At 37.9% G+C, this 276,415-nt stretch overlaps 14 protein-coding genes and 1 long non-coding RNA gene across 22 annotated transcripts; 8 read left to right on the forward strand and 7 right to left on the reverse strand.

Moving 5' to 3' along the window:
- The first annotated feature begins 216 nt into the window (after nucleotides 1–216).
- Nucleotides 217–99,646, forward strand: syne1a (spectrin repeat containing, nuclear envelope 1a). Of its 2 annotated transcripts, XM_043219862.1 has the most exons (145): nucleotides 217–322; nucleotides 1,673–1,734; nucleotides 7,607–7,702; nucleotides 8,257–8,340; nucleotides 10,101–10,121; nucleotides 10,612–10,704; nucleotides 10,821–10,999; nucleotides 11,124–11,320; nucleotides 12,312–12,421; nucleotides 13,742–13,849; nucleotides 15,167–15,304; nucleotides 15,495–15,659; nucleotides 15,805–15,917; nucleotides 16,041–16,209; nucleotides 16,400–16,496; nucleotides 17,888–18,084; nucleotides 18,165–18,329; nucleotides 18,436–18,585; nucleotides 19,042–19,185; nucleotides 19,412–19,561; nucleotides 19,679–19,837; nucleotides 20,396–20,560; nucleotides 20,640–20,774; nucleotides 20,867–21,025; nucleotides 21,110–21,318; nucleotides 21,714–21,786; nucleotides 21,907–22,065; nucleotides 22,300–22,440; nucleotides 22,645–22,740; nucleotides 23,171–23,311; nucleotides 23,399–23,559; nucleotides 24,210–24,360; nucleotides 24,502–24,729; nucleotides 24,826–24,924; nucleotides 25,561–25,748; nucleotides 25,828–25,951; nucleotides 26,078–26,244; nucleotides 26,526–26,679; nucleotides 26,774–27,399; nucleotides 28,092–28,271; nucleotides 28,673–28,823; nucleotides 28,909–29,073; nucleotides 29,709–29,891; nucleotides 29,975–30,076; nucleotides 30,196–30,399; nucleotides 30,626–30,833; nucleotides 31,531–31,643; nucleotides 31,868–32,073; nucleotides 32,978–33,139; nucleotides 33,283–33,556; nucleotides 33,837–34,009; nucleotides 34,541–34,850; nucleotides 34,956–35,120; nucleotides 37,484–37,843; nucleotides 38,869–39,005; nucleotides 40,301–40,478; nucleotides 42,005–42,187; nucleotides 42,588–42,731; nucleotides 43,779–43,934; nucleotides 44,964–45,128; nucleotides 45,239–45,411; nucleotides 45,538–45,691; nucleotides 45,852–45,995; nucleotides 46,611–46,775; nucleotides 46,874–47,191; nucleotides 47,291–47,446; nucleotides 49,291–49,461; nucleotides 51,173–51,499; nucleotides 52,084–52,236; nucleotides 52,790–52,957; nucleotides 53,091–53,267; nucleotides 54,950–55,096; nucleotides 55,222–55,347; nucleotides 55,666–55,842; nucleotides 56,387–56,652; nucleotides 56,779–58,942; nucleotides 59,047–59,384; nucleotides 59,550–59,694; nucleotides 59,782–59,991; nucleotides 60,832–61,112; nucleotides 61,416–61,581; nucleotides 61,699–61,854; nucleotides 62,117–62,269; nucleotides 62,754–62,936; nucleotides 63,038–63,175; nucleotides 63,272–63,457; nucleotides 64,909–65,031; nucleotides 65,438–65,620; nucleotides 66,019–66,162; nucleotides 67,467–67,670; nucleotides 68,745–68,879; nucleotides 69,635–69,757; nucleotides 69,840–70,001; nucleotides 70,270–70,470; nucleotides 70,908–71,081; nucleotides 72,235–72,426; nucleotides 73,076–73,207; nucleotides 73,402–73,502; nucleotides 73,632–73,782; nucleotides 74,057–74,173; nucleotides 74,312–74,470; nucleotides 74,561–74,779; nucleotides 74,866–74,967; nucleotides 75,063–75,182; nucleotides 75,287–75,487; nucleotides 75,834–76,007; nucleotides 76,111–76,242; nucleotides 77,659–77,855; nucleotides 77,990–78,122; nucleotides 78,214–78,396; nucleotides 78,490–78,639; nucleotides 78,773–78,949; nucleotides 79,254–79,409; nucleotides 79,682–79,837; nucleotides 79,936–80,106; nucleotides 80,197–80,330; nucleotides 80,418–80,601; nucleotides 80,791–80,973; nucleotides 81,632–81,778; nucleotides 81,856–82,010; nucleotides 82,104–82,251; nucleotides 82,533–82,627; nucleotides 82,706–82,940; nucleotides 83,033–83,227; nucleotides 84,932–85,057; nucleotides 85,919–86,074; nucleotides 86,596–86,754; nucleotides 86,869–87,035; nucleotides 89,846–90,008; nucleotides 90,482–90,669; nucleotides 91,176–91,326; nucleotides 91,465–91,647; nucleotides 92,035–92,172; nucleotides 92,584–92,775; nucleotides 92,877–93,177; nucleotides 93,299–93,367; nucleotides 93,998–94,101; nucleotides 94,183–94,309; nucleotides 94,412–94,623; nucleotides 95,399–95,599; nucleotides 96,135–96,263; nucleotides 96,489–96,701; nucleotides 96,848–96,940; nucleotides 97,485–97,543; nucleotides 98,718–99,646. In XM_043219862.1, exons 1-145 carry the CDS (start codon nucleotides 217–219, stop codon nucleotides 98,977–98,979), a joined length of 26,181 nt encoding a protein of 8,726 aa, XP_043075797.1. In that variant the 3' UTR covers nucleotides 98,980–99,646. The 2 variants fall into 2 exon arrangements, with proteins under 2 accessions (XP_043075797.1, XP_043075796.1); XM_043219861.1 differs by lacking the exons at nucleotides 217–322; nucleotides 1,673–1,734; nucleotides 7,607–7,702; ... (31 more) ...; nucleotides 25,561–25,748; nucleotides 93,299–93,367 and having other exon boundaries at nucleotides 25,842–25,951.
- On the reverse strand, nucleotides 99,475–111,638 carry esr1 (estrogen receptor 1). Its single transcript, XM_043219863.1, is given in 9 exon segments — nucleotides 99,475–101,434; nucleotides 102,046–102,229; nucleotides 102,528–102,661; nucleotides 103,697–103,835; nucleotides 105,154–105,492; nucleotides 106,729–106,845; nucleotides 108,839–109,062; nucleotides 110,755–111,214; nucleotides 111,217–111,638. Coding segments are annotated over 9 exon segments (1,860 nt in total). The 5' UTR covers nucleotides 111,239–111,638; the 3' UTR covers nucleotides 99,475–101,193.
- Nucleotides 102,534–103,798, forward strand: LOC122325034. Its single transcript, XR_006247247.1, has 3 exons — nucleotides 102,534–102,673; nucleotides 102,769–103,115; nucleotides 103,663–103,798. It is a non-coding gene; the product is annotated as an uncharacterized LOC122325034 (long non-coding RNA).
- Nucleotides 111,639–113,369: 1,731 nt separating the features above from the next.
- Nucleotides 113,370–117,758, reverse strand: armt1 (acidic residue methyltransferase 1). 2 transcript variants are annotated; one of them, XM_043219865.1, is made up of 6 exons: nucleotides 117,649–117,758; nucleotides 117,489–117,559; nucleotides 116,967–117,072; nucleotides 116,599–116,840; nucleotides 115,429–115,594; nucleotides 113,370–115,103 (listed from the first exon to the last, which is right to left on the reverse strand). In XM_043219865.1, exons 2-6 carry the CDS (start codon nucleotides 117,539–117,541, stop codon nucleotides 114,324–114,326), a joined length of 1,347 nt encoding a protein of 448 aa, XP_043075800.1. In that variant the 5' UTR covers nucleotides 117,542–117,559; nucleotides 117,649–117,758; the 3' UTR covers nucleotides 113,370–114,323. The 2 variants fall into 2 exon arrangements, with proteins under 2 accessions (XP_043075800.1, XP_043075799.1); XM_043219864.1 differs by having other exon boundaries at nucleotides 117,663–117,683.
- A 1,994-nt stretch (nucleotides 117,759–119,752) lies between these two features.
- Nucleotides 119,753–128,235, forward strand: zbtb2b (zinc finger and BTB domain containing 2b). Its single transcript, XM_043220439.1, has 3 exons — nucleotides 119,753–120,333; nucleotides 122,853–123,033; nucleotides 124,874–128,235. Exons 2-3 carry the CDS (start codon nucleotides 122,861–122,863, stop codon nucleotides 126,309–126,311), a joined length of 1,611 nt encoding a protein of 536 aa, XP_043076374.1. The 5' UTR covers nucleotides 119,753–120,333; nucleotides 122,853–122,860; the 3' UTR covers nucleotides 126,312–128,235.
- Nucleotides 128,236–128,462: 227 nt separating this feature from the next.
- akap12b (A kinase (PRKA) anchor protein 12b) lies at nucleotides 128,463–160,759 on the reverse strand. 2 transcript variants are annotated; one of them, XM_043220437.1, is made up of 4 exons: nucleotides 160,503–160,759; nucleotides 145,270–145,372; nucleotides 131,738–136,402; nucleotides 128,463–130,204 (listed from the first exon to the last, which is right to left on the reverse strand). In XM_043220437.1, the coding sequence occupies exons 1-3, from the start codon at nucleotides 160,611–160,613 to the stop codon at nucleotides 131,742–131,744; spliced, it is 4,875 nt and encodes a 1,624-aa protein (XP_043076372.1). In that variant the 5' UTR covers nucleotides 160,614–160,759; the 3' UTR covers nucleotides 128,463–130,204; nucleotides 131,738–131,741. The 2 variants fall into 2 exon arrangements, with proteins under 2 accessions (XP_043076372.1, XP_043076373.1); XM_043220438.1 differs by lacking the exons at nucleotides 145,270–145,372; nucleotides 160,503–160,759 and adding an exon at nucleotides 139,753–140,035.
- A 2,880-nt stretch (nucleotides 160,760–163,639) lies between these two features.
- On the reverse strand, nucleotides 163,640–190,321 carry mthfd1l (methylenetetrahydrofolate dehydrogenase (NADP+ dependent) 1 like). 2 transcript variants are annotated; one of them, XM_043220388.1, is made up of 28 exons: nucleotides 189,949–190,321; nucleotides 188,334–188,418; nucleotides 188,194–188,244; nucleotides 187,959–188,012; nucleotides 187,759–187,883; nucleotides 187,345–187,445; nucleotides 186,350–186,486; nucleotides 186,039–186,165; nucleotides 185,594–185,676; nucleotides 185,242–185,339; nucleotides 184,958–185,131; nucleotides 183,754–183,890; nucleotides 183,208–183,254; nucleotides 182,620–182,727; nucleotides 182,358–182,432; nucleotides 181,357–181,459; nucleotides 179,516–179,592; nucleotides 178,511–178,651; nucleotides 177,411–177,479; nucleotides 175,005–175,116; nucleotides 171,630–171,769; nucleotides 171,476–171,517; nucleotides 170,578–170,678; nucleotides 169,911–170,088; nucleotides 169,372–169,479; nucleotides 168,791–168,943; nucleotides 164,564–164,688; nucleotides 163,640–164,439 (listed from the first exon to the last, which is right to left on the reverse strand). In XM_043220388.1, exons 1-27 carry the CDS (start codon nucleotides 190,167–190,169, stop codon nucleotides 164,599–164,601), a joined length of 2,937 nt encoding a protein of 978 aa, XP_043076323.1. In that variant the 5' UTR covers nucleotides 190,170–190,321; the 3' UTR covers nucleotides 163,640–164,439; nucleotides 164,564–164,598. The 2 variants fall into 2 exon arrangements, with proteins under 2 accessions (XP_043076323.1, XP_043076324.1); XM_043220389.1 differs by lacking the exon at nucleotides 168,791–168,943.
- Nucleotides 190,322–191,705: 1,384 nt separating this feature from the next.
- stx11b.2 (syntaxin 11b, tandem duplicate 2) lies at nucleotides 191,706–193,833 on the reverse strand. 2 transcript variants are annotated; one of them, XM_043220363.1, is made up of 3 exons: nucleotides 193,283–193,833; nucleotides 192,840–192,904; nucleotides 191,706–192,696 (listed from the first exon to the last, which is right to left on the reverse strand). In XM_043220363.1, the coding sequence occupies exon 3, from the start codon at nucleotides 192,692–192,694 to the stop codon at nucleotides 191,822–191,824; it is 873 nt and encodes a 290-aa protein (XP_043076298.1). In that variant the 5' UTR covers nucleotides 192,695–192,696; nucleotides 192,840–192,904; nucleotides 193,283–193,833; the 3' UTR covers nucleotides 191,706–191,821. The 2 variants fall into 2 exon arrangements, with proteins under 2 accessions (XP_043076298.1, XP_043076296.1); XM_043220361.1 differs by lacking the exon at nucleotides 192,840–192,904.
- A 154-nt stretch (nucleotides 193,834–193,987) lies between these two features.
- stx11b.1 (syntaxin 11b, tandem duplicate 1) lies at nucleotides 193,988–196,199 on the forward strand. The gene is made up of 2 exons (XM_043220360.1): nucleotides 193,988–194,096; nucleotides 194,743–196,199. Exon 2 carries the CDS (start codon nucleotides 194,748–194,750, stop codon nucleotides 195,630–195,632), a length of 885 nt encoding a protein of 294 aa, XP_043076295.1. The 5' UTR covers nucleotides 193,988–194,096; nucleotides 194,743–194,747; the 3' UTR covers nucleotides 195,633–196,199.
- A 771-nt stretch (nucleotides 196,200–196,970) lies between these two features.
- Nucleotides 196,971–199,220, reverse strand: si:dkey-25e12.3 (histidine triad nucleotide-binding protein 3). 2 transcript variants are annotated; one of them, XM_043220364.1, is made up of 5 exons: nucleotides 199,024–199,220; nucleotides 198,262–198,379; nucleotides 197,890–197,959; nucleotides 197,691–197,811; nucleotides 196,971–197,605 (listed from the first exon to the last, which is right to left on the reverse strand). In XM_043220364.1, the coding sequence occupies exons 1-5, from the start codon at nucleotides 199,141–199,143 to the stop codon at nucleotides 197,522–197,524; spliced, it is 513 nt and encodes a 170-aa protein (XP_043076299.1). In that variant the 5' UTR covers nucleotides 199,144–199,220; the 3' UTR covers nucleotides 196,971–197,521. The 2 variants fall into 2 exon arrangements, with proteins under 2 accessions (XP_043076299.1, XP_043076300.1); XM_043220365.1 differs by lacking the exon at nucleotides 199,024–199,220 and adding an exon at nucleotides 198,489–198,930.
- A 2,302-nt stretch (nucleotides 199,221–201,522) lies between these two features.
- Nucleotides 201,523–206,453, forward strand: irf4b (interferon regulatory factor 4b). Its single transcript, XM_043218749.1, has 9 exons — nucleotides 201,523–201,652; nucleotides 201,789–201,986; nucleotides 202,562–202,748; nucleotides 202,844–202,929; nucleotides 203,008–203,110; nucleotides 203,196–203,303; nucleotides 203,954–204,283; nucleotides 205,036–205,148; nucleotides 205,246–206,453. The coding sequence occupies exons 2-9, from the start codon at nucleotides 201,789–201,791 to the stop codon at nucleotides 205,411–205,413; spliced, it is 1,293 nt and encodes a 430-aa protein (XP_043074684.1). The 5' UTR covers nucleotides 201,523–201,652; the 3' UTR covers nucleotides 205,414–206,453.
- A 3,043-nt stretch (nucleotides 206,454–209,496) lies between these two features.
- exoc2 (exocyst complex component 2) lies at nucleotides 209,497–232,742 on the reverse strand. Of its 2 annotated transcripts, none has more exons than XM_043219932.1 (28): nucleotides 232,643–232,742; nucleotides 230,127–230,259; nucleotides 229,044–229,220; nucleotides 228,584–228,710; nucleotides 227,559–227,672; nucleotides 227,357–227,481; nucleotides 225,042–225,122; nucleotides 224,278–224,423; nucleotides 223,300–223,381; nucleotides 223,069–223,171; nucleotides 222,300–222,418; nucleotides 221,383–221,487; nucleotides 220,842–220,966; nucleotides 220,689–220,757; nucleotides 219,825–219,982; nucleotides 219,297–219,418; nucleotides 218,464–218,525; nucleotides 218,288–218,368; nucleotides 218,148–218,207; nucleotides 218,003–218,064; nucleotides 217,447–217,513; nucleotides 214,892–215,008; nucleotides 213,132–213,273; nucleotides 211,828–211,883; nucleotides 211,534–211,656; nucleotides 211,389–211,450; nucleotides 211,226–211,285; nucleotides 209,497–209,692 (listed from the first exon to the last, which is right to left on the reverse strand). In XM_043219932.1, the coding sequence occupies exons 2-28, from the start codon at nucleotides 230,242–230,244 to the stop codon at nucleotides 209,599–209,601; spliced, it is 2,757 nt and encodes a 918-aa protein (XP_043075867.1). In that variant the 5' UTR covers nucleotides 230,245–230,259; nucleotides 232,643–232,742; the 3' UTR covers nucleotides 209,497–209,598. The 2 variants fall into 2 exon arrangements, with proteins under 2 accessions (XP_043075867.1, XP_043075868.1); XM_043219933.1 differs by having other exon boundaries at nucleotides 230,127–230,255; nucleotides 232,643–232,732.
- Nucleotides 232,743–258,926: 26,184 nt separating this feature from the next.
- foxq1b (forkhead box Q1b) lies at nucleotides 258,927–260,439 on the forward strand. The gene has a single exon (XM_043218783.1). The coding sequence runs from the start codon at nucleotides 259,080–259,082 to the stop codon at nucleotides 259,986–259,988; it is 909 nt and encodes a 302-aa protein (XP_043074718.1). The 5' UTR covers nucleotides 258,927–259,079; the 3' UTR covers nucleotides 259,989–260,439.
- Nucleotides 260,440–265,674: 5,235 nt separating this feature from the next.
- Nucleotides 265,675–268,247, forward strand: foxf2b (forkhead box F2b). Its single transcript, XM_043218803.1, has 2 exons — nucleotides 265,675–266,991; nucleotides 267,848–268,247. Exons 1-2 carry the CDS (start codon nucleotides 266,037–266,039, stop codon nucleotides 268,024–268,026), a joined length of 1,134 nt encoding a protein of 377 aa, XP_043074738.1. The 5' UTR covers nucleotides 265,675–266,036; the 3' UTR covers nucleotides 268,027–268,247.
- Nucleotides 268,248–273,659: 5,412 nt separating this feature from the next.
- Nucleotides 273,660–275,610, forward strand: foxc1b (forkhead box C1b). The gene is made up of 2 exons (XM_043218590.1): nucleotides 273,660–273,837; nucleotides 273,932–275,610. Exon 2 carries the CDS (start codon nucleotides 273,959–273,961, stop codon nucleotides 275,258–275,260), a length of 1,302 nt encoding a protein of 433 aa, XP_043074525.1. The 5' UTR covers nucleotides 273,660–273,837; nucleotides 273,932–273,958; the 3' UTR covers nucleotides 275,261–275,610.
- Nucleotides 275,611–276,415: the final 805 nt, after the last annotated feature.

A 276,415-nucleotide genomic window follows, 5' to 3' on the forward strand; every position in this document is an offset into this window, starting at 1 on the left:
TTTCTTCTATTGCGTTGGAAGGACATGGACAGATTTTGATTCTGATCATTTATATGATGATATAGGGAACCTAAAGAAGAGGTGCATGAAGGTCTTCCTCTGTGTTGACGAGCAACATCAAAAGCTCCTCAAGAGGAAGGTCAGGAGTTGTTGACCTTTGACCATCACGGGTGGATGTGCTCTTCATGAACTTAGGATCACAAAGACATTCTAGGAATGGACGTGAAGGGCAAGGTGCCAAGACGATGGGAGGATATAGCTGCCAAAAAGAATTCTGGCACATCCCTCAACTTAGTGCAAGGGGTTTCTCGACACCTGCGTGGTAAGAGACTGGCAGACTTGTTTACGAATGCATCTGGTGTCAATGATGGACGTGTGCACATTTTATATGCAGTGTCAGATTTGACAGCATATCTGACTCTTCTATGCAGTGAAAAGCATTTTACACTCTTAGTTAACAATTAATTACAGAGAGACAGATTTAATTAATAGAAAGACTGAAATAGCATCCATGTAAAGTGTACTCCAGTGATCAATGTTTTATTTATAACTTCAATTTTTGGCAATGACAGTGATCTCAGCTGGTTCCTGGATGTGCTGTGGATCATTTCTGACTGTGTGAGAGAGAGTCAAGGAAGTGTTGATTAATCATGGTTGTTTTGGAAATTTAATTAGGAATTTGAAAAAAGATGCCTGTTTATAATTACATTGGTGCAGTGTTTTGTGGGTGTATATGTGTTAAATGCACATACAGTGAGTTTGCATCTGTGTTTCCCGCTCAAAGTCACCCTGTCCTTATGATGGTGAGCTGAGCACACTATCTCTCTCTCTCTCACATACACACGCACACACATGCACACACACACACACCAGTACACACCAATGCAGCTGCAAATCTTTTTTGCTCTGTCCATCTATCATACTCCTCTTCTCATCAATATTTGATTGCTTTAGCTCCGAAACAGACTTGATCGAACTATTAATTCACAAAATACTAGATTTTAGGCACAAATGACAGTGGCACATGTGGTCTGCATTATTCATGAGCTTAGTCCCACACACACACACACACACACACACACAGACGGTGCGTGACATAGTGACCGGCTTCAGTGTAATCCATCAGACAATGCTTTCATTAAAGATGTTGGCTCTGCATCAGTTGTCATCTCTTGCTGATATAACTGTTAGGAGAAAGGATATTACTGTCACCTTGCAGTTCAAAATCGGAGCAGGATCTTTTGTTTTCTGATTGACATGTTTACGCTGTTTTCATTTGCTTATAGGATGGAGTAGGAAATATTATTGTAAACGAACTTGTGAAAATTTGTGTAAACCATTACCTAGTTTAAATATGTTGCTTATGTGAGAATCAAAAAGGTTATTTATATTTAGTGTTTGCGATTAAAATGTAAGTAATTTATTTAGCAGTGCACTCTATAGCCAATGACTAAATATGTGTAAAAGTGTAAATATCAAAAAAACTATTTAAGACATGATCATTGTATTTTGAAAGAAAATATTTAAACGATCAGTCAAATAAAAAGGAAATGGTTTTTAATTGTGATTCTTAATGGGTCACGTGGTAGTATCTCATGTTTTATAGGATTTAGGATCAGCTGTGTTACTCAGGATTCTGGTTTTGTGTTTCTGTGTTTTGTCTTTCCTTTAGATGAGCAGGAAGCTGTGCAGAAGCGGACCTTTACAAAATGGATCAACTCTCATCTATCAAAGGTGAGCCGAGTCATGTGCGAGATTTCTGAATCAACATGCATCCATTCATCTGTGAGAGAAAAAAAGCATCTGAAGCCTCTTATAGCCACTTCTCTCAGAAGTGCAGTTTTAATCTGTCACAAGACTGGTGGCACCAGTCCAGGTCCGACGTGAACATACATTTTAATCTCCTCTTTAAGTTACTGTGCCTCATTCTACCAGGGTACAGTGAGTCTGCTGACAGGATTTACCTATAGACAACTGTGCAACAGCATTATGTAAGGAAATAAAATGCTATGTCACAGTCTTGTGTAATATTGTACTTACGATAAATCTGCTTTTTGGACTTAACAGAATAGGAATGCACAGGTTATGATAATACAGTATAATACACTATTGTAACCCAACTTTTTCTTTGTAAGAAAGGGGTTGTTAAAATTAGCAAATTGGTTCCACTTTATTTTGATATTCCACTATAGGTTTAGGGTTAGTAGAATAAGCGGATATGCAAAGTTACGGAACCAATCAAAATAAAGTCTGCTAAAACTTTAAAGACTCCTAGTTGACATGTAGTTGCAAAATTGCTTACTGAATGTGAATGTAAAGTGGACTATCAAAATAAAGTTTAACCCAATATTTATTTTTTTGTAATCCGCATTTTGCTCTGTCAGTTGATCTTAACTTATATTGAACCCAAAATATTCTGTTAAATCATGTGAATGTCTATTATCACAATGGGGAACATTATTAAAAGCTTACCCATCGACAGGTGATGGTATAAATTTGCATGACAAACGGGACACAAGCATTTGGCCCTTTGATATGCGTGTAATAATAGCTTGATGGCTTATTGATTTGTGTGTAAAGAGTGACTGGTCAAGCCATTTTTTTAATTAGCCGCCACTCCAGATAATTCCAGTATGATCACCAAGACCTGACTTGGCTAATCTTCTGTGACGAGGAGCAGGAAATTCACTTGAAATATCAATCTGTGGGGAATGCGTCTTGACGTGGCATTTTGTATTAGGTTGCACATCAGCGCCCCTCCAGCGTAAAATGTTATCCACCGAAGACTTGACGTTTGTACACTCCCTAGCCTTTATTTATTTATCTGTTTGCTCATTACCATCTGTCATGGACATATTGGACCTGTCAGTTAGAGTTGGCAGTGAGATTCACAGCATCAGTGTGTTTCAAGATGACAGTATTATGAATTAGTCTTTGATTATTTCTCTGACAGGAATCCTCAAGTTTGGCGTTTCCACTTCTATTTGAACAGCTACTGCACAGATAGATGCTTTCTGGTGTATAAACACTCTACAGATTTTAAAGCATATTTAAGTTTAGCCTTTGTCTTTGCTGTAGAAGAACAGCATTTATTCAAAATAGAAAGCTTTTCTAACAATGTCTTTACTATCACTTTTTTACATAAATTTAGCACATTCTTGCTGAATAAAAGTATAATTTTTTGAAACAATTTTTTTAATTAAACAAACAATGTTTAATTTTTGTTTATCAATGAATTCCTGCAAATAAATAAATAAAAAATAAATTGTGATAGTTTATTAAAGAAAAAAATGTAATCTGGACCAGATCAAGATTTTGCTTTCAGTGAACTGCTTTAACGAGAAACGGAGAAGAAAATAAAACCTCGCCGTATATTAACTTGGACCTGCAGTCCTATTGTATGAAAGAGATGCGACATGATCCTATTGCTTCAATAGACATGAGACTTATTTCATAAAATGTGTGCAGGAAGGACAAAAATGGAGATCATCTAATTAAAATTGCAAATAGAGAACTATTTGAACTGCTTCTACATCTGTCAGAATCAATTACGTTTATTGTATCCTGCAAATCCAAATAATTTGTTCAATAGCCAAATACCACCATGCCATCCCTGGCACCCGCTGTTCCCACTTCTTTGCTGTTGCCCTTTAACCTCATCCTGCTGCTGAATGATGTTGCCTTGGTGATAGCACTCTCAAGCATTTGAAGGAGAAGTTTGAGAATGCATGTGCCAAATAGCAGGAAATCAATGTGACTCTTACATTGTTGACAGGATGGTATTGGTCTGAAGAGAAATTGTACGTGCTATATTAGTGCTCACCGGTTTACATTTGGGTTTCAGGTATTTCTGGCCAAAATATCTCTCTAGCCCTCCACCAGATAGCTAATGCAAATCATCTGCAGTGATTTTCCAGCTCCATAATTCATAGCCCAAAGGCTTTGGATTAATTCGTAGCATGTGTATGATAACACAGAATGAGAATTACACACCACTTCTATCTCTCCTCTCATTCCTTTATACAAGTATCAATAGAGTATTAGAGGATACACCCACGGTCCATGATAGATGATGAAATGTAATTAGGTGTGCAGACTAAATTAGGTCTGTTAGTTCTAAGTTTGACTAGTAAGTGATGGAGATGTTGCCTAACAGCCTTTTGTGTGTTGACATAAATGCCCGCTGGTAGCTTTTCATATTACTGTGCTTTGCTGAGTTTGTAATATTCAGTGACGCATTAACATTTGAGCATGTTCCTGTGTATCACTCCTCATGTATTGCTCATTGTAAATGTATGCAAATGGACCAGTAGTTATATTCATAATAATACAAAAATGCAAATAATGTCATGAATTTTCACTTTAAACACGATTTGAAACTGGAATACAAGAGGAAAACAAATGGATAGTGATTTCATGAAAGAATCATTCATTTCAGCCAGATCTTTTTAATAATTCAGTCGATCCAGTTCAAAGAACCGCTCTGAATGATTCATATACGAATCAGTCTCTGGAACTCACTGGAGTTCACTGGAGGGGAGGATTGTTAGTGAATAATTTCGGTTTTTTTCTCATTTGAAGATATGTTATGACCTTGGTACACTAGAAACAGTGTACTTTTATAATAAATTTATGGATTTTGTGTCTTTTGTTTTAGGCTTGAAACCTCCAGTCCTTTTTCAGTGTAATTGTATGGACAAGGTTATCCGGTACACGCTTTCAAAGTGTTACCTTTTGTGTTCTACGTGCAAAAGCTATTCAAGCTTTTCAAGAACAGAAAGGTTAATTTCAGGGTGAACTGTTTCTTTGAAATCACAGAAAACATTCTGTTCATATCTTATAAAACTGAAAAGGCGAAAACTTCTCACAAGATCCTCAACTGCTCAGCTTCAGCCAAGATCCTGGTTCAACCCAATAATCAATTCCCACAGAATTGATCAGCATTGCATTAAAAGATTTACCAAAATCCTCGAAAACCGTTCATTAAAAGATACCATCACAGGACTCATAGTGCCTCAGGTCTCTTTACTCATGCATGTGCTTGCAAATTTGAAGGACATCAGAGAGGCAGGACTGAAGCACTAATCTGCCTAAGAGCTTCAACTTGATTAGCCACTAGAGACAGAGAGAGAGAGATAGAGAGAGTGAGAGAGAGAGAAAGAGAAAGAGAGAGAGGAGAGCGATTGAAAGAAAGGGAATGCATAAGAGGCCACCCTCCATTTCAATTTTGACAAATCCTCTCAGACAGGGTTAGGGCTTAATTATGGCATGCCCAATATTGAGGATGAGCTCGTTTCTCATGTGTTTGACAGTTAGCATGGGTGAGGAGCCCACAGCAGCCACCCGGACACCCTGCTGCCTGCACCTGCTTTGTAGCTAGACATACATCAACGCCCCATCAGGTTTCTCTCTGAATTATGAAATTCAGTAATCAGTGCCCACAGATTCACATACTGTAACCTCAATTTAATAATCGGTGCACACAGATTAGTAAGCAGTAATCTCAATTTTGTCATTTTTTTACCCACAGGTTCATAAACTGCACCCACTGCTTTCTTGACGGGTCTCTTCTTAGTTGCTTTAGAAGAGCTCTCTATTTTAATAACAATGTCTGTCTTTTTAAAAATACTGTCTATATTATGGGGATGCGGGGATATGCTAGAGGGTCCATGGAAAGTGGAAAAGAAACAAATATAAAATGTATTGTTAATGTTAATTATTAGAGGTAGATTATAATAAATATGAAGTTAATTATATTGACTATGTTATTTTATTTTAATTATAAAGATTATTCACTATTAAAAGTACTGTATATATATATATATATATATATATATATATATATATATATATATATATATATATATATATATGTATGTATGTCTAGTGAGTTTTTCAAATAAAATATTTACAGTGATAACATAAAGGTTAAGTATTTAATTTTGTAAACAATATGTCCCTTACTTTATTTCTTTATTTTTGTCATCTCATGTTCTTCTTAAACCTTTTTATTGTATTTTATTTTATTTTATTTTATTTTATTTTATTTTGAGTCTTGATTTGATTTTCCACACTTTCTATTCAGTAAAAGTCAGTGGTGTCCAGTGTTGAACCCCATTATTAAATAAATCTATAAAAAAATATCAATCTGATTTTTGATGTTATTAAATGATTTAAAAAAAGATTTAGTGCCCAAAGTGCAGTTGAAACCAGATTAATGCCTTGACCTACTCTCGACCTTAATTGAACTTGTCTCTGCCTCTAAGAGTGTCTCTCTGATCTCTGACTGATATTGAAAACAGTTCGAATGGCCCTCAGGCGTTTGTATGTTCACATGAACTTTGATTGGGTTGCACAGAACATGCAGGCACCGTAGCTAAACGCTGTCACTCCGCTGAATACATCAGCAGCGCCTGCCGTGACAATCTATTTCCATCAGTAATAACCAGACACAGATAATTAGTTTGTTAAGCCCTGCTGTTTGTGCCTTTGTGTTTTTTCCCTCTTATTTTCATTAGTTGCATAATTACTCAAAGTGCCTCTTTTTAATGTAATATCCTATAAGGTGATTTTATCCAATTAGCTTTTGAATTATTTAGAGCTAATTAGAATATCTTAGCAATTCCTCCCCCTGCTCTCTCAAAAATGCTTCAAGAATTAATCTTTTAAAAACACTCACTTTCCCTTTCTGCTTCTAATTAAGGTCATCCCGCATTCGTTTCTCTTGAAACCGTTGACTTTCACTTTTAAACTACTTTTTTTTTCTCTCTCTCTCTCTGTTTTGCCGTTCTTTTTGAAATATGTCCCCACCCCCTTTACATCTCCCTCTCACACATGCACGCATACACACATTCACACTCGCTTTCACTGTTTCATATTAATCTCATGAATGACTTTGCCACCCGGCTGCTTTCCACACTAAATCCCAGTCATGTGACTGCTGTCTTAAGAGAAATCCTAGATGTGTCGTCCGGGTAAAGAGGGTCTGTGTGGATGGATTAGTGGAGGGGCTTCATCGGGTCAGACAGACTGTGGCGTCTCTGGAATCAGCACTTTAACTCAGGCTCTTCAGATGCTTCTTAAGCTCAATACTGTCACTGCCTGACAACAGTAATATTCACTCGCTTTAATCTGTGAAGCTCATTCAAACTCATGTCACAACTATGTCATTCTAATATTCAATTGTTCTATCTATCTATCTATCTATCTATCTATCTATCTATCTATCTATCTATCTATCTATCTATCCATCTATCAAATCTACTGTATAATTCTATAATAATCTTATTGTTTATTGTTGTATCTGTCTCTTGTTCTATCTATAATTCTGTCATTTTATCATCCTGTCATTTTAATTATCTTTATATTTTCTTCTGTATATTTCAGTCTTCCCGTTGTTCTGTCTCATTCTATATATCTTCTGTCTTGCTATCACTCACAATCATTCTGTCCTTCTATTTGGTCTGTCTATCATTCTTTCTATCGCATCATTCTATCTCTATTGTTCTTTCTGTCCTTCCATCTGTCATTCTGTCTGTTTTTTGGACATTGTAGAGGTCTAAATAGTAAAACGTCAAATCATCACTGCTTTGTTTTGCCTCCCCAGCGTAATCCTCCTTTAGTGGTCTCGGATCTCTTTGAAGATGTGAAAGATGGAGTGATGTTGTTAGCTCTTCTTGAAGTCCTGTCTGGTCACAAGCTGGTACGAAAAAATGCGCTTTTGGTTGCTTTGGTATTCGATTTTCCTTTGTTGTTCAAAGTTACTTAACGGCTGTACAGATGAGTTTTATGGTATCAAGCACCGTTTTCCCAGTCAGATGTAAATTTCTGTTATATAGAATGAGCATTGTTTTAAAATTCTAAAATTTAAAATGCATCGTTTGAAATGATAGCATACATGATCATTTTATAAACAAACCCCCCCCACAACGTAGTCACTGCAGTGTTATTAGCTCACATACTCACACAAACATGAATACCCACACTTTCAGTGAACAATCCCATAAGGCTACTGGTGCCTCAGGTCTTTGCAGTGCTGTAACAATCAATATAGCGAGTGGCACATGGCCCTTTGATTTTTTATTCTCTGTATTATTTATATATAACTATCCTCCTTGTCTGGTCTCTAGCTCTCTCATTCTGTTTTTTTTTTTGTTGTTGTTGTTGTTCGTTTTCATATATGCTGGGTATTTACATTTTCCTCTGTCTATCTCCGTTTTCCTTGTGTCTGCTGTGCTGTCTTCTCCCATCTGACAGCCATGCGAACAGGGCCGCAAGCTGAGGAGAATCCACTGGGTTGCTAACGTGGGAAGAGCACTGAAGTTTCTGGAGGGCAGGAGGGTAAGGCAGTCCATTCCCAGAGTGATTTGCTCAGGTGTACAGCTCTAGGTCATAACCACTCAGTCTGACCTACGCAACCTCTTCCCTGCTCTTCTCTGATGCTGCTCTCTTTTGCTTTAAAACACTGTCTCACGAGAGACAAAAAGAAGGAAAACCCTGTTCTTCATTTCGTCTATAATTCTCATTCTAACTTCGAAATTGTTTCATTCAAATCACCAACAAATGAAGGATTTATGGATTAATTAGAACATGCTTCATGGCTCAGAAAAGATTTATGAGGTGATGCTGACACGTCAGACTGAATCATTCTCCTTATTGAGGTTTAGTCCTGAGTCAACTTATAATAAATCTGTCATGGTGCCCCAAATGCGGCGCTCGCTGAGCTTCCCACATACAGTTTCTCTGACTGTGTTTGCCAAAGCTGAACAAATTGACTAATTAATGTACAGTCAGTCAGGCATTTTTCCAGAATAAATCCCTAAATTAGGACCCTCTTGTAAAAAGGGAATTATAACAGACAATACAATACGAAATACACACACACACATGTTGGTATTTGTGGTTTATGGGGAAACTCCACAGACGTAATGGTTGTTATACTGTACAAACTATTACCCCTTAAAGGTAATTTTGTGCATTTTTAGATTTTGCATTTTTAACACGATTTAGTATGTTTTTAAAGCCTTTTAAATTAAGGGGACATTGTCCTCATAAAACACCTTTATTTATATATATTACTACCACTACCACTACTACTACTAGATGTTTCTTGTGCACCAGATAAACATATTCTAATGATTTCTGAAGGATTACATTAATTGAAAACTTCCATCTCTTAAATAAATTAATTACATTTTTAAATAGAACACAGTTATTTTAAATTGTAATAATACTTCAAAATACTTTTCCAATGAATACCTTGTTGATCGCTTTAAAAAACTAAATTCTTACCAACCCTAAACCTTTTAAAGGTAGTGTATACAGTTTAATGGCCATTATACAAAAATATTTGATCACTCAAAAGATAATTTTAATGTATCACTGTTATAATATATAAAAAGAAGAGGATTACTGTCACTGTCTAATGTAAAACCATTGAGATTTTAAATGGGGCCCTTTTTTCCCTTTTATAAACAGGTTATTTTTTCATATCATCTCTCTTGGGAGAAGCACAGATATTTCATTTACTGTATAGCTGGGCTTCAGACTGTAATTATACAGCCTGTCAGTGAATGAAGCTGAGCTAAGCCTCCCACTCCTGAGGTGGTCTGTCTGTCTCTGAGTATCTGATCTCTCAAGAAGCTGAGGATTCATTTCGTAAGCTACAGTCTTTCACCATCTTATCTGTCTCTGTCATCCCTCTCTCATCTCTCTCTATTCCCTGTGGAGCACAGTGGGAGAAACCAGAGTACAGATCTGTTTTGTATAATGCTGAAGCTTACTTTTACATGCAATATTGGACACAATATTTTAAATTAATGGGCGTTTTTTTAAGTATGTAAATGTTATGAGTGTGTGTGTGTGTGTGTGTGTGTGTGTGTGTGTATTTTTCTTTGGCTGGTTTTCGGTCTACATGCTTTGGTGAGTTTATAACAATAGGTGTATGTGTGCCCTGTCACTGAAGACTTTTAGGTTATCACAGAGCTGAGGCTCCTTATCACCTGTCCTTCAGTTGATGGGACACACTTTTGTTTACAGCATGTAATGACCTCTATTCTTCTTCCTCTTTCTTTCTCCCCTTTGTTTTGTCACCATTTCAGTCAGCCTACAGAGGATCTCCGGTTAGTATGACCTTTCTTTTGACTGTCTGTATGTCTATGATTGACATTATCACTTTCTGAAACAGAACCTCTCCAAATGTAACCTTAAATTAAGAACTGACTTGATAAAAGTGATAACAAATTTAGCATCCTAAAAAGAAAAAAAATATTTGCTTATTTACCCTTGTGAGTTGTGAAGTGCTCTCTTTCATATTAGAATATTTTATACACGGTGATAGTGTGTATTAATATTTTGAATCAGCTTTTATTGTTATATTTACAGTTTAATATTAATATTTTTGTTTGATTTGTTTGATTTTATATTTCTGTTTATCTTTCATTTGTATTTTGTAAGTTTTATATTTCAGTAATTTATGCTTGCAATAAATTTTAGTCAGTATTCACTGAAAATCTAGCTTGAAAGCTGTTCATTTACTTCCAATATGTTTGGAATGGACATGACAGAATAGTGAGTAAATTTTGACAGTTTTTATTTTATTTTGCTTAACAGATTAAATTAGTTAACATCAACACAACAGATGTGGTAGACGGCAGACCCTCGATTGTGCTTGGGTTGATATGGACCATCATCTTATATTTCCAGGTAAAAATATTTCCATAAATATTTCAACCGTCCTTCAACAATAATGTCTTTAAAGTTTCTATAATTATTAAATAACAGAGCATGTAATAACATTCCCTTTGCATCTTCTTGTTCAGATAGAAGAGCTCACCAGCCATCTACCAGCCCTACAACCTCAGTCTAGCAGCAATTCATCAGTGGAAAGCTCCAACAGCACTGAGACCAGCAGCCCACCTGTCAAACGCAAGCCCCGCCTCTCTTTTCAAGGCGGGGCCAAAAGAGCCCTGCTCAAATGGGTCCAGACCACAGCAACAAAGTAAGAACTGTACAAGGCATTGAATGGATATATTGTTCTTTAATCCCGTTTCCCTAAGTAAAGCATATGACTGCATTCTTCCTGGGTTTTGACATAATGTACATACGTACGCTTGTGTTTACAGGAGATTGGGTCTGGATGTGAAGGACTTTGGCCCCAGCTGGCGTTCAGGGGTGGCTTTTCATGCTGTCATCTTTGCTTTGCGACCCCATCTGGTTAACATGGAACGTATTTGGAGGAGACCCAACAGGGATAACCTAGAAGAGGCCTTCTCTTTGGCTGAGAGAGAACTGGGCATCCCACGATTACTTGACCCAGAAGGTGAAACCAGACATACAGAAAAATAAAATATATAGTGGTTCGTGTTTGTTTTTGATGTTAATTCGCAAATATGCTGGTTTGTGCATAGTGACAGACAGACCTTGATAGATAGAGTTTATTTTTTTTTCACTGTGTACTTTTAAATTGTGAGTCCATTAAATTTGGCTCTAAGCACCAAATGCTCAAATTCTAATTAGCAGCATGCCACTCACAGAGGATATGATTGATGAATATTTAATGGAGGGGTTAAGTCTTCGACCTCCTAGACACCATCTGAGCTTCCTCATGCTTCCTACAGGAGTCTCACAAATGAAGTTTGACATTTAAACGATTAGTTGCCCATTAGCCACAGTAATGCTGACTGAACAAATAGTCAATGGTAAGTCAAGGAACATTGTCAGCCATGATTCTTTTGCATAGGTAACCATCAGTGATGAATCTTTCATAAAATTTTCATATTTATGCATTTATTTGACCAAAAAAACTAAACAAAACAGTTTTATATCTGTATATTAGATCTTAAAGACTGGAAACAGAAAATAACAAATTGTGGCAAATACGTAAGAAACGTTTCAAGTTGCAATTACTGCCTGCAATCCTTTTTAAAATGCACCAATAAAACATATTGTGTATGTAATCTTTTGAAATTTGAAAATTTGAGTAGCTAATTTCAAGGTGTGTTAAAACTAAATATTAATGCATGGATGCACAAAAAGGAGATGGGAGGTAAATCTAAAAGAAAATGACTGTGACTGAAAAATCAATTAAATCAAATTAGCCACAGCACAATGAGCCACAATGAGTGACTACATATTCTAACAAAAGAGGATGACAGATCTTTTTAGGAAGAAAGGAAGCTTTTTAATAGGGGTTGTTACTATGGGCCTTATCTGAAACACAGGGTGTTAATTTGTACAACCTGGACTTTATTATCATTTTGTTAAAAATTGTAAAATTACTGTGCATTTTAATATTGTTCAATGTGATCTAGATGTGGATGTGGATAAGCCAGATGAGAAGTCCATCATGACATATGTGGCACAGTTTCTGAAGCATCACCCAGATTTCCAAGAGACAGAGAAAGGGAGGCAACAAGAGGAGGTATATTTCTCATCTTTACTATACCATACTTCAACCAGCTCTCCATTCACTGTATGTCTCATGCTCTTAAATGACCACTATCAACACTATCAACAGTTTGTCTGTTTTGTGGATTCACGTCTCTCTAACTTACCATTTTCTTACACTATGTATCTCTCTTTATACTCTTCCCTCTGTTTTGTCCACTAATGTCTTGCTGTTTACGTGCATCCCTTTTCTGTCTCAAGTTTTATCTTGCTCCTCGAGCCATTGAGGAAATGTTAGAGGTAGGTTTGCTTGTATAAAACACATTATGCTTGATTTGGCTGCTCTTCCCCTGCTTCCACCTGCTGCTGTGCCATGTAGTTTAAAATCCTTTCAGTGGAATTTTGCCTTCCTTTTCATCACGAACGGTGTGAATATTTCTTTTTGTGTGGATCAGGTTTAATAATCCAGGGTATTGTATGCCTTTGATATGCCCTGTGTAATTTTATTCCCTTTACTATTATATTTGCATTACAACTGGTTTGCATTTACATGACAATAACGACCTTTAGCTTTGCGTTGATACCGATAACCTGATGATTAGCATTAGTAGCAGTCTTAAAAAAATAATAATGATTCATAACCAAGTTGAAGCACTGAATTGATCCAGTCACCACCTGGTCCTTTTGTTGAAACCAATAGTTCCCTCATGCCACCGTCACACACAAGTCTCTGTAATTTGAACCATTTTCACCTCTTTGTTATACATTTAAACTGAGACAATGTAGATTGTAATATTTCAGGGCATTGTATGCCTGTGACAGCATTAGTTTCTGGGGTAAGGCGGGGAGGAGAACAAGCGGCAGACGTTGGCAAGGTCATGATATAATCATTTTGATGACCCAAAGGCATTGCCTCGTGGATGATGCCAAAATGAGCGCCGGAAGAATGGGCTTAATTTCATTAGAATTAGCTGAACACTGCTCTCACTTTCTCGCTCTTGTTCCTAATTCATAATAGGGAGGGTAAATGTGTGTAAAATGATTAGTATCTTCCCCGCAGAGCTGATTTCTTGCTCCCCCGTGGAGAGGTTTGGGGCAGATCCGTACAATGGAGGAGAGGAACTCTGCAAACAGCATGAGCGTAAAGTCTGCGTTGGATTTATAAATGTGGCATTAGTAATGCATGTTTGAACTGCAAAATTGTATTGAGTCGGGGGTTTAAAGTGCATTAAATTACTTTAGGTTAGCAAATGATGAGTGTAGAGCTCCCCAAGGGCCTTAAATCTGTGCAAATGTTTGATTTTTGTCTTGTTTCTACAATCCTAACTAACTCTGCGCTCTTTTTTTCTCTCAGAGGGAGCAGCGTAAGACACTGAGGGAGCTGAAAGCGTGGGCAGATCAGTTGGAGAGAGAATGCGCTCAAGCCCAGAGGGATGGAGGAAGTCTTGCTGTGCAATATCAGGTGAGCTCGGGGTCTCAGTCTGAACCTATTGGCTGAAAGCAATGTAGACAATGCATGTTATCAATTGGATACCCAACGCCTGAGTGGGTAAATAGCCACTGTTCATACTGATATCCAAAACAAAATAGACAACAGTCTAGACTGCTAGTAGAAACACTTTATTTTTTAATTTATGTAATTTAATAAAACGATTTTCACTCTGTCTTGCAAAGAAGAAACTTATGAACTCTTATGAACCTAACCAGACTCATTCAGACAGGAAATTGTTCAGAGCCATTCACAAATTGATACCTCAATAAATTGTGTATCATTCTTTGGTTATGTCTGAACTTATTTGTGAATATACTGAACTTATGTCTGAGTTAACATTTCATCAAGCTATGCTCTAATTTATTAAGTAACAAATAAACATATTCAGTTTCTGAAGAATCATTATATACTGAATACTGGAGTATTGTCTGCAGAAAAGGAATATATATGTACTTCAGATGCTCCAGTATTCAGTATATGATTCTTCAGAAACTGAATATGCTTATTTACTGACTGAATGAGTGACCAATGATTTGGTTTATAAGAGTTCATAAGTTCCTTTTTTGCAAGAAAGAGTAATTTGTATGAAAATCGGAAATGCATGCTAGTCAACTGGGGTATGTTTGTAAAGCTGCAGTCCATAACTTTTTTTTGTTAAAAAATTATCTTCCTGAAGTTAGACCGATAGATAAACTCCAACACATAGACCTATGGGAGAATGTTGCTTTATTTTTCAACCAGTAGGCATGATTTGAGATGGGGAGATTTTGGACACCACTGTGTGTATACTCATATGCGTAAGACTCTATGTAATAAAAATAGAAAAATATGGTAGAACCCAGACAAAACACTGGTTGCTTAAAACTCAGCACACTCCCATATATGCATGCAGACAATGTTAATATACATTAGAGCTGAGAGCACTCGTTGCTCTCATAATCATGGGCACTACACACCAGTGAGTAACGTCTGTTGCTCTCTGTAGCGCCCACGGACATGTTCCATATTCAGAAGAACCGGAGCTCGAGCAGAGAATGGAAAATTGGAGCCCATTATTGCATGAATACATGCATGTGCAATTTGGCTGTTTAAATTCTTTTTCAGCTTTTGGCATGTCTCTCTTTCTCTCTGTCTCTTGCTTTGTCATTTTTTGGACAGGCTGTGTTATCTTGCTGTCTTTCACCTATTAGCATTACATTGGATGTTATTTAAATATTCAGAATTTCAGTAATTCAATTTCCTGTAGTTCTGTCTTTCTTTCACTCACTCACTCTCTCTTTCTCTCAGACATTCAAGCGTTATCGTGTTCAGTTTGAGGTACAGAGAAGACAAGTGGAAGCATGCATTCAGTCCACTCAGAAGGACGGCAAGCTGACTGCAGATCAGGCTCTGGTCAAACAGGCCTGGGAGAGACTGTCTGCACGGGTCAGATAAACCATAGATTTGTATTTATTTTATATGAAGCTAATTGCAATAAATAGTCTAACCCTAATCCTAGACCATTTACTTTATTTATTTATTTTTTAGCTTTGAGGACATTCAGATTTAGAAGGTGTTGTATTGTTTTTGGGAAAACATTTGTGTGACAGTTTATGTGGTATTTTTCTTGTTGCAGTTTTTGGATTGGCATCTACAGCTGGATAGTGGTTTGCCTCATCCCTTAGGTGAAGTTGGAGTGTGGTTACATCAGGCAGAGAAGATCCTACGAGATGACCTGGTCCCTCAGCAAGCCCATGACGAGACAGCCAAAGCCATTCACAAAAAGCGACTACACGACCAGGTAAAAAAAGTAAAGGAAATCTGCTTTTCTGTAGGAACATGTATGGTGTATTGGAGAATGGATTACTGAGAATCCATTAAACTTCACTTTGCTTTCCTTTAACATGAATTCTGAGTCTTACATTTATCTGTGTTTTATTGAGCAGGAGATCTTAAGGCTTGCTGAAAGACACAAGCAGACCTTGCAGTTAATACACAGAGACAGATGCGTTAATAATGTCCCCATTCCCATGGAACAACTGCAAGACATGACAGAGAGGTAAACATCATAACAGATTCTACAGAGATTCAATTTATAATAGAATTTAATATTAATTTCGCGATGGCTATAAATAAAATTTTATATTATATTATCAACCCGCTTTTATTTAACTGCTTTCAGATTAAACTACATATCTACCTCCTCCCATGTTCACTTGAGCAAACTGGAATTTTGGGAGTCAAAATACTCTATGCTGGCATTTTTGACACTAGCTGAGTCTAAACTCAAATCCTGGATAATTAAATACGGCCGACTGGAATCAATGGAGCTTTTGCTACAAAGCTATGGTGTAAGTTTTCAAGCCAGAGTGTTTATTTTCATTTTTTTCTTAACTCCTCCATTGCCTAATCATGCATGTTTTCATAAATAATAATCTTTGATTCAATTCACATTCAGTATGTCCTACGATACTTATTACTTTACTTTTTTCCCACAATTAAAAGATCTAACCTTTACTTGCGTCCATTCTGCTTTTGTAGTCTTTTGTGGAGGGGCAGCAGTTCTTTGAGAAGTATGAATCCAGCCACCAGGCTCTTATAAACGCTGCTGAGCTCTACATTAAAGCAGACAGCTCAGGTATTTTTCATATACTGAACAATAATGCGCATGTATGCATGTATGCCTATGGTTCTGCTAAATGGTAGCTTGGTAAAAGCACTACAATTTTAAGCAATGTTTCACCCTGGTTTCACTGTGAAGTTACTTATTTTTCTCATCCTTTTAAATGAGCATCATTAAATATGGAAAAAAATGTTATGCTGAATTACAGGAGGTGGTACATACACTTTTTGGGTGGGGTTTTGTTATTTCAACCGGGGCTCATGAATTTTAGTGGTAATGGCAGCCTTGGGTGATTCAAAAAATATATTTGTAATGTTGAAATCATATCATGGCTGTGTAGATAAAGGCACAGTTTTTTTTTAAAGAGAAAATGCTTAACATTTCACCATCTCAGTGTCCAGAGGGCAGAATGATAGCAGCTCACCTCGTTTCACCCTCACTGAGTTTAATCCTTGCGGACTCAGTAGTCAATCAGTCTCTGTGCCTGTAGCATCTTCCTGCTGTCTCTCTCTCTCTCTCTCTCTCTCTCTCTCTGTGTTTCATTCTTACTCTTTTCCTTTTGGTTTTTCTTTCTCCTTCTATGCTCATGCCCCTCTCCTCGGGCCACTGGTAAATGAGGTTTTCCCAGGCACAGAGCTCAAAAGGGAATTCCAGTCCATTAGTGCAGATACTGTATTCTAATTGGGTTTCTCTGGGCAATAGACTGCCAACATGTTGCTTGGTTCGTGCCTAAGGCAATCTCAACATAGAGGTGGTCTTTGTGTTATATATCTGAAGTGTGATTGGAAGATCACAAAATATATCTCCCAGAAGCCAATCACATCTTATCGTTGTGATCTAGTGCAGCGTTTCTCAACTGGTGGGTCGCAAAACACAAAATTGGGTCATGGGTCTGTTCTAAAAGCACCACAGACAGGAGATGTTATATTTAAAGCATGTTAAAATATTAAATAATAAAATGAAATATAAATATAAAAAGTAAACAATTAAATTAAATTATATAATAAATACTATTATTTAAATTTAAACTTTAAGAAAAATGTTGTGAAAATTAGAAATGTTGCCTTTGCTATTGACTGAAATAACAATTTTATGTTGAAGTACTAAAATAACAAAAAAATATAATCAGAAAGATCAAGACAAATATATATAAAAAAAATTAATTCCTTTTTTTGCTAAAATTACTCAAATGTTATCTGAAAATATAAAATAAAAAATAAATTTTTAATATTAATAAACGCTATAATAGCATTTACCGTAAAGATATTAAAATTGCACTGTATATTATCACTTCAATGCTAATATATAGCAATATTAATTAACTTGTTGTTGACATCAAGGACTGTATTTATTAGTACTTTTATAAATCTGCTCTGCTTCTGTATGTGCATGTTTTGACATTGTAGTTGAAGGAGGGGTAAAGCTTTTCCTGCGAGAGGTGTCTGATCAGTGGAGGAGTCTGTCGGTGGAGGTGCGAAGCGTAAGGTCTATGCTGGAGGAGGTTCAGTGTAACTGGCTGAGGTACAATAGTTGTGTGGCTTCATTGCAAGCCTGGCTGGAGGACGCTCGGGGGGCTCTCAGACAACCTGAGAACACCAAGCGGGTGAGATGTCCACATACTGTATATTAAAATAACTAGTAGAGGTCGGTTCATAGTACATTCTCATTCTCTTTTTTTTCTAGGAGTTTTTTCGGAATCTTCCACACTGGATGGACCAGCACGCTGCGATGAATGATGCAGGAAACTTTCTGATTGAGACCTGTGATGAAACAGTGACACGTGACATAAAGCATCAGCTCCTACTTCTCAATGGAAGATGGAGGGAGCTCTTTCTGAAGGTCAAACAGGTAAACAAGCTTGATAAATAATTATTTGTGTTTCACGGAGGGAAGAATGTCATACAGAGTTCATGTTTAAGTGAAGCATTGCGTTAAATATGAACTCTTTTTACAGTATGCTCGTCTTCCTGAGACTCATAATGTGAGGATGCATCAGGAGATCAACTTAGACATACAAGTGTTCCTTGACACTTCCATTTCCAAACTTTCCTCGCCACTTCAAGTGTCATTATTGGATGTCAAAGCCTTTGTGCAGGATGTTGAGGTAAAGCGGTTTCAACATTGTCTCAATAGTAGTGTAAAACCACAAACTTTTTACCTATGCTCACAATGACCCGTTTTGGTGCATGTTCCTTTAAATGCTAATGAGCTCTGCTCACCCCACCCCTCTCTAATTTGGGGTGGCAAGCTGCTCTCTGATGCTGTAAACTTTAGCCACTTTCATCGTGGAATTTGCTACCTAGCACAGTATTAGGAAAGCTTACTGGCAAAGAATCATTAAACAAAACGTATACTCAATTTTAGGGGTGAAGCTGGGTCACAAATGAATTTGTGTGAATATAGACCCATTTAGGCATATTGGGGGGGGATGCATTACCTTCAAAAGTAATCTTCGGCATCTTCAGTGGCCACAAAGAAAGGATAAATTCAAGACTTTTATGCCAGTTCAGTTCATTTAAGTTCACTTAAGCTTTCTGATATAATTTCACATGCATTGCAGAACATCAAGCACAGGCTGCCTGGCGTGGAAGCACAATATAAGGTGGTTGCTCGCTCTGCACAGCTCCTGGCCAAAGACTCTGTTCATGGTAGCGGAACTAAAGCACTTTCTTCTATAACAACCACAGAAGCACAGCTCCATCAGGTTTGTGCAATGTTTTGGACTACTTTATGGTACTTTCTATCAGTGTTGGAACTGGTCACCATTCACCATCATTATATGGAAAAGGATAGCATGAGCATTCTTCTAAATATCTGATTATGTGTTTCACCGGATAAAAACAAAATCACATTTGTGTAAAAGAACAATGGTGAATAAATCAAACAATTGTCACGTCTGAGTATAAATGTTTTGTGATTGATCTTCACAGCTGAAAGAAAAGTGTCCTTTGATTCTGAAGGAGTGCCAGGCTCTGTTTCCTCTGTTAGAAGAGTTAGAGAAACAAATATCAGCATTTTACCAGACAGCGGAGCATGCTGGACACATTATAACACAACAACACAACCAGGAAATGTGCCAGGTCAGTATAGACCACTGAGAGAACTAGATTATTGGACCATGAAGAATACCGTGTGGTGAAGTAGTAATGATCTAGAATTGATATCTGTGTTTACTTAATTTTATTCATTTCTGGCAGGAGCTACAAACTCAGCAGCAGACCTGTAAGCGCTGCATTTGCGCTATGGACCGCAGTTACCTGTCCCTACAGAGGGCGCTGTGTTGTGCCAAATCTCTACACAATTTTGATACGTCGCTCCTACAGAATAGAGTAACCGAGATTCAGACCACTGCACAGGTTGGACATTACATATGTGCAATACAATATTACATTTTTTTCATTTGGCAAGTTGTTTTTTAAAAAAAAGTAAATCCATTTAAATGTTACTGAATATTTCAGTCTCAAATAAATAATGTTTGTCATTCAGTATATCAGTATAGCACAATATTTATGTAAGAATTCTAACACCATTCTTATTCTCACTTGTACAGTATGTATATATATATATATATATATATATATATATATATAAAATAAGGGAAGCGTATTAAATTTTGATTTGACTTTATGCAGACCAGTCAAGTTCTTCCACACTGACTCAATCAGTCATTTTTTTTTTAACCTTGCCTTATACACAGAGAAATGAGTCCTGTCTTAACTGTTGCTGTAAAATTAGAAGCACACAATTTTCTAAAGTCAAACCTGTTCGTTACAAAGGGATGACACAATATTTTTGGCAATATAGTGTGTGTAACTCTTGCTTGTCTTCTGTAAAAAAAATAAATAATAATCTCTAGTCTGGATTTGTCCATCGAGTACAGTGCTGATAGGGTAACCGCGTTTCATTCTGGTCAGGCTCTGATGCAGGAGGCTTTAGAATGGAGGCAGGTGGCAGAGACTAATGGCAACCTCATGCAGAGATATGAAGAGTCCCGTGCTGACCTGGAGAAGGCATTGCGCGTGGGCCAGGCCTGTTTAAAGGAAAGGGGAGAGCCAGATGAGCTGTTCCGCAAACATAATGTATGTCAATAATGTCTTACCCTTCAAACATATTTAACTTGTCCCGTTTCTCTAATTAAGTGTGTAATTATTTGCTCAGGAGTTCTTTGGGCGACTGGACCAGCACATTTTAAGTGCTTATTTAAAGGCATGTGATGACCTCACTGATATCATCTCTGAAGAAGACCAACAGAGTCTGCGGGAGACAGTCAGACGACTGCATAAGCAATGGAAGGTCAGTTGAAAGGTTAAAAAAGGTGAAAATGTAATGACAGTTTAACAAGAACTTCCTGAAGGATTAATCATGGTTCATTTTCTTTCTACCAGGACATACAAGCCGAGGCCCCATCCCATCTGCTCAGACTCCGGGTGGAAACAGAGAGGCGTTTGGTGATGGCCATGCTACAGGAGTGTAGGGTAGAGCTGAAAAGGGAAGACAAAGCCTTGCTCACAGCCGGTAGTGAAAGAATGATCAAAGAACACAGGGTGAGATACAACAGATGAAGAAAAGATTATACAAGTTACATTTCATGAAAATTTTATAATAATTATATTTATTTCTCTTCGTAGGCATTTTTCAGACAGAAAAACCCACTTTCTGCTTGTGAGAAGCGAATGAAGACAATGGAGCATCTCTGTCAGGATCTTTCAGAGAATGACATGGGCCATCAAATGCTGGAGGAGACCAGAGATCATCTTTCAGAGGTCAAGGGTTTAGTAGCACGAACACACCTGAGACTGCAACAGCACCCAGATAAATGGAGAGAGTGGCATGTCAGGTGAGATGCAAATATTACTTTTGCTTGTCAATTGCAATTCAATTTAAAAAAGTAAAATTGTTAGTATTTTTATTAAATTCACTAGAGCTGAACACTGAAGAGTGATTTATGACCTACTTAAGCAAGGCTCCTTTTTTACATTTGTATCTTAATAAAAGTACTGTATACTTTTGAATATAGCATTTATTTCAAAATATTTGAAATTAATATAATTCCTTTTGAACGTTGTATGCAGTGTATTTAAATTTAAATTCTTTTTTAATTACAAATTTATAATGATAAACTTGTATTTATATAAAATACTTCTATAATATAATATAATATAATATAATATAATATAATATAATATAATATATAACAAAAGGATTTCAGGATTTCTTTTTTTTTGGTTCTAGGTTTAGTGAGCTGTCTGGATGGCTTCTTTCCCAGCAGACGTCTCAGAGTGATTCCGAAATCTCCTTTGTCCAGGTAAGCTCACCCCAAATCTACATGATTAATGCTCATCATGCATGCTGTGTATGTGAATGCAGGCCACTGTCTGCTGTGTGACTTCAGCTGACCTCTCTCTTCCTCCCTCTGCTGATGCAGCGCCGGGTGGTAAAGGCTCAGGGTGAGACTCTGGACTGGCTCAAATCTCGTCTCGCTGTCCTGGAGGACATAAGTCCTGAGAGTGAGGTTCACACACAGAGAGCCGCTCTTGATAAACTCTCACAAGAGTTTTCTGCGCTGCTGCTGTCTTTGTCTGAGGTGAAGAGTGGTCTTCATGTCTTCATGTTTGTTCATTGGCCATAAATGCCATCTTCACTTTGGAAAAGTAAATGTTTGCAAAAGAAAATGTTATGCAAATGTTAATATATGGCAGTTGGAATATATTTTTCTATTTTTGCATATCGTCTACAAGAACATTGCATTGTATGGATATTTGTGACATTTTGCTCTGAAGATATTTTGCATGGCTGAACTGTTTTACTGTTTTCTCAGGATGTCCCTGTTGCAGTGACCAATGAAGGGAGCATAAAGGCTAGAGAGGAGGTAAATGATGAGGAGGTGATCCAGGAGCACAGAAGAATACTGAACGCAGAGAATGTAACAGAGGCCAAACAGCTGCTCCTCATTCACCAGGTAGGGTTCATTTGGTTGACACACATAATGCAATAGTTATGATGAATCTGCTCATCGATTTTATTTGCTAATCTGATTGCTGTGAATAAGTGTCTCTTTGTTACGCACAATATTCCAAAGGGGAAATCTCACAATCATTTATTGTATTTTTGTCTTCCCCTTCCATCTCGCTTTTGTCTGTCTCACTCTTTCATGGTAATATAGCAAAATATGAAAAGCCAGCACAAAAAAGAAACGGATCTCCGCTCTGAAGGAAATTTCTGTAAAGGAGACTGGACAGCTCAGGAAAAACACCTGCAGGTATTTCTGTTGATACTTCTGTATGATACTATATAAATAAAATATTACAGAATCTTAACTAATGACTAGTTCTCATTGAATTATGCCAAGCTGTAAACTATTTTTTTGGTTATAAATGTAAATGTAATGGATGAATAAATAAATGAATGAATGAAATCCTTACACTTATTCCTTATCCAGTACATAACAAAGAACTGAAAAGGTCATGGGAACTTTGAATGTTGTTGTGGACAATTTAAAAAAGTCCTTAAAATGATCCTAGCTGGTGTCCAGCAGAGAGTCATTACTTTTTGCCAACCCTTCGAGTACATTTGCACTGTTTATTCATAAAGTGTAAGCCTGTAGTGCAAGATTACTTTCAGTTGGTTTCACCTCTACAACAATTAGCGGTGAAATGGTAGAGTAATGTGTGATTCTTTTTGGTCATTAGGTGACTGTGAGCGCATGGCAGGAGTTTGACGTGGAGAGAGAGGCCATCTGGCAGTTTGTGGGTCTTGTCAGTCCTGTCCTGCAGAGGGAGCTCATCTTCAGCAGCCTGGACGACCTCAAGATTGAAATAAAAAATGTTAAAGTGAGAGCACAGACAGAAAATGTAGTAGCTTGTTTTTAATGAACTTTGAGTTGAGAATAATACTCGTATCTGTGTGTGTTTGTTTAGGAGCTTCATGAGCAGGGTGACATGTTTGTTGTAAGAGCGGAGTCCCTGGTGAAGAAGGCAGCAGATATTAAACTTGGTTCTCAGAATCGGTCTTTACTACAGGATCAGGCCCAGTCCACCAAAGAGAGGCTGCAGGAGATACAGACCAGCCTCAGGAAAATGTAAGACAGAATTGAGTCAAAATGTCTGTCTACTGTATATACATGTACTGTAAAATTCGACTATATTTCATTTTCAGTTATGTCAGAATGTGGCAGTTTGCTGTGTTTTCAATAACCTCATTCAGAAATGTTCAATTTTTGGACATATTTGCAATTTTATCTAATTCTGCTCAAATCTTCTAGTGAACTGGGAACTAGATATTGTAGACAAAGTGTACAAATAATGTACAGATGCTGTGTTTAGAGCACTTTCATGAATATGTATAATAACAAACCTGTCAATGTAAAAAAAATACTTAAATATACCGTCATTAAGTTACTAACTATACTAAAGCACATTTAAACTATTAGAAATAGAAACTATATTAAAGTATATTTGAGATTGTGGTTTATGGTATCCTTGTTAATATATTTGACAATATGCTAAAACTCTGTACAAAAGAAGATTATGAAATGACACATACAATTTTATTTAAAACAATAAATGTATTTAAAAATAAAAATATATTTAAGTAAGTGAAAAACTGTCAACTAATTGCATTTAATATATATTTAAAATATAATAAATTTCATTTATAGCATGCAGTTAAGTGTCTGAAAACATTACAGTCAATTTCATGTTTCTTTCCTGTTTGTCACTGTTCCAATAGCTTGTCAGATCTGGAGATGATGCACAGATGGTGGCAAGGTTTCAGCTGTGAGTCTGAGGCTTTCTTCTCTTGGGTCTGTGATAGTAAGAAGGAGCTTGAAGCTTTCAGCAGAACCTCTGCCAACCTGGATGAGCAGATGCACACTGTGGAGGTAAACAGAGATAATGGATGTTGTATACCTGGATCAGAAGACTGTAACTTAATAAACAAAACCAAATTAACCAGACAACATGATAGGTTTCATTAAGCGCTCAGTGAATGATGTCTCCTCGTTGTTTTTGCTCATTCCTAGATGCTGAAGGAGGGCTTAGAAGAGAAGATGGACATCTTTAACCGATTAGAGGCAGAATTTCAGTCATTAATTCATTTCATCACACCAAATGAGTCGGGGCGAATTAAAGCACGTCTATTGCAAATTGGGAGATACCGGGAGGAGTTTAAGAACAGTGTGGAGCAACAAGAAGAAGAGATTCACTCTAGCTTGAAAAATACAAAACAATTTATCCAAGATCTCAATGAGGTGACACTGCAAACATGGCTCTATCTACTCCTTTGAATTGATATTTTACCTAAGCTATTCTAGATGTGTGTTACTCAATGTTTTCTCACACCTTAGGTGGAAGGTTTCCTGAATGGACTACAGGAAAAACTGAACATACCAGTTACTTCATGTACATCAGCATCAATGACATATAAAACTCTCCATGAACATATGGTTAGTATTACATGTGCTCAGGAACAGATGATTTACAGACCTAAATAAAACAATCTCCATGCCATATATACCTTACCATACTGACCAGTGGTGCCATACTTAAATCTGGGACCACTAGCCATTAGCTTCAACAAATTCCATTATTTATACAATCATCATAATCAAATTTTTAATGTACTGATCAGAATTTCTTTAAATGGAAAAAGACTAGAATATATACCAGTCAGTTTAAATGTGCAGTAAGATATGTGTGATTATTTCATTTTATTTCAGTCAGATAAGTAAAATTAAGGATTATGTTTGTTTGTTGTCATCTCCTAGGATACAGCTTTAGTTCGCCATTGTGTTTTATAATAAGCCATATGGAAAAATATAATAACTGCTGAATATTGAAGACTAAACCGAAGGGCAGAAAGTAAAAATCAATTTGCAGACTGGCTTAAAGGATAAACTATTTACACTTGAAAAGCTGTATGTAAAAATTCCCAAATTTGGCCTGTGGTGTATGAGACCCCTGTTCAAGACTATACGCAGTGAAGTTCCTCTTAACTGTCTTTTTTTTAAAAAATATGTTTATTTAAAGGCCCCTGAATCTGCTTGAGTGACATTTTTGTGCCACAAATCTTTCATTCTCAGGATGTAGTGCAGCGTCTCCAGCAGCTGGGGCCCAGGCTGATGTCTCTGAGTCTGGGCTGGCGGAGGTTGTCTGATGGCAGACGGCTGGAGAAAGCTGTTGCTGACCTTCAGCAAGCTCACAAGTTACATACCCAGCAAGGCACTGAAAAACAATCAAAACTGGAAAACCTGTTGACTCTGTGGCAAAGGCATGTGTTTGGAAGTATATTTGTTGCATAGTGCGTTGAAACTGTAATGTAATTCTGTAATGCATTCTTTTATTTTTAGATATGAGAGAGATCTCTCAATTTTGCAGTCCTGGTTGAACAGGTGCGAATCTCTGTGCAGTTCAGATTCTCCATACCTGACCACAGACAATGTGAAGATACAAAGCCAGCTTCAGATGCTGCAGGTGACGTCAGAGAGTATTTATGAGATTTTTATAACACTCTTAGTTCCTTTTTTTTTAATCCTGTCATGTCAAAATGGCACTCTGTGTCTTTAAAGGCAAATAACCCTTTTTTATATGATGTACCAGGATATGCAGTCAGAGGTTCCCTCTCAAGAGGCTTTGTTGGAAAGTCTGGAGACCCGTGCAGAATCTTTGTACTTTTCGGCCTCAGAGGAAAAGACAGCAGAGCTTAGAGACCTTCATTGTAACCTGGAGGAGAGGTGGTGTTCTCTCAGTACCAATATACCACTCAGGTACTAACAACACAATCTTTTGGCTTTTAAGTCCTGTTTGCTGATATTCTCATAAAATATTCATGGAGATATAATGAGGATGTTTTACATTAGGATCTAACTTGCATTAGCTTTAAAAAGTATTAAATCAAGGTTCTAAAGTTTGAAAGCGTCTTGTGCTCACCAAGGCTGCATTTACTGTAGTTAATCAAAAATTATTTGTAAAATGCATTATGTTTTTCACTGCATGGTTTTCATTAGCACATATGGGTGAGAGCTGACTTTTAATTTTGTATTTTCAGGATTCAAGAACTGCAGTCCCATCTTTCTAAGTTGGAGCAGTTCAGTCAGATCTCGCTTGCTCTGACTCAGTGGAGTGAGGACTTCCTCAGGCACATCCAAAGCACTTGCAAAGTCAGCATCACTGATCTACAGTCTGCTGATTCCAAAACCAAGGTACATTATGTCTTTATAGTATATCATCCAATCATCATCTTTTCATGTCTAAATTAAAAGTGCATAAGTATATGTTTTCTCCAATGGTTAAAAGGAGGACAGAATGTCCCTTCAGACCCAGGGAAGGTCACTGGATGCCTTACAGCCACATCTAGATGTCCTCGGCCCATCTTTGGCCCCAAAAGACCTGCAGAATCTTCAGACCAGGAAGGAAGACTGCCTTCAACTTTTCAGTGAAGCTCAGAGTTTATTAGAGCACAGAGATGAAGCTCTACTCAAACTAATACACTTCTGTGAGATCTACAATAAAGCCAGAACCTCTCTACATACCATTCAGGATGCTGTTGAAGGAAGAGGGAGTTGGGATGACTCCAAAGTCAGGGAAATAAATCAGGAACTTGGGGAGCTCGCCAAGGAGTTAGCTTGTCTGGAGGTGCAGGCCATTAGCCTAGATATCGTCTTGAACAAAGCACATTTTCACTTACATGGGGCAGAGGAGGAAAGAACATCTTGCAGAGGACTGGTGGATGATGTTGCATTGAGCGTGCAGGTGCTTCAGAGAAGCATTGGGACAAAGCAGAGTGAGGCAGAGGCACTAGCAACCATGTGGAGTTCCTTTAGAGGACGGAAGGAATTGCTGCTTGAGAGTCTGGCAAAGCTGGAGAACAGAGCTAATATACCATGGCCTACAGAAGCCAGCACGCATTCCTTTCAGCAGAGGTACAAGCACTTATGTTTTCTAAGCCATTACTGTCTTTAGGGCCTTTTCTGGTTTGGTATTGGTATTAAAACTGAATGACTATGATGACAATCGGACTGTGCTAAATACTGTGTACAGAAACAGAGATAATGAACAGTGCATTATGTCCATATCGCATTTGCATGACAAATTTGTCAAAAACATCAGCCAAAGACCTTGACCAAAATAAACGCGTAAAACATCTTTACATTTTAAAATGTAAACTAAAATGTAACTAATAATAATAATACAAAATTATATTTTTATATTAATTTTAGTTACAGTTTTAGTAATTATATTGTCTATTTCATTCATTTGATCTGTTCTTATATTTATATAAATTTCAGTTTTATTAATTTTAATACATAAAGTAAAATAAAAGTAAAAATAAGAATAGTTTTATTTCTAGAAATGAAAAACATTTTAATGGTTTTAATGAAAGAAAATCTATAATAACCCTGATGTGCGTGCATGTGTGTGTACATATATATATATATAGTAATTTCATCATTAATTTATATGTTTTCTAATAATATGTATACTTAGTTCATAAGCAATCGTATACAATATGAAGTGTAGACAATATATAGCCATTGTTTACTGTAAGCAATTGTAACAACTGTAACAAATTTGTGATGTGCCGTTTAAATAATTTTCTGTGGTTTTTTTTAAGGTTGTGGTTGCTGAAGCAGTTGGAAGAGGAGCTCCAAGCCCTCCAGCACAGTCAGCTGTGGTTGGGAGAAAGAGGAGAACAACTGGCCCACAGAGACTCTGAGCTGGCAGGGGAAGCCCAGCGGGACGTAGCCTTGGTCCAGTCCACCTGGGAGAGGATTAGGGCAATTATTGTGGAGGAGTGAGTATTTCACTATCCAAGCCGTATACACCAAGTTCCCATTGAAACTTAGTATGTTTGAATAGATGAATGCTTTGTCAAATTGAACTTGATATGGATGACTTATGGGAGGGATAGGCTGGACTGGGCCAGTGCATTGATGGATGGGTGTTTTGACAGGTTGCGACTGTTGCCATGTTTAAATGCAATTTAAATGTGGCTTATTGTGTGTGCGTTGTTTGATGGATATGTGGGTGAATCTCTAAATAGATTATCCTTTGGATTAAAGAAACTGAAGAAAGGGGAGAGTGTTTTGAGCTATTGCTAAGACTGAAGTGCTTGTTTGCAAAGCTCTATCAACGATTTGCCTCACTTTGTGCCTAAAATCTGAGACTCGGCTGCTTGTGTTTGTCTCCGTACAGCCATGACCTTTGTGCAAACCTGCTGGAGCTCTGTAGAGAATATCAGACCCTGAGAACAAGGATCAGCTCGGTCGTAGAGAGAGCTCATGCCATCACAGTGGCCCACTCGGACCCACACAACCCAGAGGATATACGCAGAGCTCTGTCACGGGTTAGTGCCTCAGTGTGTGCTACCTATTAAACAACAGATTATGATAACAAGCATTCAGGTAATAAGGTTATCTCTGTTTGCTCAGCTGGAAGCGGTGAGGCCAGAGTTGGCGGCCACTAAGGAAGAGCTGAACAAGCTCATTGGTTCAGGCAAACACCTGACCGGCGTACTGAAGAAGCTTCCAGAGGAAAGCTTTCAGAGTGAAAATGTCACAACGGAGATAGATGCCATTGTTGATCAGTGGCTGGATGTAAGTGCATTAAATCATTTGGCATGCTTGGTTTAGTCCCCATTACTTTATGAAACAACTGGAGGCAGGGGTGTATCAAATCAGGGCAAGCATTTCCTATCCTCCAACTAAATATGCTCATTTAAAAAAGGCCCAGATTGACCATTAAGAATGATTGCTCCCGCAAATGACTATGTAACAAGTTAATGAGAACAGCTCAATGTGATATAGAATCTAGTTAAAATCATTATGTATCTTTATTTTCTATATAGTTTTGTTTTTTGCAAAACATAGTCTTTTTATTTCAATATTGTTAAAAAATATTGATTTATTATATTGATCATTTATTTGTTGTCATGCAGAGTTTGTCTCTTCGATATTGGCCAGAATTGCATTGTCAATGCATCATGTATTATTTAGATTTATCATTAATTGATTGTTTTTGTCATACAAAAGCCTAATAAATATAACATAAAGAGAAAGATAGAATAAATGAAACAACGAAATATACAAACATGGTCATAAACATAAATAAAAAAAAAACAAATAAACAGTTCAGACAAAAGGGTGGTATTGATGGAAGTGATGCAGTGTGTCTACTCTTTCAACTGTGTTTTTCTTATTAAACCATACACCATATTATGTACATTGTGCAGATCTCTGAGAGGATGGATGCAGACATCAGTCTTTACACTCGCTCTCTTGACCTGTGGAATGACATTAATAAAATAGCTAATGAGATTGAGTGTTGGAGTGCCATCTCAGTCTGTGAGCTTAGTGAGGGGGCTGCCAGTCTCCTCTCCACACATGACATGGAAGAACACCTCTCTGATTTCAAGGTGAGATCTATTTTGCCAATACAAATTTAACACAACATGACAAAATACCAAAATATGCTAAAATAATTTAATTGTTTGTTTAGCTGGAGTTAGACAGTAAGGAAGATGAACTGAAGACCCTGCAGGCAAAGATGACCCAGCTACAGGAACTGATGAAAACCCAGCACATACACACTGAACTGCAGGTAATCATCAGCAGTGGTTGTGACACGTGCTGTTTCATAATCTAGAATGTAAAAAGATTAAAAACACATTGCAATTCTTGGCCACTAGTAAGCCTAGCATGTGCTTTTGATCTCTTGAGGTGATGGCTGCAGATCTGAGGAAGCAGATTTTTCATGCTGGAGAGGTGTATGAACAGACCAAAGGCATGTATAAAGACTTCAACTCCCAGAGGCAGCAGCTTCAAGACCTAATTTCCCAGATTTCAGAGCAGCTGAAGACCTCGGAGGACTCGCTATCAGAGTTTTCATCATCTTCTGACCCAATGAATTTAGTTAAGATCAAGGTTTGTGAATTGGTAGCATTTTGTTTAAATACAGAGGCAGGACTCTGATAAGTAGGCTAGTAAGTAAGCTAGTCTGGTATACACAACAGAAGTCAAATATTATAATGAACTTCCCAATGATTTATACAGCCCACCACTTAATTCCAAGTAGGAGTTTTCAAGGGTCTTTATTGTAATGTAACATTCAATTAAAAATGATACACTCTATTTTCCCCCGTTCTGCTAGGAGGTTGAGAGGTCACAGAAGCAGTTAGAGGTGAGTCTGGAAGTAGCAAGTGAGTCTCTCAGAGCACTGTGTAGAACGTATCCAACTCAGCACCTGACCCTGTTGGGTGACGCCATCTCCCACCTGGTCAAGAGAAATGAGGATGTGACACAACACCGCAGCCAGATCCTGGGGTCTCTACAGGATGCTCTTCTGCAGTGCTTCAGTGGTGAGTGGAACTGTAAATAATATCAAATGAATGAATAAATACATAACACTTTAACAATTTTCAGTTGCTTATTAGCATGCATATTATTAACATATTGGCTGTTTGTTAGCACTTATAAAGCACATATTCTGCATGATCGTATTCTGTATCCCTAATCATACCCAATATCTAAACATAACTAAACTATCTTCTTACTATTAATAAGACTGAGGCAAAATCATAGTTAATGGTGACAATTGATATGTGGCCAATAGTAATACATTTAATATTAATTAAATAAAAAATGTACATTGCTAATGTTTTAATTTGTCCTATTGTGTCCCAGAATGCATGTATTTGGTCATAACTTTATCAGAACATATAAGTAAGATAAGACTATAGATGGCATTTAAAGCCACTTGCTATTAAAATGGCTCATGAATAGTTTATAATAGATATTTTATTCATGTATGTTTGATTGAAATGATACCGCACGGCACTTCCTAAAAACATGACTGCCACACACCTGTGCCTCAGATGCTGCCTCTCCCACTGACATTATGACTGCTCCCGGTGGAATCGGTTGAGGCTGGTTACTAAGACAACAGAGAGCTGTTCCATCCATACACACCTACACAGTCCATCTGTCCTCATGCTGCAACAGCTCACATATACTTCTTACGAACTGTCATTCCCTTTCTGTCTTTCCTTCTGCTAGAGAAAGCACATGCTTTCCACTGTTGGCTGTCTGAGTTGAGGGCTGGAATTGAGGACTGCTTTGAGCAAACAGGAGATGCTGTTGCTATTTCAGCCAAGCAACAAAAGCTCAAGGTAGCGTCGTACAACAAATGACTGAGCCATGTAATAAAACATTGCACCAGAGCATGGCAATAGGGCAACTAGCAATCAGTAGTGAAACAATGATTTCAGACCATCAACTAATAGGGGATTATTCCGGATTTTAAATTTGGGATTAAGAGCCATTCAACATTAGTAATGACAATGGTTCATTCTGCCCCTCATGTAATAGGATTTATTTATCCCCTCATTTTTAGACTGCAGTAGAGGAAGTCACTGAGGGTGAGGAGCGCTTGGCTCAGGTTTGTGAGGATGGAGAGAGACTCCTCTTGCACCTCGGCAAATGTGGGACTGGAAGCATTCAGGAGCAACTGGACTCATGTCAGTATGCCTTGGATTCATTTGTTATGGAATGCCGACAGCGCGTACGGTCCCTGGAAGAAAGTGCCAACCTATTAAATGTGTAAGTTGTGCTCCCTGAGCCTACGATCTAAGCTCAGACATATCTTGATTATTTACAAAATTTCACGACCGTTACCGGCATACTCCTTTAAGATGGAGCATAAGATTAGGGACAACAAAAATGTGATCACATTTACCATTGATCTGGACAATTTAGCAGAATTTTACATGTATTTCTTTAGGAATTTTCACCTCAATTTCATGTCAAATTGAAGTTTGCTGAACCTTGACACAAAATGTTGCTGCTATGGCCAGTAGCAAATCTTTTGTTTTGTCTGTGTCCTCTGTGTGGGTGGAGATTTGTGACTTGGCAATAGTGCACAAATCAAAAATACTAGTTTTGTAGTTTTATGAGTTTTTGTAGTGCAGTTTTGTGTTTGCCAGTTTTATGTAACGTTACCCTCCGATATAATAAAATGACCTGTTTGGAAGGCATTCAGGATGTATAGTGCAATTGAGGGAAAGTTTATTGTATTGGAACTGTATTGAAAGGCCCTCCTATCTAACCTTATATTGTAATTATGCTTATACTATATTGAACTGGTACAATAAAAATAAAAGAACTCAAAATATTAATTTAATTACATCATTTAGATTGATGTGTTGCTTTTGTATACATTTATAAATCAGAATTTGAATTTCGTAATATTTTTTATGTAAAATTAGAAGCCATATTTTGTACCACTTTAGCAACATTGAGAATATGCTAAGATTGAATGATCTTATTTCATAACATGATATTTACAGTTTATAATTGTGTAACCCCTTTCACAATATCATAGCCTATAATGTGGTAGAATGTGACAATAACCTATGAAACCATGCATTTAGTGTACTGTGAAATTAAATCTGTGTCAGACTGTATAGTATTGTAAGGTAAATCCGGTGTACTTGTTCTTATTAAGGTATGAAACTCATGCGGAGGAGCTGAGTGGCTGGCTGCAACAGCTGGAGGTGAGGTTGAAGACAGATGTTCCTCTGTGGGGTGAGAGTCAGTCTGCAGCCCCCGACTGCTCAGAAGAGCTGAGAAGAGTGGAGGAAATCCACAGAGAGCTGCTGATGAGGAGGTACATATGGACGGTCTGTGTGCATGTGTATTGAGGAGAATCTTCCAGATACAAGTGATTATTTTTGTGTGTGCGTGTATGTACATTTACTCGTGTATCCGTCACCAATAAAACTGAGCCGCCTTTATCTTTTTTCTTCACAGGGCATCTCTTGAGCATCTGTGTCATTCCTCTCTCACCGTAACAGAGAGAGGATCTAGTTCAAAGAATGTTGTGGCAGCAGAGTTGCTCTCAAACCACGAGGCTTTGCTGCAGGAGGCCAGGGGTCGGCTCCGCAGCCTGCAGGAGTACCAGGCATTTGAGGAGGCACTAAAAGCGGTGGAAACCTGGCTTAAGGATGTTGAGAGGAAGCTAGAGGAACTGGAGAACACGGAGGGGAATAAGAAGGAGGTGGAAGAGAAACTTGAGCGAGCACAGGTACATACTGAATAATTACAGGAATTCACACATTCTGTGATAAATAGAACAGGGGTTTTGGGAAAAAATACATTGTTTTTGTATAAGGTCACACAAATATAATTTGTATTTAATCATTATTTTTCATGTAAAATAAGCTGGATTTTTATACCACTGAAATATGGTTTACTGTAACACTCAACTAACATTTTTGTAATACTGTTTAAGGGGAAGTAATATTTTTAGAATGGCTCAGTATCAGTACAGTGGCTGTGACTTGTGTTTGTTTCCTCTCATCCAGGATATCCTGCTTATGAAGGGAGAGGGCGAGGTAAAGCTCAACATGGCGGCCGGGAAGGCAGAGCTGGTCATCAAGAGCAGTGGAGAAGTGGAACGAGGAGTGATTTGCTCTAAGCTTCAGGACGTTGAAGACGCATGGGCGGCACTGCTTTTGAGAGCTATGAGCTGCCACAGGTAACCTATTGTTAACTTGTTAAATGACCATCATTGCAGAAGTTTAGGTCAAATTGATAGTTGGGTTTAAATGGAAATAATGGAAACATCAATAATAATATAATTACTAGGGCCATTAAGGTGTTTTAGGTCAAGAGTGATAAGAGTGGGAGCATAGTGGTCTGTTTTTAAATTGATAAGTGTGCTTGACTGCAGGTGCCAGGCACCTGCACTTTTATTCAATTAAACTCACCGTCACTATGGTAACCAAGTTATTATCTGGCTCTATCATTTTCAATTTACACCAAGGGTGTAATGATGGAGCTGTTTTTTCTAATTATCTTCTAAATAATTTAGTCATGGTTTGATAATAGGGCTCATGCTGCAGAATTGTCAAAGTATCTGTCTGTATCTATCTGTCTTGTTTTGCTATTTTATTTTGCTTAACATACTGAATAATATGTACTGTAAAAATAATATAAATATAACTAAAAAAATATTTTTTCAAAGGTCACATGTCTCTCTTCCTCTTATCCGTCTTATGTGTTCTAGTCGATTGGAATGGACCGTTAATCAGTGGGATTTGTTTGTGGAGTCTCGTGCACAGCTGCAGAGATGGCTGGAGGGAGTAGGGCTGGAGGTTAAAGGTCCTCTTGAGCCCCAGCTTGGACTCAGGGAGAAACGAAAGCAGTTGGAAAGACTGCGCTTGCTGTCATCAGATGTGGAGGACCACCAAGGAGCTCTGTGCTATCTGGAGGAGAGTGCGGCTGAACTGTACAAACGCACCAGTGACCCCGTCTTTAAGGAGGAAGAAATGGTTCTCCTCAGGGCACAGTTTGAGGATGTCAAAGCTGCAGCAGAGGTGAAGTATTGTTTACATCTAGTGGGTAGATATAGTGGGATAGTGAACAAGAGTGTTTTTGTTAATTAATATGCAGTTTTTTTGTTAATTAATATGCTGTTTTAGGAGAGAGTCAGGCTCTCAGAGGATGTTGTTCTCGAACATAAGAAGTACATGGAAACCATCAGGGAGCTCACTGATTGGCTAATGGTGGTAGGGGAGGAGCTTCAGCAATGCTCTGACCCATCCGGTGACTCTCCAACCTTAAGTCGGAAGTTGACTGAAGTTCGGGTAAGATAATTTAATTAAAAAATATATATATATATATATATATATATATATATATATATATATATATATATATATATATATATATATAATTTATTTATTTATTTATTTATTTATTTTTCTTTTATGAATCAGTTTTATCCTAAATCTTTTTACCTTTATTATTTAAACTATAGCGTGTCATACCACTGAAAATGTTATTTGTTTCAGACGTTCATTTGCATTATGTTTAATAAAGTCCACATCTGCATAAAATCTGCATAATCTTACATTTTCATAATTTCGCAAAGCTTTTACACATTTATTAAGCATTCTATTTTTTTGTAAACAAGCTTGTCTTCTCTCTAGGGGTTTTTCAACAGTCTCCGTGGAAAATGATAGAAAGAACCTGCAAATAGTTTTTTTACTCATTTATAAACATCATCTTTCACTGTGAACGGTGTGAAATGAAAAGAACAAATACATTCTGATGTATGAGACGGTGTGAGACTGCACGTCAAATTATGTGAGACACTGATGATATGAATGCATAATTGCATTTCATCTGCACATATGATTATGTGAGTGTAAGAGTATAAATAGATAGAGAGATATCAGTTTTTATTAACCCCATGAGTCAGTCAACATACAACAGCTTTATACACATTTATACACAATTTACAGTTTCAGTTATGCAGTTAGCAGAAACGTTTATTTAATATGATATTCAGATGAAAAGGAATGCAACAACAAGAAGTATTGCAATACAGAATTCTCTGAAAATACAGTTTACAAAGAATGTTAAAAAAATCTACAAAAACATAATGCACAGAATAAACAAAAATAACTGTGTGCATGCTAAAAGATTTAAATGGAGCATTTGTTTGTTAAATCGTGAGTGTATGTATGTGGTCGAATGTTTGTGCATTTATGTGAGTAGGTCAAAAGAACTGTGTGCTTCATTCCAAGGTCAGAGATTTTGCACTACATGCTCTCACAGGACTACAAATCAATGGATGCAGATGCTTAGACTTTACTATTGTTATGGATCTGCAATATTTCTGTGCTGATTAGCTCATTATACCGTCTGCTTATCTCCATAACACTTTGTGTGCATGTTTGATGAGAAAGAAAAATCTCCATAACACACGGTGTGTGTTTGATGAGAAAGAAAATGAGAGGAAAGTACCAGAGGCACTGAGAGAGCAATAAGAGGCGCTAAGAAAAGGGGGAGAAGGGGGAAATTGGTGGGAAATTTCTATGCTGTTTGCACGTTTCTCCCTGGATAATCAATGCCAGTCAGGAAGAATGAGAGAATGGTAGATGCGATAGAGGATAATACGACTATACACGGCAGCACTTTAAATAAATTATATTCAAATAAGTGCTTCCATCTCTTTACCTTTAAAGCTGTGCTTTATTTTTTAGGGATGATCACCTTAAAATGCCATCTGTTTATCACTGAATAATGGAAGTTTTTTTTTTTTTTTTTTTTTTTTTTTTTTTTTTTTTGGAAAAAGCAAAACGTAATGTGGAAAGCTGTTATGCCTGAAATAAATTTGTTATCTTTTTATTTTTTTTTATAAACTATCAGAATATTTTTGTATGGTTGATGACTAAAATAAAAGTGCATATGTGATGCTGTAGCTCAAAACTAGTCAAAAGTAACACGGTTATATTTGTAGCAATAGACAACATATATTGTATTCTATTACTGATTTTTTTTTAGAGCGGAAATCATTCAGCGTGGGTCATATTCCATGAAAATATTTATTACATTTCCTACTGTAACTGTATCAAAACTTCATTTTTAATGAATAATATGCAGTGCTCCATTTGTACATCTTTAAATGTGATTTTCTCTATATTAAAATGATTTAGCCCCCTCAGATTCCAGATTTTCAAATGGTTGTATTTCAGCCAAATATTGTCTTATCGTAAAAAAAACATTCAGATGATTTACTCAATTTAAAAAAAAATTAACCCCTTATGACTGGTTTTGTGCTCCAGGGTCACGTATATTTTGTTTTCCCTTTAAATGATAATTTTTATTAGTAACTATTTGTAAAAAAAATTTGCAAAAAATAATTAATAATGAATGATTCTAATTGCTTAGACTAAGTAAACAAGTAGATATTCATGTAGGAAAATGATGGTAATTGAGATGAATTAAAAAAAAGAGGGAGGTGGCAGACAGGAGAGCTTATCCTCTGAAGCGTGAGGAACAGATCCGACGTGAGAGTTTTTAGCGCGCTTTGAACAGTCAGCCTCACCGCCGTGAGAATCGCGAACGGCGGCGGTACTTGGATAACAAGCAGCCACCGATGCCGCAGTTTCCGTAGCAACTTTACCCTCCCTCTCTCCGTCTCCCTTCCTCCCTCCTTCAGGAGTTGCTGGAGCGCGGCGCGTGCGAGGGGCGCGAGCGGCTGCGGCGCGTGCGGCTGAGCGCGGAGAGAGCCGGAAGGCACACGGCGGCGGCGGGCTGCGAGCTGATGGATGGAGAGGTGGCGGCGCTGGCGCGAGCGCTGCACCAGTGGGAGGGAGCTTCGCTACGAGCTCGCGACGCCCTCGAGACCGCCGTGGCCGCGGCGACAGGGGCCGAGCGGGAGCAGACGCGGCTGACAGCGCAGTTGGAGGGAGAAATGGAGAAGCTGGAGGGCCAGCTGAAGGAGTGGAGCGAGGGACTGAGCAGCGCCGAGCGGAGGAATAGCGGAGCTGCGGCGGTGGAGGGATGGACGGTCGCCAAGGTAATTGAGAGAGATGAAGAGGGAAGGGGGAGTGTATAAGGTAAATGCCATTTAATTACAATGTACATTATGTAAGCTCTCACACGTACTGTGTGAAAAGTCACACAGTTTGGTGAAGAATTTGATCATGTTTTTATCAAATAATGTTTTATTTTTCTCTTGTTTGACCGTCTGGCTGTTTCTCATAAACTACAGCGAGTCCTAATATGTTTTCCTGCTGCTGAGGTTGTTTATACTTCCATCTGCTTCTTGCTGCTTAGATAATTGAAAAAGGATCGCAGATTTTTTCCTCCTCCTTTTCATCCATTTTTCCTCAAGTCCCTCAGTGTTTCCTTTTTTTTGTACTTTCTCTCATCCCGTGTTTCCGGTGTCCGGACTTGTTTGTGTTACACGCTCGTTTGCGCTGCTCAAGCTCCTCAACATCTGACAGCTGACTCCCACCGGGAGAGAGAAGAGGAGAGGAGGCGGGGAGGAGGGAGGGGAGAATGCGAAAGGGAGGGAGAGAGAAAAAGAGTGGGAACGCAAACCAGCGAACATGTTAAAGGCGAGGAAGAGTGAATGAGAGCTGCCGAAGAGTGTGAAAGAGAGGGAGAACTGCGGCGTGCGAAGTGGAAGACAGGGAGGAGTGAGAGAAGGAAGAGGAGGAGAGAGATCGAGGGAGGAAGTGTTGTATAGGGGGAAATCAGGGAAGCATTTCCCTCTTGTTTTTAAAGAGAGGGTCAGGGGGAGGGTGGAAGCACAGAGAGAGAGAGGCACCACTTTTGCTCTGTATAATCTCAGGCATGTTCGGAGGAGTGGGACGGCTTCCTGGACCCGTTGAAGAACAGAAATGCTTTTGTAAGAAGCCCTGACTTGGAGTTGAATAGAGCCGTGTGTTAATTCTCAAATGTGTGTGTGTGTGTGTTTGTGCACAACTGTGCACGAAGAAGCATCAGGCCGATAAATGAGATTTTAGGTGTTTAGTGTGGCCGGTGCATTGACACTCACCCCTGCTGTGTGTGTGTGTGTGTGTGTGTGTTCGTCAGGGTGTTATGGAGGGGCTTCAGACAGCTGAAGTTATGGAGGAGAAGCTGAAGGCACAGCTCAATGAGCTGTGTGGGTTTTCCAGCGATCTGGGACCGCAGTCAGACAGAGTCAGCGCTCTCATCAAGCTACACAACAGGTGAGTGTGCCTCTGACATGAGCGCATATGCATGAGGTTAAAGGTTTTTGAAGTCAAATGGTCACCAACGGGTTTTGTTTAGCTGTCCATTCATTGAAGGTTTGTTTAGCCTTTGTAGACATGTAGAAGATGCGTGTTTCATACAAAGCTTTCTAAAAAAAAAGTCTCCACTGCTTACTGCATGCGGCTGGTTTAGTTGTTGGAAGGTTTATTTGCCTTAAATATGTTGGAAATTTTAAAAACTGTGGGTTAATGAGCAGAGAACATTAAAATAAGAAACCAATAATTTATAATAACATAAAGCTAAAAAAAAAAAAATTACAATGAAAAAATATATAAAATGCTGTTTGTTTTAATATATAATAATTCATTTTATCTTACATTTATTTGATTTAATAATGTATAGAAAATGTATTTAGTTTTGAAAATAAAAAATGGCTTTGAATATAATAAATATATAATATGTATTGTAAATTATATATTCAGGGATTAATGCATGTAATAAATTCATTATAAATCAATAAATTAAGGCCTACATTTTGTGAAAATGTAAAGACATTTTTATTTGCAGTATATATTGACGTTTAAAGGTTTTGTAAAAAATGGTGTGTTCACCAGACAGAAACATGTTTATAATAATAATATTATTCATAAAGAAAATATTATTCATTAAACCATATAACTGAAGATAAATGCAGTAATAGTTAGTTAATATTATAATGAATTAATATTGAAATGAATAAACAACGAATAACGTAATACAAAAAGAAATGTTTTGTTTGTTTTGAAATGTTCTATTTATTCATTCATTCATGAAAAAATAAATAGTTCATTATATGCTATATTTAATTAACGGAATGCGTTTACACATATAAATTTAGTGCACTGTGAATGAAAGGTTGTGATATATTGCACCTCATAGCGCTGCATCTAAAGTGAGCGTTTCAGCTGAAAGCACCTGTCATGACAGCAGGCTTTGCCTCGTTAGCATGCTTTTCAGGTATAGCAGCAAAAAAACATGCTTATCTTCCCTCCACTGCCCACTTTAACCTCATCCACATTCGTGTATGTGAGTGTGTATCTGTGTGCAGACATGCTAGTGAATTTTTTGTGTGCAGGTTCTGCTGCGTTTTCACTTTCTGATACCCAAACTCTCCCTCTGAGAGAGCCTGTCATTGAAACAGATGTCTGCTCACCTTGCGCTATCAACCCCCCTACACTCACCCATTTTAACCCCCATCCCCCCCTTTCACCCTTTCCTTTTCTAATACTGCTCTGTGCATCTTCCTCCCTAGTCTAAGCCTACGGGCCTCCCGGGAATGTCAGAATAAGGAGAAACTGCTGGAACAACGCTTCCGTTCTTCCCTGCATGACTTCCGGCAGTGGATGGTCAATGCCAATATCTCTACCGCCAAATGCTTTGACTCCCCTCATAGCATCCAGGATGCCTCCATCGCTCTCCAGCGGATCCAGGTGAGAAAGTGGAGTGGTGGTGGACAGTACTCTGTCCAGGAGGGCTCATCATAACTGAGCAAATTTCTAGATTCCTGGAACATAGCCATAGCCAGGCCACAGCAGGTTGTCTCTATTCCTGTCATGTAAAAGTAGCCAGAATTTGATAAAGTGGTACCCCATTCTCAGGTCCCATGGGCCAGTTTATGAGGCCACTATTCAGCCAAGGATGTGCCAGACTGGTCTATTTATGACTTCAATTAGCACGACAGAAAACCCATGAGAGCGCAGGGAAAATGCACAGTAATGATGTATAGTTATGATGAAACAGACATAGTTAGACCTGAACGGAAATCACCTGAGAGTTCTGCAGATTATCTAAAATATCTCAGAATTCATTTCTTAAATAGTTTGCCTTCAGATGTTGTTTTGTCCTATTTTTTTACCTTCTGTTTTCATTATATCAGAAATACTGTATCATTTAAATAAGGAAACTTTTCTCTTTATATATTTATGTTACTATTTAATTATTTTTCTATTCTTGCCATTTATTTGCTTATTTATTCATTCATTTATTAATTTGTTCATTTTAAATCTTAAAACTTTATTTTGAGCAGTTACTGTCATTTGTTTTATTATTATTTTATTTTATTAAAAATATATATATTTTTGTAATGTAGTGACATTATCATTATGACAAATTTAAAAAGAAAGGATAATGCTTTTGCTCTTTTGTTATGGACACAGAAGACTTAACAGTTCAATCTGTATTTTGTTGTAAATTCATCTGTCACAGCTAGCTAGTCACATGTCAACATGGCAGGTTACATGACATGTCCTCACCAACCAAGACGAAATACAAGTTCACTTTCAATTAGGATACATGTTATTTGTTTTGACCACAGAGTGTGGTTAGTGTGGAAAAGCTTTTAGCTGCTAAGACCATAAAACCATTGAAATTCAATTTTGTACGCTACTTTTGGCACTGTATTGGGTCACCATTTGCTGTCCAATAAAAAATCTGGGTCCTGAAGCAAAACCAGTTCAAGCTCTTTTTAGCATTTGTCTCCATACATAAATTCATTCCACAGAATACTGCAGATATTTTTCCCACAATCAGCAGAGAAAAAAGCACTGATCAGCACAGACTATGATGGTAGCATAGGTCATGTACGACAATAAAAAGGGAAAGATATGAAAAAAGAAGCGGAACAGGGTTACTGAGAATGAAAGATGGAGACAACGCTCCTCATTTTTTATTTACCATCAAATACATTTGAAATGTGGAACAATGTTTCCGCATGGCTTACTGCCCTGAACCACCAACACAGCGGCAGACATGCTTTGGGTCATACATAATTGCATCTGTACCGTTTGAGTGGAGAAAGACGGAAAAAAGACGGGATGTGCACGCCTCACAGATGGTGGGAGATCCCTGCTGGGTGCCTGTCAATGTCTGGACGTGACTCATTGCACTTGCTGCCCTCTGCTCTGTGATATTCTACTTGTGTCTGTGTGGCTGACGTCTTGCTCATTCTGCTCCACAGGAGTTCAGAAGTGACAAGGAGCAGGGCCAGACCAGACTGAACGCTGTCCTGACCTATGGAGAGCAGCTTAGTAGCGTGGTGCCTGCCGACAGAGTGGAGGCGATCAGGACCAAAGCAAATACAGCCAAAGATGACTGGAAGAGCCTGATGGACAGCTTACAGAGAAGAGATATGGCCTTACAGGTAGAGCTGCGTAGAGATGAGTGCATGGGTTTCTACATATTTTATGTATATATGTTTTATTTTATTTTATTAGTAGAGTTAGCTGAGTAGAGTTGAGTGAACATCTCTGCATATTGCTATTTTAGTTTTAATACCCGGCTCAATTTACATTTTTAATGAGTAAAAGTGTCTCTGCAAATTGTTTTAAAATTTTTTTTAGTGTGAATTTAATTTAATTTAATTTAATTTAATTTAATTTAATTTAATTTAATTTAATTTAATTATTTTATTTCTCACTGTTTACTAGTTGCTTATTAATTTGTTAATTGTGAGAATGGGACCTTAAAGTAAAGTATTTATACATTTAAAGCCCTGTAAAGCTTAAGTAACATATGTAGCGTCTTTGAATATATTCTTTCAGGTCTTGCAGTCACAGATGCAGGACTTTGAGGCAAGTGTGGAACCACTTCAAGATTGGCTAAACAGGACTGAGATCAGTGTGCAAGAGAGCAGCGCTCGCCTCCATGACCTGCCTGCCAAACGACTAGAGCTCTCCAAGCTTCAGGTAAACCCAAATAGTCTTATTGGCTTATTTATACTTATTCATAAGAACTTTGATCTGCCAGAATGAAATCAATCAGTACTATTAAAGATTCCAGTCCTCACTGACACTACCTTGAGAATCAGTGTAATGTAATTCGTTGACAGAAAAACATTTGATTAACGATCAATAGATTATGCATTAAACATTTAGACGATTAAAAATACATTTTTCTTCTTTTCAAGTCCTTTGAACATAATCTAGCTTTTTAAACATGTAATTAAATGATCAGATGAAATCAGCTAACTGTGGCAGTGGATTTTGCAGTACTTAAGCTCAATTAAATGAGTTGAACAGAAGTAGGATCTGCTGGAGATAACAAAATAAACCATGTCTGTCAACGATGATTCTGCTGAGTCAAGCTTTTTGCCACAATTGAGGATTAAGCTGACATGCAATTAATTTCTCGCTCTCCAACTGCACTCAAAGAACAAAACCCCCAATGAGCAATTTGACAATAATCAGAATGTATAATAGAGGTTGTAAAGATAAACATTTCTATTTTTGTCTTATCACAAGATCTTTCATCTGTATTTTTGTATTGCTTTTTTCGCCTGCTGGGGTCTTTTGTCTGCTCTGTTGGCAATTACATTTCCAACAGTGTATCTGTAGAGTGTGTGGAGGTCCTCTGAGTGATTATCCATCCCCTCCCATCTCCCCTTCCCCTGCTTTTACCCACTTTCCCTCTTAATCCCTTTATCCCCAGAGTGCACCCAACATGATAGACTCTATTATCATGAACTGTGTCTGCCTAACTGACAATTTCACAGTCTGCTCTTTTTCCATCTAGAGAAAAGAAGCAAGAAATTTGCTTGTGGTGGTCTTTTGTGCCCTGATGTATTTAGTGTGTTTAGTAAAAGTTTTGTTGTTGCTATGAGAACTTGACTTGTCTATCTCAGCGGATGTGTTTAAAAGCTTATGTTGGCTTGAGGTTTTTCATGGCATGAACATTCGTCTTTAATCTTCTGTGACCCCCCGCTTGCCACGTGACCCCTGATTGCACACCCTCAGACACTGCTGGAGGAGATGCGCTCCAGAGAGTCTGAACTGGCAGAGCTGAGAGGGCGAGCACATGGCCTCTGGGAGGGTCAGGGTGCTGGGAAGAGCTTTGTGCATCGGGTCTGCCAGCTAGCTGCATGCTACTTGGCCTTGAGCAACCTGATTAAGGTAACCTCCTTTACCTGTCTGTTTACCTGGTTAGTCCTGTGTTTGCTCTTTCATTGTTACCAATGATTATGATGGAAGATGAGCTCATTTAGGAGAGCTCCTTTAGGAGAGTTACTATATGCTTTAATTTTTCATTGAACTCTGAGCAACAGGTTTCCTTTGAAGTTTCCTTTCAGTTTTTATAGTGTCAAGGGTTTCGGTTTAAAATGCTAAGTGACAGTGGTAAGATTCTATTGATATGCTTTTATTTTGGAGAAAGTCGTCTGTTGCATTTGTGGATTTTTTTTCTCAGTACATCGGATCAGTTAAATTTGTTTCTGTTTTCTTGACTGATTGTCTACACTATAATATTTTTGTTTAGCAAGGAGCCATTCAATCGATCAAGTCATTAATGTTGCAAAAAAAATTCTCTTTTTAATAAACTGCTGTTAGTTTAAACTTTTAATTTATCATAGGACCTTGAAGTAAAATGTGTCATGGTTTCTACAAAAATATTAAACAGCATATCTAAATTTTTAAATATATTAATATATAAAACTCTCTTTATTTTTGATGACATATAGTTAGAGGTTTCTTTGAGTAAAATAGTTTTTAAATATTAAAAAATATGACCAACTCCATACTTTTGAAAGATTGTGTACTTTCTAAAAAAAAAAAGCAAATTCTTATTTTAGTCTTATTTAAAGTCTTATTTTAAACTCTTAATATATATTAAAACAAAGCACCAAAAACTACAATGCTACAAGTACATTTAGGCATTTCAACACGGTAATGTACAGTATTAAACATTTTAATTTATTCCGACATTTGCATTTACATGTAATATTAACAAAGAATAATACATGTTATTAAAAAAAGCTAGCATTAGATCACTGCAGAAGTTATATACTTTTATTTAATTTAGTTATTTATAAACTTAAAAATATCTAATATAAGCTGATAACCAATATTGTATCATTAATTTGCATCCATACAGACACCTTTGTAAAAAAGACTCTAGTTTTTACTTCTCTCACCTCCCGTTTACAGGAGAAAGTGTCAAGGGTAGAACGAGTTGTGGGGGAGCATCAGCTTTTTTCACAGGGCCTTCAGGAACTTCAGAACTGGGTTTCAGAGTCCCAACAGGTCCTCAAGACCTGCAGATGCCCCACATCTAACAAGAGTGTGCTTATCACCAGAATGGGCCAGCTCGAGGTACATTGTCATTTATTAGACAACTTTCAAGAGATTAGGCTTTCATGAATTATTTTGTAAGTTTAATTTGTACATGCTGGATGTATAACAGGAATTCTGATTTATAACAGACTTTACTAGCCGCTTGTCAGGGGAGAGAAATCCAACTGAAGATGCTCATCACCAGAGGGGAGTCTGTCCAGAGGAATACCTCAGCTGAGGGTGTACCAGTGGTTCGCAAGCAGATTCAGGACCTCAAGGACTCCTGGGAATCACTGTTGTCAACGTCCATACAGTGCAAAAGGTCAGAGAACTACCTGTCTATTACTCCTTGTTTATTTATGTCTTCTTCAGTGGTTTTGCATTTCCTCAGATCATCAAGTGTCTGTGCTCAAGTAGTAGATGTCTCATTTATCTGTTACATTTACAGCCAGCTGGAAGGTGCCTTGTCACACTGGACCAGTTACCAGGAAGATGTCAGTCAGTTTGAGTGCTGGATGGAGCGAGTAGAAGAAAGCCTCGGAAACTCAGACAAACACTACGCAGAAATGAGGGATAAGACAGCCAATCTAGGCCGTGCCAAAGTAATTAATGCTTTTCATATGCATACTTGCGCAAATATATAAAATATGATTATGATATCATAATTTTTCACTAAATTTGGTATTTGAAAAATAGTTGTGTATTCTTACAGTATGTTACTGTTAGAAATACTAATTACTTTAATTGCCATGCTCTGCACAGCTCCTCTATGAGGAAGTTCTTAGCCACTCTAGCCCTTTAGAGACCATTGCGACCAAGGGTTCCAACATGACTGAACATACAGCCACCCAGCAGGAGATCCAGAAACTCAGTGAGAGATATACAGCCATTAAAGATAAAGCAAAGGTAAGCCAGGAATGTCAAACTCTAGGCAGCAGACCAGTGCTTACATTTGATTTTAGTTGTCAAGAAGAATTAAAAACCAACCATTAGTTATGGAGTGCAACAGTAGAGTCTTGTCGGGGAAATTGATTTTTATCAATAACATAAATATTTCAAGACAGACCTACAATGAGCTTTGAAGTTGCTGAGCAATGGTGTTTTTGTAGAAGCCATAAATCAGTATGATTTACACTTATGATTTTTACATTATTTTCTATAAATATAATGTATAAAATGTAATAACCAAATTTTCAGTGAAGAGCTACACCAAATATTACCCTGAAAATATCATTCTGCAATCAGAGAAGTTTCTGTTACCATGGAAACAGAATTTGCGGCCAAAGAGCTAAGCAGTGACCTCCTAGGATTGCACATGAACTATATATATCTATGGATCTAGCTGATGTGATTTGTGGCTCAAAACTCTTTATCGATGTATTTTTATCCCTGTAGAGAAAAAGAATGGATGCAATACGTTTGGAACCAAGCAGCTAAAAAAGTGTTATGCTCTGTTTTTACTCTGTTTCCACTTATTGTGGAATAATATTGTTAAAATAATATTCTCTTCTGGTATTTCAGGCTGCTGTCAGTAAGGCAGAAGAATTGGTTCTGCTTCATCAAGAGTACCAGCGAGGGCTGCACATGTTTGAAGACTGGCTGGAGCAGGAGCAGAACAGTTTGGCCCTCCTCTCACCCCTGGATGAAGACGTAAATTCTCTGGAGAACACTTTAAAAGAGCTGCAGGTTAATATTATGTGATCTTTTTTACGGCTTTAATATTATAGGAAAGAAATATTCTGCAATACCTTATCTTTAATTTTTACTTTTCCTGTCATCTCTAGATGCTCCAGTCTCATTGCCCTAAGGGACATAACTTGCTCAGCTCAGTTCTCGCGAGTCGAGAAAGAGTCGTTCCATGGGGTGCCCCTCAAATTGAGGATAGGGCTTTGGAAACAGCACAGACGGAATGGCAAGGATACCAAGACCGGCTCGCCGAGACTAAAGTCCAAGTAGAGCAGGCCCTCGCAAGGGTTCAGCAACTAGAAGGTTTATTTCAAAGCTTGGACCAGTGGCTGGTTGACATGGAGCTCAAAGTTAAGGTGAGGAGCCACCGTCGCTCTGATGTCACTGCAAAGGAGGCCCAGCTTCAACACCTTAAGGTATGATTCATTATATTTCTGCCTGATGGTCTCAGATTTATTGTACTCTGGTTTCACGTAGATATGTGTTGACCTTTTTCTATCATTCCCTTATTTCAGAGGTGGCAGATTGAGGCTGCTCAACGTCAGGCAGAGGTTGAAGGCCTTAGTACTCTTGCACAGCAAGTCGTTGAGGATGCTCATGTCAGTGGTCGGATCAGTACCAGGGTTACCCAGCTCACTGCCCGCTACCATGCCTTGCTAATACTGATTCAGGCAAGTAGGCTTTGTACATTGTACATATCCTTGATTATTTAAGGAAAGTATGCAGCCTTATTCAAGAAGCTGCCTCAGTCCTTTTACAAATTTTTAAGGTGCATAAATAATCATTTTCTAAATGTAATTGCTTTCCATTACTGTTTTTATCTGTTGGTGTTTCAGTTGTCTTGTTAATTATAGAGACATTCATGTTCATATTGCAGGTTTTGGGATTTTTCTTTTAATTCTGCTCTCACAGTGTGAAAAACAACAGACGCTGTGGGTTTACAATCTGGGCACCTTATTTTCCATGGATTGAACAAAATCCCACTAATTATTCTTCTGGTTTATGCTGGGGATCTCTCAGTTTTCTCCCCAAATCCTAAGTCAATCTCTTTCGCAGTGCTATTGTTAAATACATTTTTATTGAAATTAAGGTAAAATAAAATATAAAATAAAATAGAATAAACTAAAATAAAACAGTAAACTTACTTATTATAAATGTTGTCTTAGAAACTAACCGAAATAACATAGGTTTCAACAGAAGTATTAAATTACTTCTATAATTACTTATATAAAATAAATGAAAACTAAAAATAAATGAAAACTAAATGGTATTATACAATAATAAATAAAAGCCAAGCTAATAAACACACACACACCAATTATTAAAAAAATAGCTCATTTAAAATATTACAAAAAAATTATATAAAAGTAAATAAATGATAATGGTATTTTTTTTTTTAAATTGGCATTATATTTTCATCCTTTTTTATCCTTTACAATTAGCCACCAGTGATATGTTTCTGCAGTACAGAAATGCAATAAACCTGTTGTTTTATTTTTATCTATATATCTATATCTATATCTATGTCTATATCTATCTATCTATCTATCTATCTATATAAAGACACACATAAATAGTATATATTTTTAAAATATTTACGATTATCAGTATTTACATTTGTATAATAAATATTTTTGTATATTTTATATTTATATATTTTTATATTTATTTATTTTTTCTGGAATATATACATGCATGTGTATGTATTCATATACATAATAAAAAAGACAGCACTCATTATGTAAACAATTCATTTTGGAAACGATTAATCGCATGAGGGCACTATTATTAAAGTGTTCTTTTTTTTTAAATTTGCCAAATAATGAAACAATTTTAGTTCAGTTAAATTTTTATTTCTACTTCATATTCTGTTTCTACAATGACTTTTCTTTAAATAGAACCTGGTCATTGACTCACCTCCCACTTTGCTGCCAAAGCACACTGATGAGTCTAATTTCTCAGCCATCTAAACATTGGAAGCTATCCAACTTGGTAAACCACCTCCTGTGACCCTCATGTGATAACAAAAAAACTACAAAAATCAATGTCTCACCCACAATGAGACCTGAGCTTGTAATTAAACAATATAGGACTCAATCTTGCCCATCAATCGGTACTGCTTCTTTAGTGGCAGCAGCAGAATTGTTTTTAACACTTGCTGTAACACCTCTCCTTCCTGCCCACTTCTCTCTAACATGCACACACACCCTGGCTGCGACACAGAATAGAGCGTGTAATTATTCTGTGAGAAACAACAGGCCGCCACATGCACTGCAGTCAAGAGCTATTACGTCTCTGCAGATAGGTGTGCGCGCAGCACAGCGCAAAAGCGTTAATTGGTGCCACGTGCATGAGGGATCTGCATGTCAAGTGAAAAATGCGGCAAAATAGCTTAGCCTCAAGCCTCCAGCAGTGAATGCTAGTGAGTGTGCGGCACTGGATCAGTCAAAAACACTCCATACTAATCAGACTGTTCTTGACAATGAGCCTTTTGATTTCTTCTTCCGTCATTCAGGATACACTCAAACAGCTCCAGGAAGAGATTCAGAACATCACAGAGGCTCAAAATGCTCTCAGGACCTTCTCTGATTGGTTGAGCACTGCGAGGAAGAATTTCAAAATCGTTACTGAAAGGACAGAGGCTCTCGATCGCATTACAATGGAAAAGAAGATGAAGAGGCTAGAGGTATGGCCTAGTGGAAACACTAATTTACAGTAACTGTACATAGCATGTACCCACCCCCCCAAAACAAAAAAAACTAATTTAAAACTTAATGTATGTATTTCATAAAGGTATGTCAAGTTTATATAATAAATATATTCATATATGATATAAATTATATTTATATAAATGTAAATATTTGAAAATTGTCTACTATAATGAGTGTGTATTTATATATACATAATAAATATACACATTACACACAGATATATTACGTAAACAAAAACTTTAATTTTGGATGTGTTAATTGCCTTTAATAGTTTGACAGCACTAATATATATATATATATATATATATATATATATATATATATATATATATATATATATATATATATATATAAATATTGAAAGTAATTAAGATTAAAAGAACAAAACATTTTCCAAATAAACACAGGGTTTTATTTATTTTTTCCTTTTAGAGTTGAAGGATCAGATGAACAGATGAAACTGTCACCCCTTTTTATCCTGTGGTTTAACAGCTATTGATTTGGCCTGATAAAATTACACACACACACACATATACACACCACAGACTAGGACTCTCAGTGGGCCTGGCACAGTTTTGTGCTCACATTTGAGATCGCAAGAGCCAGTGTGTCTCTGTGTGTGCACACGTACAAGTCTCTTTGTCTTCTTAAGGATATGATCAATATGTCTACTACACAAAGCAAAAGAAAGCTTTAGTGCGATCGCACCCTACATGCACACGCTCAGACAGCCACTTCACACACTCCCCCACTGTGATAGCAGAGATGAAGGAACGGTCTGTCTGTGGAACCTGCTGGCACAGACTGTGTAATTGATGCAATGCCCTTGCAGCTTCAGCATCACATAACACTCTCTTCCTACACATATACACACATATACATATACTACTCATTTAGTGCATATAATCCTCGTCAAGATCAATAGCGCCACACAGATGCTAATAGCAAAGTCATACAGAGGCTATCTGTATTTTATGTACAACCGCTCCATTAAACAGTAATGTCAACGGTATAGATGCATGTATTTGTGAATAATAAACAGCCAATTAAAGTGTACATTTCTTTCGCCAGATCATATTTTTTTTTACCCAATTATCCTCGGATCGTACACCTCTTCGCATCACTAACTTCTCATTTCCTTATTTGTGTGTGGAGAGGATCATTAAAACACTGGGGCTGCTATCTCTGTCAGTACTACAGCAGTATCTCTGGATCCAGCTGTCCAGCTCTCATGTACTGCTCTTTGTAGAGACAAGAGGCTGATATCATAAAGAGAAGCTTCCCGCTTAAAGGTAAAGGAGTAGGAGGGGCCAAGTGTGGTCGTTGCTGGGGAAACCCCGCTGCGGCAGCCCCATTTAAGGCCTGGGTAATTGGGTCTTTCTCTCCTATCTCTAACTGGGGCCTCACCGGGTCTTCGCACACAGGTGTCAGGAGCCCGGCAGGCTTCAAAGTACCCATCAGAAAAGTCCACTTCAGAGGAGCTCTCTCAAAACATGAAGCTCCACGTGAATAGGGGGATCAGAAGCTGTCAGAAACAGGAAATTCTGTACATGTGTTGGTTGCACACGGGGGAAGGCATAAATATCTTTCCTGTGGCTCATTAAATTATTGATTTTTGTTTTTTTGCTATTGTTGTTCTTTTTGTACCCTTTCGTTCGTTGTTTAAAAGACTCTCTCACCCCGCAGTCTCTACAGGGGGACATGGATCAAGGTCACAGCCTGCTTAAAACACTTCGAGAGGGTGCAGAGCAGGCCGTTTCTTTCTTGGATGACCCTGGAGCATCCAGGCTAGAGAGGGAAGTGCAAACAGGCCGATCACAGCTTGAAGAGCTAATTCTGGGGCTACGGGAAGAGCATGCAACCCTGGAAAGGAGCATTGTGCTCTATAAAGATTTTCAGGAGCGCTACAAGAGCCAAATGCAGTGGCTTAGGGAGACTCGAGCCCTTCTCTGTTCTACTGTTGAACCCAAAGCAGAACTTTATCAGAGAAAGGCCCAGCTGAACAAGTACAAGGTAGGTGATTTGTTTCTTAGTCTTTAACTGATATGAAATCTGTACTTGTGTGACTAGTTCGATCATGAGAATTCTAGAAACATTTTAGGATGGTGATGGATATGACAATTGTAATGTATTTGGTTGTTGGCAAAATAGATGTTGCTGTTGGTTATTGCTGTAGTTGTAGATTATTGCTGCTGTTGCTGCAAGCATGTATAAGAACTTGCATTTAAGACATTCTGCTGCTGCACAAACAGCATAAAAATAACCTGTAGCAGATCAGTACAGGTGGAGCTGGGGAAGGTGGAGGGTTTTTATAGAAGAACTCTAAAAGCGCGCTGCAGGATATGCAGCATGAGCCAATCAGCTTCATTTAACTCTGAATATCATTAGTTACATTAACAACAGAGTATTGAATTTTTGTATAGAGAACAAAAATCGTTGCCGCTTGTTACTTTTAAAAACAGCTTTTAAAAGGAACAGCATTTATAAGAAATAGAAATCTTTTTAAGAAATCAGAAGTGTTCACTTTTGATCAGTTTAATGTGTCCTTGCTAAATAATCCATGTATGTATTTTTTATCTCTATTCATTGTTGTCCAGGCTGTGGAGCAGACATTGCTATCCCGTGATTCTGCTGTGAGCTTTGTGCTAGAGAAAGGAGAAACTCTGCTGACCCTCCTCCACTCCCCTTCCATCACAGACAACATGACCAAACTACAGGCGGACTACAAGGAGTTGTGTGGCTCAGCAAGGGTGAGCTCACAAAGACTACAAAAACATCATTTGAATGCAACATAACATAAACCATTTGCTGTTCTCTCTAATATACTTAATGCACATAAAGCTCACTGCTCAGTCCACACAGCATGTTGTAGACACTAAGCAGCGAAACTGGTAATTCAGAACATGCTGCGAACATTAATGTATGACATCCAACATTTACATATCAATGCTTGCTTTAGCAGTTTGCAAGGGTAACAGTTATACACATATAGAATCATTTAAAACTAAATTGCAAATTATAAAGAGTGGGGAGAAACAATTGCTATGAATGCGTAGATTATTTCCCTTTTAAGCTTTTGAATATTAATTTGGAGACTTTATGTGCTATTTCCTCCAAGATGGCATCCATTAACCCTGCAATCAGTGCTATGAATACTCACTTTCCAATAATTCATCTCATGCTTGCAGCTGTCAGAAGCCCTTTGTGGCATGAGAGTTTACAGCTGTGTGTTTATATATGTGCTTCATTGTGAGTGCTTGCAAATGTCTTGATCATTTCTGTAATTTAAATATATTTTCTCAGACCCACGTTCACAGATTAGATGCCCAGGTGAAGAAACAGGAAGTATACCACAAAGATCTACAGGATATTGAGCGTTGGCTGTTGCAGATGTCCAGCAGGATGGTGACTCCTGACCCATCATCAGGGGGTGGCCTGGAAGCTGCCACTCAACAGCTAGCCAGACACAAGGTGACAAATCAAAAAGCTTCACAGGAGAACAAAACACTATAAATAACCAAACACATTATTTACAGAAATATAAAGCTATTACTAGGAGAAGCTTTTGTTTAAATTTATGTTTGCACATATTGTCTCATGTCAGGCTATTATGGAGGAAATAGCGGGTTTTGAGGAGCGTTTGGCTACACTTAAAGAAAAGGGAGAGGAACTGTTGTCCGGCTGCAGCGAGCGCCTTCAGGCTCGGCTTCGCCAGCAAATTCAGAACCACCAGCAGGGAGCAAGAGACAGCTACTCTGCCATCTGCAGCACTGCCCAGCGTGTGAGTTTACTTGCCAACACACCAGCACAAGACCAGCATTGTGCCGATGTTTACTGTGCAAATAGACCTACAACAGTATATAAAGACTCACAGTTAATATAGGTAGGAGTGTAGAGTATGTGACTTTTTTAACGATGGACACAATAGTGTATTCGTTATTGGCCTGTTAAAATATCTGCGAACATCAACTAGCTGTTTTAAAGCAGCCAATTATGTGCTATCACCCACATGGGGGTAGAGGTCATGGACAGTTAACAACTCATTAAATTTTTAAAAAATTCTCTGGCTTAATTGAAAATGACAAGAGAGTTTTAGTGCAGTTTTATATATATTATTTATATTTATAATAATTTATATGTATTATTGTAATAATAATTTAAAAAACAATAATTGATCATATTGATTGATTGATTTATTATCTGTTATTTTCAGTAAATTGTCCTATATTGCAATTTTTAAGTTTTACTGCACATTAATTGTATGATTTCCAGTCATTGTGCTGGTGTCATTGTTTATTGTCCCTCGGCTCACATCAAAGCTTTGTTCCAGCAGAAAGCTTAAGCATGTGCCAACTTTCTGCCACTCTTCCAGAGCCTCCTGATTATTTTAATCCACCCTCCTTGGCTTCCTAGTTGCACAGGTCCAATAAAGTGCTGACAAAATTCTCCTTTCAGTGTATTTGTCTTTTAAATCAGATTAAACAACCCTTACCAGGCAGTCAATAATCTGGGGATGCCTGGCAATGAAATATACTTGACATTTTGACTTCTGCGTGCCAGTGTCATTACAAGGAGACCCATCAGGAGGCACTAAGAAATCATTTCTCCATGAAAGCGTGTCATTAAAGCCCATGGCAATGAAAGTGAGCGCATATACACCCCCCTTTGCAAAACACCATTTCCCCCCTTCTCAGGCTCTTGCAGTATCCTACCAAAAGCTGCCACCTGCTTTCCTCTAAGAACCCTAATCACACGCACCCCTAATATGGCAACTACTCTCTGCCATCTGACACATTGCCTGCTCAGTCACTCTCTGAGCAAACCACCCAGTCTATTAATACCTCGCCCTCTTCCCTGTGCCAGTTTTATTTTGCCCATCAAGTCCAATTGCGTCAAAACAAGCCGAGACTTTGATAAAACCCCTCCCTTCTGGTTTCCTAGTTTATACCCTGTACCAACATCTTGTGCCAACCTTGCCAGAACAATGCCATCCGGTAAATCCCGCCACCTGGCAGTCTGGTCAATGAGTTCCTCAGTCTGCATGTGCTCTGCCAACTCCTGCCGTCTGCCAAAGCAAGCCTTTCGTTGCCTGCCCCCCGCGAGGGCTCGTGAATTAAGAATGTCAATCAGCGTCAGCTTTTCTGCTCACGGGATTAGGGATGCCAGAGCATTCAACACCTGTCAAATGGGCTTTGCTTTATGTTGACCCGATTTAACATGGTTAACCGTATGCCCCACTCATGTCGTTTTCTGTTTTGCTCCTCAAATATGTCAGAGTCATGCTGTTCCTGTTTTATACAGTTAAGGATTACTTAAAATACCCTTTCAGGTGCATCATTAAAATGTTGCATTTTGAATTGGCTCAGTTATGGTTTCTGTAAGTGGTATGGTTTAAATTTTAACCAATTACTTTTGGCCACTTCGTGCAGTGTGGATATATTTAAATTGTTTCTCTTTGTGCAGGTGTATCAGAGTCTGGATCGGGAACTGCAGAAGCATGTAAGTGTGCGGGATACGTTGCAACAGTGTCAGATGTGGCTTTCAAATGTACAAGAGGAGATACAGCTTCCTGCACATGCACCACACTGCCTAAAGGAGGCGCAAGCACAGGTATACATTTTTATGTTACTTTGTGCACAAAAGTGGCACAATAAAGTTGGTAGAAGAAAGCCAGACTCAACGCTATCATCAATTCTTCTGGGGGGGTCTCTGGGGGACTCTTAATATCCCATCAGATAAAGCAGGAACGAACTCTGCAGGAACAGGCTAGTACCTATTTGCAGCTTGTGTGCTCCACCTGTGATCTTTCTGATGAGAAGGTACGAGAGACGGCTGCTGGGATACAGCAGGTCAAACTTCAGGTAAGTGATAAATAGAATTTTAAGAATACATTAAAATGTTCTAACTTTAGGTTTTAGTCACTTCTTCAACTACAGGCTTCTATATGGAGCTCCTAAAGGGTGATAGGTAGAAACTTTGTCATTTTCCTTGCATCACATTTCAGGGTTTGGTTTTTATTTATCATAACATTTTCTTTTCCTCACATAACACCTCTAAATCTTTTTACAATGTCAAAGATGTTTGTGTAGGTTTAAGATTGTCCCATACCCAAACCTTCAATTTTAAAATATGATATGATTAATATGATAAATTTAAGAGATGCTTTGCACTCAATGCAGATCGAGGAGAAAATGCTGGAATCTCAAGAACTAGCAGATAACTGGAGAGAGATCAAAGACTTGCGTTCCAACCTTGAGTGTCATCTTCTTGAGGCTGAACAACTCCTCCAGAGCATGTTAAGGAGGCCAGCTGAGCTTGAGCCAAAGGTTGCTCAGAACCAGCTGGACCAGGCACAGGTAAGCGACAGCTTTGTGTCCAGATGACAGCCATTAGAAAATGATTACCCGTTTTTATGAACCATTGGTTATATGAGGTTTTTGAAAAACAATACAGCAAAAATTACATTATACCTTATGCACACATTTTGTACAGTATCTGTACAGTATATCAGTTAATCAGATGCAGTCTATTATGTATTGCTAAAAGCTCTGGTGAGCTTTGCCCTCTCTTACATTTCCTGGCAGGAAGCTTCATTCATTAATAAAGATTTCTCCCCAGATTACTCGTCTGGGTGTAATTACGGATGTGTGAATTGATTTGTCAGTGCCTGTAATAACAGCGTCCAGGCAGACCCTTTCATTGTGTGTGAAAAATAGCACATATTACCATCTCTGGATGCGCTGAGAATTGTCAACAATAGATTGAATGAAAACCCCAATTACCTCAAAGCTCACTCTCTGCCAGTGACAGAGGGTGTCATCCAGAGCTGTCCATTTGGCAGGATATCAAATAAAGACAGGCAGCATTTATTAATAACACCCTATATTTCATGCCACAAAGGATTTTATCCAGGAGATGCGAGCCAGGCAGGTTGATCTGACCCAGCTGAGAGAGAGCATCAATAGGCTAACGGCTGGTCAGGAGTCCCCCGAGCTTATGGAAGTTGGGCGGCTGCGCTGTGCTTGGCTGGATCTGGGCAGACAGGCTGCACAGCTGCTGGAACAGAAAGAGGAGGATCTACAGAGGAGTGGGGACTATCATGACTGCATTTGTATGGTAGAGGAGTTGTTTGACCAGCTGTCCAAGAAATGGGATCAATTGGCCAGGCATGCAACATTTCCTTTCACATTTTGCACACCATATTCATGTTTGATAGTTGCCATGTCTTGTTCAAAAGACGTTATTGTCAGTCATTCTTCAATTTGTTTACAAAAGCACTAAATCTTTTCTAGGGGAGATATTGAGAGCACAGCTGAGTGTCTGGATGCCTTAAAGAAGTTATCCACAGACCTGCAGGACCAGAGATGTGTGCTTGATGACCTGAGAAATAATAGGCACGGGATTCTGCCTCGTCTGAGCTTAGAAGACAGAGACCTGGTTAAGGAACAGGTGGGTTACCTGGAGCAACGTTGGACTCAGGTGGAATCACTTGTTCAGCAGAAAATACAAGATTCAGCGCAAACACTGGAAGAACTCAGTCAAATCGAGGACCATTTGCGGGAGGCTCAGGAGTGGGCTGAGTTGCAGCAGCCATCCCTGTCTGAGGTTCTCAAGACAAGCCCCCCTCCAGATTTGGCTCAAAGCTTTCTGTTTGATCACTTGAGCTTTTGTGCGGAATTGGAAGCCAAACAGAAGGTTCTCGCAGAGGCTGTGACAGATGCCAATAGTCTTTCCTCTCGCCTCGGTCTCAATGAAAGGAGAAAACTGCAGACTTTGGTCCAGGAAGCACAGGCAGAAGTAGAAACACTTGGAATTAAGGCAGTTCAGTATCGTAAAAGCCTCAGCAAAGTATTTACTGAACGAACACAGTTTTTACAAGCCCTTGACAGAGCAACTGAATGGATCAGGAAGCAAGAGCAGAGGGCTCTTGCAGATGATCATGTTGCACTTCTACCAAACGTTCTTCACAAGCAGGTTTCAGCTTGTAAGAATTTTACCAGCAGCCTAAGAGCATATCAGGTGGAGCTCACGTCTCTTTGGGTACAAGGGCGAGAATTAGTCAAGGATGCAACTGCCGAGGAGAAGAAGGAGACCCTTCAGAAACTGGAGGAGTTGCAAGTCACCTTTGAGGCTTCCTTGCAGAAGAGTACGGAGCATTTGCAGCATCTGGAGAAAGCACTAGTCATTCGAAAATACTTTAAAGTTGACCTTGACAGGATCTGCGAGTGGCTAAAACAAGCAGAGGTAGCTACATTTCCAATTATTGACCTGAGCGGGAATGATGAGGAGCTTCAGAACCAGTTGATTGAATACCAACAGCTTCTTGATCATGCTTCAGAGTATGAAAACCTTTTGCTCATTGTCCAAAGGGCAGGACAGGAAATTCTTCCCACCTTAAATGAGGTTGACCACTGCTACCTAGATGAGAAACTTAACGGCCTTCCACAACAATATAATGACATGCTGTTGTTGATCAGAGAGAAACGCGACAGGATCCAACAAGTGCTTTTGGAGCGCAGGGAGTTTGAGTCCCTCATCGATGCCACACGAAAAGCTTTGAAGGAACTTCAGGAGAAGTGTGATGGTTTAGAGATGAAGTCAGCCAACCAAAGTGTAGAAGAGGGAGAAAGATTGCACAGCAGTTATGAAGATCTCATGAAAGGTCTTGCAAATCTCTTTCAGGGAATGAAAGATCTTAGAGGTAAAACTCAGAATTTCCTTATCATCGGCCAGCCATATGCTCCTGAAGTCATTGATCAGCTAGTTCATCTCCACACCAGTCTTAACCAGCAGATCGAGGGAAAGATGAAAGAATTAGGAAAAACATTAAAAATATTACATGACCATCAAGCAGTTATTGAGAAAATGGACTGTAGCATAACTACATTCAAGGAACAGCTTGGCAAATTTGACTCCAAAGGAGCTGAGGAGGCAGATGCCATGGAGACAATATCTACTCTACACAACCTATCAAAATGTCTTGAAGAGGTTAGTTCCTATCCAGAGGGTCTGAAAGCACACAATGTTGACCTCAACCAGCACTTTGACTCAAAGGCCCTTAAGACTCAGGTTATCTTCAGAGAGGAACAACTTCTTACTTTAAAACAAAAGATTAATGCACACATAGAAGAATTTGAGAGAGATTTTAGGGAAAATAAGGATTTTCAAACTGATATTAAAGTATCAATAGAATGGCTCAAGAGTCTTAGGCATCGATTAAGATATCCATTAATGTTTGATGAAGCAAAAATTGAAATTGTGCAGGAGGAGGTCAGGTCACTGTCAGCCCTTCAAGAACAAATGAAATCTAGGTTTAGATTACTAGAATATATGACTAATGAAGAGAAACAGAAGTATGTCAATGACCAAAAGCCATTTCCAAAACTCCTTGAAACCACTTTAATGGATATTCCAAAGCTGAAGGATGATCTTCAACAAGCTGTCAACACCAAACAGGTAAGATATTATTAATTCCTGAGTGTTTGCCCATGTTTTGTAACTGAATAATGAAATACTGAAGTTGGGATTAATGTTTCTTTAAACTGTAATGTGTTAATCAGGTGGCCTTGCAGACTGTTCTGTCTCTGCTCCAGAGATACCACCATTCTTTGCAGTCTGTACAGCAGTGTTGTGAGGATGCTGGTGCTGTACTTGAGCATCCTCCACAAGAGGTAGACCTGGAGAAAATTTCAGACTGCCTCAAGGACTTAAAAAATATAACAGACCGGGAACATACTGTCAAGTGTATGATGCAAGAAATACAAGGTCTAGTACCTGAAATGGGTGGCTTTGTGAGCCCTGTTGTAATTAATCAAATCCAACAGCGTTGTGAGGATTCTTATCACAAAGTCACAGAGGTCTTTGAGCAGCTAAAACAACGTCAAGACAACTTGCAACGGTAATGCTAATGAGGTTTTGGCATTCAAATTGATTTAAATAAGATCCACAAGACTTAAACTTGTAGCTGCCTTATTCATGTTAACAATATGATTTTCAGAGACTGATAGTCTCTTCCTATAGTCTCTTTACAACTGTTGCACACTTGCTTTATTTCTTTTGTTAGAAGCATAACTCAGTGGAGATGCTTTCAAGGTGAAATAGATGAAGTTATCCGGCAGATGAATGAAGTTGAGAAAAGGATGAAGGAGTTCACAACTGCCAGAGCAAACTCTGAACAAGAAGCTGAAGACAAGCTTTGTTTATACCAGGTATGTGACTAAGCTTTTCTTTTCTTGTTGTACTCCTAATACAATGATAAATTGCAGCTTTTCAAAATATATCCTACTTTTCTACAGAATATTGAGCCACAAGTTCAGAGTCTTGAATATACACTGACTGGCCTGAAAGAAAAAGCAACACAGTTGGATCAGCCTGCCATAAAAGACACTACTTCTCGGTCACTCTGTTCACTGAGCCATCGGTTGACTCGGTTGCTCAGCGTTGCTCGAGCTCAGGGGAAAGCCCTCCAGGACTCTGCATGTAACTGGACATGCACCAGGGAGAAGGTAGGGAAACTTACCAGGGACAGATACTGTATTCCCAACTCATTACAAGATACTCTTATATGAATCTCCATTTCATATAATGTAATCAGACAAATGCAATTGTTCAAATTAATTATTGATTGGTACGCAGTTAAAATGGCACAAAATTATTGTTAGATGTCCAAATACCATATTTTTAAGTAAATAAACAGACAAAAAGAAAAAAAAAAAAACAGTAATTATTCAGTAAGCAGTGAGTAAATCTTGGCTATGGCTCTGCAATCGTGTAAGAGCATCAGTTGCAGGCAGTGGCCTGAGAATGATGTAATGTTTGGCAATGAAAGTCCATACAAAAATAACTCAACAAGGAAGTTGCCAACTCACCACTTTTCCCATAAATCTCTGCTGTAATCACAGGAAATTACATCATTCATAGAGGAATATGCTGTGTAACACATTAGAGGAGGAGTATTTTGCTTTTTTCTTCTGTTTCTTGAATAATTCATTAATAAGAGTTGCTTGATGTCCTGAAAGCTGCTATGTGACCACAGTTACTGATGTCCAAACCTTCTTTCATTCAATGAGTGAAAAATTAGGTACTGCATACATTTTTAATGTCTCACTTTTTATAGCATCTAAAACCTGACATGAATCTGAATGAACATTAAAAAATTGTAAAATTAACATGGCAACATTAAAATATTACAAAAATCTAGATAAAAAGAACAAAACCATTTTATTTATTTATTTATTTTTTTTTTTTTTAACAAGAAATAAATGTTATAGCAGGGCAGTGTTATGGCGCATAACAACAGCAGTCAAATCTGATGAAGTAAACCTGTTCCACATTTCTCTGATTAGCTGGAGAAAATGCGGGCTGTCTGCGAGGATCTACACAGTCGTGTTCCTGACAATATGGTGGAAAAAACCTCTAGTATGGCAGCTCTACAGAGTCTTCTAGAGTACCATGATTCCTTCAGCCGAGAGGTAGAGAGAGAGAGCAGCGCCCTGACCCTCCTGAGACACCATGTGCTCAACCTATTCCTCCATCCTTGTGCCTCTGCGTCCAGCACAGACAGTAAACACAACCAAGACAATCCATGTCTGCTGGAAATTCAGAGCATTCAGGAGAAATATGACAAGTATGAACATCTATCAATTTGCCTGTCTCTCTTCTATCTGTCATTCATCTTGAAAACTGCACAAGAGCAGATTGTAAATGTTAATAAAATTATAGACAACTTACTTAGTTCCATGAATGTTTAATTAATACTTGAATACCTCTGCAAAAATGCAGATGTTAAAGAAAAGTTAACTGAACCAAATGTCATGAAACCATTTCCAGTAATTTTTTCAAACATTTCCAATCCTACTTTTCTGTCATCTGCTTTTATATCTTCAATCATTTACGTAATACGTATTTTTGTGTCCTGTTTCTCCCTCAGTCTGTTGCAGCAGGTGTGTGCTAGCAGACAGCAGGTGCAGGTGGAGCTGCGGGAGAGAGAGGAAGTGGTGCGGGAGTTGGGCTTGCTGAAAGGCTGGATTCAGGACACCCAGGGGCTGCTGCTGAGCCCCACAGCAGACCTGGATAACTTGCTCACTGACCTGGAGGTACTGCAAAAATCACTTTATACAGAGGAGGAGATGCAGATAGGACTCGCATTCTAACATCCGACCCAGTTTGCTTTGCTCATGATAAGTATGGTATGTTTTTGTGGTGTCTGCTAGACGGCTCATGAAGGCATGCGGTCTCACCGCCAGAACCTTGAGCAGATTGCAGATCATCAGCAGATAAAATACCAGGACCTCAATGCCACTCTTCCTTCAGAGATCAGCACCCAGCTGGCAGAGGTTACACTGGCTCTGGGTTCTGCAGAAGATCAGGTACCTTTATTCAAACTAGGAATTTTAAGAATGCAAATACCAAGTGAATTATTGGAAAGACTGTGAGGAATTAATGTAAACGTAAACATTTTGTGTCAAAATGTAAGATCTGTGCAGTGGACAGTAGGCATCGCAGCCAAATAAACCAGCCTAATTTGGTTGGAAAGAAAAACAGAAAACCAGTATATGATACTGATTTTGACTGCTGAAAATGTATGTAATGTCTCATATTAACTTCCCTTTTAATTTCTCATACTCTCAGGTACAGGCACGGGAAAGAGAAGTCCAACATAGCAGAGATATTAAAGAAGACTTTAACTCCAGACTTCAGGATATCTCAAAGAAAGTCAAACTCATCTCTTTAAAACTCAAGCAGAAGGCTGTGGATGTTGAGGAGGCTAAAGAGGAGACAGAGGTATGAATGCAACAGTCTTTTTGTAGCTGTGGTACAGACTCTGCCCTGATTATTGAAGTGCAGTGTAAATGATGACAGAAGTGTACTTCAGAATGACTTCTGCGCAGCCTAATTTCTAAATATATCACGATGAATGGAATTCATAACAAGGCAGTGTTATTTTAGTGTTTTCTGATATTATTAATATTATTGGTATTTAAAGTTACTTTTTAATTTTCTATTTTAATGCTTAGAATTGTTTTATATATATATATATATATATATATATATATATATATATATATATATATATATATATATCTTTGTTTTATTTTAGTTTGTCATTTTAATACTTTAATATAATTACTTTTTTTGCCAAGGGCACATTTCTAATTTTCTTAATTATTTTCAACAAAATATTTACAATGTATTTTATTTCAGCTTATTTGAATTGTCAAGAAAAGGCTATTTTTCACTTATTTTTTTTCTTTCTCTATTAATCCAGAGTCTATTTGAGGAGCTAGAGGAGTGTGGTCGTGCTTTGTCTGAGCTAGATGTTGCGGTGCAGGAGTTTGGTGAGCAAAATCCCCTCCTAGCCAAACAGCTGGGCTCCAGCCTGAGTAAACTGACCGAGCTGCATGCTCAGACCAGCCGGCTTGCGGAGGGAAGGACCACAAGCCTTCAAAAGGTCAGCATTTAGATAAACCTGGTTGAAAGCAATGATTATTTTTGCAGTTTTTTATCTTCAAATTTGATCATATTAAAAAAATGTCTTTTTCTCTATTTTAGGCCGAAAAGAACTTTGAAGGATTTAATGAAATGCTGACGTTAACTCTCAATTGGACAGAAAAAGCAGAGACTGTGGTGTCAGCTAACATCATGTACAGTCCAGCCTCTCAGATGCAGGAGCAGATCAGAACCCATCAGGTGATGACTCTCGCTTTAGCAGGATCAGACATCGGTTTTACAGAATTTTCTGTAGCTGTTGGAATGTAATGTTATTTTGTGATACATCTCAATCAGGCCTTATTGCAAGAGTGGCAAGATCTGCAAGGAGAGTTTGAGGGTCTGGTGGAGAGGGTAGCACTGCTGGGGGAGGTGGTCCAGACAGATGCTCTTCACCAGCAGGTGTCAGAACTGAGCAGACATGCTGAAGAGCTGCAGCAGAGAGCCAAAACAAGACTTTTGATGCTACAAGATGCAGCCAAGGTAATATGTAGCAGCAAGTCAGATGACAAAAAAAAGTAATATAATGATTAAAAAATTATAAATAAAAAAAAAAATCAGAGTATTGCAGTGGGCTATGCATTTTTCCATGTTTGTTTTGGCTCCATGTTAATATTTTTTCTGTGATGTCTTATGCTGAATAGAATTATGCATAGGGTCAGTGTCTCATTTTCAGTCTTATAAACACCCTTATGATGATTTTTACAAATTCATTCTATTCTTATATCATCTCAGCAAATAAAAAGAAAGCTTTTATGTATGCTGTATCTTAGATAACATTGCCATCTAGTGGCTAGTTAGATTAATTCTGCAATTTTTTGGCGTTCTGTATCTTCCGTGCTGGACATATTTAATATCTGTTCATAACTGCTTTACCTTAACATTGTTTTATAGGTTTGTCTTAAACCATGCAAGCAGTAATGTGAATGAAATGTGTGCCCATTAATTAGTACTCAATTAATAAATTGCCTGCCTTAATACTTGCCATAGAAATTTCCATGAAGAAATTGGATTAATTATATGATTCTGTTTTGTTTTATTAGAGAGCAAATTTAAACTTTTCATTTTAAAATGTAAATGTTTCAGAAAATTACTAATTACATGGCTCACTCTTTAGTTTTTGTGTGTTTAATGGTATGGAGATTTTGTAAGATAATGTATGTATTTTACTTATTACATGACAGTCAGATAGTTTTTGTATGATCTGTAGTAATAGTATAATATGATTAACTGTTGTTAACCAATTCCCTATATAGCTGAGCATGTCAGTTTGCCGAATAGTGCCTGTACGCTGTATTTTATCACTGTTTGCTGGAGAACTAAGTCTACATTGATTTGGTTTAAAGCTCCAAATCCAGTACAATTTTAGGTACATGTGAGCTGCTTGTATTCTGTGGGCCTATTCTTGTCATTTTGCAGACATCCTCTGAAATAAATCACTCTAAAGTAAAAGGGCTTTAATGTCTTTTTTCAGGAGCCCTGTGGTGATCTCAGTAAGTCCTCAGGTTCTGGGTCCCCATACGATTCAACCTGCTATCTGACTGTTGGATTAGTGGTGCTGTTGACTAAAAAGGGTTTTTTAGATAGCTGAACTCAGTATAGTTATGTCGAAGTAGCACAAGGGGATGCTAACACTTCTGTTAATCAACAATGTGTTTATACTGCCTAATACTGATGTATCAATACCATGTTTAGCATAGCACCAGGCTCCTTTATCATTTGCCTTTCTTTCCCTTTTCTTTTTGATATACATGTGCAATCGAGTTTGTTGTTGCTTGAAGTTAAACACTACGAAAGCATGTAATTCTAGGTAAATACTTAATGTATTATTAAATAAAATATATAACTATTTGCGACTGTAAAACCAAATAGACTTTTGGATGAATATAACTGTTGGGATGACTTTAACGTATTGTTTGTCTGTCTCTGTTTAGGACTTAGGGAGACTGGAAAGTGATGTGAAGAGCCTTCATCAGGCCATAGAGAGAGTCCAGGAGACTCTGGCCTCCCCTGATTTGGCACGTCTCAGTCTCAGAGAACAGCTGGTTCAAAGACAGGTACACCCATCACTCTTAATAACTCATACTCATGACATATCTCTTTATTCCTCCGATTTATCTCAATTATCTTATAGTATCAGATGCAAATGCAATCATACAATCTGTACAATTACACAAAAAATGCAGTAGTTTTTAATGAATATTTAATGACATTTATTATTAACAAATATTTCTTGTATAAAGTTTGTTTTATTGTGTAAATAAATAGATGAAACTTGGGGGGGATTACGCATAAAAAAGGAGCGATGTAATGATCTTAATTCAAATCTTTTTTTTTTAAAACAAGTCTATTCTTAAATAGTTTTGCTCGTATATTGCTTTAAGAATGTACAGACAAGAAAGTTACATGTATGGTTTTGTATCACTAATAACATCAAAGTAATGTTGAGTACTTGTTGCTTAGCTGCTGTTGTCAGAGATGGAGGGTCTGAAGCAGCAGGTACAGGCTATGCAGATGTGTCAGAGTGCCCTCCGGCTGCCAGAGGATGTGATTGCAGCTTTACCGCTGTGTGTTACTGCACAGAGTCTGCAGCAAGAGAGTAGCCAACTCCAGCACAATACCATTCAGCAGTGCAATATATTACAGGTAACCACACACAGACCTATATATATATATATATATATATATATATATATATATATATATATATATATATATATATATATATATATATATATATATATATATATAATTTTTATTTATTTATTTTTTTTTTCTCTCACTTAGGCCTTTATGCTGAAATAACAAAGTAAACAGTTCAAAAGCATTTTCACTAGTTGTTCTTTTTAACCCCATTGTAAAGGTACTGCTAACTTTAAGCTACTAACATTATAATGATAGAAAATATTGAATCCAACGTAAGTTTTTAAAATTCTCCTTCTGTTTATCTGCATGGTTTCATATAGCATGGTTATAGGATTCATCTGAGCTTAGCACTTGTGGTTTTAATGGCTCATTTAGCATCTCTCTTCACATTCCCCCAGGAGGCCATGGTGCAGTATGAGCAATACGAACAGGAAGTCAAGAACCTACAAAGACTTATTGAAGAAGCACACCGTGTTATTCAGGACCGCCCTGTTGCCACAGGAAACATACAGGAGCTTCAGACACAGATACAACATCATGAGGTGAGGAAGGACATCCTTCTATCATACTTATATATTTTCACAAATCTGGATGCTTAAGGCATAAATCTTCTATTTTAAACTCTGTTTCTTTAGATAAGCAGCGGTATATGTTATGATAATTTCTGCTTGGTTCATCAGTCAGTCAGTCTCACAATTCATTACAGGCTTGTTGACTAAGCTATCACTCATCATGCTAGTCGACTTACATTCGGCTGCAATGAGTCAGGCCATAAATTCCTAACATGCTCTCAATGGGTGTAAATGTGGTTCTTCGTTCTTTGACCTCAGCCTGTTTTGTCCTGTGTGACATCAGATTCTTTCTCTCACGCCCTTTTGCCCTGTTTCTTTACATTTGCACTTTTTTTGCCCTTGCCTTTAGGTCTACACGATTCATGAAGATGGTTTAATGCTTGAAGGATGATTAAAATAGTAATATTTCCCATTTAGTTTAAATTGTGCAGTCCTAAAGGCAAGGGCCAGTTTAAACATACAAATAAAAATAAGGCTAAACCTGTACTGAATCCAATGTCCTTGTGTTTTATCAGTAGACCTTACTTCAGTTGGGGTGGCAGCTGTGGCTTTATCACCCAGGGTTATTTTCCTCTGCAGAGCAGAGTGCTGCAGCTGCAGCTTTCTCCCACATGACCTCATTACCAGAGACTGGCCTCTTTGTGTGTTAGCAAAAGAATGACAGTTAAAGCGAGAGCACTCCGGGAGGGGGACTCCTCGGGCTGTACAAAATCTGGTTATGTGAGCCCCCTTCCTCCCCTCTCTGTCTCACGCTCGCGCCCAGTTCCTTTGTTTGTCAGGAAAACAGCTTTGGGATTGGTGGAAAGCGAGGAAGTGAGGAGAAGGAAGGAAAAGAGTAAACAGGAGGCGGGGGTAATAGCCCCTCTCACTGAGCTCATTTCCTGTTCTCGAGGTCTTTGTGTGTGTGTATGAGTGTGAGTTGGCCGGTTTGGGGGAGGGAGTGTTCTTCCTCTTTCTACTCCCCTCCCACTATCTCCTGTTGGCCGAGCTCTGTGCCAATCATGATCACCGCTGCCCGAAGGCTTGGCTTGTCGGCCTTCTCCCACAACGCTCTGATTGGCTACGAGCTCAAAATGCCTCTGACTGAGCGATTTCTCGTCTGTGCTGTTTTTTCTACTGCAAACAGACAGAGAGGGGGAATTTCTCTGCTCAGATCGCCGGTGCCGCTCTCTGCATTAACCCCTTTTTCACTCCTCGTCTATGGAACTTAATCCAGGATGCATATATGTGGACCAACCGCAGTGGAATAATAATGTAATGTGTCACTGTGACAGGAACTGGCCCTGAAGATAAAAGGATACCAGGAGCAGATCTCGGCCTTGAACTCCAAGTGTAAGATGTTGACTGTGAAAGCCAAACATGCTACCATGCTGCTGACAGTCAGCGAGGTCGATGGACTCTCAGACGGGTTAGAGGAGCTGGAGGATGAGGAGGAAGAGATGCCCAAACACCCACCAGCACACCCCTCTGTTGTCATGGTGAGTGATTTACACTTCCACATGTTAGGGCTGGGCGGGATGTGCCGGGTGCTCTTTTTTCTTTCACTGTCAGACAGCATCCCATGGGTCTCTTATTTCTCCCACAGGGTTGTATATGCCTCTCCATTGTGTATTCCTACTGTTGTTTGTTGCCGAAAGAGGAAACAGGATGAGGGTGTTAGTTGGCCTTGACTTTGTCAACATTAGTTTGTCTTTAGTTTCCCTTCGTTGCATCAGTCATGATCAGGGCCGGATTCCACATTAACCGCCAACAGTTCAGCTCCAGCTGTGTCGCTCAGTCCTTACTGACTTGCAGAGAAAGGGGTGTAGCTTTGCAGTGGTTCAGCAGTCATTGTATCTAGATCTAAATTTAGCCTAATGGTGGAGCACTACCATGGTTCAGATTACTTTAGTTTATGCAGGCAAGCACAATTCATTATTGTACGGCACGTTATTTTTTTTTACAGTGAGTCTGTGTGCGTCCTCTTCCCTGTTTCCTGAGCGGGTTCATTCCTTTATCATGACGAGTGGTCTGTGAAGGGCTTAGTCATGGCTACTCTTAACAAACGTGGTCTGTCTAATTCTATGGTGCTGCTTTGTAGGATCTTATTTCTTATATATAATGGAAATATACGCTACTGCAATTTTGGGGTCAACAAATTAAATATTTTATTTAGCAATGGTGCATTCAAGTGATCAAAAGTGACAGTAAAGACTTTTATAGCCTTACAAAAGATTCTGGTTTCAAATAAATACTGCTCTTTTGAACAATCATCAAAGAAAAATGTATCATGGTTTCTACAAAAAATATGACTGCAGACTGGATTAATGGCTGCTGAAAATTCACCTACAGGAATAGATTGGATTTTAAATTGTAAGGATATTTCACAGTATTACTATTTATAAAGTATAAAGTAGAAGCCCCAAACTGGAACCGTAGTGTACTTTTTCCATCACTCTAATATTCTTCCTCTGGTTTTCGTCTTCTTTTGGTGCTTTTGGGGCTCCTGTTTCACTGTTTATGCATCTTTCTTTCTCTTATTTCCTCTGACTCTTTTGCCCTTGAATGGTCAGATGACGGCAGGCCGTTGTCATACTCTCCTCTCCCCGGTCACAGAGGAGTCTGGTGAGGAGGGCACCAACAGCGAAGTCTCCTCTCCCCCCACCTGCAGATCTCCCTCACCCGGGCCTAATGCTGACACCTCTCAGGTACCCCGTGGCTCTAACCCACATCTTGCTAGCTCTGGCCAACCTTATCAAATGCCACTAATGTAATTGAGCTCAATTTAAGCTTAACCAATCACTTGCATATAGTAGCCACTGTTCATTCTTAATTCGAATGCAACTTAAGTCTGAGGGTCCCCCCCTTTCCTTTTCTGGAAATGCAGAATAAAAAAAACCTGTTAACCTGATAAAATTGAAAACTATATATATACACACACACACACACACACACATTATATTGCCAAAAGTGTTGGGTCACCCCCTTCTAATGAACATATTTGACTACTTATCCATGTGTAATATCCATAAGTACAAATCGTAATGTTAAAGCATGAAATGATATTCCAGGGAATTGTGTGCTTCTAATTTTATAGCAACAGTTTGGAAAGGACCGTTTTCTTTTCTATCTCTGATTTCATTCTGATGTCTTTTTTTTCTTTCATAATGTTCATATACACATGTAATGAGCCATAGTTGACACAGATTTGAACATGGCCTGAGGGAGTGACAAAGATGTTTTGGTTAGCATAGATTCTTTATGTGTTCAAGCATCTGGCAAACACATGGTTAAACATTTGGTATAATCATGTTACTGGGCACGAGTGCAACATCTGAAACATTCAGGCAGAAACCCACATAAGTATCACTACTGTTTTGCTGTAGTTTAAAAGGACCAGCACATTTTTGTTTATTATTTATGCGTGCATGTACACACTCTTATGAAGTAACCTCTCTTGTAGGGTTCAGGGCGAGCTCCTTTAAGCAGAGCTCCACTACAGGAGCTTTATGACCCCTCCATGGAGTCAGCTGCCTCAGCTAACCTGGATGACCTACAGCGCTCATGGGAGACTTTAAAGAATGTGGTAAATATCCATAGATGCTTCTTGCCTTACAAAATCTAAATCCCCTCTAATGTTGGTTAACATACAGTATATTACTTTACAGATCAGTGAGAAGCAGAAGAGCCTATATGAAGCTCTGGAGAGGCAGCAGCACTATCAGGAAACTCTGCAATCTGTCTCCACAAAGATGGAGTCTATTGAGACTGCACTAAATGAAGGCCTGGAGCCAAGCAAGAGTCCTGAGAGCCAGATGGCCGCCCACCAGGTGAGAGAGACAGAGGATCAGATGAAGCAACTAAAACTAGATCACATAAAAACTCAAGCCTACAGCTGGACTAACGATACGAGCCAGGGGACAGGGTTACCCTCTAGATTACCAACTTCTCCTGTGTCTATAAACTAATCTCTTACCTAGAAGTATCTACCTTTCTACTATTCTATTCTATTCTATTCTACTGTTTCTACTGTTTACCACTAGAACAAATCAACTTTCTAATAGACCTGATTAAAAAAAAATAATGGTTGTTCCTCAGGCTTTGATGGATGAGATCCTGATGCTCCAGGATGAGATCAATGCATTGCAGGCCTGCTTCTCCCAAGAGCTACAGTTGGATGAGGACAGTTTGGAGGCAGATGCCGGAGACCAGCTGGCCCTGCAGTCAACCCTCACTGTGCTTGGAGAGCGCATGGCCACCATCCACATGAAGGCCTCCGGAAAACGCCAACTTTTGGAAGTGAGCAGGAATAACAGCATGCAGAAAAACGACTGATAAATAGAAACAAAAAAAAAGATTTTGGCATGCTGTTTTGATTATTTTATGTACTGTTGTTTAGCAGATGTTGGGAATTTCAAATTAGTAATTGGTCCTAGTTATTATTGTAGTCTTTTGGTTTAACCATCAGGACATGTCTCTACTTAAAACCACTAATTGCTGATTATGAACCAAATGACAGACAAGCCTAAACTAATTCCCAGGAGCCATAATTAAAGAGAAAGAATAGAGGAATAACACATAACAAACTGGTGGTATCACATTTATTTTGCAATAATGGCAAAACTACAAGATTTTTCTTCACTGACCTTACCTCAAGAAGACTCAACTTATTATATACCCATATAACATATTGTACTTGATATCGACCTGATTTTGTGCAATCCTTTGTCCTGCAGGAGCGATTAAGCGAGCAGTTAGAAGAACAGAGGCAGGAACAAGCGCTGCAGCGTTATCATAGTGAGGCAGAGGAGCTTGACAACTGGCTGCTCAGTACACGTGCAACACTGAGCTCCACTCTCCAACCACATCCACAGGACATGGACATGGAGGAACAGCTGATTGACTGCCAGGTAAGAGACTAAGCCTGGGAAATATGTCAGAAAAAAAGATATAATCATGTCCATTTCAAGAAACAACTTTATCAATAAACAAATAATTAATAGAAGCAATCAGTACTTAATAAAATGCAGATTTATTTGGTTAATTTGCACTTTAGTACAGTTTATTTTATCTTAGATTACCAATTTCATTGTTTCAGAGCACTTTTATAGTTTTTTTGAAAATTGTTAGTCTTTATTGCAAATGATGAAGTATTTAAGACATGATAGATTTTCAGTGGCGTATAGACAGTCAGTTCATCGGATTGAGTCACTAGAGTGGGCCGCAAGTAAATCTGATAAGCTTTGTGGGTTTTGGTCATTGGGATTAGGGGTTTCTTCTTCCTTGCAGTCATGGGACATCCCACAGTGCATGTCTGCATTTCTTCAAGGGGATGCAGAACATACACACGTGTGTCCTTTGTGTTTTGATTGAAGGGCTGTAGGAATCAAGTTAACCTTTAACCTAAATGTTGGATTCTTTGTAAGCAGTCAGGGTGGCCCTGACCTTTAGCATACTGCTGTTAATGTTTGCTCATTCCTCATTGAATGCCACTGGCTCTCTCCACTATTAACCAGCATTCAGCTCCCACTACCCTGCAGGTCCACCACAAAATTTTACAAAATGTATATATTATTTTCTTTCCTAGTAGTATGCTAACGTCTCTGGACTTGGCTGTGTGTATTATCGTAAAGGTCTAGATGTCTAAAGACTAGGTTAAGCAGCTTAAGAAGATTATCAGTCACTGCATACATGCGTATCCTGTTTACGTATTTGTCGAATACCTTCTGTTGTGTTTTTACATGTATCCAAATACAACTTTATCTCAATGGTAAACCCATATGACGGTTTGTTGTTTGTATTTACAATGATAGCATTAAAAGAGCTTTGTTCTTTAAGATGAGAAGAGAAGGAGGATGTTTCACATGTTTCTGAAATCGGCTTAAAATAGGTTAACCAAGTCCAAACCCTGATTTTGTTCTTTCAGTGCCATTAATGTTCATTAAATATCATTAAATGTCATTTAAAAGTGTTTCATTGATAGTTAATAGCAGGTAAAATATTCATACTGCTGAATCATATCTAAGCAAAGCAATTTAGTCTTCTGATTTGTTCCTGGTCTAGAACATGTTGTTGGAGATCGAGCAGAAGGTGCTGTGTCTATCCGAGCTGTCTGTGCACAGTGAGAGTTTGCTGATGGAGGGTAAGGCCGGCACACGGGGTGATGCTGAGCAGCTCTCCCTCAAACTGCACAGCCTCAAATCCAGCCTGCTGGAGTTACAGCGAATCCTCCAAGACAAACAGACCCACATTCAGGTGAGGGATACCACTATAACTTCTCAAAGTAACATTTCTTGATAGAGAAGCTACACAAGAACTATAATTGTATAGAATTATAAGACAGGAAATGCCAAAATACTTAGTATAAGAACAATTGGAGGTCATTGATGTCAGTGCGGACATTTGCACACACACCACCAAAAACACTAAAAAGCACATCCTCGCCACAATGGCTGCTTTGTGGACAGCAGGACCGAAGAATGCCAATCGCTGTTCATTGTTGTGAAAGATGTTCCATTGCTCTCCAGCAACATCTGAAACAAAGACCTTTTACAAACTGTGGGACAAGTCTGGAATTTTTTTGCCCATTTCTTTTGAATGAGACATGTTGGTGACATGTAAAAGCCTGATGCAAGCTGATTTGTCTTCATTTACTATTGTCAGTCATGATTGACCTTTTACTAACTGAAAAGACTCCTTCTATAAAATAGCTTGACAGAACAGAAATTTCTGTTTAGTAATAATGAGCAGCATTATATAATTTGTAGATTTAATCAGGTTTTTTCCTTTTTTTTCTTTCCTTTTTTAAAGTATATTTTAGAAAATTAAAATTAATAAAAATCATTACCACAGCTACTTTGCTAAGCATTAATATATTTAACTTTCTCTTCTATCTGTTTATTAGGGCTCACTTCAGGAGCAGGAAGACATTGAATCAGACTCGTCTCTCTCTCAGAGCCCCAATATGATGGATTGGCTCAGTCAGGCACGATCCACACGCAACCAACAGCATCAAGACACAGTGCAAAGACAGAGGGTAGACAATCAAACATCTACTATTGAACAATAACACAATATTAATCAGCTTAACTAGAATAATATATGCTAATACTGATACAGTCTTCACATACTGTATCTTAAAATATAACAAAAACTTCTGTTGTTCTATGAGCTAAAAGCTACTTTGAGCTACTATGAGCTAAAAGCATAATTTCTTACATATTAATGCAGGAATTAGAGGAGCAGTTTGATGAACAGAAGAAGTTACTGCAATCTGTAGCATCTAGAGGAGAGGAGATTCTCTCACAGCGAACAACACCTAATGGAGAAAGGTAGTTACTGCACTCTTGTACATTATTAACATTTTTATATCTTTATCTTGCTAGCTGTTTTTCATTTACAAAAAAAAGATAAGGGTGTACAGCACAGACTCATGATGAGCTTCTTTCTTCATTATGTAGGTCTCCTACAGAACTTTCTGAAGGGGATGCTGGTCAGTGGCCTGAGAGCATGAGCACTAATGATCAGATGAGAGTCAGATGGGAGAACCTGAGCAAAGCCCTGAACAACAAACTGGATTTAAACACAATGGAGCAGACAGCATGTAACACGGTACGTAATCAGCTACAACACTATAACCTAGGTTTGTTTTTCGATGTTAGAGGTTTGAGGATGGCCTGTTATATCTGATCAGTACCCTCTCCTAATAAAGGGCTGCAGTGATTAAATTTTTTTGTTGGCAAACCCTAAAGAAAACAACCCCCCGGGTTAAACAAATGTTTATGATTCTTACATCTCTTGAAACCTAAAAACTTTCGCTAGAAGTAAAAAGCAAAATGTAGAACAGTATGCAAGAGCAAGATTATAATGATTATATATCTCTTAGCTATACCAGCCAGTATCCAGCCCCTGTGGAGTCTTCAGAGGAGAGCAAAGTCAGGATATCCTGTCTCCCCGAAGTCTGTTTGAAGGCTTCAGCCAAGATTTGGACGACTTGCCTCAGGTACTGCCAATGAATGTTTGTATTTACATATTCTTTAAGAACAGGATGTTAAACTGCACCAGCATTTTCATATTACTACTAGTAAATAACTAGTAAAGATATTTTCGCACATAGTCATTTATTTATGTCCTCTCACAGACAAGTGGTGCTGACAGTAAGCGTGCTCATGCTCTGAAAAGAACTCTCTACGAGGCGGTTTCATCAGCTTCCTCCTGGCTGGACAGTGCTGAAAATGAGCTTGTATCTGGCCCAATATTACTATCTGATGACTCAGAGACTCACTTAGGCCACTTAGAGGTCAGACAGTTTTTTTTTTACTAGAATCTTAAACTATTTTTAGGATAAAAAACATTGACACTCTTTGAATCTTTTCTCTGGTCTCTTTAGAGTTTAAATAAGGAGGTAAAGAATGTCAACGAAGAGGTGTGTAAATGTCAGGACATGCTTGGAAGAACAGAGCAGCTATGGGATGGAAAAAGTGGAGAAAGTGTTTTGGTGGAGAAAGTGTTAAATGGTTTGGAGGGGAGACTGAAGCTGCTGGACACAGTGCTGGAACAGAGATGTGACACCATGAAAGACAAGCTGCAAGAACTCACTCTTTTCCAGGTATGGTTCTTTCAGTCAATGTATTATTTTTTTCCTCTCTCCCTATTTATCTCACCTATGCATTTTCCACTTTGTCTTTTTCTTAGGCTGAGATGAAGCTGTTGCTTACAGCACTCAATGACTCAAAGTACCAGCTTTTGCAGAAAATGAACGCAGCTGTGGATCGGCCTGCATCTAAACAGATGGAGGTCAGACACACATTCAAAATAAAATAGATTAATTGCATGATCCCAAGTAAAAAAAAAGTTAATTTACTATGAATATGAAAATTCAATGTAAACAGATTCTAGCAGAAGCAGAGGACAGTTTGAGGGAATTTGAACAGAAAGTTTCTGAGATGAGGAGCAGAGGAGAGATTCTGCAGCCCAACCAGCTGTGCACTCAAGAGCTGCTAAAACTACAGGTACATACATCTGTCCCCTGCAGTTTGGTTTCATAACAACAATTATAGTTACTGATTTCATGTCTTTCATTTGACTCTCAACTTGATCTTGTTTTGCTTTACAGGATGCTTATGAAGAGCTGGTGGAGATGGTGGGCTCCAAGCGGAGTGGACTGAACCAGAGTTTGGTTCTAAAGGCTCAGTATGAGAGAGCTTTACAAGACCTGGTAGATCTGCTAGACACAGCTCAGGACAAAATGGCTGCTGATCAAAAGATGAAAGTGGGATCAGTGATTGAGGTTCAGATTCTCCTAGATAAACACAAGGTACAGCAGATGTTTTCTTCTTGTTGTCTGCTTAATATATGTCTGGACATTTTTGCTGTATTGCTATTATACATGTTTTTTTTATCAGATAAATTGAGCCTTAGTGAACATAAGAAACATTAAAGAAAATATTACCCACCCCAAACCATTGAATGGTAGTTTACACGCATAAACTATAGAGTTTTCCTTTTTAAGGAAAAAAGAACAAAAATACTGAAGACTTGTCTTGTTCTCAAGAAACTGAACGTAAATTCCATCAGTAACACTTACTTCATAAAATGACTGATTATATGTTTTGTACAATTTTGGTGATCATGGAATTATGTTCTCTTGTCTCTTCCTGCAGGAGTTTTTTCAGGGCCTAGAGACGCATGTTGTTCTGACACAGGCCTTCTTCAGGCAGGTCAGTGGGTTGGTGGTGCAACGAGAGGTCCAGAGCTTGGAAGAGACCGTGGCTCAGGCCCAGGCTGTACTTAAACAGGCTCACAAACGAGGAGTAGAGCTGGAGGGCATCCTGGAGGTGTGTGTGGATTTGTGTTTCTTCATTTGCATTAGAGATGCAAATTATAATCACAGAGTACAGTGCATATAAAGTGAGTAACTGTTGTGCTTGTTGGCATCAGTGGTGGAGCAGGTTGGTGGGTGACTATCAGGCCCTGTACAGACAGCTGGAGGCAGTTGAAAGCAACATCCCCAGTGTAGGCCTGGTGGAGGAGACGGAAGACAGATTGAGCGATAGAATTGCTTTGTATCAGGTACAGCTCCATCACACACAGAGAACACTGGATCAGACATGGTTACACCATAATATTCATATATCACCAACTTGATTTTACATTACAAACATAAGATATCTGTATTGCATGTTTTGCACAAAATTAGAAATAAAATTCAGAATGCCACTTGAATGACTCAATTCAGGAATGTAAAGTTAAAACAAATCAGCAAACAGGATACATAATTGTAAGGAAAAATAAACTTCATTATAGCATGATATATTATCACATTACTGTTTGTTTGATTGGTGCTGGTAAGGTTCTCTTTCAAACTATTGCTTGGTATCTCACTATGGGATGCTTATGGAACCTGTCATGCAAAATAAGAATATCCATGGAGTGCATGATGGCTTTTCATCAGTGAAGGAAACCGGTGTATTCTGGACAGGGGTTCTGCTAGGGGGCGGGTCTCCGAGAAAAGTGGTGACCATGGATGTATCCCTGATGGGATGGGGGGCTGTTTTTCAAGGCAGATCGGTAAATGGTCATTGGACGCTCCAGCTTTGCAAACTTCACATAAACATGTTGGTTAATGGCAGTTTTCTGGCACTGAAGCATTTTCACCCATTCATTGGAAGGATTTTATGTTTAAATCAGAACAGACTACATAGCGGTGGTGCCGTATATCAATCACCATGAGGGTACTTGCTCGTTGCAACTACAGTCTAGTGCACAAGCTGATTGTCTGGAACTCCACACACTTGTGGTAAAGGAGATTCAGTGGGTCCTCTCTTATCCTCTCTTATCTCATTTTATGAAAGAGGTGAAGCTTTTGAGACCATTGTCGAAGCAGCTAGTCCCGTCATAGGATTTGATCAAGGTCTTGAATGCTTTAACTCAAACCCCGTTTGAACCTCTGGAGAGTGTTGATGTTAAGGTCCTATCCTTGAAAACTCTCTTACTTCTTGCTTTAGCCTCAGCTAAACAGATGGACGAGTTATATGTCTCGTCAGTTCATCAAGTATGTCTGAATTTTAATCTGGACAACAGCAAGGTTTCTCTGCTGCCGAACCCAGCTTTTGTTCCTAAAGTCAGTGACTTGGCTTATAACTGCTCTGCTTTGGAGTTGTGTGCTTTTTACCTTCCTTCGTTTTCTTCTCCAGAGGAAAGGAAATTGCACACCTTTTGTCCAGTACAAGCTCTGTGCTATTGTGTAAACAGGACACAATCATTCAGGAAGAATTTATATATAGGTAGGGGGTGGGCTCCTTGTTGAGAGCTGTAATTGGTTTGTCAATGGGACAGACGTGTAATTGGTGTTTCCATAGTTACAATTTTTTTTTTTTAAGTATAAATGTCTGTTAAAAAAATCATCTTACTGACCACAAGGTTTCAAATTGCAGTATATTTTAGAACTGATAGAAAATCTAAAACTGTCTCACACTCTCTTAATAGCGATTAAAGGCCAGTCTCTCTGAGCGGCAGCAGCAATTATATAAGTTGTTGGAGGATGGAAAGAGGCTGCTTTTACATGTGTCCTGCTCAGAGCTGGAGACTCAGCTCACTCAGCTGGGGGACCACTGGCTCAGCACCACCACCAAGATTAATAAAGAACTGCACCGACTGGACTCCACCCTCAAACACTGGATCAGGTCTGAGATCACTTTCTCTGTGTCAGCTTCACTAAGGAAGAAATTAACTGAAGAAATGCTGTTGCGTGGTTGTGTTCATGTATGCATGTTTTTATCGCACATGTATCACATGTTCTCTTTATATTTTATTGTAGGTATCAGAGCGAGTCAGCTGAGATTAGCCAATGGCTGAGTTCAGCACTAGACCGCCTGGAGTTCTGGAGCACACAGTCTGTTACGGTACCTCAAGAGCTTGAGACCGTCAGAGACCATCTTCATGCCTTTCTGGTAAAAACAGCTATTAAATATACAGCTAAAATAGCCTTAGGTCTCAGTTGAGATCTTATAGACACACTCTTTATCGGCTCTATATTTGCAGGAGTTCTCCAAAGAGGTAGACGCCAAGTCTTCTTTGCGTGCTTCAGTTCAGAGCCAAGGGAATCAGCTTCTCCGGTTGAAGAAAGTGGACACGGCAGCTCTCAGGGCAAACTTGGCCCAGGTAGAAACGCAATGGGCTGATCTTCTTACTCGTATCCCTGTGGTGCAGGAGAAACTACACCAGGTATGATGACTGATTGCACTGCCTAATTTCAGTTAAGGAAGGGTATGCAGATAATGAGCATGCCAATTTTAACATTCTTGTTCTGATCAACAGCTGCAGATGGAGAAGCTGCCATCCCGTCATGCAATAACTGAGCTAATGAGCTGGATAACCCTCATGGAGAATATCATCCAGGAGGATCAGCAGAAGATCATGGGGGCAGTGGGATCAGAGTCTGTGCAAATGTACCTTCAGAAGTACAAGGTAGCAAAAGAATTCATCAAGATTTTTGAAACAATAACACATATTGTTAGTCATTTTGTACTTTATACTCAAGACACCAAATGTCTCTTTTTTTTTTTTTTTTTTTTTTTTTTTTATTTACTCCTCTGAACAGGGTTTTCGGATTGACCTGTCCTGTAAGCAGCTGACGGTGGACTTTGTTAATCAGTCAGTTCTGCAAATCAGCAGTCAGGATGTAGAGGGGAAACGCAGTGATAAAACAGACTTTGCTGAGCGTCTTGGGGCCATGAACCGCCGATGGCAGATACTGCAGGGACTCGTTACAGAGAAGGTTAGACATAAATAAATAAAATTCTCAAATTTGCCCAGAAAACATGAAATGTCATGTTTTGTGTGAACTTGAACAGTTCATTCAGGTCCAATGCTGCAAGACATTTATCAATTTAACTTTTCACTACAATTGTTATGATAAAGTAATTTGTAATGAAAAATAATAAAAGTGAAAAAAGAAAAAAAAAGCAATAAAAAATAAAGTAATGCTAAAAAAGTGTTATTAGTAGACTAATTCTATCATGTGCCATTTACCTTAATTTTTTTATCTTATATCAAGCTGGTGTTTTTTTTGTGTTTCACAGATTCAGGTTTTAGAGGGTCTGCTTGAAAGCTGGTTAGATTATGAGAATGTGGTTCAGACCTTGAAGACCTGGTTTAGTGTACAGGAAGAGAAACTCAAAAAAAATCACAGGATTGAGGATGTTTCCTCAGCCCAGAACGCACTAAAAGACTGTCAGGTAGGTGCTGTTAAGCCCTGTTTACACCAAGCACGATAATTATAATAATAATGATATCAGCATCTATACCAGTGAATGCTACTTAATTCTAAGTGCATTCGAGTCTGCTGCTTTAAATTTTTGAGCATGTATTAGCAGGATGGATGTCTTTATTGTTATCTTTATAGTTATCTTGGTATGAACTGGCCTTAAAGATTACATTCATATTCCAGAAATTAGTTTTTTTGTTGTTTTAAAATATTGATCTGACCATTTGTGTCTTTGTTTGCTAGGAAATGGAAGTGTTAGTAAAGGAGAAAGAGAAGGATCTGGAGAAGGCTGAAGAGAAAGGATGTTTATTAATTCAGGATAAGAAAGGCGAGGCCGGCTCTGTTATAATGGACACTCTAAAAGGTCTAAACCAGTCTTGGGCCAATCTGGATCACATGGTATGTTTCACCTAATGCATCTAGTTTTGTAATCTTTACGATATTATTTGTAATTTTCACCAAAACACTAATTAAATGAGATCTATGTGTTACTGCAGATCGGGCAGCAGACGGTTTGTCTCAGGTCAGTGCTGGAACAGTGGAGTCTGTATAAACAAGCATATGAGGAGATTCAGGGCTACCTGATGGAGGGACGTTACACCATCTCTCGTCTGCGTCTTCTCACTGGGTCCCCAGAAGCTGTGCAGGTTCAAGTTGAGAACCTTGAGGTGCTAGTCTGCAGCAAAACACGAATGAGCTTTTATTAGCATTATATAGAGAAAGAACTTAAAATCACCACAGGTTTTTGTGTGTCTCAGAGTTTACAAGACGAGTTGGAGAAACAGGAGAGCAGTTTACGGAAACTGGGCTCCATAACTCATCAGCTGCTGACAGATTGTCATCCGTCAGTGAGCAATTTACTCAACACAGCACTGGGTGATGTAAATGTCAGGTGAGTTTCAAAAACCTCTAGTAACTAATAAAGACACTGATTAGTACGATGTGTTTAGAAATCATTGAACTACTGATCTGCTGTCAGGTGGAATACACTGCTGGAGCAGATCTCGGATCAGCTGAGGAGAAGTAAGAGCCTGCTGCAACTGTGGCAGCATTACAAAGCGCTTCATGCTCAGAGCAGCACTGACATCCAGAAACTAGAGGAACAGGTGGAACAGTTGCTCAAGAGCGCCACCAACAGGGGCGTAACAGAACAGGAAGTGAAGGTGTGGATTTATCAGTGCATGATGGATTTGGAATGGAAGCAACTTAAATATTTCTGTACTTTCATTATGTTAGTGACACAAACATATGTAAGCAGATGGTAATTCCGACAACTGTGTGCAGTTGCGAAAGCGATTTGCCTTGAAGCAAGGGCCACAGTATTCCTCTTTGTAAAACTGGTATTTGTGCAGGGCCTTATGACGACTGAGGGATCCGTAGAGTCTGTACTGCAGCAGCTGGATGAGTTTTCAGAGCAGCTGAGGCAACAAGTGGACCCCTCTGCCATGACAACCTTCCATACAGACCACCTGTCACTCACTCAGCGATTAGCAACAGTTGGACATACCCTCCAGAGACAGCAGTCTCTGCTAGAGGTTCAGATTATTCAGATTTTACCTTGTGCACACAGACACTTTTATACAGTTTTCACACAAAATATAGACTACCATTTAAAAGTTGGGGTAAGATTATTTGATAAATGGATCCATTATACTCACCAAGGTTGCAGTTATTTGATTTAATTAAAATACAATAAAAAACAGAAACAATGTGACCTTTTTTCTATCTTAATGTATTTTAAAATGTAGATTTTTCCTGTGATTGTAAAACTGAATTTTCACTAGCTGTCACATGATTCTTTACAAACCATTCCATACAGTATGCAGGTTTAGTGCTCAAAAAACATTTTTTTAATTATCAGCTTAATATTTTACTTGTTTTCAGGTTTCGATGATGGATATAATGTTCAAAAGAATAATGTTTATTTAAAATAGAAATCTTTTGTAACATTATAGTAAACCTTGCTGTTATTTTTGATCAGTTTAATGTTTGTTTTCTAAATAAAGTATTTATTTCAGAAATAAATAAATCTTCCAGACCCCAGACATTCAAATGGCAGTGTATATTTTCAATGAAATAATATAGTGTTTTTAAATAACATCATTTTCATAATTTTTTTTATCATTTTTACAGATGTCCGACTGTAAAGCCTCTTGAGTGTAAATGTGTTTTTGTCTTTTTCCCATCCTCAAGGCGGGTATGAAGGACTATGAGAGGTTTAGTAAGGAATTACATTCTCTGAGCCACTGGTCAGAAGAAGCTGAGAAGGTTCTGAAGGAACCAGACCCGATCGGTTCTCCAGATATGTCATCTGTGCAGGAACACATGGAAAAACTTAAGGTGAAATTAGTTTTCCTGTAAAATTATAGGGTTGTATAAACTATTCTGAACTTTTTCGTATGTATGTGTGCCTGTAGACCCAAATGTTAAAGCTGAGCAGTCTTTCTCCTGATCTGGATCGCTTGAATGAGTTGGGTTATCAACTTCCCCTCAACGATAATGAAATCAAGCGTTTGCAGAACTTAAACAGGAGCTGGTCATCTAACTCTGCTCGCACCACAGAAAGATTCAGGTATGTGTCGTTGCTGATGATCTATGGTAGATATTCAATTACTTCTCTAGAAGTGTGTAATATTCAGCTGTCTGCATCTCTGTGTATGTGCAGTAAACTGCAAGCCCTGGTATTGCAAAGACAGACCTTTTTGGAAAAGTGTGATGCTTGGATGACCTTCCTTACCCAAACAGAAGAGAAACTGGCTGCTGAGATTTCTGGAAACTACCAGAGCCTACTAGACCAACAGAGAGAGCATGAGGTACTGATAAAAAGTCTTTTTTTAGAATAACTATAACTTACCTGCAATCATTCCAACATTTTTTTTATTATTCTTATTAGGACAATTTTGTGGCCAGCATTTTTTCCTGTGTCAGTATTTAGTTTTTATTTCAAAACTCAATCCCAGTTTGTGCTGAAACCTTCATACAATGGCTATATTAAGATTTTTTCAGTTTAAAAATCATCAAAAGATGCAGCATGGAATGCATTGGGGCATAATTTACTTACTTTTTGCAACTTTTTTACTTTTTGTGTGTGTAGCTATTTCAAGCAGAGATGTTTAGCCGACAACAAATTCTGTACTCTATCATCAATGATGGACATCAGCTCTTGAATCAGGGACAAGTGGAGGACAGGTAATTTTTGTTTCCTTGTTTATTCTGATTCTTGCATTTGTACTTGTAGTGACTCTCTTTTTTTATCTCACCTAAAAGGGATGATTTTGGCTTGAAATTGGCACAGCTTAGTAACCAGTGGCAAGGTGTGGTGAGGCGGGCCCAGCAAAGACGGGGGATAATCGACAGTTTGGTTCGGCAGTGGCAGCGGTACACAGAGCTGATAGAAAAACTGCGTCATTGGCTGCAAGAAGTGTCAGTGGAATCAGAGGATCAACATCAAGGGTCAACAGTAGCACTACAGCAGATCCGTGGCATGTTAGACCAAATTCAGGTAAAGTTATAGCCATATTTACATTAAAGCAGAATTAATGGCTTCCTGCAAATAGACTAAAGTATCCTGTATGTTCCCTTCTCTTCACCCAGCTGAAGGAGCGTGTGCTCCAGAGGCAACAGGGCAGCTACATCCTCACGGTGGAGGCCGGGAGGCAGCTCCTCCTGTGGGCTGATGGCAGAGCAGAGGCCTCTCTTCACACTGAGCTCACTGATGTGCAGGAGCATTGGAGGACCATTAACATCCGTCTCGACGAGAGGAAGAAAGAACTGCTCTCTCTGCTAAGGGTGAGTAAAGAGCAAATGCGTACACTTACTGTTCGTCTGGTTGCTTATTTATTGGATTTAATAGTTTGTATCATTGATGAAGTACAAACACTACACGACTTTTGCTGTTTGGAGGAAGTTTATTATTTTCAGATTGTAGCAAATATTTGCTGGTTAATTTTGGCTGCTTATTTGCATTTGTTGGGTACTTTCCATTACATGAATGTGTTTTCCTGTATGATGGTTGGTTTTGGTGTCACATGACTATATGATTAAGTATAATAGGGTTAAATTTTAAGACCAATGATATATATTTTTGTTACTATATATCTTATTACAACAACTTGTAAGCTATGTAAAAAAAACTTTTAAAATTTCAGAAGTTTGTTGTTTGTAATTGTGTAATTAATTTAATTCTGTAAATAAACCTGTAAATAGTACCTATTTATGGTATCGTCTTATAGGGCAGTTGTGGTCTAATGGTTATTTGCACTTGTCAAGTGAAGGTTATGTGTTTAAGTATCAAGTCTGGCAGGAATTGTTGAGGATGGAGTGAATAACCAGCATGGAGTGTGTGTTCACTACTGTGTGTGTACACTTCAATGGGTTAGTTGCAAAGAACATATTCCACACTTTACTTTCACTTTATTTTCACTTTCACTAATTTAAATTAATTGTTTTTATGTTTTAAAAAATATATTCAGGCTTTTATTCTCAGTTTTATTGTTGCAGATATAGTTGTTGTTTTAGTTTAGGATTTTTATAGTACAGCATCTTTTCTAGATTTCAGCGGGCTGCGTCTATAGTTCTATAGTTCTTATATGCGTCTATTGTTCGGAATCAGATTGTTTTGTTGCTTAAATATTCTTGGTTATTTTGTTTTTAGTGAAATCAGGGATTGTTCATTAAATTGAAAGCTACTTTGCACTACAAATATCAGAAATACAGAAACATAGCTGAAGTGTTGAATAATCCAAAAACAAAAATGAAATACACAAACCAAACTTTAACAAACCTATAAATGGATCTTGTGTTTAAAGTTCTTTTCCTAAAAGAAAAGAGAGACGGTGAAGGACTTTGCATCTGACCTTACAGAGCAAATAGAGGCGAGCTAGCATAACGAGAGTGAGAGAGTGTGTGATCTGTTTTGTGTGTGCGTGTGAGGGGGATGAAAGAGAGAGAACGGGAGAAAGAGGCAGCGAGGGAGCTGAAGGCAAGAGAAGTATCTTCAGTACTGTAGGAGGCAGGACACGGAAGGGAGTCTGAGTGGTGCTGCGCTGCCAACACAGGGCAGCAGGGACAGGCAGTCATCCACTCCATTTTGACGCAGCACAACGAGGCACAACAATTTTGGATTGCAAAAGGAAAATGGCTCCTCTTTCCTTCGGCCTCCGTCTCTCTCTCTTCATCTCTCTTCCACATCCCTCGTTTTTTTTCGGATTACATGATGAAAGGTACCTCACTGCTTTATCTCTGCATGATTATCTGTCTCTCTTGTGTGTGAGGACCATGACCTTTGCTCTGCCTGTATTTAAATAAAGAAATGATTACATATGACATTCTCCATTACTTTCCTCAATAAAAATGTGATGATCTCCGAACATCTCTTTCTGAGTTTTCCTCAAGTGTTGTTATTACATTACTAGCATGTTTTCATTGAATCTTCAAGATTGCTAGGGTAAATTTTGATTTGACAGTTTGCTTTTTTTCCGGCTATGTGTGCAGGACTGGGATCAGTGTGAAAAAGGAATTGCTGCATCACACGAGAAGCTGAGGGACTTCAAGCAAAAGCTCTCTGTGCCTTTACCCGACCACCATGAGGAGCTGCACACAGAACAGATTCGCTGCAAGGTACATAAACAAAATCTGACTCATCTTGTGTCCTATGACCTTTTGGATATGTGGTGCTTCAGCAACATCTTGGTATCTTTCCTTTTGTTAGTGTTTAAGTAGTGAACACAATTTCCTGACCGGATTCGTAGTGATAAAGCAGCAGTATCTCGATAGTCCAGATAATGATTGGTTTGTGCAGTCTGCTGCTGTCAACCACTGCATTAATAATACCCTTGCATGCTTCCTGCAGAATGTGTGTGTGTGTGTGTGTGTGTGTGTGATGCCCTGACACTCTGCTGAATTTTTTATCTGTAAAGCAGAGTTGATATTGCAGAGAAGTGTGTGCAGTATAGCAGAAGGTGTGTGAAACTTACATCATCCTGCTCTGGTCTGTATGAGCTGGACTGTCAGCAAGAGTCTCTTTGACTTTGCCTGAGGGAAGGAAGTTGAGGTGCATGCTAATCATGCTAAATCATATATGTTAGTGAGGATGCTGAGCTTTGATAAGAAGTGCTTACACTGTAGAAAAAAAGCTTGACAGCTTTTTGCCATTCAAATTATAGAAGTAGGCTTTAGGACAGAATCTATTTTATTTGGAAACAAATTAATGTATTTTTTATATTATAATTAGTTTACCTTTCATTTTTAAATTTTTATATTTTTCTTTATTTCTTACTTATTTTGTTTACAAATAGTTTAGATTATTTAATTGTAACTTTTTCAACACGTTGAATTGTATGTATTTACAGTTTGAACTTAATTTTACTGTATGTCATTTTATGTATTTATATTTAATCTTACATCTTACTATCTTAACTACACATTTTACATCTTAATTTTACTCTTTTGTTTCTGTTGTGTTATGTGTATGTGTGATAGGAATTGGAGAGCAGTATTGAAGGCTGGGCTGATGATGTAGCTGGCCTGTTTATTCTGAGGGATTCTCTCTCCAGCGGCCTCAGTGCTGATGACCTCACAGTCCTACAGGAAAGACTTGTATTACTCCAGAGACAGTGGGAAGAGACCTGTCACCAGGTACACACATCAGTCTGTCCCTTTGCATTTGTTTTACACGTTCCATGCGCAGCTGTCTGCCATAAACACAAGTATTTCATGAGACTGAAGCACTGCCAACCAGCTCAGATGTGAAGGCTTTACAGTACATTACAGCTTGCAAAAAACTGCATGTTTTCATTCATCAAGTCAGATAATAAATATTTAAATTGATGTGTCTTAAAGAGAATTGATGCTGTTGTTGAACCTAAGTTCTTCTCCCTGTATGCTCTGAACAACATAGCATAAACAACTTCAATGATAATGTGCCTCCTAATTGCTGATGTCTCTTAGTAAAGAAAGAACCATGAGAAAAAAAGGAATGTGTAATGAAGTATTACCTTCGTCTGTCGGATATCTTCATTTTCTCATTTTGCTCATCACCTTTTCTGCTCATTACTTTTTGCACCTGATCTCACAGCTCGCGACGTCCTTCCTTTATTCATGCTCTGTACTCAGTGAACCAGTGTGGTGTAATTGATTATTGTCTGTCATCCCTGTAGCTGTCCCTGCGCAGGCAGCAGGTGAGCGAGAGGCTGAACGAGTGGGCAGTGTTCAATGAGAAGAACAAAGAGCTCTGTGAGTGGCTTACACAAATGGAGAGCAAGGTCTCCCAGAACGGCGACATTAGCATCGAGGAGATGATTGAGAAACTCAGGAAGGTGAAATTAACACAATCATTTTTTTATCATTATTATTTTTTTCAGTGAATGTGTGAAGAAACAATGCATCCACGTTCTCGTATTCAGCTAAACATGCAATCTTCTTGTTATCAGGACTATCAGGAAGAGATCTCAGTGGCCAAGGAGAACAAACATCAGCTGGAGCAGATGGGGGAGAGATTGGCTCAGGCCAGCCATGAAAGCAAAGCTGCAGAAATACAATACAAACTCAGCAAAGTCAATGAGCGCTGGCAGCATCTGCTTGACCTTATAGAAGCTAGGTGAGTTTTTCAAATGAAATAGCGTGATGTTTAACTGTTACAGATACAGTTGTTATGGCTTTAAGTGTCTGTTATAAAACCAAAGTCCAAAGACATAAATACATACATATATATATATATATATATATATATATATATATATATATATATATATATATATATATATATATATATATATATATATATAGGTGGAAAGTAAATATTGCACCATCATCTTAAACATGACACCATGGCGTCTCTGGATATGACTGGTAAAGTCGAGTTGTCTGCAGTCAGGACGGAAAGCTTCTCACGTGTGTGGTGTTGATTTCACTGTCATCAGTGTGTGAGAGCGTCGTCCTCTCTCTGGCAGTCTCACTCATGTACATTAGCTCTGTGCCACAGCTGCTGTCTTAATAGATTGACATGCTTTTAGTTGGATTTAGTCTTTATTTGAAATCTGCAGAGATTTTGCTCAAGGAAAGGTATCAACACTGTTCACAAGCATATGTGAAACATATTTCAAATACCGACATACTGACACTCCCTTACTTACACATTTATTTGCCTTTCTAAATACATGGCAACATAAACTGTTTTTATAGTAGTTAGTCATAAATACTATAACCCAATCCTTACAGAAAACTTTAGTCAGTTTAACTGACTTGGATGTAAATTTGTTCACAAAATATTTTTAATATTTTTCTTTTCTAGTTTTTTTTTTTTTTTTTTTAGTATAACCTGTGCATCAACTGATGTTACTCTTGCACAAAGATTAATTTTCCTTTTGTTTAGTTTACTTTAAAATGGGTAAAGTGAGTAAACGAGTTCAACAAATAAAATAATAACACAGTGGAGTATAAATACTGATTTAGCAAAAATCATCTACAATAATAGACTACTTTAAAAAGCATTTTATGAAATGAAAAAAAATAAAATTCTCTTAACGTTCTTTGTTTATATTTGAATCATTCAAAATAAAAAATAATGATAATAAAATAATTTTTAGTGTTTATGTGAATGACCAACACACACGTTTCAGTCTTCTGATCAGCACATGCTAATGACTGTCGTCTAATTTTAGCCACAGCAGTATTTGTCACTCCCAGCTGCTCATGCCTGCACTTGAGAGCAGTTCACACACACACACACACACACGCTCAGACACCCCACACACTAACCTGGGGACTCAGAGAAAGCCTGCTCACTTTGTTGTTCAGACGAAAGAGAAGGGAATTTTGAGAGGGTGGAAGTTTTTCTTTCTTTTTGGGACACTTGATTGAGAAGATTAGGCCCAATGGTGCTGGATATGGGCACTGATAACATGACAGGAAGCCCTGGACAGGACTCAGATCTGCCAGAGTGTGACTGCGACATTAACAGGCAGGAAAACATCTATACACTTATCATTTATATATTACATTTCTTTTAATGCAATTGAATTTTAATGCATTGCTGGAAGTTCCCATGTAAAGTGGTGTTTTCTGTCATACTTAAACACATCTTTTGGCGAAGTGTCTAAATTGTATTTTATTTGTTTATGTGAGTGAAATATGTCGTTAGAGATGAGTATTTGAAACTGTCATAGTTTTTCTCCACGTATGGGATTGCCCAATGATTTCACTGAAAATTTAAGTTGGTTAAATGAAGAAAACAGTATACCATGCTGTATTTGTTGACCTTCGGTTGCTGTTGTGGTGGGTTTAGTTTCTGTGTCTTTGTGCATGTAGGAATGTAGCTTGAAGCACAGTCACACTGAACTGTTCACATACCAGGGTTAAATGAGGGATTTATCTCACCAGGTCAATCTGTGTTTTGGCTAACTGCCTAAAGCATACACCAAAGTTTCTATCACAGATAACAGAAGTTGAAACATGTCCACTCTGCATCTGTGCTCTTTGCTACACATCCAGCCTGAGATAAGACATTTTTTCTGAGATCTTGATCTAGAATGGTGGAAAGCTAAAACATGCTATGCTGGTATGTGTGTGTGAGTGTGTGTCAGTGTCACTGCATTGGGCACGTGATTCTATATTTTTAGGCATGTTCAGGAATTGTAGGAAACTCTGACACCATTGGATTGCATTATACCTCTGCTTATAGACACCTTGACCTAACAGTACATCAGTTAACAAGTGACAAACTTCATAAATCTGCTATTGTAATTGGACAATGTAATTCAAATGCTTTACTTATATATGTAAACTATTTATATTTACCATAAAAATATTTAATAGATGCTAGAAAATCATGTTCTTATGATATTAAAAGCAGTATATTTATATTAGCATTATTTTAGCTAATTATGCTTTGATGAAAGTAGAGATGACTGATTGGCTGTATTTTCATGACTGTTGCGATACAATTTTTTAAATTTTTTTTTAATGGCCAGTAACTGAAACAGAATAAATGCATCGTTGACAAGTATACGCTACAATAACACTATAATGTTAACTCAACATACATTACTATTACTGTAATTAATAGTATTTTATTTTTTAAATAATTCTTGAATTTTTTTTTCCTTTGTTTTGTGCTATGTCTAACATAAAATGCTATGTTATAAAAAGACCTCAGCAGTATAAAAGTCCTTGACTTCATGAACAAAATTAATAAGGAGTGTACATCCCATATTTAGTTATTCTTAAAAGGAAAATTCTGATTCATCCTGATCTCAATTTTCATTGACTAAGCTTTAAGATGTTTGCACTGCACAGTCCTGGTTTATATAGCCTAATTACGCTTGCAGATTAATAACACTTTTTTCAGAATGTGATGTTAATACAATCTCCGTATTCTACCTCTTTCTCTTTGTCCCTGGGGGTCTGTAGGGTAAAGAAGTTGCGGGAGACACTGGTGGCCGTGCAGCAGCTAGATAAGAACATGAGCAGTTTGCGCTCTTGGCTGGCTCACATCGAGACTGAACTCTCACGACCCATTGTCTATGAAACCTGTGACTCGCATGAGATCCAAAGAAAACTCAACCAGCAACAGGTAACTCACACACACTTAGTAAAGGCATTTACATATGGTCACATAAAAGTGAGAAACTTATTTATTTGGAAGGCAATTTGGAAAGTAATTTTGCACACACATATCTTAATATATACAAAAATATATACAAAAACCAGTATATTTAATTCCGAGAGCTCTGTTGAAAAGTCAAAATAAGAGCTTACTTCATCTGGCTCAGTCACTGACCCACTTACTGTTTTAGTATCACAATGTATCCTTACTTTACCCAGCAACATCCACATATCAGCCTCTTTCTGCTTCTTTTAAAGAAGCAATGTTAGACAGTGTTGTAGACATTTTTAAAATGATGATGCAACAAGATGAAACACATTTGTAAAAAAAAAAAATGCATGACCACAAGCTAATAAACTGAAATAAAATAGAAGCAGGCGAGATGATTAAAATGTCAGATGTTGTGAGAAACTTAATAGAAGTCTACAATCTCTGTGCAGGAACTGCAGCGTGACATCGAGAAGCACAGCACAGGTGTGGCATCAGTGCTGAACCTGTGTGAGGTGCTGCTGCACGACTGTGACGCCTGTGCCACGGAGACCGAGTGTGAATCCATCCAGCAGGCCACACGCGGCCTCGATCGCCGCTGGAGAAACATCTGTGCTATTGCCATGGAGAGGAGGCTTAAGTAAGTGTGCTGTGTGTGATTCATAAGTAAATCGATGCACTGGAAAATGTACACACAAAATGACAACTGTTCAACGTTAATAACAATGTCTTTCTGGAGCACCAAATCAGCTTTGCCATCACAGTAATAAATGTATTTTTGCAGCATAAATGCTCGAACCGTATATACTAATGAAGACTGCAGTTAACAAAAATGCAGTACAATCAAATCGACCCCTGTAAAAGTAAAAGAAATGTATCCCTGAGCTGAAAATGAGTTATTTAGCATAAGTAAAGTTGAATCAGTCCACCAGAGGAGCAGGTGTGAGAGCATGTGTCATGCCAGCTGACTAAGTGTATACAGGTGGAATCAGAGTTGACTTCAGCACATAATGAACTGTTTAACAGCTGTCTTTTTAAAATAAAGTATTTCTATTAAGCCCCCTGGATGATATTGTAAAATTGAATTTCCAAATAGATATACTGGGCTGTGTATGTGTTTGAAACTCGCTGTATGTGTTTTTGCAGGATTGAGGAGACCTGGAGGTTGTGGCAGAAGTTTCTGGATGATTACTCCCGTTTTGAAGAGTGGCTGAAAGTGTCAGAGAGAACAGCAGCTCTGCCTAACTCCTCTGGAGTGTTGTATACCGTCGCTAAAGAGGAGCTCAAGAAGTTTGAGGTACTCAGAGATTCACAGAGCTGAACTACTATTTCTTTTAAATATGCACTTAATGAAGGTGTAGTTAGAAGTTTTTTCTCTTTGTGTGTGAATTTGAGATTTTGTTCACACAGTGTAATGGTGTTATTTGCATCACAGGCATTTCAGAGGCAGGTACAGGAGTGTCTGACCCAGCTGGAGCTGATCAATAAGCAGTATCGAAGGCTGGCACGTGAAAACCGCACAGACTCATCCTGCCATCTACGCCAAATGGTGCATGATGGGAACCGACGCTGGGATGTACTACAGAGGAGAGTAGCTGCCATCTTGCGCCGACTCAAGGTGATATTATCAGTTATATATTGTGTACACTACTGTTGAAGACTTTGGTGTCAGTAAGATTTTTTTATTATATATTTTTTTTTTAACTATTCAGCGTGGGCACATTCAATTTAAGTGACAGTAAGGACATTTATTATGTTACAAAATATTACTGTTTCAAATAAATTATGCTCTTTCAAACTTTCTATTCATCCAAGCTTACTAAGAAATATATACATTACTGTTTTCTTAAAAATGTTAAGCAGCCACTTTGAAATAATAGGAAATTGACCAAAACAGCATATTAGAATGATTTCTGAAGGAATCAAGTGACACTGAAGACCCCAGAACCTAAAGTACAAAGAAAAGCAGCGTGATGAATTGACTTGTGCTTCTTTTGTCCTGCAGCATTTCATTGGCCAGCGAGAGGAGTTTGAAACAGCTCGGGATGGTATTCTGGTTTGGCTGACGGAGATGGACCTGCAGCTTACCAACATCGAGCATTTCTCAGAGTGTGACGTCCAGGCCAAGATCAAACAACTAAAGGTAATGGCTGTGTGAGCATACATGAATAATTTACAACATATGTCAATTTAAGTATCAGTACTTATCTATTATTTCCAGTCTATTCTTATACTGTCCAATCAAAATAAGTATACAAAAATGCATTTTATTAAACCAGACAAATGCTTAAGGATATTTAAGTTTAAATTTGAATATTCATTATAGTAAAAAAAAAAAAAAAAAAAAAATATATATATATATATATATATATATATATATATATATATATATATATATATATATATATATATATATATATATATATATAGCGCGTTTTTATACATTGTTAATTAAATAACATGCACAATATACAATATCTATTTTAGACCTAGGAGATTCTCAAGCAGAATTATTTTTACTTGTTCTTTAAAATGACTTTACTTGTTAACACAGGCGTTCCAGCAGGAGATTAGTCTAAACATGGGGAAGATGGAGAGTGTGTTTGGGCAGGGGGAGGTGCTGATGGAGAAGAGTGAGCCTCTGGATGCTGCTGTCATAGAGGAGGAGCTTGATGAGCTGCAGAGATACTGTAGGGAGGTGTTTGGTCGGGTGGAGCGCTACTACCGGAAACTCACACGCCTGCCGGTAAAACACAACTTCAAACATGCATACACTTTTGCTTGTATCAGCTTTTGCTTTGCCTGTTATAAAGGTTGCTTTCATTTTATGCTACCTCTCATTCTCAGCTGATTGATGATGAGTTTGAAGGCTCAGATCGTGAATTTGAGTCAGGTGACATCTCAGACCTTCAGTGGGGTGAGGATGGTACCCTGTCCCAGACATCTAGCAGACCATCTTCAGGTGGGACTGCTCCTGTTTGTACAAATGGCTCTGGCCGGGACACCCCTGCCAGTGTAGACTCCATCCCTCTGGAATGGGACCACGACTATGACCTGGACCCCATGGGCCATACCATGTCTGCTCAACAGGGCAGACAAAAAGATGAGGACGAGGAGTTACTGTGTTTGGCCACTGCAGCCCTTACAGGTGAGTGTGCTTGACCTGAAGGATGTTCATGAGATAAAGCTCCAGCTGAGTGTCCACCTCCCTGAGCAGGTCTTCTTTGTAAACTGTTGGTATGTTTTGTTGTGTATCTCTTTTTCCACAGACGTAGTAATTCCTGAGAGCCCTGAAGCTTATATAAAATTAACAGAAAACACACTGAGGTCTTCCTCTGGTAGGCAATAAGTTATGGCATGCTAAATTAATGCTAAACTACACTGCATGCTGTCGTATTGCATGAACTGCACTATTGCATGAATTCTAAAAAAAAGCATGGCAAAGATTCTGACGGATCTGGTCTATTGTGTTTTCCCACATTAAATTCTTTCTCAAATCACATGCTGCTAATTGGTATTAGATGATAAAAAAAAATTAGGAGGAGAAAAAGTTTTTTTACCTTATGCAAAATTTTATGTCTTCACTGTTATTTTTCTTCAAATATATACACCTTGCTGAATACAAGTATTTATTTATTACAAAAAAATGAGGTGAAAAGATGATGCTAATGTAACTTCAATTGTTGGAACCACATGCATGCCACAAGACCACTGCATGGTTTTACAAGCGCCTTCATTCATACTTTTGATATTTTAGAATTCACTGAATTCAGAATAGGTTGCATATAAAACAAATGTATAATGGTTGCATTCCATTTTCAACAAATAACATGATTAAAACATTAAAAGCTTTACAAAACTCCTAATACACTCACAATGTGATCAAAGAATGGCTGTGTTTCAGACTGATTCTTATTTTAAAGGCATCCTGTGACATTCTACGTTAATCTTTACATTAATTCCTGCAGGTGAAGCAGTACGATTATTAGACAATATAATGGACACCAGCCGCTACAGCCTCGAGCAGACAGATGGTACTATGGGTGTTCACGGCACTTCATACATGGGCTATGTGAGTACAGATTCATTGTTGAGCTCTGTCAGTTTAATATGTAGCAGCGGTAAGTTTGATTCGTTTCTTTGCCCCCAACAGATGAGGCTAATGGATGATTGCCGTGGCAGTCTAAAAGCGGTCAGGAGGGTTGAGGGGGAGCTGGAGGAGGAAGAGGATAACCTGTCAGGCCTGAGCAACCCTGATAACACAGAGACACAGAGCACTGGTTAGCCCAGCACAGAAACTCTGCGACTGCATGTATGTGTACGTGTACGTATATGTGTGTATATTTAAATTTAATGCTATTATGGTAATTGTCATATTTCAGGTGTTATTGAGCGTTGGGAGCTGATCCAGGCCCAGTCTGCTGGTTCAGATCACAAAGAAAGAGAAGACCTGGTGCTATTGCAGAAGATGACCTCTGACCTGGATGCCATGGAGGCATGGCTCGGTCAGGCTGAGATGGAGTTAGAAGAACTGAGAGGGAAAACTCTTAGTGCAGATATACACACTATTGAACAGAGAATTAGGAAACTCAAGGTTTGTGGTTCATAGTAATATATTTGTACATGTGAATTTGTTTGTGCATATTTGCTGAGTGATTCTCTTTTAATGCTATTGATGGGCTGAACAACTGGCCATAGCTTTTGAAAATCATCACAAATGAGATTGAGTTCTGTTTGTAGTCCTAAAATCTGGAGGATAATTAAAATGTTTGAACCATTTTAACATAACCAACATTATTGTCATATGACCTCGTTATACATCTAATCAAGCTGTTTAGTCATGAACCAACTTTTTTTTTTGCTATGGATTACCTCTGGAATAGCTAATGTGGTTTTAAAAATGCCAGTTTTTCGATGTATGTGTAAATCGATGTTACTGTAAATATATGATAGTTAACCGTGCCCAAGCTGTAAACAGATACATTTGGCACTGGCAGCTCCATGTGTGGATTGCTCACATGTCTACACTGTAAAACAAGTCATGCTCACACGCACACACACACACACTGACATTTCAAATCAGGCAGGATGTCAGCAACAGAAATAAACCAGAGGAAATCCACAGCATCCCGCTGACCCACATACAGAGTTAAAATCTGAGAGCATCTGATTTCACCGGTTATTTTTACTTGCACACTAAAACACATTGGTACATAGTTCAGAGGCTGCAAGTGAACCTTCCCTTCAGAGCAATTTATCAACGGAGATTACTCAAAATCCAACTACACATCATTTCTTGGTAACACAATGCAGTCTCTAAAACCAACACACACATTTCTAGTGAAAGCTTTGCTCTTCTGTCTCAACAGGACTTGCAGAAGGCAATGGATTCTCATAAGTCTAAAGTACTGTCCATCAACTTAAATAGTGTCACACTACTCCAGTCAGACTCAGAGGAGAGCAAGGGTCTCAAAGCGAAAGTCAAAGAGATGAACTCACGTTGGGATCGACTGGGGAAATCACTGAAAGATTGGAGAACCGCACTTCAGGATTCTCTGATGCAGTGTCAGGTACATACACAGACATCTACGCTACTGTTCAAAAGTTTGGAAGATGTTTTTTGGACAGTTAATACTTTTGTTCTGCAAGGATGCAAACGTGACAGTAAAGACATAGTAATGATACAACAAAATTCTGCTTCAAATAAATGCTGTTTTTCTATTCTATTCATTTTCTATTCATTGAAGAATCATATAAATTTTTCCAGAAAGGTAGTAACCAGTCATAAGTTTTCAACATTGGTAATACCAAGAAATGTCTTAAAAATCAAATCAGCATATTAGAACATTTCATTTTCATTTTCAAGGATTATGTGACCTAAAGATTTGAGTAATGGCTGCTTAAAATTCATCTCTGCCATCACAGGAGAAAATTCAATTCACAATGTATTGTAATAGAAGAACATTATTTTAAATTGTAATCATTGTCTTTATATTTTGGTCAAGTATCAAAGCATCAGTTGTCCAAATTCCAAACTTTTGAATGATATTGTAATTAAACGTATGGATGCAGATTCTGTCATTCACAATATTTGCTTTTCTACAGGAGTTTCATGAGCTGAGTCATGGTCTTCTTCTTTGGCTAGAAAACATTGACCGTCGGAGAAATGAGATCATCCCAATTGCATCGGGGCTAGATCGGCACACACTTCAAGCTCATTACAGAGCACTAAAGGTACCTGTGAAGTCACTGCTTTTTGGCTGAATTCATAATTTGTCTTCTGTTCACCCTATACAGCATCATTGTATGTTGAAAACAGTATGTCTGGTTGGCAGCTAAAACAGTGTTCACTTGCTTGTTTTAGATGTTCTTAAAATTCTCCAAACGTGACAAAAATGTATTCAAAACGCAAATGCTTCATTTTTAAGTGAAACTACATTGACACACATTTGTCTACAGCAAATCCAGCGGGAGCTGTTGGAGACTGAGCAGAAGGTGGACAGTCTGCAGGAGCTCTCAGGACAGCTGCTGGTGCAGTCACACGGCAGCGAGTGTCTGGAGGCCCAGGAGAGGGTGCATGTCATCGGGAACCGTCTCCACCTGCTCCTGAAAGCTGTGGCCACCGACCTGGAATTGCTGGGAAAAGAGCTTCAGGCTTCTGGGAACAGACAGGTCAGTGTTCAAGCACGTTCATCATTTATTCATCTCATTACCAACCATTTGTTTGGTTTTAATGGATAAAAAGAAAAAACATTAGACATCGTCCAAAATATCCAACCATTTCAAAGCTAAATCTCAGATCTTCACCCAACTCACAGGATGCGTCCCTCTGGCCTGTTACGGATGATGCAGATACTTCTGGATCGGTCAGTCCTGCTTCAGAGGTCAGCGTTTCCACCAAACGACAATCGGTAATGCATCTCCTCTCCCTTTTTTGATATTGCTTCGGGCATGCCGTGAAGGTCACTGTCCCGCTAAAGTGAGGCGGTTGAGCTTATAAGAGGGGAATATTTTTTGAAATGTTGGTTCCTGTTGAATATTTTTCACTGACAAGATCCCCTGGAGTATATGCTCACTTCCTCATTCCCATATAAATATGTTGGTTTCAACATTTATTTGTGGAAGTACTTTACTTCTTATGAAATTTATACAAGAAACACTGGCTTTCCTTTTAGACATGCTTTAAATCAAACGGATCCTTGCTAAATTTGAGTGGATTTGTTTGAAGGTGTCTGTGTGGAAAGCCAGGTTTCTTGCACCTTGCAAGTTTTTTTGTTTTGTCATTGCCACCTATTTTGCTGCTGCCTTTTTGTTTTGTTGTTACTGGTTTGTGATTATACTGATGGCCTGGCTATATGTCTCTGCTTGTCACCACAAGCTTTGTCTTTATTTGCTGGACTGAAACATTCTTTCTTTCTTTTACCCCCTCCCTTCCTTTTGCTCATTGCACAACAGCTACGAGGCAAATGTAGTGTGTCAGAACCAGGATCCTCAGCCAGACTTCCACGTCACAGGTACCTTTCTCTCGCGCTTTAGAATGCAGGGGGGGATGATGGAACTCATTCCAGATCCAGATCCAGACCCTGATTCCAGATCCCAGATCCATACCAGCAGAGGCCAGAGCACGAGTCGCTAGTTCTAGGAAATTAATTTGTTTTGGATCCCAGTCAAGGATTCTTAGTAATCTTATGTGTTATTGTCCCCGAGAACATAATGTTGAGTCTGACAATGTAACTTTGTGTCCTTTGAACCAAGTTGCGTCCATCACCTTTCTCCATTCTTGATGCCATGTGACAATACTGAAATTCTTTTTCCAGACCATGTAATTTTTGGTTGCTTTCATTGTTTTTTGCAGTTTTATGTTTTTGTGCGAACAATTCATTGTGATGATCTCTCGCTCATCTCTGCCTTACAGCAAAATTAGCAAAAACACAGAAAAGCAGCCATATCGTGTACAACTTTCTAATACCTTTCATTAACAACATTGACAAGCATAACACGTATGTAATGCTTAACAAAGTATTTTTTCATTTATATTAAATAGACAGAAATGCTATGAAACTTCATATTTAAACGCACATGAGCTGCTGATTTGTTAAGCATTATAGCATGTTTGCTGGGACTTCTTAATGAAATATATTATTAAGTATTACAAAATATGGAACTGTCTTTGATGGAAGTGAAATCTGTCCAAAAACCAAAATATTTAATGTGTGCAGTTTGTCCATAAAACATGGACATCTGTTAGTGAGGGACTAAATGTATATAATGAAAATATTATATGCAAATAAAAAACAGTGAAAGATGATATAAACTATTTGTTTTAAGATGGAAGATTAGTCAGTGCAAGTTATATTTTCGGAATAGCGAATATTTTATTTTATATTTTAAGGTGATATTTTAGTCTGTTTTCATCATTATTTCTATATAGCTTTAGCTATTTTAGTACAGTAACTTACATTTATTTTAGTCGTTGTCTAAGCAAAAGTTCAAATTTTCGTACTTTTATTTCACAGCAACAGATTTAAGTAGTTTTAGTTGTAGTTTGAATTAACGATAGCAGCAGTGATTTAAAGAGATAATTTAAAAAAATGAATCACCCTACTTTTTTAAAATCATCACAACATTTCTGTGTGTGTCATTATCATTTATCCGTTCGTTCTGATGTACTATTACAATGTTTTGTAGGTTGCCCAGCGGTTCTGGCTGCGTTTCGTCTCGCTCTGGTTCCTCCGGGTCACAAGGTGGCGCTGCTGTGGCTCGCTGCCAGCCCTTTCTGCTGCGAGTGCTCCGGGCAGCTCTGCCTCTGCAGCTTCTACTGCTGCTCATAGTGGGCCTGACCTGTCTGGTGCCCACGACTGAGCAGGATTACAGTTGTGCCCACGCGAACAACTTTGCCCGGTCCTTTCATCCCATGCTCCGCTACACTAACGGCCCACCGCCTGTATGAGCGGACGAGACTTTACTAATGCCTTCATCTGCTTCATATTACACTGCAGGACACAGAATGGACTAGTGTTAGCCAAAGCTGATTGTTCCTGTTCCTGTACAGTTACTGCTGCTAACTTCATTTTTCACTAAACAGTGTACTATTGAACTCATTGCAATGTAGACTAGTGTGGGACATCCAAACTGGTTAACCGTTTCTGTCCCAAAAAAACTGAAGAAAAACTATGAAATCGTAAATAATTATGTACTTAATAGCACTGACATAAGCATAAGGTACTGCACTTATACCGTCCAAGAAAATGGCCAAAATTATTTGCTTAGGCTAAGGAAAGTGTTTTATTTTTATTTTTTTATTATTTAAAATTGTAGAAAGAAAGTTATTTTGAATATTATTTAAATAAGATTTTGCATGGCAATTTCAAATTTTATTTTTATTTCATGGCATTGCGTTACTTTTGTTTGTCCGGAAATGTAAAAACAGTCACTGATGTAGCTCTATGAGAGACGTGTGCTTTTTATTACTGTTATATACTTACTGTATCTTTATTTTGTGTGTTATGACAATGACAGTGTGGAGGAAAAAAACCCATTATAATTACAATGTCTATGCCTATTTATGTATGTACAGTTTGCTAATGCTGACAATAAAGACACATCTTTTCATTTAATATATATATATAAATTCTTCTAATCTTCCCATTGTTTAGTTAAAAGTTTCATTTTAAAGTGATTTAGTTTTTTTAACTCTGTCCTTTATAATTAAGTAAAATTAACATTTTCACATTTAGTTCCTTCAAAATGAAAACATACTGTACAGATGATAAAACTCAAGTATCAAATATAATAGCTGCTAAATGTTGACACATTCACAGATTTGAGGGAAAATATGACACGTTTGGGTATGGGCAGTAAGGCAGTCAGTGTCACTTCCTGTATTGAATACCAGACCAGTGATTATAGGCTGTTATTCATTTCAAGTCTTCACAATGCTTATAGAAATCAGCATTTACGTGTCAATTGACATGGCCAACCAATTACAGCACAGCAAAAATATGATGTAACATTTCTGTTAATTTAACCAACCAATAAGCACAAAATATGGCACTAATGTCACCACTAACTGCTGCTCTGTTCCCTTCAATTTGAGTTAAAATTACTTATATTTAACATTAAAAAGGGAGCAGTGACTTTTATTGATAAACATATCTCTGATTGTGAAAATATATCACATAATTTTTTTAATTGTCTTGTTTTTCCAAGAGTAACTTTACTCTTGTTTTCAGTTTCAATTCAGATCCTTTATATTAAGCGCTGCTTGTAATTATACATAACTATTATTGCCATAATGCAAATAATAACAGTAACATCAAAAATGTGTAACACGGATGCAGAGATATAAAGTTCTTGGGTTCTTCAGTGGAATATTGATTCTAACCTCGTCTGATTTTAATACAGTAATAGTGCTTGATAAACCGTGTACATGGAGAAATGCTAGTTCATGATATAGTTCACGAGCCACCTGCTTTTTTTTTTTTACTTTATTTTTTTGTTTGTTTATCTTAAAGGGTTACTCCACCCCAAAATAAAAATGTAGTGATTAATCACTTACCCCCATGCCATTCCAAACTTGTAAAAGCTTTGTTCATCTTAGAACACAATTTAAGATATTTAGGATAAAAATCCTTTTTTAGGATAAAAAAAGGTCCAGAAAAAGTATGAAAGACACGTTTTGACAGTGTCTTCCAAAATATCCTCAATTGTGTTCCGAAGACGAACAAAGCTTTTATGGGTTTGGGTAAGTGATTAATGACAAAATGCTAATTTTGGGGTGGAGTAACCCTTCATATAAGTTTATGATGTGAAACCTGTCACTCCGTTGGCTATTTAAAAAGAAGAAAAGAATTAGCAGCTTCTACATAAATCTGTCTCTCAGTCTGCCGAAAAGGCCTAAGAGCCCTTTTTTCCCCAAAGTATGACACTTTTTCAAAATGTCTTTTTAAGCTAATGAATCACGTGAACACAGATGTATAATGTTTGGGAGCCTTGTTCTTATTTGAAGACCTAACTTTTCCATTTCTAAAGATACGTTTTTACGTTTTAATGGGTTGGTTTTCAGAATCTAAAGTGGACTTTGATAAGGCACAAGGAGAGACTATTAGACAGCACTGACTGCTTCACAGTCTTCACATTCTTCAGTTGTTGGTTAATACACAGCTCAGGGGTCTGGACTCTGCTCGTGACAGGCAGTGTTGGGCAGCACGGCTCCAGGACCTCTGGAGGGGCTGCTGTTGCTGGTTGTTGGTGTAGAAGGGGGGTCTTTCTCACTCTGTGGCCACGGTCTCTGCACCTTTCCTGAAGAATGGAACCGCTGGGCGTCTAGCATCTCCAACAAAAGGTCATACAGCGGGACTCGATTCTTACATTTCATGCGGTATAAGTGCTCCATTCCTTTGTTGCTTTCAAAAAAGAAGCAGATATTATGTCCATGACTAACTTTTTTTGTCTTTTTGAATGGAAGTGTGTGTGAAATTATGTTTGTGTTAAAGTGCCCCTATAATGAATTTTTGAGAATGACCTTTCAAGCAGTGTGTAAAACAGCTCAAAGCGAATGAAAACACCCTGCAAAGTTTTAAGTCTGAAAGTGCGCCGTGTCTAAAGTTACTGTCCCTCGAAAGAGTCGACTCCGAATCACTGAACGAGTCCCAAGCGTTTCACTTTGACGTCAAAATGAAACATTAGCATACTGCCCGCCTACTAGTTGGTCTTTTCACTTTGATCTGAATGAAAATGCACATTCGTTCTTTGCCAATAGGTGCCTTTTAGTAGCGTTTAAAGCTCACAAACATTGCTTTGAATCAAAATGACAAATCACTGGAGCTGTTTGCAAAAATTAATCATTAAAAAAAAAAAGATTCGTTTGGGAATTGTTGAACAAAAAAGCTACAAATAAAATAGTTTTTTGACCTCGCATGTATGTCAACCTGTTGTTTGGGACTCCAAACCAAAATATGAACCTTTCATAACCCATAATAACAGGGGCACTTTAATGATCTTATTCGTTCTTTACCTCATGTGTCTGATGTGTGAGAGCAGCAGCAGAAGCTGGGCCTGACGGCGGGACTGGAGCTGCAGAGAAGCACCTGATTTACCAATGCAGTAAATGAGGGCATCAGTGATGTTGTCCAGCATGCACTGTACCATGAAGCTGTCCATCAAGGGCTCCACTGGACTGGAGCAGAATGAAAATGCACCTGACCAGACAGAAGAGATAAGCAATAACCATTAAAGAGTTACACATTAACTAACACCTAAGACGTGTTTGTGCTTGTTACACCTAGGACAATGATTTGAAAAATGTCTATTTCCTTTAAAAGGGAAGGTATTTCAAATAAGGAAAACTGAGTGTGTTGCACTTGATCCAAAAATTGAAAAAATAAATAAATAAATAAAAATCTCTGGATGAACGTTTCCACAAAAATAATAAACAGCACAAGCAATAGCTTTTTTACAATTCCATAATTCCATTTGAATATTGACTTGCAGGCTCACCAGAATTGAGAAGTATGATGGCTTTGAGGCAAACAAATTCCTCCAGCTTGAGGTTGAGGCTACGGAAGCGTGCCACAGTCGCCAAGAGCATGTCAAAAATCTCAGCCATCCCCTCGACACATTCTCCTTCACTCCTGTAAAGAGAGGTAGAGCAGCACTTTATCCATGTTAGGAGACTGTTTGTGCCATTTACTGTGATATGTGCCTTAAAATAGCCCTGTTTTTTCCTCACCTCCACCAGTGAAGCTGTAAACACTGAATATGCTGCTGACTGTTTACATGAAGACTGGACCTCTAATGGACTCCCTGTTTTTCAGCAGTTCTTTTTCTATATTAGCAGCCTCCTTTTTTTTCTCATCGAGCCTTTAATTTTCAGTCCCATTCCGAATGTTACTCCCCCTTTCTCCTTCGTCCTCCAGGATGCTTTATTAAGCTCACCACTTTTTTTTTTAAGGATGCTGGTTTTGGTTAGATTGGTATAGCCTTAGTCAGCGATGACGCTGTTCTCTAAAGAGCCTGTTCCCAACCGGGTCCTAATTACTCTCTACTTGTGACATGGTCTTCTGAAGAGGAGCACTAGGCACTCAGGTAAACAGTTCACATCCTTTAACAATCTAGTTTTCGTTTCATAATCATTCAATCTCATTTTACGAGCCACGGCCCTCTACTGGGCCAGATCCTGTCCGCAAGGGGACAAAAGCACATGCAACTCAATGTTCCTTATGAAATTGAGGCAAAAAATAAGCACATGCAGAGGGAATGCATCAGGTCGGTATGACATCTCAAAAAGCCCACAATCACCCTCACAGCATCAGCATCAAGTAAGATTACCTGAGACTAAAGTTTCATTAGAGTATAACAGGTGTCCCTGCGGATTTCTGTGACGGCATGTTAGTGCTTTTTCATTATTCCTAACAGTCAAGCAAGGTTAAATGTAATCAAAACACTTTAATGTGTTTTCAAAGCATGGTCGCGCACTTGTCTGACTAGATAAATATATGTGATGCCAACAGTGAGAGTGAGTCATTAAACTGGATTCGAGTTTTATTATTATACTTTTTTTATTATTGCCTCACTAAATGAGTTGTTCCAAAGTGAATATGTACAAAAAAAAGTGTAAATGCTTATTTTACAGTGGCCTACAAGAGGAGGTGCAGAACATCCAGTACCTATCGAGGATGAGATCCTGAGCAAAGATGAGTTTTCCAGGCGAATGAATAGACCTCCATATGAGGCCGATCATCAACACCTCCAGCCAAGAGCTTTCCAACAGCTGAACCTGATCGTGCAGAGAGAGATCCTGGAAACCTGGAGAGAACAGAGATGTTGTGTTTCATACACCAATAATCTGGTGTCAGTCAAATTAGTTTTTCACATTTTAGTCAGCACGGCTGCTTCGAAGTGTTAACAAGTGACAGTAAAGACATTTATGATGTTAATTTTAATGAAAAGACATTAAATGTTCACCAAATCAGCATTTAGAATGATTTCTGAAAGATTGTGTGACACTGAAGACATCACATCTTGTAATATAGTTAAGTTACTAAGTTAAAGTAATATTTCACATCATTATTGTTCCTACTGTATTTAAGTTAAATGAATGCAGCCATCATGAGTAAAAAAAAAATATATAACAACCCCAAATTTTTAAATAATAGTGTGTTGTGTAGCAAGAACAATAACAAGTAAAATGTGACCTTGGACCACAAAAACAGCCATAAGTGACATGCAAAAATACATTATATGGGTCAAAATTATAATTTTTTTTAAAGGAAAGATCCATGTTCCATGAAGATATTTTATGAATTTCCTACCATAAGTATATAAAAACTTAATCTTTGATAAGTACGCATTTCTATGAACTTAATTTAAAAGTGGGGTTTTTTTGTATCTCAGCCAAATATTGTCTTATCCTAACAATTCAGCTTTCAGGTGATGTAGAAATCTCAGTTTCAAGAAATGTATACTTATGACTATAAATGGACTAAATAAAATAGCATCTGCAAAATGATTCTGTTTTGGACAGCTGTTATGGGGATATTTCTGCTGTAATATTGGCTGTTGCTAGGCACTTACTTAATTGTCTCTATGATATTCTGCTCCCTAGATATGGTTCATGACCCTCCTCTTCCCATCAAGCTGCACGATTTGCTATATAATTCAAGTCTGTAGCACAAAGGTGGCTTGCAATTTAATACTGGTACTATTAGCAAAATAATGCATCATATTTCTTGCCTATAACTGAAACTATTAAGGAAGGGTTAGAAATGTGATGATTTTAGGGTTGTAACACACGTGAAACCACATTTAATATTCGCTGTATCTCATGAGTCGTTTTCCGAAGAGGGTTAATTAAGACACCTGAACATTGGATACTGTATAATGGCTCTCTCAAACCTCCCAGCAGGTCTTTTAATGTGTGCGAGCTCAGCTGGAGGCCGAATCAAGCTGAGGCGCAGCACAGATCAGATGTAATAACACCCATCTTCTTTACCTTCGCGCCTGTGACCTTGTCATTTGAATCTCTGCCACCTGTGCTGTCAAAGCCTGCTGCCACGGTTACGCAAAATTGGCAAGGCTGTCACCAGGGGTTTTGTTCCTAAAAGTGCTTCCTTCTGATGTTTACCTGGTACTTTCTTAGCCCAGGCGATCATGTGAACGAGCTCTTTGTCAGCCATGTTTGTGAGCAGGGACATCATGGTGATCTCGGTGTACGGGCGGCTGTGTTTCTGCCGCGAGCAGACGGCCGGCGGCTCTGCCCCCAGAAGCAGCATCAGCACCTGGTCAGGAGGCATGCATGAAGCGCTGACCCCACCGCCGCCGCTCTTCTTCCTCCTGTCCTGCGGAGGAGCCGTTTTCCGGCCGGTGCGGCTCGACTGCTCACTGTAGCTCTTGACACGGTCTTCATTAGCGCTCCTCCTCCTCTCACACCTGATAGCGCGGCCTCCGCGGTCCTTACGAATACCTGCAATGGAAAACATACAGGTTATTACTTTTATTATGTCCTGTTTTCATACTACAGAGAAAGACTGCGAAGTACATGTGAACACAAAAATGTAATATATTTAAAATTCATTTATTTTATATTAAGTAGTAAGTATTGCTGAAATCTATTAGCATATTTACTGACATACCACTCGAGACTTACTGATATGAAAATTATAATTCAACTTTGGAGTAATACTTGTACACAATGCATATTTTTTTATAGTAAGCCTTATATGTTTTAATATCACTGTTAATGAGGAATGTGTGGACTTTGAATAATATTTAAATATAAAATATTTAAAATGTACCTAAAGTATACTTGCAATAATTCCACTTTAGCACAATCAAACATACTTCAACAAACAATTAAATTGTATTTAAATACAAAATAAGTTGTTCCAATTTAGCAGACTTTAAGTATATCTGTTTAGTATATCAAAAGTACAATTGAGTATATTATTAAGCACATAAATATGTATATATATATATATATATATATATATATATATATATATATATATATATATATATATATATTAAAATGTATACATTTTAGTATATGCATTTTTAAAAGGGTAAGCTTGTCATGCCTGGTTTTGCATTATTCAAAATTAAGAGAACCTTTTAAATATAACTTCACATAAACAGGATAGACCATTTTAGACCAAATACAAATTTATATTTCAAATTTGTGTAGAATAAAAAAATTGTATTTAATTTAAAAACATTTACATAAATGATGATTTTTATTTTAGTTTCAGTGTGAATTATTTCCATATTTTAATCAATGGTTGGTCTTTTTTCCATTATTTCAGTGTGAATTATACCTAAACAATTACCATAAAAAAGCTACCTTTGTGATCACTATTTAATATTTTACATGTTGTTAATTATAAATACTAAAATATGCATACAATTTAATACATCAAATATAAATTAAATTAAATCTCACACATAATTAAATAAGTTAACATTAACAAAGATGGAAAAGGTTAAATAAATTAAATAGTATAAGTACATAAATACAATAAAAATACATAAAGTAATCATTTACTGTTGTGGCCAGTTACATTCAAATGTACATTAATTAACTGAAAGTGAGTAACTGAATGCTGCCCAACTCTAAACAGAAGTAGGGAAACTGGTTTAAATGTCGGAGACTGTAAGAGATGCATATGTGTATGTGAGACAAAGACATTTTTTTTTTATGTACCTCCTTTCATCATGCCTACTTCATAACACTTGCGTAGTCTGCATGCTTGGCAGCTCTTCCTGCGGTTTCTGTCAATAGTGCACTGGTTGGTTGCTGGACAAACATAATCATTGTGACCTAGAGGCAGAAAAATGATTTTCAGTTTCCGATAACTGGTTAACCCTCAAATGTTTTGCTTAATCAGTAAAGTAATTTTTAAAGAAGCTTTCAGAGATGTTTTCCTTTTTTAACTTCGTATTAGCGATATGTAAATACTGTTGTGTCAGAAGCAACAAAGAGTGCAGTGCAGCACATCAACGGCCTTGGATCTGATTAAGCGCTGAGAGCAGGTACATGCTGTTCCAGCCCTCCAAATTAAATTTTGAATTAGATGACTGTGTCTCAGCCAGAAATGTCACAGACCTACACGAAAGCACATACACACGGATATCCAAACCACTGTGTAAAACCATGCACATATGTTTTACAGTGAAATTGATTTTGCATAAGAAAGGAAGCGCTGGCTCTACGGGATTCTTTGAAGTAAATCTTATGTATTAAGACATGCATTATGTGTTAATTGTAACATTTCATTGCAGGGATTTTATTTTATTAAACAACTGCATGTACGCATCTTAAATTATACATAGGCTATTTTTGTAAAAAATAATTTATGAAACCCAAATCCAAATCGCAAAGCGTAAACATATTTATTTGCTCTACTCTGCTTCTCTGTCATGATGGTCTGTCTGTCTGTCATTCTGCACTCCCTTATACTTCTTGTAATTCCCTTCACCGAGTGAAAGCCCTAAAACCCATTTGACTGGTACGCACTTACAGTCATTTCCCCCCAGGTTTTCTTCACCAGAATGGCAGTCAGCAGCAGTTATCTGCCCCAGGAAAGAGCTCACAGGAGCTTGCATGCCAAGATCAAGTCCATAACATCCAGCCGGCCTCTCATCTCATCAAAACCCACCCAGATCTGCACCCCCTTCCAGCAGGATAAAGAAAGCGCAAATAAGGTGCGAGCAGAAACATCTGTGTGCTTCTATTGTACATATCAGGCAGCCTTTCATCAGATAGAGCACACGGGAGACTTTGATTTTCACCTTTTTCTATCAGCTTTAAAGGGAAGGACAGTGCAGGACATGCAAGGATGATTATCTGTGGCATACATTCACACTTTTGAAATTGCATAAATTGAAAGCAAAAAGGGATTTATTTGAAAATTACTATTCAATTTTTTTTTTTACCAGCATCCATAGAATTTTTTTGGACACATATTTGAACTAAGAAAATTTATGAGGTTTTTCCAAGATTTTATTTATTTGTTTTTGTTAGCTCATCGCAGACCTAATATCTTGATAATTAAATCAAGACCATCATGACAGAGAAGCAGAGTAGAGCAAATAAATATGTTCACGTTTTGCGATTTGGATTTGGGTTTCATAAAGTATTTTTTTTACAAAAATAGCCTATGTATGATTTAAGATAATTTAAGATTTTTTTAATAAAATAAAATCCCTGGAATGAAATCTTACAATTAATACATAATACATGTCTTAATACCAAAAAAAATGATTTACTTAAAAAAAAATCGCAGAGCCAGCGTTTCCTTTCTTATGTAAAATCATTTTCACTGTAAAACATTGCCCGTTGCTCTCGAGCTTTTTGTTTGTTTTTGCGAATGAGAAAACGTTCTGAAAGCTAAGCTTAAAAATGCTTTTTGGCAGGGTTGTCAGGTTTTCACAGCAAAACCTGTAGCTCAGTTGCTACTCAAAACTAGCCCAAACGCTTTTTAGGGGGATTCCCGGTAAAACCGCGTTCCGGTGGGGTAAACCAGGCGGGTTTCCCCTGATAAAAGTCGCATTCAAGGGGCTAAATCGCACGATACTGAGCTCGCCTTAAACCGCGGAAAGAATGTTAAAGTAGCAAACCGCGTACTTTGCAACACTCGGTATTAGGAGATTCTTTTTCTTATTCTTTTTTTATTTTTTACATCGATTCGCCAAGTAGGTGGCGACAGTGGCATTCTTTTTACGTGACTCGGGTATTAAAAACCGATTCACAAGCTAATTAATTCAAAAACAAGACTTCTAGCAATCACAGTCACGCTGATATTCAGAACAACCTTGAATGCTTCTCTTGAAGAAAGCTTTGCATCCCTCACAGGACCAGACTCCATAGTGATAGCCAGACGCATAGTCACTGCACACCGCACAGAAGCGCATCTCCTTCTCTGAATCGAACCCTCCTGCGGCTCTTGATCCGGGGTACAGCTCCTGTCTGTCAGTGGGGCTGCACAGCTCCTCACACAAACCAATACCTGTCTGCTGAGAGCACACCACACTCGACCTGCACACACACAGAGAGAGAGTATAGAGCAGAAACCGACTGATGTGTCCTAATTCACTCTACCTTCAGCAATATTACAATTCTGTTATTAGGTTGATAGTTTTATCATCTTATTGTAAATATCAATTAACAACAACAACAAGAAATAGGTCTAAAAATAATTGGTCAAATAAAAGAACTGCGCAATTAATTAATTCATTAAATTAAAGAATTGCACTGGTATATATGAAAAAACAAACTAATATCGTCCAATAACCGATAAAACTGTGCATTCCCATAAATAAATAAACATACATTATAGGCAATATCTTTAGATACAAATTTGTAATATCCAATGAGTACGTGACTGCAAACAGTGGCCATCCCCATTTCCTTTTGACCTCTTGTTCCAGTATTTGTAAATGTTTATTTTATCTTTAATTCTGATGTTCAACAGATTTATTGCACAACCTCAAAAATGAACTATAGTGCTGTCCAATATCCTTAGATGACAACATGGGGTCCCCAAGCAGCCTAAAGCAGCGTATCAATTAATATTCTCATCTGTCAGAAGTAAACCACAAATATAAACATTAGGCTTTACTAATAATAGTTTATTCAATGCATGCTCTACTTAATTAACCCATTAACTGCAACTAGATCTCCTTTCAGTTCTTTGGAAAGTAAAATAAAAAAGTACTCCCTGTGTGTTCAGACAGTGCCGCTGTTGTTTTTACCAATTGTACTTTCCTCAAGGTCTACAGACACAATTCCCTAACCTTCTTTTTTTCCAAATAGCCAAGAAATTCTAATAATTAACAGCACAAAGCTAAAATAACATTTGAAATGAAATAAAATAAACGATAGTCAGAGAGCACCCAACGCGTCTTGCAGGAAAAAAATGTGCAAACCACTGTAATGTGAAGTAATACACTTTCTTTGATTCAAAACGAAACATAAATGCCATCAAGAGCATTTAGCATTAAATGTTGGTCATACACAACCAGCAAATCTATAGCCATAACCCATTAGGCACATTAAAAAGATGTTTGCTTAAGAAATACGTGAAACATGTTTGTTTTATCATGTATTTTTACATTTGAAATATTAATAAAAAATCCAAAAATTAATTTTACATTTGTAATTTGTAAAATGTGTAATTTTACAAGTTTAGTTAAAGTGTCGATGTGTTGCTAATAATAGTACTCAATTTATTATCAATTTATTACATCAATTTATTTTTATTATTATTATTTATTAATTATTAGTCGTGGTTTGTATCCAAATGAATATTAACAAAATGTTAACAAAATGTATAAATGTACAGTGAGCCAGAATCGTATGCTTTGAGCATGTAAGGTGTTGTTTTAAAAATCAACCTCGGTAAGCAGGTATCCAAGCAAGATTTGAGTGCTAAACCAAACTTTATGCCTCAATGAATCAGAAATCTGGTGTAAATGATGTCTAGAACCAACTCATGATTAACACTCAATATTTTTATGTTGTTGTTTTCTTACCTCTTATATAGTTTACATAAACTAGATGCTGATAGACAAACAAGTCACTATCAAATGTCTTAAAAGCAATATATCATTTGTGTCTGATTAATTCACAAACTTGTATATTGTTCATTCAAAGCTATAGAATTCTTCACCTGCATAAGTCTCCAAAAACATGAGCATTAGCAGAGCTCTTATTTAAAGCTGAACTGACCTGTAGACAGTGCTAGAAGGGGTGTCCAGATAGTAGGACACCTGGTGGGTCGAGTGGTGTCCCCCATGATGGCTCAAGTACGGAGACAACTGAGGGCTGGAGGGTGCGAACATAAGAGGGCTGCCGGATCTGGTGTCTAAGGTCTGCAGATGTTCTTCAGCAGGGGCCGTGTGGGGGTCCGGGGGAGCCGGGTAGAATCCGACCGAGGCAGGCTCGGTTGGGGACGAGGTGCCGTAGGTCTGTGTGGAGTTCGGGAACTCATAGGCTCCATCAAGATAGTTGACAGAGGAACTGATCCCTCCTGCGCTGTGCTCTTCCTTAGGGTACATGGGCGAGAGTTTGTGGGCAGCGGGTGCTAAAGAAAGTCCCTCCAGATCTTCTCTCTCCGGGTTCGAGCAGGTCCTGCGTCGCTGCCTGGCACCAGCAGCCTCTCCGCTGGTCTGCCCTCCAGACATCACCATGGAAACACACACGCAGCCGACATGACTTAAGGTACTATCTGTTCATAAGCAACCACCAAAAGACCGTTTTTTAAGCTCAGTCTTTTTTCTTTTTTTTTTTTACCTCCCACTGTCTTTTTCAAACTCTCTTCCCCTTGTTCTGTTTGCTTCCACCCCGCTGTTCTGCCTACTCCTCCTTAAAACTAAAAAATCCCTTCCTCTCTCTTCCAGTCTGCCTTGAGCTGAAAGGACAAAGTGTGATGTTTTTCTAAGATATGTGAGGCTGCTTTTCCGTCTCTTTCTTAATTTCTTAATCTTTTCTTAATCTCTTTTTTTTTCAGTATTCGAACAAAGATGCCCTATTGTAGCGTTAAATATTACATTTAAGGAAGAAACAAATATGAGCAGCGGCACAAAATGTCAAGTCTGATGTGTGGAGCTTTTCTATTAAACAGGAAAAAGAGGAAAGGAAACACAACTGAAACTTCTATTAATAGAAAGAAATGCGTGATTATAATCCACTAGAGCAAAAGACACATGCAACATTGATTCTTGTGGAAACTAAAAAGACAAGAATGGGTTGTTAAATCCTTTATAGTCCTTACCAAAAATTCAAACCAGTTCTCTGATTTATAAGTTTAGCCTCATCGCAACTAGTCTGGATGCATCCCCTTGCTGATGTATCTCTGACTTCCTGCCTCTTTCTTGCTTTCACTGTTTGTGGCTCTGAAAAAAAAAAAAAAAGGAGGTAAACAAATTAAAGGCAGCCAGGTCGATACTGGCGGTCACTCTTCAGAGCAGGTCATGGCAACCAGGTAAACAAGAGATAGGAGGTCACGTCTGATTCACTCGCCAAAACCTTTGGATTTTACAGGTGATGTGTTTTAAAACCACTTCACATGCGGTTATGCATGATTACATAGTTGGAAAGATTTTTGTAAAAGGTTAAATAAGGGAATAAAATATTCTTTATCTCGAGGGAAAAACAAGTCTATTTGATCTTAATCATTTCTCTGTACTGGCAGCTATTTAGAGCTAAACCGGAAAGTGTGTAGGTTTTTGGTGCTCTTTATTAAATGCTTTGTTGAATGCTTGAGTAATTGAGTTTTTATTTCTCTAATTAAAAAGGAACATTATAAGAACGTTTTACAGACTTAGTAGTACTGTCTTAAATGACTCAGTTAAATATACACTAATAAATAAATGAACATGTTTAACTCACAAAGGGTGTATTCAATTAACCAGTATTGTTTTCAACATAATGCATAATGTTAAGATGTTTTTAGTGCCAAGTCAGCATATTAGAACGAGTAAAAATTATTAATATTCAGATTTGACATCATATGAATAGATTAGTTAAAAATGGTAAAAATGTAAGATAAAAAACTCAATATTTTAAATTGTATTCATATTTAACAGTATTGCACTCTTAATTTATCCCATTGTTTCAAGTAAATGCAATGTGAAAATAGAATTTTCTAAAACAGTACTGAATATTACAAATTTAGGACAATCACAAGTAGTGGATACATTTTTCTTTTAAATAATTTAATTAAAATTTATGCAGCACTGTCCTCAAAAATGTCTGCTAACGCATTCGTTTAAAACTAGACTATTATTAGCCATGTTTGTTTAGAGCTGATAATAAAACAGAATGTAATGATAACCTTTTATGTGATGCAGTGTGTATGATGTACCCAAAATCAGGTTTCTGATAAAAACGCACTAAATAAACAACAAGGTCCGCTGACATCTTTAAGTTTTGAGCTTAGCTCTTGCTGTAAGAGAGCTAGAACAGTTCAAAGACCAAAACCATGGCCTTGATTTTCAGAAAAAAAAAACAGAATGTACACAGTCCTCTGCTGACCCCTAAACACAAAAAGATAGTGTTCACATGGTTATTACGTAACGTCAATTCTTTGGGGTTTTTTCTTTGCTCTGTAGAATGGAGGTAAGGCTCCTTGGAAGACCCATGAAGCATCCATACAAAAAATAATAATAATAAAAAAACTGCGCTCTCAAAGGATAGGTCAACAAGCAGCATGAGCCTGTAGCAGGAACACTTCTGCCAGTGTGCGATGATTGTAAAAAGAACATACTTATTTAGAAAAAGAAATTAATTGCATCTCTAAAGCTAATTTTTAAACTCGGTTACAAAGGGATTCATTTCCAAGATTTGTTTTTCTAATCTTTATTAAGTTGCATTAAATTTTCAAAACAGCATTTTAACAAGTATGAGTACATACACGATATCCTGACTCTCATCCGTTTCCAGCATGCTCATAAATAAGCTAAAAGAAATCATGGTGAAGCTTTCATCCAAACACACACCAGAAAACCTGGTAAACTTGCTTTGAAAGTGCTAGTCAATCCAAACTGTGTAAACAAAAACTCTCTGAGATGATATATGTATGGCCAGTATTTTTTTACAGTATTTTCAGCCAATAAGCAAAAAGCATTTCCTTATGATGACATTAGTAGATCATTGTGAATTTGTGCTTTTTTCATCCCTCTACATTCAAAACCCTCATACATTCCATATTGCCATCACTCTGCTAGAATTGTTTTATTCTTTATACATTATTTTCAATTATGCACTCCACGCTACGCCCATAAATTACTACATTTGAAGAAAAAAAATTATATACTGCACATTTTTAGCCCAAAATGCATATACCTGTTTCACTATTCTGAAGGTGTTTTGGTCATCAGCTTTTAACTAGAAGTTAAAATTCAGTTTCATTATTTTTTACTGTGTATCCTACCACACAACACATTGGATTTTTATCATGTTTTCTTTTTTGCCACGTTTACATCTGTGTGTTTAAGTAACTGTACTTACACAATACAGATCAGCAGTGCAAACAGAAAATATATTAAAAAAAAAAATACTGTGATCAGTTGTCAGCAAAGACTATTTTCAGTGTTTGATATGCAGAATCGGTTGGATTCATTATGTAATTTGCTTTCAAACAAAAACTTTTACACAAGCAAAGTGAAAGCAACACCACACTTGTTTGGCATGTTGGTAACTAAACCAGCATCTTCAGTGCATTTTATTCCTTTATCTCTTCATTCTCAACAATTTCCTCTTTAGTGAGGACTCGCTTTTCTTTAAAAAAAAAGACCCTATTGTTTTCTGCGTGGACTGGAAAACTGAATGACAGCATATTTGCCGTTAGTCATCCAGTCTGGATCCTGAGAGATGAGCTTCTCGGCCTGGCCTGGCTCTAAGCCCACCTGAACGTCAGCCTTCAGTGTCCTGAGACTACAGAGAGGGGCAGGCTGGAACCCCCTCAGCGCTTGATCAAACGCAACTGTGTGCTCCCATTTCCTATCACCAGTAAGCTTCCGGTAGTTAAGGTCTCCTTTGAAGAGGATCAGATCAGAGCCCTGGAGAGTGCTGTAGAGATCAGCTGCATCCACCGCCATGTCACAGAACTCATGGGGCAAGGTCCAAAAAGCGTGGTCATGGTAGGACCATGTGCCCTCCTTCATGAAATGCTTCCATTGGACACCGCTGGCTGACATCCACTTGTGATTGGCTGCCACGGTCTGCATGATGGTCCACTCAAAGTCTTGTTTGGTGACATCTGAGACAAACCATGGGATGGACTTGCCATGAAATCTGACCTGCTTGGCTAGTCCTGCAGAAACAAGAAAGTCAGCAAGGACTAGATCGGTAACGAGCTCAAAACCAGCATTGTCTAAAATAATGTCCACTCTGGCATGCTTCATCCCAGATGATCCTGATCCTTGAGAAGCAACCAGTGTTGACCAAACCGTGCTGGAGTCATCCACGAGGATGAAGCGCTGGAGATCAGGAAGAGAATCGATGGGACTGGACTTTTGAGAGTTGTCCTGACCGGCAGAGATGGACAGATCACACTTGTTTCCCCACAGAGAGACCTTCAAAATACACAGTAAACCAGATTATGCGTCGCCATCACCAACAGTGTAATATCAATAAAGTACACAAGAGCCACCCCTAGGCAGGTTACTTGGCACCACAAACCGGATGGCATTTGGGTAACAAGATTCTCTGTTCTAAATTAAAGATGTGATTATTTAGGCTCAAGGCTCAATGAATTCAATTAGAATTCAATCTCCACACAAACAAGACGATTTTCCTAGTTTTTGACGTTGTGTTCTGATGTCATAAGCATAATGTCCCAATAACAATAGTTTTTAATGGCAGGGATCATTATTGCTGCAGTGAAGATCAGACACTAACCTGGAGTAATTTGAGAAGGTTGTCTCGCAGCTGAATCTCGGTCATGTTCTCCATGTTGGTGATGAGCTCCTGAAGGTATGTGCAGAGGGATTTAATGGCTTGTTGAGATTGGAAGAAGCTTTGTGTCTTTCCCTCCTTAAACGCGTCAAACTTATCCATCGGTGGACTTGAAACAAAATGAAACAAGTCAGTTAAACAATTTTTAAATACACTAATGGCTACAATTAATCTTGGTTGATTTTTTTTTTTAAAAATTGTAAAAAAATTTAAATTACAAAAATACTACATTTATGATATAACTTTAAATGACCATCAGTTCCTTTAAATTACAACACTAAAAAAATATTTAAAACTTCTTTATCAGTTGCAACACTATAGCATTTGTAAGACAAATGATTCATTTAAATTCATTTAGATGTGTCCATTTTTCAGTGTTCTTCCTGATAAAAATCTGTTATGAATTTAACTGTTTTAAATATCTAATTAATACCATTTCAATTCTAAATGTAATTGCCATAAGACCACGTGAAGAGACATCTCAGTAGTAACAACATCTCTATTCATAATAAAATAATTTATAGCTGTATTATACCATTTTAATTATATAACAAACATTACATTTACATTATTAGATTTGATTATACTTGATAATACTCTCCTAGAACCTTATATAGGCTGGTTGAAAACACCTGAGATAGATGTGATTTAATTTGTTCTTATTATTCAGTTTAACAATTATTCATTGTTACTTCAATTAAAAATAAAAATACTTATTGTCTATTCTTAAATGTATGTAACATTAAGATACTCAGACTTTTAAGTAAAACTGAAGTACTAAGATGACTTTTCTAATGATTGAGCATATCATTTATATAGAAAATTTGTTTATTTTAGACCATTTTCAGAAAAGGGGCTTAGCTTAGTTAAATTAAGATATTTAAAATGCCTTGCCAAAAATATTTTGTTAAAACACACACCTGCAATGACACCGACATATTTTAAGATATTTCAGATGAGACTTCATTTTAGTCTGGGACTAGGCTTAACCTTGTCTGTAAAACTGGGTTTTAACTTACTTTTTACTATTAAATAATAATGTTCAGTTGAATTTTAGGATACTTTAACCTTTAATTAAATTGTGTACATTGAGTGAAATTATTACTGCCGTACTTCATATACAGAGCCTCCTGGATCCGCCGGTACATGTAACACTCCACATAGAGCCATGGTGACTTGAACCAGCTGACAGGCCTCCCGTCTTCCATCAGGTCCTGCTGTTTTCGCAAGTATTCATTCCAGGCCTCGGAGTCCTCTGCATTATCAGTCAGAGACAGCACAGGTTTGTCTGTCTGCAGTTCATTCCTCAGCCTGGACAGGAAAGAGATGGCCGTCTTCTCTGCCTGGATCCCCTCCTGAAAAAAAAAACATTACAAAAAAGTTAAAATCTAGGAGGAAAAATAGACAGGCAGGCCTGTTTTATTTTATGATAACATGAATTTATAACACAGCTAAATGTAAAACGCGAACAGCATGTATACCTCTCCATATTCTTTGAAGAAATTGTCTTTATTGCGGTGTAATGTGTCTATTACTTTTGTGAGTATGGTTGGGAGTCGGTCTCTCACGGTCAGATAGGCAAAGGACCTAGAAATAGGGAACATTAAACATTTTAGACGTAAATCGTGTCGATAAATAAAGTCCATTAGTAGGTGTTAAAAGTGCTTGATAACGTCAGAATCATTACATCCACATCGAGCAGCAGCATGGCCATTCAAAACCTTCTTGGTCAACCATATAGACCGCATTTCTAGCATTATATGCGAGTTTCGACATTGCATTTATACCAAAGTTGCCAATAAATGGCGACTGGTTCAAGTAAGAGAGACCTTTTGGGTTGTTTTGAAACACGGTATTGACAGATTGTCAGACGTGCCTATTTAAATAAACACATGCGTTGTAAATTCACGACACGTTAACAGACAATACATTCGCAGCTTGTTTTCAAAAAAACAATATAAACTGTGAAGCGCCAGCGAATGTCTGTGGTCATAAAAACATACCCCTCAAACTCAGCAGAGAGTGAGCGCGGGACCGACGTTCCCTCTGCCTCCATCTTTGCAAACAGGAAGGACTAGAAGAGATATTCAATAAACTTTATTTGAAAACGGTCGGCGGCCAATTCTTAATGTAACGGGAATATATAAAATAATAATAACACACTCTGTGCCATTTACTCGCATATCGTAGGAACACCTGCACTGAGACCAGTTAGCATTTTATTTTGTTGTAGTCTGATGAGGATCATGGGTCAACTTTAGCCCGCGATACGCTTTATCGTTGACATTACTGTCCTCTAGTGGCCATGCGAAGAAACGCCGGTCTGTGAGCCTTGCCGTCCATACACAAACACACAGTCTCCGAGACAGGACAGTATCTTGTTACAATTAACAAGCATTTATATTTCATTTTTACATATATTCAATTTGAATATGCTTGATCAAATGTGTAGAGAAAAGATATTAACCGGTAGCTGGTCTCAGCTTGGTCTGTTGGCTGATTTTGGAGGATTTTGGGGCACTTTTCAGCTAATCAAGCTGGGTGTCCAGCCGGCCACACAGCTAAACAATAGCTTATCCGAAAATCACCAGAGAGAATCAGTTTGGTTTTAGTACTTATACTTTAAACAACACCTAGTACAATCCAAGCAAGATTTTTTTTCATGGACCTCTATAATGAATGAATAAAGTACAAGGAAATTTGAAAATAAGCCATTATCTTAAAAAGGTTAAGTTTTTTAGTGCATACAGAGATTAAATATACAAAACAAACCCGTGTTTTGTATATTTAATCTCTGTATGCACAAAAAAAATGTTGCTTGCTTGATATAGATACTATGCTTATTTCTAAACCAGTAGATTTTATTATTCTGTCTACAGACAGCTGCAGTAATTCTAACTAAACCATATTTAATGATGCTAATGTGATTTTCGTAAATTGGAAACAGAAACCATAGTCCCAGATGCCTTTATCTCCCCTCCAGACCACATGGCCCTAACACACAGCTTACTCTCTGTATGGAAACAACACCCCCAACTTGTTTTTTCCTTGTTTTTTTTTTTTTTTTTTTTTTTTTGCAAACCCATAACTCAAAGTTGGCATCCTCAATTTGCATTTGTAACTCCCAGGCTGTTGTTGACTAGTCTTTATATCTATCTATCTATCTATCTATCTATCTATCTATCTATCTATCTATCTATCTATATATATATATATATATATATATATATATATATATATATATATATATATATATATATTCATGTTATTTCCCTTGGTTATTCATTTCCTGATATCTCTATCAGGTCTGGTCAAGGCAGCTCACATCCTGTTCTCCTTACAGGAATTAAAGTAGTGAAGGCTTAGAAACTCTGGACACAAGCAAAGTGAAAAGAAAAGTATTATTTTAAACCACATCCAGCATCACTTGAATTATTCAAAATGGAACCAGTGCACTGATTTTCACAGGCTAATTTTTCTTGAAAATGATTAAAGGAAATTTGATTGATTTTACAAAATGTAACAATTTAAAGGCTAAATGCATTTAAATTACTACAACTAAAATATTGCTAATGAAAAGAAAAAGGCCCTATCAAAGGTCGGGATGATCCTAGTAGATACTTTTAATTCACATTCAAATAAACCAATTAATAAAAAAGATAGTCAGTCTAGGACAAAAATGAAACGTTTTTATTTATATAAACAAGTATATTTTTATATTTTAAAGTAAAATTGAAAAATAAATATATTAATAAAAACTAGAGAAAACATACGTGGCAATATATTTAATTAAAATAATATAAATAACCCAGCCCCCAGTCAGTCATATCTGTAATTATTATTTTTAACATGTTAAATAACTGTGACTGAAATAAATGATTCGATGTGTCGTCATTTTTATTAAATGTTTCACTATATTTAACTGCTATATCGGTTTCTCCTAACGGAATATATATATATATATATATACACATATATATATATATATATATATATATATATATATATATATATATATATATATATATATATATATATATATATATATATATATATATATATATATATATATACATATATATACATACATATATATATATATATATATATACATATATATATATATATATATATATATATATATATATATATATATATATATATATATATATATATATATATATATATATATATATATATATATATATATATATATAAAATATAGTTGAAAGCCCGTTTAATACTGGTTATATGTATTTAATCCAATAATAAGGCTCATTAAGTTTATTGCAGCCTGTGGGTGTGAAATCATCATCGCGCTCCAAATAATACACGCATTTCTCGCGAGCCCGTTTCTGTTGGCTGTAAAAGTGCACAGTCTGTCAACTGAAATGCAAATAGCCCTTCTGCGTGTATCTGTCTCGATACGTTATCTTCATGTGGGGGTGGGTAGCGTGACCTACGGCTATCCAACTCCACTAAAATCCGTTTATCTGTAACGTTCACCAACGATCGTCGCCCCTGAACGATCGCTCAACATTCGTCTCCGCCGCACCGTGAACACATGAGGAGAACGACACCCGTAACGTTCACCAGCGCACTCGTTTGGCGGCTCTTAGCGCCAAAGACCGTTTGTTTTGGCATCCCAGGGAAGTGGGTTTTACAACCGCTGTTTTTAAGCCCTTTTAGACAGTCATGTGATTGTAACGTAACCCGACCGGAAAACACCGACGACCATCGCCGCCAATGCTGCGTTTGAGAGGAACAGAGCAGCTGCGAGCCCAACGGACAAGTCCCCCGGTAACAGACAACAACTCGCCCAACTCCACACGCTCGAGCGGAGGAAAGGTACGTGTGCGTTTGCTCCCGACCACATTTATCATTTACCGCGTAATTTTTCTATTTGTTGTTTTTCGTTTAGTTTATTTATTCGGTGACCACCCCTTCCCCCCGTGTGTGTGCGCGCGCGTGTGTCCGTTTCACGAAGCTCCGTTTATTTTCGCTTCTCGTCCCCGATGCTCGGCTAAGCTCCGTTCTGGGCTTATATCTCTGTTATTGTTGTGAATTTTCGGCTGTGTTCACGATAAGTCGTTGGATCGCGGGCTGATCGACCGGGGAGCGTTTGCGCGTGATCGTATCAGTCATCGCGTTTCAGTTTTTGACGGTTTATTTTCTATTTGCGAAGAAAAACAGATTGCGGAAGTGGTCGGTCTCTGCGGGAGATCTGTCCGTTCCACGTGTCTCCGTAGTGGGAGGAGCTAGTTTACAAACCACAATGAGAACAAGTCGACATGAAGTTAGACGTGTATCTTTGTGTGTGTGTGTGTGTGGAACTGCGAAGCTGTTTATTGCATTAGCTACCGGGGAAGCACCTGTGAACCGTTTTTAAATGTACGTGGAATAAATCTGTCATGTCACTCCTTGTATATTCCTGAAAAAAAGATGATTTCTGAATGCTGGGTGACTCGGTTTCGCTCAAAAAGTTTTATCCAATTCAAATCGTTTTGCAGAAAAATAATTTAACAGACTTGAATTATATTAGAAATTGTGACATCAGTACTAGAAAAGGCTGTTTTGTTCTACTTCCTCATAGGTGCTGCCATGTGGTCATGTGATGTCAACATGCAATGAACAGTAGGCCAACAGTCTTTGTGGAACTAAAAACCCCATGTATTTCCTTCATATGGAAAAATATCTCTAACAATAACTCAAATCTTTACAGTGAATTACGTTTCTTTTAAATAATCATCAGGTCAACAACGGAAATGTCCACCAATCGGGATTGCCAACAAAGTAATTGCGTTGCAATAAATTTGGGGTTGTAGTTATTTCCCTTGTGGAATCTGTTTAAATCAAAGTTTGTAATATTGTGATTCACCTCGTAGCTGGTCCTTTGATTTAATGGCTTATTCTGGAATCGAATCTCATACTAGGTTGACTATATGTGCCTTTTTTTTTCTTGGATGCACCCTGGCCAGGATTTCAATATTGCTTTGACTCAAAGTACCTTGAGAGCGTTTTCGAAAACGTAAGCGATGTCATGTGCAGATCGACCTGCACGCATAAACAAAGCCAAAACATTTAAGCTAGGCCTAATATAGAAATCCTGGCCAGGACGTGTCTGGGAATAATGGCATGTATGGTCACCCTACTGCATGCGTATGTGTGTGTGTAAGGCAAAGAAAAAAACTAATACAAATTCAGCGTGAAACAACAACAGCATTTCGTCAACAAACGCACATACATCCAGGACAGTAGGTGTCAGTATATTCCAAATTTGTGACTGAAAATCGCGATTGAAAGGACGCAGCTAAGATTAAATTAAGAAATTCCTGTTTTGGTGTCTTTGCTCACAACAGCATGACAACTCATTGTAGGGAGTCTGTAGCTATGCTTTGTGGGCTTTGGCGACTGATCTCCACTCAAGTAGGTTTGAGAGGAAGTCGCTTCAGGAATGCTGCCTGAAGAACGAGTCATGTGACACAAAGCCTGTGATTGACCTTTAGGGTAATGGACATTCAATGCACAGAGGCTGCTGAGCTGGTTCTAGTATACAAGGGTTATTAACCTCAGGGATCAGGGTTTAGCCTTCAAAGGTTGCCTCAGATGTTTGGCCCTTGGCTGGATCTGACTGCTCTGAGACCATATTATTAGGGTTACTATGTTGAGATCTCATGGTAGTCAGACTGTATTTATGCTGTCTAACCAGTTAGTTGTCTTAAATAAAATCTCTAATCTAATGGACGTTCCATCAGAATTAAGTCTTATAAAATATACTATATTTGAATGTCTTTATCTAATTTTTTAAAAATTGAATGGGGTGATTATGAAAACCACTTCACTATGTTTGTAAATGTCTTAAAGACATAATCAACAGAGCCTTCCTTCAGCTTGATCAATAGGAATTGCTTAGTCGTCAATAGGAATTGGAAGTAGATTTGCCAGTTTAAAGTAAATGGCAAATTGATAATTAAATAAATTAAATTATGTGCCTTAAAAGCTCTGTATGGACTGCTTTTTAAAGAAACGGCATACGTTCCCCACAAGCAACACAGTTCATTTTAGTTGCACAGATCATGGGGGGTGATGTGTGCCAAAGTGTAATACTTGAGGTAAAAAATTTAATCAAACCCCTTAAACTCTAACTATGAGAGATAGTAGCCTACTAGTTATAATATCCATCTTCTAATTCCATTGTAGAGGTTAGCTTATTGTTTGGATTCTCATTTTCGTCGGTTCACTGCTTTGCCAATATCAACGGACAACTTAACAGCCATCTTTCACTCAGTCTTTTTTTGTGTGTGTTTGTGCATTGTGGTCTGTAGTAGACAGGAAGTTGACTGTCATCTCTGGCCCTTTCTGTGTAGGTGGAAGTATGGAGCTGGCCAATCATGGTCTTATCCTTCTGCAGCAGCTCAACGCGCAGAGGGAGTTTGGCTTCCTGTGTGACTGCACGGTCGCCATCGGCGATGTCTTTTTCAAAGCACACAAGGCTGTACTGGCCGCATTCTCAAACTACTTCAGAATGCTATTTATACACCAGGACAGGTAACCGCTTTACGTGTGGTTTTTAAAGTTTACTTTGTGCTTAAATTATGGATGTGTTGATATAGTAAGCTGATAATAATTCTTATCTAATAAATGGTCAATATTAAAGGGGGAATTCATCCCAAAATGTAAAATTCTGTTATTAATTAGTCACCCTCATGTTGTTCCAAAGCGTTCATTTTCGTAACACAAATAATGATATTTTTGATGAAATCCGAGAGCATTGACAGCAGGACAACTGAAATGTTTGCAGGCCCAGAAATGTAGTAAGGACATCATTAAAATACTCTGTGTGATAATAATCAGTGGTTCAACCATAATTTTATGAATTAAATACAGATTTAAAATTTTTGGGTGAACTATCCCTTTGAAGATTTCATTGAATATTCAGTTTATATTTTAAAGGTATGTTGTGTAAAACACTGCAAACTAAAATCTTTCATTTTAAATATTCCAGGTAAATTTAGGCATCGCAAAATTATAATGTGCAGTATGAAAAAGGCTTGATTACACTACATGACTTTTCAAATCTGATCCACACTGAACGACTCACAATGTGTTCTAAAAGCATCCAAAAATATCAAACGTGTTTCATATCCTTGAACTGAACATAACACCATAATTGCGTTTACAATATGATTAAGATAAAAAAGATTTGTCTCTAAATCTGTGTCCATAATACAATACATGTCAAATTCAGCTGCCCAATATCTTCACACTGGCTGTTACTTTTGGCAATTAGTCAAAAAACTTGTAGTGTCTTGTAGTGTATTCCAACCTTGATTAAAGTAACATTGATCTAAATATAAATCATAATAAAAAAATAAATGATAAAGTGCCCTCTGCTAATATCAGCACTATTGATAAATATGTGCAAAGTCAGTGGTGTTTCTCTTCAGTTCAGTCCATTCATTTTCTATAGGGTTCAGGTCAGAAGACAGGGACAGCCATGGCAGAACCTTCATTTTGTTTAGTAACACACATTTGTGTTTTTGATTGTCCTGATGGGATCCAACCATGGCCCATAAGATTTCTAAAAGAGGCAGTCAGATTTGGATTTTTATCTGTTGGTATTGGATAGAATCCATGGTGAAATGCATCTGAGCAAGATGTCCAAGACCTCCAGCAAAACTACCACAGTAAACATTCAGCAGTAGATTTATCTGCGGGCATGGAATAATTTTATTTTTTTATTTATATATATTTTATTATATATAAATAAAAAAATAAATATAAATATTATATTATATTTATTGGGGGTTTTTTTGTTTTGTTTTTTTCTCTCGGTACTAACCCCTCTGGTGAGATTGCTACCAAAAAGCTTTTTTATCATCTGACCATAGAAGCTAGTGCCATCTGAAGTTCCTATTGAACATGTGGTGGGGCTTTGAATTAATTAATTAATTTATTTATTTTAATGCTTTGTGTCCCCAAGACTCAACTTATGACGATCCTTGGATAGCTTTTGGCCACTCAGACTCTCTGTACTGTGCACACATCCTTTTCATCTTTATTTGATTTAAAACCCCTAATTACTGCCCTGATGGTTGAAATGTGGATTGTCAATGATGTGCCAATAATTGTGGCAATGCACGCTGGAGAGAAACGTTTGAGATTTTCTCCCCACTTTCAATTGTTTTACTTCAATTATAAATTAGAATTTTGTTTCTTTTTTTTCTTTTTTTTTTCAAATGAAAGATTTTCACAACAGTTTTCATATTAATATCAATATTATTGGAGGGCACTGTAATTGATACCAAAAGATTGAGTTATTGAGATGCAATAATATATAATGTATATTTTTCAATACTGAATCGGTTTTTACTGTTCTCTTAACCAGTGACTGTGTCCGCTTGAAACCTGCTGACATTCAACCCGACATCTTCAGCTACCTCCTCAATCTGATGTACACCGGAAAACTGGCGACGCAGCTTATCGATCCAGCTCGCCTGGAGCAGGGCGTCAAGTTCCTCCACGCGTACCCTCTGATTCAGGAGGCAAGTCTGGCTAGCCATGCGGCTCAGGCACATCCTGAGGTCAGTCTTCCCCTGTCGTCCTCTCTTTATGGCATTCAGATATCAGACCAACAGGCTACGCTCACAAATCGCGTCTCAACGAGAACGCATCTCTCTTCGCCGTTCGACCTGGAAGGTTTGCTCGATGGGAAGTGTGCTACCACGAACAAAGCTACCTCACTGACGCGGCCTGTATCCAAGCACAGGCAAGCTCTGTCAGAAGCAGAGGTAGAATCGTCGGCGAGCACCAGTCAATTTGTGAGGGAAGGCGGCGAGACCGAAGCATCTGGAGGTGAAGCCCCATCTTGCTCCCTGAACGCCAACACCATTCTGCATGTGAAGCCCAGCATCATGAGAAGAAGTTCCTCTTTGAGGAAGCATTATACGTGCCACGTCTGCGGGGGGCGCTTTACCCAGCGGGGCGCCTTGCGAGAGCACCTGCTTCTACACACCCAGGCTATGCTCCCCCTGGTGTTAGAGTCTGTCGGTGCAGCTTCCCCAATGCCGCCTGGAGGTGCTGCCACACCAGAGGTGGAGGAAGTCTTCAGAGGCAGCGAAGCGGTAGCAGCCACTCCCATCATCGTGGATGCTGCTAGTGACAGTGAGCAACATCTGTACTCAAAAGACTCGCCACACCCCGAAACCGCCATGCCCGTCCCAACAACGACCGCAGTCAGCCTGTGCACCGCTCAGCCCCAGGCGGACACACCGCCTCCGTCCGATATCGCTGATATCGACAACCTAGAAGGTGCGGCTGACATGGAGCGGGAAGTGAAGCGGAGGAAATATGAGTGCTCCACTTGTGGTCGCAAGTTCATCCAGAAGAGCCACTGGAGAGAGCACATGTACATCCATACGGGAAAGCCGTACCGCTGCAGCGCCTGCGGCAAGAGCTTTTGTCGGGCCAACCAGGCGGCGCGGCACGTTTGCATGAATCTGGGCTCGGAGCCAGCGTACACCATGGTGGACCGACAGAGCATGGAGCTGTGCGCCGCAGACGACTCCAGCCAAATGGAGGCGTTGTTTCTCGGTTCTTCTGGGAGGCCGTACAAATGCAATGTTTGTGAAATGACCTTTTCCAGTCCTAATGAGGTGATCAAGCACCTGTGTTTTAACCAGGGAGCTCTAGCGGGTGCAGCGGCTGGAGAAATGGGTGTCAGCGGGCTGAACAGTGACAGCCTGGCCAAAGACGAAGGCTCAGATTCATCCAACGGTGGGCCTTTGATAACGCCCATCAAAACCGAGGAAGTCTTTGTAGAATAGCTTCACATTCATCCACTTCAGAGTATTGTTGTTGTGTTTTTTTTTTTTTTTTTTTTTTTTTTTGTTTTTTTTCAATTGTATTGCATTTGTGGGTAAATTATGATCAGAAGTTAAGCTACAGAGAGAAAATTCTGTTATATTGTTTCTTTTTTTTTTTTTTCAGGGAATTTTACTTCTACTGAAAAGTTATACTTTTTTTTTTTTTTCATGCATTCATTTACTATATTTATAACAGATTTACGGTAGGTTTAATCCAACAATTCAAAGTCCTGCTTCGTTCTGTGTTTCTTTCAAGGGTTTTACTGTTTACTCGGGTCACTTGTAGTGCTGCGGTTAAAGCTCTTCCTCTGCCTAACGGTCTACAGGAAAAGGATGTAGTGAACTGCTAAAATCCTGCTTTTGTCACAGACCAAATCAGATGTAGACCTCATTAGGTTGGATCGGGAATATTTAAAATTATTAAAGCCACAAAATGATTGGTTCATGGGTACAACACCAAAATTTCTTTTGAAAATAAGAAATGTCACTTTCTGAGCAGCTAAATGGAGGTTCTGGTTTAGGATGAGTATTCACTACCTCAACCGGTTTCAGACATGCAATATCAGACTTACCTGAAATTTGCATCAAAGGGTCGAGGATCAAAGTCAACTTTATTTTTCCAGTGCCTCCGAGGAGTTATACAGATCTCAAAGTTTTTTCTTTCTTACACCGTTTCTAATTTCTCATTACATGCTTTGGGTTAGCAAGAGCAAGGTGTAATTGTAGATAACCTTCATGCAGTGCCAGATTACCTGTCGAACATCGCTTATATTGTTAATGTGACCCACGACATATTTGCCTAATTATCCACTTTTGTCAGTTTGTTACAGTGCTTTTTTTTTTCGTGCCAATGCCACCTAAACATTCATGCTGTAAAATTGGTCGGCGGCAGCAGCTCATCAGCGATTCGGTTGTGTTGCTCTCACTGTGGTTCAACATGTTTACAGTTGTGCTGTGCGTTTAATCAAAGTTGTTACTGTGTGTGATTTTAGAAGACACTGTGGCCAATCGTATATATATGTGTATAACATTTGCTTGAAGGGAGATATTTCTGTCACTGTTTGCTGATTTAATTTTTGCCATGATTTGCTTAAATATGCTCTTAAATTCCTTATTTTTGAGTTTTATATAACTTTTCTAATTTTATGTACAGTGCTTTATTTACAAAGAATTATAATCTCAGAGGTTGTATATTGTTTAATGCATTTACTGTAGAATATTAGCCATTTGTAGTGTAGCACAAGTATGTGTATATTTGTCATCTGTCTTTGTTTTAATGAAACTGACAGTGAAGTCATGCTGTAAAAGCACTGATGTCTGCTAAAGATTCCGACTACTTTCATCAATATACTTGTGCTACATCAGGAAACGTTTGTCATTTGCAGCCAGGGTGATTTACATTCAGTGCTTTATATTTCTTCCATCTTTCTCTTTGTAAAAACCTTGTAGGAATTTATTTTAAGAGCACTGTGAGAGCACTGTGAGTTAAGTTACTACTGAATAGTTCATTAAAGCCCAGGAATGACCATTTGCTTCATTTTGTTACAAGGATTTTTTTTTTCTTTTTACCGTAATGTTACTTTTTTTTTTTTTTTTTTTTTTTTTTTTTTTTTTTTTTAATCATACATCAGGCGATGTCATGCCTTTTTCCCCGTAGTATTGTTACAACTCTTTGTTATTTGTACATATGCAAGTTGTTACTATTTGAGACAGTTTTAGGGAGGAAGGGGTAAAGGTGCCCCCTCAAACGCACAAACCCCAAAGCCAAGGCAAAACATACTGTGATCTCTCGCTCCTCAGGAACATGAACAGTCGTCTCTGGAAAAAAATACTTCCTTTGCATTTTCATTGTGAATAATGATAATAAATCCTTATGTTTTTGAAATGTGAATTTATTTCCTTAATATACAATACTGTTCAAAGCTTTTACCACTTTTTTTTTAAATGAGCCACAAGATGGCACCATTGCGTTTTTTATGTGGTAACGTTACACCGAAACGTGCAAAAACTTAATTGTTTTTAGAATTGCATTTAACTTATTCCAGTAAATATGCTGCTTAGCATTTTTCTCTATCCACACAACACACACAAACAGAACAAAGGGCAATGAGCTTGATTTACACTAGCTTTATTTGAATGAAATATAGACATGATTTTGAATCCATACTATTAACAGCTTGAGGAATACAAAAAGAGGTGAGGCTCATGCTACTGGTATATAACATTCCTTAATGCTTTCATTGGTTATTTGTTAATATTACAATATGATTTAAGGTACATAGGTATACAATTTGTACAAATGTTAAAGGAGCTTCACAGTAGACTTGTATTATAAAAAGCTAAGAAAAGAATGTGAGTGGGCTGTTCATTCAAAGCATGACAGTAGTAGCAAAGCTAATGCACCCTGTGTAGTCTCTGTCATTTGCATACTTTCTAGATGTTTAACCAGTACACATTTCAACGTCTCAAATTTTTGGGATCAAAGCCATGAATTTACTTGCACTACATATTCCTTTACAGTTTGCCACCATCTTCACTGAAATACACAACCGCCACTCATTTACATTTGATTTTAAAACGCTTTCCTTATCATCCTGTCTTTGTGTATGGCTATAATATACTCATTTCAAAGAGACTGACAATAAGGCATCTACCACGTCTTTTTAAAGAAATAACAGTCCTTGATACAGAGATTACGAATGCAAAAAAAATATTCTACACTATATTACTGAAAACCCACATATCTGTGAATTAAAACCACGCGTAACCTGTGTTGGAGAGTTTACCAATACACGGCATTAATACAATTCTCCTCGCACAATTATCTCACAATTTTCTTTTAACCTCAGGTGCATTTTTGGTGTTGAAACATGCATTCGCTAAGGCCGTTAAACAGTGAAGTGCACATGTACACTGAGGACAACAAAATGTCCTTTTCTAAAAGTTCCCTACTCATGCAGGCGTTTGTCATCATCGTGATCATCTATTTTCACAGGGTACCACTAAAAGCAAACCAAATTGAACATCAGACTCTTAAAATCTCAAATGTCACGCGTTAATGGTGAAATCATTCATCGTGATTGTACATGATAAATATACATTAAAAGAACATTTCACAGTAAGGGACGAAGAAGTGGTATATCTACAGTGAGAATGGAGATGATAATGGCTGGATAGTGTTTCAGATTGTGTTTCTCTGAATTTTACCTCATTTTCACATTACAGCCACGGCATATTGTGCACTTTTTAATTTTTCTATAGCTGTAGAGGGTGTATCTGTACCATGTTTGTTCAAATTACTTGTCCAAGTTTTACACCAGCATCATATCATGATTTCAATGCTTATTTTAGAAGGTTAGAGCATGTTTGAGAGGGTTGAGAGAATATTTTAGATATAAATACAATATACAAAACACAACCCTCCTACTGCCACACCACAGACACACATACACTCATACAAGAACCACACATACATAAACTCTCCATTTGACAGACAGCTGAAAACTAATTAAAAAAAATGTTCATCACAAAAAGTTACAGGTGGGGAAATGGCATCTGATGCATTTTGGCAAAATACAGGAAACTGGGAGAAGGGGACATCCCTCAGTGTGTCCAGTGAGGTGAGAAACCTTGTGATATGGCAGCTGAGTTATGGGGAATTTGGAAAAAGGGTCAGAGGGATGAATGGATGGATTAAAGGAGAAATACAGAAGGGAGATTGGCCTGGAGTCTCTTGCTCTTGGAGTTGGTACAGAGCACTCTTAGTCTATTAGTGTCCTCTATGGCTGCCACTCACTTCCTGCTTTCCAGAAAGCTCTGTGCCCCAGTCATGTGACTGTTTTTTTAAACGAAGACTGCAAGACAAAAAGGATAATGGTAAGAAGATGTAACAATTGTAGCACATCAACATTTTAAGCTTACTTATGTATGATGCTAATTCTGCTAATGCTAATTCAAATGCTATTTCAAAACTGCGATATGCACTCTTTTCTTTTCTCACAGCTCTTTAATCAGTTAGCATGACAAGCTAATCCACATCCTAATGTTACTTTGCCATCCATTATTTCACATAAATGGCTCTTTCCATCTGCACTGCATCTTCTGTGCCTCCAACCACTGTCTCACTCTGTTTGTATGACTCAGCACGAGTAACCAAGGCAAAGGGGGCAGTAAGAGAGAGAGAGAGAGAGAGAGCAGTGCACCAAAGCTCATGCTGTGATGCTATATTTCACCAGCCTCTGCTCTACTGCAGTGCTGCATTAGCACTCATCAAACATTTATCAGACACACCCAGGTCTCTTCTCTCATCCTCTTCCTTCTTTTGGTCACGCTTTACATTAGGATATTGTTTTCTTGTATTACAAATACAAATAACCATTTTAAAACATAATATGTATAATGCAAATAATATGTTTACATGCCTTTGAAAGTCATGCTAATACAATAATTCATCTTTTTAAAATTACTAACAGACTTAGTAATGCAAGTGTAGCTTGGCTTCGTTAAGCATGTGAAAATATTAACAACTGGCCTCAGCACTGCACATCCTCCAAAAGAAAGGTAGCTTGCAACATGCATATAACCTTTCAAATATATGTTTGCATTTTTTCAAATGTTTAAAGGACAGATGACGAAGACTGCAGTTTGACTGCGTAAAAACTTGGTGTTGCTCAATTATAACATGTATACATAAATTATAACATGTATACATGTTTATACATGCATGTATTAATCTACTAACTGCAATATTACCCTTCAAATGTTATAAACCAATTTTCGATAATACACATTCTTGGGGAAAACAAGCATGAAGTACTAAATTAAGGACTGTATAAGACTCTCCAAGGTTGTGCAATTAAGTTTTCTTTTCTCTGCTCATATGCTGATATGACACTTCTAAGGGTTGCATTTGATCATACAGTGAATCTTATCAGATGAATTGGTTCTCTAACTACATATTGAAGGCTTTGATGAGTGGAAGAGACTAAGAAAGTGCTTTTGGGAGGGGGTGGGGAATTATAGTCGGTCTTTCACCACAAGTTCATCTCTCTTCACACGGCTTCCCTTTAAGACCCAGCATACAAAATGAAGGGTCAGGCAGCGGCATTCCTGCTTTGATATCGAAGGTCCCTTGGTTACTGGTACATGGAACAAAAGCTTTTTCATCTCTCCAAATGGAAATCTACCCCTAATAAAACTAAGACCCATTGAGGTTTTTAAAAACGCACCATGCGTAAACTGTGATAAGAAATGTGGAACTTTCTTTAATGGACAAAACTACCTTTGGAAACATCATGTATCATTTTTTTTAAAACTTATTTAACGGTTTTGCTTCACATTTATAAAAATTCAATGAATTTTCTTTTACTAAATGAATAAAGACTAACCTGCTCATGACACTGTGACAACCTCTGTGGAGACTGGCTCAATCTCATTGCCAACCTCCTCCATCACCTCCTCCACTGCAACAGCATTTGCTGTCTTCTCAGTAGCAGTCTCCAGTTTGGCAGGTACATTTTTCGCATCTGTCTTTTGACAGTCTGGATCTCTTGACTCTCCCTGGTTTGTTGTGTCCTGTGTTGAAACCTCTGTTTGAGGTTCTTCCAAGTCTTTTTGAGGCTTGTCTTCTACTGATTCCTGGCCCTCTGAACTTTCTTCTTTCATGTTTGTCTCAGTGTCTTGAACACATACATTCTCTGGATTTATGACATTTATGACACCAACCTTAAATTCCTGTGCAGTCTCTATCTGTACCTCCTGTACCACTTGACACTGCTCCGCCTCAATCTGGTCTTGATGTGCATCCATAACAGATAATTCTGTCATCTTTTCTTCTGGTATGGCTTTTGAAACCTCTGAAGCTTGTGTTTCTTGCTGGATTTCTGTTACAACCTCCTTGGAATGCGATTCAACTTGACTTTTTCCTTCTTCACTTTCTGTGGTCCCACTAAGCTTTTGCTCTTCTGCTTGCTTTAGTTCAACTTCACTTTTTGTTACCTCTGTTTCATGATGCACATCTTCCACAGAAACTGTGGCAACCTCCTCATTTTGAGGCTGGATTTCATCTGTGATGGAAACCGTGACTGTTTCTGTAATCAGGATGGTGTCATTAACTGTTTTCATTGGTTTCTCAGTAACAATGCGAGTTTGTTCATCATCACATTTGCATGTATTGTCAGATGCTTTCGGCTTTTCTGGGCTTGTTTCTAGTAGAGCTTTTTCCTCCGAAACAGATTTTTCTTCAATCATTTCAGGAACCGCTGGGGCCTCTTCAAATTTGACATCCACTGATGTTGCACAGCTTTCTACCTCCTCAGTAGTCTTCTCAGACACTTTTATTTCTACATGTGCATCAGCAAGGTTTTCTACAACATTCTGAATGACTTCTTGCACAATAACACTGCTCTGCTTCTCAATGATTTCTGCTTCTGTCACTTGGGTTGCCTGGATCACTTCAGTTTCTTCTTTCACATTCTCAATGATTTCCTCAACCACAATGCTAACTTTCGTAGAGGTTACTTCTAAGCTTCTCTCAACCACCGCTTGAGTGGAGTCAACCTCAGCATCATTCACCTTAACCTGGATTTTGTGGTCATCTGCAGGAAGAACAAGAGCAACATTTTGCATAACAGTTTCATGAGCTAGATCTGCTGTATGGGATTCTGTCAACTCAGATGTTGAGCTTGTAACACAAACAGTCTCTTTGATGACTGCAAATTCTTCAGTGGTGGCTACAACTGGAATGGTATCTTCTGTAGATTCAGCAGTTTGAGAAGCTGGCACCTCTGGAAGTGTTGCCATGACCTCGTCTGTTATAGCCATGGCAACTCCCTCCACAGATGCTACCTCAACCGTGGCTTTATCTTCTTTAACAGTCTCCAGTTCTTGCACATTCTCACCTTCAGCAACAGCAACTTCAGTGACTTCCACAGTTTGGGCACAGATTGACTCTTCAACAGTTGGTTCCACAGGACCTGCAGCCTCAATCTGGGGGGATTTTTCCGCCACCACCGGCTCTTCAAGAATCTCTGGTTCCTGTTGTACAGCATTTATCAGCGCTACTTTGACTGCTGCTACTTCTTGGAGAACAGTCACAGTCTCAGCTTCAGGTGCCTCCTTTATCTCTTCAAACTGTGCTTTTTCCTCAACTGCATTTTCTTTGAGTTCTGTTTGACCTCCACTCATCTGAGCCTCATGAACCTCATCCTCAGTCATACTGGCCTGTTCGGGCTCCTGTGCTTTGTCTTCAACAGCCAACTCTGTGACAAGCACCTGGCTAACAACTGTTACTGATTCCACTGAAGGCTTCTGAGTAAGGTTTTCTTTCTCCACCACCTTTATTTCACTAGTGTCAAGGCCAGTGCAAACAGTAGTTGCCTCTGTTTTCTCATGTGCAACCAAGACAGTTTTCTCTTCCTTGATAGCGGACTCAACCAAAAATGCATCAGTGGTGACTGCAACTACTTCTTTTTGTTCCTTAGTTATGGTGACAGCCATGGCACTTGTGGTAACACTAATAGTTTCCACAGCTTCTTGTAGCACTACATCTGTCTTCTTATCTGCACCATCACCTGGGACAGGAGTTGTCTCACCTGATGTAACCGGTGATGCCGTAACGCGCGATACAGCAGAAACCATTTCAGTCTCCTCTACTTGTTCAAGGGCTGTAACTGCTTCTGAAGTAAGCTCAACAATGTCTTCTGCTATAGTGTTATCAGTGGATTTGGGTGTGGCAGCTGTGTCTCCTTCTTCTGGTATGTCACTCAATTGCTTTCCCTCTGTCTCATCCTCAACATTTTCCACAGTGGCTGAGATCCAAGATGGCGATCTATCCTCAGCTGTGGCTTTTGTCTGGCCAGCTGGTGCAGATTCTTGTTTCACTTCTTCTGCCTTAACTGCAACTTCTGTAAGTGGTTCATTGTCATATTCTGAAAGAGGTACAACAGCTGGAGTGTCAGAATCATCCTCTGCAGAGCCAACATCAGAAGAGATCTGCTCTTGTTTACCATCAGACTTCTTTTTCCTCCGTGTTATCAATTTCCTCAAAGAGAAAGAGGATTCTTCCTTGGGGGCTTCACTATCAGAGGTTGTATGCTCTGGGCCTGAAGCTTCATCAGACTTGTCTTCTGCTTTAGGTTTCTTTCTGTGGGTTACCAGCCTCTTGAAAGATTCCCAGGTAGACACAAGTTCTTCCTCTGGTTCAGGTGAAGAAGCCAAATTCTCATGATCAGCTTCACCTGAGCTTACAAGAGGGGACTCAGCAGTTTTTGTCTGCTCTTCTCCTGACTGCTGCACTTCTTCCTCAATCTTAGTTTCCTCGTCATCAGAATCAGAAGTCTTTCTGGCTCTTTTTTTAGCTGACCCCACACAAATAAGGGCCTCCCAGGACACGGATGTATCCATTTTTCTTTTTGGTTCCTCTGCAGCTAGTTCAGGCTTTTCAGCTTTTGGCTCGGCCTTTGATTCTGCCTGTGATTCTTCTTTAGACTCAGATGGTACCTCTTCAGAAGGTTTAGGCTCATCAGTTTTCTCATCAAAGACAGCACTCTCAGTTGACGATAGGGTAGAAGATTTGGGTTTGTCTCCAGGTGCTTCGTCCTCACTCTCAGAGGGCCTTTTGACCCGTTTTTTTGGGGTGACTAGTTTTTTGAAAGAAGACCAAGGTAAAATTCCATCTTTTTTCTTCTCACTGTCAGAAGTGACTGGCTCAGTCTCAGTCTCTGCAGCTTGAGCCACTTCGGCTTGAGCAACCTCAGCTTGAGATGCCTCCCCTATAAGATGCTCACCAGATTCTTCTGGAGAAGATGCTCCGCTATCAGGTTTCTGGGGCTCAGCTGACTCAGTGGATGACTGAATGTTTTCAGCAACTTGTTCACTTGATTCTGTTTGCTTTGACTCTGCTTCTTTCTTATTCTTCTGCTTTTTGGATGACAGCTTTTTCAGCCCAGCTCCTGTAAAAAGCTTCTTAAGTGGGCTTCCCTGAGCCTTGGATTTCTCCTGAGATGACAGGATTTCCACTTCAGTTGTAGCTGCTTCTGAAACATCTGGCTTGTCACTTGTTGGTTTTGAATCATCAGTGGTTTGTGTTTCATCAGCAGTTTCAGCTGCTGGTGCTTCAGCAGTTTCAGTCTGAGTCAGAGTTTCAGCTTCACTTGTAGCCTCAGCTGCTACTTTAAGTTCTTGTGTCTCTTCTGTCTCAGTAGAAGTTGTTTCAGTTGTCATTTCAACTCTAGTTTCAACATCTTCTAAAGGTTTCTCTATCTGCTCACCCTCAGTTGGTTCTTTCTCTGCATCCACTTTAGGTTCCTCGGTATCTTCAACAACACCTTCTGCTGTCTCCTCAGTTTCCTTAATATCCTCCTCTGCACACTTTTCCTTGACTTGCTCCTCATCTTTGGGCTTTTTAAAGCTTGCCTTCTTCCGCAGGTTAGAAAAGATTCCCTGAGTGAAAAATCTCTTAAAGGGACTCTGTGTCTCTTGAGATGGTGGACTTGTGGGCGATTCAGTTGGCACATCTGGCTCTGGTTCTTTTTCTGTACCTAATTCTTCAGCAGATTTTTCAGTCACCTCTTCACTAACCTTTTCAGTCTCTGATGGGGCATCAACTACAGTTTGGTCTGCTGGTTCTTCTGCCTTATCAGTCACTTCTTCAGTCGTGGTCTCTTGCTCTTTTTCTGTAGTTTCTGGTGATTTGTCTTCCACAGATTTGTCTTCTTCTGTTGCAGGTTCCTCTTTCTTTTCCTCAGAGGTTGCATCTGCACCACTCTCTGCTTCCTTTACTGTCAGCAGTTGCACAGGCTCAGTCTTCTCATTCTTGTCTTTCTTCAGTGTGAACTTGAACCCAACGAAACGGAAGATCTTTTTGAAGCCCACCTCATTGGCCTCTTCTGGTTTTTCCTCTACTGCCTTCTCTTCTGTAGTTTCTGTAATTTCATCTGCATTTGCAGAATCATCTTCTTTCTCTCCATTAACCTGAGGGGCTACCTCTTCTTGCTGCACTTCAATTGTTTCAGGGCTGTCTTCTTTTTGGCTGATAGTTTCCGTCTGGCCAACTGTAATGAAAAGTATGCAAAGCTTTAATAAATTAAACAATTCTTAGTATATTTATTTCAGTTACAGTTTTTCAAGTTACCCAAGTTGAAGTCATCATTGTGATTCATTAAATATCACAGCACTCATGAAGTCTTATAAAACTCATTTGTTGCTTATGGATAGCCAGTTCTTAACTATGTGTAGAAAAACAAGTTAAGACTTATAAAAAGCAAAATACATGATCTGGTGATATAATTAATTCAAGATGGAGGGCTGTGGCAATTGAAGGAAATCGAAGCCACATTGCTAAAAAAACCTGCAAAAACATTTTCACCCCCTGTTCAGATTTAATCAGGCATATGATGGCAATTTGATATTAAGTTTACATTTTCTGGTTTCTTTCTTGTGAGCACCAACAAAAAAATATAAGCTGAGGAACGATGACAACATTTAACATCAAATCAAGCAGGGGAAATTTCCATGTTGTAAGCTTCACAGTTATGCAGGCTATGTTGCCAAACGTTTGGACTATGAAATTGACCTTATTTAATAAAGCAAGGCAAACACACAATGATGTCACTTTATTAATCTTAATTAGGCCTGTATATTTGCCCATATTTTATTAAGCTTCCCAAGACAAAATGTAACAAATAAAATCACAACAGGTGGGATAAACAAGAGAATAAACACTCATGATGTCTTGAATTCCTCCCTTGCCTATCTGTGTTTTGACAAGAGTGGGTTGATTTTGAGGGTGTGGGGCTAGGAAGAGGGAGTCGAATTCGCATGTAGTGTGAGCCTCCTAGAGGCCCAGCTTTCCTTTGACATCCAACCTAGCAAGGGACCGTTCACATCTGGCTCTGCTTGCTCTTGCTCTGGGGTCTGAAACCCACCCAGTGACTTTAAAAACAAATTCCAAGCATTTTTAATGCATGGATATCACATTACTTGGAGTCCTACACACTTGCATGACACAGGCTGAGATAAAGGGGCAGCTAACCATTTATCAACCAAAACAACTTAAGCCAGAGATCAAAATGATTTATAAATTGTCCTAGAATGATTTTTTTTTTTTTATGTGAATGGTAAAGTCTTGGACTGATTACCCTAACCTTGAAAGTCTTACAGTGAAACAACAGGAATGGCTTATATTTATGGCCTGCCATCATATCAGAGTCTTGGGACAACAGACAGTCATTAAAATAAAATTCTGATGCTCTTTATACTGTTATGGTCACTCACTTGCATTTATCATATAATTTTCGGATTTAAATAAGAAGTGTTTTTATTTAGTGAAGCACAAACCAAATCCCACAGTTCGATATGGTACAGGGATGCAATGGCATTCCATCCCCCACTATACAACAAACCATCCCCCCCACAGACCAAACCAAATTCTAAACTTCAGCTTAGGAAGACTGTATTGTGTTGTCCTCTTTGTCTCACAATGGGCCCCTGGTTTTTTTCCTGCTTGTGCTAAAAGGGGTGGGGGGCCCACACTATTGTCCATCCTGGAACTTAAACTACCATGATGAAAATCCTTGTTGTAAAATGGGAAAAGGGCATTATGGGAAGCCATATAGAATGACACAGAACATTTTCTGTCTTGGTGTTATAGTAGACTGAATAGCAAAACAATTAGCAAGTCTTATAATTTCAACATTCCTATGTTTAACCTGCCTTAAACATGCAGTCTTTTTCCCTCTTCACAGATGCAGCTACAGGTTATATGATCTTAATTTATCTTTAAATATTTTAGAAATATCTCCTTTGGCGACATTCCAGAAGTTTTCTTCTTATGCTATAGTAAATGTTTTAAGTATCAAGGACACCCATTATAATGCAAAAAGACACACTGCTGTTGCCTCCCACAGCTGGAGACAGAGAGGCGCTGTATATGTGCAAATGTATTTTTATACGAGTACGAAAGACAAAATGGGTCAAAGACTTGGTGAAACCACCAGTCGCCCTACATTTGCTTTTGTCTCAATGGTGGCTTAGACTGGGGAAACTCGAGCCAAGGAATTTGATAGCGTGTCTGTTGTGGCTGTTAAAGTGTGGAACTGTGGGTGAGCATTTTGGAATGGGTGGGGGCAAATGCCATCTGAAATCACAGTGGTGTGATAGTCTAAAAAGACGGGGGAGGGGTCTTGTTTGTTGAGATGGGTCTGAGGTAATGGTCAACAACCCCCTACCCCTTGCTGTTACATGCAAACACAGGCTGTTCATTAGTGGAGTCTGTGAGTTTAGGGAAGTTACAAGAAGAATCAGCGGTAGACTGACTGCTGGACCCCTACCAGGCAAACTACCCCCCTCCCACACTAAATAACCACACTTAAGTGATCCCCTTTGACGTAGATGCGATTCATTAAAACAATCGAGATTCTATTGCTGTTTCTATCGATATTCACTTTTGTAAGAGGGTAGTGGTGAATAACAACATCAAGTGAATAGGAAATTAAACCTGCAGTGTTCTGCATATATAGAATTTAAGCCAATTAAAATAAACATACACATAAAGATAAGAACATCCGCACAAAATCCTAATAAACATTCCCAGCTAATCAAAACACTCTCTGAACTCATGTGCAGCAGGTAATCAATTCCATACACCCACACCACCTCTCGAGAACCCTGACTAAGATCTGAGGGGCTTAAAAACTCATTAAAATCCTAAAAAGAAGGACATCTGAGACCACTGAAGCCCATCAGATCACAACATTTCCAAGAATTCTGTAGTACATGTATAAACCCACCAACTGTACAGTTTTATCATACTACATGGGATGTAGAAAAGATAAATCGTTCTGAGGTTCAGACCGGTCTCTCATACTTAAAGGTTAATGCATCACATTAACAGATTAGAGATATGACTTTACTACTTCAAGCATCACTGATTTTGATCACACATTTGAAGTGGATCAATACCTTTAAATCAAAATTGTTCTAAAATATAAAACGAAAATGTGTTCTTAACTTTTTGATTAACTTTTTGATCCCACAATTGTTGACTACTGTATACATAACCATTTTGTATGTAACTGTAAGAAAAAACTATACCTGGGTGTTTCATTTGTTCTAAGGCTTAATTAAATGAAAAGTAATGAAACACATACACATCAGAATCTGGAGATATGTAAATGAAAACACTTCATTACTCAAATAAAAAATGTATTAAATATTTTTTTCATAAAAAACATATTAAACAGTATTTAACCACATTGACCTCTATGCAATGATATCACAAGCTACAGATCAGGCAAACGATAATTGAATAACCATCTTAATTATTACTGCCACCCACTGTCCCCTAAAAATAATAATGATACACCTTAGCTTTAACAAGTCATAGAATTTAGATGCATCTTACCTGTTAGAGTTATTGTCCCAAGCATTTCAGAAACGTTTGCAACTTTTCAGAAAAAAAGAAAAAGATTGCTGTTTAACTTTTCACTGACAGTGATGCTTTTTGAACTCCCTTCTTGTAAAAGTCCTGCTTCCTCTCAAACTACGATCAGCTGATAGGCTTTAAAGCTACACTCTTGTTTCCCTCTCTTTCTCTGTCCTGTAAGCTCGTGTTGAAGCCAGGCGTCTCCTCTTCTGAGTTTCTGGGTGAGAATGAGGGGAACGGGTGGGTAACACACATTTCAACAGACACTGACACATGTCCTATGTAGGACCACCCCACCCATGCCCCCCCAACCCCCACTCCTCCTCCTCCTCAGCTTTTCAGCTGTTCTCTGCCCCTCTCTACTGAATGAGTTTCCCTCTTCCTTCCCCCTCCACTCCTCTTTACACACTCCCTCCACCCACTCACTCAAACTCTAACATTCCTTTAACCAACTTTTTCTTTCCTGGTTCAAAATGACAGAAATTGTCAAGCCATAGTTAAAATATGTTTGTCTGTGTCTGTGTGATTGTGTGTGTGAAGGGAGGGAAGATTACTCAAGTTATCAAAGGCATTTTTGTACATGATGTTACACAGAGCACCATCTCCCCTTTCCATCTCTCGTCCAAGACGGTGGGATCCATATGACACATAAAATGTACAAGGGTGAAATGAGGACCTTCACAATATGTTCTGTATCTTTCTGTAACTCTCACTCTACCGAGCTCACTCTTTATATTTCCTCACCTCTTTATGTCACTCAGTCCATGGGCCTAAGTATTCCAACCAAAACTGTTTCATTATTTTTTATCAGCATTTGCTTTAACAAACCTGTCACAAAAACAAGAAGACAACAATGTAATTACTATTTTAATTACCATTTTGTGACTTACTGCGGTGAATATTCCTCATATATATTTTTAACACAATCTAATTTACACCATACACTGTGTTACAGAATCTTGTATAACTGCTTTGTATTTAAGAAGTCAATTTTACCCACATTAGTGAATTTTGGACCCATGTGTCATTTTCTGTTATTTTAAAATATTTTTTGAAAAACACTGTGTATGTAATACAAAACTCTCTCTTAATAGAATTATATGTCCTTGTTCTTAAGTGAAAAGTTCTATAAATAAAGTGACTTTCTCTTTCAAATTTGCTTCCCAGACTAGCTAGTGAAATGCTAATGTAATGAGGCTGGCACTCTACGGGGCTAATGGTTCATTCAAAGTGTAAACTGGGGCATCTTATTTCATTCATGTTTTGTTGAAGGATGATGGCTGAAGAATACCAGTGAGATTCCTCAGCATACAAGGGTCTAATCAGACATCTCACACCTTGCCATTGTTCCAGTGGAATGTGTGAATTCCAGCTAAAATCTTCTTCTAAGTGGCTGATAACAACTCTAATCCAGATTGGTCTGGATCCTACAGACTATGCAGAAACTCATCCGGTTGAGATTGGTATTTTATCTCTATTAACTAAACCAAAAGCTCTTTCTGCATTATTCACTTTACCACACATTAGTTGTACTCAGATGACTTGATTGCCATGTTATTGTGAAGTTACTGGACTGTAGTGCTGGACATTAACTTAAGTGTTTGGGTGCAAAGCTAGAGGGGACAAGTAGGGTAAATTCTTCATGAATGGCCATTCTCAGACTTTATTGTGACATATGGAAAAGGCTTTCTGCCCCCAGTGACTCCATAGGAGTGGAATTCAATAAGCATATACACTCACACGCTAAAGACAGTGTGAGTCACTCCCTTTCTACTGTAATAGACATTCCTCAAAAGAGGAAGCATGACTTGTAAAGCTGACTCGCATTTGAGGATTTGGCCTCGAAGACACAACCAATACAGATGGCCTATTCCAACCTGATGTAGCGAGATGTGATAAAATACCAGCAGCTAATCACAGTCATGGTCTGTCATGGTGAAACTGATACCCAGAATGACATCCATGTTATCTCTTGCATCTGGGAAACGTGATCAAACACAAAAGCGTGAGCAGTCAGCGGTCTGTTTTGGCTGGGAACATGTGGAAGTGGGCTTCCCGCTGGCCTGGGGGCTTGCAGGGGATGCTGCAACGTCACCGAAGACCCCAACTCACACACGTACACACATACTTCAACATACACACGCCCTCATCTGTGCACGCACTCCTTGGGCCAGGAAGATGATGTCGAAATAATGGGAGGAAAAGGAAATGAGAGTTGTGTGAAGATCTGCAGAGGACTGTCTCTAACTCTCCAGCTGTCTCCCGCTTTATACATTCACCTGATTGTGCTCACTATGTTATCTTTAAAATGGCATCAGAGATTTTGTACCTTCCTCCATCTCTATATCTCTATATCAAGCTTTCCTTATTTTATTCTTCTCATTTCCTTTACTCTCTATGGATAGAGGAAGCTGAGGAATGCTGCAGGAAGCACGCTCATTCTTTTGCGTCAATGCTTCCTCTTCCCTCACCAGTTTCCTTTGCTATTAGGTCATTTTCTTTTACTGGTCTAATTTGTTGCTTTTCAGAAAGGACAGTATGTCAATGACTCAGATTATTTGATAGTGCATAACTACTTCATGAGCTGTCACAGTACTGGGTACAACCCGTACCCTTGACATCATAATTCACCTCAAGGTTGTAGTTCAATTGGTGTGCCTACATAAATGATACTTCAGTATATACCACCATTCAAAAGTTATGTTTTGCTCCCCATAAAATAACAATTTTAAATTTCAACATTTTAAAATGTAATATGTTCCTGTGATGGCAAAATAAACTTTCAGCTGCCGTTATTTCAGTCTTCAGTGTCACATGTCCCTTTAGAAATGATTAAATGTGCTGATTTAATACTCAGGAAACATTTCTTCACTGTTGAAAACAGTGCATGCTATTTATGAAAGTTCTGAAAAACAGAATTTATCTGAAACAGATTCCAATATTAAATTACTGTTATGTAATATACTGTTACTAGATAATAATATGACATATCCCGTGACACGATATGAGACAATTACTTTTCTTATTAATCACCCAATGGACTGGGAGATTCTATGTAAACGTGCTGTAATGTAAAACATCAAGCCAACATTTGATTGTCTGAACTATGCATTCCCTGTCTATCCAGAACAAATCTTTTGTCAATATCTACAGTCAGACTGAATGTTTAACAGCCAAACAATAATGAAACTAGACCATTTTAATGCTTTCACAGGGAAAACGTATTTCTTTTCACTTATGGACTCTTTATATCTCTTTTCCTTTATACAGTTTTACTGCAGCAAATTAACGGAATTAAATTACACTTAATCAAACACATATTCACACTCTCCCTGTGGTTTTCTCTTGCTGCCAAACCCTTCATCGCTCCACACTTCACACATTCCATTCCCATGTCATCTCAACTTTCCTCATCTGTGTGTTTCTCTGATCAACAGCATGAGTATCACTAAAACACACTCGTAGTATCAAATGTTTACTCTGTCAAAAAAAAAAAGTTACTAATAAATCTCAACAGAAGAAATCAGTGTAAATTATATGTGGCTTCAAAAGACGCTGACCTAAATAGTTTTTATTTTAAACTAGAAAACAAGTGCTTAATCAAAATAAAAATATGTTCATAATTTTCCAGGAATCTGACCTCAAATCATACCGCAGATCTGGAAAAGAGATTTTGAGAAGTGAATTATTACCACACATACACACACACACACACACACACACAGACAGACACACACATACACGTACTGTCAAAATCAAATCACTCTTTTGGATTTAAATTCAAAACACCAATAAAAAAATCTGAAGCTATTATCAGCTATCTCAGAGCACTTTGTGGACACAATTCCACAGAAATAGGTCAAACATACATACACATAGCAAAAAGTAAATAAACAGTAAAGGGACACAGTTACACCAGCAAGACTGAATTCCAAAGATAAACAGATAATCACATACAGCCTGTTAAAACATGTTTGATATGGAACACAGACTCATATGCTATCAAAGTAAACACACACACACACTTGCCTCGGTGGGGGAGGACTGTGTATGAGATAATGGCTGAGCTCACTCTCTGGACTCACTCACGTCGCCGCCTCCTAAACGCCTGGCAGCCAGCTTGCATATGTGCGTGTATGTGTGTGTAAGTGAGTGGGTGGGAGAACTTAATTCATTTGCAAACTTTTGTATACATGTAACTTCCATGTCTGTACATGTAGGTCAGGCAAATACATCTGTGTTTGTAATTTCCTGCTGACATATGTGCATTAGTATAATCATGTGAATGAGTGAGCTTGTATGGATGTGTATTCTTGAATATTTGTTAAGCCAGGCACAGTCAAAATCGAAACAATGATGATTAAAGGAAATGTAAAAATGTTTTAATATTGAGAGCACTATTTTCTTCTTTGTTGATTTTGGCTGGGAAGACATTGCGCAATACAGACAGTTTTTTTTTCTTTTCTTTTTTGGCAGTATCAAAATAATCATACGTCTCTCTTCATCTGACTCTGTGTACATGGTTTCCATTGTAAAGTTGTACTAAAACGCGACAGCGTCATATTTTGGGAGGGTTCTTAACAATGGAGAACAGACAGATATATCAACACATGTATTTTATACACATTATTCTCCCAGTACATTTCTATAAAACGTTCCAGGGGTTTTTCTGGTACTCTGGGGATGCTGGAGAAAATAAATGGCTGCACCGAGCATGCTAGAAAATTATGGCTAAATACTCTTGGCTGGCATTACAGCATCAATCATGCAGATTAAATAAAGCCAGTTTTGAGGCATTTTGGGAGCGTTTCAAGGGCTTGTCCTGGTACTGTCATGGTTCAGACTTTGTGAGACATATACATAATGTCTCACTGCAAACATAGCCACAATAATCAGAACTATTTTGCTATTCTTCATTTTCCCCTTCTTTTCTCAGTTTTATTCATAAAGAAATTCCAGCAAAGTGTCTGATTTGACCTCCAAATTTAAAGGCACCTAAGATTTCTATACATGCAATGAGGCTATCTTATTGAAAACATACACATCTTTAAGGGGTCAGCTAGGTCATGGCTTGCTAAATATTATTGGGGGGAAGCATCTCGGTGGTCTCTCTGAGTTGAAAAGCAAGAAAGGAACACAAAGAAACGAATAAAAAATAAACATGGTATGCATTATCGCCCTAGAGTCTTCTAACAGACCTTTGTTAGGGGACTTAAGAGGTCTATGTTGGTGTCCACTTATTGTAGACTCTATGTAGGTGTTCTCGTCTTCAGGATTGCTGGGGATTATGAGAAGGATCAGTTGGGGAAAGAGGGCACACAGATAAAAAGATAAAGATCACATCTTAAGCCACACACACAGAGAGAGACTCCTGACACTGGGAGGCAGCCCACTATTAGTGTCGGTCATTGTCATAACACGCACACAGACACAGAAATAAAGACATGAGAGTTATATATACACACAATGTTCAAGTGCATGGTTGTAAGTACATACCCTCAGCCGGTGGGTTCTCCTCCTTGTGGCCATTATACTCTGTCTGATCATCTGTCTTCCCATTAAGACTGGAAATAGAGATCTGTCCATTCTTCTGAAGAGGCTAAAACAGAAAGAAAGAACATAGAGTTAAAACTGTAACGATCTTTTCAGCAAAGGTATGATGATACATTTTAGTGCAGAGCTATTAAAAATGACATATTTCTCACCAGGCTTTACTAAGTACCCTGAATTTTGACTATATATGAATAACTAAATGTGTTTTAATTATAAATTAAAAAAACATGTACATTCAATTCAGTATTGTTGAAAAGTTAGGAAAGTTAGTAAGGTTTTTAAAACATGTTTTTGAAATAATTTTCTCATACTCATCCAGGGTGCATTTATTTGATGAAAAAATACAGTAAAAACTTCAAGTTTAAAATTTGGCGTTCATCTACACAGACATACACAATGAGTCTCCATTAGGATAGTTTAATTAAATAAATGGATTAGGCTGGCTTCCAAAAGGGAGGAACTTCAGAGAAAGGGGCTGTGCACTATTCAAATGGCTTGGCACTTCTCTTGTGTACTAAAGTGAAGTGTTAAAACAGGTGCAGGAAAAGAACTCAGATGAAAATGAGGATTTGATAGTTCATGGTTTTAATTTCAGCTTCCATGTTGGCTATATTTAAATGTAAGACAGCATTGATAGGTTAGACAGATTCAAATATAGATTGCCTATCTGACTGCCTCAGGACAGTGTATTCATATAACAATTCACAATTCCCTCGGTTGCATTAAATATGTCAGTGATGGAAGAATATCGCAATTCTCAAATGTGGGCTGTCGATCACATTTTGGATCCAGTCAGCACTGCTGGACAGGGCTGTAATCTAAATAGCACCCGTATACTTCACCAACTCTAATGGGTTTTCTGAAAGAATAACCATAATAAATGTGTGTTCATTTTCATAGATATAGATTATCTAGAATTTTTTTACTCTTTTACTTTTATACTCTCAGCTTGGATTTTGAATCCCATTAGCATTCGGAGAAAACAGGAATCACAGACTTCACAATGCATCATATGAGAAATACTTTCCTCTCTGAGTACTATTAAGTTAAAGGTCAATTAGGCTTTAGACTAGTTTAATAATAGAAAAGTAATAGGAATTACAAAGGACTCTCTTGTAGGACCATAGGAAAATATGTAAGCAATGCAATTATATTAAGAAATTTTCTGTTTAGAGGCAGAAATAAACATGAGCGTGAAAACTCAAACCTTCTAGCTTCACCAGTGGTCCAGCAGGTGTCCTTTTAACCCATCCAGGCCTCTGACCCCCAGGCCTATCTCATGACAGTCATTCTACACATTCCGAGACCCCTTCACAGAATTCCAGCTCGATGGGGGCAACCCCACCCAAAATTCCCCTACAACAGCTCTGTTTCATGCCCTTCTTCATCTGACCTGACGTCATTTGCCATTTACAGATCCATAACTCAGATCCATAATTAAAGACATTCAAAGTTTTGGGTAAGATTTAAGCAACATTTTTCTGTTAAGGAAATGCAGCTTTTATTTAGTGAAGATAAGAGTAAAAGCTAAGATCTGTATAATTTTACAAAAATATATATTTTTTCAAATAAATGTGTATCGCACATTCCACAAAAATATTAAGCAGTACAACTATTTTCAACTTTAATAATAAGAAATGTTATTTACGCTCCCCAAATAATTATATTAAAATAATGCCTGAAGGATTTGACATAATTTTTAATCAAATAAATGCAGCCTTACTGAAATAGAGACTTCTTTCAAAAACTAAAATAAAATAAATAAGTAAAAAATAAATACACATAAAACTGCACCAACCCAAACTTTAAGGGTAGCGTCCAAACCACATGTGAAACCACGTTTTTCAATTCGTTCAATAAACATACACACACACACACGCACACACACGTCTCAATATTATATAAACCAGTTCTCCAAAGTATATTTATTGCAGAGTGGAATGTAACACAGTACACACAGTAAAGTACAAGCTTTAAAGTAATTTAATGAGAGACTGATGTATGCATAAAACATCACGTCATCTATTATGAGTTGCTTATTTAAATATTTCAGCCTGTCATTTTCTTGATCAAATCCATGCAGAACATTTACATTTACATTTGGTGTCTGATATCTACTACACCTACTACCATTTTCTAACTGAAAATGAGATCACCACACGGATCAATCCAAGACGGTTTTATGCCAGTTATAACAGTTAAACACAGAAATGTTTTTAAATGTATCCAACTCTGAGTGGCCATCTGAGTGGTTTCTGAGCAATGTCTGACTCCACTGGGGACACACTTGGTCCTTTATTAAGGTCATAACTCAGCCGGGACATTTAACAACTGTTCAACCAATAAAAAACTGGCAGAGTGTGTGTGTTTAAGTGTGACAGTTGTTTATCTGAAATAACTAAAGGTAAACACAATTTGTCTTTATGGCACCACACACTTGTGGGTGGAAGGTTTGCACTGAGGTGTGACATCAGGTGTGAGTGTGTGTGTGTGTGTGTGTGCTGTCACAATTATGATTTGTGACTACTTTTTCAGTATATTTATGCTATACATTAATAGAACAATAGAACAAATAATTTGGTCCTATGTCTTTCCTAAAACCTTCAAAAAACGACATTGATCTGCTAGATTCCTTTTCTCTCCTCTTCCTCCCCTCCACTGTTATAGTCTCTCTGCTTCATTTTGCAGATCAGAGGTTCAGGGACGGCTGTCCATCCCACAAATCACTCTGCAGAGAGGGTGCAAATCTCTTCTCTGTAGGACAGGGAAAGAGCAAAGGAGAAGAGAATTTATGCTGTCTTAAACATCTATCCAGTTGTCAAAGTAATCTTACAGAAATGACCTTCTAAAGTTTTCAAGACTCTGTTGGTATCCATGACATTTTGGACTGTTAAAGTTCACAAAAGTGAAATACTTTGGGATTTGGATTTAAAATGCCCATATAAGTGATCGATGTAAGAACCTGAGCACTTTTATACATATAAAACGTGTGTGTGGACAAATGGACAAACCTTCACAGTAATAATTTTGATAATTTAGATTTTGCAGAATCCTTGAAGTTGTCCTCAGTCTCTTAAATGCAAATTGTTTTAACACCTTAACATCAATTCAACAGGGTGTAAACAGTATATCAAATCCTCATATACCTCATAAAACTGAAAGCCTAGGCTAGTAAATGTATGGCAGCAACATTCATAATGTTGCTGTAAACATGATACATGACTCCACATCTTAAATGCTTGCATAATATGATAACTGCATTGTCAAGTACACTGTGAAAGGTCCAGACTGGATATAAATAAAAAATACCCAAAACTGGCAAAGCTACATTCTAAGATCCATGTTTATTTTTAACTGTAATTGCGATGCTGATAATATAATCTGTTATATTATTATATTATCATATATTATTAAAAATATATATATTTATATTATTTGAAAAAAACTGGTAGCAAATGAGAAAAGTTCAAAATTGCAGCATTTTCACCAGAAGTCTTAGAATTGAGCCCCACTGTACACATTTAAAAAAGTTGTACCTATGATATGTCTCACACAGGGCAATAAAAATCCCCTTGGGGGTCATGGCTTATCCGTGCCTGTTAACCTCTGCCCTTTGACCCCTTGCTGATGAGGATGGAAAACATGAGAAGACAGATGGATCATCGCCATTGTTTGATTTACATCAAGAACTAGAATACACCCCTTATAAAAAGTATTTGTCAGAGTTATACTAAACTAGTATACTAAACTACTACAGGGTGCCATTTCAACACTGGAAGACTGGAATATTCTTAACCTAGATGGACAAATAGAGGACTAGTTTTACACAATGATGTATGTGCCTGATATATGGTTCAGTCACTGCCTGTATCTACAAGAAGGCCTGCATTTTCCTGTACTGTAGGCCAGAAAAAAAAATTACATGAGGTAATTATGAGAAACCTGCCAGAGATGCAGACTGAGATCACTTCTTCAGATAAAAAGGGAATATTAGATGTAAAACTGTGTATCATAAATCTAGAAGTGATAAGAGAAAACATGTGATGTACTAATCGAGCTGTAGACAGACAATAACAGCAGTCAGAATACCGAACCCTGTGGGACTCCAGTGGTGTGTTTTGAGAGTGTGGAAACAAATCATGATAGAATCTATTATCAAAAGAAACTACAGGGAATAAGACTTTAGATCCAAGATCAGCAGCTGATGATTGAAGCAGACAGGTCCAGATAAACTGAAATTGAGGAGCTAAGCTCTCTTGTAAGGGATAGGCCTCGATCAGCCAATAATTCTGTGTTCATTTGCTCATCCAGATGCCATTTCAAACTTGCATTACTTACTTTCTTCTGTGGACTCGGTCATTATAAAAAAAAATTACTTCATTGCTTGCTTTTGCTATATTGCAAGTCGCTTGCGGAGAAAGGTTGGCATTTGAGATCTCATGATGGATGGATGATTGTTTATGCCCCAAACACAAAGTTGAGAAAATAAACCTTCCTGATACAACAAACTATAAGCCACTTAACTGTTGTTCACTGTATCCTCCAGCTATCTTAATTTCACCTACTGCTTAGAACACTGCATCAAGGCATAGTTCCACGGCAGGTGTTTAAAGAATTGCCATTAAATAAAAGTCAATGGGATATAAAGCATCACACATTTAGCCACATTTGATATACAGGAAATAAGCTAAAAAAATAAACATACTCTCTTTATGCATATAATTCATACCAGTGACTGTCAGCAGTTTTATGGAGAACATTTACTTTGAGAGGAAGTCATTGAGGCAACACAAATTGATGGACACATATTGCACATATCATCTTAAACTTAATCTGTTCTAAATTCCAGCTGAATTTCGAAACAGTAAACCTCTCATCCAGCATGAGAGAAAAAGACATGCTTTGTGTAGGGGGTTAAGCACACAGACACACATACACACTTCGGTAACACATATGCAGTATTGGAGCCTCAGCGACCACAAACTGCATGCATCATCTCATTCGACACAAACACAGATGTGAAACGATCAGCCTCTGGCAACACAAAGAAAACCTCAGTCTCTCTCAGTTAAGTCATTTACTTCACAAACAATCTACACCAGTGTAGTATTACTGTGGTAACCTGCCCCAGTGTTTTAACAGGCTAGTGCTTACAACTTGATCCTGACAAATGGGCCACCAAAATATACTGCACCCTAAAACGCCTAATCATATCAAATGTACGTGTGAGTCGATTTGAATCAGTTACACTGCTTGAGATCACAACAGTCTTTGAGGTTCACAAATCATCAGCCTTCTCAACATCTGAATCAGAACCAGAGAGCCGCACACCAAACCCGTTTCTCACTCACTGAAGGGGAAAATCTTTGGATTCAAAGGCAGACAAACACATCATCTTCTTGCCTAAACTTATTAGACTGTGGCAAATTTATGGCATTTGAGCATCACATTTACAAATAGCATAGTGACAGCTTTGCATTTCTTCACCCAGACTTCATATAAATCACATATCTGCAAGGCGGCTAAGGATTAAGTGCTCGCTTTGCTAAAACTTCCTTCAAGTTGGCTTCAGATTTGTTTGTTTCATGGAAACATATGCAGTGAATTCTTTACTTCTCATTTGATGAAGGAGGAATTTATTTTTTGGCACCGACTCGGAGCAATATACAAAAAAGGAGCGAATTTGCTATAAATTCCAGGAACTTGTACATATAAATGTCCGTGAGGAGTCTTCCAAGCTGCGAGCCACCCCACCGTGCGTTTTCCTGATTTTCCTGACCCCCTATTTGTCTCCTGCCGATACTGGGAGTCTTCTGTTCCTTCCACTCCCCAAACAGCTGTCACTAAGGCCACCCTCATGAGCAAACATCAATGTGATAGGACAGGACCTCCCTGTGTCTCTGGCAGATCAGCCGAACCGTCCCAGATTCAACCCCCCCACAGTCGGTCTGAAACAATAAACCTCCTCCTCTCGCTCTATCCCAAGGGTCCTCCTGTGATTCAGATCACAAGGAGAAAGGAAGAGTTCAGACGTGACTCTACTGTTATTTTGAAGAGTTTAAAGGAAGGATCTGGTGGAGACTGGAACTTGATCTGTTAAATCACTGCAGAAATAAGGGACAATTCCCCTAATATTGTTTGAATAAAAAACTTCTCCACTAAAACACTGTTACTAGGGCCCTGCTTTTAACTCATCCGTCAACTTGTTACTGTCCTAATCAACTGACAAACTGTTACTGATACAGTTTTTTGAATACACTTTTCCTTACAATTTCAAATGACATTTCCCATCGGTTGTTGCATAGACACAAAGTGCTTTTTCTAAGGAGACCTGAGAAGATTAAATACAACACCAGGGAAATTAGTTCACTGCCGCCAACAGCCACATGATGTTGTTATCCAACCAAAGAAGATACAGAATTGTTTTTAGACAAAGGAACTTATCACATGCTGTCTGATTTTATTTTATGCCTTAACAATGTTACTTTGGTAGAGGCATATGACCAAATTGGGGACACTCAAATGCAACAAAAATGTAAAATGTGCCATCCCTTTTTGTCCTTCTGTGGAAGATAAAGAAAATATATTTTGAGAAATGTCTCTTTTTGTCCATACAAAACCGACTGGTTGCCAATATTTCTTTAAAATAAATTATTTTGTGTTGCACATAAGAGAGCAAGTCATACAGATTTGAATCAACATGAGGTAAATAATGACAGACATTTTAGGTGAACTATGTCTGTAATGGTTATTTACATTTAAATTAGCACTTTAACTAAAATGAATTAATCTCCCATGACCTATGAGCATCTGTTTTCAAAAACCTTGTATATGAATCTTGCATATCTTCTTCTTACCCTGCCAGTGATAACAGTCATCTCTAATAAGGAGAGAAAATGCAATCACTGTTAATACAGTGCATTGTAGGACTTTCTATATACTTAGACTCAGTATGGATCTGAAGATAACCTCCTGGCATGGCTGTGTGCCAGAGCGATATATGACCTTTCAATCAATACATGATTGTGCTGAGATTTTACAACTCTCCATGGACGCTTACAAATTTGATATGTCCTTTCTAACTTCCAACCCCAACACTCTCATATACAGAAACACATGCACCTTTACCAGAAATAGGGATCACAGCAGTTTGTCAAGAGGCATGAGTCATGATTTGTCTTTCAAGGATGAAGAAGGGTTATTCTGTCCTCTGAGAGAATGAAAAAGAGAGATAGTGTATGTGTGTGTGAGAGAGAGAAAGAGAGGGGGGGGGCAGCATCTGGTTATTTTAGGTACAGTGCTGAACTGATGAGACTCTGCACTGCAGTGAAGGAGAAACAGCGCATGTGCTTGAAACAGGAAGTGCTTAACTCCTCCTCTGGCTTCCTTATTTGTTTAGCTGTCTTGTAAAGCCAAAGTCACAAACAACATAGTGACAATTTCAAACTGAAGGCATGTGAACAGCATGCAATGTGGTGTCCCCCCAGGCTTGATTTTAAGTCCTTTAATTGTTTAAACTATTAATAATATAGCTTATAAGTAACCTTCTGTTTTCTAATTTTTTATGTATATTTTTTCTTACTCTGTTTTTGAATCTGCTTCTACATGTACTTGTGAATGTTTATGTAGGCTATGAGTCTTCAGGACGGCACTTTGTAAACAGTTTTAAGTGATTCTGTGTACATAAAGTTTTACATACCAAAAGAAATAAATAATTACTCAAATCTACAGCTACACCAAAAGTAACTTTTCTCACAGAAATAGTACACTGTCTAAACAAACCACTTCACCATGGTGGTCTTAGCCATTTACACACAAACACAGCGTCATAGTTATTATCTATTAGTGATGCTTCCCCATGACTTAAATGGATGCTAGGGCCCATTTCCAATATTGATTTTACTCAGTCACAGCCAGCACAGTTACACTCTGCTATCAAACTCGCCCACATCCTTTCATCAGTGATTAGAAATCAGATGTTATGCGATCTGGATGAAAACTCCACAAACAGCTGACACAAATATCATTCACTCTTCACTCCTAACTCACACAGCAGAACTTTGTTTTTTAATGTGAATAAAAGGATTCATTAGGAAGCCTTTACATCTGCCAAAACTGTCATGATGGATGAATTTTGGTAAGATTTAGGGGTTGTTAGGAGAGTAGGAATACAAATCTGACAAAGCTTTTTTCTCTGGCAAATGGAATCCACATTTTAATTACATCTCACTGAACTCATTGAACTGCTTCTCCCTAAGGGGCACAGATAAAGCTCACCCACATTGTTAAAATTCAGAAACAGGAACAATGCTACATTAAAGATCATTTAAACTGAAATGTGCCCCTATGTAATATTGTCTATTTGCACATAATGTTTGCATTTTTGCAAATGATAAACTAAAGAAAAAATGCAAATAGGACATAAACACAAAAACTGCCAAAAATCTGTGCAAAACACAACTGCATGTTTGACCACAGAGATATGCCTCTTCTCCACGATTTGATGCACGGTTGTTGTCATTTTCATTAGGAAATGCTTTTCACAGGAGGTAAAAGCAATGTGAAATTGCTGAAATAAAATCTGAGCAGCCATCTCTTCTTTTTCAGGAACAAACACATATCAGATCTTTTGTATGGGAGTGGTTTCTGTCTGTGATGACATTGCATCCAGTTCCATCCACTGATTGTGGCTTCTGCCTAATTTTGTTGACATCATCATTATTACCCTGTGTGGGAGTGTCTGTATTTGCATAATCTCTTTGATCCAAAGGCTGATTGCTACATGCATAACAAAGTAGACGATCTATCACTGTTACGTACAGTTTAAAAAATCTGAGCTCGTAAAAGTATAGCGACTGTGTCTGCCTGTTTACAGAGAAAAAAAACCTATGACATCAGTTAAAACAAATCAGCATTACTACGCTATAAAACTAGAATGCAAACAGCCTGGGACCAGCTGGACAACACAATCTGCCAGACCAATCCAATTTCCAGAAAAAAGAACATTACACTGTAGTTCTTCCAGCTACCAACACCCTCAGCATCTTCCTTTGTTCATAGATTTGTTTAATATGCACAGGGATGACAAATATTTAACCCAGTAAGTCTGAATATATTCAAAAGCATTCAATCACCTGCAGTTGAGGATTCACATTCAAATCCAAAAGCCTTTCAGAATCCATCCTAGTGAAACTCCCGGGTGATGTTTATCTTCAAATGAGCTATAGATAAGTCGATAGTCTTCACTACATTTGTAATAAGCTGTGAAGACAGCACATCTAGGAGCCTTTAGTTCTTGTTTAGCAGCACAATAGGTTTCTTGAGCTGTGAAGTGCAGACAAAAGTAAACGCTTGACAGGGATTGTCTTTTTCTGGCAGGGCAGTAATGAAACGTTATTGATGCTGGCTCCTGATGAAAGCACTTAGTCTGGGATCTCCACAAGGAGAGCGCTTTACTTTTTATCAGCACATGCCCATCGCCAGTGAAGAGTAACTCAGAAGATAAGGAAATACGATGAAATTGCTTGTTTACTTGAGAAGAGGAGTGAAACTGAGCAACACAGAAACATTTATTTGCTCCATATTGTTAGTTAAAGATGATATGTATTATAAACGGTCTCATCTTTCTACCTCTGCCCTCATTGGCCTCTGTTTTTTCTTCTCTGTAGAGACTGTGTTTTTATGTAACTCTGGCACTTATTAACATTTTATGAGGCCAACTTTACTTCTAAAGAGGGAGAGAGGGGAGGAGGGGGATTGAGACAAAAAAGAGAGTTAATGTGATGGAGGAGGACAGTGAGAGTGTGAAAATAGAACCCTTCTATTTTGACCCATGTAAACAGGTCCTTTCTAATTGGAGAGAGCCAATGAGACAGAGAGAGGGAAATTGAGATGGCACCAGCAGGGTCAGAATGAGTCTGTATTTCTAAACACAAATTTGGTTTAAAGCTTTAACGATTGTTTTTCTGTACACAACAAACTAAATGAAACATTACCAAAGAATTCAATGAATACACAGCAAACATTTTAATGTTTTTGAAAGTCTATGTTATGCTCACCAAGGGTGCACCAAGGGTGATCAAAAATTCAACAGCCATAACTAGTCTTCATTGTCACATAATGCCTCAGAAATCAATCAGATATGTTCATCTGATGCTCAAGAAACATTTCGTATTATCATCTTATTGAAAATAGTTGTACTGCTCTTTTGTTTTAATGTGAAAAAAATTATACATTCTTTTAAGATATAGAATTATCTGATGAATACAGTTCAAAGGTATGTTTTGTAACACTGCAAATGTTGTCCTTGCTGAATTAAAGTATCACTTTCTACTACATGAAATATATTTAGGCTACTGTATGTATTTTATGATGCATGCAGCTAATGGTGTGAAATATATCTGAAAGTTGCTTATTTAATTCGGCATAAGTAAAAGAAGATTGTTTATTTGGACCCTTCTGCCAGCAGCCATCATGTGCCTCTGAGAACAGACCTGTCAAGACACAGACAAGCTCTGTGTGTAAATGAGTTGTTTTAAAAATAGCTTAAATCTCTGCTCGAAATAACACATAATCAGGAGAATAACTGGATCTTTAAACAGGAAGTAACATCATGAGCATCGTGCCTCCTCTAATTTCTGGACAGGAAGTCCTGCTCTGAAACAGGGTGGTCCCTTTAATAACTGATGTAATTACCCAACAACAAACTATAAACACTCACTAAACACCTCATAAATGGATTATAACTACTAAAAAAAGAATCAGTATTTTTTTTCCCCTAAACCTGACATTATATTTAAATAGATTTTCCACAGCTCACCCTTCACTCATCTGTTTTTTTCTTCTCTTTCACTTTCCCTCTCTCTGGCTGATGACAGCTCACTCTCCATCGGCATCCTTCATCTAAGTGAATTACTTTAAGTGCCTCCCTCTTAACTCTAATAAAAGACTAATGGTCTTTTCACACACTTTTCCTTGCATTTCAAGGCCGTCATATGACAATGCATTGAATGTTTACATTCAAGTGGTCAGCAGGTCCTAGGTTTAAGCTCATTGGATTCTAACCTTAGTGTGAAAATTATATAGTTAACTGATTTAATTATTATTATTATTTTATCATTTTATAATTGTATTTATTAAATATCCAGATCAGCTGAACAGACAACTTTTCCAACTAACTGAGCAATGTAAGAAATTCCTCTTTGCAGTCAAACCTCAGGAAGTACCCACTCCCACTCTAGTGCATTAGTGTGAATGTGACGGTGGAGCAAAAAGCCTGACAGGCCAAACCATTGCCAAACCCTCATTAACCACTGATTCCCTGATGTCTGCATGCACTTCCATCACATCCTACATTGCATAATATTTGACTCCAGTCCCTATTTTCCTTATTTGCTGATCCTGGATCAGATCCTCACCATAGAGCTTCCTAAGCATTGCTTCACTATGAACCTCAGTCACTGATCTCAAGTCAGTGTGATCAAAGACATTTAAAACTAATGAATGCTATGACTGTAGAGTCAAAAAATGCTGATTAGGTATCATGAACAATGCATAACAATTGCCAACACTTTTTTTCACTAGTAATAGTTGCATATTAGCATGCATATCATTAATATCAAATAAACATTATATAATATAAATACCTCATCCATTAATTCATTGATATACTGGCAGTTTATTATCGCCTATAAAACAGATATTCTGCATGACCATATTCTACTTCCCTAGACCTACCCAGGACCTAAACATAACTACCCTACTAACTATTAATAAGCTGAAATTATGCATGTATGAGGTGAAACTTTTAGTTAATAGTTTGTTAATAGAGTGGACTGGACCTTAAAATAAAGTTTCTTTTTTAAATCTTCATAAAAATGAATGCTAAGACACTAAACCTTCGTGTTAAAATTCTGATGTTTTTTTTTTTGTTTAATAAAAACAATTGTGTTTTTCTCATTTCTTTTACATGCAAAAAGAAAAACATATCCCTCTCTCTCCATTTCTCATCTTTACCGTTCTTGTCACCTCCAGGAGCAAAGCACATGCTAATTATCCATCTACTTGTTTTCCCTCCCAGTGCCCTCTCTTTCACTCTTTCTACGTGATATGTTCCCATTCAAACAAGCAACTTTCCTCCTACATCCCCCTCCCTGCATCACTCTCTCCCTCTCTCTAGTTCTCTTTCTTCGGGCCGATGCACACACAGCACCCCTCTGCCCCGGGACCTGTCCTCCAGCCCATCCTAAATGGGCCCTCTGTTCTCTTCGTTCTCCACTCCTCCCCCTCTTCTCGGGTCCCATCCTTTATGAGGCTCTTATCTGATTGCAAACGCTCCCACACCACCCCTCTCTCATTACCGTTCTGACATGTAAAGGGTTTTATACCATTCTAAATAAAGTTAAATAAGTTTGCGCAAGCTAATCGCAGGTTTGGAGTGTTTTCAGGCTTTGAATGGTGTGAATCTACTCCAGATAATCGCAACCAAAGAGTGTTTATGAACTTGTCAATCGGTGTATTGTTGGTTTGGAAAAAGGCCAGAGTGTGTCTCTCATAGTAAGGGAAACATAGGCATTATTGTGAGTTTATGTTTGCAATTCAGTCTTGGGGCTTAGCCATTGAATCCACAGCAAACAGTCTGAAAAGAGTCGAGAGCTGAGGGTTAGCCCCTATTGGTTTTTTAACAAAGTGAGTGTTTTGGAGGCATTTCAGGGGGAGGAAATGTTCAAATGTGAGGGGATGTCTAAGTAGATGCCCAACTCCTGTATGTTTTCGACCCATTTTTTCAGATAGCGCGAATGTGTGCAAAAGAGAGAAATTACTAAAATTCCTATGAGCACCAGAGAGGATGTTTATCAACCACATCTCCAGTAGGGCGCCTCACACAAACGCTGTATACACAGCATGTAGTTGAATTTCTAAAGCGCGCAGGCACACACACATACACTGTTGATGGGGCAGCCTCTCGCGTCTTGCCAGACCACACCTGCACAAGGGTCCTTATCTGATAAATAGCAAACACTCGGGTTTTGAATATTCCATATCTCATGCACGTTTCGACATGTTTCAGTGTAGATTTAGATTTACACAGAATTCAGAGAAGTCACAAAACTGGATGGGTTAAACAACTTTTTGTGTCTTGGTCCAACAGCTACATGTTTATTCCTTTAGGCTCGCCTGTTAAAAAAAGTCTCATACTGTATACAAAGCTCAGCTGGTCAGACAATCATCATACACTTCACAGAAACTAAACCGCTGAAGAAGAAGATTGGAATGCTGCGAGAAAACAAAATGCAAGGTCATTGTCTTGTTTGTATCTTCTTTGAACCGAATTGTAACCCTTTTCAGGAACAAAATGTGTCCCATCATATTTATGCAAATATCTCTCCTAAAACAAGCTGTGGTCTGTTGTGTAAAGTTTAGTAAAATAATGCTGTTGTAAATGAACAACTTACAACAGTTAATATCTCAGCTCTCAGCTAATAATATAGTCTCAGCAAAGGCTGAATGTACTGGTAGATGTATAACAACATTTACAGCAAATATGTTTTCCACTTTCACATATGTAAAATTTATACACTGGGATCATCTCTGTAATGGCTTTGTCAATAATGACCTCTGTGGTTTTTTGTAAAAGCACTTTTTAAATAATTAATGTCAATCAATATGAGATTTGATCGTGATTAAATTTTCATGGGAGTTATGCCAAAATATTAAAAAGTTATTTTAAGCATATAGGCATATAAGCATTTTTCAATTATCTTTATTTGTGTTAGAAGAAAGAATGTCTTACGAGTTTGGAATAACATGACGGGGTATTCCTATTTAAATGAACTATTACTTTTAAGACTCACTCAAGCATCTTTACAAATTATGTAATTTTATAATAAACCACAGTATAAGATCAGTCAGTTTCCATCAAGGATCATCCTGTGATTCTTGGTAAACCCCTGAGTTGTCTGCTTGCTATATTATCTTGTCATTTTAATACATAGCTCTTTGAAGCAATATAACGCCAATGTGTAAGTTATGCATCCCGTGATTTGACACATGACAAGAAATAACAGCATAGTGCAAATGTGTGTCTCTAAATTAGCCAAGGCATAACGTAAGAGTGAAAAAGCCCCAGCCCCAATCTCACGAAAAACAAAGGTGGCAATCTCTCATGAATATGTACAATTTGATTTGTAAAAAAAAGTAAATAAATAATAGTATTAATAAAAAAAAAAATGGTTAGCATGAAGGTCCACGTCTGAACCTAACCATCAGTGAGGAATAAGCAGATTGTACGAAAAAGTACAAATATGTACGAATTCATACGAAACAATCTTTTTTCTTGCTCCAAAATCACTGAGGGGTTTCTCTCATCAGAAAATGGTAAATGGAAAAACCTGGAGTGGATCTAAAACACAACGATTACAGAATCACAACCTGTTCAATTGTTGTTTAGCAACTTACAAAAAGTAAAACATGTTCAACATAGTCATAGACTAAAATATAACCAATTTCGACCTCTATAAACTATATGTATCACACTTCTTATATTTACTATCAACACGACTTTGATTAATTGCAATCCCATGCACTATTAAGTATGACAGCACTACTGCATTTGAATGATATCATATACAGATGCAGAACTAATTTTAGTAAGATGGCAAGTAAACACGTTCAAACACTAATTAGCCCAACCAGGCGGATATTTCCATCATAAAATATTGACAATATGCCCCTTCATCATGAATTTTAAATGCAGTCGTATCTCAGTTTTCCTATCCCTGACGACATCCCATGTTGTTGCCTGAACCAAAAAAAGCGTCGCACCTCTGCTGTAATAACCGGTGAAGTCAGTCTGACTGCATCAATACCGCATCACTGCAAAATCTACTCCTTAAAATTGAAGAAAAGCTTTAAGAATAAACACAAGCAATCACGCTTCAACGTTTTCTCAAATACTCGCTAAGGCGAATCAGAAAAGCGCACAGCGCAGTCCCAGCTGTCAGAGGTATCAGGTGTTTACGCAAAGCTCAATAACTAGCTGCGCCACACATCTGACTCAAGGGGTCCCGAATGGGGATACTTAGGTGAGCACGTTCAGCGCTCGACTCCTCTTTTGTAAACCCACATCCACACCGTCACACCGGAGCGACGAAACCACTTTTCAAGCGCAGCGTTACCTTGCCGTCTACGTTTTCTCCATCCTGAGTGTCGCTGAGCTCCGCGCCGATGTCCTCTGGCGCATCTTCAGGGCTCTTCGCGTCCCGCTGCACGGATGATGTCGCTCCCATGATGGATAACGTCGCCGTCTCTCCACTCTTAGTCAAGTAACGAGCGTTCAAAAGGAAGTAGGTATCCAACGGCCCGTGTAAATGCGCCCTGCAGTCCGTCCCGAGGGTTGTCTGCTTTGGAAAGTGTTGAAACGGGTCTGTAGGTTCACTTTTAGGAGCCCTCCTCCCATCAGTATCACATGGAGAGCGGCCAGACACGCCTTACACACAGCATCAGACCAGAGAGAGACCTGGGAGCGGAGCACCATCAGTTTACACAAGTACAAATTAAACATGACAACCTTTAAGATAATCATAACATTTTATTAGACTTAGATGGACAAGATACATTTTTGAGGCTAGGGCTTACAATTCTCTCTGGTTTTAAGCTGATGTTATTCTTAAAGAATTATTAACTAATAAAAACAAGTAAATCAAAACATAAATCAGTTTTCTGTTAGTGTTACGACTCAGGACAGTATAAGAAAATGTCTTACAAGAGCAAAAATGATCATTATTAACTATATGCTTGATTTTTATTTAAACTGCTCATGAAATTTCATAGAACGTAAAGATTTTTATTACAGCACCTGCCTCCCTTAGTAAAATGAAAAGCATGCAGAACTATTAATTTTACAATGGCACGCAGCTGCAGTAATAAAAATATTAAAGCTTAAGCTTCAGCCCTGGTTTTATTTACAGACAGTGGGAATGTCAACATTGGGTGCCGGATGGGCCTCCACAGAAAAACAGCCCAATGGAACGTGTCCCGCAGGAAATCTCGAATTAAGAGGGCACTGTAGCTTGCGTCCACATGCATGCATCTAAATCAACCGTCTCTGTTAATTGCATGTTTGGCTGTGCTCCAAGGCATTTTGTTTAGAAGCTTTAAATGCGTAAATTAGAGGCCACTTGCAAATCACGACCAAGTTTGCACAAGCCACCTCGTGGTGGCACGTTAAACTGGCTCTGTGTGTAGAGAAGTAAACAACACCTAGGGTGAAGATTCAAATATATAATACATAAATATATTTTTATATTAAATATATAAAAAATAAAAACGAATGCATTATGCATTACATTTAGGTCATTTGGCTATGTTTATGTTATGCCAAAAAAATCCACTCTTGTAGACGCCTATATGCTGTGCTAGGCAGACGTTTGTTCATTGTCATAGGATAATTTGCGCTATAATAAAAGAAAAGAGAAACATTTAAAGAATGTTTAAAGAATGACTGAAGACATGTTTGTTTTTCAGAAATACCCAGACCATATTTAGAGGCAGTAGTTTGTGGTGGTAAGAGAAGTAGTATGTTTTGAGCACATTGTTAAATCCATAATTTAAAAAGACATATGCAAAAAAGCTCAGGTCATGACCTGTACTGAGTGTTTTGTGTCCTCAAAAAACATTCTTTTATAACTTAGAGCAGTAATTAGCTTATATGCAACATTTTACAAGTTGCGGACTCCTAATTTCATCAAGTTATAGACTATCATAATACTTTCACACTGTAATTGAATTAAGTAACATTGGCTTTGCCCAGTGTGACCCCTCGCACATGTACTTCCACGTCCAAGTCATTCATCATCAGAATTCTGATGTTCAGTTACCTTTAGGGACACTTGGTGCAGAATGAGGCGAAATCCAAAAGACAGTTACTGTTATTAATAAATAATGACTAATTTGCCTTTAAGCTGATGCTAAACGAGGCAAATGAAAAAGAATCAAAATAATTGGTGCTTGAATTGCCAGATTTTGTCTAAATGTCACAAAAGAACAACTCTATAGTAATTGAATCAGCATCTCTGTGACCCAGACAACATAACCTAATTGAAAGATGATAGATTTGAGACTCTTGACATAGACATGAACCTTATGAATTGCCTCTAAAAAGGACTGACGATAAAGACTCAGTACAGCTAATTCAGAGTTCCCAGTATTTGTTAAGCCAACAGGCTGATGCTGTAATTACGATACACAATGTTATTATGTAATACCGTTTAAAATTTAGGGTCATGACAATTATTTTTAGGTAAAAGCAAAGATGTTGATATCGTTATAAAAGTATATCCCTAAATGCTGTTCTTTTGAACTATTCATCAAATAATCCTTATGTAGGGCTTCAATATGTAGCTGCACAACTGTTTATCAACATTGATAATACATTTTTTTAATCTGCACATTGGATCATGTGACAATGGAGACTGTAGTACCTGCCGAAGATTTGCCATCAGAGTAATTATCATGTTACAATATTGAAAAAGGTTATTTTAATATTTTACAGTATTTTTGATCAATTAAATGCAGCAGTAGTGTGTATAAGAAACATTTAAAACCATAAAAAACTCACCAACCCCAAACTTTTTAACTGCAGTGGATTGGGTAAAATGCATTAAAATAAGCAGTAAAAGGTCAAAAGGCTAGCAGTCACTATAGCTGCAACAAAAAGCATGCACTAAATAATTACTTTACGCTCTTTTAAAGCACACAATCTCTTTTAAAGCACACTAATCTTTTTTTTTTTACAACAATACCACCCTGGACTGCTGGCCATTTATTTTGGGTAGCCGAAAGAAAAGAAAAAAACTCCATAAGGCATGAGATTAGAAGACTACAAGTTTTTGTGTGTGCGCGAGTATTTGGGCAAATGTCAAGCGGAGCTGGTCAGCTAATTATGGGTGTCTTTAATGACATAAGCAACAGGCCTCTCTTTGAAAAGGGTATGAATGAGTACTGCCTTCACAGGGCGTCTCTGATGGGACTGCGTCCTGTAGAGGCAAAAGAATGGAAAGACCATGTGGGGGTCAGTCGTCTGCTACTGTTTAATACATCTCAACTCTTTTTCCTAATAAAAGAACGAGAAATCTAATCTGCAGGAATTTCATCTTTGTGGACCAACAGTCTGACTTCACAATGTGGATTAGGGATTCATTAACTCATTCACACGTGCAAACATCACTAATGCATTCTCTCACACACACATAGAATGCTAAACCTATGAAATGTTTGGTAAAACAAAAAAAAAAATAAATAAAAGGAATGAAAATGTTCTGTATCGTTTTATTTTTGTCTGGCCAGTCATGTTGTTCTGGCAGCCTTTTTCATTGTAGAATCCATCATCGCTGGGAAAATACAGGTTTTCAAGCATACATAACTATTGCAACAGTCAATGGAATTCCTCTTTACTCACGACTCAGAATAACAGATAACAGTGGAATGTCTAAAACAAGACTTTTTGGCATGTACTCGCATGCATGATGAAAATGTGCATTCACAGGTAGTGAGATCTCTGCAGCACTTGTTCATTTATGTCATTTATAACAGAGAGTAAGAGAGAGAGAGAACAGGTGTCAAACCACTAACCACCTTGTAATTTGGTTTTTGTTTTGTGTAGTGTCTAAATAAAAGCACCTCAGACTTCAGAATTATGGCGTATTTGGCTGTAACAAATATCTGAAACAGTTTAATGTAACGAAAGGAGAATAAAAGGAAAGAAATGGAGTTTGCTTGCATACTGTTACAATAATCTGGAACATTAATGGAATGTTTAGCTACATAGAATGAGTTTAAAAGCTTTTGTGCGTCATTAAATTGTAAACACTAAAACACTATGTAAACAGAAATGTTTACAGAAAGAAATTAAATGTAAGGCAACATTTTTTTTTGAAAAACAAGAAGCCACTGCTAGGTACAAAATTGATAAATTTGTGAAGTTAATGAGTTTAAATAAAACCCTGTGCAAAACAAAGGAGGAAAGTTTGTCGATCTAACACTGTTTCATTGCTAGAAGGCAGTGGATGTGACAGTGGCATGTGAGTAAAGGCCTACGTGGTCATCAAGGGACACCTGAGAAAGCAAGAAAGAGGGGAAAGAATGTTTAGGTACATTCAATTGAATCTGACCTTTTTGTTGTGTGGCATGAGCAAAACACAAAAAGTCATTGTTCTTTCACTCTTAATTGTGTTCTTACCGGACAAAAGCATGTGTGGGACTGTAGAAATGTCTTCAGAAGAGTCCTTTAATCTCCTCAGTCACAGGATCAAGGTCAATGTCGTAGAAACAGGGTCGTGTGGGCAAGCCCGGCATGGTGCTCATCTGAAAAGAATTTAGTATACAAGTATTCAGTGTACAAGAAAAGGAAATTACTGGCAATCAAAATGTTCCTATGTGCAAACAAAACATCACAGCTCACAATAAAACAGTCTGTCTCAACTAAACTTTTGTTTAATGAAGTCTAGCCACTATAGGACTATAACTGATACATAGTTTGTTTTCATTAATAACCGAGTGATTCAATTAGCCTATGTCCTTTAGATTCATTTAGCTTCAAGATCATGTTATCTCCAAATGGCTTCTCCGGCATATAAATCTCAATTACAAACAGAACCTCATACTGGAACCACTTAAACCAGATTTGTCATCTCATGAATGCAGTTTTTTAAAGAGACAACTGTGGTCCTTAGTAGTAATTTTGTTGTGTCTGTTACTATTGTGATGAAACATTAAGACTTTAAAGGAATTAAACATTGATTTTTGCATATGGCCAGTGTATATCAACAATCAATTTTCACACAGTTTTAAAAAGTACGGAGACGTAGGATTACATCAATAATAGTAAAAATCTAAAGGTCATCGCTTTAATTCCCTAACAACAAAATCTATAGCCAGTGGTCAAACCAATTGATTATATAAAACAAAAAATGAACAAGCTTAAAAATACCACAGATTAAAATCAAGTGACTGGCACACATGTGAGACCCAGGCCAAAGAAATGAATTATCCTAATTAAATTATCATTAAAAAGAGACCAAGACAGACCAAGAAAACAGTACATCGTTTATCCCCCAATTTTACCTTGCCCAGAGAATGAAAGCTATCATTTTCACAGAGGACTATGATACAAAGATCCAAAACAGCCAAGGATGTTATGAATCTCAAATAATTCAGCTCCAGTTTCTCATGACTGATTAAGTTTTTTTTTTCTCCAAAGTTAAATGAGAATGAAGACACATCATCCATCCCAACCCTGTTCCTTTTCTTGGAACAAATCCTCATCGTAGCAAGCAGAGCCTTAAATATTTTAAAGAAGCATTTCTCTCATGCATGACAACCCAGGAGCTGTTTTATAGCTTATTAAAATAAATTCACTTTCCTACAGAAAGGTTAGATGAATCAATTGACTAATTTAAGATATATATATAATGTTTTTTTTGTTTTTTTTATACAAAAGATCTAAAACAAGTTAAACTAACAAAAGGTATCGTCCTCAGCGTGACAACAATGTGGCTGAACTAAGGAGTAAAGATGAATTCGGAAAAGTCAAATTCAGAACAAGAATTCAGAAGATGATTTAAACAATACAAAGGGTATCATTTCACCTATGGTGCTTGACCTCTATAAAGAGTAAACCAAATACAACACTGTCTCAGCAATTTCCCTTAAAGGTGTGCGTGGTGTTCAGATTTCTTCAGTACCAAAAACATAAAAGTTTCAGTTATTGACCAAGATCTGCACTTTAGCAGTTTGTTTTTTCCTTTAGGTTAAAGAGTTCATTGTGTGTCAACATATGAGCATGGACACGCAAATAAACGTAAAATCTAGTTGCTATTGTAAATTAAGCCAAAAAATTCCCACAATTATTTCCATACACAATACTCCATTATGTAGTCACTGTTCAAGAATAAATGGCAACTTAATTCATTTGAACACTTACTTCAAATGGGTCATGTTTTCCTTACCGCAGACCATTGTGTCTGTTTATACTTTCTACTGAACATGCTCTTTGCACCAGTCTGCTGTTGACATGTGTTCATGTCAGTGTGGTGGTCAGGTTGCCAAAACACCATAAGCCTTCCAGCAGAATCATCAGGAATTCATTGTGCGGCTTACAGCAGACACGGATTTGGGCAATAAATTTCCTGAGCTGAATGGAAGCTAAGATCCGTTCAGTCCCATTGTTCTCTGGCTGACCCCTCCCTCACATATCTGGTGCATGACATCAGTTACTTCCTCCTGTAACCCCCCATGCCTGCTTTGTCCCTCAGGGCCTAGCATTGAAAGTAACAGACACCTGTCTTGTAGCCTGAGCCACACAGCATGTTTTTAACTAACTGGAATAAAGTTTACTAAATGTTTTGAACTTTACATACATATATATATATATATATATATATATATATATATATATATATATATATATATATATATATATATATATATATATATATATATATATATATATATATATATATATATATATATATATATATACATACATATATATATATATATATACACACACACATATATATACATATATATATATACATACATATATATACATACATATATATATATACACATATATATATATACACATATACACAGTGCATCTTAAAAAATCTTTACACAATCACAGCCGAGGAATAAGGGCCTTATCTGGCAAAATGATTGTTAATTTCCAAAAAAAAAAACTAATGGACAAATAAAACAAATACACACACACATATATAGATTATATAGATGTGTTTTTTTTTAACTACAATTGTGCAACTGTATCATGTGCAACTTCATGCATTATTTAATCATGTTAAAAACTTTCAATTCATCTGACATCGTTGTTTTACCTTTTTTTGCACATTCTCTTCGTAAACACTGGGTTGTTACTTCTGCCTACATTACGCATCTTTCCAAAATGATTACATTATGCATGAGGTTGGGCTGGTGCAACACGAGCATTTGTGGTTAAAACGTATATACATTTTTATTGGTTTATGAGAACAATCGATCATTTCACTAGATAAGACTGTAATTTCTCGGCTGGAGAGCCCATTATACACTGCACTTAAATGGCAATTCAGACCTATTTCACTATATGGAGTATTTTTCTTAATAACCTTGATTTTTCATCTGGGATCAAATGGGGTTTAGTAAATTACCAGAAATTAACTCATGTTTTAAAATTTAGGCACTGACTACATCTGACTGTATTATAATCAAGCAAGCAAACTAAATAGGGATAGATTTGAGGAAAGAAAAAGAAAAACAGAACAGATGAAGAGATTACACTGAAGTTCAAAGGATTGGCAGTAAATTCTGAGCCGGGTTGAAGGTGAGAGGTCATGTGCGCTGGCCGTGTGTCCCGCAGTAGGCCTATGGAGATGAAAGGGGACAGAGCGGTGGTCAGACCGGAGGGGCTGGGTCACAGTCACCCATCTCCCAGCATGCCTCACAACAGACACCTCACCCCGACCCTGACCTCGCTCTGCAGCCTGGACCTCACTCTCAACCCGGAAATGAGCTTCCTTCCCTAAGCCTCACCCAGCCAACAAAACAACGAAAAAAGACAAAAATGCCGACTCGATCAACTGGGGCACTATAATGTGATGCAAAATCCAAAAAAATGCAATAAATTAATAGCGCCACACAAAATGATCAATTCAAAATTATTACACAACATTTTTAATCAGTCAAGCTGATCTAAAATTGTTACACTCGAAGCTTTAAAATTAACAAACTAAATTGGAGAATAAAGATTGCTTGCTTCATACATCCTGATGCTGGAATCTGATGGAAATAATGGTTACTAAGGTAAACCAGCTGAGTTTAGGAGGAAAGTAGAGAAAACATTGGGAAAAATCCAGTATTTTAATGAAAACCACAAATATGCGAGCACACATAGGAAAGCATGGGTCATTCAAAAGTTGACCTCCTCTCGCTCAAAAAAACCACACATGCTTTAAGGTCTGTTTTCACAGGGCTTAATCAAACCGTCTCACAGGTTTCGTTGTGAATCCAAACTGAGAATCCAATAGAATTTCTCATTAAATGAAAACTGCCTTGACCAAACATTGTCAGGAATTCAGACATAGAGATATATCTGCCTTAGGCCAGGCAATATTGGCTTTAAAAGAGCAAAAACATAAAGGCAGAGGACTTTGGCATGAGTGCTGTTTTTAAAAGCCCTAACAAGGTCATAGATCATAGGTTCAACCGTAATCCTGGATCCTATTAGTAACTGAAACATTCACTTAGCAGCAAAGGAAGTAATAAAGGAAAAGTAATGCAGCAGTGGTAGGTAGTGGATGGCATCAAATAAGTGAAAGCCATCAAGTACATCTGGAAGGAAAGTATGGTTTTGTAGATAAAACAATGGAATAAGATGAGCTTTTATAAGATTTCAAGAATAATCACTTACAGTTCCAACTAAAGGGTAGATAAAGCCTGCCCCGATGCTGGCGCGAATGTCTCTGATCGGCAGGATAAAACCTGTGGGAACACCTTTTTTCTCAGGCATATGAGAGAGAGACAGGTGGGTCTTGGCCATGCAGATGGGAAGAGCACCAAAACCCTGTGAGAGATTCACAAGAGACAGTCACATCATTGTCTCTGGGCTCTTGACATCTGTCTGCCATTATGTTGTGAGATGAACTGCTTCACTGAATGTAATTCAAAACTACTGGGCCAAGATTATCTAACTATTTAATAGCACTCAACACAAAGCTCATGAAACATTTTTAACCAACATCAGACTTCGGAAGATGGAGAAACTTAAAATAGTGAACAAACCACTGATTTCAAACATATCATTCAAAATGATCTTATCGTATATGAAGTATATGGAGACTAGTTTATGGAACAAATGTATATTTTTTTAAAACTATGTATTGCTATATTGGTGCATATAAATTACAATAAGATAAATGCTGAATATTAAAGTTAACATTTAAATCAAAAAGCTAAATGATGTGCAGTTTTTATGTTTAGTAGCCTTCTCACCTGTTGATTGTAGTATTCTATCTTAGCTTGAGCCTCAGGTGAAAGCTCAATGTCATCAGCACCATAAACCTTCTGTGCAATAGTCCGAATCTTCTCCTCAATAGAATCCTGTAAAAAAACATGGCTTAATTAACAGAACGAGACAGTAAAAGATGGGAAATGAACAAAATAATTCAATATTCCCAATTTAATTTTCAGCTCTAAACTGTAGCTTCCGCCTATCTGGCGGTCATAAATCCAGCTAGGATAGCAAGTGTCCAGCCTAATAGGATAACAGAAGACAGCAGAAGCCAAGAGCTGAAATTACTGCGCCTTTCATAGCATCACTTAATCAAAGTCACAACCTCCAAAACTCACTAAGGTTAACTCAAACCAGCTGATAGCCCTACAGCCCCTCACCTTAACCAGACATATACACAATGGGAGCAACACTTAACTCATCGTACAAGATAGGATCATGTTTAAACCAGCCATCAGAGTCAATTTGCTCCGTCTTAGCTTGTAGTATTTTTTTCAGAACTAACTGTGTCTGGCCTCACCTGCAGATTGTACAGGAATTGGAAATGGTTCTTCTGAGATGCAGCTTTCTTCACAGCCTGTGCTAGTTCAACAGAGCCCCGCCCACCTCTGGACCAATGATGACACTGCACAACAGCTGAGGCCCCAGAAGCCTCTGTGATGCGACATACCAGGTCGATCTCTGCATGAGAGTCAGTCCTGCACAGAAAGAGTAATGTCATGTGTTTTGACAGGGTAAATCCAAATATCACAGAGCAAACAACACTTTGCTCTTTTTTCAAAAATTGGGAAAAAAACCTCCCGGATAGACTGCAAAGAAACATTTTGTGAGAATAACATGTAAACCAGAGTATCAAAAATTAAAGGGATAGTTCACCCAAAAATTGTAATTAATGAATTACTTACCTTCATGTCATTCCAAACCTGTAAGATCTTAGATCACCCACGGAAGACTAAGATATTTTTATGAAACCCGAGAGCTTTCTGACCATGCGTACACAGTGATGCAACTGACATGTAATTGTAATGCTTTATGATACTCTTGTGAACGCAAGTCAAACTGTATTTTTGTGTGAACTATCCCTCTAATTCTTGATACTCTGGTTTACATCAAGCATGGCTATTTCTTTTGTGTTTTGGTAAGAAAATACATGTTGCAGTTAATTTTTCAGATAGACCTATTCTTACTTGAAGACATTAAGAGCAACAACCACAGGGACTCCAAAAAGATGAGCGACCTGAATCTGCTTCTTCAGGTTACTGCAGCCGTCTGCAACCAGCTGCAAATTCTGACAGAAAAAGTAAACATTATAAATAAAAAGAAAAAAAACATCGAAAGTTGCTAAATTTTGTTTAAATCCTTTTAAGATATCAAATAAGAACACTTTGGAAAAATTAACAAGACAAAAAATGGAAAGCCCAAAAATCTCATCAAAAGCTGGACCTGAATGGTTAATCAGGCTTCTTAGGAGGATGAGTTGGTTTGTCTTGGAGAACGTCATCTCACCAGCTGAGCTTTCCAGAGGAAACTTCCTGCTATTTTTTTTCAACTAAATTGTCGCTCATGGAGCAGAACCAGTCACAAAGAATAGCGATCCAAAGCTCAGGAGACATGCTTTGGTGCTTTCTGTTTCTCATTACAGAACCGCACAATTAGCTTAAGCACTCGAGTTATTTTCTCAGCTGGGGTTACTTTAGAGAGACTGAAGAAAAGCAGGTACGGTATTTCTTAGACTACAACTCCCATTACGCCTCTGTGTCTCTAGCTTCAACAACACAGATTGTATTTACCCTGTTAATTGAATAACACAAACCACATTAGGGAGGAAGAACAGAGCTGGAGGGGGGAGGGGGGTGATGTGTTCTGGGCCTCTGTCTGAACAAGGTGGGGCAGATACTCATTCATTCACTCCCCTACCTCCTTCCAACACTTTTTATTTTCATCCTGCCTTTGGGGAGCAACATCGCCACTTATTGTTGGAGCAGGATAGCACATAATTTGTTTATACTAAAATTAAATCACTAAACAATTAGCTCTACAAATATGGTCATTTCACACAAGAGTGGAAAAATAAACATTGCTTACCTCATTGATATATTCTTTTGGCAGTGGTACACCAGCTGTAACCTTTCAAACATACAATAAATATAAAAAGTTGTAAACACCCGAAATGTATTTTTAAAGCAGTGAGGCATATAAAAGGATGTGTGAGCACGCACATAGCTACATACACACTTACATTTGGTCCACCCCCGTGCATCTTCAAAGCACGTACAGTGGCTACAAGCACCACAACATCAGGTTTCAGTCCAGATGTTCGACACTTGATGTTGAAGAACTTCTCCATGCCAATATCTGCGCCAAAGCCAGCCTCAGTCACTGAACAGGGAAGAAGAAGGGACTTAAACAATAAATTGAAAGCTTTTATTCAAATGAGATCTTGATAAATAAACCGCTCTATTGTGCAAGTAAATAAACATTCTGCATCAAGAACTTATTATTATTTCACAGAGCCGGATAAGAGCACACTCACTCACACATGCTTTCTCACACGTACACATTCGAAAAAAACAAAACAACCAACAGTTATACAGTAATGTAATTGTCCCTGCATTCCAGAGAGAGTTATTGCCATTCATTCATGACTAGGGTATAATTACAATCTTTTAAGGCTGAGCGTGTAAGCACCCTGTGTGTTATTGTGAATGAGTGATCAAGGGAACATCATTACACTGAAGTTCTGCCAGTAGTGACATGATCATCCCAAACTGTTCTGTTAAGAGGTTTTTCCCCTGCAAGTATTATTTGTTTTGTGTAGGAGAGACATCTATTGTTTGCGTTTGCATTAGTCGGTATTAACGTGTGTATGTGCCATTGGTTAAACATGTGTGGAGTATTTCCACGTATCCTTTTTCCCAGAACCCTGCAAGCTTCCTCTGCAACTTCCCAGGCTTTTGGAGCAGGAGGGAATGGGAAGGGTAATGTTGTTATTTCCAGAAGAGAGCTCTGGCATATTTTCTGAGGTTCTGCATGTTTGTGTGTGTGGCAGTCTGGCATTCAGTTTTGAACTGCGATAATCTGCTGAAGATAAGTCTTTTGTTCAGTCACACATGCATCAGGTCACAGTCACCTACAGTTAACTTTAAGTACCATAAGAGGGAAAGATCCACAAATATGACCGTGGACCACAGAACTAGTCATAAGGTTTTTTTTTTTAATGTATGTTTTCTTAGGATTGGATAGTATTTTTTTGAGATACAACTATTTGAAAATCTGAAGAAAGATTTTTGGCATTAAAGAAAAAAAAATGTTGATCCATACAACAACCCATGCTACTTATTGCTGGTTTTGTGGTTCAGGGTCACTAATATCTAAACAGAATTTAAGAAATCTTGTGTTTTCATTTTAATAGCATGTCAAAGGAGGCTGAATAAGTCTAGGAGAGAAAATATATTTAGGACAGAAGGAATAATTAGTTAAGAAAGAAGAAGCAGCAAGATAAACAGGTAGAAACGAAAGAAGAAAGATAGTCATGTAGAGAAATAAGCATTTCAGGAAAAAGAATATATGAAAAGGAGGTACAAAGCACTTAAAATTGAATTTTCAACAAACCCGAATGTGCTATTTAACAACCACATAAAATTCATTTGAATAACTTAATCATTTTATTTTGTGTAGAGTCACAGAAGAAACACATATGCAAGCATACCCTGTGTGTTTGTGTGTGAAAAAAGGCCAAAATCCATGGAGTATTCTGGAGGCAGTGCTCATGACCTCGGGATGAACAGATGCTTTAATAAATTAAACCACCATATCTGAGACTCGCTCTAAACGAGTGTACATCACCAGGCCTTCGAGTGGCCTACACACCAGCCAGGTACAGAAGGCAATGTGAGGTGTGGAGAATGTAGCTTCCCCTCAGGAACTTTTAGAGAACTCTGTTATCAGAGCATCAGTGAGACTGAGGCATGGGAGCAGAGATTTTGGTTCGAATAGACTAAAGGTTACTAACAAGCTGCTCTGGTATTCCTGAGTGCTGCGTGGTTTTCCTGTGAAGCGCTTCTGTTGTGTATAATCAGCTGATAGGCAGCGTCCTCCCTCTCACCCGCAGCAAAAACACTACATACCACACATACCTTGGCATCAGGTAACGCATACACACGTCCCCCTCCTTCGCTGATATTTTGCAAAAGTCAACAACTCTCAGCATTCCTGCTGTTTGTTGAGGCTGATGCTCCAAGTCTAATATGGACTTCTTTGAATTCAAACACAAGGCAGGGCTGCTTGTCTTTCGTAATAGAGTAAATCGAACAATTCATTTTTTACTGTCCTCCCCATGAGCCTTTAGTAAAGCTTCTAGGGCTGTACAATTCGAGAGGGGAAAATATCTAATTGTAATTTCATCTGAAAAAAATGTAATAAGAAATAATGATTATTATTAAATTAGAAACACTACATTTAATTGTAACAATAGTCTCACCATTTTACTGTAAAACAGAAAAAATACAATATTTCTTTACTTTCAAAAAAAAAAAAATAGCTTTAATTGCTGTCATCAGTTTCTAAACACTTCTCATTAAAAGTGCAGCAAGATAGTTGGCAGAGGAGAGGGGAACGGAGCCGCTGAGATGATGAAAACAGTGTTATGAGCTATGCGTGAATAAAAACGTAGTGCCATGCTTCACTCTACAATATGCAGCACATATATTTAATCAAATCACAGCCTTTGCAATTTGATAATCGCACTAAGCCATATTGTGATTTTGGCATTATTTAGATTAATCATGTAGCCCTTTCAGAAGAATTCAATATTTACACGCTGGCAGAAACTTAGGTGCAACAAAAAGTATCTGAAATTCTAGAAGTTGTAACTCAACACAGCTTGGCTTGGTTTGGTAGGCAGTGTTTTCATTGGGCTTACACACTTCAGCTTGTCCTTAAATGAGGGGGTGAAGCTTACACTGCTCTTAGTGTGGACCACAGGGCCTCCGCCATTCCCAGCATTCTTTTAGTGTCTGGGGCATGTCGCTGGGCAGGGGAGGGATAGAGAATAAAAAGAATATAGGGGAGCAAAGGAATGAGAGCAAAATGAAGAGAGGAAGTGATAAAGTGAAGTAGAGATGGCAAGATAGTGTGTGTGTGTTTGGGTTTTTAAAGTCATGTATGTTTAGGTGTGCTGACACAGAGGAATAATTAGGTTCAGCTTTTAATAACAGCAAAATTTTACATCTACATAAATTTAACTATTAGTTTCATAAAAACAGGACTGCATTGCTTAAAATAAAGTTTATAGATGTATATACATTGAATTTCATTTTTAAAAGGCTATTTTATTAGAAGAAGACATGACGAATGTGTTTTTAAACAGGCATTATAAATGGCTTCTTTTTAGGGTTCAAGCATAACAATTCTGTGGGGGGCATCAAATTTTGCATGACGCCAGTTCTTTGTAAGCAGGAGTCTGGTTTGAACCAGAGAACTCTATTGTTGTTCAAACTTACCCCCAACATAGCTTTTGGTCTCTGGTCAATGAATGTATGGCTATAAAAAGCAGGTGCAGTGTGTGTGTTACCGAATGTGTTTGTGTGTGTATACTGTATGTCTGTGCACTCACCAACAAAGCCCTCTTCTCCAACTAGTTTCAGAGCCAGCTTGTCTGCCAAGACAGAGGAGTTTCCATGGGCGATGTTAGCAAAAGGTCCAGCATGCACAAACACTGGAGTGCCCTGATATGACAAAGAAACAAACAACATCAATGCAAACCATTAAAGTCACACCTGCATCCCAAAATACCACATATTAGCCGCTGTGCAAAATTACCTGAAAATTACTGGTGAAATTTTATATATATATGATATAGGATTTAAGTGGTCAATTTTGTGCAAAACATATGTGGTTGAGATTTTTATTCAACAACAATTAGATTCATCATCAAAAGATAAAAAGCATTTAGAGCTCTGTGAAAATATGAGGTTTGAATTGATGACCTGGAGGTCCCCTGTAACCAAAAACTGGAAAGTGACACTGGGAGTTGAAGGGACAGGAAGGAGAGAGTGCAGGAAGATGGAAAAGGGAGTACATACAAAACAAAGAATGGAGTGATGGTGAAGTCATTTAAATTCAGGAAAAGGATACAAAACTCCATCAAATGGAATGAGACCACCTTCCATTATTTACCTAACTTTTATCGCTGCATCCCAGCATCCTTTATTCACTTTCTCTGCAGGTGCTAATATATACTAAACATTACACAATATTCTACATTAATGAGTTAAATGAAGTGAGTGAACCAAGTTCATTTTGAGACGTGACCTTATTAGCTGCACAAGCCTGCCAGAGATTGAGTGCTGCATTTAATCAAATAGAGTCTACATTTTCTAGTATCACTACATTTTAGGTTTTTTTTTGCACAAGACAAGTTTGTATGGTTTTGATCTACGAGCCTTTAAGAACCCTCATATACATGTGATGAAATGTGATACACATTAAGTGTACACGGATTTTGACAATGTGTAGCTCATTATAACCTGAATAACTTTACCAGGTTTAAAGACAACCAAATCAATCCATTCTGAAGGTCAAGGAACTTTGCTCCATCTGCAAAAACAATCAATCGATCAACAAATCAATTCACTGCAACGAATATGCTCACAAAGTGGACATATCTGGCAGCCTACCAACAAGTAAATATAAATGCATGAGTGATGGTCTTTATGTGTGACTGTGAACGGAAAGTGCATGGTTTTACAGTGAACTGTCCTCTGGAAAAGATTTGCAGAAAAAAACTATGATATCAAAAAAAATGGAATAGGAAAGATTTGGAGCCCTTTGCACTGGAAGTGTGGAAAACAGAAAAGATCTGACATGCCAATGCCAGGAAAGTGAAAAAACAGGAAAAACCAAGTGAGCACGACGAATAGGGAACAGAGTAGCTATGCTTATGCAATGGGCGAAATGTTCTTATTTTGATGCTTGTACTCTTCTAGTTATATGACTATTTTTTTCAAACATTTTTTAAACAACACAAATGCACACATATAATAATATATTAGGTCAATACAGAATATTTCGAAGTTTTTATGCTAACCAAGGATACATTTTTTGGTACCAAAATACAGTAAAACAGTAATATTGTTGTTTTAAATGCCAGTTTTCTTTCTTGACTTATTTTAAAATAGATTTAAGATTTAATGTCTAAAGGAAGGTTGTTACATTTAGACAACTTTTTTTTTTTTTTAAATAAATAAATGAAATATAAAAATGGCAGACACATTTTCTTCCAACAATCTCAACAAATCTCCCATCTTTAGTCTATATCAAACAGGCTTAGATCCATCTGTGAACAAATGCACATCCTCTTGTTTAGTCATTCACACACTTCCTCTCTCACTCTTTCACACACCGACACACACACGCGCATACATCCCAATCCCAACAGGGACATTATAACACCATGCAAACAGAATATTCCCACAACCCTGTGTTGCCTGATTCGCTCTGATACAATTCCTCCCCATAAGAGAAACAGGAAACCGGGCAGGAAAGGTTTCACAAAGCAATTCTGTGGCCCTCTCTACAAACATGTAACTTTTGTGCATCTCACACACAAAAACATACTCCTGCACACACCAAACATCCATCATTAGTCATTAGCATGTTTTAAAGCCATAAAGATGAAAGGCATTCCAACAATCAGGCTTTTCACCACTGTCTATTTCTCATTTCCAGTTTTCTTGTGGCGTTCAGGGTGTGATAGTGAAAGACAGAGACACACTCCCACTGAGCCCAAACCAAAACCAGATGTGCATGTGTTACTGTATGAGTGTGTGTTTTCTGTGTCATGCCTCGAATATCCTATCACTTCACCAACGCTGAGAGTATCAAGTTTGGGAGTTTCCATCAAGATAGGACAGTTATGTGTGCATGTGTGGGAGACAGAATAAGAAAAATAGCACACAAGTGAGCGACTGTGTAAAAGATACTGAGGGTTTGGGGTGCAGGAACAGGGAAGAGGTCTCACCTCCAGTGTCTGCATCAGTGTAGGTTTGATAGCATCTTTCATGAGGACTGCCAAAGCGCCGGTTACACCCTATGAAAACCAAAGAGAAAAAAAAATATCAGAATATCGTTCATATAAATTGTTGGAAGGTCTCTAAGATAGATCTGTCAGTCTGTCACAATCATGAAAATGACGATGATGGTTTACGATTGATGGCTAAACATCCTGTTCTTCTATACTGCTTACAGTACAAGTGTCACAAAAATACACTTAGTTGTACATAAATGTAAATTATATGTATTCAAAATAATTTAAATATTTCTTTCATGAATGTGTAATTCTCACACTGCTGTTTTTGGAACCTCGACAACATGAACATTATATTTGAATTATATTTAGTAATCATTGTTTATATACAAGTCGCTTAAGGGAAGGTCTACCCAAAAATAAAAATTGTCATAAATGACTTGCCCTCATGTCATTACAAACCTGCAAAATCTTTGTTCATCTTCGTTACACAAATTAAGATATTTTTTATGAAATCTGAGAGCTTTCTGACCCTGCATAGAAACAACTGACATGTTTAAAGACCAGAAATGCAGGACATTGTTAAAATGTCATCTGTGGTCAGTTAAGGCCTAATGGATGGAGAATCGAACCTGTAACCCGAGTCCCAGGTCCGGCAGGGATTGTAGGTGGAGGGAGTGAATAACCAGCGCTCTCTCTACCTTCAATACCACGACTGAGGTGAGACCCTTAAACAAGGCACTGAACCCCCAACTGCTCCCCGGGCACCATACCTGGCCTCACGTCACTTCCACTTTCAAATAGTCCATCCATGATATTTTAAAGTTGTTTAAGTTAAGGTTGAACCACTAATGTCACATGAACTATTTTAATGATGTCCTACCTTTCATGCCCTTGATTGTGGTAGTTCCCTTGCTGTCTATGGAAGTTGAGAGAGGTCTCAGATTTCATCGAAATATCTTAACTTGTTTTTCATGATGTTCTTACATCATGAGGGTGAGTAGTTAATAACAGAATTTCTTTGGGTGAACTATTCCTTTAACAGAGCTCACTCTATCTCTCTCACACACACACACAAACACACTCTCACACACCAAGTCATCTGCAGTGACCGGCTTGCCATTTCTGCTGCTGCCCACAACCATACGTCCCAGCCTGGCCCGCATATCAGCCAGTCCATCTGTCAGAGCAAGGATAGCCATGATCTCACTGGCCACCGCAATATCAAACTGGGTCTGTAAAAGCGAGAGGGCAAGATCACAAACTGACAAGCACAAATATATTTCAGTGATGATTTAGGTGATTTCTATCAAAATGAGTCGTCACGATATAGACTGTGGAGAGATTTGTCAGAAACACAGACACGCAACATCTGCCAAGTCTGGTTCTTTATCACATACAGTAAACTGCTCCCACATGTGTCCAAGACAATCCCAGCTGGAGTAAAAAACCGAGCTGTCCTGGTTTAACTCTCAGCTAATAAATACTCCCCCAATAAAACAGCTGGGAGCAGAGGAGTGGTGGCCAGATGCCCTATCAGGAGAGATGGGCCGCTTAATACACACCACTTGTGTCATCATTTCTTGCCATTTAACTGCATTTACAGCACCGTAATTGCTGAGATGATCTACCCTAAGTCAATGTTTGCAAAGCCTGAGGAAACACGCTTTAGTGGTATTTTTTTTATTATTTCAAACACACACTTGCTTCTACTCTCTTTCCAAAATACACAAACATTATAGTATACTGAATGTTGCTCAAGAACAACAGTACACGGCTGTAGTGCACATTTCAGTGGATTTGGTACAGTGGGTGGGAGACAAATAAAAGCATGATTGACCAGCTCTGAGGGTCTTTTTCTACAGTAAATGTGCGCAGTAACGCCTTTATGAAACGTTTTCTTTTACTTAGATTGTTTCCCACTGAGGTGCACACTGTTCTCTTCTTTATTTGTCATTAATTCGGGAGGCTTTTGACATACTGGAAGACTTGCCAGTTAAGGGAAACAAGAAATAAATAAACACTAAGGAAAAGGGACAACACTTCTACACATCACATTTGAATGTTGGCTAATAGAATCAAAAGTTTAAAGCACGTACCTGGCGAGCATGGCCTTTTTCTGTGTTAGCCTGGCCAACAGTGATCTTGCGCAGAAATCTGTCATTGGTATCAACAACTATTTGAAACAGAAAAACATGTTAAGAGAAAACAGAACAAAATATCAAACTCCTATGCTTCTACCTAAAAATAAACGATGTGCTCATTTACTGGTCCTCATGTCATTTCTAATCTGTACGACTCTCTACCTTTTAAAACGCAAAAAGTAAGGATGTACTTTGTAGGATCTACAATAAATAGGAAGCAAAGCATTTAAGTTATAAAATGACATATTGTTGAAGTGCCATAGAAGAAGTCAAAATAAATGGTGCAGTATTAAAATCTCCATTTGTACAGAAGAATAAGCATGAAGTATATAGGACAAAGTTCATCAAAGAGTAAACTGTCCAAAAGCATTAAAAAAAAAAAAATTGACGGAATGACAAATCTCATATCTGAGTGAGTTTTGCAATTGAAACAAGACGTAGGATCTTTTCCTAACAAAAGCAATATTTTTTTCATGAGGTTGTGATAACATCACATTGGTTGGCTTGGGTTGTGTTTGAAGACAATGGCTGGAGAGAATCACGTCATGAGGGAACTCAGCTGAATGCTAAGTGGTGCAAGCTGAACTGATTTTGCAGTCACTGCTGAGGAGATGTATGAGGCAATCGAATGAATCCCAAAAACCAATGACCTAAAGAGACCCAGAGGGATGGACGCCAAGTGAAACCATAACCTTGCAATAAGCATGCATTCCTCAAAGACTTTTTGCATTTGTGTTTTTTTTTCTTGCAGCCAAACTGAATGTAGGAGGGTACAGTACGAGACACAAACACAACTCCCTAAGGGCCAGGAAGTTGGAAGGGAAAGAATTCAACCCTCTGGTATTTTCTCATAGAAACACTGAACAATTATTATAAGCCTCATTTTAAACATGTCACGGGCAACAAAAATTACAACAGTGGTTTAGTCTGCTTTCTGGCTGTCTCGTATTCCTCTTGTGTATCTGTTTCTATTCACCCATCTGTGAGAACACGGCGTACATGAAGTACAGCATAACATACGGCCAAATTGTTTCATCGGAGTAGTGATTAATAAACATAGAACAACCATGAAGATGTAGTCCGAATACCATTATTCACAATGATATCTTCCCATAATAGACCATGGGAAACCTTAATGGTTTAAACATTACATTAATGAAAAGTCACTATGAGAAAGCTGTATGGATTGTCAGACCTTCTCAGACACACACAGATTCGCATTCGCAGCAGGAGAGAGATGTAAAACTGTTTTTAATCTTCCAGGCCCCTCGTCTTAGTGTGCACTTTTGAACCGACAGAGTAAATATCCCATCAGTCACTGAAGCACTATCTTCTGAATGTAGGGCTAAAGGCAACAGATGTTCCCAGGCGGCCGCGAGTAAAACGGGAAACACCCCAATCCAGCTGAATCTCATCCCCTAGTGATCGTAGCTATCAGACGGCACTGCGCCATAACCAAAACCAGAAGGTCTACATTTGGCATGCCTTCCAGGTGTAAAGAGTAGATTCGTTATTGCATGTGTTCAAGAGGGACATGTCCTCACAAATTGCTCTCAGAAGCAACGGCATGGCTAGTTTATAGTGCTTTCCCATTAACCATTAATCAAACAGTCAAATGTGGCAAAAGCATTCCAGTGGCCACATATTGTGTCATGCTTCAGCTCACTGTCTTATGCATCACATATCCTGTACCACAATCACGAAATCTCTTTGTTACTCATCAGGCATCAAGGGATTCTTGTAAGAACGTACCATATGCAGAACAGGGAGGCAATCTAAGTTGCTCAAGCTCCTACCTCTCTGCCATGTGACCTTCTCAGGGTCAAGGTCAAGACGGACAAATGCCCTGACCTCTTCTGGTGTAAGGTCACTGGGGTCAGATTTGTTTATTCCAAGACGCTGAAAACATAGGTGAAGAGGAAACAGAAACAAGAGCAGTGATAATTATAAAGAAAGAGCTGTTCATTCATATGAAACAATTCTACTATTAAAGCATTTTCATTACTGCAGTTAGTTTTGGCCTAGATTTAGAAAAAGAATCAAGGAGTTTTTCCCAAATTGCAAATATTTAGCTATTTGAGGCCTCAGTACAGTCGTAAATATCTTTGAGACTATCTTTTTAATAAGATTTATCTCTGAATCTTGTAAATTTACCAGCTTTGCCTTTCCAAAATGTAAGTCAACCCAGCCTGTCCCTGAGCAAACATAAACAGTTTGTGTTTAGAGGAGTCTCTCAGCTTATTGGTGTCACAGCCAACATAACACAACACTTGACTTGTTTACTTACACAAAAAGAGTGAAACTTGTGAACAGCTAGACTTGCTGTGAATTACAGTCTAATAAGAAAGAATTGCTCATTTTTGCAAAAGCTGCATGAGGACCCCTGTTGGTTATATGATGAACTGCTTCCAAATTTCTACAAATCTCAACATTTTTACCTCCCGGTTGTCAACATTTTTTATTTTCCAGATGTTTTAAGAGGTAAATGTTCTTCAGGGTTACCATTTATTGGATAAATCTTAAAGGTAAGGAATAATATTTAGTTTGGCCACAAAATACCTTTCCAAGGTCAAAACCCCCCCCCCCAAAAACCCTCACTTCAAATTTGGCTTTGCAAGACCATTGAAGCCCTGGCTCTTCAATAAAAAGGGGGATGAATTAAAATAAGAAATTGAAGGGAGTAAGCCATATTATGTAATCTTGAGGATCCCTTGGAAATTTGCTGAGAACCACTAAAAAACTTCCATGTTAAATGACGATGATATTAACAAGTAATAAAAGTCTTTTCCAGACTCACTTGTAGGCGAGCCATCTGTATAGGAGAGAAACATCTCACGCCATTAACAGACGGAACTAGTCTGCTGTACAGGGCCTAAAAGACACAAAACGTAATAATTATGCAATTATTAACTTCAGAAATCAGAACGAATACTCTTTAATGACACACTAACTATTGATTAATTATATTGTTAATTTTACATCCCAGGGATGTATGAAACTCTCTGGGAAACCTAACCAAGTGCTGTGTGAACCCAAACATTATGATTGCAGTTGTTTACCTTGTCTGATTGAGTAGCTTCATGGAGAATGCGGGCATCGATAGCTGCCGCCACTAGATTATTGGCTGCGGTTATAGCGTGGATGTCTCCTGTGAGGTGGAGATTAAACTGAATGGGGGAAAAAAAGTGAGAGTGAGCAAGTTGTTTTCTGAAGCTTGTGATAAAGAAAGTATCTGCTCTCACACATACACACAAAAGCATTCAGTGTTGTCCAAAGGTCTGAGATAACAGAAAACATTAAAAATGTAATATAAAACTAGAAATAAAAAGTCTTATCATTTACATGCATGCTGTTATTTAGACGTATCATATAACAAAAAAAAATTAGTTATTTTTTACACTGAAATTTTTCTAAGATGATATGCTGATATTTATTGGTAATGAGAAAAAAAATATTAAATTGAAAAAAAAAAAAATCACAAAACCTCTAGTGGTCTCAAAGTTTTGGACACTGCATTTTATTTTACTTAGTCTCAATAACTCTGTGTGTGTGTGTGTGTGTGTGTGTTTTAAGGGCTGTCATCAGTGGTGGCATACTAGGGAAAGGGCTTTGTGATAGCGGGAGACAGGATGTCTGTAGTCACTCACCTCCTCCATAGGAATGACCTGTGCATATCCCCCACCCGCCGCTCCTCCTGCAGGGAGACAAAATAATGAAGCAGGCTGACAAACACACAGCAATGAAAACACAAGACAATACGTCTGATAAAGCCAGACATGAACTCGATCCAAAATATAGTGAACTGCCTTGCTATGCACCGTCTAAATGGGCAGCATCCAAACTATCAAACAAAAACATTACAAGTGACTGATTCATATACATATACATATACATATATATATATATATATATATATATATATATATATATATATATATATATATATATATATATATATATATATATATATATATAAAAATATATATATATATATATATAAAAATATATATAATACATATGTATATAATATAAATAGTAAAATTACACTGTAAATTGCTTACAAGTTACAGTGCCTTAAAACCCTAGAAAGGTAAACTACAATACCTGTGATACCTTGAAATGTTGTCACGTTTTCTATTGATATCTATATACTACAATATCAAACTAAGCTAAAGCAAACAAAAAAAACACACCTTTGACACCAAACGTTGGGCCTTGAGAAGGCTGTCGCAGACAAGCAAAAGAGTTGAGCTTAAGATGAGCAGAGAGGGCCTGGACAAGACCTATGGTCACTGTACTCTTCCCCTCACCCAGAGGAGTGGGAGTTATACTGAAAAACATAGACCGAGAACATTATCAACACATGCTTTCCCACATTCAAAGGGAGAAGGTTGTGACTATACATCTATTCATCCTTCTGCTTTTCTCTTTTCGTTTTCCCTCTGATCTAAGTACATTAGACTGCCGGCAAACTCCTCTCCCCATCAGCATCCTCCCTCTCTCTCGGTCTTTATGGAGCGGCTCTTTTGGCAGCGCAGTAAAGGCATGCCAGTGGCTGACAGTAATTGAGTAGGCTGGGTGGGGAGGGCAGAGCTGCTTCACAGCGTCTGTAGGCAGAACAAAGAGCGGGACTTAAAGAAGGAGAGTTAAGGAGAGGGAAGGGGCTGCTGATAAAGCCAGGGGTCTGCGCATTCCCCACACACATGAAAGAGACCCTGGGCCCCTATTTGGAGCTGACCGAGCCACGCTTCACACACACGGATGAAAGGGAGGCTCCTGGTGGGTTCAAGAGCCAGCGGTAGATAAGATCCATAGGCCCACCAATCACTCTCTCCAGGAATTTAGAGGCAAAGTACAAACGTGTTCACGGACGTGAGCGTGAAAACACAAACACTGTCCTGATGCTTTTAACCTATTTCTCTCACTTGGGTTATATACAGTGCATAATGTTTGTACTTTGCACTTGTACTTTGGTTCTCTTGGTCTGAACTGAAAGAAAAAAAATACTATACATTTACTCCTGGTTTGCTCATTCATTTTTATGACCGAATCTACAGATACAAAACAAAAAGCATAAGAGTAATATCATTTTTTTTTATATATATATATATAAATCTTACCAAATATGCAAAAGAATGCTGTGTGTCAGACTAATTGTAATTGTTACATGTGTGTACATATATATGGACATATTTTTACCAGCTTAAAGCTCACTAAAAGCTTATGAAATATGCAAAGGAGTCAAAGTAATGTTAAATACTGCATGACATCTGCTAGTTCCAACACCTGTATCGTAGCAGAAACCAAACCAATCAAACTAAACCCTCCAAGCGTAATCGCACACTTAGTAATGTGACATTAATTAAACTTCAGTGAAAGTAAAAAGTGATTTCACACCCTGCAACCAGGACATATTTGCCATTAGGCTGATGCTGGAGGCGGTTGAGGAGGGACAAATGGACTTTGGCTTTGGTGTTCCCATAGGCCTCCAGCTCCTCTGGAACGAGGCCAATCTCTTTAGCCAGCTGGGATATGGGTTTGGGAGTCTGTGCCCTGGAGATCTCTATATCACTGTGGGTTACAGAAACATGAGAAAAGAAAGATGGAGACACCAGTTAGCTCTGTGCACAAATGAACAAGATTTGAGTAATGTTGAAACTAAAAGGCATGGCCGCTCGTACCTAGGCACAGGTGAGAGAGGTTGGAGCTTTAGCGGGCGAAGCCTCCATGGCTGGTACTGCTGCTCTTGTATCCACCTCTTGCTGCTCCTCACTACATTCTGGCAAATCACAACAACAGCCACAAACATCTCAGTGAACGCTTCAAAAAGACAGTTTCATTCATGGCATAATTATGTACACAAACATGTTTAATACATTAACCTTATAACAACTGTCAAATCATTTAATCTTTACATTGGTTAATCACGGGTTCTGAAGATTTAACAGATGTTGATAATGTAACAATATTTATAATAATTTGTCCTAATTTAAGAAATTGAATAGAAAGGAGAAATAACATCAGGCCTCTCACCTGCATTCTTAGCACAGCACTTAGAGGCCCAATTTCTGCACCAGATTCAGCTTCAGCCCTGTGCTCCCAACTGTCACGGTGTTCTAGGATATAAAAGTATGAAAAGTTGGCCCAGACTAAGCATCTAAGGAAATACAATTAGCGGCGTCTTATTATGTTCCCACACTAATGGAATTTGTGGGTTAGAGAGGAAATAGCATGGGCCTCTATATCCATTAAGGTCTCTTGGAGATGGCAGGTAATGAAAGGTGAAGAAAACTGCGTGCCAGACTTAACTGGTTTCAGAAGAATCACATACTTGTCTTTCACATCCATGCTACTACAATTATAATAGTTTCCTCGATTCTCAAATGTCACTCCTCAAGTAAAGAAGGCATCTGTACGTTTTATGAATAGCAAAGTAAAAAGCAACCGTTATAACGTGTGTCAAGTTTAATTTCTTTACTTTGAAGAAATGTATCTTCCATTAGAGCTGAGCTGAGGTTGATGACAGCCACCCCCGGTCTTAACCAAGTGGGTGGGAGGCCTTTGTGGTCAGTCTCTAACAATATCACCACATCTGAATCCAAGATCTAAAAGAAAAAAAGAGAAAGAAAGAAAGAAAGAAAGAAAGAAAGAAAGAGAAATAAATTAGTATATGCCTCATATGATTTATCCAGATGTCCCTCCTGAAACAAAGCAGCACTGCCCTCTGCTGCAGAAAATAGCAAATTGCACCCAAAACAGCTTAAAGATGTCTACCAGTTATCACTTTACCTGCTTTTGCAAGTGCTTTGAACCCCACTGACAGGTCTGCACCATCATGCCATTGTTTTGCAGCAAAAATTGAAGAGATGCCTTGAGGGGTCCCTCAACACCCACCAGCACTGCCATTTTACTGATCAACGGGGCATCTAAAGGAGTATTACAAAAAAACATAATACTGTCTATGTAAACTGGCTCTATCCAATTCACTATAAATAACCATACTTTATACACGTGTTCAAAATATTTCACATTTTTGGACAGAAATAAACACAAATGTAGCTGGCACACAGTTTGATAAAACTTGACAGCAAAAAAAAAAAAAAGCAAAGTAATTTATGAAATGTTGTATTTCGATCCAAATTTTCTTAGCAAAAAGTTAAGTATTCATTATTTAGAATATACCATGAACCAAAAACTATCATAACATCTTAAATAACATCATAATTCAGTATAATTTATTTTTGACAAGACGTCCTATGTTTTGTAAGTGATGGCACATTTTCGGTAATGCTTTGGTAGCAACCACATGGCAGTACAGAACTTTAACTCACATACTAAAACAGAAAAAAACTGCATAACTGTATTGAAATTTGTATTCTGTTTTGATGATGACACAATGATACGTTTCAGTAGTGACAATTCTATAAGATAAACAACCAGAAAATATTTTTGAACCTAGCTCCCACCCAAATGAAAGTTATGATTATATATATATATATATATATATATATATACACATATACATACATCATACATATATCATACATACACATACATATTCATATTTGAAATATTAAATAACATATCTAAGTTTTGAATACTTAAATGCTTTTTAAATTAGTTATATAATATATATATATATATATATATATATATATATATATATATATATATATATATATATATATATATATATATATATATGTTAGTACTCCATTCAGTGGAATTAGTTCTGAAAGATTTCACCTTTTGAATGTAAATGTAATAAACAAAGCGATACACACCGTGCCTGGCAAGCATCTCCAGCACAGCTCCAGCTACAGGTGAAGCAAAGCCGTCTCTCTGATCCCCCAACACCACTCGGCCAACATTAAGATCAGAGACCCTGCAAACACATGCAGGCCTATGTGACTTTGTCTGGAAAACATTCAGGTTCTCAAAACTACACTACTTCTTGTACTTTATTTAGTTAAATAAAGTAAATGTATCTATAATGTATTTAAAACTATACTACAATAAATAATTTCCCCATACCTTCCCTGTCATAAGAAAACAATTATTTTTAATAAATGCAATACAATATCAAGGCAGAAGGGAAATATTCATAGCTAGGAAATTCTCAAATCAACCACCAGTGGTACTTATGGCAAAAAGTTATGTTTAGTTACGCATAAAAACAACAAAAAACTGTAGCTTACCCATCCACATCTTTCTGCGGCTTGATGGCATTACGCACACTTTTGGAGAGGAAGGACTGAGGAAGGTGCAAAAAAACACCATGAACACGAGAATCCTCATTTAATCTCAAGATCTCCTCAATCACCTGTGGAATAAAGAGGATAGTTTCTGTTTAATCACAAATGCTACTCTAATTTGCAGAACTTGCGGCACCACTGACCTCTTCCTCTGTGCAGTGGCGTGGAAGACAAATCTGCATAACGTTCAATCCGATCTGTGAGGATACAAAACCGGTGTGTAAATAACACTCTTTAAGCTAACAATTTGCATTCCAATTTGTCTTATATATATAGCAAAACACCTACAAAAAAATAATGTAAAATATATTGTAACAATTTATGTTATATGCACTGATTTATTTATTGCATGCAGGACAGAAAGACAAACAGTTATACCTTTCCAGCCATCTTCTTATTCACCTCCAGCAAACTATCATCTTCACCTGCCTATCATAAGTAAAAGAAAACCAGCTTTCAAACCAGCAACGGATACACACAAGTGCTCTTCAACTCTTTATCTGAGCAGAACGTCACACCTGTATGATAGCCAGTGTAGGCTTGAGGCCCGGGTTAGTTTCTTTCATAGCTTTAAGCTCCACTCTGCTTCTCTGAACAATGTCACTGTAAACGAGACGGACACAGATTAATTCAATCATTAATAAGCACACAGAATATTTAACCAAAAGTAATAACATGCTTCTTAACGACTAACAATTTCCACTAAGAGAAGAATCATTTTACTTTAATCAATATAAGACACATACGATACAATTAGAACAAGATTGGTTTTGTTTTTACTTATTAAGCTTATGAAGCTGATATGCATTTTAAACATCTCCATTATCCACTCCTGACTGCTCTTTAGGCACAAATCAATTTTGAGCACACATTAAACAGCACTCCGTCTCTTGCCTGTTCTTGTCTGCTTTTTAGTTTTTAGTCTCTGAAACACAGACTTTGAGCCTCAGATAAAAGCAGAGCATACACTGCAAGTTTATATTAACACAATGATCGCTAATACGACCAAAAATAAAGTAGATCTTCAACCTCTACGAACACTTAAACAAGTTTTTCCCTGTGCCCGCCATCTCTGCCACACAAATCATAACAACTGGTGTCCCGTTTTTAACCATGACAGAAAGTAATAATTGCAAAATAAATAAACAGTACTCAGTCGTATTCACTCAGCTGATTATAACAATTTTAAGAATGTTGGCTAACACATTTTGACTATCAGCAGATAAACTTATCTTGTGTTATCGCGGGTTGTATTGCAATTTTGTAAGCATCTTTACTGATCATTTTAATGCTTTGAAGCAGATACGTGACCTTTGACTCCGTTTACAGACATCGAAAAGATACTTAGGGGTCACTTGTAGGTTTTGATTGGAAACTGTGGAACTTGTGTACATTGACCATCTGTTAAAGACTTTTTTAGGGGATTGTTGTAACAGTTCGATAACTATAATACCCATTTATTAAACTAGTTGTCTTGTAAATTCTTCTGCAATTCTATTCTATAGCCTTATAACAAATGTCACACTGGAGATGTCCGTCATGTATGACAGAAATTACACTGGTGTAGCAATATTATTTCTAATAATGGGGTTAGAACTCAACCTGTGTTAAAATACTCCCATGCCTTTTTTTTAAAATACGCTTTTCCTGTTTTTATTTTTTGCCAAATCTGATATTACGCGTAACTAACTGAATCAGTGAATAAAGTCAGTATCGTGATCGCCCGCCAGGGGAGCGGGTTAAATGAGGACATGTAGTGTAACACTGACCTAAAACGACATGTTTTCAACCCTAGTTTCAACAAAAGTCACTTTTATGTAAAAGAAAAAAACAAAAAAACCTTGAAATCATACAGTAACATGTTAATATGCGGCTGAATGAGCGCACACCGCATGTTAATATTAAAGGGTGTTCAGACGAAGACTAATGGGAGGCAGAAGTTACATCAGCTGGCGGCCAAACACCGGTAGCACGTGGAAACAAATCACCGCCGAGACAATAGATCATTTAGTCAAGTCTTCTTAAATACAGACCAACCCGTTACAATCACAAAAGACATTCAGAGCATTTTAGTAAATAAAAGTTCTGTCGTATTTAGGTTTAGAGGCTTGATATCACGCGTTTTATTCTTACCGGACAGCACTTTGATACAGCGGTCCATCGTTTTTTCGTGGTTGACTTTTAAAACTGGTTGCCGTTTCACTCGTACCGCCGGTCGAACTAAGTTCCCGAACCCTCGGATAAATAACCGCGCTGAGTCTGCTCTCCGAGCTTAACGCTCCGACACCCGCTCGCGATCGTCGTATGCCGGCGTGGCTCCGATGCGCATGGCGAAACGCGAGCGACAGCCTCATCTTTGCCACTAGAAAACGTCCACCGGGTTTGGGGTCCGAGCAGAGAGGCGTCTTGACTGATGCTCAGGTGATCTTGAGCAGAGCTGGACTACCAGACAAGCGCGTGCCCGGCAGAGAGACCGCGCGAGTGCGCGTGCCGGAGTCAAGGAGGAAGCGTCTTGGCGTTTTTTGGAAAAAAACTATTACAAGCCTGAGCATGAACAAATGACTCACATGACATTGGGCAACAGACCTAATTCTCTCTCTTTACAACGTATTGCAAATGAGTATTATTTCTTTATTAGAATAAAACGTAAATTAATGCTTTAAGTAATACATTGTTGACAAGAAATTCAGCATACTAGAGGTCAGCAAATCATAGCTAAACATTTTAATCATTCAGAATGATTAAAGATAATTAATAGCATAATATATACATAACGACTTAAGTATGAACAGCACTGTGAAATCCAGCAGTCCCATTCATGTCATGAGACTGGTGTTTACAGCAGCATATACAGTAATATTCAGAAGTTTGGATTCTTACCATTCAGAATACCTGTATTTTATTATATATTCCCAAATGTAGGTTAGACTTTATTATAAGCTGTCTTTGATACAGTGTAATTATACATTTAAATACTAAAGTAATAATAGGGTTTGGGTTCGGCTTGGGTTACTTGCATGTAATTATGCACAATTAATTGTTATTATAATAGTTCATGTATACCAAGGACACCTTAAAATGAAGTGCTGCCCAAATGTATTTATTCCTGAGATGGAAAGATGAAATTTCAGCAGCCACTACGCAATCGTCACATGAACTTTCAGAAATCATTCTTGCTGATTTGCTGCTCAAGAAAGGTTTCTTATTATCGGTGTAGAAAACAGTTGTGCTGCTTAATGTTTTGTGGAAACCGTGATGTTTTTTATATTTTTTGATAAGCATAAAGCATTACCTTTGATTAACTAAATGCATCATTAATAATTTATTTCTTTCAAAAAATAAGTCTTAATATCTCAAACCTTTCAACAGAAGTGTGTATGGGTGAATCAACAGCATTTATATCTTCCTGTTTATTTCATGTTTATTATGCATCACCCTATATAACACAGTCGTCCCCGAAAAAAAAAAAAAAATAGTATATAGAAACATTCTTTTAGCAACTTTCTTTACCACAGAAAGGTTTCTTTGTATCCTGGCATGTGTTAGTTTAATTGTTGTGAGCAGGAGGCATCACGTTTCACATGAGGTAGGCACACGGGATCTAATTAGGGTAACAAAATTACACTCTAATTTATGACATATGCTACAAAACTTTAAATGAATTCAAACCAAATGTGACACAGCTGATAAAAGATTTGTACACGCACGAAATAGTTGGATCCATTACAACTAACCATCATTCAATACCTAACTTACCATCTAAAAACGTACAGCTATATTGATGAGATACATTTTACATAGCCTAAAAATAAACACCCGCTGAAGTGCTAACCACAGAATTTTTTTAAGTATTTAAAAAGTATTTAAAATAATCCCCCTCCAACAAACACTGACAGATTCGTATGATGTGCGTTTATTTTTCTTCAGAAGATGAATATACATTTCCTTAAATAAGGAATAGGAAGATAAAAATGATTTTGAATTGACACTGTGATATCTGTCCATGTCATCGTTTCCAGAAGAACATTTTCTTAAATGGATTGTTCCTATCATGCCTCTTGGCTCGCTCCAGCTTCACGAGGACTTCCCTGACCTCCACCTCAGTTGACTGAACATTGGTATGAATGTAGTCCATCATTGAACTCTGCTCTTCAACTAACATGGCCACATCCAGAAAAACCTCATGAAGGCTCTGAATGCGTCTCTCCAGCTGTAGCAGCTCTGTATGCCGACTCTCGATCTGGATGAGCGCGGACCGTGCCGTTTTACCTTCTGAGACCATGTTCTCACTGAAGACGTTCCACTGTCCGCTCTCCAACATCTCTTCGATCTGGTCACCTGTGACCTCTCGGCCCACAATCTCCATCTGCCGCTGAATATACACCTTGCAAGACTCCCTATGGCTCATCTCAGCGTCATTGTACTCCACCATGGCATCACGGAAACCGTTGCTTATGCTGGCATACTGTGTTCGGGCGATTCTCGTCACTGCTGAGTTGACGCCATACTTTTCCTCTAACTCCTTCCTGTGGGAATCCATCTTGCGTAGGTGCACGAGCATCTCCTGTCCACGTGTTTTGATGTCGGCTGCAACAGCATTAGAGTCACAGGTATTAGAAGCGCTAGAGCAGACGGCGCCTGTAAAAATATGCGAGTTTCGCTCCCTGAGACGCTTTACTTCCAGGTGGATGTACTGAATCTGACGGCGAGCTTCCTGTGCCTCATCAAAGACAGCTTCCATGTCAGGGTTTGTGCTGGGGTCCTGAGGGTCATCATAGTCTGTGTTTTCTGACGGAGAGGGAGCTTGGCCGGTTTCTTGGTCTGCTGCAGTGCCATTAGACAGTGATACTGCCTGGAGATGTCCAAGTCTGTCCCTCATGACTGGAATATTGCATTGAAAAGTTTAAAACATATTTAGTCTATACATTTGTTGTACAGCGAACACACACAGACAGCAGTAGGTATAATATACAAAAGGCTATCTATGGGTAACAAAAACAACTGCTGAATAGAACATAGCCTACCTTGTAAGACGCAACTCACAAGTCAAAAAGTCAGAGTGTAAAGGATCACTTGTGTAACTAAAAACCTGTCAGACAAGGTAGACTTGTTTGAAGGACCACGTTTAAAAATAAAAGCTTTGTTTTACTCTCATTACGTTTTCTATTAGACTCCGCTTCTTCATTACACATTTTATATAATTTATAATATAATTCATTATACATTTTTATTAACTGTGTTTAGTTATACTCGTTAAATAAACAATAACAAAACCGAGACTATTGATTTAATACATAGAAAAACGTCAACCAAATATTACCCCAAATTCGTATATATGATCTGAATCGATATAGGCGTCTCATGAGTGGAGAAAAAGTTTTAAACTTAACCTACGTTTAATGCTTGGCAGCAAACCAAACACATCTGCTTTGATCAATAGGCCATTTTTTTTACCATCGTGGCTTACCTTAAAGTATGTCCTTCTCTGTGCATTCCCTGCGAAATCAGCTATGCATGTTACGAAAACGACGCGATTATCTGACCTAGAAAATAAAAATCACACTTAACAAATTTCACCTCTTCTTGTACAACACCGCGTGCAAGCGGTGACGTAACGCTCAGACCCCGCCCCAAGTCAGGTGTGGAGAGATCGACACGTCCGACAGGGGGCAGCAGAGGCGCGACACTTCACGTGCGATCGGTATACTGAAGGAATATGTCAACTCTTGTAAATGTAAATTAACCAAATTCATCTTCTTTTTTTCTTACTGCTAATGGATGCAGGCTACATTTTAAGTCTTCTGCAACTGTGCTGGTCATGTTGTTTAACGTACACAGGAAAAAGGATTGAGAAAGACAGAAAGAAAAACAATTTTTTGTATTAACAACCAATATGCACATTCTCCAACCAACTGGTTACACACACACACACACACACACACATATATATAATTTCAGTGAAGAAGATTTCAATTTAATGTCTTAAGTTAAACAGGCGAATCATCTACTTTATGTCTAAGACTGCCGACTAAGTTTGTATTATATGACATGGAAGTCGTACTCGGCCCCATTTCACAAAACAGAGATAATGTCAAGTGTCGCTGAGATGCACGTCTACATTCTATTCAGCGAACAGGTTTGGCATCAAAGTTACGCCCTGGAATGCACATTCCTTCCCCCCGCATATGAAGTGACAGCTGCACCAGTGCAGTGAGGATGGAGCTGCAGCCTTGAGATGACACATCGACAGAAGTGCTCGTAATTTTGGACGAAAACACAAGGTAATGTTCTATGTAGTGAATGCCACGGAGTTTCTTTCTTTTCATCTTTTTTCAGCACTTCACTTCTACCGATTTATGGATGATTATTCCTATAACATGCATAAATATACGCGTTAAAATGTTGTCAGTGTACGAATGTAAAATGCTTGAAAATATAGCAAAAGCTATATTGTTTTATAATAAAACAAATAGTTAAATTCTAATGAAATCTTTAAATTTCGAAGATTTTTATGGAGTTGGAAGATGGTTAATTGGTTTAGGCTGAGCATTTGTCTTGCAAATCGTAACACTTTAACGTCTCAATTAAATTCGACAAACAATTGAAGAGAAGACCATATTCTAAAGAAACAAAAGCTGAACTAATTCAATCCATTCAAACTTGTTTGGTGAGTGACGCCAGCCAGAAATAGTTTCACCGATGAACTTGTTAGACGTGTGACTTTTGCAGCGTTGATAAGGAAGTATTATCTCCCCCTTTTTACAGTTAGTTTCACAAGGTACACAAGGAATAAAAATGATTTTATTCTTGAAAACAAGGACTACATGGGATAGCGATAAACATTATCTTTATGCTATATTGTTTAGTCTACATCAGATCACATATTTCCTATGACTTCTGAGTGTCTCTGTTCATTCTCCCCTCTAGCAATCATGAGGGACAGACTAGATCATCTTCAGACCATTACAGAGTCTAACAGCCAGCTAGAGGAGGTGGATTCAGACTCTTTTAGCAATGTGGACCTGGAGGATTTCAGCCAACAGGCAGTCATTTATGACAACAGCGATGACATGGACTCTGTGCTCGATGAGGCCCAAGACACTAGACGTGAGATTCAACTCATCCGCCTGGAGGTGAAGCGTCTCAGGGACCAAAACACACGTATACTTAGCGAACCGACTCGTACAACTCGGGTAAAGCAGGATGCTAATGTCATCGTAGGAGACATCAAGACCCGTGGACAGGATGTTCTGGCACGTCTACAAAAGATGGACACCCACGCCAAAGAGCTTGAAGAGGAGCATGGCCTCAACTCAGCTGTGGCGAGAATCGCTCGAACACAGTACGCCACCCTGAGCAACAACTTCCGAGATGCAATGACAGAGTACAATGATGCTGAGATGGATCACAAAGAATCGTGTAAGCGTCATATTCAAAGGCAAATGGAGATTGTGGGCCGAGAGGTGACCGGTGACCAGATTGAGGAGATGCTGGAGAATGGCCAGTGGAACGTCTTCAACGATAACGTTATGTCAGAAGGGAAAACGGCTCGCTCGGCGCTCAACCAGATTGAGAGCCGACATCGCGACCTGCTGGATTTAGAAAGCCGACTCCAGAGCCTTCATGAAGTGTTTCTGGATGTGGCTATGCTCGTAGAGGAACAAGGACCCATGACAGACTACATCTTAAACAATGTTCAGAAAACAGATGCTATGATTGGTGAAGTCCTTATCAAACTGGGACGGGCCAAGAGACATGACAATAACAACCCATTCAAGAAAATGTTCTGTGGATGCTTTCCATGTGCTAAAATCTGAGTGAACAGTTAGGACTTGAGCATTGGAGGACTGTGATTATTATTATTATTATTATTATTATTATAAGTTTATCATTTTAAAAGTGGGTAGCCAGAGATACGAAGGGAAAAAGACCATCCAAAACTAAGCTCTATATGCAATCATTAAACCTGATGCTACTGTGAACCTGTGAACAATAATATATGGGAGCAAATTAAACAACTGAAACAAACCAAAGAAAGACTTCACAAATTCACATGTTTTCTTGACTAATTTGCCTTCATAAAAATTGCCTCTTCATTTGCAGTTTGATACTAGTAAACATATCCTGTAAATGCTAGAAATTGTGTAATATTGCAATATATTCATAGGCTATAATTTATTAACATAATTTAGATTATTATATCGCTCTAATGCAGTTGAACTGAATGCAGTTGCACTTTCTAGATGCTTTTACATGAAATAATCCGGAATATGAAGCATTTCCCATGTTTTGACATATTTTGAATGCAAATTGATCAGTTTTTTTCAGTCAGTTAGTTTTTCTCAATCAATATTAGCCAAATAAAAGATCTTATGTAATTCTTACTTGTTTTGTCTTTACTGTTATATTAATCGCATATGGCAAAACGTTTGGGTCATCATGATATTTCCAATGCAATCACTATACTGAATTGTCAGGCAATATTCTTCTTGATAGGTATGCCAGCAGTACATCACAATTTTTTAATCAATTATTTTTAAAACAAAGGCTATCCTTTCATCTTTATGAGTCTGGATATATATCATCAACGAATGCATTCACGTTTTTTTTCCACCATGGATTTTCTTACGCATGAAATTTTTTAAAGTACACATTACATCGCACTTCTTACACATTACATTTTTAAGTAATTTAAGATAAATGTGTCGAGCTATTTCGATTGCCTTGTCACACTATTATAGGAATTATAATTTTCCCTTTGCTTGAACTATTTTTAAGCTTACAGATTTAAAACTTCAAATGAGGAACATTTCCTTGTTCCTGACAAACAACATACATGCCGCAGATGTGATCTACTGTTTATGGAAAACAACTTTTATTTGAATTGAATACATTTAATCGTTTAGAAGATGCTTTTATTCAAAGAGTCTTACAAATGAGGACAATATAAGCCATCGAACCAACAAAAGTGCAATAAAATGTAATGTGATTGGTCCCAGGTGGTCTAAAGCAGCACATTTAGCATTTTTTTAATCTCTTTTAGTAATAAATATAAGATACAAAGAATAGAAATGTGTTTATAGCTCACTGTATAATAAATATTTCACAATTTAGCATGTAAACAAAAATATGTAATCAATTACATGAAAATCAACATTTCCCATTCATTTAATAACACTAGGCATTTTGGATCAGTTTACACTTTAGTTAGGTCAGTTTTAAGGATACTATCTTAAGCATAGTATCTTTAAGAAAAGATGTGTTTTAGCCGATTCTTAAAGATGGATAAAGGATTCAGATATTACTGTAGGCTATATAATATCTGTTATGACGTTATTGGTTTTGTGAATGTCATCAAGCAACTGACTTTTATTTAATTTATTTAGTTTTGACGCTCTTTTTAAATATTTAATTTCATATAAATAAAAACAAAGGGTACTAAAAATAAATAGTACAATAAAAGTGCAATCAAAGCTTTAATTATGATCACACTGCACTTAAATAAAGTTAAAGGTGTAATATGCCATGCAGGTGACCTCATAATGATTTTAAAAATACTTTAGCATTACATAAAAAATATAAAAAATAATGTTAAATAGCAGGCCTTTAAGGCTCAAACAATGAAAAAAAAAAACTATTAGCACTGATCTTCACTAAAATACCTTGTGATTTCAAGTTTTTCAGTTCAGTAATAAGGTTCACTCAGCTATACGTGGCAACATGCCAGTGATAAATGGCATTTATTTTTCTCTTTCTTATTCTCAGTCAGTTTCTGAAGCTGCTTCTCCTCCTTTAAGACAACACACACACAAAAAAATAATGATAAATTGTTCAAACTTCATGAATTCATAAACGACCGAGTTTAGATTACTCACAGTGAGGTACCAGAAGGATGTGTACTTGCATATCGCCCATCTAAACACCTGACTAAAAGGCGCCAGAACATGCAGGTGTAGGTGTGGGACAGTGATGTATGGAGGCACATGGAAACCTAGACTGAAATACAGTTTCGCTTAATAACTGCTTCATCCAAATAAATGCTTGATTGATATGACGGCAGTGTTGCATTCAAACCTGATGTCTTCCAAATCTGTGACATTCTTGGCTTTCAGTACCTCTCTTCCCATATCTGCCATCTTCTTCACTGCTCAGGATAACAACATTTAGGTTACTTAAAATCGCTGTATAGAAATATTGTACAATATTGAAATACCCGTTTTTTGGTAAAAAATCTAAACATCATCCGTCTGGTATTGCTTGTTATTTGTTTTGTCTATTAATATCGCCATATAATCAATATATAATCGGTCTGATAATAAGCAAATATCCTGGAGCTCAACACTTACATTTTCAAGTGCTATACCTTCTAATAAAAGCCATTCACAAAACAAGTGTAATACACAATTGAATAATTAAACGGACATCCAAAAAAAGACATAATCTTACCAAGATTTATATCATCTGCTTTTAGTGACAAACAGCTATGGATATGTTTCTTTGGTATAACCAGATAGTGGTGTGGTGCCCCAGGATCAATGTCTTGGAAACAAACAATGTCCTCATCCTGTAAAAAAAAAAAAAAAGCGCATTACATTTTTATGAACAGTACCCTATATACCAATTATGTCAAAACCAATATTATTGTATGTTACAGAAAACACAAGGTAACAAACTTCATGAAGTAAACGACTTAATAACGTGTGTCCTAAGGTACTGACACAGCTGACAAAATGAATGAGTAACATCACTGAGAAATGACGAGGGTGAAATGACCGAATGTGACGTCACAGCCTAAGTCATGACTCAAAGATATTGTTTGAGATAAACTTCATATCAATCACATGCCACAAACTGATTTATTATGAACATTAAACGACTATTTTTCATATATTATATACCATTAAGGGTGCCAGCATTTAGCCTTTGCCTTAAAGCTTCCCTAAAAAGAAACAGAAACTAAAAGGAAAGCTTTTTTTTATGTCCTTTGAATGAAAACATCTATATGACTCAATAACGTCAAAATAAAAAATAAAAGAAACTACACCGACTGTCTTCTATATAAAGTGCTTCGCGTTTCACAAAACACAACAGTTGTCGAAGTATCATATTTCCTTCAAGTCCTTCAAGGAGTGATTTTACTAACCTACTTCACCTTTGACGCTCATCCGGCCAGACAACAAGAAACCAGGCTGATAGAGATCAACTTACTTCCGCCAATATCTCGGTGAACGGATCGTCTCTGTTCGCGATTCTACAGAAAAAACAAGCCTTCCCCCCGCAGCCGCTCGAATCCCGCTCCCGGACGAGCTCGTCCTTTTCTCCAGCCATCCCGACAGACTGAGCTGGGCTGATCTCACTGATCCCTCACTTTGATTGTGCCGTGTTCTTCCGCCTTTGTTTAACGACAACCTAATGCAATTACGCACGACACGCTCATTTTTTAAAGCTCACGGCGCTTATTAAATCACATCAGGCCGTGTTAAACTTACTAAAACAACTAGTCGGAGTTGGTTTGTCCTAAAAAAATTATATAAAAAAAAATATTATTTTGTAGTCGGTGACAACGCTTATAATAACGCCGTATTTGTTTTTGATTAAAATTATTAAATAATTAAGCAGCACTGTGTCAGTAAGCCAACTCTTTTATGACGGAAAGAACGCTTTAGGTAGTTAATAATAATAATAATAATAATAATAATAATAATAATATAATAATAATAAAATATCGTATAAACAAGCATGTGAACTAGCTGCCATTTTTACATTACGTCACGGGTTTTGAGTTTCAGCTTCTTATCGTTTCTCTTCAGTTTTGACCACTTTCAGACAGGATTATTTTAATCCGCCTACTACGTTCACTCACAATAAGCATATGTTCTGTTCACCTTCGCTTTTCTCCCGATCAAAGGCCTACGGCACAAAACAGCATCAGCTGTGTTTATCGTTTAATCTGTCGGTATTTGTGATTTAGTCGTTTGAAACAGCTTTGAGGTTGACTGATCTAAATCATATGTCAGTGTTTTTGGATTTGTGGAGTACAAAATTGTAGTTTTCATTTTAAAGGAAAACATCAAATTAGACTATAGCCTACCAGAATTGGCACAGAGGGGCCCAAGTATTATATTATATATATATATATATATATATATATATATATATATATATATATATATATATATATATATATATATATATATATATATATATATATTTTTTTTTTTTTTTTAATTGTTATTATTTTTTATTTTATAGTTATTGTAATTAGCAGGCTTATTATTTGATGATTATAATTTATTTAATACAGTCATGAATTAGATATTTCAGACGCCTTTGCTAAATTGTTAATTACAAATTTTATTACAATTTAGCATTCTATATTTAGACACTATGGAGGTCTTCTCACCACAAGATGGGGGACAAAATACCCTTTTTAATATTTAAATTTTGTGCAACTAAATTAGCAAATGTCTGTTATATCATCATCCTGCACATGGTAACCTTATAACTAAATATGTATTTCATATACAATTTGAATGTAAATACACATGTGGCTGGCTTCTTCACCCATCTTATTTACTCTGGTATTTTTCTTAAAAAAAAAAAAATAGGCAAATTAAAGTAGCTTTTTTTTTTTTTATTTTGGATTAAAGTTTAAACCATTTTAGATAAAGAAATCTCATCTGGGACAAGGGTTAAATAATAATAATCATCATGAGTCTTTTAGTGAATCATTTTGAATTTGACTTTCAAATGACAGAGGAAAAAAGTTCAGTTTTTAAACACCAGATACCATAAAGTGAAGTAAAAGAATTGTGCCAGCAAACCCCTTTGTACTATTCATTGTAAATTTCAACTTCAATGTAACGATTTTCACAGGCTTGCATGTCTTATCACAATAGTTAGGTTCCCATTGCTAGCTAAGCCCTAAAACAACATTCAGGCGTGCATTTGTTCAGTATTACTTTATTTTTATATATTTTTATAATTATTTAGCAGTTGGTTAATTTTAAGGCAAAGAAAGGCTACAAGTTCCCTCACCTTGACACGTTGGATACATTTCAATATATTAAGAAGAGACTCGATGGCTATCAGCAAACCTGTATACATCATACAGTTTGTGGTATCGTAAAAGTTTAAATCATACATTTATATTACTATTTCTATTATATCACTATTGCAGTGTAGAGGTTTATTAAGTTATTGCACGGCCCGTTACTGCCCTCTGTTGGCTACAAATAGACCAATAGCCCACCTACATATAGTTTGAAGCTTTCTGGTGACGGGAAACAGCTCAAACACTTGACATAAAACAGCCAATTGTTTCAATTATGGTAAATTTATAAAGCTTCCCACAGAATTCACCATCACCATACACAAATTAGTGCGATTTATTAATATATTTCAGAATGTACCTAGATTACCTATGGCTTTTTCGTATTCAAAGAGCCCACATTTTTCTGTAGGTAGGCTAGTTGCATGGCTAATCAGCTTGTGCCCACTTAGGAGTCTAGTCAAGGCTTGAACATATATACATCGCGCTTATAAACAAACAGCTGACATTTCAACGTCGCCGAATTCAAAGAAATGAAAATTCTTTTATCGAACGCCAAAAGTCCCTCTGAGCGCGCGTGGGCTCCATATCATGTGAAGCCCCCGCGCGCTTACGGGACGTCCGTCAAGTCTCACGAGCGCTGCAGGTGCGTGGACGAACGCTCCGCCCCTTCTCAATGCAAACTATTGAAGAAAAGTCGCGGTCGAAAGCTGAACTACGTTACTGACACATTTCAAAACTCGAAAGCTCTGAAAGAGGGCAGCACGCGCTCCTGTACTTTCTGCTGTAGGCATATGTCTTTTTCAATTCAGACTTCCCTACATATTTTAATTATTTGTTTAACCATTAGCTTTAACCATATCGTTTTCACATTTAATAGTGCAGATTTTTATATATTTTTTTAAAACGGTTTTGTTTACAGATGTGTTCAGATGAAGAGCGCTCGATGGCGGGGGGCTCCGGTAACGGAAAGTTGCGTCAATGGCTGATAGAGCAGGTGGACACCGGAAAATACCCTGGACTCGTGTGGGAGAACGACGAAAAGAGTATCTTTCGGATTCCGTGGAAGCACGCGGGCAAACAGGACTACAACAGGGAGGAGGATGCTGCGCTCTTCAAGGTACATTCAGGATGAACGTTGAGGGGATGAGAAACAGACACATGCAGCGCCGTTATTTCTCGTACGTGATCTTAACACTGCATGCAGTGCATGTACGTGATCGTACATTTGTGTTATTAAAAGACATTCAAATGCAATTCTTCACCCCAGCAAGCACAACTGCGTTGCAAAGTTTTTTTTTTCACGTTGTAAAAACGTGTTTCCTGGGACGTTGTCGAGATTAAATAGTTTTTTAGACTTTTGTGGTGCCTAAGATATCTTCTGTTTGGAGTCAAAACCTCATTTGAAACCGAAAACGTGTTTGTATTATGACTTTTCATGACTTTTCATGGTCAAGCGTCTTAATGTTCAAGACTTAACAATACAGAAAAATAATAAAACAACTTTTTAAAGCAAAAATGAAGTATTAAGGAACAGTGGCCCCTCTGGACATCTGTAAATCAAGAATTCTTTGAAAAATGTATGAGAGCTACATAAAACCAAAGTTAGTTTTCTAGAAACTTGGCATGTGTAATTTAAAGTAGATTATTTTCTAGTATAACAAATGACTTACCTATATGTTGGCTTTTCTGCAGGCTTGGGCCCTATTCAAAGGAAAGCACAGGGAAGGTATTGACAAACCTGACCCACCAACCTGGAAAACACGTCTTCGATGTGCTCTTAACAAAAGCAACGACTTTGAGGAGCTTATGGAGCGCAGTCAGCTTGACATATCAGACCCCTATAAAGTGTACAGGATTGTTCCGGAAGGATCCAAAAAAGGTAAGGAAGAAGAAAATAAAGTGACATCACACAGCAGAACAGCTGTTCGTTGCCATTTGTCAAAAAAATAATAAAACAAATGATGAATGTCGCAGGATCCAGATCCCTTGAAGAGTCACAGTCCAATACAAGCCCACCCAGTTATCCAATACACCCTAATTTTGCACCAGCTCAATCTCAGGTTAGAATCAAACACCATCTTTGATTTGTGCGTTCCTATCTTTGCACTTGAGATCATTATATGTGCTTGTCATTACAGGTGTGCAACTATCTTTCTCCAGCAGACAGAGGATGGAGGGATTATTCTACCCTGTCTGAGATCCCTTACAGCCAGAGCCCCTACACGCCGCGCTGGGAACCTGGTACTTTGTGTGTCTGAGAGAGAAAGAACAACTACTGCAAGTTCAGATAGCATGCAGTTGCACTGACATATTTCTGTATGTGCAGGGTACCAGTTCAGTGGCTCTTTCTACAGTTGCAATGCATCTGATCCACAGCCGTCACCCTTCACCCTGGACACCAGCATGAGATCTGCTGAGGCAGTGGCCCTCTCAGGTACATAATCATAAAAACACAGAGAAAGTAAATGGATCAGTATGGGCAGGTGAACTGATTTTTAAGTAGGAATAAGAAATGATGTGGCCAAAAAAACTCAAATCAATAATATGCATTTAGAATAGACGAATTTCTAATTTGATTCTAATTTTAAAATTGGTAGGAGGTGGTCAAAAGGTGTTCCATTGACTTCCATTCATATGCAAATAGGGGAGATTGGAAATGCAAGCTCATGTGAATTGCATCCTAAAATATAACTGACCTCTAAACATGAAGACATGTGACCAAAAGAATGAGACATGATGGTGTATTAATTGTTTAGGATTGCAGTACAGTAGAGTAGATGGCCCATTTTGATTACATTTTGATGTTGCATTACAATTTTTAAAAACACCTGTGTATGATATTCTATGACATAATACTACAACCATTAAAGTGTCTTCATTGTGTATGTTCAAGTTTATTTGTTTACATGGGCAAAGCACATTAATGTACATTACTGTAAATGCGGCAGAATTAGCCAAAATGCTGTTTTTCTTTGCCAGACCCTTGAAAAAATGTTCAAAAGTGTATTTGAAAATATATTAATTGAGCATTAGGTGATGCCAGGTCATCTAAGTGTTTATATAATCTGATCTAATCTCAAATAGATCACCGCTTGCATTTGGTGGTGTTTTACCGGGAAACTCTGGTGCGAGAAGTAACTGTGAGTAATTCAGAAGGCTGTCAGCTAGGCCCCAGCAGAGAGGGCCAGGCCTACGCTTCACCTGGGGCCCCAGAGCTGATTGAACTTCCTCATGCTGAAGAAGCATCTCTCGAGCGTGGTGTTATTCTATGGATGGCCCCTGACGGGCTCTACGCCCGCCGCCGCTGCCCCTGCAGGGTGTACTGGGAGGGAGCTCACGCACCTACAGACAAGCCCAACAAGCTGGAGAGAGAGCAGAACTGCAAACTGCTGGACACCCATCTGTTCATAACAGGTTAGAGCACAGGGACATATTCACCTGTAAGGCATTTCAGATAAATTACACTTAAATCATTATGACAAATGATCTGATGTCATTCACTGGAAAACAAACAGAAAATGAATAAATGCATGAACAGGTTACTTTATCACTCATCGTTTTCAGTAAACGCCGACAGTCATTTATGCTAAATCTTTATAACCGTCTGTTAATTCACTGTATTGTACATCTATGAAAAGCAGACATTTTACTGTAAACAAACACGTCAAACTTTTACAATAAATAGTGTCACATTATCTGTGGTAATATTTAGAATTGGCAGTTAGTCATCTATGAGCTACAGTTACTCACGCCCACCTTCTGTCATAGATTCACTGATTGTTGTGATTCTCACAGAACTTTCCAGCATATGATGAATACAATTCAAACATGTGCCACATTACACTTAAAGCTCACAGCATTGAAGGCAAATAATGAGAAAAGGTATTACAGAAAATGCTGGCTTAAGAATTAATATTCAATATCTGCCACATTATATACAAAACTTGTAGTTAGTATGATTTTTACTATGGTTTTTAGCAGTTTTATGCATTCAATTAACAAAAGATAGATTTAAGACATTTATAATCTTGTAAATGTTTTTTTTTTATGAATACTGTTCTTTTGAAATACCTGATAAAAAACTACAAATATCACATATACATCCTGAAGTTCTCACCTGTCATTGGATGTGATTAAAAATGTGTCGTCCTCCGTGTCTTCTGTAGAGTTGCAGAGTTACGCCCTGCACGCTCGTCCAGTGCCATGTTCTCAAGTCCTGCTGTTCTTTGAGGATGAGAGCTCCGATGCTCAAAGACCAAGGAGGACTTTCACAGTGCAGGTACATTTCTTTGGGTCATTATAATACCGACGAAGTTATGAACAAAACATAAAGGATATTCGTTTCATCTTAATTTGCTTTTGTCATCACGTCACAGGTTGAGCCTCTATTTGCTCGCCAGCTTCTTTTCCTCAGTCACCCTAGCAGCATGAACTACATCCGCAGCCACGAGCTTTCACACCTGCCCCCTGAACACACCCTCTCCTCGACCCAAGACTACCACAGAGTCATCACGCATCTCCCTAACAGCGGCCCTCAAAACTAACCCCGACTTCGCACCCAATCTTGGATCAACATCTTTTTTAACCTAGGGTTAAAGCGAGTTTTAATCTTGGGTTAAAGGGATAGATAATGTTAGAATTTACTCACCCTCATGTTGTTCCAAACGTGTATAACTTTCTTTGTTTTGTGGAGCAAACAACCCAATGACTTTTATTGTATTGACAAAAAAACTAAACTAAAACTAAACTAAACTAAAACTGCTTCTGTTTCACAGAAGAAAGAAAGTCGTACAGGTTTAGCATGAAACATGAGTGAGTAAATTAGAGTTTTCTTGTCATTTTAAAAGGGCGTTAGCGTCATTTTTAACTCAGGGTTACAATGCTTTGCTTATGAACAGATGATGGACAAGAAGTTGAAACAGTTTACATGCTATTTCTATAGTTTATAGTGCCATACTTGCCCAATCAGCGTGCAAACAAGAATGCTATCCCTGGGTTTAAATATGTACAGTCAAAAATCTAAACCCAGTACAAAATATTAACCCAGGGTGAGGTTTAAACAGTACTGTTAACCCTGGGTTAACTGTAAAAATTGCCCAAGTCTTGTAAGCTAAAAGTGTAAAAGGTAAATGTTGGAATTCTTCTGTGCACCCAGAGCCTTTTGGGCTGAGCATAATCCTACCAGGATAACAGACAACATCAGCTATGTCTAATACTGAGAAAGACATAAATGTATGCATGACTCACAAGGATAAATGATTGTATTATGCTGGTATACTGTCAATCTTTTTTTTTGCTGACACAAGAATGTAAAGTGTGAATATTAGCTGTGTTTGGTTCTTGCAACATTTTTTGAGCTGCAATCAGAAAATGAAAAATATTTCATGTAAATAGGCTGTGGATTTAGAAAAAGTGTTTCTAAACACTTTTCCGTTTTCAAATTGCAGTTCTTTTATAGACATTTTTTGTACAATTCTGACTAAATATTCAACTTTTTTTATTCCACTACTTTTGCTCTTTTATGTTACTGAAATGCCTCAAATTTGGTTTTAATAAAAAAATAAAATAAAATAAAGTCTAAAAAGTTTTTAAAGTTCATGCGCTCTGATTCCCGACCTTTACAGGGTAAAATTTACACCTAAAATATAAAGCATCTCAACTGTTTTTACTAATGACAATGATGAAGAAATGTCTTCCTCACCAAATTAACACTGTTTTCTGGAAGATCATGTTACTCCAAAAACTGGAGGAAGACCAGCTGAAAATTCAGCTTGGCTATCTCAAGAATAAAATACAATTAAAAAATCTATTCAAATAAACAGCTATACTAAATTGCAGTAATAAAACCTTTGTTCATCAGATGAAATATTTTTGATGAACTTTGATGAGAGCTTTCTTGCCCTCCAGACAGCAAGGGTCCTAGAAAGGACATCATTAAAATACTCCGTGTGACAGCAGTGGTTCAACAGAAATTTTATAAAAGCTATGGGAAAACTTTCGGTGCACCGAAAAAACAAAATGACGTATCAGAATGCTCACAGTTCATAAAAATATCTAAATGTGTGTTCCGAAGATGAACAAAGGTCTTTCGTTTTGGAACAACATGAGGGTAATTAAAGGAATAGGTCACCCAAAAATGAAAATTAAGGCCATATTTTACCCCCAAGTCATCCTAGGCGTATATGACTTTCTACCTTCAGACGAGTTTTTTCAAAATGCATCCTGGCTCGTCCAAGCTTGGTAATGCTCGTGGATAGGGGCCGTTATTTTGAAATTCTGTAAATCAGATGTATCAGGGGATATCACATGTCGTCAGATTGATGGGTTTTGTAACAAAAACATTTCTAGTTTTCAAATTATAACATAAATAACTGACTTCTTTTTTTTGTTCGTTTTTTTGCATGAGCGCGCCGAGTTCTTGGCTAACCTAAGTCTCTTTCAGACAAGTCATGTCACTCGGCGGCCATCCCTGAAACGCCTCTCGAGCAACCAAAAGCAGCACCTATCTCAGTATTGGGAAATATCAAATTCTCCCAAACTGACCAAGCTTACAATTAAATTTCATATTTGACATCACCAATGAAATCTCACAACAGCTGTGAGCCTAGGACTGCACATGACAACTGGCTGATCTCGCCAGAGAAATATGCTATTTCACTATTTCAGCAAAAGATACAACAATTATTGCACAGTTGCTGTCAGATTTCATTGATGATTTCAAGTCAAGAGCGACTGATCGCTCAGTCAGTCAGTTATTTACATTATAATTTGAAATATAGAAATATTTTTGTTACAAAACCCATCGATCTGCTTCAGATCCACCCTCCGAAGGTGTATAGGTTAGTATCACAACGGATATATCCACTTTACGGAGCTTCAAAATAATGACCACTATCCACGAGCAATAGCAAGCTTGGAAGAGTCCGGATAAATTTAAATCTCCGACTGTTCGTCTGAAAGAAGAAAGTCATATACACCTAGGACGGCTTGGGGGTGAGTAAAAAACTTTTTACTATATTTTGGTTGATATAAATACAACCTTGTTAACTTAACCTTGGTAAACATTTAAAAATATTACCGACCTTTAACTTTTGAAAAATATTGAATCTCAAAATTATAGCACTGTTTTACAATTCTGCTTCTAGAAAAGTTCAGAGGATTCTTTCTGAACAGAATTGAGTGTCATTTGTCTGAATCTCTCCCTCGCTGGTGGGCTGACCTTGGTTAACTGAGCTAAGCCATTGTAAAACTCAATAGGGGAATAATTTAGCCTCCACTACAAACACTGGAATCCCCATGAACGCGTGTATATCTGGTGGGACGTCAAGCCCTCGTTTACATTGAGCGGAAGCAATATGTTGTGCTCAGAGAATATATACAGGGTGTGTGAGCGAGTAGCAGCACACACACAGGATGGTGGCTGTGGTTTAGAGACAGGATGGTGCGGGCAGTCTCAACGTGATGACATCACAGAGGAAAAGGCAGAACGACTGAAGTATTTTTTAAAACAACCAGAATGTCTGACTGGTTGTTGTTTTGTTGTCCTTGTTTACTACGTGAAATACCGATTGGCGTAATTGCGATGCAATATAACTAATTAGGTCACAAAGTACTGAAACTATGCTATAGGGTGAGACTGTGCGCTTTGGGATGCATGCGACATCCTTACAAACCTTTGAGATGTCCTACATAAACAAAAATTCTTAGAGTTTTCCACTGTTTATGGGCTTGCTGCTCTCAATTACACATAAACATGTTATGGATCATTTTCCGCTGCCTACAGAGCGGAAAGGTGCCATCATTAAAAACTTCCCTTATGCTGTGCTGCCTGAGATCAATACGCCCACTCTTTCACCTGGTGCCGCACGCGGCTTTGATGCTCTTCTGTCAAATTGCTTCCCTTAAATGAGTGGGTGTTAAGTGCTCTAAATTTAGAAGAACAGACATCAACAAACAACACTACGTGTTGGGAAAAACTGCGTTTGAGTCACTTTAGCAGCCGATTTTCAGGTGCACACAAATAACGGAATGAGTTATGATGAGAAAAAGGTAAAAACAAATATTTAGATCATTGTGGAGAGTTTCTGATGGCATGTCGGCAGCCTGTGATCTTGCTTTCTAGTCAGTTAGAACACAAACTCCTAAACCACATGCCAGTGCTGGGTGAACAACATTTAACAGCAGTTTACAGTAAAAGGACACCTCCCAATGCTGAACACTCCCTCCTGGGCCAGGTAAAAATACCCCCCGCGTTGTCAAGGAGGGGCAGGGTGTGTATATTTCTGTCTGACACTAGTCAGGGTGTGTGCAAGATGCGCTGATAGCGTGGTCATAATAGACTTCAACACCAAACGACTCTCTTAATAAAAATGAGAACAACAGTCATTTTAGAACTCAATAGTTTTATCTACAAAGAGCAAAACCAAGTCTATCTCCCTCGCACAGACATATGCACAAATCTGCCAATTATTCTAGCAGCGGTCTTGCACAGTACCGTTTGAAAAAACCCCACTCCGTGTAAGGGCGCATTCATTTATTTTGGCTTTTAATGTGCATCTGATCATCGAGCTGGACAAAAAGGCAGTACAACAGTTACGTGCTCACAAAAACAAGTGGAATTCAGCAAGTAGAAAAGGCTATATTGGTTTATTAAGGGTTTTCAAAACTGAAATGGTGTCTTAGTGTTACAACGAAGAGGCGCTGTTGAAATGTGGGGGTTTTGTGAAGGATTAGCGTTTCACAGGCTGAAAAGAAGCAGGCTTGAAGCAGTTAAGCTGTAGCTTCATGCTACTCTTAAACTTATTCAGTAACTCCTCCAAGAGTCTGAGAAAAGAGAAAGAGAGTGGGATGCATTAGAAAATATTGGAAACTATTAAATAGTGCTGTCAAATTACTAATCACATTAAAAAAAAAATAATAATTTGTTTAGATAATATGGGTGTGTGTAATGTCTATATTTGTTATGTATGTAAAGGCAAACATGGTCTCATAATAAGACACGTACCATTTTTTGAGCAAAACCATTATCACGTGCCTTACTCTACAATTTGCAGCAGTTTTAAAGAGAAATGTCCACTAAGTGGGTTTTTATATGGGTAGCTGGGAAAAAAACCTCTAACACTGAAGATAAACATCTCTCAAGATATATTTTTCTTATGTTATTTGTATGTAGTACATACCATACCATAGTGTATTTATATACACAAAAACATTACCAAGCCCAAACTTTTAAATATTAATGTGTGTTAAAAAATGTATTTGTTTGAATGTATGAGTAAACTTTTTTCTTTTTTTTTTTTTAAATCGCAGTTATCAACTTATAGAACTCTGTAACAGCTATGAATTCATGAACACAGTTTGGCTGAGAAATGATGGCATGCAATCCAAAACATTAGTGATTGGTTTACAATCTTCAACCAATTTAAATGGATTCTTCCAAGTGATTTGCAATTTAGCATCTCAACACTGGCCACTTTCAGCGCAAGCCAGCCACTACGGAGAAAGCCCCGTTTACCTGCTAGTTTCGGTGAGACACTGCAGGTGAATAGGGTACAAAATTAACTGATAGTTGATTGATTGCATTGATAATTGCAAACATTTTTTGTATTACAAGTTTTTTAAAATATGATGCTATAATATGCAAATTAGGCATTATTTAATTAAATATGTGCTAATTTGCATACATTTCTAGAACAAAAATCTAAACACTGGATGAAGCCAGTTTTAAAATTCTTATTTAATTTTTTTGCAGTATTACAGTCGAGGGGATTTTGGGTATCTCATTATAGTCATTTAGAAAACAACACATATTGACAGTTTTTTGGGGGAATAAAATGTTGTATATTATACAATAAAAATGTAAAGTTTGGTGTGTGTGTCATTACTATTGAAGTGTATATGGATCAGTCTAGGTGAAAAAACTCATTTTGAGAAAAAGGCCTTTAAAAATATGTATTGTAATTGAAATCTGTTGATACAAACAGAGAAAGTGCTATCAAACAAACACTTAACAGTGTCTTTTGGATGCTTTTTTCCACTAGTCCTAAAAAAATATAAGCGCAAAATCTTAAATTTGACAGGTGCATAAAATAAAAAACAGTTTTTGCCTCCAGTGTCTCCCCTTAAAGTGATTTATATTATAAGGACTTGCTCAGATATTCATGAAATTATCAGTAGCATGTAAGGAAAATGAAATACCAGGAGGTTCTCATCATCTAAAAGAAGAGTAAACCACTTCATGTCTTGACATTTGAGCTCAGCTCTAATTATCATCATCTCTGATGACTAAGATAGTGTGAAATATAACGTTCAGCATCTATTTCACTGAAAATGCCAAATCCTACTGTGATAACTTACTTCTTGTCGGCTCCACTCTGTAGCTGTGGTAGAGCTTCCAATGCCTGCTTAAAACTAGAGCTGAGACACATATGAGACAACATCACACATACATATTATCGTACTAAAACCTTTTGGTTTAAATGGTATTAAGATATCTGTGTTGAAAATAGTTATATCTTACCGACTCTCTGATGTGAGGTATGGCTCTATGGCATCTCGCAGGGCACAGATTTCCAAACGTGCCTAAAGAAAGAAATATTAATGGTGAGGAGAAATGATGATGTGGGTGTTGATAACTGTCTTGATAAGTAAGGGGTGGCCTGTACCTGTAGTGCACCATTTTTACTAAAGGAGGACACACACTGCATCAGACGGCTCATTTCTTCAGCTACAGCCTCAATGATCTTTGATAAAACACGAGGAACCAGCTCCTTGGAAACTGTAAAAACCTGAAAGAGCAAAAAACTGTCCATTAACTACACTGATATGGCTATTAAAAATAAAAGCTTTGCTAGATCCTTTGAGAAACACATAGATTTGGAACAGAAAAGGTGGCAGTCTTTTGGTGTATTTTAAAGCAGGGATAAGTGATTTTTGGCTGAAGGGTTTGAGCATCTCACCTCAGCATGAACAGAGATAATGCTGACCAAGGCCTCCTTCAAGTAACTCCTCACACCTGAGTCAGACAGAGAGAATGGCAATAAGAAAAAGTAAATCAATGAGTCATGTTCTTGCTTTTTAAGATTAAAGAAAGTTTAAAAGTTTGTAACCGTCTGCAGATTGCAACGCTGAAGCATAGAAGATTATTTCACTACACTTCAAAATTGAGTAGAATTCTTTTACTATTTTGGAGAGGTCTCTTATGCTCACCTAGGTTCATTTATTTGATTACAATTCAAAGTAATTGTGTTCTATTTAATATACTTTAAAGTGTAATTCATTCCTGTGATGGAAAACATACATTTTTTGCATGATTAATTAGATTTCAGTGTAACATTAACCTTTAGAAATTCTAATATGCTTGGTTGGTGCTCAAGAAACATTACTTATAGATATCAATGTTGAAAACATTTTTTTTTTTGTCAAAACCATAATACTTTTTTTCCAGATATATTTTATATTTAATTGCTATGAACAGCATTTACATATTTGAAACAAAACTATTGTCTCACTGTCCTTTTTGATTAATATAATGCATACTTGCTAAATAAAAGCATTTAAAAAAATGCTCATCTTAAACATTTGAACAGTAGTGTGCATTCTTGTGCAATAACATTGGTTTGTCTACTTTGGAGCTAAAGACTGGGACTGATTGGGAGCTAAATCAGAACAGTTGTGAAGTATAGTCGGATAGTTCAACAAGTTCTTCTTATGATGTCTCAGAAGCAGGAAATGTTCTTCTAAGTTCACAAATGATTCATAGCTTTTAGTCAACTATGCACCAACAGACCCAAACAGATTACACACACACGTTGATATTTGTGGTATCAATCCTACACCTAAACCTATCCCTTACAGGAAACCTTATGCATTTTTAGATAAAAAAAAAAAACACCATTATGGCAGTTCAAATAGTAAATACCTCTGTCTTACCCGTGTCATTAAACTCACACACACACACACACAAACACACACACACACACACACACACAAACACACACACAAACACACACACACACACACACACACACAAACACACACACACACACACACACACAAACACACACACAAACACACTAGCATAACTGAAACTGATATCAATGATGGAAGACTGAAACTGCAGAATCAAGACTAGCAAAAGTGTTTGTGGAACTTTCTCTATTAGTGCAATCTCCATGGTAATGGTGTTTCCAACAGACAAAGACTTCTAGAAACATCCACAGCGTCGTCAACGTGCAGGTTACATGATTGAGGTGTGTGTTACCTGTAGGTGGCAGACAGTCTTTCCAGTCAAAGTATCCTGCATAGATGCCAGGCTCCAAAGAGCCGACGATAGGATCAGATTTTTTCTCGACGTACGTCTCAAACAGATATTCATCCAGCTGTCTCAACGCCTCTATGCTGACCTTAAGAACATGAGCGTGCATTCAGTTTAATTATAAACCTGTGATCATACATGTGACCTTAAAAAAACCATTAACATGATAACATGATGATTAACCATCGCACATGATCACAGTTCATCACACACTTTGTTGCAGAATGAGTGGAGACCACTCATGCATGTCCATCATTTTGATGTGTGTTGAACTTTAGGGAAGTCCTAAAAAACCAGAATGGAAAGCACCATCTCAAAAAGGGGCCAAAATCTATGGGAACTCAGTAAAAAAAAAACAGAAAGACAACTGTCCTAAGAGATGAGTGTCAGTCTTCTCTAAAAAAGGAGTCCAAATGTTGTTACAGATTTGAACTAGAATTTGACATATTTTAAAAGAAATGAAAAAGCCTGTCCATGCACAACACCTACAGTTTGTGCAGTGGTTGCAAGATTGTTATTATTTGGTGATTTGGTTGTTCTATGGTTCCTGTTTTTGTTCAAATAAGCATATCCCTTAGGATATTCTGATTTCTGAATTTTGCTCCTTTTAAAAGTTCCACCTGGCAAGAAAATATATAAATTCAAAACAATTCTATTTAAGCTAATTTACGGCCTCTCATGTATGCTGCAAAATATTTTTGCTATGTGTTTTTTTCTTATCTTCCACTACAAACATATTCGACACAATCACAAAAAGCCTTCTTTTCTGAAAAATCTATCAATGAAGTAACTTTACACTTAATACATGAAAAACAATTGCCAACATTACATTAATTAAAGGTTATTTTTCTTACCCCATTTGCAGATATTTCACTTAATTTTAATGCATTATTGATATTAGTAATATCTTCAGTAATCTTGTATCTAAATGTATGAAGTAAAAGGATGTTGATTTATGAATGTTTGAAAAATACTGGACAAAAAATTTGACCCAAATACAATAAAATGTAATACTAAATTGTAAAGCTGTGTTTTAAAATTCAGCTTTTAAATCAGGGCCTGTTCTCTGAGCTGCTGGTTTCTAGTAGGTAGATCAACCATCTCTTTCAGCACCCTCATTGGTAGCTGCTGCTCTGCAACACTACATATTTGCATAAAGTTAAGCTCTGCTAACAGTCACTGTCAGTGTGAACCTCATTTTTGAGTAGTTCTTGTTCAAAACCTTTATCATAACTAACAATAGTGATACAGCTCTTAATCACTTTGAAAATTGATAATCAATGCTTTTTTTTGTCCGTTCTAAAAATGTCAGAATCACTTTATGATCATGTAATAAAGCTTTCATGTGAGTTACTAAGCTCTTATTCAGAGTTAAATATCTCTGAAAGGTGCAACGCGGAGTGTATCCTCATTGCACTCCACTGATCTACACAAACCCTTTGAGCCCATCACACTGAATCACCACGATCTGCATTTACTGGAAAGGCCAACCATAACCTTTCATGAGGGCTTCACCCTCTACTCTGCACGGCGCGAAGGGTGAGTGTGCTGCAATGCCATCATAAAAAACCCTTGAGCTTCTCCTCAATCTAAGTGAGTCATTCTCACTTCAGTAAAAGACATAAACTGGAAACACATCTGTTTTCACTTAGAAAAAAGAAAATGTCAACTGGAGTAAAAGGGAAGTGTGTATTTGACTTTAGTACCCTGATGATCTTTTCTGCAGTGGTGAAGCCGTTTTTCTCCAGGTGCTCAGCTAGATTGAGAAACGTGTGTCTCTCCAGATACTGACAGTTACTCAGGATGATGAGGAGACGTTGCTCCTACATGGGTCAGAACAAACACACACACAAACAGCAACTCTTAAAATAAACATATATAGAGAGGTTTTTATTCATTAAGTTGTATTAGGATGATTTCTGAAGGATCACGTGACACTGGAGCTTGACATCACATGAATAAATTACTGTAACAATTATCTTAAATTGCAATAACATTTCATAATGTGACTGTTTTTACTGTATTTATGATCCAATAAATGTAACCTTGGTGAACATGAGACTTAAGCTCTAACTTCCACACACATGAATATATACATACATATATATATACATACACATATATATACACTGTGTATATATATATATATATATATACACACACACACACACACACGAACAAGAAATAGTGTGAGAGTGAAGAAATACTACTATACATATGACTGGCTATGTTTGTGCCTTTACTTAACCATAAAGCAGTCTGTGAAGGTGAGAGTAAAAGAAAAAGAGAGAGAGATAGGGGAAGCCTGCAGCTCTTCCATTGCAGGCTAGGGGAAACCCCATGTGAGCGGCTGCTGCATTGTGCTCTCTGAAGAGAAAGCTGCTGTTTTTCACAACACATGACTCTTGTGCATGATGTTTGAATGTTTGCTGTCTTGCAGATGGAAACTGTGACAAAGGCATCCATAACGGAACACAGGATGTTTTCTCAGGAAAAGGTTCTTTAACTAATAAATAACATAAACAGAAAAATACAGTGGCCACACAAGGGGCTTTTTTCACCTTATGGTTAAATATTAAACCAAATGGCATTTATTTGAAATACAGTGAAAATGTTTGAACCTATATGTCACATTTCAAATTGCAAGGCAACACCGTATAGTTCAACATCTGCACAAAAAATATTTACATACTTTCTTTTTGCCAAATGTTAGTGTGGAACTTGTACATAGTTGATGTGATGAAGTACAATTATGGCTGCTCTGCTGGGACACCTGTGCAAACGTAACGGAAGTGACTTCATATGGACACTAAATATCCCCGTTAATGACCAGTTAGATCATATAAAGAACTGTCTCAAAAAAACAGAACAAAACAAACTGAAATTTGTTCTTAGATGTTGTCTGGCATATTAATGCTTATTTCAAGCAATTAGGTGATTTTCTTAAGCATCAGGAACGGACTAAATATGCTTTGGGGTTACTGTAAACTATTTGCATGGTGTAAACTTTTACTCAAGTATATGTGCACACATGCACACACACACACACACACACACACACAGACAGCATTACTGAATAAGCACAAAAGAATAGATTAAATGAAGGGAGGAAGCACTTCAAGGTTACTTGAGGTCTGTGAATATCTTGAATCAACAAGGTTTCGTTTAGATCATTTTTAAACACATGGCCTCGTTACCTGGTTTCTCTCTCTCTTTTTTTCTGTATTTTCATCTATAAGGTTTTCAGCTTTCAGTAATACTGTGACTCTAGTTATGATACTACACATCTACACAGTCAGTGACTAAACGTAAAAAAAGGCAAGGAGCGGAACATGTCAGAGCAGTGTGAAGGCAGCTGTTATCTACTCTCACTTCCTATTCTCCGTTAGGGATGCAACGATTATAGATTTTGTTGATACTTATTATTGTCTGAGAAATAATCACGGTTTTACGATTATGATGAATATTATGCATTTATTCATTTCACGATATTACTAATGTTTACAATCACATGAACACTCTTTACATATATAAGTGTTATTTATTGCTGGCTTTTGAAACAAAAAAAAACACTAACCAACAATACAGCACAAAATAATAGCAAATAAAAGTCCATCTCTCCAATTGAAATAAAAAAAGTGACCTTTGTAAACATGCATGACTCTTTTGAAAATAATGGAAATAGATCACAAAAGTATTTAACGTTTTCAGTTTTTACATTTCGTTTGGACCTGGGGTAAAGAGTTTGGAAACATGGTGAAGAATTGGTTCACCGCGGTATTTACTTAACAGAGATAGTACATAATAAAGTTAATGAAGTATTATTAATATACAACTAATATTAACTTTATTTATCCCACAATAAACTGAAATATTATTATAATCAACTGTCTTCCATAGGCCTACATAGGCTATTGATTTTAATAGATTAAAAGGATCGCTGTTTGGTCCCTCTATCAAAGTTAATAATGCGGGTAGTAGTCTCGGTGGTCCGTGTCTCTTGGCTTTTCTCATTGTAAGCTGGTGCCATGCTAATGTAACTTTGTTTTTGTTTTGTGCAAGCTGCTGGTTTAGTTGAACCTTTACGATTAATTAACTGTAATGTTTTAAAAGGCAGTTAATCGCTGCATCCCTATTCTTCATACTCTTATATCCTGTTGCATATAGGATCACCTGTATGTACTTTGTATTATTAGTTTGAATAGAGAGAAAGATGAGAAATCAGACAAAGTTGGAAATCAGGAGAGGAAAATAGCCTTACTGGTTTTGAACTGAAATCTTCCTGGATGCTTCCAAAAAGATCAGGTGAGGCCAAGTCCACAGACAAACTGAAAGACAAAGACCTCGATATTACACTCCGAAGGTTAAACATTTGTCTGTATCCAATTATTTCCAAAATACAAAAATGTTAAATCAGTTCAAACAGACAACGGGCTAGATTATCAGCTTGCAGCAATGCAAACCTAATTTGCCTTTAAAAAAAATAAAAGGATTAACTTGCGGTGGGACATTGAACATTGAAAAGGCCTGGACAGAGTTATTTTGTTACCTTATTGAATATGCATTTGTAGGAGTTTAATTTTTGATCAGTAAATTTATCAGGGGAAAGTATTAGTATCAAATGACAATAAATGATCTGGCCCGATGACTTTATAAACATATCTTTTTTTAAAAGCCTGATTAATGTATAAATAATTTTTGACCTGTATATATTTGAACAAATTTTACACCACCTAAAATGTAAAAATGAAATCAAAATTACTGTTGAAGTGTTATGTACTTCATATGTAATGAACTTTATATAAAATGAATCTCACTGGGAGTTGTCGATGTCTCCATCAGTCTTGGTGCTGAGCTGTTCGAGGCACTTAATAAAGACCTAATACAAGCAGAGACATACAAATAGTTTTTACACAGCATGATTTACAAATCCCAACATACACAGAAAACAGCACACAGTACCTTCATGATAGAAACACACTGCTCACAAGCTTTGTCCTGAACCACATCCAAATGAAAGATCTGAGGACAAAAAAAAGACTACGTTACTGATTACTCTCCATATGATCTGAAGTGGAAGGGCAGAGGATGAATATGTGTACATTGATCTCTCCGGATTTACACTCCATCGGTTCCTTTAGAGACTGCAGCATCTGAACCATACACTGCTCAAACTGGGCTGGCTGAAACAGACATACCACACATCCTTAAGTTTTTGATTTTCACGTTTTTTGTATAAAATAAACTAGATAAAATATCATAAAAGTATAAAACATACGAGTGATGTGATTCCTTCGTTGTCCACAACCCAGTCTTCTTTTTCTGCAAGTCTCTTTACATCTAAAAAAAAAAAACACACAAAGTTTAATATTAAATAATAATTAATAACATCAGTGACATTAAAATTCTTCTCCCACTCTCAACGTCAGTATAAAAGAAACTGTTTTAACTTGTATAGTTACTCTTTTGCAAAAATAATTGGCTAGTAGTTCCACCAAAATGTTTTTACAAACTCAAAACAAAATAAAACTATAAAACAACTTAATTTACATAAAAGCATCACGATTTTAATGACAGCAGAATTCACAGAAGTATAAAGAACTTTTGAGCTTTTGAAAATATCACAAAAACTGGCTACTAAAAATGTAGTTTATACTGCTACAGATGTTGACTAGCTAGTGTTCACCAATATATATATTGTCCATATTACTAGTACTTATTCATTAACAACTAGTGCTTATTCTTTAAGTACTAGAGATTATTCTTTAGGTGTTAGTGTCTTTTGTAAAGTTATTAATACTTAAAACTAGTACTTATTCCAATAGTGGCTTGCCATACAATGACTAATGAGCTGTTTATACCAAACTTGAATGAAAACACATTTAGTTAAGAGCTCTAGGGCTCCCTCTGTTGTTTTCAATTGGAGCAGTCAACATTATTGACACACTGGTATTTTAGCCAGTCCATCTTGAGATGATCTGTGTTGACCAATAGCCTTATCTCCAAGTCATTTTAATCAAATACTCTGTAGAACAGCTCAGAAAACTCATTTGCCATTGTTTGCCTGAGATTAAATCAAGACGTTCACAAAAGCTCATTGAATAGTTTTACCCTCTTCAGTGTGCTGTAGTGTGGTCAGCAGGCAGTGCACACGCAGGTCCTGCAGCAAATCCTGAATCACCTGCAGCAGGTCGTTAGGAATCTCTAAAGCTGACAGAGCTTCATGACTTAACCTAAGAGAGAATACGAAAAAATACGAGGATGAATACAATTCCTTCCTACCAAGGATTGACAAAAATGTGTGCCACTGAAAAATGCTAAAAATGGCAAATGAAACCAGTTCGTTAACATTAAATAAAAAAGTCTGTTACATAAAACACCCTGCATTTGCAATGATCCTGCTGGATAATATGTTTTAAAAATATATATTTAAAAAAATGTTGGCAATCAAACACTAATTGACACCTCAAAATATAAATATAGTTATTCTAAATATTTTCCAGAGAAGAAAAAAAAAGCAGTGCAGGTTTAGAACGACATGATGGTAAGTAAATTATGACAGAATTTTCATGTCTACAGCAGAATATGCAATAAAGCAAATTATTTTTTGGCCATGAATATACAAACTCAGTCACATACCTGACGGTGTGGATGACCTGAGTGAGCCAGGCTCCACTGAGAGGGCTTTTGGTGTCCCAGCCTCCATACTGTCTCAGCTGCAGCTCCGTAAGAGAGGAGGGTAACAGAGCCCCTCGAACCAGCTGCACCAAACGACGGGTCACCTCCTCAATCATGCTCTAAACACAATCAAATAAAAGCTCAGTTATACATGGTTAGTTGACATATCAGTGTGTCATATGGTGTGACAGAAAAGTGCTAAAAACAAACAAACAAAAAAATAAATAAACCTTTTAAATAAACCTTTCTTATGCCATTTGTAACACTGTACATTATGTATATGTTATTTGTGTAGTATGTTTTTTCTACATTTTTCTACATTTTTCCACAGTCAGCCACAATAATTCCATCAACGTTTTAATTGTATACTTATGCTTTTGCATAAATATAACTATTTAAACGTTAACAATTATTTTATCTATATAAAAAATATATTTTCAAGACAACAGACTGGATGAATATAAATACTGTGATTTTCGACATACCTACTTATGTTAATTCATGCTTATTCTATATTATAAGATCTTAGATCATTAAAATAAAAATGAACAGGAAATGCATATTTTTATACTGTCAATCCCTAGAACCCACGCATCTGACACGTTCACCTGTTATGTGCATGAAACAGACACTGACACAGTCAAAATGTGGTATGGAAGAAACAAGATTATACACCACAGTTTCGGGCCACGATTTCAGTCCTCTAAATGGTTTCAGCTGAAACTGAAAATTAATAGTTTCAGAAATCTTGGTGCATCATTAGCCCCAGCGACTGAAGTGCACACTCTAACTCTCCAGACTAAAAGCAAAAAAAACTTTACTGACCTTAAAGTCATTCTGTCTTTGCCGGGCATTCTTCTTTAACTTTTCCACCTGACCAGACTTCTCTCCCGTCTGTCCAAGACAACACATTCAGACATTGTTTATGTAATAATTTATGTATAATTATACTAACCCTTGTTCCTTGTTTCTATCTACCTCACTGAAAAGACTGCCATTGACGTAAGAGATCCAGAGTTTCCAGAAGTTGGGCAGCTGGCTGATAACCACGTCTGAAAGCTTCTCCACGAACCTCACCTGCTGAGGGCTCTTATAGTGCCACGCTGAGAAAGTATAGATAGATATAATGTTATGAAGACAATCGCATTCTACTTCTGAAATGAAAACAGCTTTTCCGTGAGTTTCATCACTCATCCTCATTAGAAAGCATGAAATATTAAATCATTAGACAAACTGAAATTGTCCACAAAAGCAACAAAACCTTAGCATTTTATATACAGATAGACTCTAAGGTATATAATTTTTTTTGATGTTTTTAAAACAAGCTCAACAGGCTAAAAACTGTCAAAATAATGCCATTGTGAATTTTTAATACAATAACTTTCCTATTTTAATTAAAAACATTCTTTATACATTTAATGGCAAAGCAGCCTTTTTCAGCAGCACATGATCCTTCAGAAAACATTTAATCATTCAGTCTAATAGAGTAGTGTGTGCATCATTGTGTTACTGTACTCACAGTCATCTTTAGGCGTCTGGAAGCTGCCTCCTCTCTTCACTGGAGCTGAGAGGCTGATCCTGTTCAGAGCTGAAGAGCGATCCATCTCTAAACCGACACCACCCACTGACACACAGAGACACAATGAATGTTCATTCGCAGCTGTTCATATAGCGTTTAACAAATTAATCACCTTTATAAAAGTAACGTTTCCGTTAACCCATTACATGGACGATACGTCATAAGAAACATTTCTGGTCTCATGCTGATGCCTTGCTTATGGGGAAGCACTAGGTGATGCTACACTATTTTTTCCTTCTTTCTTTCACTGAGATCTGAATGCAAATCATGAGAGGAAAGCTCATGCAAATTGAAAATACTTATCATAAGACAATCGCCCTGTATTGAGGTTCAAATCCGCAAACTTTTGGTTACCAGCAAATTCGTAGGTATGGTGCAATAGCTCGTCTCTGCCAGTAGATGGCACTAAAGGTCTTTCTGGGGTCTTGATTAAATTGTTGATATAGTCTGAAACACTCAATATGTCCAGATAGTGTACACATGTCATGTTTCTCTCTCACAGATAAAGATGTATACCATTCAGCCACTTGGACATTTACTCTCTTTCTTTTGATAAAAAATGAGTCCTGGTGTTGATCCAGGTGTCCAATCATCTCCTGTGTTTATCTATGCTCCTCTCTCTTCTTGTATTCCCCGATGTCTGTCTCTCTCTACAGCAACCCCCCCCCCTCAGCTCTGCCACACTATAGAGCTCTGTGGACTTCCTGTTCTCTATAGGGTCATGACCAGACCACACACGGGCTGCTCTCTATCTAAACACACACACACAGACAGGGCAGAACACACACACTGCTTTCACTCTTCGAAGCCAAAGAGGAACCATCAATTTATTTCAGACTGGCTGCATGTGTGTGTACCTTTCTGCTCTTTGATAAAATCTTCTTTGCAGTTTTGCATCAGCTGCAGGATCCACTTGTGTTGAGCAACTATACATTGCCACGCAGGGTCACCTGGAGCATGTAAATCCGACAGATATCTGAGTAAAATGAAAGAAAATCACTAGATCGATTTAATTGAGCCCTTTTGAGTACCTCCTCAAACCCCTCTCACAAAGACAGTTAATGTAATATGGAATGTAATTACCAAAAATAAATAATTCTAAAATATTTACACTAACGTGTAAATATTCTTAAGAAGCAAATCAGCATATTGGAATCATTTCTAAAGGATCATGTGCCACTGAAGACTGTAATGATTTGTTTTAACAGGAATAAATTACATTTTAAAATATTTTTGAAACAAACCAACAAAAATCAATAATATTCAAAATAATATTTCAATAATATTTCATATTTCCAAATCTTATTGTTGTGGCGTATAAATGTTTTGATCAATATATGCAATATATGCCTTGGTAAGCACTTCTTTTAAAAACACGAGTATGTTTTAATAAAATAAATACATATAATTCAAATGACCATTTTTGAGTTTTTACTTTTTCCACACAGTATAGGTTTTATTTATTTTTTGTTTTATATTTGAGGGTCGCTGGCATCAAAACCCATCACAGGTGATGAATAACGTCACTACTCATCATACAAGCTGTTCTTAAATTTGTGTCACTGTTGTTTCAATTCTCTTAGAAACACAATTATAGTTATTCTTTGCTTGTTGCTCGTCACACACCTGATATAGCGTTTCTGATCATGTAGAGTGGATGGCGTCTCCAGAAGTTTATCCAAAAGAAGTTTCCTCAGGGCTTCAATCCGCGTCTCCACCTCCGAATATACTACAAACACATATTCAGACGATCTTGCTTAACATTTACACAGCACTCTAGCTAATGCGAGCGTATATGAGAGGATGTGCGTCACATTAACATAAGATATCAGCCATTATTAATGAATATCCGATCACCTTTCTTAAAGACTGGGACCTCTGTGTTTCCAAACAAAGATTTGGCTTTCTCATAATCATTGATAACAACGTCATAATCGCCCTGGAAGGAAAACATACACATATAAAGTCAGTTTAACATTCAGAGATCTTTTTTTAGATATTATAGACATAGTGTATATATACTACCATTCAAAAGTTCAGGGAATGTATGATTTTGCTATGTTTTTAAAAGAAGTGACTTCTGCTGTAGTTTTCTGATCAAAAATACTTTATAATACTCATGAAATATCTGACCCTGGACCACAAGACTGGACATCATGTAAACATATTTTCCACTGATGTATGGTTTGTTAGGATAGATATTTGGCAGAGATACAACTATTTAAAAATTTTAAATACTGAGAAAATCGCCTTAAAAGATAAGGAAATTTACAATATCTTCATGGAACAAGATTTAATATGCTAATGATTTTTGCCATAAAAAATAATGCTGACCCATACAATGTATTTTTTTAGCTATAGCTACAAATATTCCCGTGCTACTTATGACAGTTTTTTGCTCTCCAGGTTCACATATTGTAATAATACTGTTACAATTCAAAATAACTGTTTTCTATTGTAATATATTACAAAATGTAATTCACAATTTTATTCAGCAGCTATTACTTCAGTTGTCAGTGTCAAATTTTTCAGATATCATTCTAATATGCTGAATTTGGTATTCAATAAACAACCCTTTTTTATTATTATCAATATTGAAAAGAGTTACTTAATATTTTTGTGGAAACTGTGATGCATAAGTACTTTGGTAAACAGTTATTAAGGAAAAGCATTTTCTTTTTTTTGCAACAGTGGAACTTTTACCATCAGTTTTGATCAATTTACTAAATAAATATATGAATTAAATAAATATCCCTGAACCCAAACTGTTGAACTGTAGTGTGTAGGAGAAAGCGTTAGAGAAAAAAAAAGGTGTGTATGTATAGAGGATGCCACCTTCTGGATGTTGCGTTCAATGTTGAGTGGCAGGTTAAATAGAAATTTGAATCTCTGGAGGACATTGAGAGCGTTGCGTGTGGAGTCGGCTTTGTCCTTCCTGCCCAACACTTCTTGAAACAGGGTGTCAGCAGTTTCGCTTGCTCCTGAGAGAAATGAGCAAATGGAAAGAGATGAGAAAAGGGTGTAGAAGGACAACAGCTGATAAAAAGTGGTTTAATCATCCTCACTCAGTTTGAAATAAATTCAAGATCTCTTGTGCTCCCTCTTCTTGGGTGGTCAGAGCTATTCTGGATTCCCTTGGCCAGATTTAATAAGAACCAGCCCCCTGACCACTATAAAAGTCTGACCAGTCTTTTTTTTTCCACCATTGAGTCTGTTTGTGATTGGCTGAGAGTCAAAGGCAGTAAGTGGCTTTGGTAAGAACATACATCTAAATGTACTTGTAAAGATGGGTGGTGAGGAGGATGAGGAGGGGTTGGCGATGAAAGCATGTCAGTGTGTGACTGGTTTATTTGTGCGGCGCGCAGGAAACGAGCGTGTTTATTGACCTACCGTCACATGAGAGAATTGACATGGAGATATGATTGGGATATGAGTGGACTCGAACACACGCAGACGCACTCACAGAAACACGCAGAGGTCTGTGTGAAACGTGTGGCTTTGATGGTCTAAAGAGAATGCATATGCAAGTCTGATCCTAAATTTAGCCGCTTTGTGTAATTGTGTGCGATTTTGAGCATGTGTTTGGTTTTATGCCTTACTGTTAAGGACATTCTCTAGTCGCTGGGTCATAGAGCCCTCCACCTTCTCAGTGCCGTCCGATTCAAGCTTCTGGTGGATAGCTAGATGTAGAAAGTGAAAGAGCCTTTATACTACAGCTTAAAAGTTTGTAGTCAGTCTTTTTTTTCTACAGAAATGAATACTTGCATTCAACAAGGATGCAAAATAAATGCTCAAAGTGACAGTAAAGACATTTACAATGTTACAAAAAACTTTATATTATACTTGTCTTTACAAACACTGGGTATATGCGGTTATTGAAACCAAACGTAAGACTTTAAGACATTTTTAAGACCATTTCATATTGTATGCCCATACAGAACTAACCTATACAATCTGAAAACGATGTATTTCATTTTTATTTTGATTTGATTAGACATATCATGCACGTTCAATGAACACTTAATACTGCTTTGTAGCAAAACAGGGTAACTGCAAAATTCAGAATTATTTAGATGTTATGACAATTATGCATTAACCAGAAATCTATTTACTGAATGTGTTAAATAATGTAATTAATAAGTCTCTCCTTACTGTGACTTTCTATGGTTCGAAGAGAAGAGGGAGTTTATGTTGAATAAAGTTCTAAACCAAATATACTATATTTTGAATTGTCTATGCATTACTACTTCGATCTACAAATAAAACAAGAACTCTCCTACAACATTTCACCATATAAACCCCATAACGTAAACACTGTCATAATTCATCAACAGTAGACCATATACAATCACTTGGCATAAATGTGTGGTATTCACTGATTGCGAACTGCTCTGAAATCACAAGTCTGTAAATTGTACAAAAGCGCAATGTTTCACCTTTCAATGCGTAGTGCTCACATTTATTTAATTTAATCACAGCCTTTTGAAGTTTATTCATCACATTAGACTGTATCATAATTCCTATTTTTCAGCCCCAAAATTAAGATCTCCTACGTGAAAATTATGTGTGTTATACCATTTAAGATTTTGACCTCAATTTGATGAAACTGAATATATATATATATATATATATATATATATATATATATATATATAGAATCCCCTTACATTGGAAGATAAACCTTTCCACAAAACCCTAAATGAAGCCGATTTTCCTATTTCTCTCTCCACATCTGGATTTGGGAGACTTCTGTACACAATGACGTCAGGGCTAACCTCCGGCTCCCCCCGGGGTCCGGAACGCTGTGTGGTATGCTTCCTCTGTCTCTGAGGTATGTTTTGACTTCTGCATGGTGAGTTTTGGGAGTCTTCTCTGGGAATCAGTGCAGCTTCCGTCTGCTGCTCTCTCGTTTCCTCTCAGCACAATGACAACCTTATTACAACCTCATCTAAACATTATGACAACCACGCCTTGTTATCCGTCCCCATGCCTGTCAATCACATGGACTCGCAGTGCTAAGAATAGCTCTTCTGTTTGACTCTAGACAAGTGACCCGAGACAAGTCTTACACACACAGACAGATTTGAAAATAGAATCTACATAGTGACACTGACCTCTGACAAGAGCGGTCTGAGTAAAGACACATATACACCTGTTTACAATGACGCAAGAAGCAGGGGGGAAAAAAGGCCCATGCACCTAATTTGTTCAAACGGCAAATTCCTATTGTCTATTTGAGCTGTGCTTTATTTCTTAATACAGGCACCAACCCAGTGAACTGTCAAAAAGGTCTAAATCCAGGCAGTGCAACAAGAAATGAAGCTTACGTTACAGTTTTCAGTGAAGGTCAAAATAACTTTTTTTGTGGGGAAAAAAATTGTATCGCAATCACAAACGATTCTATCAAAACAAGATTAATTTCCTCAGAGGACGTTCCTGAGACAGTAGAAAACCTGTGTGTAATTTAAACCAATTCACTCTGACATTTTGGTAGTTTCAATGTTTTCTGGCAAGCTTTGAATTTCTTTACCAGAAGTCCACAAAACATGTCCAGAAAGTCCAAAAAACGATACAGTTTCATGATCAATTACACTTTTTTCCCAGTCTTTAATTCCAATCAACTCAAGGACTCAAAGGAGATCCTATGCTTCCCACTGGTCATTACCACATTGTATTTATGGGATGAGTCATTTTAACACAATGATTCCAACATGACCTAAAGGCAACAAAATCCTCATGGACACGATCCAGTCCCACCCTATATTACTTCCCACACACTGTTCTGCTTCCCTCAAAACTGCTTTTGTTTCCTTCAGTCAAATGCATTAATGCAATGTCATGGTGTCTTCATGGTTACTTAATAATTTAAGGTAGTGTTTATATGTTTTTAAATGTACACACCAAATACGCATACCTGCAAGAGCATCCTGGGCCTCAAAGAAAGTGCTGAGACCTCCTTTCACATAGGCCAGACTGCCCTCGTTCTTCTTACTGGCCTGTTTCTTAAGATTTCCCACAGCCACACGCAGGTGCTCAAAGCTACAAAAGCAACAAACGTAACACCAAGACACAAACAAATCTATTTTGGCAGATTAACAAATGGTGTATAGACCGACCTGGTTGAAGAATGGTTCTCGATGAGATACCAGGTGGCAGAGAAATTCTCGCTGGTGAAATCTCCACTCATCCCAGGAAACATGTTCTCCAGATCCTTCAGAGGAACCTTCCCTCTAAAAAAACAAAAAGACAGAGTTAGACACCCACACAGCTGATCTATAAATACCCATCATGAAAACATCACATAGACACATCTGCTCCACCATACTACAGACCATAGAGAAAACCAGACAGGGTACAAACCAGATCTGTCCACATATAAACATCACTGCATATGTCTACCCACTGAGTCTTTTGATGTGTGACAGAATAGACTGATGAAATACATATGAGTCATGTACCGCTGAAAAGTTTGGATACAGTGATATTTATTTATTTTTTTGAAAGAAATACAAAAATTGGCACATTAGAAAGATTTCTGAATTATCATGTGGCACTGAATACTGGAGTAATGGCTGCTGCAAATTCAGCTTTGCTTTAAAATAAATTACATATTAAAATGTATAAAATGTTTATAGATTATTTGAAATAAAATAACATAACATTTAACATTTTCAACCAAATAAATGCAGATTTGGTGAGCATATAAAAAAAAAAATGTTCACCTCAAACTGTAGTGTATCTGATTTGACTGAATACATAGATAGAAACAAGTAAATGGTTAGAGGTGCTGCAGAGGTCAGGGAAAGGAAGAGTTTGACTTCCTAACTAAGGAAATGGTGTGCCAATGACATCACCCAGGTAGAAGACATACACACAATGGGCTGTTTCTACTTTCTGCTGAACCTCCTTCCTTATAAACATAGCAGTCTGCTTCTATAAACACAGGGCAGTGCTTTTTGGGTGAAGCGTGTGAGGAAATACATTTGTTCTGGTCTGTGAGTGTGTGTTTTAAAAGGACAGTCAGAAAAGAAGCACATGTGTGTCTAAGTCGAGCACAGCAATGCGGCTGCTTATTTGTAAATGTATTGCTTCGTAAGTTCACAAGAGGACTACGCAAACTCAATTGTGAATGTTTCGTTACTTGTCTATGTCGATGCCCAAAGGGTTGGCTGGCCTCAGTGAGAGAGGAGAGATTCCTTTATTGCGATCGGTCCTCATATCATAGTAATTCAACTCATCAACCCAGACCGCAGACTGATCCAAAATGCCTAAACACAAAAAGCATGCACATACTCATTGGCTGAGTGCTTAAAATCCACTGCAGTCTTCAAAGAGCATATGTATACATTTACAGAGTGTATAATCAATCAAATCAAAATTGTGATTTTACATATAACAGACATTGAGAGTGTTTACATGCACAATAATATACTGATAATGCAAAAAAAATAAAAAAGCGATTTCGAAATTATCCTAATCATACAGTTAAGGTGTTTATGTGACATTACAACTTGTTAGGGTTAAGTATAATCGGTGTAGGACTGAGCATTGTAAACATGCACACAGAGTGTGTATATGGGAGTCTGAGTGTGTGGACTTACCGATCCTTTCGGGTTTAAGCAGTTTGAAGGAGACAGTGGATGTCCCTCGGCCTCCGCTCTTGGTGGTGACAATGATCTCGCCCTTGTCATCTTTAGCAGGACCCACTCGACACACTATCTTACTAGCAGACATCCATTCTGCTGTCAACAAACAGTTATGACCACAGATAGACAGACCTGACAGAGAGGGACAGACAAAGAAAGAAAAGGCAGACAGAAAAGAAAGTCAATAAAATGGCCAAATTTGATGTGACAATCAAAAAAAAAAAAAAAAGTATCAAGTTTGTGAAAATCAGACTGTACTGTGTTTTTTTCTTTTTGATTGCTGCTTAATTAATTATTTAATTTTATTTAAACATATTTTTGCGTATTTAGATTCACCTCTTGCTTTACAGATTCAGAGTTGCACATTCACAATGAAATGTCCCGAAGCATCTATTTAAACCACTGGAGGGCCAGTGTCCTGCAGAGTTTAGCTTCAAATAGCCTGAAAACACTTGCCTGGAAGTTTCAAGTATACGTAGTTAGACCTTGATTAGCTGCTTCTGGTGTGTGTGATTAGAGTTGGAGCTAAACTCTACAGAGACACCGGCCCTCCAGGACTGAACTTGGTGACCCCTGATTTAAACCATGCCATTTATTTTTCTCAATATTACATAGACTGGTCATTTCAGTATGAAGGCAGTCATTTTAACAGTTGCATGTTTTTTTCACTTTGCTGAATTATTAGAAAATGTGCAAAATTAAGAAAATGTCTGAATTTAAGTGTTGAGGTGTTTGAGGTTGTTTAAAAAATCTTAAAATTGTAAAAAAGTATTTATTATGATTATTATCCCTATTACTTTTTTTATCATCAGTGTGTAGCCATTGTGCAGCTTAATATTTACCTTTTTTACTTCAGAATATTTTGATGAATAGACCATTTAAAACAACATTTATTTGAGATACATAATTTTTTGCAACATGTCTTTACTGTCAATTTCAGTTTAATGCACCCTTGCTGAATAAAACCATAAAAAAAGCTTAATGACCCCAAACCTTTTAACGCCAGTCTATGTTTGTTTAAATGTGTAGATGTATTACCTATGAGATCATTGTGTCCAGTGCCCAGGTTCTCTCCACGAATAGTGACTTTGGTCCAAGGAGCTCCTTCGTTTGGTGAGATGCCAGTCACTAAAGGAGGCTGACGTGCACGAGACATCCTTCACACACCTAGCTGAGAACCAGGTAAACATGTTCTGTTTAGGCTCAAGAGACATTCTTATCACTGCTAAAGACGACACATTAAAACATTCAGCGCATTTAAAGACTGTTAGACATGAACAAATAAATCAACCCATCTGGCTGACACAGAGCGAGCGCGTTCGGAGATGCAACATTATATACAATATAACTAGTAGCTCAGCAATCAAGGTAGTGTTTCTTGTGGCTTTTGCACTGTGACAGACGGTCTCTCTCTCTTACAAACACCCACCCGGAGCACAAGACTGACAGCTCCAGGGCGGTTTGCGTGCAAGACCCCATGACTGACTCTGTGTGGTCTGGGAGGGTGTGTTTCTGCATCTGTGTGGTCTCTGGCATGGGCCAGAGAGAGAGATAAAGGGGGACAGGGTGATGGTTGAGTTCTACTGCAGACCTCAAAGTCCACGGTTCAGATTCAGAAGACGTCTTGCCGCATCTAGCAATAAAATAAACGGTGTGTCTGACATGTGTATTCACTGCAGTCATATTAGGGTGATGCCAATATTTTAGGAAATAGTGAAATTGTTTTTTATAGAATATAGTCAATGTAAATACACTTCTTTCATGATGAGTATGTTTTCATTTAAAACTTAAAAGTGTACCAGCAATGTCAGGGTGACAATGATAATTGTGTGTGTGTGTGTGTGTATATATATATATATATATATATATATATATATATATATATATATATATATATATATATATACATATACATAAAAATGGGAAAAATACAATCTGTTTCATTTTTATTATTATTTGACAAACCAAACATTGGAACGAGAAAGAAAAAATAAAGAAAGGATGGTGAAAAAAAACAAATCACAAAACAAACCATTAAAAAAGATTACATTTTAACTTCAAAAATGTCTTCTGCTCAGTTACAGCAAAATCTGACACACACACACAAACACACCCACACACGTCTGGTCATATCCTTGTAGGTACTGTCCATATACTATACAAACTGTATTTTCTACTGCCCTACACCTAAACCTACTCCTCAAATAAAACTTTCTTCACTTTTACTTTCTCAAAAAACTCATTCTGTATGATTTATAAGCTTTTGTTACCCATAGGGACCTCAATTTTAAGTCCCCACTAGGATATATAAACGTCTACACACACACACACACACACTCTTCTGTGTGGCAACATTTGGGAATGATTGACTGCTTAGATGACTGACACATATGAGTCTCTATGGAATAAGCAGCTCGTCTCAGACAAATTACTAGCACCGTCCTATCAACACTCAGCCCCCTTCATAAACACAGTGACCCCCCTCCTACAGCACACACTCTCTCAGCAGGAGAAATTAACACTGGACATATAATAGCAGGAGCTTGAACAAACTATTTAACACCAGAGCATCATACTGCTGACTGCATATCATTTACAAAAAAATACTCCTTAGGGCTTTTATTACATACAATAGCATATATTATAAATAGTGGTCATGATACAAATAATCCTTGCCTTATTTTCTCAGTAAGACTAAATGTATTGCAAGTTTGTGTTTGTGAGACATGTTTGCAATCTTTACCACAGAAGAGAATATAATCTCTAAAAACTGTAGTCAGTAAACACCAATAGTGCAAATAGAAAAACACGCATTCAATAATCAACACATAAAAAAAGAATAAGTAACTTTAATGAATAATGTAGCTATAATATGATTTCAATTTACATTATGATTTCGGCTACATTAATACATGAAAAGAACATTGAGCTCGTGCAAATCAAGATGGGCCCTGGGTTGCATTTTAAGTTGCTGCTGTTATTTAACACCGATGATCAGAAAGCAGAAACAGCCCCCAAAACAAAACAAGATGTTAGATCTCTCATAGAAATGAAATGTAACCAAATGAAACAAATGATACTGATTACACATTAGTGCATCTAGTTATCAAGCTCAAATCTGATTCACAAGCTGTTACTTTTCTAAATTTGCTATGCGTAATACAAACTGGATTGAGGATTTATAATATTGTAGCTGTGTGATGAATTTGTAAATAACGTTGCAGACAATGTGATGAACTAACGGTGAGCGTTAATAAGCACTTTATCCTCCCTAATTAGACAAATATTAGTATTCACAAAGGTAAAATGCACACCTCGTTAAAGATAAATACAAACTAATGCACATACACGAAGGTGAGGTCGTCAAACAAAGCATGAACATAAACAGCAGCTCTGACAGCTGACAATAGCTGCTTGGCTAATGCTAAAAACAACCTGACAGATATGACACGCCAACGGAGACGAATCTACTGGCACGGTGTCTTTCCCACATAATAAGAACCCTGCTTTATTATCCGCTAAGCAAACTAGAATAAAACATTGCGATTACTTACAGCGGTAAAGGCAGTGAAGAAGATCTCTATTCAACTCTTCTTTCCTCTGAAAAACAGTTCCGGTTTAGACCCCGCCCACACGACGAGTAGCGTCGAGGCGTAAACCGCAATGCGATGCCTACAAACCCAAAAGAAGAGGTTGATTATTTGATCTGTTGGACAATTCTCTTTCTGGAGAATTGAGTCAGAGACATAGAGCTAAAACATTAAGCACTTTCAACGTTTTAATGCATTTAATTTTTGCCATCATGAAATATATAGTACCTCACACGACCGAATCTATCATAGAGGAACAGAAAGTTCAAAACAAAACAGCGTTAACTTACTTGCTAAATAACGTGGCGAATACAACATATCAAAGTTGTCTTCTGAAATAAACGTTGCGTATTAAAGTTATTTAGTATTTTAATCCTCATTAAATATTAATGAAATCTATGTACAACGAAATTTTATATACAAATAGAAATATGTAGCTAAACAAGGATAGATAGATAGATAGATAGATAGATAGATAGATAGATAGATAGATAGATAGATAGATAGACAGACAGATAGATAGATAGATAGATAGATAGATAGATAGATAGATAGATAGATAGATAGATAGATAGATAGATAGATAGATATACTGCTTATATAACACATAATAATGTTTTATAATATATAATAGGTCTATATAACATCATGCTCCAGATTTTATTTTGAGTTTTATGCTGTGATGCAGCACTCAATTTAACTAACTGTATTTTAGTTACACAAAGTTTAACATCAAAGTCATCCTGTGAGGTCACATGTAGATTATGAACCATTTTCACAATGCATATGGCGTTACTTCCACTTGTTCTGGGAAAGCGCCGCACCATAGCACCACACAACACAGACCACCCAAGCACCCTGCGCCATTATGCCCTCTCTTATCTCATTAAATAGTGCGCGGCAGAGATACTTTCCCTCCGATAAGGCCTTTCGGGCTCTTGGGAATGTCATTTTTCAATCATTCTCAGCTAATCTGAAGGAATCAAACCCAATCTGACTTTCTGCGGCCTCAGCGCACTGTGTTGCGTGTGACGGCACCACAGGGGATGTTCAGCAGAGTAAACACGTCATGAAGCCTCGGCTATTTTCTCAAGGGGGCCACCGCCAAAGATCCATCCAGCTAATTAACAGAGAAAATGTTAGTAAAATAAGATAACTCACTTAAGATCTCTGCTGTTTATTTGTTCGGCTTACCCACTGCTGACGATGGCTCCACATTCCTGATATGAAAGTGGCAATTACTACACCATGGGTCACAACACAGCAATAAGACTCAAAAGGACCTAAAACAACAGCATGCTACAGAGTGAGAGTGGAGCAGACAAATAATACAGAATGAACGACAGGGAGAGGTCATTTCTGGCCAGGCTATGAATTAGCACTGATTTCTGGTCATTTCTGGTTCAAATGAGTTTTTTAAAATCAACTTTTATACTGGCACTGAGTGCGCACGATGGGGGCAGAAGAATTCAGTTTCTCTGCATTATTGTTCTGCTTGAATGTGTTTGTCAGTGTGTTCCCATGGGTCCTGAGCCAGCACAGGAAATATGTGAATAGGCTTCCTATTACACACACACACACACCTAAACATTACTCTCAAAGAGCACTGTTACTGTAATAACATTATTTTGAGCTCTTGACGTCTCGATGAACCGCATAGTACAGTGAATTGAATAAGTACATAACAGGGATTTTTATAGGGCTTCCAACTCTCTTTCTGGTCAAAACAACACACAATTAAAACGTTTGGTTATGTATTTGAATAGCCTACCACTTTTCTTCAGTTATTCTGTATAATTCTACTTAGAATACCATACGGAGACATTGTGGTTTATTGCTATATTGTATATTATTTGTGCATTGTGTTAATTGCCACTATTCCCTGAACACCTAGGGTAATGTTTTTTTAAAAAACAAATACGTGTTTTATTATTGCACGTCAATATTCTTTCCATTAAAATAGATAACAAATAAATGAATTAAAGAAAAAAATATATAAATAAATAAAAGACTGAAGATATTAAAAGAGGCGCATATTAACATGACGTACACGTAAAGAGAATTCTAGGCAGCAGTGAAAAGCAGAAATAAAATGTTCAGCTGAAATATATTGTCCACTGACCAAGTATTAAATAAAATAGCAGTTGGCCAGTTGGGGGCGCTACAAAAGCAGAGATTGCTGAGCGGTCATTCTGAATCATACGCATACCATATGTGCGTGCAGTCATAAAAACCAGGCTTCTGCTTTTCACAAGTCGTGAAAAGAATTCTCTTAAAATGCATAAAATACGGGTGATTGGTTTGGTTTCTGGAAATATCGCGCGGAAGCATCATACATCGAAGACTTATTTACAGGGTTATATACAGTTCTGTGTTTACACAAGCAGAGCTAACCCGTTTACAGTCGCTGTGCTGAATTTACGAGCTAAAGGAAGTTTAGCGTAAATAGGTGTTTGAATCTGGCAGGACATTCGTCTAAATGTATAATCCTAGTGTATGCGTGCGTGAGTAATGGGCTAGGCATTAAAAAAGGAAATAGGGGCTCGTTTCCACAGTGTTGATAAAAGGGGTACCTGACAGAGGAAACTACGTGTGTGAGAGAAAAATACATTGGGGTCAGTTTTAACGGGCTTTTGATCCTCTTAGAAAGGGGTGGATGAAAGACATCCTGTGCTGCAGAGAAAGAGAAGAGGAGGGGTCACCATTCATCTCTATCTTACTGCTTTATTCATGCGACTACTGTATACCCCGCACATACTGTACTTTCTGTTAAATAGCATATATATTATATCCAATAATGTTTTATTACAGTAGTAGGCTAAATATTAGTCATTAAATAATACAAACTATGGTAACACGTTAGTATAGGGACCTATCTCCCTATTATTTACAAAATAACAAAATTGTGTTTTAAAAAAAACTGGTGTTTATAGTCTAAATTATATCAGCTATTGTCGGCTTAATACTACACCTGAAAAAGTGATAACATTTCAGTATATGCGTATATTGGCTGTTTATTAGAACTCATAAGGCACATTTTCTGCATCCTTAATAGCTAAACGTAACTTTAAGTATTAATAAGCGGCAAATTAGGAGTTTATTGAAGCAAAAGTCACATACTGGTTTGTTAATGGAGAGAATTGATTCTTAAAATAAAGTGTGACCAAAAATGTATTATTTGAAGAGTTTTTGTAATTGTATCGTATTGCTTTGGGTATTTGCTTACCTACTGCATGTCTATTTCTCCCTCTCTTTTTTCTCTCTGTATGACTGAGATTTTATCTCCACCCACTCTGTGTAAATCACTTAGTATTTTAATGCCAATTTAAACCTGATTGATGTGTCAACCCACTCATACCTCGCTCACCTTCTGCATTCACTAGAGCATAGACAACATCTGAACTCTGATTCACCTGCTGTCACATCACAACATGTAGAACACACACACACACACACACACACACACACACACACACACACACAGGATGATAGCTGAAAAGCCAATCACTTTATAAGAATAAAAGACACTCCACTATCCACGTATACAGTAGGATGGAAATGGCGTCACTGTAGACCCTCTGTAATATCAAAGAGGCCTGTGGTGCGGGTTATGGGAACATCCAGCAGGACATGGAAATGCTTATGACACATTGTTCTCCAACTTTGTGTGTGTGACCTGAGGGAGAACAGATAGGAACACTTCTGAGACGCGCTGGTGACAGCGGGATAAACGGCTGGATGCAAATCAAGGCAAATGTAAAATATGTGAACTAATGAGCAGATGTGATTCTGATTATGCTGAGATTCTTTCGTAAACCTTATATGCTGGAAACTTTAATGCATCCTGCAAAACCTGTTTATCACAACAAACTCTAGGTAAAAATGGAAAGAAAATCCCCAAATTTTATATTTGCTATTTCTATTTTGCACCACTTTGGAAAGACATATTAATGTAAGAAGGTTGGGGTTTATAAATATGGCGTATGTTTTGGGCGTGTGTGTGTGTGTGTGTGCGCGCGTGCTTGTTTTGAGTTCTTCCAGTGGGATGTAATAAAGGACAATGTGGGACTATGTAAATTGAGAATCAATCTTCTCCATTGCTTTAATTACCTTAAACTCTTTCCCCTCATCTAACAGGAAATGAAATAGTAGAAATTTGCATTGCCTAATATGCTTTCATAACCACAGTAAGAACAGGATTGTTGGGGTAATGGTTCCAGGTGTACATTAGTCACAGTAATGATTACCAAAGAATACCTAATCTATAATGCACACACAAACACATGCTTACATGTCTAAATGAGTACATATCACAAACTTCAATGGTTTCATATAATGCTGATGATAATTACTGACTATAAAACAAGCCCATCCCAGACAAGAAAATGGTTCACAATTTATTTTATTTTAATATATATTTTAGCATTAGCATTCTGAAATGAAACAAAAATCCAAATATTGATTCTTCCTAAACGAGACAATGACTCTAAATTTTGTTTTTATTTTGCAGCCTTTGAAATAAATAAATAAATAAATAGTATACCTTTGCTAATATTTGTAAATAAGAATAATAAAACTAAATAATTTCTAATAATAGTTCAAAGTTACATTTGAAATTAAAATGTATAATTCACGAAACATGTGGCAACACGTTACAATAACGTTCCTTTTGTTAATATTTGTAAACTACATTAGTTAACATAAACTAACAATGAAAGGCATTTTGAAAATACTTCTAAAGCATTTATGTTAAATCCACCATTTAATAATATTAATGTCATTTCATGGACCTGGGCTAAGACAATAAGACAACAAAAACAATAACAATAAGCAGTTGTATTTTTGTTAATGTTAACAAAGTCTAATAAATACTGCAACAAATGTTTGCTCGTTGTTAGTTAAAACATTACATACAGTTATCAAATGACCACATGTATATATATATATGTGTGTGTGTGTGTGTGTGTGTGTGTGTGTGTGTGTGTGTGTAACACTAGCATAAGTTGGCATCAACTGATTCCACAAGTCAGTGTTAGGTTAAACAAACTAAACACTTTTGTATTTATTTAATGGTACATTTGAAAGCATCCACATACAGAATGTTAATCAAACACTGCACATCTCACAATCACATCATACAGTAAATGCCATTTAAAAGATTTATGAGAAAGCTCACACAGATATTTTGTTGTATGATAGCTGTAGTTGTGTGCAAATGCCATCAAATTTCAAAATCGTCAAGTTTTTTAAAAAATACGAAGCGTTTTTTTTGTCTTCGGAAAGTCTTGTTTCCATCCGTTACCCTAGCACTGCTTTCATATCTGTGTTTATATGGTAATGTGTGTGTGTGTTTGTGTGTGGTCTGGTTGCTCTCCTGCTATAAGTTTGTTTACAAAAGTTCACATAGATGGCTGTACAGAGCCTGCGGCCCACATTCCAACACTGTGTGTCATGCACGCAACTCAGCCTCTCGCTCTCTGTCTCTTAAATGCAGTTTAATTCACTCCCTCAGAATGCACGTCAGTTCAATTCAGTGCCACTCATTTCAAGTCCGTTCCACTTCAAAGACAGCATGATCAGCTGCAGCATAACAAACATCTGCAGTCTTATTCAAACTAAACTTATTCAGGGATTTGTGAAAAGGCTTTTTGCGCTTTCTCACCCCATTCATTCAACCTCTTGCTTTCCCTCTCTCTTTTTTCCAACGTCTCGTCAATAATTACAGGGAGTGTGGGCAGCTAGCATGTCTTAAAATGAGTTGTTACTCATGAAACGCACATTTGAATGCAGAGATAAGATGTCTCTAACTGATATAAAGCTCTCTCCCTTTGTTAGAGGTGTTTGTGTCTCATTCCATCTCTGTCCTGGACTAACTGTCAAGTTGAATTTCAGGATTTAAATTACATGTCTGTTGTTCCTAACGCCGTTCCCTGTAAGCGCATTCACAGTATATATTTTTCCATTTATATAACATAACTCTGCCATTTATACAGGCAGTGCTTTGTATCTGTCGTGACTTTTGTACCCTGTGCAAAAAATAAAAAGCATGCAAAAAAGTATTATATTATAATTTTGCACTTTCCTCTACACACGCGTAACAAAATTTGTACTTTAGAACATTTCCGTTGATTTTAAAGATTCTTCATCCAACCACAGATGCCAATAAAGAATTTAGATTTTTAAGATTGCGGACTTTTAGTTGCAGGGCATCTATGTTTCTGAATCGAATTTTAACTCGAGCCTGTAAAAGTAACCACAGTTTTTAAATGAGGAAATGTTTTCCCTGATGTACATAATGATCTGACATCATTGCTTACATGACTTCTGATGAAAGTGATTGCCGATAATGAACAGCAGTGAAAGCATCAATAAATCACAGTCATGTGGTAAAAAAAAAAGCGATTACGAAGTCAAAATAACCTAAGTAGAATCCATTTAAGGTGATTATACAATATATACAGTATTTGGTAGCCATTTTACACCTTCAGTGGAAAGCAATTTTTACCATATAGCTCATATAAAGATTATACTTTTCATTTTCAACATTGCCTCAGTTTCAAATTAAAATATTAACCTCCAAACACACATGGCAATGCATATGAAATGACAAGCACTCATCATTTGCATGCAGTCTATCATTTCTTTTGTGCTTTTTATAAGACACCAGTGAATAAAAGAAAAGTAGTGGATTATGCAGCAGTTCAGTCTAATCCTGAAATGTGCGAGAGACAGAAAGAAAGTGGGGGGAGAGAGAAAATGCGTGTGTGTGTGTGTGTGTGTGTGTGTGTGTGTGTGTGTGCGCGTGTGCTCCATAGAGTCACCTGCCTTCAGGATTACACAGTAAGTTATTACCTAAACAGGAGCCGATTTCAGATACACAAAAAGGACTAGATGTAGCGACAATAAACTTCCTGTAAATGCTCATTTCTGCATGTAAGCACAAACACACACATTAAGCCATCCTGCCACCCAGTTCCATAAACACGTACCCACCAAATCAACATCACTAGAATTTTTTTCAAAACTGTCACTTTGCCAAAATCGATTACTGTTTTGACGGTTTTGTGGCATGCTCGATGCTGTCGACGTGTCTGGACGTTGGTCAGTTGAGGACAAGGAACTAGAATGGTAGAAATGACGTTGCTGAGACATAATTAGTAGATTATGTTATATAATTAGTGCATTATGATGTTGAAACCTCCACTCATCAATCACTGTCACCCAGCTTCTCTCAAACCAGGAACTGAAGTACCACGAGTCCAGTGGGGCGGAGACTGAGAATAAAGCACTGTCGTGATGAGCGAAATGTCGAAAATATCATAAATGCACACATTTCGGTGAAAGCAATCAATTATGGATGCTCTCTGTGAAAACAGATGTCAGCCATTTTTCCCCGCTACAGTTGTTAGTGAGAGGTACATGTTAAAGTGATCTAAACAGAAATCACTCTCGGACCTCTGGGTTAAGAGATCAGTCTGGTTGGAGGTGAATAAGACCATTTATAACCTTTGGCTTTAGATACAAGTGAGACCTTTAGAATGTAGAAGAGGTTAATGTGATTGTGTCGGAACGGTGTAATATCACAGGCCCAATTAATCAACTAATAAAATGATTAATGTGACAAATGTGCACCGAGCTAGAGAAATTTATTATTAGAGTTATGACACAAAACACACCCATTGTAAGGCATATAAAGCTAAATAAAGCTAATGTAACTGAAGTAACATTTAACCTAGAAGGCTTTTAATTTTTTTTTTTTTTTTTTTTAAAGAAAATGGGTTTAACTAAGCTTGGTTTATTTGTCTGCCCTTTGGTAATAAATATATAAATCATACAAAGAAATCAAAATCAATTCAACACCCGTACCCTTATCTCTCATTATACCGTAATCAGCATGTTTACATAACTTTACGAGCGCACTGCTATACTCTGTGTGTTTATCTTTCCCTCTGATTAGCTGCATTTATACAGGACTTTGAATAATAATGACTGACTTTATGCTAAAGCTTTATGCAGTGGAAATGGATGACAGCCAGTGGCCAGCTGACTGATAATAAAACCAGTCAGGGCTTGTGTCTGTCAGGCCATGTTTGCGTAGTGATGTGTGCGTATGGCGTATGTGTCAGGAAAGCTTTGTGTATTACAGGTCTTTTTTTCTCAAAAGTTCAATAATCTTCATGATTCATATTTCTCATTGGCCTTGAACTTAGATACACAGCTTACACACACATACACACTACAACTGTATAACATAAATGTAAGTACAACATAAAAGTATAATACAAATATACTTATTTTTATTTTGTTGATTTTGTTTTTTCATTTTATTTGTAACATGTAATGGCAAACTATACCTGCAACTGAACAAATACAATGCCAACATTGCTTTGAAATATGCAAGTAAACAATAATAAACATAATCACTAATATTCATCCAACAAGTGTCCTTTTCCTAAAGTACATGTCATAAACTCCTGTATTTTATCTTATCACTGTGTTGTGTAAGTGCTGGTATATTGCAGAGTGCTGGCTATTTTTAAAGGCAATTGAAATCGAAGCTTTCGCGTACTGCGTCTTTAATCAGAACTTGTTTATTATGTGCGTCCATCTGATATATGATTTATATAATGTAGCATGTGTTATGTCTAAAATAATTAGTTTAGCTCGTTTCACTTTTTTTGGCTAACACGACTTAAAATACTCTTACATCAGTATATTACAATATAATTCAACAACAAATGCAACTTGCATTTTTGAATAATGTTTTCATTTAATTAACATCGAAAAGCTGACTTCATCATGGCAATAACACACAACTGTGCAATTTAAAAAGATCTGGCAACCCTCCTTCAAACAAGGATTTTATCAGTAATTTCTGCTTGAAGAGCTTAAATAGAAAGAAGAGGACAGAAGTGATTGAAAACTTTTCTCTTTAATACCCTCATGTAATCCTTTAAAAGACAACAAGCAGAAATGAAGTGATAAAGCGACAGCTTTGTAAATGCTCAAGGTTTGTTTACAAGCCCCGTTTCAAGTGCTGCCAGCAAATTTACACAAACAGCGATTATAATAATGAGAAAAGCACTTTAAGAGAAAAAGGGATGGCGGTTGAGATGTGAAAAGACCAGGAATATTATTTATTTGGAAATGCAAAAATTGCTGTCAAGAATGAGACCTATTTTGGGTGAACTAATGGTTTTAACTTCCATATATATATATCTATCTATCACTATATATGTGTATAACATAATGCAATAAGGTTTCATTTGATAACTTTATTTTAACTTTAACTATCTATCTCTCTGTGTGTTTATTTATAGTCTGTATAGCAACCGCCTAATGTCCTTACAAGCACACAAAACACCCTTGCAACCACATAATAATCTCTTTGTCTGAGAGACTGACCTTTTATAACATCAAACTTAAACCTGCTTTAAACGCCAAGCCTTAAACTCAGCGCTATCTCAAACATAAAACCTTCCAATGTCAAGCTTTTTGAATGACTTTAATTTATAGCCATTTAAGGTTTACTTGGCAACCGAAGATTTTACTCAAATTATGACGATAATATAATTTGCAACAAAAAAGTAGTCATCCCAAACTTGCATTTCCCAGTATATATTTACAGCATACGTATATTTAAAATAAAAAAAGTGACAGCTTGGATATTTGAGTTGAACTTTTTTACACATATACAAACCTTTTTTGATTGAATTAAAGCAGTGAGGGGATCTGTGCTGTAGAAATGAAAGGGAGTCCAAGAACGGCGTTCCTGTAACTGGGATGGCAGGATCATGAGGCCGTTATCTGATAATCTGAATAACTTTGCACAGGTGTGTTATTAACCAAATATCCTCCTCTCATCATCCTCTCACTGACTGATACAGTGATGAAATGGAAAGATTTTTAAAGGCTGACGAGAAACCTGTGTGTGCGCGTATATCTATTAACAGCCTTATCACCAGAAGTGTTTCAATGTCAGTGTCTCTCTAATTAATCACAGTTAAACAAATGAACTGTCCCACACACAAATACACCCACGTGCACATGAGAGACTATTTAAAATCACATCAGGCGGTCAGAGCTTTCCTTCAAGGGTAATAAATGGACTGCTGCCAGGGCAACACAGCAATGTTGCATTAAACATTACAGCACAGTTGATATTTTACGTTATCGGGTTACATTTAACCACATTCCCCGGCACTCACAGGGCACATATGCGAAAACACACCTGGGCCACACCTACACACATCAACAGAGCCCAACAACCACTTCAAAAAAAAAACAAGAAGTGAGTGGAGAGGCTAAGGAGCGAGAGAAAAGAGATGTTTGCAGGTGGATTGCCTCTCAGTCAGAACGCGACCTCAAAACAGCATCCATTTATGACTCCATGCTGTTTGATGTAGGTGTGTAAGTCTTTCTGAATAGAGCGCAGCAAAGAAAAGAGAAGCGAATAAAGAGAGAGAGAGAGAGAGAGAGAGAGAGAGAGAGAGAGATATACAGCATAGAGAGGTACAGGGCAATGTTCAAGAGCACATATCATCTGTTAACCTGCGCTAAACAAAGAGAGGTTTACACTGCCGAGGAATTCAAAGAACTTTTGGCAGAGAAAGAACAAGACAATAGCGGCCCCCGACGAGAGCGAGACTCACTCTAAATCTGCCACATTGTGCTTCTGGCTTTGATCTCTTCAAACTTGCCTGCATGTGTAAGGTTTTACTCTTTAAATACATTAAGACCTCAGACGCAGTTGGGGTATTTGCCCAAAGATTAGTTTACTTAAAAACAGAGAGACAGAAACCGCCCGAGTCAAAGAGCCAAACGGAACGACTAATCTGCCATTCAGAACGCTATCGCTGCATTACAACAAGACCGCGTGTGTACGTGTGCACGCGTGTGTGTGTGTGTGTGTGTGTGTGTGTGTGTGTGTGCGTGTCTATGGTAAAACATCAGGTTCAAAGGACATAAAGCAGTCGAGGCCTTTTGTGTAAATACTTTATTCTGTAACAGCATTTGATCCAGGAGCAGCCAAAATATACAAATGTAACAATTTGGAGTTAAGCTCGACAAGAAAGAAACGCATGAGTGCACGTGTGAGTGGATGTGTAGAGGTTTACGTTACTGGGAACAAGCTTGTACTTTCCCAAAACATATTTAGAAGAGTCACTTCAGAGTGAAAAAGAACATGTTTAACCTGACGACAAACACCAACATAGCTATGCAACTTTTAACGTGTCGGGAAGAAACTAATTTTCACTTTGATTTCAGCCAATCATCTTAAAATGTAATGATGTGAATTCTCACAGTTTTCTATTTAAGTATATTTTAAAACGTAATTTATTCCCGTGACGGCAAAGCACAGCATCAGTACTCCACTCTAACCGATGTTAAGTTTTGTGTAGCAGTAACTGTAATGCTTAATATCAAAAAAGTGTCCATCGAATGACACTTCTGAAATTTAAAGGGGGATTTTGGCCTTTTAATATGTGGGTGCAATCACTATAAGCAAGCTCCAAAAATAAAATAAATGCTGAATTAAATATCCCACAAATAATGCATGATGAGAAAATAATGATGAAATCAATGAAAAAAATGGAATAAAATTTTTAGGCATGTTTTTTTTTTTTATATACATAATCTGACAGCTGAGCAAATAAACTTTTCATTGATGTATGTTTTGTTAGGATATGACGGTATTTGTCCAAGATATAACTATTTGAAAATGAATTGCCCATCCTTGCTTTGTGCTCCATGGTCACATATATACATAAACTCGAAATCAATGACTTAGTTAGGTGTGGGTGCACATCACCCATTAAATCAATAGGTGAGAACTGAACTGTGTAAAGCAAAATGAAAACACCTAAACGTTAATGTACTTTTATTCCCTGTCAAAGTTTAGAAGAGATTAATCTGCCCGTTTCAGATGGCCAGTAGAGCCATCGGTATGAGACAGACCGAGAAATAAATGAAACAATAAGTCCAGAATACTGTCATGGCGGACGATTTATTGAGGCAGCAGTTCAGGCAGAGACATGAGTCACACCTGACAGGGGTCTGTGACACAAAACGTTTCCACAGCAAATTCTTTACAGTTTATATCATCCATTAACTCTGTCTTGAGCACTTATCTAAATGCACTCTTTAGTTATTGTTTTTACTGGAGGTTTTACTTTCAGTGAGCATGTCAATGTGCTAAATGCCCCGAGGAAAGGTCAAGCTGACTCAAAAGGTGACGGGGCAGGGGCGACAAATTTCAGTCAGTGACATCTTGAACAAGGCAGCACACAGAGAGATATCTGTGATCTGTCATCGCGTCTTTGGGGTGTGTTAGAAACCCCGAGGATCAGACACACACATCCAGGAATCTGAGGAATTTACAGGTTTCAGACTTGTTGTCTTCTCGCCTGAAGATGGTGGTGAATGTTAAAATAATCCATCTTATCGCATGATCTATATTAGCATTAGCATTTTAGCATATTTGGCATGAAATACAAATGCCTGTTTTATTCTGTATGATCGCATGTGCTGGTTGGGCAGGCCAGCATGTGTTTCTGCTCAGAATGAAGGCGCTAATCAAGCAAATGTTCTTCTGACCACCCTGTCAGTTTCACAAATTCCACAATGACTAATACTTGCTTTTGCAGTTGAGTTTTAAAAACGAAACTGTGTTTTTATTGTATGATCTGTACATGCCTCCTTTAATAGATAAAGAAGTATTTGATTTTACCCTTTTAATTAAAAAGCATTTTAGACAATGTATGAACTGAGAAACCACTGACATATATAAGATATATAAGAGGTCTTTGTAAGTTTCAGAACTCAAAACCTTGCCATTAAAAACAGCTTATATTGAAGGTAGTCTGCCAAAACACCACTCTATGATGTAATAGTGTGGATAAGCACCGCCTCCACAGAAGATCCACGTCGCTGCCCGTGTAGTCCCGCCCACCAAGCATGCATGTAGGTAAACAGATCTATGCAGAAACCAAATGAAATAAAATGGCTCTGAAGACTACAAGATGCTGTACAGTGCCAAGCTGTGGAAATACACACGATTAACACAATATTAACACCCTAGAAACTACTAATACCCAACAACAAACTCTAATTAATGAATTAGTAAGTCATAGTGCTTTGTTGAATGTGGTGGTTCACTATTAGCTAACCAACTGTTTTTCATACCTCCTCAAAAATGACTATATCCATGTCATAGTAAGATAAATAGCGCATAATGTAGAATTAATTCTAAGGTCATGATATCCGAAAGATGTAGATGAACACTTAAGTTATTACTAAACAAAACCTTTCATAATTCTCAAAAGCTTCAGTTGCCCTGCTTTTCACATTAGAATATTGGCACAAGTAATTAGTAGTTCCTTCAGAAGTATTTGGTATTACTCGAGTCATAAAGTCTTATTATAAATTATACATTATGCATAAGCCACATTATTTATCAACATAGTTCACAGTAGCTCTCCAGAAAAAAAAATAGTTACTGATTTGCTAATTGTGAACTACCAGTTTCAACTGAGCACTATTACGTAGTTATTCTGTTAGTTATTCGCAGTTACTAGAATGTTAAGAGCGTGTTAGTCATTTGTTCCTGTGTATTTATTAAGTTGCCTTCGTTCCAGACCACAGCAGTAACAACTTGGTTCTCTGTTCACTTAATTTTACTAAGTATTCGTTCACAAACAAGACAATTCAACATGGGATTTATAAAGAAAAGACAATGCTGATGAAGACAAGCATTCATTTGAGCCTGGATTACAACTCTGTGATTCTGGACAGAGTAAAACTGAGTTTGCTGTCATTTATAGAGATAGAGTAAATGTGGTGTAGATTAGATCTCTGCAGTGCCACTGTGTATGTTCTCTGACACCAGCATGATTCACAAGCCAACACAAAATGATTCAAAGCTCTTCTGTAGGCCCGTTGGCTTATCAAACACAGAAATAACAAATCAGTACAGCAAGTACAGCGCTTTCAGATTACAATCTCTATGTTGTGTGTTTTTTCAATATGCTTGTATACAAAGACTTTTTATTTCATTTTAGCATTCAGCATATGTGATCTAATTCAAATAACAGCAACAACATAATCTTCTTTGCAATTTGATTTTTTCTTGTCTTTAATTTCTAAGACCAAGTTTCTGATGTTTATTTTGCTCTTTTATAATCTGATCATTCGCACCTGCTTTGGTTCGATACATACATTTAAAGGTAGCGGGATACTTTTTACACAAAAGTAAAATGTATCTTCATTCATTTAAACAGTAGAAATGCATAAAATGTTATTTATTACCCTGTCACATTGCTGTCGCAATCTCATTCAGCAATTCAAAAGAATGCCTGCACGCGCAACATAAAAGTCTGAAACAAGTCTCTGACATTTGTGTTAAGGAAGAAGCATGCATTTGAAGTCTTTTGATCCCTCAAAGTATTTCTTTATTTCTAATGGGGATTTAGAGATTTGTGTTCACATTCAGAGTTGTTTTCTTAAATCGGCCCACCCTCTTCAATCGTGTTTCTTCACTGATCTTCAATTAAGAGCCTGCTTGTTGTCTTAGATGTTTGTTTATTTCATGTGGAAAAATATTACAACTGCAATAAACAACTGCAGTGCTTTAAAAAAATAAGTAAGATGAATCCAGATAAATTGGACCACTTTTCTTGTAGTCAGAAGTGGCTCAATTTTGAGATAATACTAAAATAATTATTTTCACGTTTTCACACACACACACACACACACACACACACACACACACACACACACACACACACACACACACAGGTTTTTGTGGATTATGTTTGTGGTTTATGCGAACCATAGGCGGAATGTTTTTTTTTTACTGTACAAACTGTATTTCGACCTGCACCAACCATAAAACCACCCCTTAAAGAAAACTTTGAGCAGTTTTAGATTAAAAAATTTAAAAATACACTAAATTATTTTGCAACACTTCATTTTGATAGTCCACTTGAGACATTCTACTAAGTAACTTTGCAACTGCATTTAGTTTGCAGTCATTATTAAAGTATTAGTAGAGTGTCTGCTTGGTAACTTCTAACACTTTATCTTGATGGGTCCACAACATACAACATACTGACTATGATAAACTTTGCAGGTATATTTCAACTTTACTAACCCTAAACCTACCCTAACAGTCTACTCTGAGAGTTTGTAGACATGTAGTTGCAAATTAATGACAATTAGTTGACATGTAGTTCACATGTGGGTACAAAATTACTTAGTAAAATGTCTAAAATAGACTATCAAAATAAAGTGTAGCCAATTATTTGATATAGTAGACAACTAAGTTTCAATCTGAACAAAATGCCAACAAGAGAGCTCTGATTAAGAGTCTTTACTTCAGACATGGTCTGTTTATAAATGAATACATTTCTCTGCTGTACTTTAAACCTGATGAGAAGAGTATCCCATGTTTTTTTTTGCATATATCTGGCCTGTATCTGAGCCTTTTGTATATGTGCAAATGTTGTTCTCTCTGCAGAACCTACAGGCCACCTAGGAGTTTTGTTTATGGTAGCACTCGCCAGGGCTGCCGGAACTCAGCGCGAGCCCGGCTCGAATTTGTTTAGATGAAGAGGGAATGGAGTGCCTTGTAAGAGGGCTCTGAGAGGGAGAGCATTAAATTGAAAACATAATTCGCCGACACAGTGTGTCAGCCCTTGTATTAAAAAAAGCCCACAAAAAGGATTTTAAGTCAAAAAAAAAGTATTGCATGCCTGGGAATGTTGTTGTTGTTGTTTTTTTTCTAGGTTGAATATTTCCGGCACGAGATGTTTGGAAATTCTGGAGAAAGATGAATCATGGTTTGATTGCTTGATCAACAATGCTACTATAAACCATTGTGACTTCTCTGAGGGTTTCGTGCGACGCCCTTTTGTTCGTCCCTGTGCGCTGTGAAGTGTGTTTGTAAAACAACCTAAATAGTTCTCGCACAACCACAGAGATTGCAATCTCGCTCCAGGCGTGAGGGTTCTCCTGAGCGGCTCCTCCTGAGAGCGCAATGGTTTTTCTCCCCTAAAAAGTCGGCATGTCTTGACTGCCAAACCAACCCACGCTGGAGAGGCAAGCCACGTCTAGATATAGTGCTATTTCTGCTCATTCCCAAACAAAATTTAATAGATCATTGTGTGTGGTTAGATAAAAGGTAAAGGTTTAATTAAGTAGGGTTGTCCTGACCTACAGTAGGTGTGTATCTGTGCATGTCTGAGAGAGAGAGAGAGAGAGTGAATGAATGAAAATGAGCTAGAGAACAAAAGAAAGAGAGCGAGAGAGGTGTTTCAACAGGTGGAACTGCCTGGTAACCGTCCTCTGTGCTCATAATATTACTCTAAAAAAAGATACCACAAGGACATCCGTTATTAAAGTTACCGGGTTGCTAAATGTTTTTCTCATAAATAAGAGAAAGTTATACACTAAAGTTCAAAAGACTCAGCATAATTAGAATTACTTCTGCAGGATCCTGTTTGTGTAAAGAGTGATTGCTGCTGAAAATTCAGCTTTGGCATCTGAAATAATAAATTACATTTTAAAATATAGTAAGACAGAATTTTCTTTTATTGTAATTTTCCATCCATTACTGCCAAGCATATCTTATAAATTTTATTAATCACTTGTTTTTCAGTTAAATATTATACAAAACTCCTTGAAAAACAGTTTACAAAAGAATACGGCGGGATTTTTATTTGTTTATATTAAAGGCTCAAAAGCAGGTCAATGTGACTTCAGACAGACAAATTCAATTGAAGTTATATAAAAAAATTGTCCTGGCATTTCTAAACTCTATCATTGCAGTGAGTGGGTGTTTCGCTTTAACTGTCTAAAGCATGTTAAACTCAGGGGAAAAAGGCAACAACATTTCCGTGCTTTGGTAAAGGAGAACCCTACCTGGTCTCATGACTTAAACATACCTTAATGCACTTTTTAGCGAGACACAAAATACACATAGAGTTTTAATTAATTTAGCACAATTACTAAAGAACATCACTTCAAAACAATATTAATGCTGGGATATTTCAAATTTGATGCTTTTGAACGTTTGCATTACACAGATCCAGCCTCATCTTGTTTGTTCAGTAGCTTACGGAGTACAGAGATATACTTTGAGAAGCAAGGAGCTCCGCTTCGAAACTTTTGCGACTATGGTTCAACAAAATCTGTGTAAAGGGGGATTGAAATGGCACAGTTGCATCAACTAATTTTATATCAGCTTTGCATCTGTTAACACTGTTGGGTAGGTTTAGGGTTGGATTTGGTGTAGGGCATATTTCCAACATGATAGAGCAGCAGTCCACGGATTCTTCAATTCTGGAAAGACTTGGAGGTTTTGAACAGTTTTTAATTTAACTCAGATTGGAATCAGCTGAAAGAAGTCCCATACAATGCTTCGAAGCTAAGTAAAACACTTAATTTTCATTTTTTGGCCGAACTAACCATGTAAAACAAGTAAAAAAAAAAACTGTCTGTGTAGTCCAAAGAAAACTGTATGTTCAAAATTCAATACAGTAGTCCTATATATATATATATATATATATATATATATATATGTATGCAGTGTAGTACAGTTAGGTTGAACAGGGTGAATATTAGTTCAAACAAACTGCCGTCTACTGGCACTCAAGAGACCAGTCAAAAGGATTAAATGAGCCTCTGAGGATACAGTGCCACCCAAATGATAAAAGAAAAAAAAAGTTTTTTTCTGAGAAATCCCTTTAAACAGTGCTCACAAAGTAGCAATGGCATGAGTTGCATACAGGTCACAAAGTGCCCCAAAACTAAAGACAAGTCTCAAGGGGACACAACCAGCTTGCAGTGATTAGAATGACGCAAGTGACCTACTTGTAAATACAAATGTTTGGAATTGATACCTCAGTGTCCTTTAAACATTCTGACTTAGTTTAGTGTAGACATATAAAAGCAGCGTATGGGTGGATCTGTCAGGTAGTCAGGACTGACTGCATGGTGTCAATGTATATCCGTGGCCTTTTAGTCACCAATAAAGGTGCCTTTATAAATTTGGCTCGCTTACTGGAAACCAGTTTTGATGTTTTAAGATTTTAAAATTGAACAGGTGACAAAATATTTTCTGTTGGCATTTGATTGGACTGTTATTTAGTCTCACCTTTAGTCGAACTGTTTTGTGTAATGAAGTGTTGACATGAGCCAAGAATTCCTCCATCTCTCTGCTCCTGACACGCACATACACAATCACAGACTATACGAACATTTTTTTACACACTTGCATAACAAGGCTTATGAGGAACCTGGTTTGAGTCTGACCTCTGTCATGATCCCATTCCACTATTTCTGTCTTCACTGCAATATTTTATAAAATAAAAGCAAACTGACACAAAATAGAGTGTAAAACAACAACAACAACAACACCAACTCAATTTGACAATGTAAACACCTCCTTTTCACTCAGGTAGAAGAACTATATGAAAATAAATGTTCTTTATTTGCATCTATATCTTTGGAACCTTTCCATTTCACAAAAGGTTCTTTCTGGTGGAAAAAGGTTCTTTAAAATATTAATTTTCTTCAAACAACAACAAAAATGTTTTAAAAGCTGTTCACTGAATTGTTCTTAAGTGCAACCATAAATGGGTCTCTGAAAAACCCCTGTTGAAATCTTTATTTTAAGAGTATAGTGGGCAAAACACTGTTGGTAGAACTTGTACTTTAAACAAAAGTAAAGTGTACACAAAAGCTACAGAAAACATTATTCATAACAAGCAGTTATCTTGCACATTATCATTCATTGCGCTTACTTTTAGTAGGGCAAAAATGTACCTGCATGTGTGAGTGTGTGTGTGTGTGTGTGTGTGTGTGTGTGTGTGTGTGTTAATGGATCGATGTTGAATTACCCTGTTCTTTCTGTAATCTGCATCTGGAGATCCGTTTGTTCCAGTGTTACTTCCTCTGATTAATAACCCAGACAAATATAAATGAGTAACACCAGATCAATACAGGACTATACTGAGCAACAGTAGCATCTGCCACTCGGTCAATGTCTCCAATAAACATGAATTTATTGAGCGTACTTTAAGGAAAGTTCACAACAATTATATATATATATATATATATATATATATATATATATATATATATATATATATATATATATATATATATATATATATATATATATATATATATAAAGATATTAACGTTATATATATATATATATATATATATATATATATATATATATATATATATATATATATATATATATATATATATATATATATATATATAACGTTAATGTCTTTAATAATAATCTGTCATATGTCACCTTCAGGCCATTCCAAACCTGTATTTCTTCTGCAGAACTTAAAATAAAGTATTTAATATTTTTTCTTTTAAGAAAATATTCTGAAGTGTTTTTAATCATACAAAGAAAGTCTATGGGTTAGAAAAACAACAATGAATTCCACTGGCTACCTTTGTGTGTGTGGACAAAAAAAACAACACAAAATTTCAGCTTCTTTTGTCAGTTTTTCGATTTAAAGAACAAGTTAATTTGCTTTAAAGAGAACATCGACTGGTGTGATTTTTATCATAGCAAGGACTATGTTTATCGTTCAGTCACAGATTATTTTGCACTTCTCAAGTAAATCATGCACAGCTGCGCTTCGAAAGTGATTTAAACTACTTAACAAAATATGAATATCAAACACCCACACTGGTTTCTTTTACAGTAAATCACTGCAGCGAAAAACGAGGGCGGGGTGTGTCGTGCGAAGCACAGTGCGTGAGGAGGGCGAGCGTTTGGATCCCCTTTCAAGTTTAGACAAAGACAGCTACGCTCGCCAGGTAAACACAGATCCACCGGCAGACCATAAGGGTGGAGGGTGGGGGAAGCTTGTTGCTTACATTTCTCTTAAAAATGCCTCCTGCGCAGCACAGAGTGCAGTTAAAGCTGTCAACACGCGGCACACGGTGCAACTCGTATCAGATAATTCACTATCAGATTTTTTTTTTTTAAGAAAATGCCTTTTGTAATGTTTTCTCCGGGCTGCATGCGAGCAGAGCTGCCGTAGCGTGTGAGGAACAACGATAAAGAGCTAAGGACCATCTAAATCAGCATGCAACGTAGATCGTTCAAGCACGATGTTCTCTTCTGTATCCTAAACTTGTCATCCCATCGTCTTGGGACACAAACTAGTGGACGTAGACCCACAGAACTTCATGTATAACCACAGTAACATTAACAGATTTTAGGTTTACTCTCACACACATACATCACCTCTGAATAACCTCGCTGTAATGACAGTGCTTGCCTACCTCTGTATGTTTGTTTATTTTTCTTTTACTGGTTTGGCAAGTTAACATCACCTCAGGTGAAAGCCCTCCGTGAGCGTCTGTGAGTTTTAAAAAAAGGGCAAAGAAAGGACACTAACGCACACACACACACACACACAAACACTGAACAGACAATGAGGGCAGACGTTTTGTTGTTAAACACATGGCTACTCTCAGCAGACACGGGGAATCACAGAGTTTACGTGTTTCAGATTCCACTCCCATTAATGCACACCCACATGCACACAAGTGAGAAATCAGACCCTGTCAGGACTCATATTTTATAATAATTTAATAATCAATAATAAGTAACTTCAATTATATGTGTAAGTGTGTGTGTATACATATATATACACACACACACACTATATATTTATATATATTTTGAATTTTAATCAGATAATTTAATTGTACATATCAGTTCATCTATGTTTACTTTACAAACAGTTAAGGTTAATCTTTAATAATTTAATAACACTGTTATTTTCAAATAAACATCCAAGTCATGCCTAAATTCGCATTAAAAAAGTGATTTTAATGTATATTTTTTCATTAATTTTCACAAAATGGTATATTATTTCAGTACTGGTCATTTAGTAGTTAGGGATTTGATAGTGTTTTGGTTATTTAGCTGTTTCCAAAGTGACAAGCGGCACACTTCCTATATATCTTGCTGTTGATAAATGGGACTGAGTGCCTTGACAAGGTCTCACAGAGTTCACAGAGGTCGTGTCAGCAATTGACGCCACTCTCCAGCTGATAAATCATCGCTTCTATAGTTTGGATTACCAGCCCAGATCTTTAACTACCACCAGATGCTATGATTACTACACCATTTCAGCTTTGGCACATAAAGCGCCGGTAAGATGTTAGCGCACCGCTGAGCTAACAGCCGAGAGAAATGATACAGCAGCCGAGTCTACACACTCATTATCACAGAGGCTTTGGCTCGTATAGCAGCACCGGTGTTTCTAGGTGTGTGAAAAGTATTTCATATTTGATTACATCCCAAAGACACCCCTTTACAGAGCTGTCATGAGAGAACACGCACCTGTTTTATGCCTTGTTTGGTTCATGCTACACACTGCACCCAGCATTTCCCTCTCTTTTTCTCTTAATGAATTCCTTAAATTTTCTCCTTCCTCCCACTTGGGTTTGTTTTTGTTATCTTTGTTCCGAGTGTGTAATTTGATACAATGAGTAGTTGTGTGTTTGTTGTTGAGTGGCTATGTGTTTACATCTGCAAGTGCGAAAAGCATTTTATCACTATGAAGTGTGAAACCTAATTCTGTTTTTGAGTGTGTTGCTAGCTCTTTGCGTGACAGCAAGTGTGTAACGTTTAGCGAAGTGTGTGTGTTTGGCGTGACAGAGCTGCAAGGATTGCAGGTGCGTGGTGTCACGTTAGAAGCTGGTCTCTCAATGTGGTTTTGAGCCTCTGACAATAAAACACAGACAGTTTATTTCAGTTTATGAGTGAGAAACTGAACCATTCGTGTTATGGAATTTACTTGCTGGAATAAAAGAGTTTGTTTTTAGAATTTAAAGGAGCTTGAAGGTCTGTATAGGATTGAAGTGAATATTTCATTAAAACAATTTGTGGTTTTGTCCCTGCATTTAGTCTATTTAAGCGCAGTCATGTGAAAGCACTGCGGCATTGTCATTAAAATGCATTGACGGATTGTCTTCTGAACACACTGGACAAAAATGCTTCGTCATCTGAGCTTCAATAGACTAGTTACTGACTCTGGTTATGCATCACCTGTTTCAATATAACTGTTTGTGTGTTTTATATATATATATATAGAGAGAGAGAGAGAGATGTTGGTACCTTCAAATATTTAGTTGGGAAAACAAAATGTTTTTTACATAATACATGTATGTCTGCTGTGTATATTAATTATATATATATATATATATATATATATATATATATATATATATATATATATATATATATATATATATATATATATATATATATAAATATACACACCTGCTGTATATATTTTGAAAAGATTTATACACACAGTTGTATATATACAGTGGTTGGACAATGAACCTGAAACACCTGGTTTTAGACCACAATAATTCATTAGTATGGTGTAGGGCCTCCTTTTGCAGTCAATACAGCATCAATTCATCCTGGCAGTGACAGATACAAGTCCTGCACAGTGGCCAGAGGGATTCTGAGCCCTTCTTCATGCTGAATAGCGCCCAGGTCACTACGTGATGCTGGTGGAGGAAAACGTTTCCTGACTCGCTCCTCCAAAACAGCCCAAAGTGGCTCAATAATATTTAGATCTGGTGACTGTGCAGGCCACGGGAGATGTTCGGCCTCACTTTTATGTTTATCAAACTACTCTGTCACCAGTCTTGCTGTGTGTATTGGTGCATTATCGTCGTGACAAATGGCACCGCCTTCAGGATACATTGTTTAAACCATTATTTGGTTCGGTAGTCCCATCTAGCACAAGTATTGGTCTAGGGAATGCCATGATATTACAGCCCAAACCATCACTGATCCACCCCCATGCTTCACTTTGGATGGGGCTTCTACGCACCGAAACTCTCCCGGATGTGGAAAAGACAGTGAAGGTGGACTCATCACAGAACAATACACGTTTCACTTTGCCCACAGCCCAAGATTTTCACTGGCACCTGAAACCGACATTTGGCATTAGCACGAGTGACCAAAGGTTTGGCTGTAGCAGGTCGGCCATGTATATTGACCCTGTGGAGCTCCTGACGGACAGTTTTGGTGGAAACAGAAGAGTTGAGGGGCACATTTAATTCTGCAGTTGGGCAGAATATGTTTTTAGTTATGTTTTTAGCACCCGAGATCCCTTTCAGACAGCTTCCTCTTGCATCCACAGTTACTACTGTTGCATGTGGTTCGTCCTTCTTGGTGGTATGCTGACATTACCATGGATACCATGGCTCTTGATACATCACAAAGACTTGCTGTTCGGGTCACAGATTCTTTTGAACTCTGATATGTCATCCATAATGTTGTGTGCATTGCAATATTTTGTCAGCAAAACTGTGCTATTACTCTGCTACGGAGTACCAGGCTAGTCAAATTTAGCCATGAAACATATACGTCTTCACAGGAAAATATTTGTATAATTGCACTAAGTGGGTTTTTAAAAGACATAATAAAGTAAAAAAAAATCTGATTATCAATCTATACTGATAAATGCAATTAATCTCTAAATGCCAGTACTGATATACAGTGCATTAACATTTAAAACGTATTTAAAATCTGTTGTAATTTAACAAAATAATACCCAGACAGCCAAACAAATTCTTGAAATACTTGATGGCTTAGTTGGTATTTAAAGCTAAAAAGATAAGCACCGTGTTGATCAAGTGCTGGATCCTATCTACACACTAGACGGATGATAAATAGATGACTTTGAACTTCTTGTGTTGAGAAAAAGATCATGACACCTGCATTTAAAAAAAGATAAACCACACGCACACCTGTGTGCGCACACACACACACACACACACACAGACATAACGTATCACAGACAGAAGGCCTGAACTTATCAGATGGCTGCTAGGGCTAAACACAGCAGGTATAAGCAGAACAATCATTTCAGCTGTCACAAAGAGAGAGAGATGGCGACTTTTGCAGGCCCAGAATCAAACTGCCAACCATTTAATATGGTCTCTTTCTATTAGTGTTCGATTACACGTCTAAAAAGGAGAAAGCTCGGTTGACATGCCCTTTAAATGTCAGTTTTAGGCCTGCTCATATGTTCAGCCTGCTGGAAATCATTTTGTCTTGGAATGGTAGGGAAATGAGTAAGCACAGGGCCGAAACTCTATCTGACTGCAGCGGTTTGGAGCCGCACACGGTGCCAAACTGCTAAATTCATATTTATTTGAGTTTATGACTGTGGAAGTAGTCAAGGTTTTTGAATATATCCAGCGCTATTCCAAGACATTTTGGTCTCTTAACAGAAATGTGGTCAGCATCATACATCAGGACATAATTTATTTCAAGACAATTCATCAAAGTAAAAGGTTTTGTTGTTTAAAAATGAAGTAGATCTGTGTTTCGTGTGTGGTTTATGTGAGTGGATTTACCAAGACCTTTTAGTTTTAAAATGGGCGATTTTTTACAAAAGTATGGTTTACATATGACACGTATGGTAATATAAAAGTATGGTTTATATATGAGTTTAGCTGTAACTGTGACCCTCCACACCCAAAAATGAAATTTCGGTCATTGGCTCACCTTCATTTCAATCCAAACCAACTACAAAACTTTAAATCTAGTGCGTCATTATTTCCAACACAATATTTACATTTTTCCTGTACAAAAGTGCATATTGTTTCATCACTATCGTGTTCTTCCAAACCTGGATGGCTTTCTTTTTTCTGTGGAAAACAAAAGAAGATATTTTGATGTCTCGGCATTTCTTCGCCCGTACACTGAAAGCCAACGGGGTCCAATGTTGCTTAGAACTCGCATATTTTTCGAAATATCTTATTTGTTGTGGAAATTTAAGTTATGGTTACCGAGAACTCAACAGTAACACATGCTGAGACTGTCTCCATGGAAGACTATATAATCATTTGTGTATGTATGTGTATTTGTGTGCGTGTGTTTATAGGCACACACCACAAGTTGCACAGGCTTGCTTGCCTGCCCCATGAACCCAGAAAATTACACACACCATCGGTGCACAAGAGAATGTTTTGGATTTACTCAAAGAAAAAATATCCCAAAGGCTTTATGTAGGTGTGGTTCAAAAGACAGTTAAATGATTATCACTCACCTTAGGGCACGTTAGGAACTTATGAAACTTCATGACCTTTCACTGTGCCTTCACCTCCTCTGAGAGAATGAAAGAGATTTGCTCAGTTGAATTTTTTAGACAGGTGTTGTCTATTTTTTCCACATACTCCCTGACCTGTGTGTGATCTCTGTGGCGCTTCTCATCCCTGTTCGTACTGTTTTAGGTATACGTGGCCCTCGTCCAAGCTCATCATAAATGCGGTAAACTTCCCCATTCCTTCAAAAGTCAGCAACTGCCACAAGCAAATTGTTTCATTAAACATGTAAACTCAGTTTACAAAGAGTGATCGTGAGTGACACGTTGATGTCAGGTATTGGGTGCGTCAGAATCAGGTGTGACATTCCACATACCGTGGCGAGGCCACCTTGCCAACTTCACAGTTCAAATGAATTAGCAGGCATGTTCTCTTTGTCTAGCAGTCTATGTACGTCTGTAAACAATGAATAAGCAGAATGGGGAACTCAACTTTGGTTCAAGTCCAGCTAAAACTGCTCATCATATCAATGTTTCGTATTTTTCTGATGATAGAATCAAAGGTTACGATAAATCAAAGTGATTGCTCTCAACGCCAAATAAAAGGGGGGAAACACCACAAATACAGCCAAACTTGTACGTTCGTATTTATTTTTTGATCATGTGGACATGTTCTGTTTTATGGACTATAATAGAATGACATTATGAATAATTCTCACAATTTCTGTTTTTTTATGCTTGATTAGTGTTGAGCTATTAACATGGTATATAAATACTCGATATATACTATAAAGTGTAATATAAAGCACTGAGAATGTTAATATTTGTTCCTCATACAGTATAGGCAAACTACACACACACACACACACACACACACACACACACACACACACACACACACACACTTCAAAAATAAATTTAGATAGAGAACTCTTCAAACATGCAGAAATAATTTTGACCTTGCGACTCCAAACCTTACTCACGCTCCGTACAGTTACGGGGGCAGGTGAGCATCTCTAAACCCTTAACTCGCGTGAATGCGCTTGTGATTGATAGGTCTAGACTCTAAGCCCCGCCCTCGTGGGCCGTCCCTACCGAGCGATTATATTAACGGCAGCCGGTGCAGTCCGTTCTCCCATGAGGAGTTTTTAACCGGTAGGAAGTGATAACTCTTGTTTCTTTAATAGACTTTGACGTTGACCGAGACCGAAAGCGTCGTTCAAAACAAGACCTCTCTGAGCTACTCAGCTACCGTAAAGTGACAGAGGCGGCTTACAATGAAGTTGGAGGTTTTCTCTGCGAGTCGCCTTGTGGACAAGCAGCTGGACCTGTGCAGTGACATGGACGTGAACGTGGCTTCACCGCTGTCCACGGAGGAGGAATTGGGCTCGGATGGAGACTGTTCAGCCAACAGCCCAGGACCAAGTGCCCCCGTTTCGGACGGGAAGGCGAAACCATATACGCGTAGACCCAAACCACCATACTCCTACATCGCGCTCATTGCTATGGCCATACGCGATTCCAACACCGGCCGCCTCACACTTGCTGAAATAAACGAGTACTTAATGAAAAAATTCCCGTTCTTTCGGGGCAGCTACACCGGGTGGCGCAACTCCGTGCGGCACAACTTGTCGTTGAACGACTGCTTTTTAAAAGTGCTGCGAGACCCCTCGCGTCCGTGGGGAAAAGACAACTACTGGATGTTGAACCCGCACAGTGAATACACTTTCGCGGACGGCGTTTTCCGCCGGAGGAGGAAGCGCATCAGCAAGAAGGTCCTGAGCGCTTCGGAATCTCAGGAGCGCGCGCCTGCGGATGACAGCCGGATCCCGGCGCGCGACGAAACTTCCAAGTTCTCCAGTTCCTTCGCCATTGACAGCATCCTCAGTAAACCGTTCACGCGGAGGGAGAAAAGCACAGAGGACACGTGTTTTGGAGCCAGGCTAATGTTGTCGGCGGCTCCGCACTTTCTGCCGGTGGTCGTGGGCTATCCGCCGCAGACAGGATTCCAGGTCAGTTCTGAGGTGTCGAGCGCCTTTCCGATCTACAGGTGTAACACGGCAGACATTACTAACATCAGTCGAATGCCGGACATACCGAATTCCCTTCCGGGTTTGGCACACTCCCACACTACTGTACAAGAGACTGGATTTCACCCCTTCAGAATAGACTCTCTGCTGTCGTGAAGTGACAAGTGAACAAGCCGATTTGCAGACATCCGCACGCTTAAATCTCTTTGGTGTTTGACACACCAGCCATGTGCACTTTCCTCTGTTAAATGGTGTGTTTTAGGCCTATGTGTGTGTTCGTGATTTGAGTCTATGCATGCACAATACTTACCGCAGTGCTGCATGTCTGCTGTTTAGACGTCTTCTTAGATGAATCAATGTCGCGCCAGTGCAGTGTTTACTGATTCCTGTTTTCATTTCTTGTAAACGATGGCATAACCATGCCAGTAATTATGGACAGATTATGTATTTAAATGTAGTCTACTTCTTTGAAAAAAAAATTGTGTTGGGTTACGCTTGTACCGTGTTTTAAAGTCTGTGTAAATATGATGGTTTATTTAGAGCTGTGCTCAGTTGGACAACATGCAGTTGTACTTTTGTTAATAAAAGAAAATGTGACAGAGAATAATTCATTATTCGTTCCAATTCTTACTCTGAGTGGCACTTATTAGGTCAAGTTTTTATTACAATGTTTCTGATTTAGAAATGTGTGATGCCAAAGCCAAAGGCAGTGCTTCAAACACTAACAATGAAAACCTTGATGGATGTGCAACTTCTAAGCATTAAACGGGGACAAAACACACAATCACAACATATATATATATATATATATATATATATATATATATATATATATATATATATATATATATATATATATATATATATATATATATATATATATCAGTGAACAAAAATTACTGTCTCTTCAAATGATAACCCCGGCATCACGTCATGGTTTACTTACATAGAAATGATTTAGATAATTTCCATAGTCCTATACATTAGCAGCGGACCCCTTGTTTAATTCGCACACTGCTTACATTTTCAATAAAGCACACAAAACTTCCTCGTAACGTGACATCACAAGGTCTGTTCACTGACCAGCCGACCGCCTTTCAAGAAACTAGCGATCCCAACGCACTTTCTCTTCAAATGATTGCAGAAAATTCAACACATATGCCTTCAGACATGAGTCACCGAAGCTGCGGCCACGCGTGCACGCGCCAAATAAAAGTCAAATGTTGTCAAAAGCCGAAATTAATGGAAACGACGCTTGGCGAACAAGTCAACTCAATCTCACGTTCAAGTTCATAAAAGAAAAAAATCATTGTATCCAGAAACAAATCTGTACGCTACTTCATTTGAAGCCTGCAGTTCATAATTAATTAATATCGCCAGCCTATATCATTAATATCTATATAATATTAGCCTACATATTATATGAATATATAAATAAATCAGACTATCCGTAATTTCGCAGTGTTTTTTATGATTGAATTATACATTTAACATAGGTATACCTTTATAATCAAAGCAAATGCGCCTGCAAATGCAAAATAAGCTCGATGTAGGCCTATAGCACAAACCTTAAACGTAAGGCAACGTATTGAACAGCAGACCGTTTCAAAATTGCGCTGCATTTTGCCATCAAAAAATAAAAACTACTCTAGCCGGCCGCTGACAGAAATGAATTCTTCAGCAAACAAGAACACGGTGTTTGCAGACGAACGGACTTCTCTCTGAAACCACACGAATACAAAAGCGCGCATGAATCGGTTGAAGTCTACGGCGGCGATCTCGCACCCGCGGAAGCCCTCGGCGAAAGGACAGCAAGACGTAAATCGTTATAAGATATATAACGCAACCTTAACAGTTTTTGCATGCATTGTTAATGTACAGTTTATTTTGTAAATTGTGGGTATTGTTTTTTTTATCACGGCATTTCTTTTTATTTGTTTTGCTCGTCTCAAACGTGAAAATATTTTGCGCTGTCCGCGGTACTGAAGCAGGGCCACCGTTTCCTTTTCAATTTCGGTCTTTAGTCACGCCATCTCCTTGGGTTGACAGCCCTGTAATTTTCGGGTCACGGACCGGGCCTGATTAAGAGCAACCCACCTCTCCGTGGACCTGTCTCGCTTTTAATGTAAGCTGCTCCCACTGAATGAATGAATGAATGAATGAATGAATAAACGAATTCAATATTTATTCAATTACGCCTAATTAACTAACGAATTAATTGAACGTTCTGTTTTATAAAGCGCTAAAGCAAATCCACATAATCGACATAAATAATAACCGATGAAAGTCGAGAGCATTTGAAGCGTTCGGGGATGGTCGCGTTTCATCGCACTATAACGTTTAAGGAAGGCTCACGATTGTGTGTGGGGTTTTTTCGTCTTCGCGGCACGTATATGAACAGCAAGCAATGCATTGTCTTGCAGTCAACTTTTAAACGCTTGTTTTACATGCTTGCCATTTAAGTGCGATGCTGCAACCTGCAGGTGAACTCGCGGAATGACACACCTGTCTAAGTAAAGAGAATTCAAGCCTGCTCGAGGCTGCAAACGAGCGCCGGGTCGCAGGCTGCAGATACACAGGCTTATTTGGAGAACGTATAGACAAACGGAGCGGTTCTGTATAAATTCAAGACAGAAAGAGCATGCTTAAACCAAATGAATTACGCGCGACAATATATGAAACGAAATACTAAATACATTTCAATGTGTCTTATAGCAAGTGAAATGCATTCTTTCGGTGTCACCTTGCAGTGCACTTACATCGAAACCACATTACCTCACAGTGAAAGGCTTTCAAAAACCGCTGCGTGGATTTAACCTGCACCAAAAACCAGCAAGCATTAAATAAACCTAATCTTACAAACATCACGGGTTTTTTTTTTCTGTGCGTAAAGCTAATGGGTTAAATAATACATTTCATAAATAATTCTTCAACGGAGGAATATGAGACCTAAAGGCGTAAGCAATAATTAAAAAATAAAATATCACGCATCATTATTTACCGTTATAACGATAACTAGTCAGTTAATTAATATCATCACTGTCCTACATTTTTCTTTAATAATTTAAACGTACAGTTTACCTTATACTTTTTGAATATGGTGGCTGTGTGTCAGGTGCGATTTTTTTTCTGATCAGGCGTAACATGGCTTCGGATCAAGGGTTGACTGGAGTCTTTGATGCGTATAGTTTGACAATGAATAAGTCATAAATCTTGTTTACTGCGCCTCAATTAGGTCTGTAATGAAAATAGACGAGTGCGTGTATGCGCGACGCTTTCTTACGCACATACACTCCTGACGATGGCCCGTGTTCAAAGTCTCGTGCAGAGCTCGGCTTCCTCCGGAGCAGCCACGGGCATCCGGGACTCGGCGGGGGTCGGGCGCTCAGCGGGCGGGGGAAACCCGCCGAAATACTGCTTATATAGCGCGGGAACATGTTTTCATCCACATCCTCACGGTAAGCTAAAACTAGGGGATTGTTGATTCGCTTTGTTCAAAGAACACTTAAAAGAGTCGGGTGATTAAAAAGGGAGGGGAAAAAAGAGAGCGCGAGAGATAGCATATCCCGTGCCGTTCATGAAAAAGAGCCAGGAGCCATAATGCTCTATTTGTTGTCTATAAATATAAAGCTATTTTTAATTCTAGAACTAATGATATAACAAACCGTAAACAAATAACATCGAGCATTAAATAACGATAGCAATTTAAAGAATATAAAAATACCGAGGTACAGAGCTTAGAGTTCGAGTAAAAATATTCTGCTGATCGACTTCACTGTCGGTCTGTAAAATAACTAGTCTACACACACACACACACACACACACACACACACACACACACACACACACACACACAAAACCCTTCTTTTTTTATTTTTTTTACCAGAACACGTAGACCTACACGCTACCACTCAAAAGTTTTTAAAAGTTTAAAACAAGATCTTTAATGAATCATCTTCTGCTCACCATGCCTGCATTTATTTGATCAAAAACGCTGCAAAACAGTACTATTGTGCAAATATTTTTTTGGTATTTAAAATAACTGCTTTCTATTTGAATATATTTTAAATATCATTTAATCCCGTGATCTCAAAGCTTCATTTAAGCGTCATTAATCCAGTCAAATTATCCTTCAGAAATCATTCTAATTTTAAACCCCTTTATTATTGTTTTTATTTAGGAAACAGCTAAATAGAATTGTTTAGGTTTCTTTGATGAATAGACAATTCAGAAGAACAGCATTTAGGCATTTATCTTGTAAAAATCTTTATCATTGATCAATTTAATGCACCCTTGCTAACTAAAAAGTATCGATTTCAATAATTTCGCAATTTACTAATAAATAGCGATTGAAATATATAGTGGCTGAAATATAATAGCTTTAGAATTGTTTCTAAATTGTTTTGTGTATAATGTTACAAATTTATTTCAGATAAACGATGATCTTTGGATCTTTCTAATCATCAAAGAAGAACAAGAACTTTTAAATACAATAATAATGATGATAATAGTAATAATAATAGTAATACGTGTTTCTTGGACCGAAAATCAGCATATTAGAATTATTTCTGAAAGATCATGCGACACTAAAGACTGGAGTAATGATGCTGAAAAAGTATCACTGTCATCACAGGAATGAATTACATCTCAAAATATGATCAAACAGAAAGTAAAACATAAATAGTAAAACATTTCACAATATTGCCCCTTTTGCTGTATTTCGGGGAAGAACAGAGCAGAAGGTGATTATTTAAAAACGTAAAAAATCTTCCTGTCCAAAACCTTTTGACTGGTAGTTAATGTGTGCGTGGTCTATGTCATTTTATTTTGTCTCTTTTAAAATAAATGTTCCTTTTAATTTTAACATTCAAAACAAAAAAAAACCCAATAACAGGCCGCATAACAATTACGTTTTAAAAAATAGGCCTACCTTAACCTTTAAATATGTGATAGCCTAACCGATGTAAGGAAATATGCATTAGCTTGTTTACGTTTATATAAATAAATCCATATCGAGGCTATACCGGCCTAAGATTGCTGTGACCCTTCTTTGCTTGCGGAAGCTGTCGACGTCCAAATGGCTAATTGGCTTTTTCTTTTGTTAATGAACGCCGGACTCAGGGGATGTGCTGCAGCCCGGGGCCTGTAAGCTGATCCTGGAGCGCTGTGTGTGGTATCCAGACCTCTCGACAGAGACAGCCTGCTTCCACTCGAGCCAAAGCCATTCCTCTTTCTCTCTCCCCTGTCCGCGTCTGTCTCTCGCTGATCACTGTCTCCCTCATTTGATGGTACGGTTTATTTATTTTAGCCCTGCTGGCTTTATTAAGGCCTCTCACGCTCACCGAGCTCTCGTTCGTGTCGACATCCCTCCAAGTCCATTAGACGAACCCGTCCAATCAGAAGTGGAGCCGCAAATACTAGTATTAGCCCTCAGCTCGCTCGATAAGCTAAGCTAATCTTGATAAAAAAAAAATCACAATTCTACTCAACTTCATTCTCGTGAAGCGTGCGACTCTAATCGACTAATTCGGGCGAAATGGCCGAAAGCGTATTTTATAAACAAGCCAAAAGAATAAGCAAGCTGAGGCCAGAAAGATGATGATAACGATGAAAGACGCGATGTTTGTGGGCTCGTAGTGATAGATTGAGGGTCAGTTGATTTTGCTGGACAGTGCGCGAGAGAGAGAGAGAGAGAGAGAGAGAGAGAGAGAGAGAGAGTTGAGTTTGTAGGGGTCTAGGGGTTTGGGGGGTGGGTGAGGCGGGAAAGGAGGAGCAATTAGAGGAGAGAAAGCCGGGGAGAGTTATTGAGTGATTGGCTGTCGAGTTTTGTTTAGTTGAGGCGCTGCACGAACTCAGTCTTTCCATTTCTTCCTCAAAAACGGACTACAGCCGCCTGGATCAGAACGGAGCTCGTGGCAGAAAGGGAACCGTCTCGACGCGTTAATAAGGACCACGATTACGCACGTTGCTTGGATATTTTCCCTAACCAAAAACTGGATTTTGACTACAACCTTAAACCCAGAAAAAGAAGAGCGCCGAGTCTGCATAGGATGTCTTGTTAAATCAGCGGCGTTTATTTTCGGAACCTGCTTTTTCCCCCCGAACATCGCGAATATCTCAGTCTTTGGGGCTCTGCTTAGGCGTTTTCTTCTGTCAACGTCAACGTCTGTCGGCCAGTTGTGTTCGTACGTCAGCGCGGGACAGATGACGACCGAGAGCCCCCACGGACCGCCGCGCTCGACGCCCCCGATCAGGACCAGTCCGGCGTCCAACGCGCTGCATCCGGGACTGATGAACTCGACAGGTAGCTTGGAGGACCACGGCGCAGTGTCCAAGACTAAAAAGACCAACTCGGGACTGCGACGCCCGGAGAAACCGCCCTACTCGTACATCGCACTCATCGTGATGGCCATTCAGAGCGCACCGACAAAGCGCCTCACGCTGAGCGAGATCTACCAATTCCTGCAAACGCGCTTCCCCTTTTTCCGAGGCTCGTACCAGGGCTGGAAAAACTCTGTTCGGCACAACTTGTCTCTGAACGAGTGCTTCATTAAACTACCGAAAGGTCTCGGGCGGCCGGGGAAGGGGCATTACTGGACTATAGACCCCACCAGCGAGTTTATGTTCGAGGAAGGGTCGTTTCGGCGAAGACCGCGAGGATTTAGGAGGAAATGTCAGGCCATGAAACCCATGTACAGAATGATGAACGGCCTAGGGTTCGGTTCCGCCATTTTACCCCAGAGCTTCGATTACCAACCTCCCGCGGGCGCACTCGCGTGCCACGGCACTGGCTACAACCTGGACCTGTCCGGTAATGGTTACGATTCAATAAACAGCGGGCACCACGGCCACATGTCCCCCAGCTCGAGACACGGTTACATGGCAAGCTGTCCAGTGCCTGGCAACGGAGACTACGGCGCCGAGAACAACACCAGTCCGGTCTCGTCTTCCCCTGCAATAGCTGGGGCGCTTGAGGGCCACTCGCCGTATTCAGAGGGAGCAGCGCTATGGGCCTCTTCTTCTAATTCTCCGTACCTAAAACAGCAGACTACGGTCTCGAGCAATTCGCCGTCCGCGGGGCAGCATCCGGGCATATTCACCTACTCCCTGGAGCAGGGTTACATACAGCCGGGTGCGAGAGACAACACGGACATGTCAGGTAAAAGCAAATCACGAAGCCTACATATATATATATATAATCTCTAAAGCATTTAGATGACATTGCTTTGGGATAGACGTGTCGTGGCTATGCGTTGTATAATGTAGGCCTGTGTAAACCAGGCTACGTTATTTTATAGCAACATTTAATCTATAATCTAAAATTATAATTAAAAAAAAACAAAGTATGTTAAAAAAAATGCCCTGCAATGTCAAAATGATAACGTATTAGGCTTAAGATGACTTGAAACTATACGAAATGTTTTGAATTCGTGGCTGTTAAATTCATCTTATAGTAATTTTGTCATGACTCAAAAGCAACTGAAAGATTGTTTTAGGCCTACGTTCGTCCGCGAACAGTTCAGGTACGAAAGAGAAAAAAATGCATTTATAATGTGTTACGCTAATAACAATATAAATGTCAATAATAAGAATTATTATTACTATTTTTTAGAAAGCGGTTAAAAGTCATTCCACTATTTTTTAAACGTAAAATATATTCTAACAGCCTGCGTACAAAAATGTATGAAGCTAATACAATAAGGCAATTTAAAAACAGTACAATCGGGAAAAAAAAATGTTTTGCTAAATATTGTGGAAAAATAATCAGGATGCTTAAACATAAAACGCCAAATGTGTTTTGCAACAAAATATTTAAGCCTGCAAATTTATATGAAGCGACAGTGATATTTTTGGCTGCTCTCAAACATGGAGGTAAAAGCTTACGGCTGTAAAAAATCGCATAGCCAAATACGAGCCGATAAATAAATTAAAAAAGCAACAACATAATTTTATGTGGTGGTCATGATGTGTATATTTATCTCACTGTGCATGTATATATATATATCTGTCCTCAGTTGGTATATCGCGCTACCCGACACATTCGTCCCCAGTCGGAGAACGGAAGGACTTCATGTTGAATTTTAACGGAATAAGCTCTTTCCACCCGTCCGCTGGGGGATACTACCATCACCATCATCATCACCATCACCACCATCAGAGCGTGCATCAAGACGTCAAACCTTGCGTGATGTAGTGCGCTTGACGCGGAGCGAGTCGCACAAAGATAAGCACTTGGAGAGCTGTGAGGTAAAGAGACTGAATGAAGGATTGATGACCGTGCACTCACGAGATGCGTGGAAAGAGACGGACTTGTGCTGCTTACATTTCAATAGAGTTTGAATTAAGCACATATAAGTATATTTCACTTAATCTGTACAGTGCAATGATGTTAGCAATAAAACATTTCAAAGGAAAGTAGTGTGTTTTTGCCTGATCGATGGGTCTATCTATCTATCTATCTATCTATCTATCTATCTATCTATCTATCTATCTATCTATCTATCTATCTATCTATCTATCTATCTTTCTTTTAAGTCAAAAGTCCAAAAATGTGTTTTTCCCCATCAGTGTTTTTTTTTTAATGATTACAAATCACCTATAGTTTAAACCCCCTCCAAAATCAGAATAACTTGTAAATTCTGCAGTCCAAAACTAAAATTATGCTAAAAGATATTATATTTTTATAATAGCGGTTGTCCAAATGAGGGAACAATATACAAGTTTGATCATAAGTAGCCTATGTTTAAAAATATTCCACACACACGTTCAGGTTGCGGCTGCGGTAAGTTGTAATCACATTGCTATTGTTATTATTATTATTATTATTATTTTAAAGTAAATGTCCAGGCCTAAATTTTTGCAGTTTCATTAATCGTTTCGTGTTTTATAATTTTATAAAAACCATAATCACACAACATGCTCTCGATGAAAAAGTCAGTTTACCTTTTAGAAATGTTCAGTGGCAATTTTGTTGCCGGAACGTTATGTCTTTACAGAATTTGACTATATAATAATAATAACAACAACAGCAACAATAATAATAAATGCATTGCTCTATTAATGTAAAACTGTATTAAAACTAGCCGCAGTCTTCTTCGTTTATTATTAACATTAATTAGGTTAGCATTACATTTCTAAATGCGTCATGAAAAAGATCAAATGAAATACAGCAACGTTGTAAATAACGAGAAACTAAATTATTTGTCATACAAAATAAATAAGAAAATATAAATCATGCAAATGATTATTAAACTAGGCTATTCACATTTAGCCCAATATACCCTTTGTTAATTTAATCGCTAGTTTGACCAACGTGAATAATGACAGGGTTGATGTTATTTGAATACTTTAGGATGTTTTAATAACATCGCAATAACTCTTAAATAACTTATAAATCAGTTTCGTCCAGTCGCAAAGCATCTCTACCTTGATTTAAACTAGGCTGTATCCAGCAGCATCCTTGGTAGTTTGGCGAATGGGCAACACGCGATAAAACCGAAAAAAAAAAGTATGTTTGAAGTATCTTGAAAAATAAGAGTAAGAAAAAAAAGCTCAGCTTATTTCACAAAATCATTCGCGATCGTCGGTGTCGCTTTCAGACGGTCATATACTACCATCTGTTGGTGACTTGATGTACCTTCACGCGACGCCTGGGAAATAGACTCGAGATGAGGGCCAGTTTTCCTCCTGGTTTTATAAACAAAGCGACACACCTGAGCGAATGTTTGGAAAGTATCACAAGAAGACATTTATAGCTCCTAATAAACACGGATTATTATACTCACAGCTGCATTCATCTACAGCAGTCAAAGCTCTTCCAAAAAACACAAAGCCTTATTATTAAAGCATACTGAAGGTATTTCTATTGACAATTAAAATTACATGGAAACGACCATTGAAACACGGTTCGTAAACTACAGGGCAATAAAATAAAAAGTTCTCATGACAGTGTTGCCAATCACAATATCAAATCTTGGGATGAATATTATCAGGGACGAAAGCTACACGGTGCTCAAATGCAGAGAAATGGGAAGAATATGCTGATCTTATTTCAAAACAATGCTTTTACAAAACAGAATCGTTATGGTCCATAAATCGTTAGCATGTTTAAAAACAAAATGGAATGGGAGGTAGGTGTGAAACATCTCTGGACACTCGCTGAGACAGAAATGCACTCTTTTTGACCTCATCTGAACTGAAAAAAGGGCAAAAGGATACTGACAGAGACAGCACGCTCGGGTGGCACAATGATCTCGAATGTGGAAAAAAAGAGGGAAAAGAACCCATGGTTGCTGAATTCATTTTGTCTTGAAGAGTTGCATTCCCTTTTTCCTACATGTCATGAAAACTGCGCACCAGATGTGTTTCTGTGTAGAGTTCACCGCTGACTGACTGTTAAACAAAGACACGTTTAGAGCATGTCCTTCTAAATCATGTCTTCAAGCAAAACCTAAATCTAAGGAATCAATAATCGGTGTTATTTCTTGGCGTACCAGCGCATTTCCAGCTACAGGTTTGCATTTCCCAAATTGTAAACAATTAAATAAAAGCAATGCTATTTTATTGGACATTCTGAGACGCTTGGAGAACATTTTATCTGATGAGCGAGAAAAAAAAATGTTGATGAAAAGAAACCATTATCTGCGATCTCACGCACTGGAGCAACTCAAACAGTTGATTCAAGAGCAGAATGACTTTCATTAAAGAGATGACTTGCAGCATTGTGAGTCAGGGCATGTGTTTTAGCTCTAGGGTTGCATATTTTAATCACTGACTTTATACAAGACATAATCTTGCATTGTAGTGGAGAGTCAAAAAAAGCTAAACTGATGATGCATTTAATACCATAACCAGTGTCGTATTAATGTTATTTATACATTTTCAGTTTTAACATTTAATAAAAGCGCTAAAGTAATAGCATGGAAAAGCCTTTCCCCTTTATTCATCGTGTGTGCTTTTTATACCTGGCTGGCATTCACTAATAAAAGCGGTGCAATTGTTCCCCCTAGCGGCCGAAGTTGATCTGCGACTCTGCTGATTACGGTCTCAAAGCTCCCGAAAATAAAGCTGTCGCTTCTCAGCAGTGAACTCTAGCGTGTATCATACTCCAAAGCCAATGGAGAAACAAAAACAAACAATGCAGTATTTACCTCGCACAGTATTACACTGCCTCTATCAAAGGTGGGACGTTCGCCGTTTCGGAACTTCCGCCAAACGTTGCCATCAACAATTGCGTATTTACCTGACAAGAAGAAACTAACTCTTTAAGCGGTAGCGTTAAAAAGCTTAACATCGGTACACTTCATGGTCCTGCGGCAGCTTCCGGCTTCCCATATATGGGCTTGCCCTTGTGACAGCGAATGCGCAAAATGATTGACGAACGTGTCAGAGGCTTTTTGATTGGCTAAAGACATCATTCGCGTTATATTTCAACGGTATTCGGGAAGCGTTTCCTTTCTGTCACGGCGCCTTTTTATGGAGGTTCTCTGTGAACTCTAGTTTAAACGTTTGGGCGCACTTTACAGCTGTCTCCGTGCACCTCATGAATAATGCTACTTGTATGCAGCTGGCGATGGAACATTCCTTTTAGTGCATTAGCTGATTGCATCCCTAACCCGTTCGCCGTAGCTAACCGCATTGTTTGAAGAAGTTAGTGTGTGGTCTTGCCTGTTCGCGTGCAGCCTGACATCTGCGCACCAGTGCAGCGTCCCGTACTATTCTTCAACGCTAAAGGAAAGCCGAGATTCATTTCGTATCGAGAGCTTCGTTTGATGACATTATCCATGGATCGTGAAATTATTGTTCACACTATAAGCTACAGACATCGTAGTTATGTGTATATAATAGCTGCAAGCATGCATATTACAATATGCAATTTACATGTTTATATGTAGGCTATATGGTGGCTGAAATGAAAATTAACATGAACCAGGTTTAAATAAAAAACGATTAAAATAGTGAAACAGTTTTGATTCTAAAACAGGCCTATACCTTTTTAGCTTATTAATATTAATTGTAACCTAAAATCTTATCTTGGTTTAAAAAAAAAAAAGTCCAGTCATTTAGTATTTATAGCCCATACGAAATGGTTGTTATGAGACGATTTACCCAAAACGGGTGCTTAAAGAAAATATCCACAAGGGGGCGATCAAACACAGAAACACACATTTAGCAGGTGAATTTGGCCAAACTACAGGCTCCTCGGTGCTCCACTGACCCTCACCACAGCGCGATGCATTTCAGCTTGTTCTTCGGGGTCTAAACTATCATGAACAAAGTAAATAAGGGAAAAATATGTGCAAGTGAAAATAGGAGCCAGGGCATTGCCACCATTTTTTTTTTATTTTAACCGCAATAACATTAAAGAACAAGGATTTAATTAGCTTTAATAATAATAATAATAATAATAATAATAATAATAATAATAATAATAATAATAATAATAATAATGATTATGTGGGCAAATAACAGTTTTCCAACGTGAATTAGTCTACATGTACGTTTATTCTTTTATTAGTAGCCTAGGTTAAGTAAATCACTCGGTCAATGCAGTTATTTAACTTGTCATTTTTAAAAGATATAATAGTGGATTAGGCTTTTTGACGTCTTCTTATCTAATTTGCTAAAATTATATCGCTGTAGGCTACATGATATTTATTCAATGAACTTCAATGAACGCAGTCATAAAAAAAAACAAAAACAAAACAAGACAAACACCCAACAAAAATAAATAAATTAATTGCAAATGAATATTACAGTCGTTGTTGATGAAACATATATTAATTATTTATCACGGCGTTTCATTTCTATATATTGATGTTGTTGTTGCCATTAATGAATTGATAATGATGTTTTAGATTTTCATGTAATGCTTGATTTATTTTCTAATGTATTTGATTTACTCTCTCTTTAAAGAGATTGACAATTGTACTTATTTTACTTAGCTGACCGTTTTACTTTTTCCCATTTTATATTTACGTGAAAATGACAAACAAATGTACTATTAAATATTTCGCGACCCAAAAGCCTGTTACAAATGGTCAGCAAATATATTGCCCGTCGTCACTAGAATTATCTCTGCCAGTTTTCTATCCGTAGTAGCCTTCATTTCCATTATCGCGATGAATAAAAATGTCACAAACCTAAAAAAAAGCCATTATTAGCTCTGAGACAACGTGTCTTAACACATACAGAAAATTAAAGCGGCACTGAGGCGTAAAGGCACTGACACCCGCCAACAAAGAAGAGGTGCGAAGCACAATTTGGGTGGCTTTTCGTGCATTTAGCACTAAAAAAAAAATCACACATTGCTTCATTGACACCTTTTGGCCAGCACACATTTTGCTTTGCTCCTGAGAAGTACATTTGTTTCTGACAAACAAACACCGCTTTACTTCGCCCCCCAGCGCATCTATTAACGCCAAATGAGTGAAATGAATCCTGACACCTGAACGAAAACAGGGAGCCGTTCTTGCTCGACGGGCCGGATTCAGTCCGCTGGAAGAATGACACATCTTTACAAATATCATAAATCTATTTTAACATTTGCAAAACGTGCCATTTTACACCCTGCAACAGATGCGAGCGGATTCTATCGACTCCGCGTCTTAAGCAGCCCGAGGACGTGAGAGATTTCTCGTTTTCGGGCAACGTTTGTATTCTTTCCGCGCGTTCGCGTCTTCCTTATCCTTAACTCAAGGGTAGACTATGCCTGTGCCCAGAGGGAAAGGTCTTCGGGTACAGTCTTTCCACAAACAGCTCTCGAGCGCTTATTGGTCGCGAGAGGAGTTTAGGGAGGAGCGCTGAGCTCAGCCAAAAGGCAGAATTGGTAATTCGGTGAAAAAGTCCCTGTGAAGTGACGGGTGCGGGAAGTTCACAGGTTTTCCTTATTCGCTGCCTTCTCCGCGTAAGACGTCTCGTTCCGCCTGCGCAGCGAAGAGCTGAAAATCCGCTCGGGGGAGAAACTTCGGATGAAAGTACTGAGACAAGACACTGAAGGGAAAAGGTGGAAGTGACGAACTTTGGAATGAATTTTCTTCTCGAAGCGAATTGAGACGTCTGCCTAGAATTTAACCTTCTTTATCTCTGTTCGTCCGCAGCGGGAGAGCGTTGGAGAGAGGGGTACGATGCAGGCGCGCTACCCCGTGTCTAGCCAAAGCCCTCTAGGCGTCGTGCCTTATATCACCGGGGATCAAGGCTTTTACCGAGCCGCCGCCGGAGGTGGATATACCGGTATGCCTGCGCCTATGAGCATGTACTCTCACGCAGCGCACGAGCAGTACCCCGGCGGCATGGCCCGCGCGTACGGGCCGTACGCCCCTGCGCAGCAACCCAAGGACATGGTCAAGCCTCCGTACAGCTACATCGCGCTCATCACCATGGCCATCCAGAACTCAGCAGACAAAAAGATCACGCTGAATGGGATCTACCAGTTTATCATGGAGCGCTTTCCATTTTACCGGGACAACAAGCAAGGTTGGCAGAACAGTATACGGCATAATTTGTCGCTCAACGAGTGCTTTGTCAAGGTGCCGAGAGATGATAAGAAGCCAGGTAAGGGCAGCTACTGGACTCTTGACCCGGACTCTTACAACATGTTTGAAAACGGCAGCTTCTTGCGACGGAGGCGCCGCTTCAAGAAGAAGGACGTGCAGAGGGACCGAGAGGAGCGGGACCGGCAGGGCAAAGACGGCCAGGGACAAGCGTGCGAGCAAGACGCGCAGCAGCCAGTGAAGCTCCGGGATATAAAGACCGAGAACGGGGCCTGCACGCCCCCGCATGACAGCACTCCACCCCTCAGCACCGTGCCTAAAACGGAGAGTCCAGACAGGAGCGGTGGGAGTGCGTGCAGCGGGAGCCCTCAGTCGCAAACGCCACAGCAGGCCTTTAGTATGGATACAATCATGACCGGACTTCGCGGCTCCCCGCAGCACGCGGCAGAGCTGCCGGCCTCCCGCGCCGCGCTGCCAGGCTCGGTGTCTCTGACCTACTCGCCGTCCCCGCAGCCCGCTCACTACAGCCCGCCCTGCGGCCAGCCCGCCACTTACCACTGCAACATGCAAGCGACGAGCCTGTACACGGGGGAGCGCGGCCACGGGGACGACACTTTACCGGAATACACAAACACGACAAGCGCCTCCTCTATCTCACACCCCCACCAGAGCTCGAGCCAGGAGAGCCAGCACTTGCAGCAGAACCGACTCGCGCCCTGGTACCTCAGTCAGTCCGGGGAGCTGGGGCACCTGAGCGCGAGCTATCCCGGCCAGCAGCAGAACTTTCACGCGGTGCGCGAGATGTTCGAGACGCAGAGGATAGCTCTGAACAGCTCTCCGGTGACCGGAAGCAATAGCTGTCAAATGGCTTTCCCGTCCAGTCAGCCGCTCTACCGGGCTTCCGGAGCCTTTGTATACGATTGCAGCAAGTTCTGACCAAACGTCTCATGATTTTCTAAATTGTTTAATATATATTTGTATTATTTGCCATGTGTCTGTAATTTAAGGAAGCTTTTAGGTCAGTGAACTCGGGCTGATGCGCGAGTTTGTGTTGGTAAGTAGGATAACTCCGCTGCACATAAACATTCTCTCCCTGCTCGTCCATCAAGATAGATGAAAAGAAAATGTGTTAATTTATTTCATGCAAGAGCAGGTGGACCAACTTTGCAAGGAAATGTCTTAAGTATTTATAATCTATCCAGTATAGAAAGACAACGAGTGTAACAATTTTTTTTTTTCTTATACCTTTTGAAAATATAATAAATTGTCGTCTTGTTGGAGTTAAACTCTCGAGTGATTTATCGATTTGTAATGCCTGTTGAATCCATTATTTACTTCAGTGACTGTCAGAGCTTGTTATTGATTAGCGGCCTCAAAAAAATACTTAATGATTTTTAAAACGTTGTTCAAACGTAGCCGGCTAGCAAATATTTGCATTTTTTTTACGTTTTCCTTTTAAAGATATTTGGCTCCTAATAAGGCATTCCTTGGACGTGGGGTGGGGGTTGGGGTCAAAGGTTTAAAAACATCTGGAAATTATTATTTTTTCACTTACGCGTGCAAGGAGTCCTTAAATTGTTCCTAACCTAAAACCAGCAACAAAAATAACGTTTAACAATAACCATTACAAACAAACGAAACATTCAGCGTTAAAGGCTGGAATTATTTCATGCGATTTAAGAATAATCGAGCACTTTATCTGACACGACTCTGTCCCCCGTTTACATATCAATCTCCTAAACGAGTAGAAATGGTATTTTGATAAACGTTCAGTGTATAATTTGTTTCTCGACTGATACTTCAGAGAAATACATATTTGTAGGTAATAAATATGTTTCTAATTTCGATACGATAATTTTTTTTTACACAGATGTATTGTGCAGTCTCGTTTTATTTACCCCAGACCATTTAGTGAAGCGCTTTTATTCTTTTCTTTAATTAATGCTGGCAAACTGGAGGGAACCGCGCTTTCGCGTTCTGCCGGAGTGCAGACAACCGTTGTCTTTCATTGAAGTTTTAATTTGTAAACAAATAATAGATTAAAAATCAGATAAACAGCAGATGAACGAATTGCTGCAGGCCAGCCGTATG

This window comes from Puntigrus tetrazona, chromosome 20 (assembly GCF_018831695.1).
Source record: "Puntigrus tetrazona isolate hp1 chromosome 20, ASM1883169v1, whole genome shotgun sequence".
NCBI classification, from domain to species: Eukaryota; Metazoa; Chordata; class Actinopteri; order Cypriniformes; family Cyprinidae; genus Puntigrus; species Puntigrus tetrazona.

Excerpts from the sequence above, each read along its gene's own strand:
- syne1a (XM_043219862.1), top strand. The coding sequence starts at position 217 with ATGGACGTGAAGGGCAAGGTGCCAAGACGATGGGAGGATATAGCTGCC. Across the intron at positions 24,361-24,501 it reads AGCAGATGCACACTGTGGAG|ATGCTGAAGGAGGGCTTAGA; the intron begins GTAAACAGAGAT and ends GCTCATTCCTAG. Across the intron at positions 55,348-55,665 it reads TACAGCAGGTCAAACTTCAG|ATCGAGGAGAAAATGCTGGA; the intron begins GTAAGTGATAAA and ends CACTCAATGCAG.
- armt1 (XM_043219864.1), bottom strand. Across the intron at positions 117,073-117,488 it reads CTCTCTGCTGAGTTTGAGGG|GTCCTTTGCCTATCTGACCG; the intron begins GTATGTTTTTAT and ends CCCTATTTCTAG. Across the intron at positions 115,595-116,598 it reads CAGGAGGCTCTGTATATGAA|TCCACCGATGGATAAGTTTG; the intron begins GTACGGCAGTAA and ends TTTTGTTTCAAG.
- zbtb2b (XM_043220439.1), top strand. The coding sequence starts at position 122,861 with ATGGAGCTGGCCAATCATGGTCTTATCCTTCTGCAGCAGCTCAACGCG. Across the intron at positions 123,034-124,873 it reads CTATTTATACACCAGGACAG|TGACTGTGTCCGCTTGAAAC; the intron begins GTAACCGCTTTA and ends TCTCTTAACCAG.
- akap12b (XM_043220437.1), bottom strand. The coding sequence starts at position 160,613 with ATGGGAGCGACATCATCCGTGCAGCGGGACGCGAAGAGCCCTGAAGAT. Across the intron at positions 145,373-160,502 it reads GAGAAAACGTAGACGGCAAG|CCTCTTCAGAAGAATGGACA; the intron begins GTAACGCTGCGC and ends TTTCTGTTTTAG. Across the intron at positions 136,403-145,269 it reads GGAGAACCCACCGGCTGAGG|TTGGCCAGACGGAAACTATC; the intron begins GTATGTACTTAC and ends TTTTCATTACAG.
- mthfd1l (XM_043220388.1), bottom strand. The coding sequence starts at position 190,169 with ATGAGGCTGTCGCTCGCGTTTCGCCATGCGCATCGGAGCCACGCCGGC. Across the intron at positions 179,593-181,356 it reads GAAGGTCACATGGCAGAGAG|TTGTTGATACCAATGACAGA; the intron begins GTAGGAGCTTGA and ends TGTTTCAAATAG. Across the intron at positions 177,480-178,510 it reads CGGTCACTGCAGATGACTTG|GGTGTAACCGGCGCTTTGGC; the intron begins GTGTGTGAGAGT and ends TGGTTTTCATAG.
- stx11b.2 (XM_043220361.1), bottom strand. The coding sequence starts at position 192,694 with ATGAGGGACAGACTTGGACATCTCCAGGCAGTATCACTGTCTAATGGC.
- stx11b.1 (XM_043220360.1), top strand. The coding sequence starts at position 194,748 with ATGAGGGACAGACTAGATCATCTTCAGACCATTACAGAGTCTAACAGC.
- si:dkey-25e12.3 (XM_043220364.1), bottom strand. The coding sequence starts at position 199,143 with ATGGCTGGAGAAAAGGACGAGCTCGTCCGGGAGCGGGATTCGAGCGGC. Across the intron at positions 197,812-197,889 it reads ACAGATTTGGAAGACATCAG|TCTAGGTTTCCATGTGCCTC; the intron begins GTTTGAATGCAA and ends ACTGTATTTCAG. Across the intron at positions 197,606-197,690 it reads CATCCTTCTGGTACCTCACT|GAGGAGAAGCAGCTTCAGAA; the intron begins GTGAGTAATCTA and ends GTTGTCTTAAAG.
- irf4b (XM_043218749.1), top strand. The coding sequence starts at position 201,789 with ATGTGTTCAGATGAAGAGCGCTCGATGGCGGGGGGCTCCGGTAACGGA. Across the intron at positions 202,930-203,007 it reads TTGCACCAGCTCAATCTCAG|GTGTGCAACTATCTTTCTCC; the intron begins GTTAGAATCAAA and ends TTGTCATTACAG. Across the intron at positions 203,111-203,195 it reads CACGCCGCGCTGGGAACCTG|GGTACCAGTTCAGTGGCTCT; the intron begins GTACTTTGTGTG and ends CTGTATGTGCAG.
- exoc2 (XM_043219932.1), bottom strand. The coding sequence starts at position 230,244 with ATGTCTCGTGCACGTCAGCCTCCTTTAGTGACTGGCATCTCACCAAAC. Across the intron at positions 229,221-230,126 it reads TGGACACAATGATCTCATAG|GTCTGTCTATCTGTGGTCAT; the intron begins GTAATACATCTA and ends CCTCTCTGTCAG. Across the intron at positions 209,693-211,225 it reads CAGAGTGGAGCCGACAAGAA|ACTCTTGGAGGAGTTACTGA; the intron begins GTAAGTTATCAC and ends CTCTTTTCTCAG.
- foxq1b (XM_043218783.1), top strand. The coding sequence starts at position 259,080 with ATGAAGTTGGAGGTTTTCTCTGCGAGTCGCCTTGTGGACAAGCAGCTG.
- foxf2b (XM_043218803.1), top strand. The coding sequence starts at position 266,037 with ATGACGACCGAGAGCCCCCACGGACCGCCGCGCTCGACGCCCCCGATC. Across the intron at positions 266,992-267,847 it reads AGACAACACGGACATGTCAG|TTGGTATATCGCGCTACCCG; the intron begins GTAAAAGCAAAT and ends ATCTGTCCTCAG.
- foxc1b (XM_043218590.1), top strand. The coding sequence starts at position 273,959 with ATGCAGGCGCGCTACCCCGTGTCTAGCCAAAGCCCTCTAGGCGTCGTG.